General features: G+C 44.5%; 2 protein-coding genes across 7 annotated transcripts; one reads left to right on the top strand and one right to left on the bottom strand.

Moving 5' to 3' along the window:
* Positions 1 to 63,416: 63,416 nt before the first annotated feature.
* Positions 63,417 to 233,289, bottom strand: eva1c (eva-1 homolog C (C. elegans)). Of its 6 annotated transcripts, none has more exons than XM_070893746.1 (9): positions 233,187 to 233,289; positions 230,489 to 230,745; positions 142,198 to 142,403; positions 134,829 to 134,952; positions 125,729 to 125,878; positions 82,283 to 82,426; positions 72,497 to 72,571; positions 70,373 to 70,465; positions 63,417 to 65,794 (listed from the first exon to the last, which is right to left on the bottom strand). In XM_070893746.1, exons 2-9 carry the CDS (start codon positions 230,598 to 230,600, stop codon positions 65,394 to 65,396), a joined length of 1,305 nt encoding a protein of 434 aa, XP_070749847.1. In that variant the 5' UTR covers positions 230,601 to 230,745; positions 233,187 to 233,289; the 3' UTR covers positions 63,417 to 65,393. The 6 variants fall into 6 exon arrangements, with proteins under 6 accessions (XP_070749847.1, XP_070749845.1, XP_070749846.1 ...); XM_070893744.1 differs by lacking the exon at positions 233,187 to 233,289 and adding an exon at positions 232,808 to 232,854; XM_070893745.1 differs by lacking the exon at positions 233,187 to 233,289 and adding an exon at positions 231,614 to 232,344.
* An 18,510-nt stretch (positions 233,290 to 251,799) lies between these two features.
* On the top strand, positions 251,800 to 285,666 carry cpox (coproporphyrinogen oxidase). The gene is made up of 7 exons (XM_070893743.1): positions 251,800 to 252,540; positions 256,956 to 257,099; positions 260,189 to 260,299; positions 261,490 to 261,631; positions 272,357 to 272,575; positions 281,813 to 281,917; positions 285,342 to 285,666. The coding sequence occupies exons 1-7, from the start codon at positions 251,967 to 251,969 to the stop codon at positions 285,427 to 285,429; spliced, it is 1,383 nt and encodes a 460-aa protein (XP_070749844.1). The 5' UTR covers positions 251,800 to 251,966; the 3' UTR covers positions 285,430 to 285,666.
* Positions 285,667 to 288,358: the final 2,692 nt, after the last annotated feature.

Below are 288,358 nucleotides of genomic sequence, written 5' to 3'. Positions count from 1 at the left end.
ACCACAATGAGAAACATTTTTCCCATGGACGGACCCGCGTAGTCTACGTGAATACGTGACCATGGCCTGGTGGGCCAGGGCCACGGGCTGAGCGGGGCTTCTCTGGGGGCTTTACCTAGCTGGACACACGTCGTGCACCTGGAAACACAGTGTTCCAGGTCTGAATCAATTCCCGGCCACCACACATGTGACTGGGCAATGGCCTTCATCAGCATGATGTCTGGGTGCTCGCTGTGAAGTTCCCTGATGAATGCTTCCCTGCCCCTCTGGGGCATGACTACCCAGCTGCCCCATAGTAGGCAGTTGGCTTGGATGGAGAGCTCATCCATCCGTCTGTGAAACGGTCTGACCTCCTCGGGGCATGATCCATGTGCGGGCGCCCAATCCCCAGCCAGGACACATTTCTTAATCAAGGATAGGAGGGGATCTCTGTTGGTCCAGATTTTGATCTGGCGGGCTGTGATGGGGGAGCCTGCGCTGTCAAAGGCATCGACAGCCATGACCATCTCAGTGCTTTGCTCCGCTGCCCCCTCGGTGGTGGCCAGTGGAAGCCTGCTGAGCGTGTCAGCGCAATTTTCAATACCGGGCCGGTGCCGGATGGTGTAGTCATACGCAGCGAGCGTGAGAGCCCATCGCTGTATGCGAGCTTGATGCATTGGCATTGACAGCCTTGCTGTCTGACAGCAGGGATGTTAACGGCTTGTGGTCCGTTTCTAATTTGAACCTCCTGCCAAAAAGGTACTGATGCATCTTTTTCACCCCATAGACACATGCGAGTGCTTCCTTCTCAACCATCCCACATCCCCGTTCAGCTTGAGAGAGCGACCTGGAGGCATAAGCCACAGGTTGGAATTGGCCCTCAGCGTTACCCTGCTGCAACACGCATCCAACCCCATAGGACGATGCATCACATGTCAGAACCAATTTCTTACAGGGGTTGTACAGGGTCAAAAACTTTATTTGAACAAAGTAGGTTCTGCGCCCGATGGAAAGCCCATTCCTGACAGTCCCCCCAAAACCAATCGTAACCCTTACGCAGGAGCACATGTAACGGCTCCAACAATGTGCTTAAGTTTGGCAGAAAGTTCCCAAAATAGTTCAAGAGTCCCAGAAATGAACGCAACTCCGATGTGTTGCAGGGCCTGGGCGCTCGTCGAATCGCCTCCGTTTTGGATTCGGTAGGCCGAATCCCGTCTGCAGCAACCCTTCTGCCCAGAAACTCGACCTCGGGAGCCAAAAACACACACTTGGGCTTCTTGCGTCGCAGGCCTACCCGGTCCAGTCGGCATAGCACCTCCTCCAGGTTGTGGAGGTTTTCCTCGGTGTCGCGACCGGTGATGAGGATGTCGTCCTGAAATACGATTGTTCCGGGAATGGATTTGAGCAGGCTTTCCATGTTTCTTTGAAAAATCGCGGCCGCTGATCGAATGCCAAACGGACACCTGTTGTAAACGAACAGTCCCTTGTGCGTGGTGATGGTGGTCAGTAGTTTAGATTCGTCGGCCAGTTTTTAGGTCATATAGGCTGAAGTAAGGTCCAACTTGGTGAACAGCTTGCCGCCTGCCAGCGTGGCAAAAAGATCCTCCACTCTCGGGAGCGGGTATTGGTCTTGCAGGGACACCCAGTTGATAGTGGCCTTGTAGTCGCCACAGATCCTAACCGAGCCATCCGCTTTTAGGACGGGAACGATGGGGCTTGCCTAGTCACTGAATTCAATGGGCGAGATGATGCCCTCTCTCAGCAACCGGTCCAGCTCGCTCTCAATTTTCTCCCGCATCACATACGGCACAGCTCTGGCTTTGTGGTGTACTGGTCTGGGTCCGGGGTGATGCTTATCACTACTTTGGTACCTTTGAACGTCCCGACGCCAGGTTGAAATAGTGACTCAAATTGCTGGAGGATCTGTGGGCATGAACTTCGCTCCACAGATGACATGGCGTGCACATCCCCCCATTTCCAGTTCATCTCAGCTAACCAGCTCCTCCCCAACAGTGTGAGACCATTGCCCGGGACAATCCAGAGTGGCAGCCGGTTCACCGCCAACATTGCACTGCCTAACACTGGAATGATTTCTTTGGTGTATGTCCGTAATTGTGTCTCAATGCATTCTAGTTTGGGTCTGCTGACTTTGAGTGGCAACAACTTTTCCAATTGTTGAACATTCATGAGTGACTGGCTGACCCCCGTGTCCAGCTCCACGCGTACAGGGATGCCGTTTAATAGGACTTTCATCATCATAGGTGGCGTTTTGGTATTTGAGCTGTGAATGTTTGCCACATGAACCCGCTGAACTTCAGCGTCCATTGATTTGCCTCAAGCGTCATCCTGCCTCGCAGACCCCTCATCTGGTTCATCCACCTCGTATATTAGCCTGGTTACAGGCTTTCTGCACATTCTGGCTAAATGGCCACTGAGGTTACAATTTCTTCAGGCGAACTGTTGAAATCTGCAAGTACTAGCAGCATGTCTGCCCCCACACCTCCAGCATGAACTGAGATTCCCATTGTTGTGGACAAAAGAGCTGTTACAAGGCATTCCTCGCTGATTGTCCCTTTGACTGCTCTTGAGCACCCTGTTAGTGGGTGTCAATGGCTCCATCCCGGGCCGCATTGTCCATTGGGGTGGCGTAAATGTCCGTTCAGCCTGCCATTGTCTCTGTTGGAGACTTACTCTTGGGTCTATTGCTGCCTGGGGTGTCTCGAACTGCCCTTGCCTGCCTGCGGGGCTCTGAGTCGCGTTTATGATATTGACTCCCTGATCCATTGCCATGTTGGAGGCAGAATTGCGCGCGTATATTATCTTGGTTTCCTCCTCCCCCGCCATAAAAGTCTGAGCCATCAACACCGCCACTTCCAAGGTCAAGTCCTTGGTATCAATTAGCTTTCTGAAAATCCCAGCATGACCGATGCCCTCAATAAAGAAATCTCCCCTCTGCAGGCGTCTGTGAACTTACAGAGGCTGGCCAAGCGCCGGAGGTCTGCAACGAAATCCAGTATGCTCTGTCCTTCCCGACGTCGGTGTGTATAGAATCTGTGTCGGGCCATGTGTATGCTGCTCGCCACCTCGAGGTACTCACCGATTAGTTTGCTGAGCTCTTCAAAGGTTTTGTCCGCCGGCTTCTCAGGTGCTAGCAGGTCTTTCATGAGCGCGTAAGTCTTAGGTCCACAGCTGATCAGCAGATGAACCCTTCGCTTGTCGGCCGCTGCGTCTCCCAGCCAGTCCTTTGTGACAAAACTCTGCTGGAGCCTCTCAATGAAATCGTCCCAGTCCTCACCAACACAGTACCATTCATCTGTGCTGCCGGTGGCCATTCTCGTGGGTCGTTGATTCCCGTTTCTCGTCGCCAATGTAAAGTCCTTACACAATACCACAAATCCATATGAGGCACATTCTATGGACAAGGTCACTCTATGACCTGAACCTTTATTCACAGGATCAAGAAGTGATGACCCTGTGTGGGACCTCCCTTTATATACCTGGATGACCAGGTGAGGAGTGTCTCCCACAAGTTCACCCCCTGTGGTCAAGGTGTGCATTTCTTACGTATATACAGTATTGCAGTGTTGTTACTTAAAGGTTACATACATGACAGGAAGTTTATGAAGTCCATCCTGCATACGTACAGTGCATTGGTCACCTGGCGAATGCAGCAATGTGTAGCGTGTTGCGAGATGGAGCATATGACCTTTGCTGATGCCTGGAAGGAGCCGAAGGCATAGAAGGCAAGTGCTGCAGTCACCTTCACCTCAACGGGCAGTGCAGTCCTATTGCCGCTGGAAGGCAGTAGGCCTACCTGTAGGAATTGGCATATCTCTGTGACCACCTCTTTTCTGAAGCGCAGCTTTCAAACGCACTGCGCATCAGAAATTTGTAAGTAGGACTGATATTCCCTGTAAACCCGTAGGGGGTAAGACCTCCTGCCCAAACGTCTGTTACCTCTTCGATTCCGTTGCAAACGATCAAAAATAATCCTTCTTCCAGCTTGAAGCCATATGGCAAAAGCAGCCAGGATTACTGGCTCCCGACCTAGCATGACCCCATTCTATTATCTTAATGACCTTTAAAACAAACTAGAAACTCAATAAGAGTTCACAATGAAGTATGCAGTAACGCAGCATTCTTCTCCCAACCGTCGCAGTCATCTCACAACTACAACTTCCAACTTCACTTTAAACATGGCGCCTACAGTGCCTAGTGCGTCCTGTGTCCATCTGGTTTTACTGGATGGGTCCTCAGGCAGTCGCTAAATCAGGCGACTTGCATGAAAGTTCCGCGTGATGCGCTAGCGCGGCGATGCATGACAATTTACATCATCCTAACGGTCAAGACGGCGGCGGAGCGGTAAGTTTTAGCGCCGCTGCAAAACCATTGGCATAAGTTCCGCCCAGGCGCAAAATCTTGTACGCCTCATTTGATGCCCAAAATCACCTTTTTGCGCTGCTCCTGGTGCTAAATGGGACGCAAATTAACTGAAAATCCAGCCCTTTATTTTTTTTCCTACATTTATTTGGTGGGCCTATGTTCTTTGGTAGGCTTGGAGCTGCAGCCCTATCCATCCCATGGTTAATCTGCCCCTGGTCATACTGCAACTGGGTACAAATATTATAGTGCATTTGCTTCATGGGTTCTTTGCTTAAGAATTCACAGTTGTGCATTTGCTGTAAAGAACTAGCTGGTTTATTAGCAAAGGTTTAACAATCAAACTGAACCCTACCAGTTCATCCACCAGGTTCACAGCTGCACGCCTCATCGTGGGTACCCAAACTCAATTAACTGGGGTTTTATTGAGTCTTGTGAACATCACGTGACTGGGTAAGCCACTCAGTGCAACAGCTCCACAAACCTTACAGATATAAATAGCAACCTACGACTAAAACTGTACTCAATGAAATCTTAAAGAGACTTGGTACCGCAAATCCTCCGAATGCAATCTAGCTACATGATACATAGAAACATAGAAAATAGGTGCAGGAGTAGGCCATTCGGCCCTTCTAGCCTGCACCGCCATTCAATGAGTTCATGGCTGAACATTCAACTTCAGTACCCCATTCCTGCTTTCTCGCCATACCCCTTGATCCCCCTAGCAGTAAGGACCTCATCTAACTCCTTTTTGAATGTATTTAGTGAATTGGCCTCAACAACTTTCTGTGGTAGAGAATTCCACAGGTTCACCACTCTCTGGGTGAAGAAGTTCCTCCGCATCTCGGTCCTAAATGGCTTACCCCTTATCCTTAGACTGTGACCCCTGGTTCTGGACTTCCCCAACATTGGGAACATTCTTCCTGCATCTAACCTGTCTAACCCCGTCAGAATTTTATATGTTTCTATGAGGTCCCCTCTCATTCTTCTGAACTCCAGTGAATACAAGCACAGTTGATCCAGTCTTTCTTGATAGGTCAGTCCCGCCATCCCGGGAATCAGTCTGGTGAACCTTCGCTGCACTCCCTCAATAGCAAGAATGTCCTTCCTCAGGTTAGGAGACCAAAACTGTACACAATACTCCAGGTGTGGCCTCACCAATGCCCTGTACAACTGTAGCAACACCTCCCTGCCCCTGTACTCAAATCCCCTTGCTATGAAGGCCAACATGCCATTTGCTTTCTTAACCGCCTGCTGCACCTGCATGCCAACCTTCAATGACTGATGTACCATGACACCCAGGTCTCTTTGCACCTCCCCTTTTCCTAATCTGTCACCATTCAGATAATAGTCTGTCTCTCTGTTTTTACCACCAAAGTGGATAACCTCACATTTATCCACATTATACTTCATCTGCCATGCATTTGCCCACTCACCTAACCTATCCAAGTCGCTCTGCAGCCTCACAGCATCCTCCTCGCAGCTCACACTGCCACCCAACTTAGTGTCATCCGCAAATTTGGAGATACTACATTTAATCCCCTCATCTAAATCATTAATGTACAGTGTAAACAGCTGGGGCCCCAGCACAGAACCTTGCGGTACCCCACTAGTCACTGCCTGCCATTCTGAAAAGTACCCATTTACTCCTACTCTTTGCTTCCTGTCTGACAACCAGTTCTCAATCCATGTCAGTACACTACCCCCAATCCCATGTGCTCTAACTTTGCACATCAATCTCTTGTGTGGGACCTTGTCGAACGCCTTCTGAAAGTCCAAATATACCACATCAACTGGTTCTCCCTTATCCACTCTACTGGAAACATCCTCAAAAAATTCCAGAAGATTTGTCAAGCATGATTTCCCTTTCACAAATCCATGCTGACTTGGACCTATCATGTCACCTCTTTCCAAATGCACTGCTATGACATCCTTAATAATTGATTCCATCATTTTACCCACTACCGATGTCAGGCTGACCGGTCTATAATTCCCTGTTTTCTCTCTCCCTCCTTTTTTAAAAAGTGGGGTTACATTGGCTACCCTCCACTCCATAGGAACTGATCCAGAGTCAATGGAATGTTGGAAAATGACTGTCAACGCATCCACTATTTCCAAGGCCACCTCCTTTAGTACTCTGGGATGCAGTCCATCAGGCCCTGGGGATTTATCGGCCTTCAATCCCATCAATTTCCCCAACACAATTTCCCGGCTAATAAGGATTTCCCTCAGTTCCTCCTCCTTACTAGACCCCCCGACCCCTTTTATAACCGGAAGGTTGTTCGTGTCCTCCTTCGTGAATACCGAACCAAAGTACTTGTTCAATTGGTCCGCCATTTCTTTGTTCCCCGTTATGACTTCCCCTGATTCTGACTGCAGGGGACCTACGTTTGTCTTTACTAACCTTTTTCTCTTTACATATCTATAGAAACTTTTGCAATCCGTCTTAATGTTCCCTGCAAGCTTCTTCTCATACTCCATTTTCCCTGCCCTAATCAAACCCTTTGTCCTCCTCTGCTGAGTTCTAAATTTCTCCCAGTCCCCAGGTTCGCTGCTATTTCTGGCCAATTTGTATGCCACTTCCTTGGCTTTAATACTATCCCTGATTTCCCTTGATAGCCACGGTTGAGCCACCTTCCCTTTTTTATTTCTATGCCAGACAGGAATGTACAATTGTTGTAGTTCATCCATGCGGTCTCTAAATGTCTGCCATTGCCCATCCACAGTCAACCCCTTAAGTATCATTCGCCAATCCATCTCAGCCAATTCACGCCTCATACCTTCAAAGTTAGCCTTCTTTAAGTTCTGGACCATGGTCTCTGAATCAACTGTTTCATTCTCCATCCTAATGCAGAATTCCACCATATTATGGTCACTCTTCCCCAAGGGGCCTCGCACAACGAGATTGCTAATTAATCCTTTCTCATTACATAACACCCAGTCTAAGATGGCCTCCCCCCTAGTTGGTTCCTCGACATATTGGTCTAAAAAACCATCCCTTATGCACTCCAGAAAATCCTCCTCCACCGTATTGCTTCCAGTTTGGTTAGCCCAATCTATGTGCATATTAAAGTCACCCATTATAACTGCTGCACCTTTATTGCACGCACCCCTAATTTCCTGTTTGATGCCCTCCCCAACATCACTACTACTGTTTGGAGGTCTGTACACAACTCCCACTAACGTTTTTTGCCCTTTGGTGTTCTGCAGCTCTACCCATATAGATTCCACATCATCCAAGCTAATGTCCTTCCTAACTATTGCCTTAATCTCCTCCTTAACCAGCAATGCTACCCCACCTCCTTTTCCTTTTATTCTATCCTTCCTGAATGTTGAATACCCCTGGATGTTGAGTTCCCAGCCCTGCTCATCCTGGAGCCACGTCTCCGTAATCCCAATCACATCATATTTGTTAACATCTATTTGCACAGTTAATTCATCCACCTTATTGCGGATACTCCTTGCATTAAGACACAAAGCCTTTAGGCTTGTTTTTTTAACACCCTCTGTCCTTTTAGAATTTTGCTGTACAATGGCCCTTTTTGTTCTTTGCCTTGGGTTTCTCTGCCCTCCACTTTTCCTCATCTCCTTTCTGTCTTTTGTTTTTGCCTCCTTTTTGTTTCCCTCTATCTCCCTGCATTGGTTCCCATCCCCCTGCCATATTAGTTTAACTCCTCCCCAACAGCACTAGCAAACACTCCCCCGAGGAATTTGGTTCCGATTCTGCCCAGGTGCAGACCGTCCGGATTGTACTGGTCCCACCTCCCCCAGAACCGGTTCCAATGCCCCAGGAATTTGAATCCCTCCCTGCTGCACCATTGCTCAAGCCACGTATTCATCTGAGCTATCCTGCGATTCCTACTCTGACTGATTTATTGATGCACAGTATGGCTACTTGATGGGCATTTGTGTGCCATTGGATGTGTTTCTTTAAACTTGCAACATCTCAAGAATTCTTCTCTGACTGCAGTACAAGATAGTTCATAATAGACTTGAATTGGAAAAGGGCTCAGAAATGTAAAGTCCTTGAAGAAATCATGGTGGATATAACTAGCTCGGAGGATAGGAAAAATAGGGAAGGTTGAAGCCTGAAGTCTTACCTAAACAAGGGCTATTAACAGCTCACTCAACTCGCTCAAACACACACAGGCATACACTAAACAACAATGCCATCACACATAGTATATTGCAATGCAAAAAAGTTTTGAAAGTGAAAGACTAGGTTCCTGAACTTGGGGAAAGGTAACTTCGATGATATGAGACGTGACTTGGCTAGAATAGACTGGCAAGTGATACTTAAAGGGTTGATGGTGGATAGGCAATGGCAAACATGTAAAGATCACATGGATGAACTTCAACAATTGTACATCACTGTCTGGAGTAAAAATAAAACGGGGAAGGTGGCTCAACCGTGGCTAACAAGGGAAATTAAGGATAGTGTTAAATCCAAGGAAGAGGCATATAAATTGGCCAGAAAAAGCAGCAAACCTGAGGACTGGGAGAATTTTGTAATACAGCAGAGGAGGACAAAGGGTTTAATTAGGAGGGGAAAATAGAGTATGAGAGGAAGCTTGCTGGGAACATAAAAACTGACTGCAAAAGCTTCTATAGTTATGTGAAGAGAAAAAGATTAGTGAAAACAAACATAGGTCCCTTGCAGTCAGATTCAGGTGAATTTATAACGGGGAACAAAGAAATGGCGGACCAGTTAAACAAATACTTTGGTTCTGTTTTCACGAAGGAAGACACAAATAACCTTCCGGAAATACTAGGGGACCGAGGATTTAGTGAGAAGGAGGAACTGAAGGATATCCTTATAAAGCGGGAAATTGTGTTAGGGAAATTGACGGGATTGAAGGCCGATAAATCCCTGGGGCCTGATAATCTGCATCCCAGAGTACTTAAGGAAGTAGCCATGGAAATAGTGGATGCATTGGTGATCATTTTCCAACAGTCTATCGACTGTGGATCAGTTCCTATGGACTGGAGGGTAGCTAATCTAACACCACTGTTTAAAAAAGGAGGGAGAGAGAAAACGGGTAATTATAGACCGGTTAGCCTGACATCAGTAGTGGGGAAAATGTTGGAATCAATTATTAAAGATGAAATAGCAGCGCATTTGGAAAGCAGTGACAGGATCGGTCCAAGTCAACATGGATTTATGAAAGGGAAATCCTGCTTGACAAATCTTCCGGAATTTTTTGAGGATGTAACGAGTAGAGTGGACAAGGGAGAACCAGTGGATGTGGTGTATTTTGACTTTCAAAAGGCTTTTGACAAGGTCCCACACGAGAGATTGGTGTGCAAAATCAAATCACATGGTATTGGTGGTAATGTACTGATGTGGATAGAGAACTGGTTGGCAGACAAGAGGCAGAGAGTCGGGATAAACGGGTCCTTTTCAGAATGGCAAACAGTGACTAGTGGAGTACCGCAGGGCTCAGTGCTGGGACCCCAGCTCTTTACAATATACATTAATGATTTAGATGAAGGAATTGAGTGTAATAGCTCCAAGTTTTCAGACGGCACTAAGCTGGGTGGCGGTGTGAGCTGTGAGGAGGATGCTAAGAGGCTGCAGGGTGATTTGGACAGGTTAGGTGAGTGGGCAAATGCATGGCATATGCACTATAATGTGGATAAATGTGAGGTTATCCACTTTGAGGGTAAAAACACGAAGGCAGAATATTATCTGAATGGCGGCAGATTAGGAAAGGGGGAGGTGCAACGAGACCTGGGTGTCATGGTTCATCAGTCATTGAAAGTTGGCATGCAGGTACAGCAGGCGGTGAAGAAGGAAAATGGTATGTTGGCCTTCATAGCTAGGGGATTTGAGTATAGGAGCAGGGAGATCTTACTGCAGTTGTACAGCGCCTTGGTGAGGCCTCACCTGGAATATTGTGTTCAGTTTTGGTCTCCTAATCTGAGGAAGGACGTTCTTGCTATTGAGGGAGTGCAGCGAAGGTTCACCAGACTGATTCCTGGGATGGCAGGACTGACAAATGATGAGAGACTGGATCAACTGGGCCTTCATACACTGGAGTTTAGAAGGATGAGAGGAGATCTCATAGAAACTTACAAGATTCTGGCGGGACTGGACAGGTTAGATGCGGGAAGAATGTTCCCAATGATGGAGAAATCCAGAACCAGGGGACACAGTCTTACAATAAGGGGTAGGCCATTTAGGACTGAGATGAGGAGAAACTTCTTCACTCAGAGAGTTGTTAACCTGTGGAATTCCCTACCGCAGAGAGTTGTTGATGCCAGTTCATTGGATATATTCAAGAGGGAGTTAGATATGGCCCTTGCAGCTAAAGGGATCAAGGGGTATGGAGAGAAAGCAGGAAAGGGGTACTGAAAGAATGATCAGCCATGATCTTATTGAATGGTGGTGCAGGCTTGAAGGGCCGAATGGCCTACTCCTGCACCTATTTTCTATCTTGCAACTAGGATTCTAACATATTTATTTTCTATATTTGTAGGCCGAGAAGAATAGCCTTCAAGCACTTCAGAGAACCCGACACCATTCTCATCAACTATTCCAAGCACCAACACAGCCACACATAACTAAGAAGGTGTAGATAATGAGCTTACACTATCCAGAGAGAGTGAGACTGAGGAGATAGCATAGTGCATGCGTGAGAAGTAGCACCTTCACCGCAAGAATTGTAGCCATTCAAGAAGGTTGCCCACCATTTTCTTTCAGGGCAACTAGGGACAAGCAATAAATATGGCTTTGACAGAATTTACCAAATTCAGATTACAAATATTAAAAAGTGGTGGCAGCAGACATGTGGCAGGAACCTGCTGTCTGGCCAATCAGCTGTGTTCCATCCATAGCTACATAGGGAGTCCGCATATTAAAAAAAATTGTTATCTCAGCAGGAGTCACTTAATTTTGTCCAAAATACCCTACGAGGTTTGGCAAGGAGTGTGGATGTGTCCACTAGTTGTATCTATGCAATTATGCAGGAGGTCATCTCTGCACTGCAATCTATCATGGAGTACATGGCAAATCCAGGGGCATATACAGCAGAGCTCCCCAAAGACTATCTTTTGCAAATGCTCAAACTGCTATATAGAGGTCTTTGACTCCAATATACAAGAGGGTCTTTTGTCCAGCTTCAACATGCTGAGGGGTCAGATGGGGAAATCCATGAGGCACAGCTTCACAGATCTCACTGGTGCCTTCAGGTCTGATCCTAATTAGATCAGTGGTCATGTTAAGGAACTGCAAGGCAGCCGCGAAAAGGCTGGAGATAGAAACATAGAAACATAGAAAATAGGTGCAGGAGTAGGCCATTCAGCCCTTCTAGCCTGCACCGCCATTCAATGAGTTCATGGCTGAACATGCAACTTCAGTACCATCTTCCTGCTTTCTCGCCATACCCCTTGATCTCCCTAGTAGTAAGGACTTCATCTAACTACCTTTTGAATATATTTAGTGAATTGGCCTCAACAACTTTCTGTGGTAGAGAATTCCACAGGTTCACCACTCTCTGGGTGAAGAAGTTTCTCCTCATCTCGGTCCTAAATGGCTTACCCCTTATCCTTAGACTGTGACCCCTGGTTCTGGACTTCCCCAACATTGGGAACATTCTTCCTGCATCTAACCTATCTAAACCCGTCAGGATTTTAAACGTTTCTATGAGGTCCCCTCTCATTCTTCTGAACTCCAGTGAATACAAGCCCAGTTGATCCAGTCTTTCTTGATAGGTCAGTCCCACCATCCCGGGAATCAATCTGGTGAATCTTCGCTGCACTCCCTCAATAGCAAGAATGTCCTTCCTCAAGTTAGGAAGACCAAAACTGGACACAATACTCCAGGTGTGGCCTCACCAAGGCCCTGTACAACTGTAGCAACACCTCCCTGCCCCTGTACTCAAATCCCCTTGCTATGAAGGCCAACATGCCATTTGCTTTCATAACCACCTGCTGTACCTGCATGTCAACCTTCAATGACTGATGTACCATGACACCCAGGTCTCGTTGCACCTCCCCTTTTCCTAATCTGTCACCATTCAGATAATAGTCTGTCTCTCTGTTTTTACCACCAAAGTGGATAACCTCACATTTATCCACATTATACTTCATCTGCCATGCATTTGCCCACTCACCTAACCTATTCAAGTCACTCTGCAGCCTCCTAGCATCCTCCTCGCAGCTCACACTGCCACCCAACTTAGTGTCATCCGCAAATTTGGAGATACTACATTTAATCCCCTCATCTAAATCATTAATGTACAATGTAAACAGCTGGGGCCCCAGCACAGAACCTTGCGGTACCCCACTAGTCACTGCCTGCCATTCTGAAAAGTACCCATTTACTCCTACTCTTTGCTTCCTGTCTGCCAACCAGTTCTCAATCCACGTCAGCACACTACCCTCAATCCCATGTGCTTTAACTTTGCACATTAATCTCTTGTGTGGGACCTTGTCGAAAGCCTTCTGAAAGTCCAAATATACCACATCAACTGGTTCTCCCTTGTCCACTTTACTGGTTTGATTGCTGTCTCTTTTTTAAAAGTTGTTCCAGGATGTGGACATCCCTGGCAAGGCCAGCATTTATTGCCCATCTCTAATTGCCCTCGAGAAGGTGATGGTGAGCCGCCACCTTGAACCGCTGCAGTCCTTGTGGTGAAGGTACTCCCACAGTGCTGTGAGGAGGGAGTTCTAAGATTTTGACCCAGCAATGATGAAGGAATGGCGCTATATTTCTCAGTCGGGATGGTATGTAACTTGGAGGGGAACTTGCAGGTGATGGTGCTCCCATGCGCCTGCTGCCCTTGTCCTTCTAGGTGGTAGAGTCGTGGGTTTGGGAGGTGCTGCCGTAGAAGCCTTAGCGAGTTTATGCAGTGCATCTTGTAAATGGTACAAATTGCAGCCACGGTGCGTCGGTGATGGAGGGAGTGAATGTTGAAGATGGTGGATGGGGTACTAATCGAGCGGGCTGTTTTGTCCTGGATGGTGTCGAACTTCTTGAATGTTGTTGGAGCTGCACTTGTCCAAGCAAGTGGAGAGTATTCCATCACACTCCTGCCGTGCCTTGTAGATGGTGGAAAGGCTTTGCAGAGTCAGAAGGTGAGACACTCATCACAGAATACCCAGCCTCTGACCTGCTCTTGTAGCCACAGTATTTATATGACTGGTTCAGTTCAGTTTTTGGTCAATGGTAACCTCCAGAAGTTGATGGTGGGGGATTCAGTGATGGTAATGCCGTTGAGTATCAAGGGAAGGTAGTCAGACTCTCGCTCGTTGGAGATAGTCATTGCCTGGCACTTGTGTGGCGCGAATGTTACTTGCCACTTATCAGCCCAAGCCTGAATGTCGTCCAGGTTTTGCTGCATGCGGGCATGCATTGCTTCATTTTCTGAGGAGTTGCAAATGGAACTGAACACTGTGCAATCATTAGCAAACATCCTCACTTCTGACCTGATGATGGAGGGAAGATCATTGATGAAACAGCTGTAGATGATTGGGCCTAGGACACTGCCCTGAGGAACTTATGCAGCGATGTCCTGGGGCTGGGATGATTGACCTCCAATAACCACAATCATCTTCCTTTGTGCTAGGTATGACTCCAGCCAGTGGAGAGTTTTCCCCGATTCCCATTGACTTGAATTTTACTCTCATCTCACCTCTGGAATTCAGCTCTTTTGTCCATGTTTAAGAACATAAGAACATAAGAAATAGTAGCAGGAGTAGGCCATATGGCCCCTCGAGCCTGCTCCGCCATTCAATAAGATCATGGCTGATCTGATCTTGTCCTCAACTCCACTTTCCTGCCTGTTCCTCATAACCCTTGACTTCCCTATAGTTCAAGAATCTGTCTATCTCAGCCTTGAATATATTCAATGACTCAGCCTCCACAGCTCTCTGGGGTAAAGAATGCCAAAGATTCACAACTCTCCACGAGAAGTAATTCCTCCTCATCTCCATCTTAAATGGGCAACCCCGTATTCTTAAACTATGCCCCTAGTTCCAGATGGATGTCCAGTTTTGAGCTAGATCTGTCCTGAATCTATCCCATTTAGCACGGTTGTGCCACACAGCACGATGGAGGGTGTCTTTAGTATGAAGATGGGACTTTGTCTCCACAATGACTGTGTGGTGATCATGCTACCAGCTGTCATGGACAGATGCATCTGTGACACATTGATTGGCGAGGACGAGGTCAAGTAGGTTTTTCCAATGTGTTGGTTCTCTCACCACCTGCTGCAGGCCCAATCTGGCAGCTATATGTTCTTCAGGACACAGCCGGCTCGGTCAGAGGTGACGCTATCGAACTGGTCTTAGTGATGGACGTTGAAGTCCCCCACCCAGAGTACATTTTGTGCTCTTGCTACCCTCAGTGCTTCTTCCAAGTGATGTTTCAGGGCAATGTCACAACCAACCCATTCAGCATCCCTGTACAACTGACAATTGATATGCCAAAAAGTGGACAAGACTAGCTAACCAAGTGGTGAAAGTGGCTAGATCAGTTGCATGTCTAGCACAGGAACTAGTAAAGCCAGACACAGGGCCAGCTGATTTCTAGCACTCAGGCATTACACTTACACTTTCCATTAAAAAAAGCCCTGATGAAAGGCTTATCACCAAGAACACTGCTTCGTGACTAAACAGGTTAAATTCCTTCTTCTCATGTTGAATAGCGGCATTTTTATTAGTTTTTTTGGCGCATTCTCTTTTTCATAGACATTTCTGATATATTTTGTTAAGCTGTTCAAATTCAGCCCAAAAGTGGACCTCTCCTTCCCTCCACGTGTGACTTCTGTTGCCCCATTCCTTTGACTCATGAGCATTGCCATGGGATTTGAGCTAGTTAAATTAGAAAACTCAATACAATACAGCGGGTGTGTGAGGAGAAGAGGGCACCGGAGGGCGCAGAGGAGGAGGGGGGGAGGGCGTGGAAGAGAGTGGTGGGATGCTCGCTTCCTGACACTAATGTGGGACACTATTCCTCCCCCACTGGAATGCAGAACACAATGTATTCTTGAGCGATAAGGGAGTGAAGGGTTATGGGGAGCGGGCAGTGAACTGAAGTTGAGGCCAGGATCAGATCAGCCATGATTTTATTGAATAACGGAGCAGGCTCGAGTGGCCATATGGCCTACTCCGGCTCCTATTTCTTATGTTCTTATGTAATGTAGGATCGCACCTTTCCCTCTGCCTCCATCCTTTTTTAATTCACCTAACCCAATCACAGTTTTACTCCCTCTTAATGTTTTAAACCTTTATTTATCTTCCCTATCTCCTATAGCTTTGATTACTTTCACTGTATCCCATCTCTTTTCCTTAGTTCTTTCTGCTGTTCCCCTTTCACTTCCATACCTTTTAATCTCCCTCTCATTTTCATTGCTTTTGCTCCCTATGAGACTTTGAGGAACTAATTTTTGAAATCTTGAAACCAACAAAAAACAGTTTTACTCCACTCTAAAACACCAGGGGTTAGAAATTGCGTAGTGTCGTATTTGAGGCGCTAAAGATTTGATTCTGCCGGAAATTTTCGCTTTAGCGCTCTAAGATAGAAGTGGAGAGCGAAATCAAACGCTATCGTTTCCCTTAGAGCACTAAAGGGAGTGAGAGGGGCGGCAGTAGCAGAGCACTGAGTATGTTCAGTGCAGCACTGCCGGTTGTACAGGCTTCTTCGCTCCCTTAAAGGGAAAGGCAAATGCTGCATTGATTGAATCTTAAGGCTGTGTCTGTTGGGCGACGGCACCCGCGATTCGCACATAGCAGCCCCAAGCACTCTAAGAGAGTACCAGGCTGAACAACAGCGGGGTCCAAAAAATCAAAATACAACACACTGAGGACAGAATTACATTTTGGCCTACCTGACCACCACTGCCTTTAAATATCGCTCTCCAAGCAGCCAGCCGAGGTGACAGTGCTTCCTGCAGCTGCCGTTGTTGACGGGCGGCGATGCTGCAGGGGGCGGAAGCGAATTTTACATCCGGGGCGAAAAAGGATGGCTGTGCACCGGATGACGTCACGATCTCCGGGACACAAGAGGTCGAGACAACAAGTTGTAGAGCCAGCGCAAACCCACTAGGGAAGTTCGTGGGTGTCAGTGATTTTGCCATGTCCAGTCGGTAACCCCATAGCGCCCCATTACCACACCCGGAGGCACTATCGGGAGGCGCAAACCAGGCCAATTTCCCCCCCCCCCCCCAGGATGTCCTGAATGTAAGACTGTTTGATTACACAATAGATCACTTTTTTAAGTACTAAACCTCAAAGTGAGTGCTCAAATATGTTGTTTCATAAATACATCTGTTGTATCAAATCTCTTTGATGATTTGTAAAATCAACAAGAATGTACATATAAAATGGTTTGCAATTAATTTTTAAAAATCAGCCCGCACCTCTCCAAATCTCAAAGACTGGTGAGTGTTTGATGTTAGGTTAAACTTTGAACATGACGAATTCTAGACCTACTTAGGCATCGGCTAATGTGGCTGCATAATTGCATGATAGAAGGTGAAGAGAAATGTCTTGAGGTGACACAGGACATATAATAGGTTAATAAATTGTTTGCACTACATTTGAACTTATCCAGTTTCTTTCTAATCGTGTAGAGGGTGGTAGAGCACAGCAAAGGACAGGTGTTGTTGTTCAGAATGCAAAGAACAACATTGCAAAAAGCGCTTGAAGTCACTTTCTTGATGCCATGTGGACAGCAGGCTTCTTAAAAGGGGCCAGCTCAGGTACCTAGCTCAGTGGGGCAGATTTTGACTTTGTGCGCTCGAGTAAAACTGTTGGCAGCCCATTTTATATCTCTCCTGATTTTTATTTCCATTGACTTCATATTTTAATGGAAATATTTTAAACACCTCGATCAGATCACCCTTCAATCTTTTAACTCAAGGGAATACAAATCAAGATTATGCAACCTGTCCTCACAATTTAACCCTTTAAGCCCTGCTATCATCCCAGTGAATGTGCCCCTCCCAAGGCCAATATACCTTTCTTGAGGTGCGATGCCCAAAACATAAAAGCAATACTCCAGATGGGATCTGACCAAGGCTCTGTACAACTGAAGCATCACTTCCTCACTTTCGTATTCCAACCTCATTGATATAAAGGCCAACATCCCATTAACCTTTTTGATTACTTCTTATAGAAGTCCACTGCCTTATAGTGATTTACATACATGGACACCTAAAAGTCCCTTTGCTCCACATCAGCTCCTAGCCCTCATCGTTAAGAAAATATTCTGTTTTATCTTTTTCAGATCCAAAGTGGATGACCTTGCACTTCCCCACATTGAACACTATCTCACCAGCTCACTTAGTCTCTCCATGTTACTTTGGAACTTCCTGCTCCCATCTACACAACTTACTGTGCCAGAAAACTTTGTGTCATCTGCAAACTTAGATATACAATTCTCTCTTCCTTCATCCATCATTCATTATAAATATAAATATATATATATTTTAAAATATATATATATAGATAGGAGTACCTTCACCACATGTACTGCAGTGGTTCAAGCAGAAGACTCACTGCCACCTTTTCAAGCCTATCTTGTCCTATTATTTTCTCCATTACCATATTTTTACATATAGTAAATTCACTAAATTGGTTTATTTTAAGGTTCCCTTGTACTGGTGATATTTTGTCCTCTTTCTCCACTGTGAAAATGGATGCAAAGTACTCATGTAACGAGTCTGCCATTTCCGTATTGTCCATTATAGTCTCACCTGCATCTATATTTAATGGCTCACATTTTCATTTACCGCACTCTTTCTCTTAATATATTTATAAAAGCTTTGTCAGCTTTGATATCCCTTGCAAGCTATTTTTCATATTTCCTTTTTGCACCTCGTTACTTTCTTTTGTTTCCTTTTTATAGTTCTGAGTTAAAAAACAATTAATTCAAGGGATGTGAGCGTCACCGACTAGACCAGTATTTATTGTCCATCCCTAATTGCCCTTGAAGGTGGTGGTGAGCTGCCTCTTGAATACAACTGAGTAGCTTCCTAGACAATTTCAGAGGGTAGCTAAGAGTCACATTGCTGTGGGTCTAGAGTCACATATAGACCAGACCAGGTAAAGACGGCAGATTTCCTTCCCTAAAAAGGGTATTAGTGAACCAGATGGGTTTTCACGATAATCTGGTAGTTTCATGGTCACCGTTACTGATACCAGCTTTTTATTCCAGTTCACTGGATTTCAACTTTTCCTTGCATTTATGCAAGCCTTTTCTTTTAGCTTGATACTGTCTCCCGCCTCATTTGTTGACCATGGTTGCTTAACTACACAAGTAGCGCTTTTGCCTTTTTGGTGTATGCATTGGCACCAAATACAGCTTTGAATATTTCCCACTGTTTGCCTGTTCAGCCCAATTTACTGTACATGGATTTTCATTCTTGGCCATCATCTCCTGCCTCCGCCCACATAGAATTTTGCTGAAAGTTTGTCAAGAACAGTTTGGAGGCTTTAAAAAGGCTCCAACACGATGGCCTGTGGGGAAATGCCTCCGATCCGCAAATAAAATGCCCGCGTACCTGGTGGTACAAAAGAACATAAGAATTAGGAACAGGAGTAGGCCAAAGATTAGTGGGGAAGCGGGTTGTGTAGAGGACACAGAGAGGCTGCAAAGAGATTTAGATAGGTTAAGCGAATGGGCTAAGGTTTGGCAGATGGAATACAATGCCGGAAAATGTGAGGTCATCCACCTTGGGAAAAAAAAACAGTAAAAGGGAATATTATTTGAATGGGGAGAAATTACAACATGCTGCGGTGCAGAGGGACCTGGGGGTCCTTGTGCATGAATTCCAAAAAGTTAGTTTGCAGGTACAGCAGGTAATCAGGAAGGCGAATGGAATGTTGGCCTTCATTGCAAGAGGGATGAAGTACAAAAGCAGGGAGGTCCTGCTGCAACTGTACAGGGTAATGGTGAGGCCGCACCTGGAGTACTGCGTGCAGTTTTGGTCACCTTACTTAAGGAAGGATATACTAGCCTTGGAGGGGGTACAGAGATGATTCACTAGGCTGATTCCGGAGATGAGGGGCTTACTTTATGATAATAGATTGAGTAGACTGGGTCTTTACTCGTTGGAGTTCAGAAGGATGAGGGGTGATCTTATAGAAACATTTAAAATAATGAAAGGGATAGACAAGATAGAGGCAGAGAGGTTGTTTCCACGAGTCGGGGAGACTAGAATTAGGGGGCACAGCCTCAAAATACGGGGGAGCCAATTTAAAACCGAGTTGAGAAGGAATTTCTTCTCCCAGAGGGTTGTGAATCTGTGGAATTTTCTGCCCAGGGAAGCAGTTGAGGCTAGCTAATTGAATATATTCAAATCACAGATAGATAGATTTTTAACCAATAAGGGAATTAAGGGTTATGGGGAGCGGGCGGGTAAGTGGAGCTGAATCCACGGCCAGATCAGCCATGATCTTTTTGAATGGCGGAGCAGGCTCGAGGGGCTAGATGGCCTACTCCTGTTCCTAATTCTTATGTTCTTATGTAGGCCATCTAGCCCCTCGAGCCTGCTCCGCCATTCAACAAGATCATGGCTGATCTGGCCGTGGACTCGGCTCCACTTACCTGCCCGCTCCCCATAACTCTTAATTCCCTTATTGGTTAAAAATCTATCTATCTGTGATTTGAATACATTCAATGAGCTAGCCTCAACTGCTTCCTTGGGCAGAGAATTCCACAGATTCACAACCCTCTGGGAGAAGAAATTCCTTCTCAACTCGGTTTTAAATTGGCTCCCCCGTATTTTGAGGCTGTGCCCCCTAGTTTTAGTCTCCCCGACCAGTGGAAACAACCTCTCTGCCTCTATCTTGTCTATCCCTTTCATTATTTTAAATGTTTCTATAAGATCACCCCTCATCCTTCTGAACTCCAACGAGTAAAGACCCAGTCTACTCAATCTATCATCATAAGGTAACCCCCTCATCTCCGGAATCAGCCTAGTGTATTGTCTCTGTACCCCCTCCAAAGCTAGTATATCCTTCCTTAAGTAAGGTGACCAAAACTGCACGCAGTACTCCAGGTGCGGCCTCACCAATACCCTATACAGTTGCAGCTGGACCTCCCTGCTTTTGTACTCCATCCCTCTCGCAATGAAGGCCAACATTCCATTCGCCTTCCTGATTACCTGCTGCACCTGCAAGCTAACTTTTTGGGATTCATGCACCAGGACCCCCAGGTCCCTCTGCACCGCAGCATGTTGTAATTTCTCCCCATTCAAATAATATTCCCTTTTACTGTTTTTTTTTCCAAGGCGGATGACCTCACATTTTCCAACATTGTATTCCATCTGCCAAACCTTGGCCCATTCGCTTAACCTATCTAAATCTCTTTGCAGCCTCTCTGTTTCCTCTACACAACCCGCTTTCCCACTAATCTTTGTGTCATTTGCAAATTTTGTTACACTACACTCTGTCCCCTCTTCCAGGTCATCTATGTATATTGTAAACAGTTGTCGTCCCAGCACCGATCCCTGTGGCACACCACTAACCACCGATTTCCAACCCGAAAAGGACCCATTTATCCCGACTCTCTGCTTTCTGTTAGCTAGCCAATTCTCTATCCAAGCTAGCCAATTCTCTATCCAAGCTAGCCAATTCTCTATCTGCCCGGGAGGTACGGGGATTTGCAATCCTGGGCCTCTCGGGTATGCACAGGAAAAGGTCCACATATCCAAGGGGCGCACGCGGTTCGCAAGTGCCCCTGGGATTACGTGGGCCAGCCCAACAAATGACAGAAGGGTGTCCCCATTCATACTTATGGTGATTCCATAAGTATGGAAACCTCATAAGTACAACTGGAAACACCCCCAAAAATAATTCTACATTTCATATAAATTTAAAAAAAATCACATTTAAAATTAATTAAAATGATATTTAATTAAATATTTAAAACAAAACTTTAATTGTTTGAAAAATAAATGTACATGTTTTAAAGGCGCACCTATGAGTTTTTAAGCTGGTACTCACTGCTAAAACTCTTGGTGCGGTGAGTAGATCCATTTTCAGAACTTTGAATTTTTTTCAAAGTCCTACAGGAAATGGATCATAATGGGGGCAGGCCTTAGACTCAAAGCCAGGCTGACTGGCTGAAAATGGGTCGGTTGGGCCGTCCGCCGCTGTTAATCAACGAGATGACATCACAGCGCGTGTATGTCAACACGCTCTATCCCTTCCATTAAACGGGAGGGATTCGATCATTTTTTAAACTTTGGCCACTGGGCCACCAGGGAGGTGTTTTGGCATTGAAAATGGCTGGTAAGTATTTTATTATTTATGTAATTTGGCAGTGCAGGATGGGGTCCAGGCCGAAAAATCCCCGGCCTGAATTTAGATGGGGTCGACCTGTTGACTCCAAAGCGGCGGCCATTCAATTTTTAGGAATGGCCGCCGCAAATGGGCATTAACGGGTCTCTTTGGGACCCTGAATTTCAGCCCCTTACAATCTATCATAGAAGTGAGCATAAGGTAAATAAATATATAATGAATTACATTTTAAACTGCAGTATGATAGTTTGCATACATTTGGTATATTTCCATTCATGTAGATATATGTGCAATTATGTAGAAACCATTGTGGACTCATGCATCGGAAGTTTGAAAATTTTGACTGTACTGGGAATGCTGCCAAATAATTAGAAGTTAATCATTTCCTGAGCCTACCAGAGAACCTAGATCAATCTATCCTATCCTTCATTGCCAACACAGCTTGTCTGAATTCTAAATATTGACTCATCCAGCAATCCTTACCCAGTTTTTGAACTGCAGGGGAGTCAAGGGTTATGGGGAGCGGGCAGGAAAGTGGAGTTGAGGCCAAGATCAGATTAGCCATGATACTGAATGGCAGAGCAGGCTCAAGGTGCCAAATGGCCTACTCCTGCTCCGCTCCTATTTCTTATGTTCTTATGTTCTTACATGTATGGCAGTTGACACAGAGTCATGCACTAGCCATTCAGCACCAGAATGATCAACTTTTATCTGGAGTGCATTCAACCTGACTGATCTGACACATCTTTGCTATTGAGTACCCTCTTAACAAAGTCTATTTTAACACAAAGAAATAATCTTAAAGCTACTCTATAAATACTTTTTCAGAATGCATTCAATTCTGCTTTGGAAAATGGCCATAACCAGATGAACACTGTGGGGTAAATTTTTTGAGGTACAGGCACAGAACCTTGCATGACAGGAGCACAGACTGTAAATTCAGATGTAGACATCGGTTCACCTGATTTGAGGCCCCTACAATTTTCTATCCATCATAGCTAAATTGTAATATTTAACTCTGCGAGTACCATTTATGTAAATCACTTTACATAGATGTACTATTTCTCTTGTATGTGGTCATTTTTACTTAGACAGGCAAAAGAGCATATTTTATGTGAGTGCAAGTTATACTAGGTGCACAGGATATTAAAACATTGTGATATAATCTTAAGATCAAGACCCTGTTTTTCTGATTGTGCAGTAAACATTTATTTTCCCTTCAATAATTCTTAATTCTCTATAAAGCCCAAGGGAGATTTACATACCGCTCCCATATCTAAAACCCTTCTGTCACTCTTGGATACAAGGAAAGATTTGTCATGTGATCTATCGGTCACAACCATTCATCAATAACCCTATGATCAATGTTGCCCCAAAAGTTCCTGTTCGTCCTAAGCGCCAAATATTTTCTCCATTCGAGATGGTTTGAAATTAAGATACATTGCAATCTTCTAGTCTACACAGAAATACATAGAAGTTACAAAATAGAAAACAGGCCATTCAGCCCAACCAGTTTGCATTTACCCTCCATGCGAGAAAATAATTTTTAATCACATTTATCCACCCTGTTCCCATATCCCTTCAACCCCTTTTTCTTCATCTACTTACTCAATCAAATCTTAAAACAGTTGATATTGTTTCTGTCTTAACCACTAACCTTGTAAATTAATTCCACAGCCTCACAACTCTTTGAAGAGGTTTTTCCTGATCTCTGTTCTAAATGTAAAATTAATTTTGTATCCATAACTCCTCCTTATTGACCCAACTATTGTCTGTTCCTAACTACTCAGTCCCATCTTTCATCATTTTAAACACATCATTATATCACCACATAATCTGCGTTTTTTTTTAACAAAAAAGACCCAATTTTTCAAGTCTTTCTTTGTATTTGTATTTCGTCATATCAAGCAGCACCCTAGTGAGTCTGCTTTGTACCCTGTCTAAAGTCTCTTTATTCTTCCTGTAGTGTGGAGTCCAGTATTGCACACAATACTTTAACTAGGGTCTTATTGAGGTTTTATATTGAGTTCATCGTTACCTCTTGGATTCTATATTCTATACTTCTTGTGATAAAAGCTAGAACCTTTCCCAGGACCTCAAACTGCGGGTGTAAAAAGAAAATACTGCAGATGCTGGAAATCTGAACAAAAAACAGAAGGGGAAAGCTTAAACCATCATTTTTCCTTTCTTACCCATGCTGCCGGACTTGCTGAATGTTTCCAGCATTTTCATTTTTTACCTCAATCTGTGGAACTTCTTACTTCCCTCACTCTCCTCTTCTTCCTACAATCTTTGGGCTTTTAAAATTCAAGCGTGGCATCAACTAATCACTACCTCTGGAGTTGTCTCTCTGATTTTGCTCTTTCCATTTTAACATTGTCCTGTACTATGGGCTTTGGCCTTTCACCTTGGCTTCTCAGTATAGTTCGATTGTTATGAAGTGTTTTTTAGAAAACAAATCTTTCACTTCAATGCGTGGATAAACATATTGGCCTTGAATTCAGTCGGTGGCATAGTTAAGGAGTACGCCACCGACATCGACGTACTTATCTTGTGCGAGCCCCCCTTCGAAAAGTTGCTGTTAAATGCTGCAGAGTTGTGCGCAGTGTAGTGGCCCACAGATCCCAGGGGCGCATCGTTGCATGTGCGCAAAGCTGGGATCACATGAAGCGATGTTTCTTTCACTTCCTGACTCTTAGCCAATTAGGAAACAGAGGAGATTGCTGATTTGCCCACAACTCATTTTAAATAATTTAGCAGCCAGAAATGTTATTTTATTATTAAATTACAATCATTGCAATAGTATTTAATACACAAATCTATAATTACAGTCTTATTAGTCCTATCAAATTTGCTTCTTCTCCATTAGACTAACTAACTTTTGGTTAATTTAAATAATCTAAAATCAAGAGTTTAAATGTCTGATAACATGTGGAAATCACGAAAGTGAATGAAATCCTATCTGAATAGAAGTTTAGAATTAAACCGAAACTACAAAAGGCTTTTGGGCAGCAAAGACGTGATACAAAAAGACCCTGTATTCAAACTCAAACAAATGAAAATTTATTTCAAAGTTTATTTCCGCTCAGAAATGAACCAGTGCCTCATTATTATGGGCTGTAGCATAAACTAATACAATTTTCTAATCTCCCCCTCCCCTTACACTGTACAACAGGCTCCTGCGACAGTTTGCATCAGATGTAAAATTTTTCAGGTTAATTCATGCACAGTAGATGGGCAATAAGCTTAGCTTTTCACCAGCACGTTGATTTGAATGGGTAGGTGAAACGTGCAGGAAAGCCAATGCACAGTCGTAACTTGACAGATCGCAAGTTCGGGGTTTAGCGCATGCGCATGACTTGCGGTAAATTTAAAGGCGGTATGACAGTGTACTCGGAGAGTATGCCTTCATACCAACCGCGAATTCAGGGCCATTCATGTACATCATTGAAAATATTCTCGGGCATCATTCTTGCTAAACTGAACTATATTGAATTCTGAATTTCAGAAAATTGTATCTTGCTAACTCTGATACTACTGATTGAATTTGACTTTCTTTGAAACAATAAGAATTTGCCAAAAGAAGTCAACACAGTGGGAATTGCACTCTATAGTAAAATATAATCAATTTTGACTTTCTTATCTGATAGAATCTTTGCCTTTTCCTTCCGCTGGAATGAACTGTAAAACGCTACCTTAAAGATTCACATCCTTGCGAGTGGCCAGAATTTAGCAAGTGTATTTATTGGAAACCACATTCATTTCCCATGACTCATTTTTATCAAGGCAGACTTAAAATGTAAGGAAATGATCTATGCTCTGGCTGTATACTTTGTGATTACATTTCTTGCCAGATACAAATCCAGTTACTTTATTTCCACCCACTTCTCACCCGCAATTCAGCCAAGAACGTAAAGTCCCGGATAGAATGGAGCCTTGTACAGTGGAACATATTGCATCAACACCATCAATAGGAAGTGACACTTTTCCTCCCTTTGTCAAACTAAAGCCCACATAACAGTTGTTGCAATGCTGGAAGCCCATTCTATTGAAAAGCAGGAAAGTTTATACAGTACATACTCTATTAGCAAAGGTGAGTCTTGTTGCCAATGACTTTTTGAGTTATATTCATCAGTACTGAACTATGCACACAGTACTATTTAATCTTTTGGAAACCCATGTTTTATGCCAATTGGAACAAGCCTAACTGATTTAATATTTCCTATATATATTGTGAAAATTAATAGCATTCTTTTAAACTTTGAAGATGGTAGGGGGCTAAAAACATTCCGGTGTAATTGCTGGAATCCACCTGCCAGGGATCTCTGGAGCTGGTCTTGCCAAAGTTTGTGGGTGAGGTGCCTTAATTTAAATAGCCCAGGTGGGCACCAGTGTCACTAGGGATACATTTCAGATGACTGCCACGCAAGAGTGGCTAGATATTTTGCCTAGGGTACTGGATCTGAAAGCTTTCCAGGACCCCCTTGGCCCAGAAAGAGTGACTTGTTCACATTGACCCCCTTATTAAGAAGGCTAATATTTTGCACTCTTCCAAGAACCAGTCTGCAAGTCAGGCATAGAACCCCAGGTATAATTTGTTACGGTTCCTTTAAAAGTTTTTTGTTTAAGTTACAGTTTATGGGATGTGCCCATTTAAAAGGGTGTATTTCTACCTCTTAAATTGGTAATTTGCATAATTACAAAGAAGTAGAACACCAGGTGGGACTCATTTCCATCAATCTAGTAGCAAGTACACCGATCTCACTCAGTGTACTAGCTGCCAATGATGTACTTGCTGTATGATAGGTTGAACATGTGGGAACACCCACCATGGGAGTTTTCTCCCAAGTCACATTTCCTCCAATGCCATTGACCTTGTTTGGTGTGTGCGGAAGCTCAGCCCAGGTCCCATGGAAACCTGCGTGCAAGATTGAAATCTAATGTATCTGGGTCATGGCCTAATTTGCAACCCTCCTGCCTTCAGAAACTGTGCCAACATCAGTGGGAGTGCTCTGGAAGGAGTGAGGATTTCCAGTTTGTACATATTTGTACGCATTTTTTAAAAAAGTTACTGCATCATTTAACCTTTAGACTGCTAGCAGATCCAGGAGGAATGTGGCTTCCTGGACCAACCAGTTTTGCAAGTTTTTAATTCATGAGCAAGGATATTGAAATAGCACTAATATTACAATAATAACACTACTCAAACATGAGGGATTGTTTTATTAATGCAATATTAACCTCAAAACTATAAAAAATATATAGTTCATAAATAGAGAATGAGTTCTGTTCACTATTACATTTTTCCTCTCCTATTTTCTCTTATTACCTATTCGCACTCTGTTCTATTTTGCTGTGTGTGTAAAACTGAATTTGAATCAGAGCATTGAAAAAATCCTCCTCCTTTGAAAATTAGTATTTTTCTTTATTTGCTTAGCATAAGTATTCTGGTCACTAGAAACGCTATCTTTCACCCAGACTCCTTAGTTAACTTTTTCTTCTCTCTTCCCTGCTTCCACCATCCATTTTGGAGGGGAGAGAGACAGTGAGACAATGGCATCTGATTGGCTAAAGCTAGCTCTAAAACATAAGTTTTGACACTCAAGTGAACAGCAAAGATGTCAATAATAATATGGTCATTGTCACAGATAAAACCAGATCAAAATTTTAAGCATTTTTCTGTGTACAAACAGAAAGGGGTAAGTAAGAAATCATCATCATCATCATAGGCAGTCCCTCGAAACGAGGATGACTTGCTTCCACGCCAAAAAAGGATGAGTTCACAGGTGTTTCAATGAAGGACCTAATATTCCAGATCCCAAAGTCATCATCATCATAGGCTGTCCCTCGGAATCGAAGAGGACTTGCTTCCACTCCCAAAGTGAGTTCTTGGATGGCTGAACCGTCTGACACAAGAGCCACAGACCCTGTTACAGGTGGGACAGACATTCGTCAGGGGAAGGGGTCGGTGGGGCTGGTTTGCCACGCTCTCCTTCCGCTGTCTGCACCTGGCCTTTTCATGCTCCTTGCGTCAAGCCTCAAAGCGCTCAACGCCCTCCCGGATGGACTTTCTCCACCTCGGGTGGTCTGCGGCCAGGGTCTCCCAAGTGTCAGTGGTGATGTTGCACTTTACCAGGGAGGCTTTGAGGGTGTCCTTATAATGTTTCCGCTGTCCTCCTTTGGCTCGTTTACCATGAAGGAGCTCCGCATAAAGCATTTGCTTAGGGAGTCTCGTATCTGGCATGCATACTATGTGGCCTGCCCAGCGAAGCTGATCGAGTGTGGTCAGTGCTTCAATACTGGGGATGTTAGCCTGGTCGAGGACACTGATGTTGGTGCGCCTGTCCTCCCAGGAGATTTGCAGAATCTTGCGGAGACATCGTTGGTGACATATGTCCAGCGACTTGAGGTGCCTTCTGTACATCGTCCATGCCTCAGACTCATACAGGAGGGCGGGTATTACTACAGCCCTGTAGACCATGAGTTTGGTGGTAAATTTGAGGGCCTGGTCTTCAAAGCAGGCGACCGAAGGCTGCGCTGGCGCACTGGAGGCGATGCTGAATCTCCGCATCAATATCTGCCTTTGTTGATAAGAGGCTCCCGAGATATGGGAAATAGTCCACATTGTCCAGGGCCGCACCGTGGATCTTGATGATTGGAGGGCAGTGCTGTGTGGCGATGACAGGCTGGTGAAGGACCTTTGTCTTACAGATGTTAAGCGTAAGGCCCATGCTTTCAGATGCCTCAGTGAATACATTGACTTTATCCTGAAGTTCAGCCTCTGAATGTGCACAGAGGCAGGCATCGTCCGCATACTGCAGCTACGAACTACATCGTGAAGCGTGGAAGATGCCTGTGCTTGTATTTTTTTAACATGGGATGGCTGTTGCACACCAACCACCACACAGGTTTGACAGAGCCAGGTCTTGGTCCAGCGGCAAGGATTAACCAAGACAACTGGAGACCTGCTCTGCTGCATGGGCCTAGTGTGCACACATATCGAAGTGTGGGCTGGCCCGTGCTGCCCCTGGGCCCACGCCTCTTCTGGCCCTGAACGCGCACCTCTCTTGGGCCCCAATCACGTCCCTCTATAATCTCCTGCTGCTCCTTTGCCCCGACCTCGCTGCTCCTGCTGTACCTGCCCACACTCCAATCACTGACCTGGACCTTGATGACGTCCCTCTTCGCTGCCGTCTCCCTCCTGCACCAGCTCGCGCTGTACCTTGCAGTGGTACGCTGCCATGCTGCACATGGCCGCCGCTCTCTGCTCCTTTTATGGCCCCGACCTGCCGCTGATGGTCTCTCGCAGGTCGGGGCCGCCCACACATGCCATAAGCAAGAAATGTAACCATAATGGCCCAAAAGCGCCAGAATGAGTAAATTCGACTGCAACATGCCAAGTTTAACCGAACAGAGCCGATTTTCTTCTATGGCCATCCAAGTGTATTGCTCCTGCAAGGAGGCGGCTGCCCCTGCTTTTCTTTCCCTGGACCATTTGTATAGCCCAGGGTGTCATGTATGTAGGCCATGTATACTAACTGTATAGTCACGTAAGGTGTGCCACCAGAGGGCACTGCGGTGGGAGACCTGAGGATCATCTGCATAGGTGTGCAGGGCCCAGTATAAAAGGCTGCCCACCATGCTTGTGCCTCACTCTGGAGTTACAATAAATGGGACTAAGGTCACAACAGCTCAAGTACAAAACTAGACCTCGTGGAGTCTTTCATCGGAGTATTAAAGACATAACACAGGGAAACTCCAGGCACAGGCCCAGTCCCTGGTTGTATACATGCCTTAAATGATGGAGGAAATGTGAGCTCCAAGACACGGGGTGTGTGTGTGTGTAGGACGCCAGAAACCTGACAACACAGGGCTCGTGTGACATCAGAAACTCGGCCAAATGAGTGTGTGAGAGACACTAGAAACCCAACAACACAGCACCATGTGACATCAGAAACTCGGCAACATGGGATGTGTGTGACATCAGAAGCCTGGCAACATGGAATATGTGTGAGGTCAGAAACCCGGCAACACGGGGTGCGTGTGACATCAAAAACCTGGCCAAAGGAAGCACGGGTTGCAGAATTGGTGCTACAGTATTGCATCCTTTACTCTGATCTACATTCCCTTCAACAGGTAGAGTGACGGCTGTGAAGAGCGTGACTGGATTGGACGTCACCAAAATCCAGGTTGCTGATAGGAGTGTGGGCAGGTACAGCAGGAGTGGTGAGGTCAGTGAGAACGAGCGGCGAGAGATTGCAGAGTGACATGATCGGGACCTGGGAAAGGCATGAGTTCAGGGCCCGGGAAAGGCATGAGTTCAGGGCCCAGAAGAGGCAAGGGACCAGGGGCAGCACGGGCCAGCCCACACTGCAATATGTGTGCGCACTAGGTCTGTGCAGCAGAGCTGGTCTCCAGTTGTCCTGGTTAACCCTTGCCACTGGACCAAGACCTAGCTCTGTCAAGCCAGTGTGGTCGCTGGTGTGCAACGGCCACCTCACGTTAAAAAATTTCATGCATAGGCATCTTCCACCCTTCAATATGTAGTTTAGGACCTGGAATATTAGGTCCTTCATTGAAACACCTGTGAACTCATCCCTTTTTGGTGTGGAAGCAAGTCATCCTCGATACGAGGGACCACCGAAGAGAGAGAATGAGTGATCCAGCACCCAGATAATCAACACCACCTCCGTCATAAAATCATAGAAACTTACGGCACAGAAAGAAGACCATTCGGCCCATCGTTTCTGTGCCGGGGAAAAAGAAGCATCCAGCCTAATCCGACTTTCAGCTCTTGGTCCGTAGCCTTGTGAGTTACGACAATTGAGTGAGTAGGCCATTCGGCCCCTCGAGCCAGCTCCACCATTCAATCGGATCATGGCTGATCTTCTACCTCAACTCCACTTTCCTGCACTATCCCCATATCAATTCCCTTAATATCTAAAAATCTATCGATCTCTGCACTGAATATACTCAACGACTGAGCCGCCACAGCCATCTGGGTAGAGAATTCCAAAGATTCACCATCCTCTGAGTGAAGAAATTTCTCCTCATCTCAAGTCCTAAATGACCGACCCCATATTCTGAGACTGTTTCTCGTGGTTTTGGATTCCTCAGCCAGAGGAAACATCCTCCCTGCATCTACCTGTCAAGCCCTATAACAATTTTGCATATTTTAATGAGATCACCTCTCATTCTTCTAAACTCTAGAGAATATAGGCCTAGTCCACTCACTCTCTCCTCATAGGACAATCCCCCCATCCCAGGAATCAGTCTGGTGAACCTTCATTGCACTCCCTTTATGGCAAGTATATCCTTCCTTCGGGAAGGAGACCAAAACTGTACACAATACTCCAGGTGCGGTCTCACCAGATTCTATATAATTGCAGTAAGACGTCTTTACTCTTAGACTCAAAGCCTCTTGTAATAAAGGTCAACATACCTTTTGCTTTCTTAATTGCTTGCTGTACCTGCATGTTAACTTTCAGTGATTCGTTTACAAGGACACCAGGTCCCTCTGAACATCGACATTTCCCAATCTCTCGCCATTTAAAAAATACTCTGCTTTTCTAGTTTTTCTACCAAAGTGGATAACTTCCCATTTCTCCACATTATGTTCCATTTGCCATGACCTTGCCCACTGACTTAGCCTTCCTATATCCCCTTCTTCTTGAAGACCAGTCCCTCAAGATTGTCACCAAGCTCATAGTAAACAGGACCGTAGTAATATCCGCCCTCCTGTATGGCTCAGAGACATGGACCATTTACAGTAGACACCTCAAGTCATTGGAGAAATACCACCAGCGATGTCTCCGCAAGATCCTGCAAATCCCCTGGGAGGACAGACGCACAAACATTAGCATCCTCGTCCAGGCCAACATCCCCAGCATTGAAGCACTGACCACACTTGATCAGCTCCACTGGGCAGGCCACATAGATCGCATGTCAGACACGAGATTCCCTAAGCAAGCGCTCTACTCAGAACTCGTCCACAGCAAACGAGCCAAAGGCGGGCAGAGGAAACGTTACAAGGACACCCTCAAAGCCTCCCTGATAAAGTGCGACATCCCCACTGATACCTGGGAGTCCCTGGCCATTGATCGCCCTAAGTGAAGGAAGTGCATTCGGGAGAGCACTGAGCTCCTCGAGTATTGTTGCCGAGAGCATGCAGAAATCAAGCGCAGGCAGCGTGTGGCAAACCAGGTTCCCTGCCCACCCTTTCCCTCCACCTTGACAGAGACTGTGGTTCTCATATTAGATTGTACAGCCACCTAAGAACTCATGCTAAGAGTGGAAACAAGTTTCTTCGATTCCGAGGGACTGCCTATGCTGATGATATATCCCCTTGAAGTCTCTTTGCATCCTCCTCACTACTTACATTACCTCCTAGCTTTGCATCATCAACAAACTTGGATATATTACATTTGGTTCCCTCATCCAATTCATTGATATAGATTGTGAATAGCTGTGGCCCAAGCACCGATCCTTGCGGTACCCCATTAGTTACAGCCTGCCAACCTGAAAATTATCCGTTTATTCCTACTCTCTGTTTTCTGTTCATTAACCAATCCTCAATCCATGCCAGTATATTACCCCCAATCCCATGAGCCCTAATTTTTTAAATAAACTCTTGTGTGGCACCTTATCGAATGTCTTCTGAAAATCCAAATGCACCACATCCACTGGCTCCCACTTATCAATTCTGCTAGTTAAAACCTCAAAAACCTTTAACAGATTTGTCAAACATGATTTCCCTTTGGACTTTGCCCAATCCTATTTTTCTTTTCTAAGTGCCCTGTTGCCACGTTCTTAATAATAGATTTGAGCATTCCTCTACTACTGATGTCAGGCTAACTGGTCTATAGTTCCCCATGTTCTCTCTCCCTCCCATCTTAAATAGCAGGGTTACGTTGGCTATCTTCCAATCCTTCGGAACTATTTTAGAATTGATGGAATTTTGGAAGTTGACAACCAATGCATCCACAATCTCTATAGCGTTTCTTTCAAAACCCTAGGATGTAGGCCTTCAGGTCCAGGGGATTTATCGGTTTTCAGTCCCATTCATTTCTCCAGTACTATTTTTTTACGGATACTAATTTCTTTCAGATTCTCATTCTCGCGAGACCCTTAGTTCTCCATTATTTCTGGGAGGCTTTTTGCATTTACTTCCGTGAAGACAGTCACAAAGTATTTGTTTAATTTATCTGCCATTTCCTTATTCCCCATTATAATTTCTCCTGTCTCAGCCTGTAAGGGACCCACATTTACTTTTGCTAATCTTTTCCTTTTTACATACCTATAGAAGCTTTTACAGTCTGTTTTTACGTCTCTTGCTAGTTTACTCTCATATTCTGTTTTCCCTTTCTTTATCAATTTCTTGATCCTCCTTTGCTGAATTCTAAAATGCTCCCAATCCTCAGGTTTACTTGTCTTTTTGGCAACATTGTAAGCCTTTTCCTTTGGTCTAATACTATCTTTAACTTCTCTTGTTAGCCACGGTTGGATCACTTTTCCTGTGGGGTTTTTTTGCCTTAAAGGAATGTTGCAGATCAATGGTTATGGAGTAGCTAGTAACACTGATAACAGAGGTATAGAAACATAGAAACATAGAAAATAGGTGTAGGAGCAGGCCATTCTGCCATTCAATAAGATCATGGCTGATCATGCAACCTCAGTACCCCATTCCTGCTTTCCCTCCGTACCCGCTGATCCCTTTAGCCGTAAGGGCCACATCTAACTCCCGTTTGAATATGCCCAACGAACTGGACTCAACAATTTCTGTGGCAGAGAATTCCACAGGTTCACAACTCTCTGGGTGAAAAAGTTTCTCCTCATCTCGGTCCTATATGGCTTACCCCTTATCTTTAGACTGTGACCCCTGGTCTGGACTTCCCCGACATTAGGAACATTCTTCCTGCATCTAACCTGTCCAGTCCTGTCAGAATTTTATAAGTTTCTATGAGATCCCCTCTCATTCTTCTAAATTCCAGTGAGTATAAGCCTAGCCGGTCCAATCTTTCCTCATATATCAGTCCTGCTGTCCCGGGAATCAGTCTGGTGAACCTTCGCTGCACTCCCTCAATAGCAAGCACGTCCTTCCTCAGATTAGAAGACCAAAACTGCACACAATACTCATGGTGTGGTCTCACCAAGGCCCTGTACAACTGCAGTAAGACTTCCCTGCTCCTATACTCAAATCCCCTAGCTATGAAGGCCAGTATGCCATTTGCTTTCTTCACCACCTGCTATATCTAAATGCCTATTTTCAATGACTAATGTACCATGACACCCAGGTCTCGTTGTACTTCCCCTTTTACTAATCTGTCACCATTCAGATAATATTCTGCCTTCCTGTTTTTGCCACCAAAGTGGGTAACCTCACATTTATCCACATTATACTGCATCTGCTATGCATTTGCCCATTCATCTAACCTGTCCAAGCCCCCCTGCAGCCTCTTAGCATCCTCCTCGCAGCTCGCGCTGCCACCCAGCTTAGTTTCATCCCTGGAATCATTATCGGAAATCCTTTCTTCACCCTCTCTAAGGCCTTCACATCCTTCCTAAAATGCGGTGCCCAGAATTAGACACAGTTTGCAGTGAGTTGACACTGGACAGGTGGATATGGTACCTTCAGTGTCCCAGTATCTTGGATTCACAGACCAAACGCACATTGGGAGAATCTCCCATGAATGGTTCCAAAACTGCTATGGAAGCTCTGGGATACACATGTTGTAGACCAGCTATAGGCAACCATGAGTGAGGAAATCGAGACTGCATAGATGTGGACTGCTCTATTCTCAGATGAATAGGCGTAGCAAGGAGATGTCTTCCAGCTGTGGTATATGTGGAACAGCACAGGAGCAGCTAATGAGTACACATGTGAATAGCAGTTCAGTTCCATCATATAGCCTTGCACAAATAACATTGGGCATCACCGGTGAAATCAATTAGCCAACAGTGACCCTAGGAAAAAAGGCTGCTGATACTGATGATAGTACAACAGATTTGTAACAGATAGTTAGCAGGCTTTCCGTGTCTCTTGCAATTTGCTATTGGTACACAGACATTCATGAAGTGCTTTCCCTTCAACTAGGAAAGCACACCATTACCACTGCCCAAGTGAATAAAATTAATTGAGGTGGAATGCGAGTTGAAGGCACTCCGACACATAAGGGAGGGGGAGGAATTACTGCTCAGTGCATCTTGATCATATCAACTGATCAGTTAACCAATTACTGAATCCAGTCTCCCCAGAGCTTTCATCAGTACTTGCTCCCTCTCTCTACTACCCAAGTTTTTTCAAGAATACAGTCACACGCTAGAGGAAAGCACAGGTTCAGGAAAGGGAGGGTGTGACTGTTCGGGAGCTGGGTAGCTAGGATTTAGGAGCGGTTGAAAAGGGGGTCCTACAGACACTGGTCCTGTCCAACAGGTACGATATACTCTCTACCTGTGAGGACAAGGAGAAAGACTGCAGGGAGGACAGCCACAATACAGTTCAAGGCATCGTGGCTCAGAAGGCTGTCCAAAGGGATGAGGGGGAGGGAATAGCAGAATAGAAATGTGATAGTGATAGGGGACTCTATAATTAAGGGGATAGATAGCATCCTCTGCAGCCAAGAACGAAAATCCCGATGGGTATGTTGCCTACCCAATGCCAGGATGAGGGATATCTCATGATGGCTGGAGAAGAACTTGGAAAGGGAGGAGATAAATTAAATTGTTGTGGTCCATGTTGGAAACATAGGTAGGAATAGGGACGAGATCCTGCTGAAAGAGTATCAGGAGTTAGACTCCAAGTTAAAAAGCAGAACCTCGAGGGTAATAATCTCTGGATTATTGCCCATGCAAATTAGTATAGAAGCAGACATATCAGGAGAATGCGGCTAAAGGGCTGGTGTGAGAAAGAGGCGTTCCTTTTCATGGGACACTGGCTCCAGTTCGGGGACAGGAAGGAGCTGTACTGATGAGACCGGCTCCACCTGCACTTGGATGAGACCGGTGTCCTAGCGGAAAGGGTAAATAGGAAGTTGGCAAAGGCTTTAAATTAGTAATATGGCGGGGGCTGGTGGGGAGGGATCTAAAGAAATGTAACCAGCCTAAATATAAACAAAACAGGAAAAGAGAGCATAGGAACGAATAAAGTAAGGAAGGAAATTGATGGCAAGGGAATAAATAGAGTTATAGAACAGGAGTCTAAAAAGATGGTTAAACATAAAGAGAGAGGAAATCCTATTAAAAATTAGTTAAACTGTCTGTACAAAACAGGGGAACTGGAGGCAATCATGCACTGCGAGGAACAGTAGGGATTACTGAGTCATAGCTACAGAAAAATCAGGACTGGGAATTAAAGATTGCAGGGTATAACATATTTAGAAAAGATAGAGAGGGAAAAGGGGAGTAGCTGTACTTATTAGGGAGAACATAAAAGCAGTAGAAAAAAGTGACGCAACTATCAGCAGCCAAAAATAGAATCCATCTGGATAGAGATAAAAGATAATAAAGAACCAATCACACTGATATGTGTAATCTACAGACCACCTAATAGTCGAAGGAAGGTGCCCTTCAGATTGCTTGTGCTTAATGTATTTTACTTCTGTTAAAGTTACTCTTGAAGATGGTAATGTGAACACACTACACTCAAAGCGGAGCTCAGATTACAAATTAATGAAATGGATTCATTTACAGAAGTTAAACAAGTCATCATCATCATAGGCGGTCCCTCAAAGCGAGGATGACTTGCTTCCACGCCAAAAAGAGGATGAGTTCACAGGTGTTTCAATGGAGGACCCGAACTACATCCTGAAGGGTGGAAGATGCCTGTGCATGATTTTTTTTTAATGTGGGGTGGCCGTTGCACACCAGCCACCACATGGGCTTGACAGAGCAAAGCCTTGGTCCAGTGGCAAGGATTATCCAAGACGACTGGAGACCAGCTCTGCTGCACGGATCTAGTATGCACACATATCGCAGTGTGGGCTGGTCCATGCTGCCCCTGGCCCCGAACTCGCATCTCCCCTGGGCCCCGATCACGTCCCTCTACAGTCTCTCGTCGCTCCTTCGCACCAACCTCATCGCTCCTTCGTCCCAACTTCGCCGCCCCTGCTGCATCTGCCCATGCTCCAATCACCGACCTGGATCTTGATGACATCATTCTTCGCTGCTGTTGCCCTCCTGCACCAGCTCATGCTATACCTTGCAGTGATATATCTCCACACCGTCCATGGCGCCGCTTGCCGCTTGCCGCTCGCCACTCGCTCCTTTTATTGCCCTGACCTGCCTGTGAGAGTTAAACAAGTAGGACACACACAGCACACACTTGTATACAAGAACAGAAACTGCCAGCAACGATCATTACGGTGATGTACTTGCAGCCATGCCCATCAGATCCTTCATGCACAGTCGGGGTTTCAGAGACACGGCACTCTGCCCCGAGTTGGCTGTGGTGCGGACGAGACAGTCATCCATCTCCTTTGGGATTGCCCCTTTCTTTGCAAGGCAGGTCTGGATGGAGATGCAGTGGTTGCTGTCGAGGTTCACCCCAAGCAGCTCCGTAACACAGGACTCTGTACTCTACGGGCTGTTCCCAGGGACACACACTGAGACAGACATCACCTGCTGCTGGAGGGCCATCAACTCGGTGAAAGACGCACTTTGGTCTTGCCGAAACTTGCTGGTCTTCCAGAGCAAGGAGATGTCCACGTCTGCGTGTTGCAGACTGGCGCAATCCAAGATCCAGGAGTACGTGCTGAGGGACGCACTAAAAATTGGTGCAGTCGCCGCAAAGGCACAGTGGGGAAGAGCCACAGTTTAAAGCCCTTCCGTCACGATAAATCCAGGGGCTGGAATCAGTATAAAACTCCCCTCGGGCTGAACTTGTAAACTTTTTGTATACATAGAGCACCATGATCTGAAAAACCTATGTAGTGCCATGTATAATGCAAGTTCTGTTTAGTAATGTATGTTGCAAAGAAATGTAACTGTACCCTCACCCATTCCGTGTACCGTATAGTGCCATTAGTAAAGCAATATGATGACTGTATTACAATGTATCCTGGATTGTACTGAAATGTACCTCGAAATATAAAGCAAGAAAATCTATTGAATGGAACTGCCGTTAGCATCCAAATGTATTGTATGGAATTGCTGACCATATCCAAATGTACTGGACTGCCTGCCAATGTATTGTGCAAATTTTTATATGAATAAAGTATATTTTGAAATTTAAAAAAAATTGCAGCCATGCTCTGTACCATGCATTGTACCATGTAATTACATATAACAGCCAAGATGGGGAAAGCCCGGGAGGCACACATTACTGCACCTCGTGCTGCTTCCCTATATAAAGCAGGCTCCTCCTGCAGGTTTCACTTTTGGAGTTTACATTAAACCTAAAGGTCACAAGGTAATCAGCTCCAGCAATGGGCCACGTGTGATTTATTATAGTGATAAGCATATGTATCAATTACCATGAGGGTCCTGCCATTTCTTGAGTTTCTGCCAATCCTCCACCAGAGTTAAGGCGACAGAACCAGAAAGCTCTGATCCTTTAAATCTATTCTCTGCTCCATTAACAGTGAACATAGAGAATCTGTTCTTTCCGAATACTCTCCAGTTCTGACGAAGGGTCATTGACCTGAAACGTTAACTCTGCTTCCTCTCCACCGATGCTGAGATTTCCAGCATTTTCTATTTTTATTCCGGATTCCAGCATCCACAGTATTTTGCTTTTGTAACAAAGAGAATCTCTTTACCAACTGTTTGGAACATGCTCCAGCACTCACTTTTAGTTCAGCTTCATCCAACCTTATTCCCACAATTTCACAGTTCATTCTCTCGTTTGCACACTTACGATTTCTTGTTTCTTAAGCCAAAAGCTTAACTGTCCCATTAGCCTTAGAATTGCCTGAAAGACATGGCAAACTCCAGGTAGACATAAAATGTATACTGATGTTACAGTCTTGATCATATAATAGTTCCCAATCATTCCATTTCTGGGTTTAAGATTTTGTTAGCTTTTTTAACTTAAATTCCTTTACTTTTGACCTTTTGCATGCACCAAGAGATTGGAAATAACCTTTAAAAAGCATTTAAAAAGATATATAATATGCATGTTTAATTTGCTGATGGAACACGTTTCACAGGACTCAAAGTACATATTTTTTCACTGGTCAGTTGATCATGAATAATCTACATTTATTTGGAAAACAATCGTAATTTCTGTTCAAAGTTTTACTCTTGTTGTTGTGTTTGGAAAAATTGCAGCCAATCATATATACCACCAACCCCCAAAAAATAAAACTTTGGAATAAAATGTAACTCTGGCTATCAGAACAGTTAAAGACAAGAGAATATTTAAGTATTGCAAATTGCTATACCATGAAAATAGTTAGTAAAACTATCAGCACAACATAAGAATACATACTTACCTTGCTGTTCTTTTGGACCTTTATGATGGACAGTGACAGGATTTTGGTTAAGCCAGTATCTGATAGTGGTTCAAATCCTGTAACTGAAGGACTGTACTCACAATTGGTCGCTGGTTCTCAGTGTAGTACTGTGCATGGATTGTTCTATATTTCTTTTGATGAGATTTCTTTGGAGAATCTTCTTTCACATCATAGTAGTAGCATTATATTGTTGAGGTTCTCTAGTTGCTCCCTTGACAATTTCATCACTTTTGTTGGCACTCAACTCAACATATTTCATGATTCTATGAGAAAAGAATTGGTTCTGATGCGGCTGAGTTAGAAATTCAATTCTGCCCATTCTCAGGTAATACATTCCTTCCTCATCTGTGAAATATTTAGAAAATGGTCCACGGTGCCCATGTTTGACCATACCCTTGTTGCTAAATGTAGCTAAATATTCCTTGTCTATAGCCAGCACAAACATATTACTCCAATTGCAAGAGTGCTTTGACTAAAGTTCCTGATGGTTGGAGGCAGGATAGCAGGAACTACATTGAAATTACAGATCCTGTAATTGAATTGCTAGATCTCAGATGAGTTTCACTTGATAAGATTGGTATCTTGTATAGATCATAGGGATAAATGTAAGATCACTATCATTGAAGAACTAGAACCCTCCAGTACCTCAGCTAAGTGGCCATTTTTTATGTATGAGCTTTGACAGTGATTGCTGGCAGGCTGTTCAACAGTGGAAGGTATTGCAGTTACATAGAAACATAGAAACATAGAAAATAGGTGCAGAAGTAGGCCTGATCCTGTGCTCACCAGTGACTGATGATTATTCTCACACCACTATGTGTAGTGACATCATAAATAAGTTCAAGATTTCTTCTGGGCAGCATTTCTGAAGAAATCATGTGGAACGTATTTATAATTTCTCTAGAAATACCAGCCAATGGCAATCTTTCTGAATTTATTTATCAAATCATTAAATATATTGATGAGAGGAAATCATCCCCACAGATGTCAGCATATGCATTCTTTTCAGCAAGAATTACTGCATAACATTCAGAAGAGGGAATTCTTACTGACTTTTCTCTTGTTATCCCTGGGATGCTCAGGCCAATCATACCACCTGAATTGCTGTCCTTGGATGGGGGATTAAACCTTGGGATCTTTCCCTCTACATGGCTTAATATCATCACATAGAGCATTTGCCCACCAAGCTATCAGGGGAACATCAAAATATCCTTTGAATGAGAATTTTGTGCTTATCAAGATGAAGGATGTTAGTCTTGGGGAATGGATGAGTATCCATTTTGAGAGCCCACTATCAATATCAAGAAGTCAGGTATAAATCAGTTAGATTCAACATCTATTTAACAATGTGCAGCAGCCCCAATCTCTGAAGAGCAATCCTATTTCACTGGCGTGAGATGTTCCTATTTTCAAACACCAGCCATGCTGGACTTTATCTGAATAAGATTGCCAATTTAGTGCCAAAATCAGAGGAATATTTGTGCTGTGCACTCATACCCACTACGAGCTCGATTGAGACAATCCACATTAATTTCACACAATGCCGCCCTTATCCTCTCCACCTCCTCTCCTTTAAGACCCTCCTAAATCACACCACTTTGACCAAGCTTTTAGTTACCACTCCTAGGCCTAGAAATTGGCCTCCTTAGCGCCTCCCGTTATCGCCTCTGGGGGTCGATAATATGGCGCTAAGCACTTAGCGTCCGGGCGCGGCGAGAAGATCGGCTGGCCCCCATATAGCTGTGACAGTATGTCGTTGCGCCCCGATCTCCTTCGCCCAGAGATCATGATGTTATCGCCGTGCGCATCGCCCCAGTGGGACCCTGGACCCGAACTTTGGTTCCGCCCCTGCAGTATCGTCGAAAACACTGGCAGCTGCAGGAGGCATTCATCGGGAGGCCGAGCGCTTTGGGGACAATGTTTAAAGGCGAGGTAAGAAAGAAAAAATGTTCATGCCTCTCTTTGATGTTTTTCAGATCTTCTTTGCCCGCAATTGATCAGCCCTGCACTCTGCTGCAGTGCATCAGGCTGGATTGCAGCTGCCGTAGGGGAGCAGGAAAGCTTTTATTTTGCACGGCCTGCAGCGATGGCCCTTCCCTTTAAGGGAGGGAAGGAACCTTTCAACGTGGCAGCGCTGCATGACCCATTGTGCAGCACTGCACACCTACCGCCCCGCCTGCTGTCTCTTATGCTCCAGGAAGGAAGTGGAATGCTTGATTTAGCACTCCACTTCCTTCCTGGAGCATAAAGGATGAATTATTTAAAAGTTAGAAAACAATAGCGCCTGGCGCTAATTTTTTCAAGTTTTATAAGTTAGCGCCCTGAATGGGTTGCTCCTGAATTTTTCCCCCCAACCAATATCTTCTTCTTTGGCTTGGTAGTGATTTTTGTCTGATTATGCTTCTGTGAAGCATCTTGGGATGATTTTCTGTTTAAAGGCGCTATGTAAATGTAAGTTGTTATTGTTAACTCTTACACCCATTAGACAGAAATGACTTTCATCCCATCCATCTGAGTTAGGTTCAAACCTAGGTCCCAAAGGTGTAAGGTCATAGTCTAACACATTGTATCCAATCCTCTTAAAGCAGGACTGACTTAGATATCCACATTTTCACTTGGAAGTGGATAAATACTTGCGTGGCAATGGCACTTGTGATATTTTACTTCAGTTGCAAGGAAAATAGCTAATTCTTTTGTAAGAGGCCATATCATATGCTCTGCAAGTGCTAAGAAGAAACAGATCAAAATATCAAGACTCTTGAGTGGAATATTAAGAGATTGGTACATCATGCATGATCTCGGTCTCAGACCTTATTTAGCCTCCTGCACAAAAAGTGTAATAGCTTAATTCCCTCCTTTTGGAGAGATTAGAAACAAGCTACCATAAAATACAGGCACAATGTTTACAAACATGGTGAAAAAGCAGGGAAATTGCTGGCTCAATAGATGTTTAGTCAGGAAAAGATGAAACAAATAGTAATAATTCACAATTATTCTGACAAAGGGTCATCGACCCGAAACATTAACTCTGCTCCCTCTCCACAGCTGCTGACATGTTGAGATTTCCAGCATTTTCTGTTTTTATTCCAGATTCCAGCATCCGCAGTATTTTGCTTTTGTTGTAGCAATAATTCACAATAAGCTGGAAGAAATTTTGGAAGGTCCATTTAGAATCAACAAAAAAGATTTCCAGAGGTATTATTTAAAATGATATTTCCTGGAATATATTTCCTGCTAAGAAGTTTGGAATAATTTTGTTTTTAATCTAGACCTTAGGGAGTCTTGGACCCATCCATAATTTGCCTTGTAATGTGTGGGCAAAAGCTCTGCCCCTTACAAGTCAATGAAGAAACCTCCAAAAACAGCAGAGACTTGACGTAACAAGGTCTCCGTTGTTTCTCTGGGGGCTCTGCTGATCTCCTGCTGGAGTTATGGTGGGAAACTGGTGGAACCCCTGAAGAATTTCAAGGCTATTGTCCCAATTGTCTTAAAGAATGTCTTGCTATTAATGTAAATACTGATTACAAATCTGTGTGCCCTGAAACTGCTGTGAAATCTGTATTGTAGCTTGTAGTCAATATTGCACCACGGCATGAGAAAGTGTATAAGCTTTTTGTACAACACAATAATATAATTTTTTTTTGAAAAACCTCAACTGTGTCTAATTCTGGGCACCGCACTTTAGGAAAGATGTGAAGGTATTAGAGAGGGTGCAGAAAAGATTTACGAGAATGATTCCAGGGATGAGGGACTTCAGTTACATGGATAGACTAAAAAGCTGGGATTGTTCTCCTTAGAGCAGAGAGGTTGAGAGGAGATTTGATAAAGGTGTTCAAAATCATGAGGAATCTAGACAAAGTAGATGGAGAGAAACTGTTCCCATTGGTGGAAAGGTCAAGAACCAGAGGACACAGATTTAAGGTGATTGGTAAAAGAACCAAAGGTGACCTGATGAAAAACGTTTTTACGCAGCGAGTGGTTAGGATCTGGAATGCACTGCCTGAAAGGGTGGTGGAGGCAAACTCAATCATGGCTTTCAAAAGGGAATTGGATAAGTACCTGAAGGAAAAGAATTTGCAGGGCTACAGGGAATGGGCGGGGGGAGTGGGACTAGCCAAAGTGCTCTTGCAGAGAGCTGGCACGGGCTCAATGGGCCGAATGGCCTCCTTTTGGGTTGTAACTATTCTAAGACTCTAACCATAGTCTCAGTTGTTAACCAATGGGTGCAGACATTCTGAAAACTGGGAGCTACCGATTAAATTTTTTGCTAATTCTTGACAGCTATACATACTTGCACTGTATTGCTGTCAAGAAACAGTTGAAATTGTACCGAAATTCTCTGATGCTTTGGTAGATGTCAGGGAATGAGATGTTTAGTTACACAAAGTAGTATGGCATCAGATTTTTTTGTGCTTAGTTCCTCCTACCCATACTCTGTGATAGCCCAGATTTGCTCTAAAGTGTGACACCAGAGGCTCTATGGCCAATGCAAAGGTGAAGATGGGTAAGTGCACACCTGTGGGGTACATTAATATAGGATGAATCCGAGATCATGAGTACACATTGTAGGTATGAGATATGAATGTATCAACAAAGTTCATTCTATCAACTGTTGTGAGGAGGAACTTACACTTAAATTGGTTGAATGCCTTTTCCAGGGAGAGTACATGGATAGGCTTGTTGAATGTATATCTGTGATGCACTGCACTATGTGGCTCTCATTCAGCCTACATTCCCTTTAAATGTAGTTCCTCATCGGGAGTATGTATTTGATTCTCAGTCAGTGGGCAGTTAGTTTCACTCTAGTCCAATGCGTATAAGGTGGCCAAGGTTAGTGGGAAACTAGAAGATTGGGAAAATTTTAAACGACAGCAAAGAATGACTAAGAAAGCAATAAAGAAAGGAAAGATAGATTACGAAAGTAAACTTGCGCAAAACATAAAAACAGATAGTAAAAGCTTTTACAGATATATAAAACGGAGAAGAGTGAATAAAGTAAATGTTGGTCCCTTAGAGGATGAGAAGGGGGATTTAATAATGGGAAGTGTGGAAATGGCTGAGACCTTAAACAATTATTTTGCTTCGGTTTTCACAGTGGAAGACACAAAAAGCATGCCAAAAATTGCTGGTCACAGGAATGTGGGAAGGGAGGACCTTGAGACAATCACTATCACTAGGGGGGTAGTGCTGGACAGGCTAATGGGACTCAAGGTAGACAAGTCCCCTGGTCCTGATGAAATGCATCCCAGGGTATTAAAAGAGATGGCGGAAGTTATAGCAGATGCATTGGTTATAATCTACCAAAATTCTCTGGACTCTGGGGAGCTACCAGCGGATTGGAAAGCAGCTAATGTAACGCCTCTGTTTAAAAAAGGGGGCAGACAAAAGGCAGGTAACTATAGGCCGGTTAGTTTAACATCTGTAGTGGGGAAAATGCTTGAAGCTATCATTAAGGAAGAAATAGCGGGACATCTAGATAGGAATAGTGCAATCAAGCAGGCGCAACATGGATTCATGAAGGGGAAATCATGTTTAACTAATTTACTGGAATTCTTTGAGGATATAATGAGCATGGTGGATAGAGGTGTACCGATGGATGTGGTGTATTTAGATTTCCAAAAGGCATTCGATAAAGTGCCACACAAAAGGTTACTGCAAAAGATAAAGGTACGCGGAGTCAGAGGAAATGTATTAGCATGGGTCGAGAATTGGCTGGCTAACAGAAAGCATGAGAGTCGGGATAAATGGGTCCTTTTCGGGTTGGAAATCGGTGGTTAGTGGTGTGCCACAGGGATCGGTGCTGGGACCACAACTGTTTACAATATACATAGATGACCTGGAAGAGGGGACAGATTGTAGTGTAACAAAATTTGCAGATGACACAAAGATTAGTGGGAAAGCGGGTTGTGTAGAGGACACAGAGAGGCTGCAAAGAGATTAAGATAGATTAAGCGAATGGGCTAAGTTTTGGCAGATGGAATACAATGTCGGAAGGTGTGAGGTCATCCACCTTGGAAAAAAAAACAGTAAAAGGGAATATTATTTGAATGAGGAGAAATTACAACATGCTGCGGTGCAGAGGGACCTGGGGGTCCTTGTGCATGAATCCCAAAAAGTTAGTTTGCAGGTGCAGCAGGTAATCAGGAAGGCGAATGGAATGTTGGCCTTCATTGCGAGAGGGATGGAGTACAAAAACAGGGAGGTCCTGCTGCAACTGTATAGGGTATTGGTGAGGCCGCACCTGGAGCACTGCGTGCAGTTTTGGTCACCTTACTTAAGGAAGGATATACAAGCTTTGGAGGGGGTACAGAGATGATTCACTAGGCTGATTCTGGAGATGAGGGGGTTACCTTATGATGATAGATTGAGTAGACTAGGTCTTTACTCCTTGGAGTTCAGAAGGATGAGGGGTGATCTTATAGAAAGATTTAAAATAATGAAAGGGATAGACAAGATAGAGGCAGAGAGGTTGTTTCCACTGGTCGGGGAGACTAGAACTAGGGGGCACAGCCTCAAAATACGGGGGAGCCAATTTAAAACCGAGTTGAGAAGGAATTTCTTCTCCCAGAGGGTTGTGAATCTGTGGAATTCTCTGCCCAAGGAAGCAGTTGAGGCTAGCTCATTGAATGTATTCAAATCACAGATAGATAGATTTTTAACCAATAAGGGAATTAAGGGTTACGGGGAGCGGGCGGGTAAGTGGAGCTGAGTCCACGGCCAGATCAGCCATGATCTTGTTGAATGGCGAAGCAGGCTCGAGGGGCTAGATGGCCTACTCCTGTTCCTAATTCTTATGTTCTTATGTAGTCAGTATGCCTTTTCTAATAAAACCATAAGGATACATTGAGTTGCCCCAGTGTCATCAAACAAAGCGTCCCCTTTTTGCAGGGGCACAACTAAACATAGAAACATAGAAACATAGAAAATAGGTGCAGGAGTAGGCCATTTGGCACTTCCAGCCTGCACCGCCATTCAATGAGTTCATGGCTGAACATGCAACTTCAGTACCCCATTCCTGCTTTCTCGCCATACCCCTTGATCCCCTTAGTAGTAAGGACTTCATCTAACTCCTTTTTGAATATATTTAGTGAATTGGCCTCAACAACTTTCTGTGGTAGAGAATTCCACAGGTTCACCACTCTCTGGGTGAAGAAGTTTCTCCTCATCTCGGTCCTAAATGGCTTACCCCTTATCCTTAGACTGTGACCCCTGGTTCTGGACTTCCCCAACATTGGGAGCATTCTTCCTGCATCTAACCTGTCTAAACCCATCAGAATTTTAAAAGTTTCTATGAGGTCCCCTCTCATTCTTCTGAACATCAGTTAATACAAGTCCAGTTGATCCAGTCTTTCTTGATAGGTCAGTCCCACCATCCCGGGAATCAGTCTGGTGAACCTTCGCTGCACTCCCTCAATAGCAAGAATGTCCTTCCTCAGGTTAGGAGACCAAAACTGTACACAATACTCCAGGTGTGGCCTCACCAAGGCCCTGTACAACTGTAGCAACACCTCCCTGCCCCTGTACTCAAATCCCCTCGCTATGAAGGCCAACATGCCATTTGCTTTCTTAACCGCCTGCTGTACCTGCATGCCAACCTTCAATGACTGATGTACCATGACACTCAGGTCTCGTTGCACCTCCCCTTTTCCTAATCTGTCACCATTCAGATAATAGTCTGTCTCTCTGTTTTTACCACCAAAGTGGATAACCTCACATTCATCCACATTATTCTTCATCTGCCATGCATTTGCCCACTCACCTAACCTATCCAAGTCGCTCTGCAGCCTCATAGCATCCTCCTCGCAGCTCACACTGCCACCCAACTTAGTGTCATCCGCAAATTTGGAGATACTACATTTAATCCCCTCGTCTAAATCATTAATGTACAGTGTAAACAGCTGGGGCCCCAGCACAGTACCTTGCGGTACCCCACTAGTCACTGCCTGCCATTCTGAAAAGTACCCATTTACTCCTACTCTTTGCTTCCTGTCTGACAACTAGTTCTCAATCCATGTCAGCACACTACCCCCAATCCCATGTGCTTTAACTTTGCACATTAATCTCTTGTGTGGGACCTTGTCGAAAGCTTTCTGAAAGTCCAAATATACCACATCAACTGGTTCTCCCTTGTCCACTCTACTGGAAACATCCTCAAAAAATTCCAGAAGATTTGTCAAGCATGATTTCCCTTTCACAAATCCATGCTGACTTGGACCTATCATGTCACCTCTTTCCAAATGCGCTGCTATGACATCCTTAATAATTGATTCCATCATTTTACCTACTACCGATGTCAGGCTGACCGGTCTATAATTCCCTGTTTTCTCTTTCCCTCCGTTTTTAAAAAGTGGGGTTACATTGGCTACCCTCCACTCAATAGGAACTGATCCAGAGTCAATGGAATGTTGGAAAATGACTGTCAATGCATCCACTATTTCCAAGGCCACCTCCTTAAGTACTCTGGGGTGCAGTCCATCAAGCCCTGGGGATTTATCGGCCTTCAATCCCATCAATTTCCCCAACACAATTTCCCGACTAATAAGGATTTCCCTCAGTTCCTCCCCCTTACTCGACCCTCTGACCCCTTTTACATCCGGAAGGTTGTCTGTGTCCTCCTGAGTGAATACCGAACCAAAGTACTTGTTCAATTGGTCCGCCATTTCTTTGTTCCCCGTTATGACTTCCCCTGATAATCACTGCAGGGGACCTACGTTTGTCTTTACTAACCTTTTTCTCTTTACATATCTATAGAAACTTTTGCAATCCGTCTTAATGTTCCCTGCAAGCTTCTTCTCGGACTCCATTTTCCCTGCCCTAATCAAACCCTTTGTCCTCCTCTGCTGAGTTCTAAATTTCTCCCAGTCCCCAGGTTCACTGCTATTTCTGGCCAATTTATATGCCACTTCCTTGGCTTTAATACTATCCCTGATTTCCCTTGATAGCCACGGTTGAGCCACCTTCCCTTTTTTATTTTTACGCCAGACAGGAATGTACAATTGTTGTAGTTCATCCATGCGGTCTCTAAATGTCTGCCATTGCCCATCCACAGTCAACCCCTTAAGTATCATTCGCCAATCTATCCTAGCCAATTCACGCCTCATACCTTCAAAGTTAGTCTTCTTTAAGGTCTGGACCATGGTCTCTCAATTAACTGTTTCATTCTCCATCCTAATGCAGAATTCCACCATATTATGGTCACTCTTCCCCAAGGGGCCTCGCACAACGAGATTGCTAATTAATCCTCTCACATTACACAACTCCCAGTCTAAGATGGCCTCCCCCCTAGTTGGTTCCTCGACATATTGGTCTAGAAAACCATCCCTTATGCACTCCAGGAAATCCTCCTCCACCGTATTGCTTCCAGTTTGGTTAGCCCAATCTATGTGCATATTAAAGTCACCCATTATAACTGCTGCACCTTTATTGCATGCACCCCTAATTTCCTGTTTGATGCCCTCCCCAACATCACTACTACTGTTTGGAGGTCTGTACACAACTCCCACTAACGTTTTTTGCCCTTTGGTGTTCTGTAGCTCTACCCATATGGATTCCACATCATCCAATAAGGAACTAATCTATAAAACAAAGAAAACTTATAAAATTAAATAATAATATTACACCTAGTGTCCAGTATGCCCTCTATTCGCTCCGGTGCCTACCGGTCGCTGAAGGCCACCCGGGCGCTGACAAGACTGCAGAAGAGAGGCAGGCAGCTAGAGCGACCACCTCCAGAGGCCGCATCCAACCTGGAGCTATAAATGGCCACCTTGGCCAGGCCCAGGAGCAGTCCCAGAAAAAGGTCCTCCGACCCTCTCCCAGCAACTCCCCCCACCCACCTCCACACTGGGTGGTCAAAGATCAGGAGATTGGAACTGAAGTGAAGCCAGAAGTTGAGGAGTAGCCCCTTCAAATAGTGGAAGAGAAGCTGCAACCTGTCAAAATAAACAAAGATATGAAAAACGGTCTCGTCCATAAAATGACTTAAAAACCTACGGGGTGGTATTGCTTCGTGCAACACTCTCCACCCCAGATCCCCTAGGCAGGGCCTCTAGTCAGTATAGACTGATGAATTTTCCACAGAATTTAAATTTGGTGATAATCATGGTTAAATTGGTGCATTGTGTGCATGATGGTTGTTTGGCTGCATTATGCTTCCTATACTTTAAGTCCTCTGGTGTGCAATTATCCAGTTTTTACCATATCCTTTGTATTCCCGTGTTCTTTGGGGCAGTTGTTCTCCTGTTCCCTCATAGTGCTCCCATGCATGGACTGTATGGATAATCAGTACTCTTTGTCGTTTCGGCAATACATTCCCCTACCTCCTCCCATGTTCATCCCCCACCTTTCTCTTCAACCCATGATCCCAATTTAATTCCTGGAAGGCAGCTCCTTTATTGGATGTTGAGTCATGGAGGTAGATTTTTAGCTGGTCACTTGGGCGTAAAGCTGGCATTGTGGATCAGCTAGCCATTATTGAGAGAGCCTGATTTTCATTTCCTTTGATTTAAATCAGGCAAAATTGGGTGTGGTTAGCTTAAGCTGTCTGACTTGTCCCATTACCATCTCCTTTCACCTTTCACCAGCATCCCTTTTGTACTTTAGTCTCTCCTGCCGACCACCCTACCACAGACCTTCCCTTTTGGTCTTTCTTCCCCTCCCCTCCCCCCCCCCCTCCCTTTCCCTGCTTCTTTACTTGCTTAAAACCTGTTACATCTCTAACTTTTCCCAGTTCTGACGAAAGGTCATCAACCTGAAACTTAACTGTATTTCTCTCTCCACAGATGCTGCCTGACCTGCTGAGTATTTCCAGCATTTTCTTTTTTTATTTCAGATTTCCAGCATCCCTGGTATTTTGCTTTTATATCTGTGTCTGATCCTGCTTGGCTGGCTGGCAACATAATACACAAAATACTGATTGACTAAAGCATCTACCGGGGCTGGTGGCCTTCAATCTTGGATTAATATAGATATGAGGGTCTGTGACCGTTTACATTTGCTCAGTGTGTGGTAACTGTCATTGCCCATAGAGTGGCCTTGCATATAGGTTTGCATATACCAGATCAAGAAAATGACATTGAATACCTAGACCCCTAAACATACTCACTGTTTGTACTGTACCCTTGGCACTGGAATGGCGTAACATGGTTGAGGCCTGCAAATTATGGTGAGAATCACTTCTGGTGGGCTTTCACCCTAAACTGGTGCACTCCAGTTTCTGATACTTGTTTGGGCCTTCCTGCGATCAGCCTAACCAGTGCCTATGCAGCAAATTTAAATGTATTTTAATAAAGGCCAGTGGCATTGGTGTGCCAAAATCCCAGAAGTTACGCTCAGAATGCACCAGGGGTAAGTTAAAGTGAGATAAATGAAGTGTACCTGTTACCATTTGACCAGCGACAGTGAGGGACTTTTGAGCCTGAACCTTGACGAGCTTTGGTTCTCCAAGCAGGAAAGAGCTTTAAATTTTATTCTGTTGCCTTGTCTGTCCTTCACTTTTATTCCATTATCCTGTCTGCTATTGAACTTTTTCAGGTCCTGGTCTGTAGTCCTCGAGGTGAGAGAAGTGGGAGTCATTGTCACTGCCATCTCTTTCCACATTTTTCTGTGGTACGGTTTTCTGGGCACCTGGAAGTTTTCTTCTGCTTTTCTGAATCTCATCCAGGAGTGTCGGTGCGACTGGACTAATTGAAATTGTATCATTTTCTTTCCTGGGTCCTTGCAATGCCTAGCTCTCTTCTTCGGATGACTCTGCCACATCCTCCACTTGAAGTAATGCTTTGAGTAGCACAAAAATCACACACGAGGCATACTGCCACAGTTATGTGACAGTCAATTCACTTCCCTACTTACCTGCTGCTTCCCAGTCTGCTGTTGCAACCTTCAACCAATCCTGGCTTTTTAAGGGTTGTACTCCTAGCTACACTTCAATTTGTACTATCTGGGATTTGTCCAAATAAACTGCCAATGGATATTTAAATGCGCTGACCCCATAGTTTACAGCAGGAGGAGCTCGGGAGAGGATCCTGGCTCAGGGAAGCAGCACAAGCTTCAATAGCCCCATTGAATTTCCTGCCCTAGTGTCTATAGTCTCAGGATAAGGGGTCGGCCATTTAAGATGCAGATGAGGTGAATTTCTTCACTTGGAGGGTTGTGAATCGTTGTAATTCTCTACCCCAGAGGTCTGTGGATGCTGAGTCAAGGCTGAGATCGATAGATTTTTGGAGTCTAGGGGAATCAAGGGATATGGGGATCAGGTGGGAAAGTGACGTTGAGCTCGAAGATCGGCCATGATCTTATTGAATGGTGGAGCAGCCGCGAGGGGGCATATGGTCTACTCCTGCTCCTATTTCTTATGTTCTTAAAAGAGAGTCTATGGCAATACCCTGCTCACAGTAAAACTTTACAGCAATTTATCTGATTTTCAGGTTCATTCGCCCTTACAACCTAAATGAGGGTCTGGAAAATCCATGGGGCCGTGATTCCAGCAGTTACGAAGGGATTGTGGAACTGTGGATTGTTAACTGTGGAATTCTGCCACTGAACCCATTAAAGTTCACAGAATTAGGGGAGGGGGCTTTCAGGAACAGGCCTGGTGGAGCACGTTTGTGGTGCCTCCCCCACAGAAAGTCCTGGAAGCACTGGTGGTAGCTGGTCAGCCAACGATGGGGGGATTACCAACATACCCCTCTAGAAGAGGATTCTGGATGTCCCCTGACAAAGAAGGCTGCCTCAAACCCACTGCAAATATTTCTTTGGTCCTTGATCTCTGACGGACCAGACCCCGAGCCCAGCCTGGATCCCTTTCTGTTGGGATCGTGCAGGTATATCTGATGAGACCTGTGCCAGTCATGTGCAGCATCTCGACTGAGGGCCTAAAAGCAGGAACTCTCAAGTGAGGGAGTCCTCACCCCTCTTATGCCCCCCAGAAGGCCATCCTGGATACATTGGCTCAAGGCTGGGGTCCCAGCAAATAAATCCCACCAGATTTATGTCAGGGGTCCACTGGACCTGCCATACAAGTTCAGAACTGAGGTGTTATTTTGTTTACATGGGGATATCATTACTTTGAGAGATGGGGGAGACATTTAGGATCTATCTTTCCCTGGGGAGGATGAAGCAAGGTCTGTAGCATGTGATAGCTCACTGGGCTGATCTGGTCAAGTTGAAAGAAGGTTGGCCTTTTTTTTCCTTCCCCTGCTAACTTGCAGCACAAGGTTGTTTTATTGTGGGGTTTTTGTTCTTCAGTCAGTGCTTTCCTCCTCCATTCTTTTACCCCGCCTGTTTGAGCCACTGGCTGCTGTTCCCCTCATCCTCTATATTCCCACCCATTCCTTTATCCAGGGGGGGATTTGGTATCACCCTACAGTCTGCAGCCAGCCTCCTCGATTACTTGTATTTGTACTTTGACAGTAAGGGGAGGTCAAGAGGGTCCTCAGATTATCATTTTCTTTGGTGTCCATTAAACTTTCTTATTGCTGCCACTGGGTTTGGATAGTCAAGTGTGCTCTGTCTGTTCTGGGGGTCTGCAGCTGTCCTTGTCTTGGATTGGTGCATGTTAGCAGTTCCTAAGGTGTTGGCGTAGAGTAGAAGCATATACTCGTGCATTAAGGGTACAATAGTATAGTGGCCTAATGGCCGTCATTACTGTGCAATGAGCATTACTGCGATTACTATGCATTACTGAGCGGCGGCCATGGGTAGTGTGGAGGCCCCGACCTGCAAGGGAACATCAGCAGCAGGTCAGGGCCGTAAAAGCAGCAGCGAGCGGCGGCCATGGGTAGTGTGGAGGCATACTACTTCAAGGTACAGAGCGATCTGGCGCAGGAGGGTGACGGCTGGGAAGAATGACGTCATTAAGATCAAGGTCGGTGATTGGAGCATGGTCAGATACAGCAGGAGCGGCGAGAGACTGTGGAGGGACGTGATCGGGGCCCAGGGGAGGCGTGAGTTCGGGCCAGGGACCCAGGGGCAGCACGGGCCAGCCCACACTGCGAAATGTGTGCGCAGTAGGTCTGTACAGCAGAGCTGGTCTCCAGTTGTCTTGGGTAATCCTTGCCACTGGACCAAGACCGAGCTCTGTCAAGCCCATGTGGTGGCTGGTGTGCAACGGCCACCCCATGTTAAAAAAATTCACGCACAGGCATCTTCCACCCTTCAGGATGTAGTTCAAGACATTGAAACATCTGTGAACTCGTCCTTTTTTGGCATGGAAGCAAGTCACCCTTATTTCGAGGGACCGCTTATGATGATGATGATGATGATGAGTATAGTGGTTCTGATACTGGACTAGGAATCCAGAGGCCTGGACTAATAATCTGGGCACATGAGTTCAAATCCCACCATGGCAGCTTGGGAATTTAAATTCAGTTGATTAAATAAATCTGGAATTAAAAGCTAGTATCAGTAACGGTGACCGTGAAACTACTGGATTGTCGTAAAAACCCACCTGGTTCACTAACGTCCTTTAGGGAAGGAAATCTACCGTCCTTACCCGGTCTGGTCTACCTGTGACTCCAGACCCACAGCAATGTGGTTGACCCTCTGAAATTAGCCTAGCAAGTCACTCAGTTGTATAACGCGGCTCACAACCACCTTCTCAAGGGCAGTTAGGGATGTGCAATAAATGCTGGCCTTGCCAGCAATGCCCACATCCAACGAATGAATAAATTTAAAAAATTGTACTCTCAGCTGATTGAGAAGTCAAGTTGGAGGAGGGACAGTGTGGTGAGATCGTGGTCTGATGTGCATGCATGGGAAGTTCATTCTTCCTCTGGTTGGCATTGTAAGAGGAGGTGGTGAGATCTGGGTAGTGGTAGGTATATTTCTATCCTTTAGGAAAATCCTGCCTGCTTCTGGGGTGTCGAAGTGCCTTCTGTTAGCGGTTGGCATCCTTTTTCAGTGCTTTGATTATGGAAGGCCAGCTTGACACAATAAAGGTCTTGCACTTCCAGAGGCCTTTTATTTAGCTGTACATAAAAAGTACTGATAAAGTTTATGACCTTGAATGCGACCATAACTTTACTTCAAGAGACACATATGTTAGAGAAGGCTCCCATGAGGGTGTGATATGTGGGTCTGTTTCATGTTTTCTCCAGAGTACAACAAAAGCAATAGCACCACTATTTTGGTCATGAGATGTCCCAGTAAATGATAAATTGGGATTTTCCATTCAATCGAAGGAAACTTTGATATAACTTATTGCAGGGCATAGCAACTACTCAAGCATCTGAAAATGTTCCCCACTTCATGAGAGATCCAGGCACGTCAGTCAACTCAATGTACAGGCACTGAATGAGGTATTGCAGGTCTTGGGGGATTATCTGGAGAAGTCAATGTCAACAGGATTGCAAAGTGTACAGGGCAGCATCTTGGAGGGGCGAAAGCATATTCAGTGACTTAAAGATATTTCTGATTGCTTGAAGACTGTTCTCCCACTCAAGCACTGGTAACCAGAATCATATTCCAGCACCAATGGCAAAGATGGTGTGCAAGCCTCTTTGTTGCTTCCCCTCATAACAGAAGCACTGCATAAGCTTCCTGTGGAAGCCTACATTTTTGCAGGATCAGGCTGCTAAGGAGCCCATGACAAAGGGAATCATAAGATTTTAGAGCAGCCATCCACATCTCAGGCCCCAGGCCCTTCAATTGGACGTAGAAGTGTTAGAGTAGGGCAAAGAGCTCACACAACCACAAAGGATATGTCTGTTGACAGAATTGGATGATGTTTTTGCCAACAGTTGTAATAAATCAGTGAAATATTTGATATAAGAAATGTTGGTCTTTAGTTCTCTTGTTTTACAGTGAGGAATATGTAATGTGCTGATGTTGAGGCTTATGATGTGAGGGACAATGAATTTCCTTCGGCCACGGAGAGTTTGGTGAGAGGAGTTAAATCTTTGATGGGCTGAGACTTCCAAATAATAGTAGTCTACTCATCTGTGAAGATATTTAACATCTGTTACTATTGCATCTACTTCCTGTTCTTCATGGGCTGGGCTATATCATCAGCAGTGTCATTATTAGGTTCTCTGGCATCCTGTGTGACATCTACCATCAGTACTTTCCTAATTGCAAAGTTATAAAGCACACAACATGCTCAGGTACGGTAACTTAGTGGTTATGTTACTGGTCTAGTAATTCAGAGGCTGGGAGTAATAATTTGGAGATGTGAATTCAAATCCCACCACAGCAGCTTGGGAATTTAAATTCAGTTACCGGTAATTAAATAAATCTGGAATTAAAAAGCCAGTGTCGGTAATGGTGACCATGAAACTACCGGATAGTTGTAAAAACCCAACTGATTCATTAATGTCCATTAGGGAAGGAAATCTGCCGTCCTTACCTGGTCTGGCCTATATGTGGCTCCAGACCCACAGTAATGTGGTTGACTCTTAACTGCCCTCTGAAAGCCATTCAGTTGTACTAAACTGCTGCGACAAAGTAACTTCACCATATGGACTGCAGTGATTCAAGGAGGCAGCTCACCAGCTCTTTCTCAAGGGCAATTAGGGATGGGCAATAAATGCTGGACTTGCCAGCGATGCCCACATCCTGTAAACGAATAAATATATTTTTTAAAAATGCTATCACAGTTCATGAGACAGTTCTTGGTGCATATTGCAAGGTACTGCCAGATAGAAAATACTCAAAGAAAGGTCTGGATCTAAGTGGCAAAAAGCTAAGAACTGCAGAGGAACAGAGAGTTTTATGGGTGATATACAAAGATCACTAAAAGCAAATGACGAAACCTGCTTGAAGGGTTGAATGGCATTGGTTCCTGTTTCTAGCATATAGATCATGTAAAATAGGATTCCCAGTGGGAAGGTCGTTGTGTAGTCCTCAGATTCAAGCTCAGTAGTTGTGCTTAAGTAGAATGTTTTCCAAGGGTAATGTAGTGTGCGGTGAAGGCTTCCCGAGTATGACAATGAAAATATTTTGCAATATCTACAGTGACTACGAAGAAAGGGCCAAAAGTCCCCACAAGCATTCTCAGTTGAGCAGTGTCCCTTTAACCAAGTGCATCTACCTTGATGAACGGGTCCTGGAAAACTGCACCTCGTAAACATAGAAACATAGAAAATAGGTGCAGGAGTAGGCCATTCGGCCCTTCGAGCCTATACCACCATTCAATATGATCATGGCTGATAATGCAACTTCAGTACCCCATTCCTGCTTTCTCTCCATACCCCTTGATCCCTTTAGCCATAAGAGTCACATCTAACTCCCTTTTGAATATAAATAGTGGCACACATTCTCAAAGGTGAATGGGAAGGCTGTGTTCTCAAATTTAGGGTGGAATATCCTATCCTAACTCCATCACTTGCTGTCATTGTGAGCGCTGGTGCTTCTGCAGTGCGTCATGAAACTGAATGGAATTTATTGCGGAGAGCATGTACCGCAGAACTCCAGTGTAAATCAGCTCGGTCAGATATTCCTAGCCCTGCAAAGGTCGACTTACACCCTCTCACAACCCAGGAATCTCAGAGCCATTAGGTTGTATGTATGTATCAGAAATGTGCTGGTACATACCTGAATTAGGCAACTCTGACTTGGAGCAGGAAACTGTAATTTAATTTTGCACAAACCAACACAAACTTTTGCTTTCTCACCAATTTTCTTTCTTGTTTCTCTTCTGAAAGCAGCAGCATATTGCTGATTTTATGGGCACTGGCCATTTTACAGTACATTGCCCAAGTGTCTCTTCTTCCTGTGTGAGCCTTGACTGTGAATGTTAGCAGATGTTCGCATGTGTAAAGATTACCTTGTTCTCATCTGAAGTCCACAGCCTTGTACATCTAGTAAAAAAATACTGGATAGCAATCAAAACAGGAATTCTCCATCCTCATGGCAGCTCCCCATTGTACAATACTCATCCAAGCATCAACTAGAGACCAAATGTGGGACCTAGAAATATCTAGAAACTGACTATGCAATGGACCTAACATTTGGACAGGGAAATTCCCCGGAGATGCTCTCATTTTGCCACCGTAACTTTGCTGCAAGTGCAGCGGAAACCCTGTTTATGGAGGTCTGGGAAAATTCCCCACCTTGGTGTCTGCATCAATCCAAGGGGAATGGAATATCCCTTTGGTTAGGCTATGCAAATAGTGGACAAAGATTTCATTCTTACATTGCAGAAACCCCCAAAAATTGCAAATAATATGCAGAATAGATATATTTAAATCTTGGTAGTCTGTTGTATCCAACAAAGACGTTGATGTGCTAATCATCAATGGCATGTATCTTCAAGTGGCTGTATAGGCCAATTCTGGATGCACATAGTCTCTTGCACGTCGGACAAGGGAAGTTCAATGTGCCTGATGTTGACAGTACTGCCACCTGATGTCATCTATCTCTAGTGTCCCGCAGGCGTTGACATCGGCTTTCTTCGAAGATCTGGCAGGCAGTCCTCGTGAGGGTTCGCCGCTGGATTTTATTAGCTGCTGTATTCTCAAGGTCCTTTGGTCAGATGCCACAGTACTGGGGGTTAGCCTTGATGCAATCTTTGTAGCGTTTGCAGGGGCGCCCCTGGTGTCTTCGGCCTTCACAGAGCTCGCCGTGAAGAAGCTGACGAGGGATCCTTGACTCATCCGTGCGGATGACATGTCCAGCCCACCGGAACTGGGCTCATATGATCATCACTTCAATGCTAGTTGATTGTGCTCTGTCCAGAACCTCAAAGTTTGACACCCGGTCTTGACAGCGTATGTGAAGTATAGATTTGAGACTGCACATATGGAAAGCTTCCAACTTTTTGATGTGACGCCTGTAGGGTGTCCAGGTCTCACATCCATAAAGGAGAGATGAGAGAACGACTGCTCTATACACCAACAGTTTAGTTGATAGTCGGATGTGGTGGTGACTCAACACCTTAGTGCGCAAGCGACCAAGTGCCTGGCTGGCTTTACAGATCCTTGCATCAATCTCCTTGTCCAAGGACCCATCACTTGATATGGTGCCGCCAAGGTACTTGAAGCTGTCCACTGACTTTAGTTGTATACTGCCGATGAAGACTGTGGGAGCAGGTGCTGTGGTGCCAGGGGCAGGCTGATAGAGAACCTTGGTTTTACTAAGGCTGATGGTTAGGCCAAATAATTCTGTTGCCTCAGCAAATTTGCTGAGTATGAATTGTAGGTCACTCTCCTTGTGTGCTGTAAGGGCGCAGTCGTCAGCAAAGAGTGCCTCTAGGATGAGTCGTTTCCGTACTTTCGTCCTTGCAGCAAGGCGGCGGAGGTCGAACAGTGAACCATCTAATCGATATTTCAGGTAGACCCAAAACTCCAAGTCTTTTATGGCATAGTTCAAGACGCAGGTAAAGAATAGGTTGAACAGAACTGGAGCGAGTACACAACCTTGTTTCACTCCATTTGAGATGACAAATGGGGCCGTGGTTGTGCCGTCTGAGAGCACGTCACCTGTCATGTTGTCATGAAACAGCTCAATGATGTGGACAAACTTCCTTGGGCACCCAAGTTTCGTCAAGATTGACCACAGCGCTGCTCTGTTGACAGTATCAAAGGCCTTGTTGAGGTCAATAAATACAGCGTACAGGTCCATGTTCTGCTCAATGCACTTCTCCTGCACTTATCTGAATGCAAAGATCATGTCCGCTGTGCTCCGACCAGGTCGAAAGCCATATTGTGTTTCTGGAAGATTTACTTCTGAGACACTAGCTATGAGTCGGTTCAATACTATGCGGGCGATGATCTTCCCAGCAATGGACAGAAGCGATATTCCCCTATAGTTGCCACAATCTGCTTTGTTGCCCTTGTTCTTGTAGAGAGAAACTATCATAGCGTCACGGAGGTCCTGTGGCAAATCTTCATCTTCCCAGATGCTAGTTATTATGTCATGAAAGGCCTCGAGAGTTGCTGGGCCTACTGCCTTGTAGATTTTGGCAGGGATTCCATCCTTTCCTGGAGTCTTTCCAGTACTCATCTGGTTGATGGCTTTCTTTACTTCGTCCATGCTGGGAGGAAGATCAAGATCTTCTTTGATAGGTTGCTGGGGTATGGAGTAAAGTGCTTCTTTGTTCACTGTTGAAGGTTGATTAAGAAAATTACTGAAGTGTTCTCTCCACCTCTCATTTATGCCAGTCTTGTCTTTGATCAAAGTGCTGCCATCTGCTGAAAGGAGTGGAGTAGTGCTGGGTTTTGATGGTCCATAGACTGACTTGATGGCGCTGAAGAACATCTTGGTATTGTGAGTTTCAGCATAATGTTCCACTTCCTCTGCTTTCGTCTGCCACCATTTATCTTGCATCTGGCGAAGGTCTCTTTGTGCTTTGCTCTGCATGTGTCTGTAGCGGTCCCTCTTGGAAATTGAGGAAGGGTTATTTTTCCATTCTAGGTATGCTTTTTTCTTTTCATCCAGCATCTTGCAGATCTCAACGTTGTTTTCATCGAACCAGTCTTGGTGTACCTTCTTTTTAAGTCCAAGCGTTGTCTTTGCTGAGTCTGTCACCATCTGTTTGAGCTTTGTCCACTTCTGTGTGGTGTTGCCGGTGAGCAGTCCGTGAGATACCAGCCTGTTATCGAGGTCATCCTGGAGCTGCTCACGGTAGCACTGATGTTTCAACCTAGCTGTGTTAAAGGCACTTCTGCTCGGTTTTGGACGCTTGCGCTGAAGTGGAGCAATGTACAGCTGGAGAGTGGATCTGACTAGACGGTGATCTGTCCAGCATTCTGCTCCCCGCATGGCTCTTGTGATTTTTACATCCTTGATGTCTCGCCTTCTTACAATGACATGGTCTATCATGTGCCATTGCTTTGATCTGGGGTGCATCCAAGTTGTTTTGTACATGTCGGCCTGTCTAAATAGAGTATTTGTGATAGTCAAGTTGTTCTCCGCGCACATATGCAAGAGGAGGAGGCCATTACTGTTTAATTTTCCTGTGCCGTGCTGTCCAATGACTCCCTTCCAGTGCTTGCTGTCTTTTTCAACTCGTACATTGAAATCACCCAGGATGATCAACTTGTCCCCAGCAGGTGTGGACCTGACCAGTCTGTCTAGATCTTCATAGAACCTCTCTTTCATCTCATCGGGGCTTGGAAGAGTGGGTGCATAAGCACTTATAATGGTGATGTGGCGCTTGGCATTCAGGGGGAAACGCAGTTTCATAAGTCTTTCGTTAATCCCTTCAGGCAGATTCGGAAACTGTTGCAAAAGAGAAGTCTTCACTGCTATGCCAACTCCGTGGATCCTATTCTCATTCTCTGCCTTGCCTTTCCAATAGAAGGTGTAGTCGCTACCTAGTTCACTCACGCAGCCCTCCTCTGTGAGTCTTGTCTCACTCAGAGCCGCTATATCAATGTTATAATGCTGCGGCTCTCTTGCAATAAGGGCAGTCCTTCTTTCCGGTCTTGTAGTGTCAGCTCTGTCTAAGAGTGTGCGAACGTTCCATTGTCCGAGAAGAAGTTTTCTTGTGTTATGAAGTTTTCAACTGCTGCTATATTTTCGACCGCAGAATGGGTTGAACTGCCAGCCACGGTATACTGGCCAGTTAATGGAAGGGCAGGCAATGTTTGGGCCACCTTTTCTAGGCCCCTCCCTTATAAAGGGTGAGCAGTGCTGTCCTAAAGAGGGCTGCTCAGTCGCCTGGGGTGCTGCCGGATTCCTCTGCTGTCCTGGATACAAAGTCAGATGACCACTTGCCCACAGGCCACCTACGTGCAGGTTTGAGGCTACGACTCCCAGTGATCACCTCCACCTGTCGCTTCGTCCCTCCCCCATCGCCGCAGGACTTGGTATGTTGGATGATGGTTCGCACAAACCTGTGCATAGATGCTTTTAAAGTGGGAAGGCCGGTACACAGGGGCGGTCCCACTCTCTCCTCCGCAGAAGCCGGGTTTCAGTGGCCCAAAATTTGGTACAACTGAAGACTTCGTTGGCTGCAGTGGATGGCCATGACGTCTTTCGTGCTCTGCCATGCCCTATACACTCCAAATATATCTCCGCAATGCACTGTGGAGATATATTTAATGCTAGCCATATTCACCTGAAATCCTAGGGCTAGAAATTCCGTAGCCTATTTGGAGCGCTAGCTTTTGAAAAGTAGCACTATGCGCGAATGATTCTCTCCTGCCAAGAAATTCAGCTTTAGTGCTCCAAGAGAGAAGTGAGCGCTAAATCAAGCACTAACCACTTCTCTTAGGGCACTAAAGTCCAAGAGGGAGGCGGTAGCGGCAGAATGCTGAACAATGTGGAGTGCAATGTGACCGGCATCAGAGGCTGCTTTGCTTGCTCAAAGAGAAGGGCCAATGATGGAGCACGAAAAGCTTCTCAACATTTCTGCGTTGCAAGGTAACCTGTGCGATTGCCTTTAGACCCCAAACTCTCAGAAAGTGGAGGGCTTGGACATCTTGCAGCAATGAAACTGCAAAAACTTTGAGCAGGCACTAGTCTGGTGCAAATAATAAAGGTTGGTCTACCTGAAAACCAATCCCTTTAATTAGCGCTCCCCAAGCAGCCAGCCAAGTTGACAACGCCTCCTGTTCCTGCCACTGTTCACGCCCGGCGATACAGCAGGGGTGGGAGGCAATTTCACATCCGGGGCGGTAACGGGGCACCGCACACTTTATGACACTATCTGCGAGGTGCTAGGGGCCAAAGCGGTAAGAGTTAGCACCAGCGCGAAACCGGCACTGAATTTCGCGGGCGTTGCCGCATTCGCCACGCCCGGTCGCTAATCTATCAACTCCCCATTATTGCCCCCTCCCCCAGGCCCTAATGGGATGTGCTAAGCAGCCAAATTTCTCTCCCCAATCTCTTCCAAAGTTAAGGAGTTGGAGCACTGAATGTGGCACTGTTGCAGAATCCTAAATTCTCAAAAATTCTAATATCATAATGTTAAGCCTATTTAGAATTTAATGAAGGCTCAGTGGAGTGGAGTGGTATAACTGGAGTTCAAAGCTGGCATTACTTACTTTGTTCAGTTTTGTATTTTTAATGAATGTTGACAGTTTGGAAGAATAATGTAATTATCCCCTTGGATTTCTTGTTCTAAAATATTTGTTCTCACCCAGCTTCAAGTTAAATTAGTACCTATCTCAATTATAATCCTGGCTATTTCTTGGCTTGCTGCATTAATGTCATTACATCCTCAATAAAATCCTATTATAAAAATAAAGAATATCGGCTTGTTAACTGTCGTGTTCTGCTTAAACTGTTATGTGCAGAATCAGAATTAAGCAATTATAATATCCTCTCCACTTTATCATTTCATATATTCAACAGCTCCTTGGAAAATATTAAGATCTTAAATTTTTGAAATGTTACCTGTGTTTCTGTTGTTTACTAAATATGATAATTACTCGAGAGTTGATGCCTGTTTGTCTCAAAGTGTTTTTATGTTGCATTATCAATCATCAATCATAGGCAGTCCCTCGGAATCAAGGAAGACTTGCTTCCACTCTAAAAATGAGTCCTTAGGTGGCTGAACCGGCCGATACAAGAGCCACAGTCCCTGCCACAGGTGGGACTGCTAACCCAACTGACCTAGGAATCAATGGACCAGTAAACTGGTCCCAGCGCAGCAAGTCCCCTACATGCTACATGTGCCTGTCCGCAAATACGCTGATCTCGCCTAATAACACGAGGGCAGCTCATCCTGTTGTTCCCAGTGTCAATCATAACATGCTGGGAGCACTAAGTCTGGACCTTCAGGTACCAGCAGCCAATAGAAGGCTGCCGATTGCCCTTTGAGCACTAACAATTTTTCCAATGAAGGAAGAAGAGGAAAAAATAAAGGGGGAAAAGCCAGCCAGTAACTTTGTTAATCTTTTATATAGGTTCAGTGTTCATTTCAAATGAGTGTCATGCAACTGGATTGCTACTCAGGCACTTTAGTCATGTTATGGGGATAGTACCCCATTTAAATATATTTTGGCAACCCTAAAGAGCCTTCTGCATTGTGTGTGTATGGCATAATGAATTATGGTACTTCAGCTATTAACCTTTAGCTATAAGCTGCTGATTATGTGAAGAATGCTTCGGTACAAGATATGTCCACCCCCCCTACCACCTAATGCTACATTCCAGGAACTGTAACTGGTCCCAGCGCAGCAAGTCCCTACGGGACTTACACCCCGTCTGTTTGTGTTTCTATACCTTCTGTATGTATAGCAACTTCTTCCTGGTGATCTGACGGCTCTCAACCTTCTCTAGGATCATAATGGCAACCTGTTGTGTTGACTGCAAAGGAGTGGATACATTTGTGCTGCTACAAAGAAAATAATTGGCTTAATTTACCTTGCACTGCACATAAACTCAGGAAAATATTACAGTAACACTTTGCAAAATCTTCACCAAACATGATTGTACTTAATTTATGAAAAGCAAATAATAATAGTCCAAAGGCTTGAAAAGAGCTGCGTATATATTACTGCAATGTATATTACACAATAATTGATGATAATAGCCAAGCAACAAATAGGGCTTGATAAAACAGTGCAACGCCGATCAGAGTCAGAGAAGCTCTCAGGAATTAGGGCCATCCCTCATCTGCCCATATTGATATTTTTAACCTAGCTGTACATTACAGATCCTTTTGCACGTTCAATAGCTGTAGTGTTAAGTGTGATTCTATTCACTTTTCTAGCAATCATTTTGCTTATTCTGTTGATGTGTTTCAATGATAAACATTCCTTAAATATTGCTTGGCACGATCTTTAACAGCTATTGAAGAAAATGTTGGCTACTGCAGCATCTCTTGTCTTAAAGCCATCTTCCACAGCTTCCGGCTTGTACAGAATGGGGGTAAAAGGTAATTTACGCAGTTCGACTGATTTCCTTCCAGCAATTGAAGTGTAAGATTGTAAAAAATACATTTGACTGCTGATTTTATATCTTAATTTTCTATTTGTGCACATCAGATTTTTGCATATGCCATTTGGTAGATAATACTTCCAGGGCTGTATTTTCGTTCTTCTGCCACCCCTGTTAGCACCCTGGAGGGGCGACAATGGTGGTGGTAAACACTTCTGGGCGGCTGGCCAGCTTCCAGCACCCCGCCGGGATATTCGGTGCCGGTTTCGACGGTGCACAGAGCATTACTGCCTGGAAGAGGCGAGCTGGTTGTGACATCGGTTCGATTTTTGGCTGCCATCCGATCCGTAGCGCTCCATAGAGTACCCTACTGGGACCACCTGTAAAAGCGGGCGGTCCGAGCTGTAACGGCTGCAGTGAGGTCAGTATTATCGACCTCAGGTAAGTGTGATTGTTTTTTTTTTGCGGTTTATGCTGTGGTGGCGTGAGTTATTTATTGGGAATGTTTTTGGTGTTTTTTCAGGTTTTTCTTTTTCCCCCCAGGCCTGTCTTAGAGCGCTTCGAGGCAGGCCGATTTTCACATGTTGAGTCGGCCTAGCCCCCTGAGAGAAGTGTGTAACGCCACCCTTAGCGTTCCGCCCCACACTCAGGAGCCAGTTGATGAATTTTGCTGACGAAGGCGCAAACTTTTCTGCGCCGCCACCATTACCGCCCCGAAATGAGCAGAACCGAAAATCCAGCCCATGATTTGTTAATTCATTAAAAAAAAAGGTAGGTTTTGACTGCAAGTATATTCCTTGAAACCACCTTTAGCAGTATCTGCACTTTGTAGAATAACACAAGATGACATGCAATGGGGATAATGTGATATTTAAACGTCAACAGGTGTCTCAGCTCCTCAAACAAGGTATTATCATCAAATCTCATCGAGTGAAAAGAAAAGTGGCATTTCTATACAAAAGAAATAGACCGAAAGGATCAATATTTACATTGCTGCCTTTAGGCAATTAGATATATTCAAAGTGTTCAATGATAATTTCCTATGACCATAACAATATTTTTAGCAGAAAGATTGTATTCACTATAAGTTCATGGTACACTGAAACCATTCTCTGGTCCTTTATCTTTGTTTTTATTCAGACTATGAATAAAATGTATACCAATAAACCTAAAGAATCTGATCTGGTCAAAGGTGGAATACATCTCAGTTTTAGAATGGTTATGCTGAATGACTAACCTGACCCAAAATCGAGATGTTTTGATTCGCAGGGTTTTGCAAATTTTAAATTTACTATAAACTGGACGAATTAATAAATTGTTCAGTGCTTTCCCTGAAGCTGAGGTCTGGCCAAAAGATTTCACCCTGTTAAAAGTAATATTCATTTGTGACTTCACTTAACACATTTTACATAATCAATTTCCTTCATAGAAGGAACTTGTAACTAAATAGAGATCAATAGAAATAAAAATAAAAAGAACTTTGTAGTTATAATAAACGTTATGTTGTGACATGTTCACCATAGCAAATTGCCAGTGTATCTACACTGATGACTTTGATATCCTTAGTTATCAGTAATAGTGGTTTAGATTCCTTATGACAGGCAGTTCTGAACCTCCATTCATCCAGATTTCCTGTATTATTCTGTCTCGACGTTCTATCCGCTCAGCTATTTCTGCTGCTTCTGCACTGTTGGATTCTGTAGTCCCATAAAGTTTTGTTAATCCTTCAAAAGTAAAGTCTGAGGAACTTTCTTCATCATCTTCGCTACTTTCATCTTCATCATCATTGTTGTTGCCCTCAATGTGACCCTCATCCTGACAACAGTCCACTTTCCTATCAACAGAGTTCCTGTTGTAAATTTTTTGTAGGTCTGGTGTGCAGTACACTCGAATCACTATTGCACACAATGTGAAGATCAAGCCGATGCAGACACTGGATACAAACAACAAACCAACCATTTCTGGGTTACCTGCAACAACACAAAAACAGTGTGCTATCACATGACACAAGCATCATTGACATAACTCAATCTATTGATATATAAAACAAAATTGCTCTTAAATGATCTGGAAAATGTAGTTCAATATGATGAAATGGTTCCAAATATAAGAACATAAGAAATAGGAGCAGGAGTAGGCCATACGGCCCCTCGGGCTTGCTCCACCATTCAATAAGATCATGGCTGATCTGATCATGGACTCAGCTCTACTTCGCTGCCCGCTCCCCATAACCCCTTATCGCTCAAGAAACTGTCTATTTCTGTTTTAAATTTATTCAATGCCCCAGCTTCCACAGCTCTCCATGGCAGCAAATTCCACAGATTTACAACCCTCTGAGAGAAGAAATTCCTCCTTTGTTTTAAATGGGCGGCTCCTTATTCTAAGATCATGTCCTCTAGTTCTGGTCTCCCTCATGAGTGGTAAACATCCTCTCTGCATCCACCTTGTCAAGCCCCCTCATAATCTTATATGTTTCGATAAGATCACCTCTTACCAAAATATAATTTATGAAAAGCTGTGCATTTAATTCAGAAGCTTATACAGTGAGGGTTGGCATGCTAGCCTACCATGGGAGGCATCGTACTGAGGTACCGCGTTTAGTTCTCGGCACTGCACCTCAAGAAGGCTATAATAGCCTTGGCGGGATGGGGGGGGGGGGGCGGAAGGGGGAGGCAACGCAGGTTCGCCAGACTGATACCAGGATTAAAAGGATTAAATTATGAGGACAGAGTACTTAGATTAGCCTTGTATTCACTTAAGTATAGAAGATTAAAGGGTGATTTAATTGAGGTGTTTAAAAAATTTGATAGGATAGATAGAGAGAAACCATTTTCTCCAGTGGGGGGAGTACAGAACAAAGGGGCATAACTTTAAAATGAGAGTTCAGCCATTCAGGGGTGATGTGAGGAAGTAGTTCTTCACACAAAGGCAGTGGAAATTTGGAACACTGCCCCCCAAAAAGCTGTTGAGGATAGATCAGTTGAAAATGTCAAAACTATGATTGATAGATTTTGCTAGGTAACGGTATTAAGGGATCTGGAACCAACGTGGATAAATAAAAGTAAATAAAGAGAAACTGGCAGGAAGGAACTAGTAATTAATCGCCTAAGTATCCTTTCCACTGGCAGGAAGATCAGTAACCAGAGGCACAGATTTAAGGTAATTGGCAAAAGAACCAGAGAGAATATGAGGAGAATTTTTTTTATGCAGCGCATTGTTATAATCTGAAATGCATTGCATGAAAGGGGAGGTGGAAGCAGATTCAATAGTAATTTTCAAAAGGAAATTGGATATATATTTGAAAAGGAAAAAATTGCAGAGCCATTGGGGAAGAATCAGGGAAGTGGGACTAATTGAATAGCTCTTTCAAAGAGCTGGCACAGGCACGATGGGCCGAATGGACTCCTTCTGCTGTATGATTCTATGATTCAGTTAAGATACAGGTCAGCCATGATTTTATTGAATGACGAGGAACAGGCTCGAGGGGCTGAATGGCCTACATCTGTTCCTATGTTTCTATACATCACAACCAAGCCTGTTATTGCCCTTAGACAATGTCAACACATGCACTTTCCAGTAGTGGATAATAATAATGATCAGGGGCAGGAACTCTTAGCCCAGGGACACTGAGACCAGAATCATATATGAACATATGATTCCATAGCTAAAATAAAATCCATTGTAATGAGGAACAAATTAACGCATCATAAACAGCCTTCTTGAAGATCATCATGGGATATGGGTGTTTCAGGAAACAATCAACATGAGATATTATTCTTTCTTAAGAAACAATGGTTCAGAACTTGCTGGAACAGGGCATCTCATGACGTACATTGTCAGTTAGACTTTTTCCTACAACGTTCAGCTCGAGTTTCTTTGCGCCCTAACTTACTGAATGTATGAGCCGATGATGAGGGCATCTGGGAACTTAGTTAACGAAAGGGCGACAGTCTATCTTCTTAAGCAATGAGATTTAAGGGTTGAGAAATAAATAGAGGAACAAATGAGAAGGAGGGTGAATTAGAGTGGGAGAATTAGAGTTAAATCAGATACAGAAAGATACATAAAAAAAGAGGAAAGATTGGATTAAGAGAGAGAAAAATATATAGAAAGGAAATGAAAAAAAATGTTTTAATTTGACATAGTTAAAATCTCCAACAACAATTCACTACCTGAAGGAATGAAACTCCACAGTTTAAAGTGTTCACTTTCTGGGCTACAGAGGTTGATTAACAGCCATTAACAATTATCACATTGATAAAAAGGGTAATTTTGCTATTAATTACTAGACTTAACTTTCATTAGTGAGTTTAATGGGTAATTAATGTGCAAATCCAGCAAGTTCTTAAAAATAACGAAGTGACAATGGTACTGTGCCTTTTCTGTTGAGTCCCCGACCCCAGTCCTTCCACCCGGTCGAGTCCCTGCCCCCGATGCCTCCCGCACAAACCGGAAGTGCAGAGAGGCGACCGAACTTCCCACTGAGCCGCCGAGCCCTGAGCCCCCCACTGGGCCGCTGAGCGCTGAGTCGGGGGGGGGGGAGCAGTGGGCAGAGAGAGCTGGCGGGTGACGGAGGGACGGGGGGAGGGGGAGAAGAGAAAAAGAGCCTGGTTGAGGGGGGGGGGGGGGAAGAGAGAGACTGGTTGGGGGGTGGGGGGGTGGAGAGAGAGTGAGCCTGGTTGGGGGGGGGGGAAGAGAGAGAGAGCCTGGTTGGGGGGAGAGAGCCTGGTTAGGGGGGGCGGGAGAGAGAGAAAGCCTAGTTGGTTGGGGGGGGGGGAAGAGAGAGATTCTGGTTGCAGGTGGGAGAGAGGGTGGAGAGAGAGCCTGTTTGGGGGCTGAGAGAGAGCTTAGTTGGGGGTGGTGGAGGGGGAGTTGGGGGTGGTGGAGGGGGAGACAGTCTGGTTGGGGGTGGGGTGAGAGAGAGCCCGGTGGGTGGAGGGGGATGGGGGAGAAAGAGAGCTTGGTTGGTGGGAGAGGGGGGAGAGAGATTCTGGTTGCAGGTGGGGGAGGGGGAGAGAGAGAGAGCCTGGTTGGGGGGCGGGGGCGCGGAGAGAGAGAGCCTGGTTTGGGGTGGGGGATGTCATGTATGTAACCTTCATGTAACTGTAACCTTCATGTAACAACACTGCATAATATATACACCTAAGAAATGCACACCTTGACCACAGGGGGTTAACTTGTGGGAGACACTCCTAGCCTGGTCTTTCAGGTATAAAAGGGGAAGCTCCACCTACCTTCATCACTTCTAGGTCCAGTGAATAAAGGTTAAGTCACAGAGTGACTTTGTCTGCAGAATGTGCCTCGTGTGAATTTATAGTAGTGTGTAAGGACACAACAGGTTGCAAGTGGGAGAGAGGGTGGAGAGCGAGCCTGTTTGGGGGCTGAGAGAGAGAGAGCCTGGTTGGGGGTGGTGGAGGGGGAGACAGTCTGGTTGGGGGTGGGGGGGTGGTTGTGAGAGAGAGAGCCTGCTTGGTCGAGGGGGAGGGGGGAGAAAGAGAGCTTGGTTGGTGGGGGAGGAGGGGGTAGAGATTCTGGTTGCAGATGGGGGAGGGGGGAAAAGAGAGAGAGCCTGGTTGAGGGTGGTGGAGGGGGAGAGAGAGAGAGCCTGGTGGGGGCGGGGAGAAAGAGAGCCTGGTTTGGGGGGGGGGGGGGGTTGGGGGGAGAGAGAGAGAGCCTGGTTGAGGGTGGTGGAGGGGGAGAGAGAGAGCCTGTTTGGGGGGGGGGGGAGAGAGAGAGGGAGCCTGGTTGTGGGTAGTGGAGGGGGAGAGAGAGCCTATTTGGGGGGGGCGCAGAGAGAGAGCCTGGTTTGGGCGGGGGGGGGTGGCGGGAGAGAGAGAGCCTATTTGGGGGGGGGCTCAATGAGAGAGCCTGGTTGGGGGTTCGGGGGGGGGGAGAGAAAAAGCCTGTTTGGGGGGGAGAGAGATGGTGGGGGGGGGCGGGTGAGAGGGAACTTAGGGATATTAATCACGTTCTTCCAACCCCCTTTACACCCACACCCGACATTGTGGGAGTCGATGAAATCCAGAAGTCATGACACTGATACTTCATATCCAATAAACCTGTTAACAATATAAAAGCAAAATACTGTGGATGCTGGAATTTGAAATAAAAACAGAGAATGCTGGAAATCTCAACTAGTCAGGCAGCATCTGTGGAGAGAAAAACAGAGTTAACATTTTGGGTTGACGACCCTTCGTCAGGACTGCCGAATGTTTGAAAGTGCACGTTCTTAAACACTGAAAGGGGGAAGGGAAGAAAGAACAAAAGGGAAGGTCTGTGATAGGGTGGAAGGCAGGAGAGATTAGAGAGACAAAAGGAATGATGGGCCGAATTGAAATGGTAATGACAGAAGTTAGAAAATGACAGCTTAACTTTATTCTAACTTCTGTCATTACCATTTCAATAAATAATCTCCGAACTTGTTTTAGTTGTAAATTTTATTTTTGATCAATTCTATCAGATCATCAAGGATCACCCTCATTGAATCACCGTGAAGTACAGCATTACCTCAATATCAATTAAAATATACTAAAATACTGTATACCTACTTTTGATGTAAGCAAATATAGCCAGAGTGCTGATAACAATTTTGCCTTCTTTCATTGATAACCTGGATTCTCGAGGGCCCAAGGACCTATTGACTAAGTATGCAAAAAGATTAAAAAAATTAACTACTAGCTGTAAAAGAAAAGCTTGCAGCTTAAAGTGCTTTACATGCAAAGAATTATTTTAAAGTGCTGTGACTGTCATTATGTCGACAAACACAGGACATAGCAAGATTTCACAAACAGCAATGAGATAAATTACCAGTTAATCTGATTTTTTTTAGTGGTGTTGCTTGAGGAAGCAACTTTAGGCTGGATACTGGTAAAACTACTGACTCCTCTTCGAATAATGTCACAGGATCTTTCGTGTCCATCAATACCACAGAGACGAGGTCATTGTAAGAAGGCAAAGAAGAGATTGACCTTTAGACACTTCTGGCATACAGAATGTGCAAAAGCTTCATTAGAGATTGAAAATCCATATCAATGAAGGTATGTAGTCCTCAATTTCTTACTTTTCAAGCAGATTCCCACCCAGCGCTATGTCTGCCCATGATAGGTCAATCTGCTTCTCGCACAGTGGGAAGGGAGCTCAAAGTTAGATTGTACCTTTCATTTTCCTGCCATTCTATTTAAGGATCCAGGGATTGGTTTCAGTGCTGCCCTCTTACTGGATCTAATAGAAGAGGACAAAGAGGACCAAACAAGGGATGGTCAAGGCTAAAAATTCTATGATGTTTTGTGAAAACATAGAGGTCCGATATGAATTCTATATCTACGATTCCTCATGTAACAAGGAATTGCCAATCTCAATTCATTATCATCAGCAGTGCCTCGGAGTTGAGGAAGACTTGCTTCCACTCTAAAAGTGAGTTCTCAGGTGACTGAGGAGTCCAATGCAGGACCTACAGTGTCTGTCACAGGTGGGGCAGACAGTGGTTGAAGGAAAGGGTGGGTGGGGAGCCTGGGCTGACGCACACTCCTTCCGCAGTCTACGCTTGGTTTCTGCTTGTTCACGGCGATGGGACTCGAGATGCTCAGCACCCTCCCGGATGCTCTTACTCCATTTTGGGCAGTCGTGGGCCAGGGATTCCCAGGAGTCGGTGGGGATGTTGCACTTTATCAAGGAGACTTTCAGGGTGTCCTTGAAGCATTTCCTCTGCCCACCTGGGGCTCGCTTGCCGTGTCAAAGCTCCGTGTAGAGCGCTTGCTTTGGGAGTCTCATGTCGGGCATGCAGACGATTTGGCCCGCCCAACCGAGCTGATCAATTGTGGTCAATGCTTCGATGCTGGGGATGTTGACCTGAGTGAGAACACTGGCGTTGGTGCATCTATCCTGCCAATGGAGTTGCAGGAACTTGCGGAGGCAGTGCTGATGGTACATATCCAGCATTTTGAGGTGTCTGCTGTATATAGTCCATGTCTCTGAGCCATGTAGGAGGGCCAACTAGAGAGTTGTTGTTCAAGAATGCAATATTTCCTTTGGCAGAGTGAGGAAAAATAAATAGAAGTTCAGTGGACTCATTGGCAGAGAGATCAGATTGCACCAGACTTGCTACTACCCTAGAAACTATGCCTAAAGTCTAAGGCAGAGCAACCGAGCAATGTCAGAGGAGAACTACTTTCACAAATTCAACAGGAAGGCTGTTACAGAGCTCGGACATCTGAAATAAGGATATCTGTAGCCAACCTGCATGCATGATCAATGACAGTCAAGTTAATTACTGTCCCCCAATTCTATGCTTCTAGATTCTTATAAGCTAATTTTCTGTACACAGATATATCAAGCAGGTTATGACGAAGGGTCATCGATCTGAAACGTTAACTCTGTTTTTTTCACTCCACAGATGCTGCCTGACCTGCTGAGATTTCCCGCATTTTCTGTTTTTATTTCAGATTGCAGCCTCGGCGGTATTTTGCTTTGGTATCAAGCAGGTGACTGCTGCACCATTCTCTGCCCAACAAACATTAGAATTTCTACCTTGATGTACTGAAATGTCTTCTTCTGTGTATGCGTTTATTGCTTATTGGTTAGATGTGTCCAAATGATGCATCAAAGAATGTTCTAAATTACAGTGTTATCAGTCATTGAGCTGTTATGGAAGTGGCAACAGATTGTAAACCTACCATTTTCATTATAAACCCATGAAGGTGTGAGACCAGAGAAACTTGGATCAACTTCCTGTAACAACATTTTGGAAACTGAAAAAGATTTTAAAAATAAGCTTCAGTTAAATTAAAAACCGGAGGTTGCAGCCTTTGTCCCTTAATGCAGCTTATGAACCATACACTATTCTCACACCACATCGTAGCATAGATTTTCTTCTATTGGTATATTTTAGACCCAAACAGCTTTTGGTGGATGTCAAGATTTTTTTTGTTGCATTAGTTGTTCTCTCAGGTTCTGCATTACTGGTCATTCCCATAAGCGGACCTCATATCCCATATGAACCTGAGTGCATTTTTTACTTTCCAACATCTAGTTAAGCAATAGCATGACCTGGGGATTGCAACACAGAACCCTTACTCCATATATCAGCTGCTGAGAATTTGCACCTGCATTTTACTCTTGTAAGAGAACTGAAACGCATTCCACCAACTAGTTTATTTTACATAAAATGAATGAACAATATACAGTTTTCACAGTCTAAATGTAGTCGCGCTTTCAAAGCCAGCAGGTTCAACCCTTTTAAAAATGTAACTGACTGCTAGTGTCCTCTAATCCATCTCAGCCCATCTACTGCTGAAACCTTCATCCGTGCTTTTGTCACCTCCAGACTTAACTATTCCAATGCTGTCCTGGCCAGCTTCCCACCTTCTATCCTCCATGAACCTCAGCTTATCCTACACTCTACTCCCCATATTCTAATCCATACTAAGTCCCACTCACCCATGACCCCTCTCCTCATGGTCCCCCAACACTTCCAATTTAAAATTCTCATCCCATGTTTAAAACCTTTCATGGCATCACCCCTCCCAATCTCTGTAACCTCCTCCAACCCTGAAAACCCTCTCTTCGAACTCTCTGTTCCTTTAACTATATCCTCTTAATTATGACGGACGGGAGGATGAAGCCCTGCAGAAATTCACGTCCGTGGTCTTTTAATTTGTACCATGTACTTAAAAAATACATAAAAACATACATATATTAATATATATTGCAACATGAAAAATCAAAATAGTTCCCTTTCTAGAAAATGTTAAACATTTGAAAGGGATAAAGTATTTTTATTGGTTGAGGGGGAAAAACATCAAAATAGTTGTGCACCGTTTTCATAATGGTGAAGTCAAAGCCAAATGATGCAAGGATTTTGATGAGATTGCAATGTGTTTGTACACAAATGATAGAGGTTTGTCATCTCTTTTTTATGAAACACTATCCCTTTAAGGATATTACTAGTGTGATGCATGTTTATATCCTGGTGGTTAAAAAAATATATACTGCATGTACCTACTGGAACCGCCCATCAAAACGACCACCCTTGATGCCATGGAATTTAAAAAATTCCACTCTTTGTATCTTGTTGAGTGATGCATGGGATACAAAAACTCCATGTAATCACTGGTTTCAATCTCTGAATTAACTACTATTTGCAGAAACTAGATCAACAGCCCTATTTAATTCATTTCAATTTGACAAGCCCATCAGTGTCTAAATCATGTGGAGACACACTATTTCAATTTTTAATGCAGCAATCTGTCACCACATCTTACCACAGCACTGTTGCCGTCTACATGCATGAGAGAACATAATTTGCGTCACTTTATGCTGACATAAGTGTGTTAAATGATGCTCATCCTTCATAGGTATGAACTTATTTAACAACTTGATATAACAACGCTTAATGACCATAACAAAGCTAACCATCCAATGAAGGATAATTCACTTGTTGTTTGTTTTCTTAAAAAAAGAGCTGCCCTGCTACAGTTGAGTTGCTTGCTGTAGAAATGGCAATACAACAATTTTAGCAATGCAAATTATTTAAAATCTTAAGTGTAACAAATGTATTGTTTCTCAGAATTCAAAAAGAATCAATGCTGCAACATGTTTTGCACTGTTCTGTTAATTTACGTCAAATTTCAAGAGCTATAAGATCTTTAAACCTACGTTGTAGCCAAACAGTGGTCAGCTTCCTAACACTACTGGCAAAGTTACGGGAAAAAAATCCTGCATGTGAACATAAGAATTATGAACAGGAGTAGGCCATCTCGTCCCTCGAGCCTGCTCCGCCATACAAAACTACACTTCCAACTACACTTTCATTTTAATAAAATCAACTCATTAAATAAGACATATATTGTACATTATAATATATAACTAACAGATTGCCCATGGCATTGCTTTCTATGAATTGGAGGTTATCTTGTTGCAAATGCATTTGAAGGTTCTGGAAACAGTTCTGTGACAGATATGTTCAGACAAATTGAAGCAATTTTTTATAGGTTCCTGGAAAACACAAAAAAGTATGTATCTATACATCTTTTTTCCAGTGTCTTTGAAATATAGGTGCGTGACAGGAGTGAAGTCTTCAACAGCAGTTTTACAAGGAATAATATTTTGCTTTTAGAATAACAAAGCACAAAAGGATGGAAGAATAGTGAAAAACATGAACATCATTAGTGAGGAGATGAAATTAGTGGATGAGTTAATATATCTGAGAAGTTGTACACCTAAAGAAGGTGAGTGTGGGAAAGAGATAAAGAAGTGCACTGTTCCAGCTATAAGCATTTTTAACAGAATATGAAAAATGTTCTGGTGGAAATTTTGATAAAATCAGAAATTCTCAAAGGTTCATCAAAGTATGATATTTCTGTTATTTTGTTCCACATTCCCATTGGATATTTCTATGCTGACTTGAATAAAAAAAACAAATAAAAGCTGGCAAAAACTCAGCAATATATAACAAAAAAAATCATACAACAAATACAGCGGGTGAATTTCCTTACCGTTTTCAGCACATTATCAGTGTCGAAACAGAGTGGGAAATTATTTTAGTGAGCCAAGAGTGTTTATCTAGTTCACCATCCATAAAGAGAGGCAAATTCACATGGTAGATTCTAGTAACTAGTGTATGGAGTACAGGTTCTCTGTTACGATCGCTTGGTCATGCTATCATACATCTAGATATTTGGTACAAAAGGGGTTGTAGAGTAGATGAGATCAGTTTATTGGAATGACCAGTGACACTAGTGCTGAGAAAATACCTTACATAAAAACTCAAAAATGTGAGTGTATATTTGTAGAGCTGATCTCAAAAAGGTGTTACCATATATGGCTTTATATTATAAATGTTGGTCCTTACAGTATCTTCTTCCCAAGATCAAAGATTATTAATATATAGCCTTGGTCTAATCTGATTTGTAAAAACTATTTAAAAACGGTGCCTTAATTAAAAGCTTATTCTACATCTATTACAATACGGATAAACTTTCTGGTGTTGACAGACTAAGTTAGTATTTTATTTTCTATTCACTCCATGGGTACAGTAGGATCAGGCAATTAATCCCAATGAGTGTCTACGGACCTGGGAAGGCATCGCAAAAGCTGGTTTTCAGCGCACAATGCGCACGCGCTGGAGCTTGTCAGATCTTCCGTATCTCGGGAGCGAAGACACTTGCAAGGGCAAGATTGCGGGATTTACACATATCTTGCCCAGCAAATATCCTCAGAACGCTTGCACCTGATAAAAGCAGGCGCATAGCCTACTTTTACAGGCGTAAGAGTTTTAAAATAAACAAAAATATGTTAAAATAAAATTATAAAAACACATTTTATTGTTAAAACCCTTCCCACTATGGTAAGTTTATTTTAAACCATAATTAAAAAATCTTTTTTAAAAAATCAGAAAAATATATATTTTTTAAAAATACACAAATAATTTTAATTTAAATTAATAAAAATATGTTGTGTATTTTTTTCTATCTTTTATTATTGGTTTTGTGTGTTTTGGGGAGGGGTTTCTCATTCATAATAATGGGAACTCCAACTTACGGAGTTCCCATTATTATGAATGAGAACATACTTTACCTGATTGGCTGCCCAGAGTCATGTGACTGCAGCTCCAGCCCTGCGCACGTCCTGACATGCATGCGCTGCGACGCGCAGTCAGAGGAGACCTCAAGACTGGAAACTCGCGTGGGCGCAGCAGGATAAGGTATGTGCACATTTTAAAAAAGTTTTTTACCTGATCGCCCGCCGGAAGCAGCCGACCGGGATTTCTGGGCTAATGTTTCGGAGGTAACAACTAAATACTTGAACAGACAATTTGCTATTTGCAGACAAATTGAAACATCTGCATGTTAACCATATAGCACAACCTTTGTCAATAGGAACCATTGCCTTCATACATATATTGGATACACGACATGAACAATTCCTTGTACAGTGCATACTTACTAGTAACACACATGTAAACACATAACTACAAAAGGAAAAGAAAAATGTCTCTTGCTGAAAAATGCAGCTGATGAGATTGAGAACTGACTGGCGCAAAGCCAAATCCTGTCACTCAAAGCCTTTGAAATGATCTTTTTCTAAATCACAAATTAACATGGGCAATCAACTGAAGAGAACATTGATGTAAGGGTAAATATTTACATGCAATATATGTGTCCCATGTACTTGGGATTTAGCTCTGGCCGCGAGGATCTAGGTTCACCTGAAAATTGGAACAGGCGGCCAACAAGCAGTAACTCGACGCTTCAGTGTCCTGTGCGATTGTTGTCCCACTATCAACCTGTCTTTAAGTGCAAACGGGCTGGCAGAGAACATAAGAACATAAGAAATAGGAGCAGTAGGCGGCCATTTGGCCACTCGAGCCTGCTCCGCCATTCAATAAGATCATGGCTGATCTGATCTTGGCCTCAACTCCACTTCCCTGCCCGCTCCCGATAACCCTGGACTCCCTTGTCATTCAAAATGATATTCACCCACTATGTACTACTTCTGAACAAATTGGGAGCATATTCTCATTCTGATACACAACAGTGTTATTGCCCATGTCCCTTGTGAGTAAATTCCAGTGGCATGGAAACTTACTTACTATATAAATCTATCTTTCATTTGAACCACATTGTATAATCAGTCTACATCTAGTATCTCGTTCGGGGCCCAGCAGAGCCGAGGGCCCAGGGGCAGACTGCGATATGTGTGCACATTAGGCCCATGCAGCAGAGCTGGTCTCCAGTCGTCTTGGTTAATCCTTGCCACTGGACCAAGATCTAGCTCTGTCAAGTCTGTGTAGTGGCTGGTGTGCAACGGCCACCACATGTTAAAAAAATCCCCGCACAGGCATCTTCCACCCTTCAAGATATAGTTCGGGATCTGGAATATTAGGTTCTTCATTGAAACACCTGTGAATTCATCTCTTTTTGGTGTGGAAGCAAATCATCCTCGTTTCGAAGGATTACCTATGATGATGAGTATCTAGGATCTCATATTTATCTCAGTATAGAGAAAAATGAATTATAGTTTTGCAGCAAAGAAAGTCATACATCTTTGCTCACAATAATGACAACACAAACTGGGATTGATAGAAAGTATTAACAAGCAGATATGAACACTTTAATAGTATATGGAAAAGATATGGGCTGCAATTTGATCAAAAACTGCCACCAATGGTTTACCGCCAAAAAAAACCGCTATGATTCTACTGTTAAGAACGGCGGAAAATTAATCAGAAAATGGGGGAAAAAATCCGCCCGGCGGGAAAAATCGGCGTTGTATGTGGATTCTCAGTGGAAAACGCGATCCTCGTCAAACTTAGTCTGAGGCTACGAGTTGGGCCTAGGGAGGGGGGACAACACAAAAAATATTTTTGCAAAAAACAAAAACAAAAATCGGAAAACATTCACAAGACCCTTTTCCAGTGAATCGCTGCAAAATATATATTTTTTAAACTTTAACTTAACTTTTTTTGCAGGGTTTCATTCCTACCGCCGATCGAAGGGCTGCTCCCACTGCTTTCTCCTGGGCGTTTCCCCCCCCCCCGCCCCACAACTACAGATCTGCACTACCACCAAACTCGGGCGGAAGCAGTTTTTCCAATGTTGCACGCCGGTGGTCCGCTCCACAGCGGTATTTTAAAACCTCCGGCGGAACACTTCGATGAAATTCCCACCGGGTTGTTCTCCACCCAAAACGAGGAAATACCGCCGAAAAACAAGGCGGAAAGCTGTTGGAATTCCAGCCATAGAATTCCTCTGTGATTCGCCCTCTGTGCCCTGTGAGATCCTGCATCAAAATTACTATACTTTTCTTATCAGGCATCACACAGGAATCATGACATCAAAGCTATCACTGCTGGCTAAGATCAGGAATCCGCTGGGGTGGGAAATTGTAGGCCTGAACCTGTGACCTTCTACACTGAATTGCGAGAAAAAAACCTCTCAAATAGGTTGCCATTAATAGGTAAAAAAAATTCAAATGGAGTTTTGTCCTTCATTTTTAGTAAAGTGATTAGAGAGAGGGGGTGGGGGCGTTACCAAGGGAGACTTGCAACTGTACTTTCTTCCCCCTTGAAACAAATGGCCCCGATTTTAACTCCAGGTGGATTCCCTACTCAGACCCAAGTTAAAATTACAGTCGGGTCTCAATGATGTCATCGGGCCGCAACATGTATACATAAAGAAGAACTCTGTTGGCTCCGGGTGCGTGTCCTTGCTGCCTGTTCAGGAGAGCAGGTTAAAATTGCAGATGTTGCAATCATGGCGGTTTTCAGACAGGCAAGAGCCAGGGTGATTTTAACTGCCAGGTTTCTGTTGAGCGAGTAGGGTTAAAATCGTGACTGTGGAAGCACATGCAATTATTATCTACCAAGATTTCTGATGTTGTCACTGTTAGTCAATAAGAAAATGTGATAAAGAGACAAGCCTGAAGGCTCTATGCCTCAAAGCGAGGAGTATTCATAATAAGGTGGACGAATTAACTGTACAGGCAGCAATTAATGAATATGATATAATTGGCATCACGGAGACATGGCTCCAGGGTGACCAAGACTGGGAACTCAACATCCAGGGGTATTCAACATTCAGGAAGGATAGACAGAAAGGAAAAGGGTAGTGTTGCTGGTTAAAGAGGAAATTAACGCAATAGTAAGGAAGGACATTAGCTTGGATGATGTGGAATCGATATGGGTGGAGCTACGGAATACCAAAGGGCAGAAAACGCTAGTGGAAGTTGTGTAGAGGCCACCAAACAGTAGTAGTGAGGTTGGGGACAGCATCAAACAAGAAATTAGGGATGCATGCAATAAAGGTACAGCAGTTATCATGGGTGACTTCAATCTACATATTGATTGGGCTAACCAAACTGGTAGCAATACGGTGGAGGAGGATTTCCTGGAGTGTATGAGAGATGGTTTTCTGGACCAATATGTCAAGAGGGCTGGCCATCCTAGACTGGGTGATGTGTAATGAGAAAGGAATAATTAGCAATCTTGTTGTGCAAGGTCCCTTGGGGAAGAGTGACCATAATATGGTCGAATTCTTTATTAAGATGGAGAGTGACACAGTTAATTCAGAGACTAGGATCCTGAACTTAAGGAAAGGTAACTTCGATGGTATGAGACATGAATTGGCTAGAATAGACTGGCAAATGATACTTAAAAGGGTTGACAGTGGATATGCAATGGCAAACATTTAAAGATCACATGGATGAACTTCAACAATTGTACATCCCTGTCTGGAGTAAAAATAAAACGGGGAAGGTGGCTCAACCGTGGCTAACAAGGGAAATTAAGGATAGTGTTAAATCCAAGGAAGAGGCATATAAATTGGCCAGAAAAAGCATCAAACCAAATTTAGAATTCAGCAGAGGATAACAAAGGGTTTAATTAGGAGGGGGGAAATGGAGTATGAGAGGAAGCTTGCCGGGAACATAAAAACTGACTGCAAAAGCTTCTAAAGATATGTGAAGAGAAAAAGATTAGTGAAAACAAACATAGTGATTTGCAGTCAGATTCAGGTGAATTTATAATTGGGAACAAAGAAATGGCAGACCAGTTGAACAAATACTTTGGTTCTGTTTTCATGAAGGAAGAAAGAAATAACCTTCCGGAAGTAATAGGGGACCGAGAAGAAGTAACTGAATGATATCCTTATTAGGCGGGAAATTGTGTTAGGGAAATTGATGGGATTGAAGGCCGATAAATCCTGGGGCCTGATAGTCTGCATCCCAGAGTACTGAAGGAAGTGGCCCTAGAAATAGTGGATGCATTGGTGATCATTTTCCAACAGTCTATCGACTCTGGATCAGTTCCTATGGACTGGAGGGTAGCTAATATAACACCACTTTTTAAAAAAGGAGGGAGAGAGAAAACAGGTAATTATAGACCAGTTAGTCAGTAGTGGGGAAAATGTTGGAATCAATTATTAAAGATGAAATAACAGCGCATTTGGAAAGCAGTGACAGATCGGTCCAAGTCAACATGGATTTATGAAAGGGAAATCATGCTTGACAAATCTTCTGGAATTTTTTGAGGATGTAACTAGTAGAGTGGACAAGGAAGAACCAGTGGATGTGGTGTATTTGGACTTTCAAAAGACTTTTGACAAGGTCCCACACAAGAAATTGGTATGCAAAATTAAAGCACTTCGTATTGTGGATAGTGAACTGGTTGGCAGACAGGAAGCAGAGAGTTGGGATAAACACATCCTTTTCAGAATGGCAGGCAGTGACTAGTGAGGTGCCGCAGGGCTCAGTGCTGGGACCCCAGCTATTTACAATATACATTAATCATTTTGATGAAGGAATTGAGTATAATATCTCCAAGTTTGCGAATGACACTAAGCTGGGTGGCGGTGTGAGCTGTGAGGAGGACTCTAAGAAGCTGCTGGTTGACTTGGACAGGTTAGGTGAGTGGGCAAACGCATGGCAGATGCAGAATAACATGGATGAATGTGAGGTTATCCACTTTGGTGGCAAAAATATGAAGGCTGAATATTATCTGAATGGAGGCAGATTAGGAAAAGGGGAGGTGCAACGAGACCTGGGTGTCATGGTTCATCAGTCATTGAAGGTTGGCATGCAGGTGCAGCAGGCGGTGAAGAAGGCAAATGGCATGTTGGCCTTAATAGCTAGGGATTTTGAGTATAGGAGCAGGGAGGTCTTACTGCAGTTGTACAGAGCCTTCGTGTTCAGTTTTGGTCTCCTAATCTGAGGAAGGACGTTTTTGCTATTGAGGGAGTGCAGCGGAGGTTCACCAGACTAATTCATGGGATGGCAGGACTGACATATGAGGAGAGACTGGATCGACTGGGCCTGTATTCACTGGAGTTTAGAAGGATGAGAGGTGATCTCATAGAAACATATAAAATTCTGACGGGACTGGACAGGTTAGATGCAGGAAGAATGTTCCCGATGTTGTGGAAGTCCAGAACCAAGGGACACAGTCTAAGGATAAGGATAAGCCATTTAGGACTGAGATGAGGAAAAACTTCTTCACTCAGAGAGTTGTTAATCTGTGGAATTCCCTACCGCAGAGAATTGTTGATGCCAGTTCATTGGATATATTCAAGAGGGAGTTAGATATGTCCCTTACGGCTAAAGGGATCAAGGGGTATGGAAACAAAGCAGGAAAGGGGTACTGAGGTGAATGATCAGCCATGATCTTATTGAATGGTGGTGCAGGCTCGAAGGGCCGAAGGGTCTACTCCTGCACCTATTTTCTATGTTTCTAGGTTACTAAGATAGATTCATTTATTTTTCAGGCAGCAATAGTTTCAAAAGAAGATGTATTTGTGGATGGGCTGGAACATATTGAAAAGCATGGGGTGAGATGGGTTTCAGTTTTGATGGTTGTGATAAAAGCTCTGGTATGTCATTAAAGGAAAAATAAGGAAAATTCTTCTGAAAAGATCAAATCATTTCTCTCTGAAAATAAATATTTTACTGTTGAAATGATTTATCCTTACCACATACATAGATGACACTGAGATACTTCTGCATTCCAGGAAAACAAGGGTCTCCAAAATAGTGGTTGTTGACCATCATTTTACAGCTTTGTTTACCATAACAACTTGTAGATACAATTTCCAGGACAGTGTGGGATAAACATTCTGCAACACAGGGAAAAAGATACAAATTAACACATTAACCATTAATAGAACCTAGAAGTTAGGGGTTGGATTTTATGAGCCGATGCGGGTCCGAGGAGATCGACATCGGTGGCGGGCCCTGGCCTTGCTGCTGGCTCCAGCCCGTTGTGTAAAATGACTGTTCCCTGATTGGGCTTGTTAAGCCCGTCCAGTGGGTTTCCTGGCCAATTGAAGGAAGTGGGTCTGATGATGTTATATTAGAACATAAGAACATAAGAAATAGGAGCAGGAGTAGGCCCTATTGCCACTCGAGCCTGCTCCGCCATTTAATAATATGGCTGATCTGTTATTTGATGACACTTCATCAGCAGGTTTTCCTTAAAGGGCTCGTGCACAAATTGATTTTGACAGTTGTGCTGTCGGTGTTCTACAGCACTGAAGTGCTGCAAACACCGTCAAGCACTGCATTTAGCTGCAGGGCTGCACCCAGGTTCTCCCATGACTTCCTCCATTTGCATAAGGAGGGAATCACAGCACATAGGGAGGTTCTCTTCCCTTCCAATGGGTGGAAGAGACCTCCCCAGAAGACCAATGCAGCCATGTTGCACATTGGAAAGGAGGGCACAAGCAGGAAGACCTAGGTGCAGTGGCATAAATCTTTCAATGATGTCAGTAGATCACAAAATGTTACTGCCAAGCCACATTCAACCACATCCTGCTGTGCCACTCATTATATCCCCATCACTCTGCCTTCCCTATCCTTCTCCGGCACGTCCTTACTTACACCAACTTACCTTGCACCTCCACCTATCCCTCTCTTTCTCTACATCATCACTTCCCTATCTCACTAGCCACCCTTCACACTCATCCTCATCCTAGCGCAATCATACCAACTAATAACACACAAGTGTAGGCTCTTGTGTATTTTAGCCAATGTTCATGTGAAGTTTCTGTTAATGTGGTGTCAAAAATTGAAATCTTTATTTTCAACACTTTGCGTTCTTGGATAGATTTGTCTCCACCTTTGGAAGTGGCTTAGTGAGTTGCAGTGAAAGGTGAGACATAACGGTACCCCCCGCAATGCTGATGAGTGTGAAAGGAATGGCTTAGGCATTGTAGGGATGCTTTATGGTGTTGATGTGGGGTGGTGCCAACCTGGCACATCATGTGGCAGCCAGGGTGTACAACATCAAGTGAAGTAAATCTGACTATGGTGAGGCCATCCCTAGCGTACCGGGCAGCAATGTGGTCAGGCACTGTGTCCTGTGTAGCATCAGTTGATTGCGGAGAAGATTGGTGTTGTGGTTGGTGCTGCTGGTGTGCCTGGTGATGCTGGTGTTGGGGCTGATCGTAGTGGACCAAGGTGAGAGCGTATGAAGTGCACTGATGCTTATGAAATTGGTAACAGGTGAAGTAGAGATGATAGAAGCGGTCTGTCAATGGTGGGAGAGGTAATGATGGAAACTTGTGTAAAGTCTTGCAGCATTCTGAATATGTATTGCAATTGAATTTTAGAGAAGTTGTTGGCTGGTTGACACCCCGGTCCCAGCCCGCTGTAAAAAAAAACTTACCACCCGACCCATCACCGATTACGCCAGCTGATCACTGGAAAACTCCCCCCTATGAGTTTAAATCACACCATGCAACCAATAAATTTGGTAATTTATGTGCTAGTATTAGGAAAAACCATGCAAGTTTTCATTTTGTCATAAAAACTGAACAGTTTTATTAATGTCCTTCAGAGAAGGGACTATGACATCCCTATTTAATCTGACTATATAGTTGATTCTTAATGCTCTCTGAAATGGCATAACTAGGAATGGGCAATGGAAGCAGACATACCAACGTCACCCCTATCCAGAGAGGGAAAAAAGTAAAAACTAGTCACATTTCTGACTATATCTTCATATTTTCAAGACTTTTGTACCTGGGGTTAAAGTGTCAGCCGTGCTCAGTGGGTCGCACCCTTGCCTGAGCCAGAAGGTTGAGAGTTCAATTCCCACTCCAGGAACTTGAGCATGTTAATCTAGACACTCCAGTGCTGAGGGGGTGCTCCACTGTCGGAGGTGTGGTCTTTCAGAGGAGACATTAAACCAAGGCCCCATCTGCTCTCTTAGGTGGATGTAAAAGAACTCATGGCACTGTTTTGAAGAAGAGCAGGGGAGTTATCCCCGGTGTTCTAGTCAATATTTATCCCTCAATCAACATAACAAAAATAGATTATCTAGTCATTATGAAATTGCTATTTGTGGGAGCCTGCTGTGCGCAACTTGGCAGCCATGTTGCATAAGAACATAAGAAATAGGAACAGAAGTAGGCCACCTTGCCCCTCGAGCTTGCGTCGCCATTTAATCGGGGCTGATCTGATCATGGACTCAGCTCCACTTCCCTGTCCGCTCCCCTTAACCCTTTGTTCCCTTATCGCTCAAAAGTCTGTCTATCTCCGCCTTAAATATATTCAATGACCCAGCCTCCACAGCTCTCTGCGGCAGAGAATTAAATAGATTTACAACCCTCCGAGAGAAGAAATTCCTCTTCATTTCAGTTTTAAATGTGCGGCCCCTTATTCTAAGACTATGTCCCAGAGTTTTAGTTTCCCCTATGTGGAAATATCCTCTCTGCATCTACCTTGTCGAGCCCGCTCATTATCTTATATGTTTTGATAAGATCACCTCTCATTCTTCTGAATTCCAATGTGTATAGTCCCAACCTATTCAACCTATCTTCATGTCAACCCCCTCATCTCCGGAATCAACCTAGTGAACCTTCTCCAAACAGCCTCCAATGCCAGTATATCCTTCCTTAAATATGGAGACCAAAACTGTACGCAGTACTCTAGGTGTGGCCTTACCAATACCCTGTACAGTTGTAGCAGGACTCTCTGCTTTTATACTCTATCCCCCTTGCAATAAAGGCCAACATTCCATTTGCCTTCCTAATTACTTGTTGTACCTGCATACTAACTTTTCGTGTTTCATGCACAAGGACCTCTGTACTGCAGCACTTTGCAATTTTTCTTCATTTAAATTATAATTTGCATTTCTATTTTGTCTATCAAAGTGGATAACCTCACATTTTCCCACATTATACTCCATCTGGCAAATTTTTACTCACTCACTTAGCCTGTTTATATCCCTTTGCAGATTTATTTGTGTCCTCCTCACAATTTGTTTTCCCACCCATCTTTGTATCATCAGCATCCCTTCCTTCAAGTCATTAATATAGATTGTAAATAGTTGAGGACCCAGCACCGATCCCTGCGGTACCCCATTAGTCACTGTCTGCCAACCAGAAAATGACCCATTTATCCCAACTCTCTGTTTTCTGTTAGTTAGCCAATCCTCTATCCATGCTAATATATTACCTCCAATCCATGAACTTTTATCTTGTGAGTAACCTTTTATGTGGCACCTTATCGAATGCCTTCTGGAAATCCAAATACACCACATCCACTGGTTGCCCCTTATCCACTCTGCTCATTACATCCTCAAAGAACTTCAGCAAATTTGTCAAACATGATTTCACTTTTATAAAACCATGCTGTCTGTGCTTGATTGAATTATGTTTTTCCAAATGTCCCGCTGCTTCCTTAATAATGGACTCCAACATTTTCCCAATGACAGATGTTAGGCTAACTGGTCTGTAGTTTCCTGCTTTCTGTCTGCTTCCTTTTTTAAATAGGGGTGTTACATTTGTGGTTTTGCAATCTGCTGGGACCTCCCCAGAATCCAGGGAATTTTGGTAGATTACAACCAATGCATCCACTATCTCTGCAGCCACTTCTTTTAAGACCCAAGGATGTAAGCCATCAGGTCCAGGGGATTTGTCCACCTTTAGTCCCATTATTTTACCAAGTACTACTTCATTAGTGAAAATGATCATATTAAATTCCTCCCTCCCTATAGCCACTTGATTATCCATTATTGGGATGTTTTTAGTTTCTTCCACCATGAAGACCGATACAAAATATTTGTTCACGTCTCTGCCATTTCCTTGTTCCCCATTATTAATTCCCCAGTCTCATCCTCTAGGGGACCAACATTTACTTTAGCCACTCTTTTCCTTTTTATGTTCCCACATTACAACAGTGAGTACACTTCAAAAGTACTTCATTGGCTGTAAAGTGCTTTGCAATATCCGGTGCTATATAAAGGTAAGTCTTTCCTTAGAAAAAATATTTTACATATTTCAAATTGTCTTTTAAGATGACTTTTAGAGTTTAAAATTTCCCTTTTCCTAACCAACACTGCTACTTGCCCCAAGATCAGGAATTCTCAGGGCCATGTGAAGAATTGTGGGTGTAAAGCCACATTACCCCCACAGTGTGACATTGCCTCTTGAAACAACAATCTGCTACATCAATAGACTATTATTTAAAAGGAAATCTTCATAATATTTGGTGCGTTCAATATTAAAATTCAACCTTCATTACATACAGACATAAAGGAAAAATATCATCCACTGTAAATTCAGAGAATAATTCACTATTTGAAACACATGATTACAGTGAATTGTTTTATTCGGACTTCTGACAAACTGTGGCATCCAATTCCTGTCATAAATTCTAATAAAAATGATCTAACTTGTATCATCCTTTAATCCTCTCCAAACATGTAATTTTTTCCTCCTTTGCATTTTTCAAAAAATTGATTTCTCACTATTCCTTCAAGCAATTCCTTTGCCAATCTATGGATATCACCACACTGTGTGCTATTCTCCAACCAACACTGGGGGTTGGTGATGGGGAGGCAGTGGAAGACTTGCTCTGAGGTACCTGCCTACTGTCCGAGTGTTGCAAATCAATCTACATTTGAATTCTCCCGTCCTATACTGACCTCTGCTCTGTGCCTCTCAAATAACGTACCAAATCTAGGGCCCGAAACTGGTGAATGCCCTGCCCGCCCAAGTGCCGCTCAAAGGTCCGCCGATGGCCGCCGAGGTACCTGACGGTTCTTTGGGCGGGATATTCATCAATCAAGGTTCCTCGAAGGTCAGCGGGCGGCAAATGAGGGACTTATGCCGCCAATCTGGGCGGCAGCCGGCGGGAGCTCCCAATCTCGGTGGCAAAGGAGCTTGCCACCCAAGTGCCGTCGAGGATGGAGATGGGCCCACGGAGGATTGAAGATCTACAAAGAAAAATCAGCAGGAAAAAAAACACATCGGAAGACCTTCAGGGGACCACATTGAGGTAAGTCGCTGTGGAAAAAAAAAACTGTTTACCAACCTTTTTTTCAGGATCTTCATACTGACCGTTGGGGACAGACCAGCCTTCTGCCAGCGGTCCACCGCCATTCTAGCACCGACTCCCGCCGACTCCCACCCGCATGAATATGGGAGCTTGCCGGGCGGGAGGTCAGTTGCGCCACTCAGCCATCCGCTGAAGTCAGCCGGCGCTTTCCGGTGGCTCTCTCCTTCCGCCCACTCCAGGCCACATCGAAAGTGGCACTGGGCGGATCTTCCAGAGGAATGTCGGTAACAGTGGGCAGTGAGTTAATCAATTTCGGGCCCCGAGAGTGCAACTTATGGGAATTGGGCCAACTCCTCAGTACATTTCACAACTCAAATTTGCTGTATTATTACTGGTCAGTAATATTGCAGATTTTGTGCCAATTCAAGTAGGTTTTTGTTTCAAATTGGCAAGCTCCTTTGCCACCGAGATTGGGAGCTCCCGCCGGCTGCCGCCAGATTGGCGGCATAAGTCCCTCATTTGCCGCCCGCTGACCTTCAAGGAACCTTGTTGATGAATATCCCGCCCAAAGAACCGTCAGGTACCTCGGCGGCCATCGCCGAACCTTTGAGCGGCACTTGGGCGGGCAGGGCATTCACCAGTTTTGGTCCCTAGATTTGGTACGTTATTTGAGAGGCACAGAGCAGAGGTCAGTATAGGACGGGAGAATTCAAATGTAGATTGATTTGCAACACTCAGACAGTAGGCAGGTACCTCAGAGCAAGTCTTCCACCACCTCCCCATCAACAACCCCCAGTGTTGGTTGGAGAATAGCACACAGTGTGGTGATATCCATAGATTGGCAAAGGAATTGCTTGAAGGAATAGTGAGAAATCAATTTTTTGAAAAATGCAGTCTCAGTCGATTTCAGCTCAACACATGTTGTATAAGACCACTTTGAGCAGGGAGACATACAGCATCAGCTTTGCAATAGCTGCAGTATAACTGCAACAAAGGCAAAGCAAACTTTTAAAAACTTCACGATGATTTAAAAAAAAACTGATTGTCCTATTAGCTTATTGGTAACATTAAAACATTTGGATACCGGCAGCTAGAGTTTTGCTAAGCATGGATTATCAATGCTCCATTATATTTCAGCAGTGGACCTTGCAGTATTACTCGATTTTTCCTGCCTATAGGTTGCTGCCTAAGTTTAATGTTTGAGGTTATTATAAATAAAGGAAGCTTTTTGAAAAACATCTTGAATGTATTATGAGTACATCATTTCCCTGCTGTATTTGTTAACAAGAGGACAAGTGTAGTTTTAACTGGTTTAGGCATTTTTGTAATGTTAAATCAGCACAACATCCAATCCGACTGTCAATTTGTTTACAATAAATACAAAGCTTCAAAGTTCTGTCATCTCTACAATCACAATACTTTCCACTCTTCTTAATGCTAGACTGAATCTATACTTCAGATTAGACTTGACCCTGAAATCCATTGTCCGGAAACAGAAGCAAACAAGTTAGAGATCTTTTTCTGCCTGAAGGCACATCAGATTTTCCATCACTTTGTTAATTAAAAGCTGCCATTTCCTCAAGAATTCATCAAAAATCTATCAGATCTGGCTTCTAACCAAGGTGAAGGTTTTCACGTTATCATTTTGACATTGGCAGTAATACTTCAGCGCCACAACAACAAAAAATCACATAGTTGTTGCAATGATCCTGAATTCCTCTCCTGGAGTTACTAAACCCATATCCAGATTACCATTCCGACCAAACCTAAATTTCAACGGAAATATCTTTATCTTTGAAGGGTTTAGGAAAATTTACCGACCATTCGGAATTCTCTGGAAATATCCTGGAATCCTTGGCTCTCTTGGCAGCTTACACTGAAGGCCATCTGGCTTCACAATTACATAGTTCTGTGGCTATTACATAGTTCCGTGGCTAGTTCATAAAACTTTCTTGAAACTAGGTCTTTAAATTGCTCTAATGTACGATAAACACATATTACACAGTGATGAATTGTGGGAAGTATCTATTTATATCCCACTCATGCTGCTGCCCATAAATTGGCACCAAATCTGAGGTCTAGCTACAGCAGACTCAGTCTATTTCAGATCAACAAGCGGTGTGAGACCACTTGGAGCAGGGAGTCTCACACTGCTTTCTATCAGCTGCAGTATAACTGCAACCAATGCAAAGCAAACTTTTCAAAACTTCATGTTGATTAAAAAAATTGATTGTCCCATTAGCTTTTTGGTAACATTAAATATTTGAATATCATTTGGATACTGGTAGCTAGACTTTTTCTAAGCCCAATCATGATATAAATCATATTCGCTGCACCTCATCATGAATACTGGTTAACACCTTCATGTGGCCCTACAGTGAGAGAATAAGATATCTTTTTTAATCAATTTCATTATAGTTGCCAGTAGCTTACTGGTTTCCTGATGTGGTGGGAGCTGTGTAAGCCTTACCAACTGAACTAAGTAAATTAAATCAGATTCTACTGCATATTCATTAAATTGAACATTATTTTTAAAATTGCAAAATTCTGAAATATTGTTAAAATGTGTAATTAAGTCCAATAATCAAGCCCACAGCTAGTATCCTGTTGTGTAAATGAAACAGTTATTTGAATCAGTAAGCAATATTTATAAGAGGCATCATCGAAGAATTTTCTCCAGGCAGGATTTCAGTACACATAGAAACATAGAAACATAGAAAAAAGGTCCAGGAATAGGCCATCCGGCCCTTCGAGCCTGCACCACCATTCAATAAGATCATGGCTGATCATTCCTTCAGTACCCCTTTTCCTGCTTTCTCTCCATACCCTTTGATCCCTTTATCCGCAAGGACCATATCTAACTCCCTCTTGAATATATCCAATGAACTGGCATCAACAACTCGCTGCAGCAGGGAATTCCACAGGTTAACAACTCTCTGAGTGAAGAAATTTCTCCTCATTTCAGTCCTAAATAGCCTGCCCCTTATTGTAAGACTGTGTCCCCTGGTTCTGGACTTCCCCAACATCGGAAACATTCTTTCTGCATCTAACCTGTCCAATCCAGTCAGAATCTTATATGTTTCTATGAGATCCCCTCTCATCCATCTAAACTCCAATGTATAAAGGCCCAGTTGATCCAGTCTCTCATATATCAGTTCAGCCATCCCATGAATCAGTCTGGTGAACCTTCGCTGCACTCCCTCAATAGCAAGAATGTCCTTCCTCAAATTAGGAGACCAAAACTGAACACAATATTCCAGGTGGGGCCTCACCAAGGCCCTGTACAACTGCAGTAAGACTTCCCTGCTCCTGTACTCAAATCCCCTTGCTATGAAGACCAACATACCATTTGCCTTCTTCACCACCTGCTGTACCTGCATGCCAACCTTCAATGACTGAGGAACCATGACACCCAGGTCTCGCTGCACCTCCCCTTTTCCTAATCTGCTGCCATTCAGATAATATTCTGCCTTCGTGTTTTTGCCCCCAAAGTGGATAACCTCACATTTATCCACAATATACCGCATCTGCCATGTATTTGCCCACTCGCCTAACCTGTCCAAATCACCCTGCAGCCTCTTAGCGTCCTCCTCACAGCTCACAACGCCACCCAGTTTAGTGTAATCTGCAAACTTGGAGATATTAACTCAATTCCATCATCTAAATCATTAATATATATTGTAAAGAGCTGGGGTCCCAGCACTGAGCCCTGCGGCACTCCACTAGTCACTGCCTGCCATTCTGAAAAGGACCCGTTAATCCCGACTCTCTGCTTCCTGTCTGCCAACCGGTTCTCTATCCACGTCAGTACATTACCCCCAGTACCATGTGCTTTGATTTTGCACACCAATCTCTTGTGTGGGACCTTGTCAAAAGCCTTTTGAAAGTCCAAATGCACCACATCCACTGGTTCTCCCCTGTCCACTCTACTGGTTACATCCTCAATGTCATGTATCTCACATTACTGTACATAACTGTATCTTACCATGCTGTACATGACTGTAACTAGAGATGACCTGTAACCACAAGCTTACCTTTCCACTAGGGGTGCACTTGCAGGAGACACTGGATACCCGTCCAAGACAGGTTTATATGGACAGGTCTCAGGCAAGTGTGGCATTTGAGAGCTGTGTAATAAAGGTGCAGGTCCTGAGTGACCTTGACTTCAGTATGTGCCTGGTGTGTATCTGTACTGCATGGACAGGACTTTACAGTGGCGACGAGTTACAGGATTACAGAATCCACAGAATGGCGACCAATGGCTCAGATGAAAAATACAATGCTGGAGATAATTGGGGAGGACTTCATAGAATGGCTCCAGCAAAGCTTTGTAACCAAAGACTGGTTAGGCGATGATAAGGCAGACAAAAGAGCCCATCTCTTGACCAACTGTGGCTCGAAAACATACGCCTCAATGAAGGACTTGCTGGCACCCGAGAAGCTAGCAAGTAAGTCGTTTGAAGAGTTGAGCACACTGGTAAGAGACCAACTGAAGCCAGCGGGCAGCCTACACATGGCCAGACACAGGTTCTACAACTACAGACGTTGTGTGGGCCAGAGCATACCTGACTTCGTGGCGGAACTTCGGAGGTTGGCTAGCTTATGTGAGTTCTCTGATGAACTAAGGAGAGAAGTACTGAGACACTTTTTTATTGAAGGAATAGGCCACACAGGCATATTCCGAAAGTTCATAGAGACCAAGAGCCTTACCCTAGAGGCAGCAGCACTGGTTGCACAGACATTCCTGGTAGGAGAAGAGGAGACGAGTTTGATCTACACTGCGGGTATGACAACTAACGAAACATCGGAACAAGGGGTTCACAGTGTGAAACAAGTTGCTACCCCCACACACAGACAAAGGCAGGAGAGCAGGCCCTCAACAGCATGCAGTGGCGCCAGAAGCCATCAAGGGCCACATGAACGGCCGTTCACACCTCATCAACCCACAATGCGAGCAATCAACTACAAACTGAGAGAAGCTCAAGAGAGATCAGCCAGACGCAGATCATCCTTTGGAAACAATGGAAACGGTCTGTGCTGGTGATGTGGGGGAAGGCACTCCTCAAGGGGGTGTCGATTTCAGCATGCTGTTTGCAGAAACTGCGACTATACAGGGCATCTGGCCCGCATGTGCAGAAAAACGGCAGCTCGGCTGGTATACGAATCGGAAGGGTCGGAAAGTGGACCAGAAGACGGTGGGGACAGTACCCGGGACACCGATTTACATCGGGTCAACACGATCAATGGCCACTGCTCCGATAACAAGACGCCTCCAATAATGATGAGGGTCCTATTCAACGGGATACCCGTCAACATGGAGCTGGATACGGGAGCGAGTCAATCTCTCATGAGCGCTCAACAATTTGAACAGCTGTGGCCGCACAAAAGAGACAGACCAAAACTCACAAGGGTCGACACCAAACTAAAGACCTATACCAAATAAATTGTCCCAGTCCTCGGCAGCTCCATGCTCTCAGTCACACACAAAGGGACAGTGAACCGACTTCCCCTGTGGATTGTCCCCGGAGATCTCCCAGCACTGCTGGGGAGAAGCTAGCTGGCAAAACTAAACTGGAAATGGGATGATGTTCACGCCATGTTGTCAGAGGAACGGACCTCCTGCTCAACAGTTTTACTTCGATTTGAACATCTCTTTCAGCCAGGTGTGGGCACCTTCAAAGGGGCTAAAGTCAAAATCTACATCACACAGGATGCTAGACCGGTCCATCACAAGGCTAGAGCTATGCCCTATATGATGAGGGAAAAGATTGAACATGAACTGGACAGGCTTCTGCGGGAAGGCATTATCTCACCCGTGGAATTTAGCGACTGGGCAAGTCCCATCGTCCCAGTCATGAAGCCTGATGGATCCGTACGAATCTGTGGGAACTACAAATCTACCATAAACAGAGTCTCCCTACAGGACCAGTACCCACTGCCCAGAGCGGAGGACTTATTTCCCACATTGGCTGGAGGAAAACTTTTCTCAAAACTAGATCTCACATCTGCGTATATGACGCAAGAATTGACCGAGGAATCCAAGCTACTCACCACCATCAACACACATCGAGGCCTTTTCATGTACAATCGATGCCCATTCGGCATCAGGTCGGCAGCTGCTATATTCCAGCGCAACATGGAGAGTCTGCTCAAGTCCATCCGGGGACGGTTGTATTTCAAGACAACATACTTATCACGGGCAGGGACACCGACTCCCATTTCCGCAATTTGGAGGAAATAATAAAGCGGTTGGATCGGGTAGGCCTAAGAGTTAAGAAATCCAAGTGCCTGTTTCTCGCGCCCGAGGTTGAATTTTTGGGCAGAAGGATTGCCGCTGATGGAATCCGCCCAACAGAGTTCAAAACAGAAGCAATTCACCTGGCACCCAGGCCCCAGAATGTCTCAGAACTGCGCGCCTTTCTCGGGCTACTCAATTACTTTGGGAACTTTATGCAGAACTTAAGCACGTTGCTGGAGCCTCTCCACGCACTACTCAGAAAGGGGTGCGATTGGTTTTGGGCGTACGCCCAGGAACGTGCCTTCAACAACGCACGCAACCTTCTGTGTTCCAACAGTGTTTTGGCTTTTTTTGATCCAAGTAAAAAGCTAGTTCTTACATGTGATGCGTCAGCGTACGGGGTGTCGGGTGCGTTTTACATGACTGTAACTAGAGATGACCTGTAACCACAAGCTTACCTTACCACCAGGGGTGCACTCTCAGGAGACACTGGATACTGTCCCAGACAGGTATATAAGGACAGGTCTCAGGCAAGTGTGGCATTCGAGAGCTGTGTAATAAAGGTGCAGGTCCTGAGTGACCTTGACTTCAGTATGTGCCGCGTGTGAATCTGTACTGCAGGGACAGGACTTTACACTCAAAAAGTTCCAGAAAATTTGTCAAGCATGATTTCCCCTTCATAAATCCATGCTGACTTGGACTAATCCTATCATTGCTTTCCAAATGTGTTGCTATTTCATCCTTAATGATTGATTCCAACATTTTCCCCACCACTGATGTCAGGCTAACCGGTCTATAATTACCCGTTTTCTCTCTCCCTCCTTTTTTAAAAAGTGCTGTTCCATTAGCAACCCTCCAGTCCACAGGAACTGATCCAGAGTAGATAGACTGTTGGAAAATTACCAGCAATGCATCCACTATTTCGAGGGCCACTTCCTTAAGTACTCTGGGATGTAGACTATTAAGCCCTGGGGATTTATCAGCCTTCAATCCCGTCAATTTCCCTAACACAATTTCCTGCCTATTAAGGATAATCTTCAGTTCCTCCTTCTCACTAGACCTTCGGTCCCCTCGTACATCTGGAAGGTTATTTGTGTCTTCCTTTGTGAAGACAAAACCAAAGTACTTGTTCAATTGGTCTGCCATTTCTTTGTTCCTCATTATAAATTCACCCGCATCTGACTGCAAGGGCCCTACGTGTGTCTTTACTAATCTTTTTCTCTTCCCATATCTATAGAAGCTTTTGCAGTCATTTTTTTATGTTTCCGGCAAGCTTCCTCTCGTACTCTATTTTCCCCCTCTTAATTAAACCCTTTGTCCTCCTCTGCTGTATTCTGAATTTCTCCCAGTCCTCCGGTTTGCTGCTTTTTCTGGCTGATTTGTATGCCTCTTCCTTGGATTTAACACTATCCTTAATTTCCCTTGTTAGCCACGGTTGAGCCACCTTCCCCGTTTTATTTTTACTCCAGACAGGGATGTACAATTGTTGAAGTTCGTCCATATGATCTTTAAAGGTTTGCCATTGCCTATCTACCATCAACCCTTTAAGTATCATTTGCCAATCTAATCTAGCCAATTCGCGCCTCATACCATCAAAGTTACCTATTCTTAAGTTCAGGACCCTAGTTTCTGAATTAACTTTGTCACTCTCCATCTTAATAAAGAATTCTACCATATTATGGTCACTCTTCCCCAAGGGGCCTCACACAACAAGATTGCTAATTAGTCCCTTCTCATTACACATCACCCAGTCTCGGATGGCCAGCTCTCTGGTTGGTTCCTCGACATATTGGTCTCGAAAACCATCCCTAATACACTCCAGGAAATCCTCCTCCACCGCATTTCTACCAGTTAGGTTAGACCAATCTACATGTAGATTAAAGTCGCCCATGATTACTGCTGTACCTTTATTGCACACATCCCTTATTTCTTGTTTGATGCTGTCCCCAACCTCTTTACTATTACTATTTGGTTGCCTGTACACAACTCCCACTAGCATTTTCTGCCCTTTGGTATTCCGTAGCTCCACCCAAACCGATTCCACATCATCCAAGCTAATGTCCTTCCTTACAATTGCATTAATTTCCTCTTTAACCAGCAATGCCACCCCGCCTCCTTTTCCTTTCTGTCTATCCTTCCTAAATGCTGAATACCCTTGGATGTTGAGTTCCCAGCCTTGGTCACCCTGGAGCCATGTCTCCGTGATGCCAATCACATCGTATCCGTTAACTGCTATCTGCGCAGTTAATTCGTCCACCTTATTCCGAATACTCTTCGCATTGAGGCACAGAGCCTTCAGGCTTGTCTTTTTAACACCCTTTAGAATTCTGCTGTAAATTGGCCCTTTTTGTTTTTTGCCTTGGGTTTCTCTGCCCTCCACTTATTCTCCTTTCTATCTTTTGCTTTTGTCTCCATTTTATTGCCCTCTGTCTCCCTGCATTGGTTCCCATCCCCCTGTCATATTAGTTTAACTCCTCCCAAACAGCACTAGCAAACACTCTCCCTCGGACATTGGTTCTGGTCCTGCCCAGGTGCAGACCACCCGGTTTGTACTGGTCCCACCTCCCCCAGAACCGGTTCCAATGTCCCAGGAATTTGAATCCCTGCCTTCTGCACCACTGCTCAAGCCACGTATTCATCTGAGCTATCCTGCGATTCCTACTCTGACTAGCACGTGGCACTGGTAGCCATCCTGAGATTACTACTTTTGAGGTCCTACTTTTTAATTTAACTCCTAGCTCCCTAAATTCGTCTAGTAGGACCTCATCCCGTTTTTTTACCTATATCGTTGGTACCTATATGTACCACAACAACTGGCTGTTCACCCTCCCTTTTCAGAATGTCCTGCACATGCTCCGAGACATCCTTGACCCTTGCACCAGGGAGGCAACATACCATCCTGGAGTCTCGGTTGCGGCCGCAGAAACGTCTACCTATTCCCCTTACAATTGAATCCCCTATCACTATAGCTCACCCACTCTTTTTCCTGCCCTCCTGTGCAGCAGAGCCAGCCACGGTGCCATGAACTTGGCTGCTGCTGCTCTCCCCTGATGAGTCATCCTCCTCAACAGTACTCAAAGCAGTGTATCTGTTTTGCAGGGGGATGACCGCAGGGGACCCCTACACTACCTTCCTTGCACTGCTCTTGCTGTTGGTCTTCCATTCCCTATCTGGCTGTGTACCCTTTACCTGCAGTGAGACCAACTCACTAAACGTGCTGTTCACGTGATTCCTAGCATCGTGGATGCTGCAGAGTTCATCCACCCGCAGCTCCAGTGCCACAATGCGGTCCGTCAGGAGCTGGAGGTGGATACACTTCCCGTACACCTAGTCGTCAGGGACACCGGAGGCGTCCCTGACTTCCCACATAGTACAGGAGGAGCATAACATGTGTCCGAGCTCTCCTGCCATGACTTAACCCCTAAATAAACTTGAATTAGCAACAACAAAGCTAAATGTTACTTACTGATAAAGAAAAGAAAAAAGTAATGTACGTGAATAAGATTAATTACTGCCCAGTGTCACTCTTGATCTGGGTTGATGTCTAACGGTGACCTTCGATGATCCACCTCTAATACTTCCCTTATTGCCTTTGGAAAAATACTTCGGGACTGAACATCTGCAGTTCTTTCAGTGCTGACCCACCATAACTCCAGCGGAAATGTGCTGGAACGACTGCATCATTGGCTGGGATTCAGATATGCAAGGTCCCAGCCTTACATAGGAATTTCCTGGATGTCCTGTTGGAGGTGGATTGCCGTCCCACCCCAAACAAGTCCACAGACACAGGAGGGGTGGGGCCAGGGACTCCCTACATCACAGAGAACAAGCATTTCATCAGCATCAGGCGTACTAGCTAGTCAAAGAACAGAAGTGGGCCTCACCTTCAGAGTCGTGCCTGGATCCTATTAAAAGAAAATATTTTATTTAAATGAAATCCAAAGCCTTACAATCGGAGTTCTTTCTGAGGGAGGACTCACCCACAACATGGAAACCACCAATTCGTGAAGAGCTTCCATACTCCAAATGCATCCCAGTGATGTGGCCTGTTTACAGTGGGATGTAAAACAGGAGACCCCGCAAACTTTGGTGGGCTCAGTGGCAGAGGTAGTCGGGGCAGTGCATTCCCCCATGACAGAATATATTCATCTCCCCCGCCCCTCGCACTGTCGATTTTTGGCCTCCTCATCTGGGTTTTCGTACTGATGGTATAACCAATACTGTACACTTGTTATGTGAGGAAATGACTAGTTTGAACACATATCTAACCAAAATCTTTGCACAATTTCAAAAATGTCATGAGGTTTTGGCAGCTGCTAGTATGATGTTGTATGACATCAATTCTATATTTGATGTAGTAGTACATGAATTCATGGCCTTGATTCTCCATGTGGTGAGTTGGCTACCTGGGCTGAGATGGTAGGACAACATGCTATATGGAGAAGAAATATCTCCCCATTAGATTGATTCCTATGAGGCGAGATTGAGTAGAATGGGCCTTTATTCTCCAGAGTTTAGAAGAATGAGAGGTGATCTCATTGAAACATATAAAATTCTTAGAGGGCTTGAGAGGGTAGATGCAGAGAGGCTGTTTCCCCTGGCTGGAGAGTCGAGAACTAAGATTCATAATCTCAGGATAAGGGGTTGGCCATTTAAGACTGAGATGAGGAGAAATTTCCACGCAGAGTTGAAATTTTTTGAATTCTCTACCTCAGAGGGCTGTGGATGCTCAGTTGTTGAGTATATTCAAGACTGAGATTGATCGATTTTTAGACACGAAGAGAACCAAGGGGTTAGGGCTGAAAAGTGGAGTTGAGGTTGAAGATCAGCCATATTGAATGGTGGAGCAGGCATCAGGGCCCGTACTGCCTACTCCTGCATCTATTTCTTGTCTTCTTATGTTCCCCACAAGGAAGGAGGGAAATGTTAAGAGGAAAAGATATCCAGACTGCGGTTACCCACCAGCAACAATCTAGATTAAAATCAGCATTTTCAGTAGGTTAGGTGAATGTTGTTTATCTACCTTTGGGTGTGGAATGATTTGTGGAACAGAAAGACCTAAAAAGAAAAGGTACGAAATGTGACTGAAAATGTACTGAAAGTTATCAGTGAGGAAGCTTCCCTCTCGTTTCTCCTTGCAGTTGCATCATAAACAAATGCAGAAGATTTCCTCTGGTCTGTATTCTTAGAGAAAAATAACATGCTTATGATTTTGACAGAAATACCAATCAGAGGAAAATCTCCTGCATTTATTTATGATGTCACGACAACTTTTTGAAGAAATCACCCCACAGATCGGAATAGAAATTGAACCATCTGGTGGTAAGGATCCTAGTTAAAACCTGAAAAAAAACTCTCTCAGTGGGACGGCTTGCTTAAAGAATTGGAGAGTGGCCCAGATTTACCTGCAATGGCAAGATCGATGACATACACCCAAATATCACCATCTAGCACGCCAATCTCACTGTTGGTAACTTCCTCCATATTTTCCTGCATTAGAGATGTCACACCGAGCATGGCAGTGACACTGCAAATGCAAGCACTGATGTATTGATCCCGCCACTAACGGTGTGATTACTTTATCATGGAGGTAAAATGCTGCAAGTTAACTTGGTGACAATGAGTCCTGTGATTCGAGGTAACATAGGAATTGTTTTTTTTTACAGATTTTTTAAAAAAGATTAAAACGTTCTAATTCTGTAAAGCAAATAAAATGTAGAAGCGTTCAAAAAATGGATCAGCACAATGAAGCCCAATTCTTATTTACTGTGATTTTAGTTGATACTTCCATGCCACATGGAAATGCATAGATTTCAGAAGAGAGGGAAGGCAGATAACCAGGCTGGTCTCCATGTACCTGACTGCCAAGACAGTGATGTCAATTCCTAGTAAGGGATCATTAGAAGAATCAGGTTGTTATTTTTCATGCACTGCTGACAACTATCAATTGATTAGACAGTACATATTATGGATTTTACATTGTGCACTAAAACATAGTTATCAACTCATTAATCAACTAGCCAAGATAAATTGGATGTGATTTAAGGGTAATTTACAAAATTAGCAAAATTAGCAGGGCTGAGCAACGCTAATGTATTCCTAATACATGGTCAGAACTTTGTATAACTGAGGATGTATGTAATTGCTGCATATGCATGACTACCGGATAACGCTATCCATTATACACCAATTGAATTCTGATAAATATATACCAGAAATTGCAGTCAGAGGCTTCGATGTCGCCAACCAACATTTTTTTTAATGAAAGTACCTGGTGGTGCCGAAGGAACGAACACTACCGCTCCAAGGCCTAGATGCGCAGCCCAGCGCAGAGGCCCACACATCCCAGGAGCGTATGGGCATCGTGGGATCATGTGGGCCTGGACCACCAATGAACATGGAGTATTCTCACTGATCGTAATGGTGAGTTCAGTTTGTAAGGAGCTCCTATTAATATCAATGAGAAAACCCTCAAAAACACAGGAACACAATATATAAATAAAAAAACACCTTACATATTTAAAATTAATTGAAATGTAATTAAATTAAATGTTTTAGAACATTTTTTATATTTTTGAAATTTTTAATAATATGTTTTAATAGGGTTAAAACTAAACTTCCTTTAAGGGACAGGGCTTTTAATATAAAAATTAGTGAGAAATTACATTTTTCTGTCATTTAAATTTCTTATGCTGGTAAAACTCATCTTGTTCATGAGACCCACTTCCTGCTCTCTTGACCCTATTCCCACTAAACTGCTGATCACCCAACTTCCTTTTTTGGCTCCCACGTTAGCTGACATTGTTAATGGTTCTCTATCCTCAGGTACTCTTCCCCTCCTTTAAATCTGCCGTCATCATCGCTTTCCTCAAAAAACCAACCCTTGACTCCACTTTGCTTGTAGCTATCACCCTATCTCCAACCTCCCTTTCCTGTCCAAAGTATTTGGACGTGTTGTTGCCTCCCAAATCCGTAACCATCTTTCCATGAATTCAATCTTTGAATCCCTTCAATCTGGTTTTCGCACCTGCCACAGTACTGAAACTGCTCATATTAAAGTCACAAATTACATCCTTTGTGACTGTGACAAAGGTAAACTATCCCTCTTCGTCCTTCCGGACCTGTCTGCACCCTTTGACACAGTTGACCACTCCATCCTCCTCTAACGCCTCTCCACCAATGTCCAGCTGGGTGGGACTGCACTCGTCTGGTTCCATTCTTATCTATCTAATCGTAGCCAGAAAATCTCCTGCAATGGCTTCTCTTCCCACTCCCGCATCGCTACCTTTGGTGTCCCCCAAGGATCTGTCCTTGGCCCCCTCTTATTTCTCATCTATATGCTGCCCCTTGGCGATATCATCCAAAAACATGGAGTCAGTTTCCACATGTACACTTACAACACCCAGCTAATACCTCTCCACCACCTCTCTCGATCCCTGCTTGGTAGCTAAGTTGTCAGATTGCTTGTCCGACACCCAGTACTGGATGAACAGAAATTTTCTCCAATTAAATATTAGGAAGACCGAAGCCATTATCTTTGGTCCCTGCCACAAACTGCTGACTCCATCCCTCTCCCGAGCGTCAATCTGAGGGTAAACAAGACTGTTCGCAACCTAGGTGTCATATTTGGCCCTGAAATGAGTTTCCAGCCACATATCCGCGGCATAACTAAGACTGCCTTTATCCACCTCCGCAACATTGCCCGCCTCCACCCCGCCTCAGCTCTTCTGCTGCTGAAACCCTCATTCATGCCTTTGTAACCTCTAGACTTGACTATTCCAACTCACTCCTGGCCAGCCTCCCACATTCCACACTACGTAAACTTGAGGTCATCCAAATCTCAGCAGCCCGTGTACTAACTCGCACCAAGTCAAGATCACCCCTATGCTTTCTGACCTACATTGGTTCCCAGTTAAACAATGCCTCGATTTCAAAATTCTCATTCTTGTTTACAAATCACTCCATGGCCTTGCCCCTCCCTATCTCTGTAATCTTTTTCAACATCACAACCCCACAAGATGTCTCCGCTCTTCAAATTCTGGCCTCTTGAACATCCCTCATTATAACTGCTCAATCATTGGTGGACGTGCCTTCAGTTGTTTGGGCCCTAAGCTCTTAAACTTCCTCCCTAAACCTCTCCACCTCTCTTTCCTCCTTTAAGACACTTCTTAAAACCTATCTCTTTAAACAAGCTTTTGGTCAACTGCCTTAATTTCTTCTTTTGTGGCTCAGTGTCAAATTTAACTGTTCTGTCTTGTAACACTTTTGTGAAGCGCCTTGGGACGTTTTACCACTTTAAAGGCGCTATATAAATAAAAGTTATTATTATTATTTAAAAGCAAGCCTTCGCCTGCTTTTACCAGGCATAAGAGTTTTAAGGACATTCACTGGGCAGGAGTTGGGCAAATAGCCCAAATCTCTGCCTGCGAAGATCTCCCAGGGAGGCGCGCGATCTGTCAAAAGATCGTAAGTGCTGGGATTAGGCGCAAATGCTTTGCGCACCTAAACCCTGGAACTTGCAAGGCCTCTTCAGGCGCATGTGCTCATCGTATGCACCCAAAGAGGCCACAATTTATGGCGTTTATTTGTCAAGAAACATCGGACTGTAGATAATAATTGTTGCAGCTGCAGTTCTTCTGATAATTCAGGTGAGACTCTTCATTTGAGATTGATTTGATTTGGGCTCTCCCTTTTCCATGACAATCTTGGAGCAATAAATCACACCATTTCCAGGCCACAAAGACCATTATTTTAAGTGTAAGAGGCAGCGGCATGAAAACTGGTTAAAAAGCTGGAAAATTGCGATCGCCATGGATTTCAACGGGGGAAGAGCTATGATAAGTACCTTCTGTTCTTGGTGATGGTACAGTAATCGCAAAGTGACACAAAAGTTCCAGGTAAATTTGGTGTGACAATAATTAATGCGCAAGTCACTTACTCCATAATTTTCTTTCTTTTGAGCATTTAGAGTCTCAGAGAAGTGCCATTATAATGACGCAAATCCCCAGGTTAATCTGGGCTAATGTAATAGCCTCAAACAGTCAAGAACTGCTCCTTGTTGGGAGCATGGTATGAGTCAATTTACTCAAGCTTTTATTTGATCACAAAATTTCCCCGTTGTTTAATATGAGAGTGAGAGTACAAAAGCACAGTGTTTTATAATAAATTGATGTATATACATATTTAGGAAGTTTGAAAGAGATAGAAGGAAGTGAAATCTTTTTCACCCACTCATTGCTAATGAATTTCTGGCCAGAGATGCTGATACTGGAGATTGAAATATTTTCACATTTCAGCAACCAGTGTCAGCATTAGCCACTCACAGGTCTGATATAGCAAAGGTAGCTGCAAAGTAATGCTCCCTCTCCCCTATCTGCCCTCCACCCGCCCCCCCAACACCCCCCCATGTGACTGAGCCCTAAACATTGCCTCTCATTACACCTGCATGACATTTCTATTGCTTGCACTTTCACTGTAATGTAAAATGTGGGTAGTTTGTGTGTTGGCCCCTGCCACTTGGACTGGGGTGAGACTAGTTAGAAGTTTGATGCTTTATTGCTAAAACTACCATCCCACTTTATTTGGACAATTGTAAAGTTTTGCTATTGAACTGCGCACCAGTTTTAAAAAAAAAATCGTTAGGCTTTGTGGTTCTTTGATAACATTTATTTTGCACTCAGGAATTCACTTGTCACTGCCATTTTAATGCCTAAATGGAATATTTCGTAATTTGCTTGGAACACAATGATAACAAGCAAAACTAAATTCCTTACTGTATATGACATTAGTTCTACACTCTACTGTGTATTTTCTATAATTAAATAATGGAAAAGTACAGTAAGCAAGATTGGATGCCAACGTTTATCTTATTTCCTATCCAGGGTTTAAGCTAAATGATTTGGCCAGTCCAAATTCTTCTAAACCTGTCTCTCTTCTCTCTTAGGCGGTCCCTCGTATCGAGGATGACTTGCTTCCACACCAAAAAGGGATGAGTTCACAGGTGTTTCAAAGAAGGACCTGATATTCCAGGTCCCGAACTACATGTTGAAGGGTGGACGATGCCTGTGCGTGGATTTTTTTAACGTGTGGTGACCGTTGCACACCAGTCACCACACAGGCTTGACAGAGCTCGGTCTTCGTCCTGTGGCAAGGGTTGACCAAGATGACTGGAGACCAGCTCTGCTGCATGGACCTAATGCACATACATATCGCAGTGTGGGCTGGCCCGAGCTGCCCTGGACCCTCACCTCTGCTGAGCCCCGAAATCACGCCTCTCCTGGGCCCCAATCATACCGCTCTACAAACTCTTGTTGCTCCTTTCCCCCGACCTCACCAGGGTGAGGTCTAAACCAGTAGTGCCGTATATATATTACATTAAATAAATTGGCAAATGCATATCCTTTTAAAGTTGTCTTCTAAAAAACAATTTTCTAATGCGCCCATTTTCAACTTATTATGGAGAACATTCTTCTTGAGATTTCAATTAGTGGCGGAAACATTTTGTGTAAACAAATGTTTTCCTGTCAGTTACAAAGATATTAGTAACGTGCTTATCAGCACCAAATTCCAAGTGTACTGAACTGCTGGCATTTCAGAGAGAAGTGAAAGCTGTGTACTGGGGTGAGTGACAGCCAATTGTAAAAGGAGAGTAAAGACAGCAGGATATAGCTTCAATTTCCTTGCTTTTATAAAGAAACAGTAGGATCCTTTCAAAAACATTGTGACAGGTTTTTTTTGTGATATTTTCTTTGTATGTCTGGATTGGAAAAGACAACATAGTCCTTCTTCTAAGCAAGAAAGAGCTTTCCTTTAAAGAAGAAAGCTTTAAATATTTTAAACTCAAATAATCCTTCGATGGTTCTTTCCATAAGTCTGTTGTCCAGTCTGAAAATGGGTCATGTAGATCAAGACTAGATCACAATTGTTGGATTATCCTGAGTTAGCTGTGGCGATGCAACAATTCGCCTCATTGCTCCTGGGCTAGGGGGCAATCATCGATCGGAGCTCCTGTTCATGAATGCTCCTTGATGAGCCCTCCTAAAATGTGCATTTGTGTGAAATACCATTAAGCAAAAAAAGGATGGATTTCAGCTATGATTCACATCATGGTTGAATAGCCTGCCAATATTCAAGCCTAGATTTTCTACTTTAGTAAAAGTGAGATGCATCTTCACCCACTCACAAACATGCGTTTCTGACTCCTGCTGACCCTTCACCCAAGGAGTCATTTGCATGATTTTGGTGGGCTCCCCAGCCTCTGGCTGGAGTGGGAGCAGAAATTGCCTCCAACAAGTCTCGGAGGTACTTCAGACGTCAGTATAAATTCAAAACCAAATTTTATTTTATTTTTTCAAAACATTTGGTGGCAAAGCCTATGCACTCGATCATTGAGCAATCAATTGCATAGGGTTTTGGACCATTTAAATTTGCACTGCCTGTAGCAATGCTGGATGCCAGAATTGTGTCCAGTGTTGCGACAATTCAAATGATGAAAAATACATCAAATAACGTATTTCCATTATTTTAATATAATTTCAATATGCCTACCTATACAGATGGCACTGGCAGGAAAATGGACAAGGACAGAGAGGAGTGAACCTCCATCTAATGTTCCACTCTTGCCCCTTCCAGTTCTGCCTAGACATTGCTAAAGGAAGGATGGAATATCCTAACCTTGCTATCTCAGCTCACACATAACGAATAATCACCTGGCTGTACTCTGTCAGAGGGCTGCCATTACCTACAGAACTATACTCCAGCATTGAACATCTTCAGGAAAGCAGAAGAAAAAATTGGAATGGGAAACTTGAAAGCAAATATTAATGCTCTAATAAGCATGTGAAGAAGTATAGCATTGTTACAATCTGCACAGAGCTCTGAGTTAGCAAATGTTCTTGAGGCTAAAAAGAACAATAAATAACTTCTGATCTAAATGGAGCCTCAGTACTGAGACAATGTCAGCTAAAATAGGGCCCAGTGTACACAATCATAACCTCAACAGAGTATTGTCCAATTTTGTGTGATGTTTCCATTTTCTATATCAAATATATTTGATAATTATATAAGACTGTTATACATATGAGACTGTTAACTAAGGTTCATGGAATTGAGGGCAAGTTATTGACCTGGTTAGGAAATTGGCTGAGCGGCAGGAGACAAGAGAGTAGGGCTAATTGTTAGATACTCTAATTGGCAGGATGTGATTTGTGGTATCCTGCAGGGATCTGTGTTGGGGCCTCAACAATTCACAGTATTTATTAATGACTTAGATGATGGCATAGAAAGTCATATATCCAAATTTGCCGATGACAAAGATAGGTAGCATTGTAGGCAGTGTAGATGAAAGCATAAAATTACAAAGGGATATCGACAGATTAAGTGAATGGGAAAAACTGTGGCAAATGGATTTCAGTGTAGGCAAATGTGAGGTCATCCACTTTGGACCTAAAAAGACTAGAAGAGGGTACTTTCTAAATGGTGAAAAACTAGAAAAAGTGGAGGACTTGGGGGTCCATGTACATAAATCATTAACATTTCATGGAAAGGTACAGAAAATAATCAAAAGATTAATGGAATGCTGGTCTTTATATCTAGATGTCTAGAATACAAGGGATAGAAGTTATGCTGCAGCTATACAAAACACTGGTTAGACCTCACCTGGAGTACTGTGAGCAGTTCTGGGCAGCACACCTTAAGAAGGATATATTAGCCTTGGAGGTAGTGCAGCGTAGATTTACCAGAATGTTACCTGGACTCCAAGGCTTAAATTACCAGAAGAGATTACACAAACTATATAACATTATATTCCCTGGAATTTAGAAGGCTAAGGGGTAATTTGATCAAAGTTTTCAAGATATTAAGGGGAACAGATAGGGTAGATAGAAACTTTTTCCACTGGTTGGGGGAGTCTAGGACTATTGGGCATAGCCTAAAAATTAGAGCCAGACCTTTCAGGAGTGAAGTTAGGAAACACCTCTACACACAAAGGGTGGTTGAAGTTTGGAATTCTCTTCCACAAAACGGCAATTGATGCTGGATCAATTGTGAATTTTAAATCGGAGATTGATAGCTTTTAGTTAACCAAAGGTATTAAGGGATATGGGCCAAAGGCGGGTATATGGAGTTAGCAGATCAGCCATGATCTCATTGAAAGGTGGAATGAGCTCGAGGGGCTGAATGGCCTCTTCCTATTCCCATGAGACTACTCAATTAGCTGCTCCAAATTGGATTGGAACTGGTCAAATTAATTAAGCTTAGGAACTTTAAACATCATCAGAGTCAGTTGATTTTCATCTCAAAAGTCTGGGCTGCATCGGAATACATAATGGGCCAGATTTTCGAGAGCTTTGCGACCGGGTTTTCGCCGCGATTTGACCCTCTGTGGCGAAAATCCAGTCGCAAAGCCCAGGCGGGATCCTTGGGTACCTGTTTGCGGCGGCGCTTCCAAGTACCGCCGGTGAGAGGTGTGCCAGCATGCAACGATGCGGATTGCATTTGCGACCGACTTTCGTCACTCTCCCGACCCGTACACCACGCCCAGAACAGCGACAGGTCAAACCTGTCGGTGCAGCCCTGCCAGCAGCGGTAAGTATGAAATCCTGCAAAAAAAGTAAGTTAAAGTTTTTATTTTTTAATTTTTTTGCAGCAATTAGATAGCTACAGGTCTTGTAAATGTTCTTGGAATGTTTTTTGGAATTTCCCCCCACCCCCAAGGTCTCTCTCGCAGCGCTCCCGGCCCTGGACTAAAGTTGCCCAAACTCGCATTTTGCACCGTGAATGCTTGTGCAATGCCTCCCTTACTGATGCTTCCCTGGCGTAGACATAAAGGCTGAAAGTTTGGCCTAAAAATGGTAGCACAGCGAAAACGGTAAGTTTCACGTATTGCTACCGGTTTCGCCAAAAAACCCCGAAAGCTGAAAAACCGACCCGATGAATCAAAGCAGCTAGAAATTCTTGTAGTTCAAACATTGCTCATATGCACAAAAGTTGCCAAAACACTCGGAAAAGAACTGAAAATGTGGGCACAATTTAGCTGCATGTAATAATTCCTGACCACTGCAGGGGTTTAGATAATAATAATTGACAGTAAAATAGACTAATGTATTTACCCTTAAATTGCACTTTTTTACAGTGCCACTTAAAAGTCATATGAGATTACCTATAATTTCTCAAAAGCCCAAAAAGTCATATGCTAATTTGTCACATTTCAACTACAATCTTTTCCGATACAGGTTTGTTACTTGTCCAAATTCAGGCAATCAGTATCTGCTTCAACTTAATGAGACAATGTCGGCTAGAGGATTTATTCTCTGCTCCTTCCATAATGTTCTGCTCAGCTAATATGTTTGCTGCTCGACTAGCATCCTGGGCTATCCTCCTTCCTAGTTTGTGAACTACTGCTCCAATGGTTTCAAAAGGAGCACATTATGTTGATTGGCGTATCTCATGATAGAATTTCCATTTTAAATGGAGAAATTATCTATTTTTTTTTAAAACAAGGAAAACTGGATGTAGAATTATCAGCCTGTTGGATCCAAAAGGCAGATGCCTCCTAATTGTTAGGAAGACCATTGAGAGATTTGATGACAATCAAAGGAAAGCATATTGTGATAACATTGGCCCAGATTCTGTTGGTGAAATAACGGCGAGTTTAATGGTGCTCGCATTATTAATGTGTAAATTGTTCAACAATTTGTGGTGAGGAAGTGATACTCCATGAATTGCAAGTCGTCACAAGTTGCTGGACGATTTGCGCCGCTCCGCTGTTAGCCTGGCGAAAATGGCAGTTCGCCCTCAATGTCTCCGTGAGTTTCATGAAATTGCTGCATCAGAAAGTGAGGGCTGCTACTTAACAGCACAAGTACCTTTTTAATTGGGAGATTTAAGTTCTTTTAATGCCACACAAATACCCCAGCCTAGAAAGGGGACAATTTAAACAGTGGTGTCTCATTCCTGTTGGAGATTTAAAAAATTTAAATGACAATACTTTTCCTTTCTGTCTTGTTTTTCTCTTTCTCTTAATACAATCTTTCTTTACCTCTCTTTCTGTACCTGATTTAACTCTAATTCACCCTATTTCCTTCTCTGTCGTTCCTCAGTTTCTTCCTCAATCCTTAAATCTCATTGGTTAAAGAAGTACAATATTGGTCCCATCGTTTCCCAAAGTCCCAGATGCCTCGTTGTCCTCACCGGGTTGTTATCAGCTTGAACTTCCAATAACTTGTAGAGCAAATGTTTTCAAACTGATGGGTGAGGGAAAAAGTCTAATGCACCAGACACGCCGCAGGATGCCCCACTCCAGCAAAATCTGAAATCTGGGCCAATAAAGCCTCACACTGTGGAATGTACTACATTTTATTGTCCATTTACAGTATCTTGGAGACTGCAGCAATTACCAAATGGCCATCATCATCCCAGCCGGCTTATAATTCATGTGGGAACATAACACCACTAGAGAAAACAGCATTTGTATTTATGAGTTTTTCCTGTGCTGATGTTGCATTCCTGTGTGCCATCTGTTGATAAAAGGTATCTGAGTCAGCTTCCATTTATTATTGAGGAAGAGGTTGTGCAGCCTCTGGAGACACAGTACAAAACCATTAGTTCAAGTGATGCCTCGTGCCTGTGGCTTCTATGGAATTGATTATTATATGCTTTAAAATTTGCTGTCCATAGCAAACTTACAGGGGCATGAAGCAACCTTTCATCAAATTGGTACAATGGAGTAAGAATTCTTCTGGTCGCTAAGTGTAGTGAATCTTAATTGCATTGTTGAAGATTACCTCTTTTTAGTATTTCCAGTGAAATTTTAAATATAGCCTAAAGGGACATATTTCAAACTTCACTGGAAGAACTAATTGGGAAAAATCTTCAGAATGCATTTATAATGTCGCTATGCACAGGGACCAGAAAGATTCTTACCCAGCATCCACTGTCTGTATTGAATCTGAGGGCTAGAAATTGGCCTGGTTTCCCCCCACCCCCCCTCCGTTAGTGCCTCCGGGGCAATAACGGGGCACTAACGGCTCAGCGCTCGGGCCTGGCGAGAGTACCGATGCCTGCTAAATTTCCCTGCAGGTTTGCGGCGGCGGTAACCCCTAGCGCCATGATCTCCTGCGCCCGGAGATCGTGACGTCATCACTCCGGTACTTCGATTCCACCCCCCTCAGCATTGCCGAGCGACAACACCGACAGTTGCAGGAGGCGTTGTTAGGGAGGTTAGCCGCTTGTGGAATGGTATTTAAAGGTAAGGCCACTTGTGTGCATAAAACATTTTTTTTCATCTCTTAGGTTGTGTTTTGAAAATCTTGAAATGCTGTGATTGATGAGCCCTGCACTCTGTTAGAGTGCTTGGGGCTGTTCATCGTGGATCGCAGCTGCCATTGAAATGCAGAGCCTGCAGCGATGGCCTTTCCCTTTAAGGGAGGGAAGGAACCTCCGTTCCCGGCAGCGCTGACCTGGACATTTGGCAGTGCTGCATCGCTACCGCCCCTTTTGTCGGCTTATTTTGTTGGCTTTAGCACTCCAAGGGAAGTGATAGCTTTTGATTTAGCATCCACTTCCTTCCTGGAGCGCTAAACTGGAAGTTTGTGTTGGAGTCCCTCGTGTAGCGCCCACCGATACTTTCGTACTACGATAAAAGCTATCGCCCCAAACGGAGCGCTACGCAATTTCACCCTGAGATTCTAAACTGTTTATAAAAGAGGTCAACTCAAACCAGGTAATCTGTGGATTTCATGCAATAATTAATTGCTTGTTTGCCGCTGGAATTTTACAAATTTCTTTCTATGAACAACTTTGGCATACAATGTGAATGGACTGCTGGTTACTAATTGGCTGACACAATGTGAGTCAATACTTGTTGAACGCGTGTACTTGGTTAGTAATATTTGCAGTGCAAATGTAAATTAGTGCTGTCCAATGACTGAAATATCCTGACTGCCATGGAAACCAACGATCGGGACTAGAAAATCCTTGAAGATCATTGAAATGACTGCATGCAGGAAAACATCAGCTCCCTATTATGTGTCTCATTTATTTTCTATGAAGAAACTAGTAGGATATAAGACATGACTAATGAGACGTCCGAGTGGGGAAGCCACCGTGACCTCCCGGGGAGAATTCATTCATAATATGTGAGAGAGGTTCTCAACCGAGGCTACTCCAGCATTGCAGACCATCCAGTGCACATAGGCAAAAGCAGAAAAACCCCACAAACTCCCATTAATGTTTCCAAATACCAAAGCCATTAAAGCCTTCACACATTATTAACTGAGTGCTCCACGTGCTTATTAGAGCTTCAAAACCTCCCTCAAGTAATAAACAGCTAGTGCTGTAATTAGAAAACAAAAACATAGAATAGAGGTTACATGACAGGGCTTGGCAGATGACTGAAAAATAATCACTCAGGGATGTTGGATCACATAACTCATAAGTGCCAATGTATTTATTGAATTAGGGAATTTGTTGCCATCAAAATCCATTGAATTTATCAGTTCTATTGTCTTTGTTGGACACGTTCATTGCCTAATTGCACCTTTTCTTCCCCTTCAGGTTAAAAACATGCTGTCACAGTTTAACTGCGAGAAAAGTAATTTATCAGTACCCTGTACTAGATTATGAAAAGCAGGCATTGAAATCTAAATCCTTTGTTTACAAACCAGGTGAAACCCAGCTGCCTTGTTCCCTTTGAAAAGAGCTCAATTTAAAAAAAAACTCTTAGAAATAAAAGCTTTCAAAAGATTTTCTTCCTGCACTATTCTTTCTCTTCCAATGACATTGCCTTGTGCCAAGGTGCTGTCTCACTTCATCTGCGTGGCCACTCTTCATGGTTGAGCCTGGACAGTGTGTGTCAGTAGGCTGTTCAACTATTAGGGGCATCAGCAAACATTTTACAGCAGGATTCACCGGATGAGGATCAGGGTTGGAAACTCTAGATAATTATTTTTCCCTATCTGGTCCAATTTCTGTACTCTGAACACTGCCTTGGCTGAGAATAGCTAATTCAACACAGACCAAAGTTTACTCAATTTCATAATAGGTAGTGCAGGCATTCACTCAGGTTTCCTTTGCATGGATGTGGCCACCACCAAAAAAGTAAGTTAAATTGGGCTCAATTTTTCCCAATGCTTTTTTTGGGTATATTTCAAGAGTTACAGCCATTTATCTGGCCCCGACTATTCCAAAAAAAAACTTGTAAGTTTCCCCGTTCTAATTTTTAAAATTGGTGCCACGCAACCGGTCTTTTAGCTTCAGGGGGGTGGAGCGTAAGGTCTGTGCTGAAAAAAGGATGCCCCCCCCCCCCCAAACTTCTGCGCACGCACAAAAAAAAACATTTTTTATGTGATTGTTATGGGCACATTTTTTATGGTGATTGTTATATGTCCAGTACATCTCCCGGTCTGCATTTTTAAAGAGCCAGTTGTGTGTGAGAACTTTAATTCTCAGTGGAAAAATCAGAGCTGCAATACAAGATGCAACGCGGCTCAAGGACCAAGAATTTCTCACAAGAGCAAGTGGAGGCACCAGTTACTGTAATTGAGGCCAGATGGCATGAGCTGGACACCAGCAGAGGTCACATAAAAGTTTCATGAAAAGAAATGAAGAAATGCTGGAACCAATTTGCAGAAGCTTACTGTGTAATGGTGACCACCCAGAGGTCTGGAGGCCAATGCAAAAAGTGTCAGGACCTTAGTCAAGTAGTCAGTGTAAGTAATATTTTCATTTATTCACTGGAATTGCAATTGTAAATGTGACCATCTCTATGTCCCACCCAGCAGAAAGACACCCTCTCTAAAAAGTTACATTTTCATCTTTGCAGAGGAAGGTGACATACAACAAATGGGAAAGAACTCGAACAGGAAATCTGCACCAGCTGACACACTTGGAAGACAGGGTTACTGCTTTGATGGGTACTGCCTGGAGAAAAGCAACCACCACTGCACAAGCTGGGCACACACTCGAGGGACTTAAAATTCCACATTCTGGCTTTGCTAAAAGTCAAGTACTGCCTTGCTTCGGTTCATGGGGATGTCTCCGTCAGCTACGCTTCGGTTGATGCAATGCGCTATCATTCTTCGTGGTCCTTCAAATGAGCCTGCTGCCTTCACTGTGTGAGCCTACTCATGCCACCCAGCCATCTCCTCTGCTGCTAACCATTTGTCTGTTCTGTTATATTTTGCAGAACTGGAGACCAACCCTGATGAGGATGAAGCCAATGCAGAAGAAAGTTCAGACACGGACGAGCCTGAAGAGAACATCTTCCAATCCTACCTTCGAGACCAAGAGCATGCTGGTAAGGGAAAGGGAGAGGAGCAGGGGGAGGATGAAGCTCCCACTGTTGTACTCACTCTGGAGGAGGTGTAGGTGCCGCCCATTGAGGTGCCAGCCCCTTTGGAACATGGTTTCGCATAGTCCGGGGCTGCAGGTTCCAGTGGGATGCAGCGAGCCACAAAGAGGGTGAGGAGGGGAAGGAGATCGACAGCGCTCTCCTGACGTGCAGGATATAACAGATGTGGTTCCGATGATGGCAAGGAGTGGGGAGTGCATTGACCTTACGCGATCACTCCTGGACACCTTCAGTGGGGTGAGTGATGAAGTATCAGGACTGTCGGGAGAAGTAACAACTCTCACGAGAACTGGGAACACTGTCCAGGCACATGAGGGAGGGAATGTTACAGGCAGCTGATACACTGTCGGTGAACATGAGGGAGGGAATGTTACATGTAGTTGAGACACTGTGGTTGAACATGAGGGAGGGAATGTTGCAGATAGTTGAGACTCTGTTGGGGCACATGAGGGAGGGAATGTCGGAGGTAGCTGCTGCAATAAGGGAACACGTCCAGACCCCGTGGCCATTGACGAATCAAATGCTACTCCCACTTTAATCCCCAGACCAGTCTCTGAAGAGGCCCAAGCCGGGCCTTCCACATTACCGCCTGCCCATGCTCCCATCAAGAAGTGCGCATTACCCGAGATGCTCGAAAGAATAAGTTTGGTACCAACCCGAGAAACGCTGCGGGCAAGGGTGAAGTCACCAAGACCAAGCACAGTGGGCGGTCTTAGAATAAGGTGGAGGAGAGATGGGTGCAGCCTTTCTTTGCTGTTGCTGTTGTTGTTATTATTGATCTTACTGTTGTAACTGTTCTCAAATTGAAAGATTTTTGTAAGTGATCTAAATTTACAAGTTTAAAAGTTTGTAAGTGGTCTTAACTGAAAACTTTAAAGTTTGATACAAAAATATTTTTATTAAAGTTAAGTATAAACAAGTGTTAAACTTTTGAATAAAATGTATTTTAAATTTTAACTGGATCATTTCCATTATTTGTTCCATTATTATCACAACTTTTTGAACTAAAAAAAGAATAATTTCCATTATTTGTTCCATTAACACAACACATTACAGAACAGGTCCAAACAATAAAATGGTCCATTTGGAATAGTTGCCGCTGAGCCTTCAGGCAGCAAAGTGTTCATGGATGAGCTGCTGGCGCAAGGCTCGAGCAATCATTAAAGGGGCACGATGGCCCGCTCTCCTCCGCCGTCGTGCTCCGGGTTCAGGTAGCTGCATGGCTTCCTCCTCCTTGTCATCTGCATCTTCCTCTTCTTCATCAGCCACTCTCACCTCAGGTGGGTCTTTCACTACCAGCTGCTGCTGTCTCATGATGGCTAAGTTATGCAGCATGCAGCAGACAACAGCGAACTGACCGACAATCTCAGGGGAGTATTGCAAGTAGCCTCCGGAATAGTCCAGGCATCGGAAACGCTGCTTCAAGATGCCAATTGTCCTCTCTATTATGCTCCGCGTCGCAATTGCGACATGTTTTATTCCCAGTCAGCTTCCGTCCAGGTTATGTGTAAGGGTGTCATGAGCCAGGTGGCGAGGCCGTACCCTTTTCCCCCGCAGCTAGCTCTGCCCTTCTGGCTGCTGCTCAAATATGGCAGATATAATGCTCTCGACATGATGCGATACATGTCGCCACAGACAAGCTGGACATTCACGGAGCGGAAACCGTTTCTATTCCTGTATATCTTGGAATCCTCCAAAAATGCTCACAAGGTGATGTGGGTACAATCAATGCAGCCCTGTACCTTTGGGAAGCCAGCAATTCTGGAGAAGCCCACAGCCCTTTCACTCATTACCTGGGCGGTCATGGGGAACTTTATGTAGTCATTCCTCCGGGCTATAGTGCAGTAGTCACCTGTCGAATGCAGATATGTGTTGCATGTTGAGAAATGGCGCAAACATCCCCAGTTGTGGCCTGGAATAATCCAGATGCATAAAATGAAAGTGCAGCTGTAACCTTCACTCCAACTGACAAAGCAGTCCTCCTGATGCTTCTAGGGTGCAGGTCTGCATTTATTAACACAGATCAATGTGGGTAAGGCCTCCTGCCCATCATCCTACGTGCTCTTAAGGTTCCTCAGGCGATGATGCCTAATCAATTTTCTCCTCCGCAGCACAATCATACAGAAGCCTTGCACGAGGTATGTCACTGTCAATATTGCCCCCATAATTTAATTGTAGCTTTGCAAGAAGCTCAAAACAGCAGGAGAAAAGACAGCACTCAAACCTTTCCTCTCTCTCCCCAAGATCGATGCCCTAGTATGGACCACACCCTGGTCTGCGCATGCACAATAGGCTTGCTTAGAACAGGAAGCTAGGCATTCAATGAAGGCATTTGGGGCAACAAAGTCGAATACAATTCTTTAATTTTAGATTTTTTTCAAAGTACCACCCCACCACTGACTGAATGTCTCCTCACCGGGCTCAAGGGTCGGCCGGCAGAATCGCTCCCTCGCCCCAACGCAGGGGCTTTCTGTCCACCACAACGCACCCCCCCAGGCTTCTTTTGAAGCTGCTGTATAGCCTAAGGGTTCTCATCCTTTCAGTTTGGCTTTCACCCCACCCACCCCTCCCCCCAGGATTCTTTTGAAGCTGAGCCCCGAGCCCATTTCTGGGAGAGAGAGCGATTCTGCCAGCTGACGCTCTGACCCTCGAGCCCGGTGAGGAGACATTCGGTGGCGTGGTACTTTGGAAAAAAAATCAAAAATTAAAGAATTGCATTAGACTTCCATTTTCTCCCTTTTGACTGAAACAATTTATCTTCATGATGCATATTCTTTGCCTTCTTGACTCCCTCCAAAACTTTACCTAAAAACAATGGCGTCTTTCTGCGCCGATTTTTTAATGTGTGCTGGTTTTTCTTAAGTGTCCAGGAGGTTTTTTGGGCGTGGTCAAATACGCCGTCCTAGGAAAAATGTAAGTTGGCCGGAGCAAACTTGCTTAAATGTGAAAAACTGGCACAGATATCAGGTTCATTTACGCCAAAAGAACGGCGCAGGTAACTGGGGAAAATTGAGCTCATTATGTTTCAGGTTTGATGTGAAGCCAGGAGGGGCAGGAGTGCTCCACTCAGTTCCATAGCAATCCCAAGGGCCTCTGCCACCCTGCAATCAGCCTCCATCCCGTAGTTCTCCCCAGCTTCCCCTGATTTACCTGAAGGTCACACACAGCGAGGCAAGCAGCCCAAAATTCATCCCACTGGAATCACTGAGCTGCCTCTGGTGGCTCTCCGTGCAGGCTATTGGTTATGGACCTAAAAACAGGCCATCACCAATTTCTACCCCATTAACCTTTTGTTATTTTACTGTGTTGATTTAACTCCTATGCTCAAGGTGTAACTTTACATGCACCCTCGATGGCAACCTTTTGCTTGCTGGAATGTTTGTAACTCATTTGACAAATAAATATTCTTTCTTTGCCAAATGATGTCACTGTGGAGGAGCCAGTAGGTCAAGTGAACATGGATTTCATGTTTCTAAAACATTAGTTGATCTTTACAACAACAGCATGTCAAAACAATATTGCAAAGAACCAAGGTTTCAAACAACATACACTACTGATTTAGAACTATGTTGCATGCTACCAGAAGAGATTAGGGGACCATTGCAAATATCTTTGTGCTGAGGACTTGGTGACACTGTTGCTTAGATCACTGTGTGATTTGTATCTGGAGGCTAGCCCCAGTTTGCTGGGATGAAAGTCTGTTCTTTTTTGCCATGTGCTAGTGTCCAAGGTGAAATGAGTCTCTATTATCGCAAACCAGCTTCTAATTGTCGCAAGTCCACAATACAAAGCCACCCATAAATCAAAACTCTCCATGAATTGACAATAGTTAGTTGTAAATCAATAGTTTCATTTCAAAAAGCTGTAAGAATGCCTGGTGCACTATGTGTGGTAGGAAGGGTGAAAACACACTGTTGATGTAGAGTTATGGTGCTTCACCCATGGGAGATATTGGACACTGTCATGCACATATTTGAGGCGAATTTCAGAGCACAATATCTCGTGCCAAATTTCTCCTAGAAGTTTGTTGGCTGTCCAATTGGAAGTTGGTGACTTCCTAGTGTACAGGGCGGCCATCTGAAACAGGTGTTAGGCACCTTGAATATACAAATTGGGGTCCTAAAGCCTGTTTTAAGACCCTACTTCTAATTCAGCATCAACTGGGCAAAGCTTGTCCCGTGCATGCTCCACCAAGTTGATCTGGGTCGTCAGCAGCCTTAAAGGGACTGCTGGAGGCTGCCCTAAAAAGGTCTGTGAACTTCTATATGGTTTTGTTTCTGTGACGCCAAGAGGAGCAGGTGTCCTCCTCCTGGCTCTGCAAAAACACTATGGGCCGTTGCCAGCCAAGACTTGCCACCTCCGGCTCGCCTCATTCTTCTCAAGACCTATTTGAGGGGCAGCTCAGTGATTGAACCTGTTGAATTTCCTAAAATCCTGAGCAGGACACAGCTTGTCTGTTTTGTACAGATGGGGCCCGAGTCCCAATTCTGAGCAGGTCTCGGGCCAATATCTTCAAGCATACGTTCGCCCCGCTATGACCATTTCCCACTGGTTTCCGTCGATAATCCAATTTCTCGACCCCCATTGTCTACCCTGGAAGTGCTTGATGATAAAATGGGAAGCATTTGTGTAGAGTTTTCCCATTGCCCAGCACCAATGTCCTTCAGTCTCATGAGCGCAAGATTCACCAAAAATCAATTACAACTCAAATAAATGTGCAAGAAAATGCAGCAATTACTTAAATTTCAAAATTCTCATCCTTATTTTCAAATCCCTCCATGGCCTCACCCCTCCCTATCTCTGTAATCTCCTCCAGCCCCACAAACCCCCAAGATGTCTGCGCTCCTCTAATTCTGCCCTCCTGAGCATCCCTGATTGTAATCACTCAATTATTGGTGGCCGTGCCTTCTGTTGCCTAGGTCCCAAGCTCTGAAACTCCCTGCCTAAACCTCTCTGCCTCTCTACCTCTCTTTCCTCCTTCAAGACGCTAATTAAAACATACCTCTTTGATCAAGCTTTTGGTCACCTGTGCAAATTTCTACTTGTGCGGCTCAGTGTCAAATTTTTATCGCATTATGCTCCTGTGAAGCGCCTTGGGACGTTTCATTACGCCAAAGGCGCTATATAAATACAAGTTGTTGTTGTTGCTGTTAACTGCCTTGTATTGCTATCGGGATTGCTACCAGTGCCACGTGCTAGTCAGAGTAGGAATCGCAGGATAGCGCAGATGAATACGTGGCTTGAGCAGTGGTGCAGCAGGGAGGGATTCAAATTCCTGGGGCATTGGAACCGGTTCTGGGGGAGGTGGGACCAGTACAAACCGGACGGTCTGCACCTGGGCAGGACCGGAACCAATGTCCTAGGGGGAGTGTTTGCTAGTGCTGTTGGGGAGGAGTTAAACTAATATGGCAGGGGGATGGGAACCAATGCAGGGAGACAGAGGGAAACAAAAAGGAGACAAAAGCAAAAGACAGAAAGGAGATGAGGAAAAGTGGAGGGCAGAGAAACCCAAGGCAAAGAACAAAAAGGGCCACTGTACAGCAAAATTCTAAAAGAGTGTTAAAAAAACAAGCCTGAAGGCTTTGTGTCTTAATGCAAGGAGTATCCGTAATAAAGTGGATGAATTAACTGTGCAAATAGATGTTAACAAATATGATGTGATCAGGATTACGGAGACGTGGCTCCAGGATGATCAGGGTTGGGAACTCAACATCCAGGGGTATTCAACATTCAGGAAGGATAGAATAAAAGGAAAAGGAGGTGGGGTAGCATTGCTGGTTAAAGAGGAGATTAATGCAATAGTTAGGAAGGATATTAGCTTGGATGATGTGGAATCTATATGGGTAGAGCTACAGAACACCAAAGGGCAAAAAACGTTAGTGGGAGTTGTGTACAGACCTCCAAACAGTAGTAGTGATGTTGGGGAGGGCATCAAACAGGAAATTAGGGGTGCATGCAATAAAGGTGCAGCAGTTATAATGGGTGACTTTAATATGCACATAGATTGGGCTAGCCAAACTGGAAGCAATACGGTAGAGGAGGATTTCCTGGAGTGCATAAGGGATGGTTTTCTAGACCAATAAGTCGAGGAACCAACTAGGGGGGAGGCCATCTTAGACTGGGTGTTGTGTAATGAGAGAGGATTAATTAGCAATCTCGTTGTGCGAGGCCCCTTGGGGAAGAGTGACCATAATATGGTGGAATTCTGCATTAGGATGGAGAATTAAACAGTTAATTCAGAGACCATGGTCCAGAACTTAAAGAAGGGTAACTTTGAAGGTATGAGGCGTGAATTGGTTAGGATAGATTGGTGAATGATACTTAAGGGGTTGACTGTGGATGGGCAATGGCAGACATTTAGAGACCGCATGGATGAGCTACAACAATTGTACATCCCTGTCTGGCGTAAAAATAAAAAAGGGAAGGTGGCTCAACCGTGGCTATCAAGGGAAATCAGGGATAGTATTAAAGCCAAGGAAGTGGCATACAAATTGGCCAGAAATAGCAGCGAACCTGGGGACTGGGAGAAATTTAGAACTCAGCAGAGGAGGACAAAGGGTTTGATTAGGGCAGGGAAAATGGAGTACGAGAAGAAGCTTGCAGGGAACATTAAGACGGATTGCAAAAATTTCTATAGATATGTAAAGAGAAAAAGGTTAGTAAAGACAAATGTAGGTCCTCTGCAGTCAGAATCAGGGGAAGTCATAACGGGGAACAAAGAAATGGCAGACCAATTGAATAAGTACTTTGGTTCGGTATTCACTGAGGAGGACACAAACAACCTTCCGGATGTAAAAGAGGTCAGAGGGTCTAGTAAGGAGGAGGAACTGAGGGAAATCCTTATTAGTCGGGAAATTGTGTTGGGGAAATTGATGGGATTGAAGGCCGATAAATCCCCAGGGCCTGATGGACTGCATCCCAGAGTACTTAAGGAGGTGGCCTTGGAAATAGTGGATGCATTGACAGTCATTTTACAACATTCCATTGACTCTGGATCAGTTCCTATCGAGTGGAGGGTAGCCAATATAACCCCACTTTTTAAAAAAGGAGGGAGAGAGAAAACAGGGAATTATAGACCAGTCAGCCTGACCTCAGTAGTGGGTAAAATGATGGAATCAATTATTAAGGATGTCATAGCAGCGCATTTGGAAAGAGGTGACATGATAGGTCCAAGTCAGCATGGATTTATGAAAGGGAAATCATGCTTGACAAATCTTCTGGAATTTTTTGAGGATGTTTCCAGTAGAGTGGACAAGGGAGAACCAGTTGATGTGGTATATTTGGACTTTCAGAAGGCTTTCGAAAAGGTCCCACACAAGAGATTAATGTGCAAAGTTAAAGCACATGGGATTGGAGGTAGTGTGCTGACATGGATTGAGAACTGGTTGTCAGACAGGAAGCAAAGAGTAGGAGTAAATGGGTACTTTTCAGAATGGCAGGCAGTGACTAGTGGTGTACCGCAGGGTTCTGTGCTGGGGCCTCAGCTGTTTACACTGTACATTAATGATTTAGACGAGGGGACTAAATGTCGTATCTCCAAATTTGCAGATGACACTAAGTTGGGTGGCAGTGTGAGCTGCGAGGAGGATGCTATGAGGCTGCAGAGTGACTTGGATAGGTTAGGTGAGTGGGCAAATGCATGGCAGATGAAGTATAATGTGGATATATGTGAGGTTATCCACTTTGGTGGTAAAGACAGAGAGACAGACTATTATCTGAATGGTGACAGATTAGGAAAAGGAGAGGTGCAACGAGACCTGGGTGTCATGGTACATCAGTCATTGAAGGTTGGCATGCAGGTACAGCAGGCGGTTAAGAAAGCAAATGGCATGTTGGCCTTCATAGCGAGGGGATTTGAGTACAGGGGCAGGGAGGTGTTGCTACAGTTGTACAGGGCCTTGGTGAGGCCACACCTGGAGTATTGTGTACAGTTTTGGTCTCCTAACTTGAGGAAGGACATTCTTGCTTTTGAGGGAGTGCAGCGAAGGTTCACCAGACTGATTCCCGGGATGGTGGGACTGACCTATCAAGAAAGACTGGATCAACTGGGCTTGTAGTCACTGGAGTTCAGAAGAATGAGAGGGGACCTCATAGAAACGTTTAAAATTCTGACGGGTTTAGACAGGTTAGATGCAGGAAGAATGTTCCCAATGTTGGGGAAGTCCAGAACCAGGGGTCACAGTCTAAGGATAAGGGGTAAGCCATTTAGGACTGAGATGAGGAGAAACTTCTTCACCCAGACAGTGGTGAACCTGTGGAATTCTCTACCACAGAAAGTAGTTGAGGCCAATTCACTAAATATATTCAAAAGGGAGTTAGATGAAGTCCTTACTACTAGGGGGAATCAAGGGGTATGGCGAGAAAGCAGGAATGGGGTACTGAAGTTGCATGTTCAGCCATGAACTCATTGAATGGCGGTGCAGGCTAGAAGGGCCCAATGGCCTACTCCTGCACCTATTTTCTATGTTTCTATATTTCTCTATTGCTTAGTCATTTTTATTTTTAAAAGCTGTTATCGGTAAAACTGACCATGAACTGTCAGATTATTGTAAAAACCCAACTGGTTCACTCATATCCTTTTGGGAAGGGAGTCCTTAACCAGTCTGGCCTATATGTGACTCCAGTCCCACACCGATGTAGTTGACTCTGAAGTGGCCTAGAAAGCCACTTAGTTGATTTGGGCAATAAATGTTGGCCTTCCCAGTGATGCCCACATCCTGAGAATGAATTAAAAAAAATAAGCTTTGTGATCCTTGTTTGCCATGCTCCCAAAGCTTGAACATTTGGTGCCCAGAACTGAAAACAATACCCAAAGTACAGCCTAACCATGGAACTATACAATTTTTGCATGACAAGCTCCAACTTGTACTCTACTATTTGGCAATGCAGCTCACATTTTATTAGCCTTATTGATTGCTGCTCTGTAATAATCGGGCTTGCTAAGTGCTGAATCTACTATCACTCCCAGATTTCTAATAATGACTAAAATAAAAGAAAATATAGAATTACAGAAACAGCAGGGGATGCACTGTACTTTTTAATTAAAATAAAGTTATACTGGCAGCACCTTTAATATCTTCAACATTTTCAAAATTAGCTTCTGTGATTTTTGTAAAAGCAGTGTTGTCATCACGGAAAAGTCAAGACATTTTTACAGGCAGGTTTACACTTCAACTTTAGGGTTACTGCAAAGCAATTTCTGTGTCACAGTGATACTAAAGTTGTAATACAAATAACTGCAGTTAGGTCTTAACCTGACTTGAGAGAAAAGTGTCTGAACTCCATGAAGGAGCAAGTCTGGGTTGACACGGTATAGAATATAACACCATTGCAGTGCCAAATCTGATTTAAAATTGATCTGAAGGACCTTTGGGCCTCTGGAGCACTCGTTAAACTTATTCTGAGTTGATTTAACTGTGTGGACTGTGTGGAGCCTCTCGCCAATGCTTCCAAAACATTTAAATGTTAATAGTCAGGGGTAGAGTCCTGTACATGCCTGCAAGCATGCATGTGCAAAGCTCTCTCCTGAGTGGCAAAATTCCAGTTGGAAGCAGACAGTATAAATGAGGTACTGCCTGGCTGTAACTAATACTGCAGCTACTAATCTCAGACTAGCAGCTACAATGTAAATGCACCCTTAATGTTCATGTATACATATCATGATCGTTGTTCACAGCATCAATTGCATCACTGATCTCAGCTCTGCTAAATAAAATTCAGTACAAAGCTAATAATGTCTGCAAAAATAAAAGCTTTTGAGAAGCATGAACTTTCGCGATGGCCAGAAAGTTCTACACTTGACTCTTCCAATCAGGCTCTCCTGATTGTTCTATGTTTACCTATGTTACACGTCACCACACTTTCAAGAGAACTTAATTGGCCGTGAAGCTCTTTGGAATGTCCTGACGTCATGGAGAGTGCTATATAAATGCACTTTTTACTTATGGTACTTAGCTCGTCAGCAAACTCTTCAACAAGAGAATGCCTCCTTAACTTCTGTTTCCCGTCACTTCACGTTTCTATAAAATGTCTTATTTTTTTCAGTTTGTCATTTCTTATAGGCCATTTACTCTCATTGTTGCATCTTCCTCAAACCAAGAGGATGATGAAATCTGAGTTATGGATTCCTCACCAAAGAGCTGCAATGGACGATGAAACTCATGGAACTCAGGTTAAAAAAAAGTAGTCATTTGATGGGTCAGATTGGCACATATCTCATCATACTCAATATATTATTTGTAACAAATTAGAAAATCATAGAATCATAGAAAATTACAACACAGAAGAAGGCCATTCGGCCCTTGTGTCCATTCTGTAAATTAACACACTTTCCGACATGTAATCCAGAGACAGTAAATTAGTCTATTGTGCATTCAGAGCATAATATACAGATACATTTATGCACATGTACTAACTATGTTAGGTTTTTAAAAAAGAGTCTGGACAAGACAAAATCATAACAAATTGTAAAATCGTTTTGATTTTTCTATGTTCAAATCTCATGGAAACTCTTAAACTATTAGTTGCACAAACAAAAAAAAAATGCAATTTCCACAACTTGGAGTGACTTTGAAATGAAGCCCAATTTAACACTGCCAAACTAACTGCACTTATCTAGTTACTGATCCTGAATTCGATAGTCTAAACTAAACCATTAGCATTACTGCTCTGGCCAAAAGCACCAATGAAAGCAAATATCCTATCAAGGGCTAACCAGTCGTGAGAAACTGTATGACTTGGAAACCAATTTAAGAGCAGGATCTGTAGAATGTGGGGTTTGCAAGTTGCACTGCAATCCCTGTATCACTCTCTGCACAACCACTACATCGATCTGTATATGCATGCTTATGTAGATTCCCGAGCCTAGAAATGAGATCATCTCTTCCCATTTTACAGGCATGAAACAGATGCCTAAGGGTCTGATATAACCAGTGGCGTACATGCACTCATTCCCACCCATGTCCCACCCGCCATATTGCGTTGGATGCTCAGTAGGCTCCCTGAAACTCGCATTAGGCCCACTGTGTCAGTTTGTTTAGGCGCACAGCAAGCAAATCAGTGGTCCTTAAAGGGACCGCTAGAGGCTGCCACCCAAAAGGTAAGTTTCAAGTTTTTTTACATACATAAGAACATAATAAATAGGAGCAAGAGCAGGCCACTTGGCCTTTCGAGCCTGCTCCGCCATTCAACAAGATCATGGTTGATCTTCTACCTCAACTCCACCTTCCCGCACTATCCCCCATATCCCTTAATTCCCAAAAATTTATTGACCTCGGTCTTGAATATACTCAATGACTGAGCATCCACAGCTCAGTAGAGAATTTCAAAGATTCACAACCCTTTTGAGTGAAAAAATTTCTCCTCATCTCAGTCCTAAATTTCCGACCACTTATTCTGAGACTATTCTACATTCCCCAGCCCAGGGTAACATTTTCTCAGCAATAACCCTGTCAAACCCCTTAAGAATTTTATATGTTTCAGTTAGATCACCTCTCGTTCTTCTAAACTCTAGGGAATATAGCCCTACCCTATTGTAGAACCAGGAGGAGCAGGTATGCTGATCCCCATTGCTTCCCTCACCAGACTCTCCTGAGGCTTTTGGCCAGCTTGGATAGCAAGCTACCTCTGGGGCAGCTCACCGGCTCTAGCCTAATGAGACTGGCAGTACACTTTGCGGTGGTCCTGCTGCCAGACTCATTAGGCATCACCAGGATTGTGCCCCAACAAAATTCTTCAAATCAACTTACTGGGGGCACAGAGATCCAGTGAAGCTTGTCAAAGATATAGATAATGGATGAGGATACCAGCTTTGGCATTTTGGATATGATCTCTAGAGTTCAATGCCTGAAAATGATGACATCGGCTGGGACCGACTAGTTTGGCTGAGAGATGTCACCGCCAGACTGGCAACACAGTCAAGGTTGTGTGACATCATCTCCATAACAAATCCACATCACGTGATTATCCCTACATTGTTTTCATTCTGAGGATATGGGCATCACTGGCAAGGCCAGCATTTATTGCCCAGGTGGTGCTAGGCCACTTCAGTGGGACAACCAGGTTGGTGTGGAACTGGAGTTATATGTAGGCCAGACCAGATAAGGACAGCAGGTTTCCTTCCGTAAAGGACATTAATGAATCAGTTGGGTTTTTATAACATTCCAACAGCTTCATGGCCACTTTTATTGATACAAGCTTCTTATTTTTAGATTTTTTTTATTGAATTCAAATTCTCAAACTATCCATGCTGGGATTCGAACTTGTTTCTGTGGATTAGTAGTTGAGTAACATAACCACTACACCAAGGGCAATTTTTCAACTAAGTAAATCTTACTTTTTGAACTTTAATTGAAATTTATGGTTAATTTTGATTTAATCCAGCACTTTTAGTGAAAAGAGAATTTCAAGGTTTTACATTCCCACTCTCAAAAAGGGTATCCTTGGTGCCCTCCAATGTGCATCCATTAGGAACCAACCTGCCACACTTTCCTCAAATGAATGTTTGGCTAAACATTTGTTGAATATAGATGGTATCTCTGTATAACTTACCTATATCAGGCAGTTTAAGGTTTGAAGGGCAAGCCTTATTTCCATTCAGCATTCTGCCATATGTTGCGGAATAGATGTTAATCAATGTGGAGGCTTTACAGCGAAGTTTAAGTTCCTTGCCCTCACAGGCTACTTTGCTTTTGTGCTCATCTGAGAGAAAAGGTACAATGTTAAATCATTATTATACTTCCGACTGACTGCAACATATGCAATTTTTGTTTATAATATAAAACTACTGTTTTGATTTTGTACACAAATTACATCTAAAGTTTGTAGCTTCTCTTTTCATCTACATAGTAACACATTGCAAAGTGGATCTTGTCACTAAATTGGCGGTAGAATTTAACTGCTTCTGCAACAGCCTTTTATCACCAGATGATAATGTCTTAGCATTTGTTGCCATGTGGAATACGGAAGTTCACAGGATAAAAATGGATGAAGAAGGCCATTCATCCCATCTTAACTCACCAATCTAGGAACACCTCAAGTCCCCACCCACTTCCCTCACCATCATGTTATCCAATTGCCTTCAGGGTTTTTGTTCCACAACGGTACCTAGAAGTCTAGGCTACGTGTTGATCAATCTTTGTGTGACGAGCATCCTGAAATCAGTCCTAAATTTGCTTTTTGCAAGTTGCGATCTGCGTTCCATCATCCTACTGCCACAATTAGTTTGAAGTTGTTGTGTCCTTAGATGCTCTAACAATGACTCATAAGAATTAGGAACAGGAGTAGGCCATCTAGCCCCTCGAGCCTGCTCTGCCACTCAACAAGATCATGGCTGATCTGGCCGTGGACTATAAGACTCCACAAGGCAGTGTGTTGTACTTGAACTGTAGTGACCGTAGTCCTTTATTAGTTAACTCCAGAGTGAGGATCACACCTGGTGGCCTGCCTTTTATACTAGGCCAGGCACACCTGTACAGGTAACCTACAAGTCTCCCACTGCTGTGCCCTCTGGTGGCACACCTTGATATAATACCAACAGTGGCCATGTAAGATACACGACAGAAGTAATTTCTGGAATTACCTTTTTCATCCTGTTTATTACCTTACATGTACCACTATGGGCCTGAATTTGTGGTTGGAGGCTTCCCACGGGCGAATGCCTCCGAACTGCAAGGAAACCGCACCTACCTGCTGGTCCCGGAGGTTCGGACTCTTGCGCTCCTGGGCCTCTACTCGTGCACCTGCGTAAAGGCCCGCATATCCCAGGGGCACACACGGTTCACAAGCTCCCCTGGGATCATGTGGGCCTTCCCAACCAATCAAAAAGGGGATCCCCATTATGCGTATGGGGATTCCATTTACATACGGAACACCCATAAGCATCAATAGGAATCCCCTAAAAAACAGTTACACATCAGTTAAATAAAAATAAATCATTACATGTTCAAAGTTAATTAAAATACAATTTAATTAAACATTTAAAACAAAAATTTATTTTTTTGAAAAATAAATGTAAACATTTTACCAGGCATAAGGGTTTCACAGACATTCGCTGGACAGTAGTTGGGCAAATAGCCCAACTCTCCACTCGTGAATGCCCATTTCCCGGGATGCATACGATCTGTCAAGCATCACATGCGGAAACCCAGAACTTGCCGGGCACTTACGGCTACATGGTCATAGGTCCCAGAAAATACGGGCCTATAAATTTGTTTAGCTCCTTAGCGAACTGAATAACTAGGGAGGTAGACAGGGCTTTAAACTAAATAATATGGGGGGGACGGGGGAAGGACGGTTGCAGTAGAGAGCAATCTAGAGTGCTAAAGAGAAAAGAAAAGGAAACAATGCAGGCAAGTGATTGTGGTAAGGATAACCAGATTATGTCAGGAAGGGACAGAGCATACAAACAAAAGACTGCACTAAAAAATAGGGTCCAGGTAAGAAAAAATAGCGATAAAACAAATAGGGCTATAGTACAAAATAATGTTAAGATGTCTAATAATGTTAAAAAGACAAATCTAAAAGCATTGTATCTGAATGCATAAAGCATCTGTAATAAGGTAGATGAATTAACAGCACAAGTAGATGTAAATGGATATGATATAGTTGCAATTACGGAGATATGGTTGCAGGGTGACCAGGGTTGGGAACTGAATATCCAAGGATATTCGATATTTAGGAAGGACAGGCAAAAAGGAAGAGAGGGTGGTGTGGTGTTGTTAGTAAAGGATGAAATCAGAGCAATAGTGAGGAAGGATATAGGCTCAGAAACTCAAGATGTAGAATCAGTCTGGGTGGAGCTAAGGAGCACCAAGGGGCAGAAAGCACTGGTGGGAGTTGTCTATAGGCCTCCAAACAGTAGTGGTAGTGTAGAGGACAGCATCAAACAGGAAATTAGAGATGCATTGTAACAAGGATACTACAGTAATCATAGGTGATTTTAATCTACATATAGACTGGCCAAACCAAATTAGTCATAATACTGTGGCAGATAAATTCCTGGAAAGTGTACGAGATGGGTTTTTTACACCAGTATGTTGAGGAGCCTACTAGGGAACAGGCTATCCTAGATTGGGTATTGTGTAATGAGAAGAGGTTAATTAACAGTCCTGTTGTTCAGAGTCCTTTAAGGAAGAGTGACCATAACATGATTGAATTCTTTATTAAGATGGAAAGTGAAGTAGTCCAATCCGAACCTAAATCTAAACAAAGGAAACTACAAAGGTATGAGGAATGAATTGGCTATGATAGATTGGGAAGATTCATTAAAAGGCATGACGATGGATAGGTAATGGCTAATATTTAAGGAACGAATACATGAATTGCAACAGTTATATATTCCTTTCTGGTGTAAAAACACAAAAGGAAAAGTGGCCCAACCATGGCTAACAAAAGAAATTAAGGATAGTATTAGATTCAAAGAGGAGTTATACAAAGTTGGCAGAAAAGTAGCAAGCCTGAGGATTGGGAGCAGTTTAGAGTTCAGCAAAAAAGGACCAAGAGGTTGATTAAGGGGAGAAAAATAGAGTATGAATGTAAACCTGCAAGGAACATAAAAACTGACTGCAAAAGTTATTACAAGTACGTAAAAAGAAAAAGATTAGTGAAAACAAATGTAGGTCGTTTTACAGACAGAAACAGGAAAATTTGTAATGGGGAACAAGGAAATGGCAGAACAATTAAATAAATACTTCGGTTCTGTCTTCACGGAAATGGACACAAATAATGTCCCAGAAATGTTAGGGAACCAAGGGTCTAGTGAGCAAGAGGAATTAAAGGAAATGATTATTAGTAAGAAAATTGTGCTGGAGAAACTAATGGGACTGAAAGCCGATAAATCCCCAGGGCCTGATGATCTGCATCCCAGAGTATGAAAAGAGGTAGCCATGGAAATAGTAGCTGCATTGGTTATCATCTTCCAAAATTCTATAGATTATGGAACAGTTCCTGCAGATTGGAGGGTGGCAAATGTAACCCCACTATTTCAAAAAGGAGGGAGAGAGAAAACAGGGAACTACAGACTGGTTAGCCTAACATCAGTAGTAGGGAAAATGCTAGAGGCTATTATAAAGAATGTGATAACAGCACACTTAGATAATATCAACGGGATTAGACAAAGTCAACATGGATTTATGAAAGGAAAATCATGTTTGACAAACCTACTGAAGTTTCTTGAGGATGTAACTGATAGAATAGATAAGGAAGAACCAGTGGGTGTAGTGTATTTGGATTTTCAGAAAGCCTTTGATAAAGTCCCACATAAGAGGTTAGTGTGCAAAATTAAAACACATAGGATTGGGGGTAATGTACTGGTATGGATTGAAAATTGGTTAACTGACAGGAGACAGAGAGTAGGAATAAACGGGTCTTTTTCGGGGTGGCGGGCAGTGACTACTGCTGTACCACAGGGATCAGTGCTTGGGCCCCAGCTATTCACAATATATATATAAATGATTTGGATGAGGGAACCAAATGTAATATTTCCAAGTTTGCTGATGACTCAAAACTAGGTGGGATTGTGAGTTGTGAGGAAGATGCAAAGACACTGCAAGGCGATTTAGATAGGTTGAGTGAGTGGGCAAACACATGGCAGATGCAGTACAATGTGGATAAATGTGAAGTTATCCATTTTGGTAGGAAAAACATACGGTCAAATTATTATTTAAATAGTGATGGCTTGGGAAGTGTCAATATATAGAGGGACCTGGGTGTCCTTGTACACCAGTCATTGAAAGCAAACATGTAGGTGCAGAAAGCAGTTCAGAAGGCAAATGGTATGTTGGCCTTCATTGCAAGAGGATTTAAGTACAGAAAAAGGATGCCTTGGTGAGACCGCACCTGGAGTATTGTGTGCAGTTTTAGTCTCCTTACCTAAGAAAGGATATACTTGCCATAGCGGGAGTGCAGCGAAGATTCACCAGACTGATTCCTGGGATGGCAGGACTGTCATATGAGGAGAGATTAGATCGACTAGGCCTATATTTACTAGAGTTTAGAAGAATGAGAGTGGATCTCATTGAAACGTATAAAATTCTGACTGGGTTGGATAGACTGGATTCGGGGAGGATGTTTCCCCTGACTGGGAAGTCTAGAACAAGAGGTCACAGTCTCAGGATACGGGGTAGGAAATTTATGACCGAGATGAGGAGAAATCTTTTCACTCAGAGGGTGGTGAAGGTTGTGGAGGCCAAGTCACTGAATATATTTACGAGGGAGATAGATTTCTAGACACAAACGACATCAAGGGGTACGGGGAAAAAGCTGGAATATGGTGTTGAGATAGAGGATCAGCCATGATCATAGTGAATGGCGGTGCAGACTTGAAGGGCCGAATGGCCTACTACTGCTCCTATTTTCTATGTTTCTATGCTTCTAGGGCTTATAAGTCCTTGAACATGATATATTTGAGCATAGCTTCCTTTGATTTGTACTTTACTGTTTTGACTATAGTTCAACATTCTGGTTGCTTTGTTGATCACTGCACTGTACAGATGTTGAATGTCAAGTTTAGTAAGACCCCTGGATCTCTTTCAACTTCATGATTGCCTACTTCAACAACAGTCATGGAATAATTATGCCACTTTAGTTATCTTCCCATGTGCAGTCTGTCACACTTGTCCTCATTAAATTTCATTTATAGTGGTCCTTCGAAACTACATATTTTTTCAAATTAATTTTGTAGTTCCTGATCTGCCTCTTTTATCACCTGCAATTTTCATTGATTTTCTGAACCTAAGTTGTTGAGTTGCTAGAAACTGGGAGTAGTCTCAACACCAATTTTGTTTTTATTCGTTCCAGGATGTGGGCATCGCTGGCAAGGCCAGCATTTATTGCCCATCCCTAATTGTCCTTGAGAAGGAGGTGGTGATTGGTGTTGTGATTGCAAGTGAACCACATGCTTAAATGGCTAGCCACATAGGTTTTCTTTTCGCTCAAAGTTTTTTCAACAGTTATGGTCAGTTATGTGGGAGGGTCACTTGATGTCAAGTGACCCTCCCACATAATTGGCCGTAATTTGTTTACCTTGGCAGGTCTGGTGCGGGTTGTGGCCATGTTGGGTCCCAACCCTACTGCTCCGTCCCGCTGTTGAAAATTAACTTAATTTAATGGGGTCTATTAAGCCCACCCAGTGTGTTACCTGGCCCAATGAGATGGTTGGGGGTGTGGTGACGTCATTCATGACGCGTTTTCCGCCGGAATCTCTGAAGGGACTATGGCCCCATTCCATTTGAAGTTTTATTTAACATAGAGCTGTCCGTGCACTACAGCATTGGAGAGCTGCAAACACTGACAATGACTGCACAGAGGCAGAGGCCTGCACCCAGGTTCTCCGATGACTCCCTCCATATGCTTATGGAAGGAGTCAGAGCACGCAGGGTGGTCCTCTTCCCTTCACATGGGCAGAAGAGACCTCCACAGGAGACCAAGACAGTCTGGTTGCAAATTGCAGAGGAGGTCACAAGCAGGGATGTGGTCAGGAGGACCTGGGTGCAGTGAAGCAAATGTTTCAATGATCTCATTAGATCAGGAAACGTTAATACAAAGCCACACTCAATTTCATCCCGCTGTGCCACTCATCACATCCCCATCACTCTGCCTTCCCTACCCTACTCCTGCACATCCTTACTCACACCAACCTACCTTATACCTCAAACCATTCCTCTCTCTCTCGATCTACATTATCACATCCCCATCTCGCTGGCCACCCCTCACACTCACTCTCATCCTAGTGCAATTATACCAACTAACAACACGCAAGGGTAGCCACTTGAGTGTTTTATCCAATGTTAATGTAAGGTTTCTGTTAATGTGATGTCGAACATAAAATCTTTATTTTCAACACCTTGGACAGATTTGTGAGAATCTTTGGAAGTGGCTCAGTGAATTGTGAGACATAACAGTAGCCCCTGCAATGGTGATGAGTGTGAAAAGAATGGTTTGGTCATTGTAGGGATGCTTTATGGTGTGGCTGTGGGGTGGTGCCAACCTGGCGCATCATGTGGCAGGTACATGGGTGCATAGCGTAAAGTTATCTAAACCTGGGTATGATGAGGCCATCCCGGGCCTCCTGGACAACAATGTGCGTGGATGCTGATGACTTGTGTCCTGTGCAGCATCAAGTGATTGCTGAGAAGGTTGGTGTTGTTGCTGGTGCGCCTGGTGCTGCTGGTGTTGGGGCTGATTGTGGTGCGATTCTGAAGATCAAGGTGAGACAGTATAAATGGCACCCATGTTGATGGAATAGATGGCAGGTGAAGTACAGATGACAGAAGCATTCCGTCAATGGTGACACTGGATGGAGACTTTGCTGAAACACTTTCAATCTGTACTGGAAATGGACTGAACAACAGCTGCTGCCTGAGGAACGTGATCATCTGTCAGGTGGAAGCTTTTACTGTACATTTGATGCTGTCAAGTAATCAGCTGGAGCAATGGCCACGGAACTCCTGCCTCAGGTTGACAGATGTGGTTCCAGAGCTGTGTGAATCCCATGGCCATGCAGGAAAATTTAAAAACGAAGTGTAAAAAGGCTCTTAAGTGTCTGTAAACTACCTGATAATCATCTCAATTGGGTTCCCCGCCACTGCCGGTCAGGTCGTTTTCGCGATGACAGACGCGCCTGTGGGAAAGGCACATGGGAGCGAGATGACAGCGGGTCAGGAAAGTAACAACTTTCCCAACTGACATGCCACTGATCGTGCCCGCTACCACCCCGGAAAATTCCGTTCATTGTCATGACTCATTCATCTTCTCTGTGCACCATAAAGCCAATAGGCTGTTGAATGCATTCTCACAACTGCTGTCAAATGGAAAAGGTCAAGAGATAAAGGAATAAAACTTATGAAGAGGATATTGCAATTTTATAGCTATGTACCGAGCTTTTTGGCACATAAATGTTATACAGCAGAACATGCTGTAGTATGGCATATTCAAAATTAACACAGTGAAATACCCACCAATACATGCAAATCAGGTCAGAAAAGAATGACTGGATTACTGACATCCCACACCAGTTTCTCAACAAACAAGCCAGCAGAGATGCATTGAAATCAAAATCTAACACACATGCTAGCTTTATATATGCCAGGATTTTCCACTTTGTTAACATCTTGCTGCATCTTGATCAAGGTGGACGTTCCTTCCAGTCCCATAGCCCACCCTTGCCCCTGGCCAGTTTTCTGGAGTCAGGCTTATTTGCTTATTTTACAAATCAGAGAATTGCTGCAATAAGCCTTGGCTGCCTGCTGTAGTCTAGTGTAGTATGACCAGAAGCCTGGGTGAACATTCTCCAGTAGTTACAATCCTGCACATCATGCAATTGCTTCCAAAAAGAGTTTCATGTGATTGATTCATAGGGCTGTTAGTCCCTGAAAAATGTAGATCAAAGAATCTGGATGATGCAGTGGATTAGTACACTGCACTTTTAACTCTTGGGCTCAAATCTGGCCTGCACTGTTTGGATGAAAGTCTATTTCTGCTGTCTGAAGTGTTCTGTGAATTTGGAGCAGACTCAACCCAGTTCTTAGTGGCAATGAACCAATAGCAAAATACTGGCACTGTTTGAAATCCTCATTCAGAGAGGCCACAGGATGGCTAGTGTATGAACTAGAAAATGTCACACCAGTGCAGTAAGGGGTAGTCTTCTACGGTTGGGGCTGAGGTAAATTGTTGGGGCAGGGTAGAGAGAGCTTTGATCTGCATTTAATTGTGCCATACCAAACGTCGGAGTATTTTATGCTGACAAAAGTGTGACCAAAATGGAAATGTGTTCCATTTCTCAGCACTAACAATTCCCATCTTAAGGCACAAAAATCATTGGAAGGGAAGAAATAAAAATCAAAATAATTCCAGTAAAATTGGTTTTGTCTTGGTTTATTTTGCTCACTCTCAGCCAAACTGGTAGATGTGTGTGCCACATCTAGGAACACAGAGGTTAACTTGGTGAAATGGAAAACTGATGCTGACTGACCAAGCTCTCTCTACTTGAATCACTACTGGAATAAGGGGTTACGGGGAGCGGGCAGGGAAGTGGACCTGAGTCCATGATTGGATCAGCCATGATTGTATTAAATGGCGGAGCAGGCTCGAGGGGCCGTATGGCCTACTCCTGCTTCTATTTCTTATGTTCTTATGTACTCCTACCAGCTGCTCTTGAATGTCACTGGTGTCTGTTGTGGAGAACATCATCACCCAAACTATTCCACCTTCCCACCTAGTCCAGGTTACAAAAAGCATTCTCAGTGGGAACAAGTCAGAGATAGGGCTACAACACTCTAGTGCCAAATTTCTGATCCACGCTTCTTTTCAGTGGGAAGCCCCTGAGGGAGTAAACAATCAACGAATTAACCCTGTTGTCCTTGAGTGGAAGAAGAAAGGATGAAATTAAATCAGCAAATAAAAATAGAAACCATTGCATTGGCTGACAGATATTAATAGCACTTAAATCTGAGTTAGGGAATTTATTCAAGGGACAAAACTAATAGGTTATTACAAATTAACTATGAATAAGACAAGCATTAGTTATCGCTATTGCATAAACCATATAAAGTGAATCTCCCTAATTATACAATTTCCACTTTTCACTCTGTAATTTGAACTGAGAGGTTGAACCAGAAAATGTGCATTCATTAACTGTCAAAGTATTACTTACTAGGCTTGCATTTGTAGGAGACAAGGAGATATTTGCTGGTGCCTGGACAGGGGTCAAGTCCAAAAACACGTCTATTGACTGGAAGCTGGCAGGATTGCTGGTCCTGGCATTCGTCCAGCATTTTCTGGCAAGGATGAAAGTAAGAAGACATGGTTCAGGAATAAAGGGAATTATCTGCAAGCACAGACCCATGAATTACATTTAGATTGAAAATATGATCTAAATAGCCTTCACAATAAAAAATAAGCATGAAGTACTTCGTTAATATTTATTATAAACAAAGATCAATGGTCTCAAAAGCTTAGCACTCTACAGCGAAAGTTACACAACATACTAGTGGTTCTATTTTGGTAACAAAGATTAAGATAATTAAACGTCACTTTGATTGAGACCAGCTTTTTTGACGAATACCTTAGAATTTCTGTGGTGTTTGCAACCCATTCCATTCAACAAGTTCAGATACAAAAAAAGTAGCTCAGGTTAAGAACAGATGTGTGTCTGCAACACTATAATGTGTCTGTGTAATGCCACCAATTGGTCCATGCTAATCATGTGATGCTGCGGATCATTTAGATCCCTAAACGACAATACACGGCAGCCATTATTTATTTTTTACAGTTTTACTTTTATTTTTATTTTTCTATTAAAAAAAAAATTCTCCCACATGGCTAGGTCCCGATCCACTCAGCCTCTCTTCTTCATTTGTCCCAAATTTCCCTTTACCTCCAAGAACGTTAAGCGTCTTGTCCTTGGAGCATCTATATTTGACCCAGCCACTGTCCTGTCCAAAGCAACCCCAATTTTGATTCACTGTCAAAATCTACCTTAGCCTCCCGGCCCTGTCCAAGCTGTCCTTACTGTGGCTCAGTGGGTAGCACATTTATCTCTGAGTCAGAAGGTTGTGGGTTCAAGTCCCACTCCATGGCCTTGAGCACAAAAATCTAGGCCGACACCCAGTGCAGTACTGAGGGGAGTGTTGCATTGTTGTCTTTTGGATCAGACATTAAACCAACACCCCCATCTACTCGCTCAGGTTGATGTAAAAGATTGCATGGCACTATTTCAAAGAGCTGTGGAGTTATTCCTGGTGTCCTGGCCAATATTTATCCCTCAATCGACATAACAAAACAGTTTATCTGGTCATTGTCACGTTGCTGTTTGTGGGAGCTTGCTGTACGCAAATTAGCTGCTGCATTTCCCTCATTACAACAGTGACTACACTCCAAAAGCACTTCATTGGCTCTAAAGCGCTTTGAGACGTCCAGTGGTCGTGAAAAGCGCTATATAAATGCAAGTCTTTCTTTCTTTTTTGGCTTTGGTCTTACTAGTATCCAGCCTCTCTCCCCAACATGAGCAATCCAACCTAACATCTTCCCAGCTACTTAAACCTGAATGCAGTCCCCAGTTCCCCTGGCCAACAGACACTGATCCGAATTTGATTTTTTTTCTTCTTCCTGCCAATTCCTGTTCTTCTCTGTGCCCATGAGGCTGATGGTATACAAACTTCTGCTACACTTCACTTGACAGCTGGATTCCTCCCCACTTCGGCATGGGAAAAGCATGAAAGATAGCTAATTGTTAAAGATAAGATCAGATCTCTCCTGGATAAACAAAGAATAAACATTATTATCCAGAAAAAAATTAAGAAAAACTTCTAAATGTAAGCATGAACGTGGTTGTGAGTGAGATCTGAACATGCGTGTATGTCTGTGTGTGTGTACGTGCACCCCCGTGCATGGGAGAGCAAGAGAGACAGAGACACTGATATTGTGTGTGTACGTGAGTTAGAGAGTGCCCAAAATCCACCCCACCCCCTTCCTGGCTTACACTTGTAGATCCAAGCTTCTCTTCTTTCACCTAATGAGAGATGGTATAATTTCTGCAACTACTACGAGGTCCGAGACCTGAATCTGTAAGATGTAATACACCTTTCCATTCCAAGCACTTTTTAATCTTACCATAACCCATCATCATTTTGAAGACAAAAGCAAAATATTGCAGATGCTGGACTCTGAAATAAAAACAGAAAATGCTGGAAATCTCAGCGGGTCAGGCAGCATCTGTGGAGAGAAGCAGAGTTAACATTTCGGGTCGGTGATCTCTACCAGGTCACCTATCAACCTTCTCAGCCTCAGCAAGAATAGTCCTAACTTCTCAAGTTTCTTTTCATAACTTTAATCCCTTATCCTTATCCTAGTGAATCGATACTGCCAATCAGTTGCTTTGGAGAAGAACTAGATACTATAAACAGGTACTTGTTCAATCAAGGGCAGAAGAGCAGTTTTTACAACACTACAAATTTACTGGAAAACATACAGGATATGTACCTTTTGGTTACAATGACCTATTTGCCATCACTGCATTATTCAGTTAGGTCCACCATTTGGATTAATAAAAAGTCTCGGGCATGCATATTGTTATTTTTAAATGTTTGAATAGATTAATTTTTTTTAAGTCATTATAATTCTGATAATTACCATGGACAGAAGAGACTGGCAAATGGTAATATCATGACATCATAAAAAACAGCTCAAAAATAGATCATTGGAAACTGTATCTCAGAAAGGTTAGTCCATGCGCCAAACAATATAAAGCACAGTAAGAGAACATGATATGCAGGGGAAAACAAAAGTTTATTTCAAAAATGATAAAACTTTAATAACTCCCATACAAACTTTCATGACTTGTGAAATCCAGACTTCAGTTGAAACTCCATGTGGGCTAGAAATTTGGTATTGTCCATCTTGAGGCGGTAAGCCCGCCTGGTCGGTAAGTTTAGCTCCTTGGGAAAGTTAGCACCGGCTACTGCGAAATTCGGTTTCAGTGTCCCAAGAGGGAAATGGAGCAGCAAATCAGGCATTGCACAATTCTCTGAAGCCAATGAATTTGGTGAAGCCGAAAATCGCTGCACTAACTTCCCATAGCGAATGTGGATGAGTTGATGGTCGTTAGACATTCCGGCGCTTCTCGCTATCGCAGTCTGTTCAGAACAACAACATGACTGAGGGTGAAGCTCGGCAGCATGCCCACCGCTGTTCCAACACGGCCCTGGAGGCTTTAATAGAGGTTGTGGAGAGGCGAAGGGATGTCTCACAGCCAGAGAATGGCAAAGAGTTTTTAGACGCCTGCGGAGGGAGGTGTCGGCAAGGAGCACGGTGCCCAGAACTGCGACACAATGTCGCAAGAAGTTGAACGACTTCACTCGGGTCGTCAGGGTGAGTACCCTTCCCATTAACCTTACAATGCCATAATGTGAACCTCACTGTCTCACACAATGTACAGTCTGTGCAATACCTGCTCCTTCAGTATGTATACCAGCCCAAGCTCTTCGTTGCTGAAGAGAACTGGAAAATTTTGCCTCAGTTCATCAGCCATACCCTGGGCCTCCATGCGTAGCTCCCCTTCTTGGTCCCTACTCAGCCCCGTCTCTTACTACCTTTTCAAATATGCATTTGGAAAGCTTTAGCCTCACCCTTAACCTTAGCTGGTAGCGCTCATATTCCAGCATTCACATAGCCACTCTGCGCAGCTATTGACAATGAAATGGACATTTGCAGACGTCTATACAGGAGCAGCTATTCAACAATGCAAGGCACATCTGGCAGACGATTAGTTGCACATTTACTCAGACGTTCTTCTGTTTGTTATTGCAGGCGAAACTCACTCACAACCAGTATAGCAAATGTGGACCAGAGGAGTGGAGCTTCATCTCCAGACCCTCACGCAGGTGGAAGAGCGACTGGTTGCCATCATGGACGTGCAAGTGGGTGCCCGTAGCGGTAGCGGTCAGGGAATCCTAGCCCCCTAGGGACAGTGACGGTATGTTCATCCCCTTGCCCTCTTCTATGAGACTATTTACCCCTGAAATCACATGCCTTTCCCACTCTACATGTAACTGTTGTATGTCACCTCCTTCTTCCCTTCCTGCCCCCTCCCCTGCAGCTAAGTACACTTCTATCGCTTTATGCTTACAGATAATGAGCCAGAAGCGAAACAGCCTATCCGAGAAGCATCTGCCTCCTACGACGGGGGAGACGAGGAGGAAGGGGATCACAGTTCTGCACCAGTCCGGCAGGATCCAGCTTCCGCAGATAATGGAGACACCAACTCGGTGGATAAGCCGATCCTCCTGGGTTTTGAGGAGCCTGATGTTTGTGGACCCAGTGGCCTGCAGCAACGCTAAGCACAAAGGGAAACTCGTGGGGGCCAGCTCCCCGGATGGTGCGTCGGCACCCGAGTCCTGCTAAGCGTGACTCAGATGTGGACCTAGATTTTGAGGGTATGATGACAGAGTCTAAGGGGATGCACCGCGAGCTTATGGGTACATTGTAAGGGTCCTGCAGAGCATGGATGCACTTGCTGTGAGGTTGGGTAAGGCCGTCTCAAACATTGCCCGTGCCTCTCAGCAGCCCATCAAGCCCATCCTTGGCACTTACCAATGGATGTTGGAGTCGATGAGCGACCGTGGGGACCTAGAGACGATGGCGCGGGCCATGGCTGACGTTGCAGCAGCTATTACAGCACGGGCCGAAGCCACACAAGGCCTTCATGATGTGATGCAGTCACTGGTTGGTGGCATCAATTCTCAGTCTGCTGCGTTTCAGACTCAGTCTGCTCTCATGCATCATCATCATCATCATCACAGGCAGTCCCTCGAAGTGAGGATGACTTGCTTCCATGCCAAAAAGGGATGAGTTCACAGGTGTTTCAATGAAGGATTTAATATTCCAGATCCCAAACTACATCTTGGAGGGTGGAAGATGCCTGTGTTTGGATTTTTTTAACGTGTGGTGGCCGTTGCACATCAGCCACCACACAGGCTTGACAGAGCTAGGTCTTGGTCCAGTGGCAAGGATTACCCCAGATGATTGGAGACCAGCTCTGCTGCACGGACTGAGCGTGCACACATATAGCAGTGTGGGCTGGTCCATGCTGCCCCTGGGCCCTTGCCCCTTCTGGGCCCCAGATTCACACCTCTCCTGGGCCCCGCTCACTTCCATCTACAGACTCAGATTGATGCCAATCAAGCACTGATTGCTGCCATTGTCTCTGGATTCCCACAGTTTAACGGGGGAACTCACAGTGCTGAAACAGGCCAGCAATCTGTGCTGCAGCAGATTGCTCTGGATGCTGAGGCACTGCCCCAAGGGAGTGGCCGTGTGTCGATGGAAATGGAAGGCGCTGTCCTCTCTCACGATGACAGCATTCCAGCTCCCACCACTGCCACTCCGCCTTTGCACCCCACCCATCCGAGACTGCTGCTACCAATGCTGAGATGGTGCAGTACAGAGCTGGTCCAGGGCATCCTTCGAGGCCATCTGCAGTCTCTGCCTTGCAGACACAGCAGCTTTCAAGCAGCCTTGCTGCAGGCACTGCGGCCACATTAAGGAAGAGCAGTAGGCGTGGGAGGGGGGGAAAAGGGAAGGTCCGGCAAGTCTGTCAGCAAGTTGCACTAAGGTGTTTCCCACCATGGTTAGATATCCACATCTTGTAAATATAATTGTACATATTTTGTGGTTGACGCCTGTTATTTGTGGAAGGGTTTTGGCATAATATGTTTTGTGGCAGCTGATCTTGCATTCCAGATGGGAGGGGCATTTGTACATATATTCATGAAGTTGCTTGTGTGTTATGCTGTTTCAAGGGGCATTTGTTACATTCTTTATTAGTTGCTGGTGATGGGTTATTGGTATGCTGCTTGAGGCCACACTCTTGTTACAGATAATAAAATGTTTCTTTGACTGTTTGCATTGCTGTCATGTATATTATTGACGAAGGATGAGGCGCTGACGTGCGACCCTTGCAGCGGCAGCATTAGCACGGTGCCTTCCACATGACTGCTGATCCTCCTCCTCGCCTGCTTCACCATGCTAAGCATCTTCATGCTCCTCTACCTCTTCCTGAGGTGGGCCTGCGATCCCCAGTAGCAATGCCTGGGGCCCTCACAATGGCCAGGTTGTGCAGCACGCAGCTGACAACAATGAAGAGCGAGACTTGCTCAGGGGAGTACTCCAGACCAGTGAAGGCAGCGGAAATGCTGCTTCAGCACCCTGATTGTGTGTTTTATGAGCGGCGCCATGGCTCTCATTGTACCGATGCTCAGCAGGGGTGTTCGGGTAGCGGAGGGGTGTCATGAGCCAGGTGGCTAGAGCAGGACAGCGAGCATGCACTGCCAGGATAGCGGGCATTCACAGTGAGGATGCGTCGTGTGTAGTCACACACCAACTGCACATTGAAAGTGGTAGCCCTCGTGGATCCGAAACACTTCCGCATTCTGGTGCGGTGCGTGCAATGCCACGTGGGTGCAACGAAAGGTGCCCTGAACCATCGGGAAGTCCGTTATCCTGGCAAATCCACATGACCGTTGCTCCTATTGTGCCCTCGTCATGGGAAACTTTATGTAGTCCATGTGCCTCCAGAGTAGAGCTTCTGTGACCTGGCGGATGCAGCAATAAGCAGCAAATTACGAAATGCTGCAGATGCCCCCTGCTATAGCCTGGAACGATCCAGAGGCATAGAAGCTGAACGCCACAGTGACCTTTACTGCGGTGGGCAGCAAAGTCCTGGTTCCGATGTCAGCCTGTAGGTCTCCTTGCGCAGCCTTCTAACGCACTGTTCCTCAGACATGCTTACGTATGACAAGTGGTCCCGATAAACCCAGTAGGGGTGGGAGGAGGTGGGGGTAAGGCCTCCTGTCTCAACGTCTACGGGGTCTCCTCATTCATGGCCCCACATTCCCAATCTCCCTTCTCTGGAAGGTGTGAAGGTGGCATGCTAGCACTGCACCCGTCAAAATGCACACCCGCAAATCGCTAGGTAAGTGTAAATTGCAATCCAAGAGATACACACACTGTGCTATGTGAAAATGTAGCACTCACTGCGACCTCTGGATAACCCTTTAAATACCCTCCCTGCATCGGCAAAGAAGCTGAGACCACCTGCTTTCTCTGGCGTGTTTAGCAGCTGGCGGTAAATGAGGCGCACAAACCGAATTTCGCCTCCAGGGTGCTAGCAGAGGGTTGCACACACTAACGTCATGATCTGGTTGGCGCTAGAGGGCGAGGCGCTAACTGTTAGTGCCACTGTAAAAGTGAACCGAATTTTCCAGGCGCCGCTAAAATCGCCGCTAACCGGTGTTAAGCCATGAGCGATGCTTTACCTCCACTCCGGGCCGCTAATGGGAGGCAATAACCAACCGACTTGTCGTAGATGCTGAAACTGTTTGATTCAAGAATAATGTAATCTTAAAAGATGACCATTATTAACATAACTTTAACCTACAGTTGTGCAAACCATGTGTATTGCCGTTACTGTTATTAGTATGCATTATTGTTAGGACAGTAACACAAATCTCAAAGTCTTTCCGTACCTGTAAAGTGGTAGGTGCTGTGCAGTTTAGATTTTCTTTCATTGTGTTTCTAGGATGTAAGCTAGGGCACAAAAGGGAACTTGGCACCTTGCGTCCATAAAATGCTGACTGGATACTTATCGTTGTATCTCGAGGGCAATATAAGTGTAGGCGGCCACCATCACAAGCTTGCTCTGTATGACTACGTAAAACTTTGGATAAGTAATCTAGAGGAACAAAAAAGAACAGTATTGAGTATTTTTTTAAATGATGTGTCCGGAATTTTAATCTGATTGCGGGTTGGGAATGGGGGGCGGGGGGGATAGAAAGCGATCCGAAAACCCGAAAGAACAGGTTTCCCGCAGGCCCTGCCAAATTTAATGGCAGGGCCTGATTAACATTTCAAACCTCTGTTTACTGCTTGCATCCAGCCAGATGAAGAGGCTGACTGACAGCGCGCAGAGAGGAGGGGGGGAGGGATCGGGGGGGGGGCGGGGAGGAGGGATGGCAGGTTGGTAGGCAACTAGAGAAGCACAGGAGCCAGAGGAGCATCGGTAGGGGGATGGGGGAAGGAGTGGGCAGGACTCGGGAGCCGGAGAAGCATTGGGGGACAGAAGAGCACGTGGTGGGGGCGGTTGTGGTTGTGACTTGGGAGGCGGAGAAGGTGGAGATCAAAGGCTTCGGGGAAAGTAGGGGAGGGATGATCGGAGACTTAGTGGGAGAAAATCAGAGACCTAGGGGCATGGGGATCGGAGGCTTCAGGGGAAGGTGGGGGGGGGGGTGCGGGGATGATCGGAGGCTTAGTGGGGGAAGATCAGTGACTGGGAAGGCGGGGGAGGATCGGAGGCTTCGGGTGGGGGGGGGGGGCGGGGGTGCTTGATCGAGGAGGGTGGGTGAGGCAGGGCCACTGGAGGCAAGTTACCTCCTGGATCCAGCAGTCATTGCCTAACTTTTGCTGGTCAGTTCTCCAAGGCCTGGGAAACCCGACCAGCCAGAGTTAAATTTGTAATGGTGGATCACCATGAGGTCGCCAGACTCATTATAATATTTAAATGGTTGACCCGCCTCCTGGGAGCGGGTTGGCTGCCCATCCCTCGTCCCGCCTCCACTACACCCAGAAGTGGGCGGGTTGGAGTTGGGATTCAGTTTCCTCCCACCCGGCCTCAACCCACCCATTTTGGGGGTTAGAATTCCCCCTTATGTCACTCAAAAAGCAGAAGCAACATATTTTAACTAAAGTAATATCTCTGAACTTTGATGTAATGTAACTATGTAACTATCACAACACTAATAAATAAAGCAGATAATAGTAAAACAATTAGTTTACTTTTGGTTTCAGCTGGGTAGTATTATATTACCAACCCTTTGTTTAGCAATAATTTGATTGACAGACTAATAGTGAGAATGATAGTAAGGCAATCAGACATGGAGATACCCATTTACAGTACGTCTTTCATCCATTTCATTAATTCATCCATTCATCAACTTTATCGTCGCAAAATTAAGTCTTGCATTTAGCCCCTAGGCTAAGAGTCAGATATTCTTTGGTTACAATAAATCCTTGGCAATCACTAAAGAAAAAAATACTTTAATTAGTGTTAAGGCATGAGAATAAATAGTAAATCATCTAATTTCTACCTACCTACCTACCAAGCAAGTTACAAAAACCTTAGACTACAAGATGCAGAGAAAACACTACCAGAGTACAATCAAGAACCTGGAACACTACACAAAATTTTCTCAATACCCCTGAGGTGAATAGGGTCCACTCTCTCACCATCATTACTTCCAAATCTGATTATTTTTTGGAAGGAAGACTGAGGGGAGACAATATGAACGAAATGGTACAATTTTAAAGGGGTGCAGGAACAGAGAGACCTGAGGGTGCACATACACATATCTCTCAAGGTGGCACGGCAAGTTGTTGAGGCTGTTAAAAGAGCATATGGGGTCCTGAGCTTTATAAATAGAGGAATAGAGTACAACAGCAAGGAAGTTATGACAAACCTTCATAAATCACTTGTTAGGCCTCAGTTGAAGTATCGTGACCAATTCTGGCCACGACATTTTAGGAAGGATTTCAAGGCCTCAGAGAGGGTTCAGAAGAGATTTACTAGAATGATTGATTAGAATGATACCAGGGATGAGGGACTTCATTTATTACATTGGATTACATAGGATATACAGCACAAAAACAGGCCATTTGGCCCAAGCAGTCCACGCTGGTGTTTTCGAAACATAGAAAATAGGTGCAGGAGTAGGCTATTCGGCCCTTCGAGCCTGCACCATCATTCAATGAGTTCATGGCTGAACATGCAACTTCAGTACCCCATTCCTGCTTTCTCGCCATACCCCTTGATCCCCCTAGTAGTAAGGACTACATCTAACTCCTTTTTGAATATATTTAGTGAATTGGCCTCAACAACTTCCTGTGGTAGAGAATTCCACAAGTTCACCACTCTCTGGGTGAAGAAGTTTCTCCTCATCTCGGTCCTAAATGGCTTACCCCTTATCCTTAGACTGTGACCCCTGGTTCTGGACTTCCCCAACATTGGGAACATTCTTCCTGCATCTAACCTGTCTAAGCCCGTCAGAATTTTAAAAGTTTCTATGAGATCCCCTCTCATTCTTCTGAACTCCAGTGAATACAAGCCCAGTTGATCCAGTCTTTCTTGATATGTCAGTCCCGCCATCCCGGGAATCAGTCTGGTGAACCTTCGCTGCACTCCCTCAATAGCAAGAATGTCCTTCCTCAAGTTATGGTCCACTTGAGCCTCCTCCCGTCTTTGCTCATCTAACTAACAACATAAGCCTCTATTCCCTTCTCCCTCATATGCTTGTCTAGCCTCCCCTTAAATTCATCTATACTATTCGCTTCAACCACTCCCTGTGGTAGCGAGTTCCACATTCTCGCCACTCTCTAGATAAATAAGTTTCTTCTGAAATCCCTATTTGATTTGTTGGTGACTATATTATATTGATGCCTCTAGTTATGCTCTTCCCCACAAGTGGAAACACTCTCTCTGTATCCACTCTATCAAAACCTTTCATAATTTTAAAGACCTCTATTAGGTCACCCCTTATCTTTTCAAGAAAAAAAAGAGACCCAGTCTGGTCATCCTTTCATGATAGGTATAAATTTGCAATTCTGGTATCATCCTTGTAAATCTTTTTTTCACCCTCTCTAGTGCCTCCATCTCCTTTTTATAAACATGGCAATCAGAATTGTACACAGTACTCCAAGTGTGGTCTAAGTGAGGTTCAATACAAGTTTAGCATAACTTCTCGACTTTTCAGTTATATCCTCTAGAAATAAGCTCTAGTGCTTGGCTTGCCTTTTTTTATGGCCTTATTAACCTGCATCGTTACTTTTTAGTGATTTGTATATTTGTACTCTGAGATCCCTTTGCTCTTCTATGTGGAGAGACTAGAGAAGCTGGGATTGTTCTCCTTATAAGATAAAAAGTTAAGGGGAAATTTAATGGAGGCATTCAAAATCATGAGGTGTTTTGGTACAGTAAATAAGGAGAAACTGTTTCCACTGGCAGGAGAATCAGTAACGAGAGGACACAGATTTAATGTAATTGGCAAAAGAACCAGAGGGAAGATGAGTACAATTTTTTTTAACACAGCGAGTTGCTACAAGAACATAAGAACATAGAAAATAGGAGCAGGAGTAGGCCATTTGGCCCCTCGAGCCTGCTCCGCCATTTAATAAGATCATGGCTGATCTGATCATGGACTCAGCTCCACTTCCCTGCCCGTTCCCCATAACCCTTTATTCCCTTATCGCTCAAAAATCTGTCTATCTCCGCCTTAAATATATTCAATGACTCAGCCTCTACAGCTCTCTGGGGCAGAGAATTACACAGATTTACATCCTCTGAGAGAAGAAATTCCTCCTCATCTCAGTTTTAAATAGGTGCCCCTTAGTCTGAGACTATGCCCCCTAGTTTTAGTTTCTCCTATGAGTGGAAATATCCTCTCTGCATCCACCTTGTCTAGTTGAGGCCCCAGTACCGATCCCTGCAGCACCCCACTAGTTACTGTTTGCCAACCGGAAAATGACCCATTTATCCTGATTCTCTGTTTTCTGTTAGTTAGCCAATCCTCTATGCATGCTAATATATTACCCCCAACCCCATGAACTTTTATCTTGTGCAGTAACCTTTTATGTGGCACCTTATCGAATGCCTTCTGGAAATCAAAATACAACACATCCACTGGTTCCCCCTTATCCACCCTGCTCGTTACATCCTCAAAGAACGGCAGTAAATTTTTCAAACATGATTTCCTTTTCATAAAACCATGTTGACTCTGCTTGATTGAATTATGCTTTTCCAAATGTCCTGCTACTGCTTCCTTAATAATAGACTCCTGCATTTTCCCGACAGATGTTAGGCTAACTGGTCTATAGTTTCCTGCTTTCTATCTGCCTCCTTTTTTAAATAGGGGCGTTAAATTCCCAATTTTCCAATCTGCTGAGACCGCCCCATAGTCCAGGGAATTTTGGTAGATTACAACCAATGCATCCACCATCTCTGCAGCCACTTCTTTTAAGACCCTAGGATATAAGCCATCAGGTCCAGGGGACTTGTCCGCCGTTAGTCCCATTATTTTACCGAGTACTACTTCTTTAGTGATAGTGATTGTATTAAGCTCCTTCCTCCAGATGCAGATGCAATCGTTATAATCTACCAAAATTCTCTGGACTCTGGGGAGGTACCAGCGGATTGGAAAGCAGCTAATGTAAAGCCTCTGTTTAAAAAAGGGGGCAGGTAACTATAGGCCGGTTAGTTTAACATCTGTAGTGGGGAAAATGCTTGAAACTATCATTAAGGAAGAAATAGCGGGACATCTAGATAGGAATAGTGCAATCAAGCAGACGCAGCATGGATTCATGAAGGGGAAATCATGTTTAATTAATTTACTGGAAATCTTTGAGGATTTAACGAGCATGGTGGATAGAGGTGTACCGATGGATGTGGTGTATTTAGAGTTTCAAAAGGCATTCGATAAGGTGCCACACAAAAAGTTACTGCAGAAGATAAAGGTACGCAGGGTCAGTGGAAATGTATTAGCATGGATAGAGAATTGGCTGGCTAACAGAAAGCAGAGAGTCGGGATAAATGGGTCCTTTTTGGGTTGGAAATCGGTGCTTAGTGGTGTGCCACAGGGATCAGTGCTGGGACCACAACTGTTTACAATATACATAGATGACCTGGAAGAGGGGACAGAGTGTAGTGTAACAAAATTTGCAGATGACACAAAGATTAGTGGGAAAGCAGGTTGTGTAGAGAACACAGAGAGGCTGCAAAGAGATTTAGATAGGTTAAGCGAATGGGCTAAGGTTTGGCAGATGGAATACAATGTCGGAAAGTGTGAGGTCATCCACCTTGGGAAAAAAAACAGTAAAAGAGAATATTATTTGAATGGGGAGAAATTACAACATGCTGCAGTGCAGAGGACTTGGGGGTCCTTGTGCATGAATCCCAAAAAGTTAGTTTGCAGGTGCAGCAGGTAATCAGGAAGGCGAATGGAATGTTGGTCTTCATTGCGAGAGGGATGGAGTACAAAAGTAGGGAGATCCTGCTGCAACTGTATAGGGTATTGGTGAGGCCACACCTGGAGTACTGCGTGCAGTTTTGGTCGCCTTACTTAAGGAAGGATATACTGGCTTTGGAGGGGGTACAGAGACGATTCACTAGGCTGATTCCGGAGATGAGGGAGTTAGCTTATGATGATAGATTGAGTAGACTGGGTCTTTACTCGTTGGAGTTCAGAAGGATGAGGGGTGATCTTATAGAAACATTTCAAATAATGAAAGGGATAGACAAGATAGAGGCAGAGAGGTTGTTTCCACTGGTCGGGAAGACTGGAACTAGGGGGCACAGCCTCAAAATACGGGGGAGCTAATTTAAAACCGAGTTGAGAAGGAATTTCTTCTCCCAGAGGGTTGTGAATCTGTGGAATTCTCTGCCCAAGGAAGCAGTTGAGGCTAGCTCATTGAATGTATTCAAGTCACAGATATAGATTTTTAACCAATAAGGGAATTAAGGGTTATGGGGAGTGGGCGGGTAAGTGGAGCTGAGTCCACGGCCAGATCAGCCATGATCTTTTTGAATGGCGGAGCAGGTTCGAGGGGCTAGATGGCCTACTCCTGTTCCTAATTCTTATGTTCTTATGTTCTTATGTTCCCTATAGCCCCTTGATTATCCACTATTGGAATGTTTTTAGTGTCTTCTACCATGAAGACCGATACAAAATATTTGTTCAACGTCTCTGCCATTTTCCTATTCCCCATTATTAATTCCCCAATCTCATCCTCTAGGGGACCAACATTTACTTTAGTCACTCTTTTCCTTTTTATGTACCTGTAGAAACTCTTACTATCTGTTTTTATATTTCCTCTAGTTTACTTTCATAATCTATCTTCCCTCTCTTTATTATTTTTTTATTCATTCTTTGCTGGCTTTTAAACATTTCCCAATCCCCTGGCCTCCCACTAGTCTTGCACACATTCTATGCCCTTGTTTTCAATTTGATACCATCCCTTATTTCCTCAGATAACCACGAATGGTTATCATTTCTCTTGCAGTCTGGAATACATAACCTGAAATGCTCATTGTCTGTAGCCAATATGTAGCAATGTAAAACTAGGATTTTACTGACCAAATAAAATGAGGGATATTGGAATTACTAGGTGATAAAGACCACGGTCCATCTAGTTGACCCTCTATCATCCTGGCAGCCATAAGCTACAACAATAATGGCACTGTTGACTAATCATGGCAATCAATTTTTTCAATTAGTTTACAACAGATCCAAACATGAGGTGAGCAAAACCCCCAGTAGGATAAAAGCTTTGGGAACCATCGGCCCAAAGTCACTTATTCCTCCCAAGCAACGTCCCCTGTAAGCTGCGGCCGTGCAGCGTTTGGATCTCCCGTGCAGCCGGCTCACTGGAAACCTATCGAATTTTGTATTTGAATGGAGCAACATTATCAGCTTCCACCCTCTCTCGAGGGAGCCTGTTCCATGGATGTACCACTAACTCACTGAAGTAATGTTTTGCAGATTCATTTTTAATTTAGCCTCCTTCAAGTGCTGGTCGTGTTCTCTGGTCCCACTGTTCTGGACAAGCTGAAACACTTTGTCATAGTCTACATTATCTAGTCCCATTAGAATCCTAAAGACAGCAATCATATCACTACTTTATTTTCTCTTTTCCAGTGAGTACATACCCAATTATTTGACATAATCCATTTGCTCCATCCCCTCAATCATTCTGATTGCCCTCTTCAGTATCCTTTCTAGAGCTGCAATATTCTTTCTGTATGACCTGAATGGATGGTAGAAGGCAAACTACATCGACCTTGATCTGTATCATCTAATAATTCCAATATCCCTGGTTTTATTTAATCAGTATAATCCTAGTTTGAACTGTATGAAACTCTAGTTAGGCCATAGCTAGAGTACTGTGTGCAGTTCTGGTCACCACATTACAGGAAAGATGTGATTGCGCTAGAGAGGGTACAGAGGAGATTTACGAGGTTGTTGCCTGAACTGGAGAATTTTAGCTAGATTGGATAGGCTGGGGTTGTTTTCTTTAAAACAGAGGCTGGGGGGGAGACCTTACTGAGGTGTATAAAATTATGAGGGGCCTAGATAGAGTGGATAGTAAGGACCTATTTCCCTTAGCAAGGGGCATAGATTTAAGTAATTGGTATGAGATTTAGAAGGGATTGAAGGGGAAATGTCTTCACCCAGAGGTGGTGTGGGTCTGGAACTCACTGCCTGAAAGGGTGGCAGAGGCAGAAACCCTCACCACTTTTAAAAAGTACTTGGCTATGCACTTGGTCCAAGTGCTGGAAAGTGGGATTAGGGTGGACAGCTCTTTGTCGGCCGGCACAGACACGATGGACCAAATGGCCTCCTTCCGTCCTGTAAATTTCTATGATTCTATGAAGTACGGTCTAATTGTGGTCACTCCAATGATTTATAAAGTGTGAGGATTACCTCACTATTTTGTTCAATACTGAATTTTTACTACATCCCAATATCTGATTTGCTTTACTCACTGTCACTCAGTTTATTGCAAATTAAGAGCCCAGATTTCTTTCTCATTTTCCATGCACATTATTTTCTTTCTATTTAAATAATAGTTCCTGTCTGGATTATTTGCCCCCATTTGAAGCATTGTACATTCCTCGACATTGAATTTCATCTGCCACTTATCTGCCCAATTCCCAAGCATAATCAAATTCTCCTGTCGCTTATCGTGTTCAGCTTTGCAATCTTCCATCTTCATTAGCTTTGTATCATCTTAAAATGTAGCCACTGTGCTTGTGACTCAGAGCTACAAATCATTTATAAAGATATTGAACAAAAAGATCCAAAAACAGACCCTTGTACAGCTCTATTGGTAACATTCTCCCAGGCTGATGACAATCCTTGTGCCACCACCATATGGGTTCTATCGGTCAACCAATTAAGTATCGTTGTTATATATGTATATTTGTATTTACTCTGTACAGCCACCAGAGGGCTCATTCCCTGAAGTCCCAAGGGATCCCATAATCCCTTGGGAGCACAGGTATTTAAGGAGGCTTCACAGGTTGGAGAGGCACTCTGGAGACCTGCAATAAAAGACTAATGTCACACTTTACTTTGAGCTCACAGTGTTCAGTCTGATTCTTTCTCCATACACAACAACTGGCGACGAGATACAGATAGCGAACCCAAAGATGCAGAGAACAGTGGGCATCCTGGAGAAATTCTTGGAGGGAGATGATTGAGAAACTTTTGTGGAGCGACTCGACCAATACTTCGTGGCCAACGAGCTAGATGGGGAAGAGAGCACTGCCAAACGAAGGGCGATCCCCCTCACCGTCTGTGGGGCACCAACGTATGGCCTCATGAAGAATCTGCCCACTCCAGCGAAACCCACGGAGAAATCATATGACGATTTGTGCACACTGGTCCGAGAGCATTTGACCCCGAAGGAAAGCGTTCTGATGGCGAGGTACTGGTTCTATACCTACAAAAGGTCTGAAGGCCAGGAAGTGGTGAGTTATGTCGCCAAGCCAAGACACCTTGCAGGACATTGCAAATTTGAAGGACATTTGGAGCACATGCTCAGAGACTTTTTCGTACTTGGCATTGGCCACGAAACCATACTTCGCAAACTTTTGACTGTAGAGTCCCCAACCTTGAGTAAGTCCATAGCGATAGCCCAGGCATTCATTGCCACCAGTGACAATATGAAGCAAATCTCTCAGCATACAAGTGCTGCTACAAGTACTGTGAACAAAGTGATGTTGTTTTTGAATCATAACGTACAGGGCAGGTCACACATATCTGGAGCTACACGTCCGCAGATGTCTCAGAGTCCACCATCAAGGGTGATGAATGCAAGGCTATTAACACCTTGTTGGTGCTGCGGGAGTGATCATCATTTCCATTCATGCCGATTCAAAGAGTACGTTTGCAAGGGCTGTGGAACAATGGGACACCTTCGACGAGTGTGCAGGCGAGCTGCAAAGCCTGTTAAGCCTGCAAACCACCATGTTGCAGATCCACGGATGATCACGATGAACCAGAGCCTCAGATCGAGGAGGCAGAGGTACATGGGGTACATACATTCACCACGAATTTTCCCCCGATAATGCTGAATATTGAACTAAATGGACTCCTAGGCCCCAAGTTTCCACATTGTTTGCTCCTGATTTTTAGGAGCAACTGGTGGAGAACGGAGTATCTTAGAAATCGCAATTCTCCACATTTAAGTTTTCTGCAGTTCTAGTCAGGTAGAACAGTTTCACTTTTGAACAGAATTTTTTTTTCAAAAGGGGGCGTGTCCGGCCACTGACGCCTGATTTGAAAGTTTCCACAGTGAAAACATACTCCAAACTAACTTAGAATGGAGCAAGTGAAGATTTTTGTAGGCCTGAAAAAACCTAGTCTACATATTAAAAAATCAGGCGCAGGTTACAAATTAGGCGTCCGGAACGAGGTGGGGGGGTGGGGGGGGGGGAAGGGAAGTCATTACATTCTACAATAAATCCTTAGTTATACTTATACAAATATTATACAAATAATTCCAACCTGAATAAACATTTATAAGCAAAGAAAAGATTAAATAAACCATGTTCTACCTGTGTGGAAGTGCTTCAGGCAGGGAGAAGGCTGCAGGAAGCCTCACAAGTTGAGGCAGCCGTTCCCGACGGCAGCGGGGGGGGGAGGCAGTGAGGGCCCGACCGACGGCAGCGGGGGGGAGGCAGGGAGGAGGCAGCCGTTCCCGACGGCGGGGGGGGGCAGTGAGGAGGCAGCCATTCCCGACGGCGGGGGGGGGGGGGTGGAGGCAGTGAGGGCCCGACCGACGGTAGGGGGTGGGGGGGGGGGAAGGCAGTGGGGGCCCGACTGACGGCAGCGGGGGGGAGGCAGGGAGAAGGCAGCCGTTCCCGACGGCGGGGGGGGGCAGTGAGGAGGCAGCCATTCCCGACGGCGGGGGGGGGGGGGTGGAGGCAGTGAGGGCCCGACCGACGGTAGGGGGTGGGGGGGGGGGAAGGCAGTGGGGGCCCGACTGACGGCAGCGGGGGGGAGGCAGGGAGATACTTAGGGGGTTGACTGTGGATGGGCAATGGCAGACATTTAGAGACCGCATGGATGAAGTACAACAATTGTACATTCCTGTCTGGCGTAAAAATAAAAAGGGGAAGGTGGCTCAACCGTGGCTATCTAGGGAAATCAGGGATAGTATTAAAGCCAAGGAAGTGGCATACAAATTGGCCAGAAATAGCAGCGAACCTGGGGACTGGGAGAAATTTAGAACTCAGCAGAGGAGGACAAAGGGTTTGATTAAGACAGGGAAAATGGAGTACGAGAAGAAGCTTGCAGGGAACATTAAGGCGGATTGCAAAAGTTTCTATAGGTATGTAAAGAGAAAAAGGTTGGTGAAGACAAACGTAGGTCCCCTGCAGTCAGAATCAGGGGAAGTCATAACGGGGAACAAAGAAATGGCGGATCAATTGAACAAGTACTTTGGTTCGGTATTCACTAAGGAGGATACAAACAACCTTCCGGATATAAAAGGGGTCAGAGGGTCTAGTAAGGAAGAGGAACTGAGGGAAATCTTTATTAGTCGGGAAATTGTGTTGGGGAAATTGATGGGATTGAAGGCAGATAAATCCCCAGGGCCTGATGGCCTGCATCCTAGAGTACTTAAGGAGGTGGCCTTGGAAATAGCGGATGCATTGACAGTCATTTTCCAACATTCCATTGACTCTGGATCAGTTCCTATGGAGTGGAGGGTAGCCAATGTAACCCCACTTTTTAAAAAAGGAGGGAGAGAGAAAACAGGGAATTATAGACCGGTCAGCCTGACCTCAGTAGTGGGTAAAATGATGGAATCAATTATTAAGGATGTCATAGCAGTGCATCTGGAAAATGGTGACATGATAGGTCCAAGTCAGCATGGATTTGTGAAAGGGAAATCATGCTTGACAAATCTTCTGGAATTTTTTGAGGATGTTTCCAGTAAAGTGGACAAAGGAGAACCAGTTGATGTGGTATATTTGGACTTTCAGAAGGCTTTCGACAAGGTCCCACACAAGAGATTAATGTGCAAAGTTAAAGCACATGGGATTGGGGGTAGTGTGCTGACGTGGATTGAGAACTGGTTGTCAGACAGGAAGCAAAGAGTAGGAGTAAACGGGTACTTTTCAGAATGGCAGGCAGTGACTAGTGGAGTGCCGCAAGGTTCTGTGCTGGGGCCCCAGCTGTTTACATTGTACATTAATGATTTAGACGAGGGGATTAAATGCAGTATCTCCAAATTTGCGGATGATACTAAGTTGGGTGGCAGTGTGAGCTGCGAGGAGGATGCTATTAGGCTGCAGAGTGACTTGGATAGGTTAGGTGAGTGGGCAAATGCATGGCAGATGAAGTATAATGTGGATAAATGTGAGGTTATCCACTTTGGTGGTAAAAACAGAGAGACAGACTATTATCTGAATGGTGACAGATTAGGAAAAGGGAAGGTGCAACGAGACCTGGGTGTCATGGTACATCAGTCATTGAAGGTTGGCATGCAGGTACAGCAGGCGGTTAAGAAAGCAAATGGCATGTTGGCCTTCATAGCGAGGGGATTTGAATACAGGGGCAGGGAGGTGTTGCTACAGTTGTACAGGGCCTTGGTGAGGCCACACCTGGAGTATTGTGTACAGTTTTGGTCTCCTAACTTGAGGAAGGACATTCTTGCTATTGAGGGAGTGCAGCGAAGGTTCACCAGACTGATTCCCGGGATGGCGGGACTGACCTATCAAGAAAGATTGGATCAATTGGGCTTGTATTCACTGGAGTTCAGAAGAATGAGAGGGGACCTCATAGAAACGTTTAAAATTCTGACGGGTTTAGACAGGTTAGATGCAGAAAGAATGTTCCCAATGTTGGGGAAGTCCAGAACCAGGGGTCACAGTCTGAGGATAAGGGGTAAGCCATTTAGGACCGAGATGAGGAGAAACTTCTTCACCCAGAGAGTGGTGAACCTGTGGAATTCTCTACCACAGAAAGTAGTTGAGGCCAATTCACTAAATATATTCAAAAGGGAGTTAGATGAAGTCCTTACTACTCGGGGGATCAAGGGTTATGGCGAGAAAGCAGGAAGGGGGTACTGAAGTTTCATGTTCAGCCATGAACTCATTGAATGGCGGTGCAGGCTAGAAGGGCTGAATGGCCTGCTCCTGCACCTATTTTCTATGTTTCTATGTTTCTAAGGCAGCCGTTCCCGACGGCGGGCGGGGGGGAGGCAGTGAGGGCCCGACTGACGGCAGGGGGGGGAGGCAGTGAGGGCCCGACCGACGGTAGGGGGTGGGGGGGGGGGAAGGCAGTGAGGGCCCGACTGACGTCAGCGGGGGGAGGCAGTGAGAAGGCTGCAGGAAGCCTCAGAAGTTGAGACAGCCATTCCCGAGGGCCCCCTGCCGTCGGTCGGGCCCGTCGGGAAACGGCTGCCTCAACTTCTGAGGCTTCCTGCAGCCTTCTCGCTGCTGCAAGAAGCCTCAGTGCTGATCATGGAAGGGCAATGTGGTTTTATTAAAAAATGTTAAAAATTGAACAGCTACAAAGAACTACAAAAATGGCCGAGTGCCAATGTTTCCTTCACACTGCGCGTGCGCGAACGCTCCAACGCGCACGCGCAGGGTTGCCGGCACGAAAAAACTCATTTAAATGGTACCCGCCCCCTCCTACTTACAAAATCGGCGCAAGTGGTAGGCTCCGCCCCCTGGGAGCTGCGCCAAGCTGACATCGAGCTGCAAAGTGCTCAAGAATAGCGCGTTTTTTTTCAGGCGCCGTTTTCGGCGCGAAAAACGGGCGCCCAGCTTGGAGGGGCGCCTGTTTTGCCGCGTGTGGAAACTTGGGGCCCTAGTGTCAATGGAGCTGGACATGGGCGCAAGCCAGTCCATCATGGGCATAAAGACTTTCAAAAGGTTGTGGTACAACAAGGTCTCAAGGCCAGTCTTAACTCCAGTTCACACGACTATAAGAACTTACACGAAAGAACTGATTCCTGTAATCGGCAGTGCTACCGTAAAGGTCTCCTACGATGGAACGGTGCACAAGCTACCACTCTGGGTGGTATTGGGCGATGGTCCCACGCTGTTCGGCAGGAGCTGGCTGGGAAAGATATGCTGGAACTGGTACGACGTCCGAGCGCTATCGCCCGCTGACGACACTTCGTGTGCCCAGATCTTAAACAAATTTCCTTCGCTGTTCGAAGCAGGCACTGGGAAATTCCAAAGAGCAAAAGTGCAGATCCACCTAAGTCCAGGGGCGTGACCCATCCATCACAAGGCGCGAGCAGTACCGCACATGATGAAAGGGTGGAGACTGAGCTAGAACGGCTGCAAAGAGAGGGCATCATTTCCCCGATCGAATTCAATGAGTGGGCCAGTCCTATCGTCCCAGTCCTCAAGGGAGACGGCACCGTCAGAATCTGTGGCGATTACAATGTAACTATCAATCGTTTCTCCCTGCAGGACCAATACCAAAGGCCGACAACCTCTTTGCAAAGCTGGCGGGAGGAAAGACGTTCACGAAGCTGGATCTGACTTTAGCCTACATGACGCAGGAACTGGAGGAATCATCGAAGGCCCTCACCTGCATCAACACGCACAAAGGTCTTTTTAATTATAACAGATGCCCGTTTGGAATCCGATCGACGGTGACAATATTCCAGAGAAACATGGAAAGTTTACTGAAGTCGATCCCGCACACCTGGTCTTCCAGGACGACATCTTGGTCACAGGTCGGAACACAGTCGAGCATCTGCAGAACCTGGAGGAGGTTCTTAGTCAACTCAACCGCGTGGGGCTCAGGTTAAAATGCTCGAAGTGTGTTTGCCTGGCACCTGAAGTGGAGTTCCTGGGAAGGAGGATTGCGGCAGACGGCATCAGACCCACCAACGCGAAGATGTAGGCAATTGAGAATGCACCGAGGCCACAGAACGTGACGGAGCTGCGGTCGTTTCTGGGACTCCTGAACCACTTTAGTAACTTCTTACCAGGTCTCAGCACATGGTTAGAACCACTGCATGTCTTATTACGAAAAGGGGACAAATGGGTTTGGGGCAAAAGCCAAGAAAATTGTTATGCTCAAACAAATTGCTTGTGGTGTATGATCCATGTAAGCGTTTGGTGCGTCGTCATATGGCGTCGGGTGGTATTGCAACAAGCTAATGATTTGGGAAAACTGCAACTGGTTGCTTATGCATCCAGCAGTCTGTCTAAGGCTGAGAATGCCTACAGCATGATTGAGAAAGAAGCGTTAGCGTGTGTCTAAGGGGTAAAGAAAATGCATCAATTCATGTTTGGGTTAAAATTTGAATTGGAAACTGACCATAAGCCACTTATATCCCTGTTCTCTGAGAGTAAAGGGATAAATACCAATGCACCGGCCCGCATCCAGAGATGGGCGCTCACGTTGTCCACATACAACTATGCCATCCGCCACAGGCCAGGCACAGAAAACTGCGCCGATGCTCTCAATAGGTTGCCATTGCCCACCACGGGGGTGGAAATGGTGCAGCCCGCAAAGCTAGCCATGGTTATGGAAGCATTTGAAAGTGAGCAATCACCCGTCACTGCCCGGCAGATCCAAACCTGGACAAGCCAGCACCCCTTATTATCTGTAGTCAAAAGCTGTGTGCTTCACGGGAGCTGGTCCAGTGTCCCAGTGGAAATGCAGAAAGAGATAAAGCCGTTCCAGTGGCGCAAAGATGAAATGTCTATGCATGCAGACTGCCTTCTGTGGGGCAATTGAGTAGTGGTCCCCAAGAAGGGCAGAGACACCTTCATCAATGACCTCCACAGTCCCCACCCAGGCATCGTAATGATGAAAGCGATAGCCAGATTCCACGTGTAGTGGCCCGGTATCAATGCGGACTTAGAGTCCTGCTTTCACAAATGTAATATCTGCTCGCAGTTAAGCCAGGGAGGCGCCGCTAAGTTCATGGTCTTGGCCCTCCGTGGTCTAGGGTACACGTCGACTATGCAGGCCCATTCTTGGGTAAAATGTTCCTTGTGGTTGTAGATGCATACTCCATGTGGATTGAATGTGAGATAATGTCGGCTAGCACATCCGCTGCCACCACTGAAAGCCTGCGGGCCATGTTTGCCACACACGGCCCACCCGATGTCCTGGTGAGCGACAACGGCCCATGTTTTACCAGTGCTGAGTTAAAAGAATTCATGACCCGTAACGGGATCAAATATGTCACACCTGCCCCGTTTAAACCAGCGTCCAATGGTCAGGCAGAGAGAGCAGTGCAAACCATCAAGCAAGGCTCGAGGAGGGTAACTGATGGCTCACTGCAGACTTGCCTATCCTGAGTCCTGCTTAGCTACCGCACGAGACCCCACTCGCTCACTGGGATCCCATCTGCTGAACTGCTCATGAAAAGAGCACTTAATACAAGGCTCTTGTTATTTGACCCTCATCTGCATGAACAGGTAGAGAGCAGGCGATTTCAACCATGATAGCGCAAATGTGTCATGCGAGATTGAAATCAATGATCCTATATTTATATTAAATTATGGACAAGGTCCCAAGTGGCTTCCCGGCACTGTCGTGGCCAAAGAGGGGAGCAGGGTGTTTCGGGTCAAACTTTCAAATGGACTCATTCACTGGAAACACTTGGACCAAATCAAACTCGGATTCATGGACTATCGTGAGCAACCCACCTTGGACCCTACCTTTTTTGATCCCCCAACATATACACAGTGGCAACCGGCACCATGGTTGACCACAAAGCAAAATATTTTATGATGAATACTGTTATATATGGAGAAAGAGTCAGACTGAACACTGAGCTCAAAATAAAGTGTGACCTTAGTCTTTTACCTGTGAAGCCTCCTTAAATACCTGTGCTCCCAAGAGATTATGGGATCCCTTGGGACGCCGGGGGATGAGCCCTCTGGTGGCTGTACAGAGTAAATACAAGAATATATATAATACAACACTCCCCCCACCCCCCATCATCCACAGCAGCCCTGCAGGGCCTAACACACTAGGCAGCTCAGCAAGGCCAGCTGCACAGCAGCCCAGCGAGGGCCCAACAAATGATTCAACAACACCAGCTTTCACACCGAGATGATCAACCAGGTCAAGAAGTTCCCCAGATCGACTCACATTGTAAATAGTTACACTATTGACTTTGGGGGGTGGGGGGAGTGTTGTATTATATATATTCTTGTATTTACTCTGTACAGCCACCAGAGGGCTCATTCCCTGGCATCCCAAGGGATCCCATAATCTCTTGGGAGCACAGGTATTTAAGGAGGCTCCACAGGTAAAAGACTAAGGTCACACTTTATTTTGAGCTCAGTGTTCAGTCTGACTCTTTCTCCATATACAACAGTATTCATCATAAAATATTTTCACTGATTTCTACTTTCCTTATTTTCAGTACCAGCCATTCCAGAGAAACTTTGTCAAAGGCCTTACTAAAGCACAAGTATTCCACATTCAGAGGCTTATTCCTCTCAAGTTCCTTTGTATCGCCCTCAAAGAAATCCAATTAATTAGATTGGCAAGACCTTGCATGAACCCATATTGATTATCTTTTATGATGTTAATTCTACCCCGGTGCTCCATGACCTTATCTTTAAAAAAAGGTCTCCATAATTTTACCCATAATGGTTGTAAAACTCACTAATCTACAGTTTCTGGGATCACTTTTGCTACGTTTTAAAAAAAAATAGGAGTAACATGTGTCTTTCTCCAGCCTCCAGACACCTCTCCAGTATTCAGTAATTTCTGGAAAATTTGTGCCAGATTTCCTGCAATTTCCTCCCTTCGTGCCATAAGGATTCTCAGATGCATCTTGTAGCATATGTAGGCACCTTTAGTAATGACTCCATGAGGCAGGGTATGATACTTAAATTGTGTAGACCTGTAGTCCTTTATTTGCAGCTCCTGCGTGCAGACAACAAGCTGTGTGTTCCTTTTTATACTGGGTTACCTGCAGTGTGCAGGTAAGGTGTGTACAGTGTAACGGTACATTCAGTGTTGCATAACAGTGTTACAGACATCACACAGTAAACAGGCATGCATACATAACACATCTTATCTGGTCCCTGAGATTTATTTACCTTGTTTTTGCACAGCCGTTCAGCAACCATGCTGGTAGTAATGTGAATGGTGTCACAACTTCCCTCTGCAGCACCTTCTAGTTCCTTTCCAGAGCAAATAAGTTACCTGACTCCCACTTGGCAAAAAGCACATTTATAGGTCCCTAACTTGGCTGAGTTTCCGCCCACAGCCACCGAACTTCCGCCAGAAATAGTTTTTATTTGGCGATTACTCCGGTCCCGCCCATTTGCCCGCCCAGGTGCCGCCCACCGGGAGATTCCTCGCAGAGGTTTCTCTGGCGCTACTTGCTGCCGCCCGCCCATGCCCGAGGCTAGAAATCCGGGATTTTCCTCAGGCACCATGGACTAAGATCGCCCTGCCGCCCGCCAGAAGGAACGCTGGCAAAAAGCTGGTCTGACCTGACTGTGAGTCGGGCGGCAGGGAGAATCGCTCAGCGGGTTGCAGCTCTTCACATCTTGGGTATCGTGCACATGCTACAGCATTAATGGTGGCACAGAAATAGTAATGTAATGGACCTCAAGCCACACAGAAAGAGTTGAGATATGTAATTCCAGATTATTCCGTTGAAGGGAAGGTGTGGTAGAGGAAGCGGCAATGAGTGTTGAAAGATGGTGAAGCCTCAATGGAGATGCCCTACAAGAGTCTTGAAACCATTTCAGGCGGAAGATTTTTAGTGACAGATTGTGACTGCGCATATGGAATGATTTTAGGTCAGAGAAAATGGGCGAGAGTTAGAAGATGTAAAGCTCTGGCGGGTCTCGGCATGTGAGTGAGAACAGCATGAGATGTGGTATGGAAGACGGAAAAATACATATAATGGACTGCAATTTCACTGATGCACATGTCATCTCATGGGTGGCACTATGCGATGTTTGGTGTGAGAAAAAGTTGGGTGAAGTGCAAGCCTTAATGTGTGCCCTGAAAATAGTTCAACTGACTCTCATTGAATGGAAGCCTTCCTGCATTGGTGACCCTTACTTGTCGTGGCGAGATGGAAGTAGAATCATAGGTGGAGGGCAAGATATCCCTCATACAGTGGAATACGTGAGAGAGAGCTGTGTTTTTCTCAGAAGGCACCACATATTATGTAAAAATGAGACACCGACCAAGAGTGGATGAATAATGTGAATTTATTGAAAAGTGCAGCATTCCAAAAGTGACAGAACATCATACCATTAACGAGCATATAGACCATCAAACACCCACCCCTCTACCCGCCACCACCACCCCTCTACCCGCCACCACCTCCTCTCTTTTCCCCCCCTTGATGTGAGGCCCATCGTCCTCTTCTTCGCTTCGCCTTCAACGTGGCGTGCCACACACCTGCCCCTCACCACCTCTGGTTCATCAGGTTGTGCAGGAGGGCAGCCGGATCTCTGCAGACATCATGGCGAGAAGGCAGGGGGCGTGATTGATGGAGCCGACATGTCCGGCTCCTCGGGATCTGTGTGCCTTGAGGGTGTGGGCTCGGGGGCTTCCACGACCTGGCCAGAAGCCATCGCTTGCCTCATCGCCTCGACAGATTCTGTGTTGTGCTCCACCGCACTAATGTGCTGCTCCATGCTGTCAGTATGGTGTTGAGCAAGGGTTGCAATTCTGGCAGCTATCCCAGACATGGTCTGCAGCAGATCGCGACCTAGCTCGGCGTTCGTCCTCGATAGTTGACTATCTCGTTAATGGCCGCAAGCCGTCCTTCATCCTCAGGGGATTGTTGGGTCTGTGTGGGTGACTGCGCCATGGCTGGTTTAACGCCATGGCCTCTGTGCCTGCCAGTACTTGTTCCTGGTTCGTCCAGTTCGAAGCCCATGAATTCGGACCCCAATACTGAGGCTCTCCGGACAGGTGGCTGGTGTCTTCCCCTTGCAGCTCCTCGAGTTCAATTGGCTCTACAATGGGTCCTTCTCCCTCCTCTGCCTCCTTGTCTTCCTGTCTGGGTGGCGGAGGTAGGTGCGGTGGACATGGATGATCTTGGTGGGTGGGAGGGTTGGATGAATGAGTTGCTGTCTTGGGCTGTTAACAATGCAGGGGAGAGAGTACTTGGGATAACACTTCTCCTTTGTGTGCCAGAGGTGGATGGTGTGCATTGCTTGGTGCTGTCCGACTCACCATCTGCAAGTAGAGAAGAACATTTAATTCTATAGCTGGTGGTTGGGGTTGGTCAGCATGACATGTGAGCCGTCTAATTTCACATTGTGCCATCAAGGGGTCCCATCGCTACATGGGCACACCAAGAATGATCGACAAAGTGTGCATGAAAATGCTTTTGACATAAGATTGCAGTACCTTTCATGACATGAGCGTCACACACACTGGAGATTAGATTAATCTTACCATGCTCTATCACGGGATCTGCATCACCCTTTGTGATTGCACGGCGGTGGTCACCCACCAATGCCAAGGCACGCTCATCCAGGCTGCTCAACTCTATGCCCTCTGCTGGGCCCCTTCCCGTGGCACTCAGGCTTGCTGTCTTGGATGTCTTTTTCTTCTGCGGAAAGAAACGTTGCAGCCTTGACCTCTTTTGCTCATGCCCCACACACACTCACACAGACACTTCTGGCACAGAACCTTTTGGAGTTGTACGGGAGGGCTCCAATAAATGGTTACTCATTCTTGCTGACGCCAACACCTCATTCCAACGTTTCCTCCACTGGTCTCCATTCCGCACAAAGTTGCCCACTGAGGACACAGCCTCACCAATCTTCCTCCAGATGCATCTGTATTGGGGTGGTGGAGGCTTTCCACGACCATCCCGAGTGAGGTCTTTATACCTGCGCTCCACGTCAGATATAAGCTCCTCCAGTTCTTCATCATTAAACCAGGGAGCTCTGGGCCTGGTTTTAAAAGTCTTCCTTGAAGTTTTTTGTCCACTCATTTTAATTCCCTAGAAAGATGGCTGCTGAATACTTTGTTGCTCCCTACTTCCAACACTCTCCCTTCTCCAACTGGCAGATGCTAAGGAGTGATCAGCATTTAAGCGCTTGCGCAGATGTCCCATCAGCCTGATTCGCCTCAACTTCAGCTGGCAAATGAGACTACAAAAAAAAACAAGTCTCACGCATGCGCGTTGCACGGCCTCTAAAGTCTTCCGAGTTGAGATGCCTGCACATACTGCCCACTGCAGCCGCTGCCCGCTGACGCCCGCTCCCGGCCACCAACTCCTGCTGCCTGCTGCTGCCGTTGCCGCCGGCACAAGTGCGGCGAAACTCGCTCCCGACTGGCCCCAGCAGCAGTGAGCGGAAAAAAGGTATCTGCTGCCCGGGGACTGTCGAGAAATGGGCAGGCCTTAGAGTCAACCAAGGTTCGGGCCCATAATTTTTGCAGCCTGGCTAGCACCAGCTGTCATGTGCTCACTCGATCCCACATCCAGTGGCCCCAGTCCACACCTCAGTTTTCTTTTTCTCTTAATTTTCTCCAATTAAATATTTGGAAGACCGAAGCCATTATCTTTGGTCCCTGCCACAAACTGCGTTCCCTAACCACTGACTCCATCCCTCTCCCTAGCGTCAATCTGAGGGCGAATAAGACTGTTCGCAACCTAGGCGCCATGTTTGACCCTGAAATGAGCTTCCAGTCACATATCCGCGGCATCATTAAAACCGCCTTTTTCCCCCTCTGTAACATCGCCCACCTCTGCCCCTGCCTCAGCTCTTCTGCTGCTGAAACCTTCATTCATGCCTTTGTTATCTCTAGACTTGACTACTCCAACTCACTCCTGGCTGGCCTCCCACATTCTACACTACGTAAACTTGAGGTCACCCAAAACTCAGCAGACTATGTCCTAACTCACATCAAGTCACAATCACCCATCACCCCTGCGCTCTCTGACCTACATTGGCTCCCGGTTAAACTATCCACTTTCCCGCCAGATCCCCATATCCTTCGATTCCCCTAGATTCCAAAAATCTATCTATCTATCTCAGCCTTGAATATACTCAATGACATTCACAGCTCTTTCGGGTAGAGAATTCGAAAGACTTACAACCCTCTGAGTGAAGAAATTCCTCCTCATCTCAGACTTACCCTGAGACCATGCCCCCTAGTTCTAAACTCTCCAGCTAGGGTAAACAACCTCTCAGCATCTACCTTGTCAATCGCCTCAGAATCTTATATATTTCAATGAGATCACCTCTCATTCTTCTAAGCTCCAGAGAGTATAGGCCCACTCTACTCAATCAGGTTAGGTTCCAATTCCAAATGACAGCGGGCTCGAAGGGCCGCATGGCCTACTTCTGTTCCTAATTTTCATGTTCTTATATAAACTACAAAAAAACCCAAGTGGGAAAAAAGCCAGTAAATATCAGTGCACTGTCTGATTAATCAAACAGTGATTACATCAATTAAAATAACAGTTGTTAAGTTCCAGAGAAATCTCATTATGAAGCCTGGAAAATACCCGACGATGACAGTTTAGAAACTTCCCTCCGGGATTAAAAGCATATATCCCTGCCTGCCATGTCAGTTAATAGATATATACTGGCTGAATTTAGAACGCTCACATCACGTATGAGGAATCCATGGCAATTCATTTGAGATAACAGTCTCCGGCACGTTAGCCTCCTTTAAAAAAAATATGTTCCATTGCTTTGTTCTGCTGGTCTTTCATGATTATTTATCTCTGCATAAGAATAATATGCTGATAAAACTAGAATATTATGAAAATCTAACATTTGCGGTTCCACAAAGTCAAGTGAACTATGGCTGATGAACAATCATGACTAGCACACAGGTTCAAACAAACAGTTCTGATCGGTCTGTAACCACTAGAAATACATCCTTATTGAAGCATAAATCTCAATGATATTACAATGGATCATGATCAAAGAAAGTTAAGAAAGGTGATATCTGATAAAAGCATCTACAGTCTCTGTTGCTTGATATACTAGCAGTATGAAATAACAAGGCAAGTCGCACTGTGGCTATATCTATGCCAAAACACACATAGATTGATTAAAATAAAAGAGACACATTTAAGATGGTTGATATAAGAGGAAAGAAATTGCCACTTCAGCATAATCTATAACAACAACTTGTATTTATATAGCACCTTTAACATACTTTAATGAGGCTCCTGCCTGCTTCAGGTGGGCACCTGGGTCACCCTTGTGAATCATAGAATCATTGAAATTTACAGCACACAAGGAGGCCATTCGGCCCTTCGTGTCCTTGTTGGCCAACAAAGATCTACACAGCCTAATCCCACTTTCCAGCTCTTGGTCTGTAGCCTTGTAGGCTACAGCATTTCAAGTGCACATCCAAGTACTTTTTAAATGTGGTGAGGGTTTCTGCCTCTACCATCCTTTCAGGTAGTGAGTTCCAGACACGCACCACCCTCTGGGTGAAAATATTTCTTATCAAAAACCCTCTAAACCTTCTACCACTTACTTTAAATCTATGCCCCCTGGTTATTGACTCCTCTGCTAAGGCGAATAGGTTCTTCCTATCCACTCTATCCAGGCCCCTCATAATTTGGTCTCCTCTCAGCCTCCAAAGAGTTCCAAAGAAAACACACCCAGCCTATCCAATCTTTCCTCATTGCTAAAATTCTCCAGTCCAGGCAACACCCTCATAAATCTCCTCTGTACCCTCTTGAGTGCAATCACATCATTCCTGTAATGTGGTGACCAGAACTGCACGCAGTACTCTAGCTGTGACCTAACTAGTGTTGTATACAGTTCAAGCATAACCTCCCTGCTCTTGTATTCTATGCCTCAACTAATAAAGGCATTGTTTTGTTATGCCTTCTTAACCACCTTAGGACTGAGATGAGGAGAAACTTCTTCACTCAGAGAGTTGTAAACCTGTGGAATTCCCTGCCGCAGAGAGTTGTTGATGCCAGTTCATTGGATATATTCAAGAGGGAGTTAGATATGGCCCTTACGGCTAAGGGGATCAAGGGGTATGGAGAGAAAGCAGGCAAGTGGTACTGAGGGAATGATCAGCCATGATCTTATTGAATGGCGGTGCAGGCTCGAAGGGCCAAATGGACTACTCCTGCACCTATTTTCTATGTTTCTATGTTTCTCTACCTGACCTGCTACCTTCAGGGATCTGTGGACATGCACTCTAAGGTCCCTTTGTTCCTCTACTCTTCTCAGTGTCCCACCATTTATTGTGTATTCCCTTGCCTTGTTAGCCCTCCCCAAATGCATTACCTCACACTTCTCAGGATTAAATTCCATTTGCCATTGTTCTGCCCACCTGACCAGTACATTGATATCTTCCTGCAATCCACAGCTTTCTTCTTCATTATCAACCACATGGCTAATTTTTCTATCATCTGCAAACTTCTTAATCGTACCTCCTGCATTCAAGTCCAAATCATTTATACTACGAAAAGCAAGGGACCTGCGGAACCCCACTGGAAACAGCCGTCCAGTCACAAAAACACCCATCTACCATTATTACCCATCTACCATTATTCTTTGCTTCCTGCCTCTGAGCCAATTTTGGATCCAACTTGCCACTTTGCCTTGGATCCCATGGGCTTTTACTTTCGTGATCTGTCTGCCATGTGGGACGTTATCAAAATGGCAATGGTTGGATCAGGTGTGGAAATCGGGCAGTAGGTGCAGCACCATGATATTTGGAGTGCCCCTGGTCCATGCCCAGCAGGGGCTGTTAAAATCGACACCACTAGGTCTTTCTTACAGCCTAAAATGCATCATGGCAAATCAACAAAAGTAAATTTGCTTCTTTATAATGGTTAAACCCTTGCTAAAAGCCTATCCTTGTGCAGAGGAGGGAGAATATAAATGAAACTGAATACACATTTTGAATTGGCTAACAACCATGTTAAAATACCGCACTCAAGAATTTTACGTGAACATATTAGGCAGTGAGCTACCAGAGGAGATGAAATCCCCGAAGAAGAATGTGATATGTGAATGTTTTATCTGATCTGTTTGGACACATCGGGGTGGAAATTCGTTCTTTTGCTGCCCTTTTAGCAGAGGGGCGGCAATGGCGGCGGAAAGCAGTTACGCCTGGGTGGCCAGCTTCCAACGCCCCGCCGGGACATTCAATGCCGGTATTGATGGGGGGGTGGGGGGGCGGAGCATACCGCCCGGGAGAGGCGAGCCGGTGTGCAACATCTCTGGTTGCGACAATGGCCCGATTTTTGGATCGCGGCCCGACCCGTAGCGCTCCGTCGAGGGTCCTGCTGGGAACGCCTGTGAAAGCTGGCATTCCAAGCTGTAGCGGCTGCAGTCAGGTAAGTAATGCCGACCTGAAGCAAGTGTGATTGTTTTTTTTTGGGGGGGGGGGAATTTATGTTGTGGTGGAGTGAGCTATATATTGGGAATATTTTTGGTGGGTTTTTTTCAGATTTTTTTTCCTCCAGGCTTCTGTTATGATGCTCTGAGACTGGCTCTTTAGCTCGAGATTTTCCCTTGCTCAGCCGGCCCAGCGCCCTGAAAGAGGTGTGCAACGGCTCCCTTAGCGCCCGCTCCAAATCCAGCTGATGCATTTTGCGGCGGCAGATGCAAACCACTTGACGGCGCAAAACATACCGCTCCGCCCGAGACACTGCTCCAACTGAGGTACGACCAAATTTCCACCCCATCCTATTAGAATGTTCCTTTCCACTAGAATATTTTTCTGCAAACTTTCCTTTGCTTAGATGTCTTGATGTATAGCCCACAAAGTGTTATATTCATTTCTTTTGGTTGTACTTTCTCAGTTCAATCCATCCTACTGAAGGAAAATAACATTAAAAAGATAGATGTTTTCATTTTATATCATATTACTAATATTTGTGTCCTTATGATGGCTGTTACAATTTGAGATGAGGCTTGGAACTGCACTAAATATGTCAGCTTAATTGCTGTAATGTACTGCAACTGATACCATCTACCATGTAGTTTCACAAATGCTTAAATATAATGCCTCCACTACAAAGTAAAAGAGACAACTGTCGCCTCCATGACTGCTAGCAGATTAACAAGATTACATTTTGATTATAAAGTTAAATTTAGATAGGCGCATACCTGGTCAAAGCATAGTGTTATTCTGAAACAAGTTATTCTAACACACCAAAATAATTTTCCTTTAATTGTAAATTCAAATGCATGGACAATACCAAACAAAGCTTATTCTCAAAGCATTGAAAATGATCATTTGTTGGTAACTTTCACTTCAATGAGCAGACGAGGTCCAGTTGTGGCCTAACAAGCAGCCCTTATAACGTCTACTGCAGACTGCTCAGGAAAAGGTTTTTGGCATTTTTTTATAAAAAATTTTGTGGGGACGGGAGAAACATTCATGCTCCTCCAATTCCACAAAAGTCTTCTGGTCTACTGCCAGCACGTTCTCGCCCTCTCCTCCACCTCAGGAACGGCAGTCGTACCTCTCCCAGCTACCACCAACAGGCCTGACCTGATGGAGAATCTAGCCAATTTTCAGCCTTCAAAGACTAGTGAGCAACAGTGGAGTGCCCATTTGGTACCCAAACTTTCCAGCTGAATTCGGACGAGGCTTTGACCTGAAAATAATTCGGGCCTCCCAACAGTGGCTTTGGCTGTGTGCTGTCGATGCCCCGCCCACCTCACGCCCATTTTGGGCACAGGTTGAAAATCTCGATGTTTGATGTAACTTGATTCAGGATTCGTTCTTGATTAACATCCAGATAACGTAGGAGCAATATGAAAGGATTATTGAAAGAAGATTTAAATTAGGTGCAATTAACAGTGTCATCTGTTAAGCAAAAAAAACATATTTTTCAGCAGATGGACCCCAGATTGGCTACAACTGATAGCTATAGCAGATGTAATCTTTGCAGTAAAGTGATATATCAGTATATTCTCACCTTCTATTAATATACTATTCAATAATACATGTTGACAACACAATGGTTCTTACTAAATCATAACCATCTGTTCAAATGGATCTGATGACACTATAGCTCAGCATGACTGAAGTTACCATCACATGACTTACTGAGCCTCCCTGCACTGTCAAAAGTCACAATCAACACCGCTGTCATGTTCAAAGTGGAAAATGTTGACAATTCATTCAAGTTTTGAATGAATATACCAACAGATCTTTTAAAATATATATAGGTTTGATCACATTACAATAATGTACTTGCACGCACACTACACACTGTAGCAAGAAATTGAGGCGAGTTGACTGAAAGAATTGCCTTGTGGTTTCAACTAATCCATGCTCAATTTTCTCCATATAGCATGTGCATAAGTACATGCCAAGGATTTTCTTTCATGTGACTTATATGGCATGCCACACAGCTTAAGAAAACATGATTATGTCAGATCACTGGGCTGGAGAAAATGTTATTTGAAACTTGCTATTATCGGGATGGTTGTGGTTGTGGTTGTTGGAGGCCAATCATCACAGCCCCAGGACATTGCTGCAGGAGTTCCCCAGGGCAGTGTCCTAGGCCCAACCATCTTCAGCTGCTTCATCAATAACCTCCTTCCTCCATAAGGTCAGAAGTGGGGATGTTCTCAGATGATTGCACAGTGATCAGTTCCATTCGTAACTCCTCAGAAAATGAACCGCATGCAGAATGACCTGGACAACATTCAAGCTTGGGCTAATAAGTGGCAAGTAACATTCACGCCACACAAGTGCCAGGCAATGACTATCTCCAACAAGTGAGAGTCTAACCACCTCCCCTTGATATTCAATGGCATTACCATCACTGAATCCCCCACCATCAACATCCTATGGGTCACCATTGACCAGAAACATAAATACTGTGGTAACAAAAACAGGTCAGAGTATTCTGCAGCAAGTGTCTCATCTCCTGACTCCCCAAAGCCTTTCCACCATATACAAGGCACAAGTCAGGAGTGTGATGGAATACTCTCTACTTGCCTGGATGGGTGCAGCTTCAACAACACTCAAGAAGCTCGACACCATCCAGGACAAAGCAGCCCGCTTGATTGGCACTCCATCCACCACCTTCAACATTCACTCTCTCCACCACCAGCGCATCGTGGCTGCAGTGCATACCATCTAGAAGATGCACTGCAGCAACTCGCCACGACTTCTTCGGCAGCACCTCCCAAACCCATGGCCTCTACATCCTAGAAGAACAAGGGTAGCAGGCACATGGGAGCACCATCACCTGTAAGTACCCTTCCAAGTTACACACCACCCTGACTTGGAAATATATCAGCATTCCTTCATTATCGCTGGGTCAAAATCTTGGAACTCCCTCCCTAACAGCACTGTGGGAGCACCTTCACCACAAGGACTGCAGCAGTTCAAGAAGGTGACTCACCAACACCTTCTCAAGGGCAATTAGGGATGGGTAATAAATGCTGACCTTGTCAGCAATGCCCACATCCCAGAACAAATTTAAAAAAAGGATGTATGTGTCATAAAATTGGGCTGGGAAAATCCATAAACAAATCTTGCTCTTAAATAGAATTTGGCTTTATCAGATTTGATATTAACTAAAGTATGTATTACATTATGAGTAGAAAACTATTCCTGGTTCGGAACAAAATAAATCAAGCGGAATTGCATGTATTGTAGATTCTTGTCCAATTTGTTGTGACAAGATCAGAATCTTGAACTTGCTACTACACTTGCATACAATATCATTTGTGAAACTGTAGAAATCTGACTCCACATTCAGCAGTGTGGTCAAGTAAGAATAAGAAAGAACTTGCATTATGGCTAGACAACAGGTATTGCGTCAACTGTAGTTTAAAGTAACAATATCCTTATTTCCTTCCTATGCTATTCTCATTGTTCACAAGACTGTGCCAAGACATGTGAGAACGTGATAGACAACAATTCATCTAACCATCCCTTCCCAAAATACAAACAGAATAACAAACTGGACTCAGGCTCTAGGCAACATTTCACAGCCACAGTTAAAAATGTTTCAAGGTAAGTACTAAACAGGTAAAGATTAAAAACATGAGCATTGTTATGTTAAAGAATGTTTTGGATGTTAAGAACATATGTTAAGAGCATGCACCTTCTCTGCATAATGCTGCTGTTGAAATAATATTACTGGCATGATCCAGGCGACATACACTGACCAATATCAATTACATTTCCTGCTCCTTTACCATGCTGCATGCTATGAATGAGGGAGATTTCCACTAATGGCACTCTTTAAGGGCACACATGGTGCGCTAACTATTTTTGATGCCTTGATCAAGTTGAGGGATGCCAGTACTGGGAATGCAACATATTTTCCACTTTAGTGCCTGGTATAAAGTACTTCCAGCATGGTTGATAGCACTGGATAGATAAATAGTAACATGGACACTGCATGCCCCACCAAATACCATAACTCTAATTTCAGAAAAGCACCCCCTACTGTAAAAGGCAACATTATCCATTTTTTGTAGCAGAAATCACTCACGTCTTAAAGTGAGATTCCACATTTAGTACTGATCTCCGATGATTTATGAGTACTCCGATGTAATGATTTAGGTCCATTAGCAACTGGGTTAAAACTGCCCAAACTTATTTAATATAGAAACTTTCCTTAATAAGTCATCTTGTGAAGCACTTTGGGATGATTTCATTTGACTGTGACCCTGCCTGCAATTGACTGTCACAGCAGGGAAACCCACCATTGTGCAATTATCTAAGAGTCACTGAACTGTCTCATTTTTTTTTTAAAAGGAAAGTGTCAATTTAGTTCTCTGGGGAAAAATATGGTAAAATGTCCCAACATCAAAAGAGTCCCAATTTAACAAACTCAGCCAATAAAAGATATAAATCTAAAAATCTGACTAAAATGCGGAACTAGATGGTTGGGTCTAAAATAGTAACTTTTACTTCACAAATTAGGGGAGTGTGATTAAAAAGGCATAATTCCTTTACCTGACCATGCATATCTCCTTTTTATTTTATTCTCATGACATTGCACACGAGGACTCAAGACCAAGTGTAGACTTCAGGTAAAGCAGAATTAGAGGGCAATTGGCCCAGAGAGCATAGCTATAATGCTGCTGTTCTTTTTAAAGTCATACATTCTGTCCTTGTTCCAACATTTCCATTATAAGGTCATATCTCCATATTTATAATGAAAACTTGTCACGCTGTAATTACAGCCTCCCACCAGTGGTGGTGCCGCAGCCAAAGCTAACATGCACATATCCCATTCCTAACCATTACTCCTGAAATTGCAATGAGCTTTATTTAAGTTCAACACTAAGTTAATGTAATAATCTTAAACTGTTAAAGCAGATCTTGATTTGGAGTTACAAGATACAGGTTGAACCTCTCTTATCCGGAACCCTCGGGACCTGGCCTGTTCCGAATGAGGGATATTTCCAGATAAGGGGAGGTCATGTGTTTTCAGTGTGTGTGTGTGTGTGCGCGCGCCGATTGACTGCAACAACTGTCAGTCAGACAGTCAGGCAGTCTCAACTCACATTGAAGACCAAATTATTCTAGAGTTCTAGAGTTCGGATATTCTCAAAATCTATGGAATGGTTAGCTGATCCAAAATATTAAAAAGGTAAGTACTTTGAAAATATTTTCTGAACAATTTTTATTGGCACTTCCATCAGTGTGGTTTTGGCGGGCCAGCAGGCCCCGAGGTGTCGGCGGGCCATCGGGCCTCGAGATGTTGAGTAAATTTATTTTACATTGATATTTTTTGAGGACTTGGGGTAAATTTATTGTGGGTCTATAAGTGTAAATGGGCAAGTTTTATTTTCATTGAGATTTTGAGAGGATTTTGATTGGCCGCATTCTGCACATGCACCACCCAACGGCCAGGAATGGTTCCGAACGAGGGGTGGTTCCGGATAAGGGAGTTACGGATAAGTGAGATTCAACCTGTACCAACTTGTTGACAAAAATAATATATTTAATATTGGTCCAGAATTTGCGGTCAGAGGCTTCCTTCGTACGGGCGCCTCCGACCCGAAAAAAATCTACAAAAGAACCTGGTGGTTCCGGAGGAATGCAGGATTCTGGTCAGGCCTCGATTCGCTGCACAGCGAATGGGGAGATGTCTTTCAGGTACGTACGTACATGCTGGAGTCACATGGGCCTGGACCATCAATCACTATGCAGTATTCTCAGTGATAAAAATGGGTGCTCTGTTTGTACGGGCTCCCCTTACCATCAATGAGAAACCCCCGAAAACACCGAAACACAGCATAATAAATAAATAAAACACCTCACATATTTAAAATTAATTGAAATTAAGTGCAATGTTTTAGAGAAAAAAAAATTGGGAATTTTGTTTAATGTGTTTTAATAGGGTTAAAAATAAACTTACCTTAATGGACAGGGTTTTTAATACAAAAATTAGTGTTTAAATTTAATTTTTCTATGTTTTTAAAATGTTATACTGGTAAAAGTAGACTATACGCCTGTGTAAAAGTTTGAAGGACATTCGCAAGGCATGAATTGGGCAAATAGTCCAATCTCTCTCACGCGGATGTCCTTCTCCTGGGAATGCATTGGATCTGTACGGAGAAATCTTGACCCATCAGAAAAGCCAGTTCTTGGCGCATTCGCATCGCACCCTGAGAACTGGCTTTTGCGAGGCCTGGTCGGGTCCATGCGCACTTCATACAGACTCGGCGAGGCTGCAATTTCTGGGCCATTATGTGCTGCTATCCCTAAAAGAATAGTGTTAAAATGATTTAAAAAAACCTTTCCATGGTGTTTTCTAGAATTGTATTTTCTGGTTTGATGCAATTTTATTGTTGACCATTTCAGATCCAGAGTTTTAGATGAAAACATCCATATCAGATTTAATTTACCATTACATTCATTGCTTATTCCCCCCCACCACAACCCCCCCCTTCCCCCGCCCCTCCCACCTCAACAATGCAGTGCTGAACTTGTCACATTAATGACATTACAGCCAATTGAACTCATTGTTGGTCTGAATTATGTAAAGTATTATCCCTTCTATACCTGAATGACCAAATAAATGACCCTATAGGTTTAAGGGGGCAATTGGAGATCCTGTACTGAAGACATCGAGGTAGTCAGGGTCCGTTGGAAGGAGCACTTTGAAGATCTCCTCAACAGAGACGCTGCCTTTGACTCGAGTGTTCTCAACTCCATCCCGCAGCATGCTACTCGCCACCACCTCAGTAAAGCCCCAACACTGCACGAGGTAAAAAAAGCCATAAGATAGCTTAAGGACAACAAGGCTACGGGAGCGGGTGGAATTCCTGCTGAGGCACTGAAGTATGGCAGAGAGGCACTACTGGCACAAATACATGACCTCATCTCTCTCATCTGGAGAGGGGAGATCTCAGAGATGCAATGATCGTGACCATCTTTAAAAAAGGGGACAAGTCCAACTACAGCAACTACAGAGGAATCTCCCTGTTATCAGCCACTGGGAAAGTCGTTGCTAGAGTCCTCCTCAACCGTTTTCTCTCCGAGGAGCTCCTCATGGAGTCACAGTGCGGATTCCGTCCCCTACGGGACACAACGGACATGATTTTTGCAGCGCAACAGCTGCAGGAAAAATGCAGGGAACAGCACCAGCCCTTATACATGGCCTTCTTCGACCTTACAAAGGCCTTTGACACTGTCAACTGCGAGGGTCTATGCAGCGTCCTCCTCAGTTTCGGATGGCCACAAAAGTTCATCACCATCCTCTGCCAACGAATCCATTACAGACGCAATCCACATCAAACAGGGCTGCACCATCGCCCCAATCCTCTTCTGAATCTTCCTCGCTGCCATGCTCCACCTCACAGTCAACAAGTTCCCCGCTGGAGTGGAACTAAACTACAGAACCAGTGGGAACCTGTTCAACATTCGCCGTCTCCATGTCAGGTCCAAGACCACCCCAACCTCTGTCATCGAGCTACAGTATGCAGATGACGCCTGCGTCTACACACATACCGAGGCTGAACTCCAGGACATAGTCGACGTATTTACTGAGGCGTACGAAAGCATGGGCCTTACGCTAAACATCCATAAGACAAAGGAACTCCACCAGCCTGTCCTCGCCGCACAGCACTGCTCCCCAGTCATCAAGATCCACGGCATGGCCTTGGACAACGTGGACCATTTCCCATACCTCGGGAGCCTCTTAACAACAAGAGCAGACATTAACGATGAGATTCAACACTGCCTCTAGTGTGCTAGTACAGCCTTCGGCCACCTGAGGAAAAGAGTGTTTGAAGACCAGGCCCTCAAAACTGTCACCAAACTCATAGTCTACAGGGCTGTAGTAATACCAGCCCTCCTGTATGGCTCAGAGACATGAACCATGTACAGTAGACACCTCAAGTCGCTGGAGAAATACCACCAACGATGCCTCCACAAGATCCTACAGATTCCCTGGGAGGACAGACGCACCAACGTTAGCATCCTTGACCAGGCCAACATCCCTAGCATTGAAGCACTGACCACACTTGATTAGCTCCGCTGGGCAGGCCACATCGTTCGTATGCCAGACACGAGACTCCAAAAGCAAGCGCTCTACTCGGAACTCCTTCACGGCAAACGAGCCAAAGGTGGGCAGAGGAAAGGTTACAGGGCCACCCTGAAAGCCTCCCTGAAAAAGTGCAACATCCCCACTGACACCTGGAAGTCCCTGGCCAAAGACCGCCCTAAGTGGAAGAAGTGCATCCAGGAGGGCGCTGAGCATGCAGAAACCAAACGCAGGCAGCGGAAAGAGCGTGCGGCAAACCTGTCCCACCCACCCCTTCCCTCAACGACTATCTGTCCCACCTGTGACAGGAACAGTGGTTCTCCTACTGGACTGTTCAGCCACCTAAGGACTCATTTTTTAGAGTGGAAGCAAGTCTTCCTCGATTCCGAGGGACTGCCTATGATGATGATGATGACTGAAGATTTGACTTCTCTTGTGTTGCCTTTTCTCCATTAACCTTAAAGAATAAGAAACTGGTGGGTCAAGAACAGGCCAACCAGTGGGAGGCCAGGACTGTGGGCCCAAGAATGAACCAGGAGACAATGGGCAGTGTTCTCAGCACCAGTGGCCGAGAATGTGCCAAATGGTTGGGGTAGGGGCCAGTGGGTCTGACAACAGCCCAATGGCCACATCAATTTCTGATAGCAAGTGGGAGAGGAGAAACAGGGAGGGCAGGCATTAATCAAGGTGACCTTCAAGCACAGCCAATGGGCAGGAAGAGTTGGAGAGAGGCAAAATATCATTTGAAGTGGCTGAGCCATGAGCTCATGCACAGCCAGTGGCAACATGTCAGGCAGAGCTGGAGGCAACCACGATAGTCGAGTCCTGTTTTAACTATAAATATTTATTTTAAGAAAAAAAAGAAATAAAAACACATTTAAAAATGTCGCCATTTTGTGGGCAAAAATGCCTAGAAGCCCAGCAGCAAAGATGAAAACAGTGGAAACTATTGACAACCCGATTTTCTGTAACATTTTAGAGCGCAGGCAGAAGGCTGAAAGGTGCTAAGACTCTAAACAAAAGAAAATGTAACTCATTAAAAAAAACAATTTAAAAAAAGGGAAAAGTTCAAAGTAAAACTTACCTGAACAAAAAATAAAATGGTTGACAAATTCCCTGAACATTTTCGAAAGCAGTCTCTGTTAATGCTCACTGACTGCACAAGACACTAACTGGCCAGATTGTTCAATTACAGCCAGGCAAATTCACACAGTTTTCCATTCTAAATGTGGACATAGAAATTTATAATTGGAAAAAACTGACACTGGAAGTGGACAACATGAACAAATGGCACAGACAGGAAATCTATACAAACACAGATATTCAATATAATTACACACACCACAAATGTCTCTTCTCATGGAGAAAAGCATAAAAGAAATTGGTGTAAAATTACATCAAATTTTATATCTATCTCCTTACAATAGAATAAAAGTCATATGTCTGTGTGCCCTTTCTGTTACCTTCTTCTGCTATCAATTCCTATGCTCACATTTATAATGGAAACTGCCTATATAAACTTGTCATGTTGTAATTAGACCTCCCCCACCCCTCCCCACCCCCAGTGGAAGCACAGCAGCGGCACCAATGGCAGGAGGGTGTAATTACAACGGGCCAAGTAGATGTGAGCAATTTCCCTCTTAAATGTAGATATCAAAATATATAATGGGAATATTTTAAAATATGGACATGAATTGCCTTTACATAATAGTTTTTTTAAACCCCCAAAATAGCAATGATATGCTGGATACAGTATTTGCATTTCAAAATTTAGCTCTATTTTTCTCACTTTGTCTTTTGGTATTTCTGAACCTTACATTCCCTTTTCTGTTCTAAGCAACTTGTCACCACCTTTTATTCAGTTCTAGACTTTTGAGCCTATTTTCCTTTTCTTTGTGATTTTTGACATTATTCAATCCCTGATTCTATTTTAAAGCAGACCAATTCAATTGACATGACTGGGTGGATCCCAGTTCTGTCAAACAGTTACTTGAATGTTTTCTCAGGGGTAGGGAGACCACAAAGACAATAAGATGGGAGGCAGTCCAAAATGATATTACATTAAGAAAAATAGCCATCATATTTGCAGCACAAAATTACAGTGGAGGGCTCCCTAACCTCCAGTGTATTGCATGGTCACTTGGGCAAACAGTCAAAGAGACCAGAGAGACTGGGTTAATGATGAAGGAACAGGCTTTCTTTCTTCAGAACACAACCACTGAGCCCATATATTATTTTTCTGCCGAATACATATTATAAAAGAATTAATTATGTTGTCTTGGTGAAAAAAAACCAAAATGTGTCCAAAAGAGAAACAGATAGAGGAGGTAGAGCTCTCCTTTAAATTCTTGTGTTAATATATCACATAACAGTTTCTTTTGTTTTTTTATATATTTTAAGATTCAAGGTTCAGAATGAGTTGCAAATATATATTGTGCAACCTTAAAATTATTATTGGGCAATGAATCTCCGAAATGTAGGGACTCTAACTAAGTCCCAGTTTCAGCCAAGAATGTCTAAAGCCAGCCAAAACACGACAACCTCAATGAATAAAATGTTGTTTTTTTTGAAGGAGCTAGGATCTTGAAGTATAATGCTCATAAGATAGTAAACTAGGCTTGACTACAGAGAAGTTAAAGCGCAATGGATTAACACAGCACTTTTGCTACAATTGTATTGATAAAATCCTAACTAAAAATGTCGTAAAAGTGATCTGTTCATTCATACAAAATAGCATTAATTCAACTATCAGGTTACTTTAGATTCCATGCATTTTGTTCACATTGGCCCGGAATTTGCAGTGGGGTAGTTATAGCGAATGAACAGCGTTCGCTGTTATTGCCCCTTTGAAACTGACCGCCATTTCAGGATGTAGCAAATGAGCATCCTAATTTGGAAATCCTGAAGTTGCAGTCAGTCAATCACTGCTCTGACACTGGCTGCGCTGTGCATCTCTGCACTCCACCCCCCCTCTCCCCTCCCCCCACCGCCACACCATAACTGGCAATCAGTGTAATCAGTGAAACTGATGGAGACTTCGGCTTTTCCGTGGGAATATCGCTGTTAAATACACCTTTAAAAGTTAGACCTTGTTGAATTAGGTGTAACTGGGTTTTCTTCTCCTTTTAGGTGGTCCCTCGTATGGAGGATGACTTGCTTCTACATCAAAAACAGTGAGTTCACAGGTGTTTCAATGAAGGACCTGATATTTCAGGTCCTGAACTACATGTTGAAGGGTGGAAGATGCCTGTGTGTGGGTTTTTTTAACGTGTGGTGGCCGTTGCACACCAGCCACCACACAAGCTTGACAGATCTCGGTCTTGGTCCAGTGACAAGGATTAACCAAGACGACTGGAGACCAGCTCTAGTGCATATACATATTATAGTGTGGGCTGGCCCGTGCTGCCCTTGGGCCCTCGCCTCTTCTGGGCCCTGAACTCACGCCTCTCCTGGGCCCCGATCACGTCGCTTCATGATCACTTGCCACTACTTCGCCCCGATCTCGCCACTCCTGCTGTACCTGCCCCAAACTGGGTTTTAACTGTTTTGACTGTTAAACAAATCTTATGGCTCTAAATAACTAATTTTAATTTTGTGGATCGTCACATTTCTCCATTGTGATAAAAATTACAATTTTTAAGAAACTTAAAAAAAATTATGGCACTGAAATTCCAGCCTCCCCGGGTCTGTATGGCGTTCCTATGGATTCGGGTAGGTATTGGAAATGCAGATTTCCAGCGCGGAATGCGCATGCGCTGGAAACCGGCATTTCCGATCTGTCAAGTTTCTGGCTTGACAGATCATAGCCAGATCGGGAACGAGGACATTTGTAAGTGGAAATTTCCGATATTTACACTTACAAATGTCCTCAAAAATCTTGCGCCTGAAAAAGCAGGCGCATAACCTACTTTTACAGGTGCACGTGTTTTAAAAAATACAAAAACATAAAAATAAAGTTATTAAAACATATTTTATCATTAAAAACCCTCCCCACAATGGTAAGTTTATTTTAAAAAACTTTTTTAAAATCGGGAAATTATTTTTTTAAGACATTAATAGCTTTAATTTAAATGAATGTAGTATAATTATTTTCTATTTTTTTTTATTAGTGTTTTGGGTGTTTGGGGCTCTATCACAATTATAGTAATAGCAGTTTAGGACACTCCAGAACTCCTATTACTATGATACCTTACCTGATTGGCTGCCCAGAGCCGTGTGACTCCACCTCGTGGCCTGCGCATGTGTCGACATGCACGCCCTGCAAATCGCAGTCGAAGGAGGCCACATAATCGGAAAGTCCAACGTGTTCATCAGCTTAAGGTAGATGCGTATTTTTTCTCTAAAATGCCCGCGGGAAGGCCAAACCGGAATTTCAGGAAGATCTTTTTGAAGTTTGTTCATCTTTATTTTAGGTTGCCCTTTTCCCCATGTGAGAGCCCCAATCTTTGTTTTGCTCTCTAACATTTTTTTAAAAGTCAGAATAAAAGCTGTCATGTATGTAACTTTCATGTAACTGTAACCTTCATGTAACAACACTGCATACTGTATACATCTAAGAAATGCACACCTTGACCACAGGGGGTGAACTTGTGTGAGACACTCCTCACCTGGTCATCCAGGCATATAAAGGGAGGTCCCACGCAGGGTCATCACTTCTTGGTCCTGTGAATAAAGGTTCAGGTCACAGAGTGACCTTGTCTGCAAAATGTGCCTCGTGTGAATTTATAGTAGTATGAAGGACATTACATTTGGCGATGAGAAACGGGAATCAACGACTCACAAGAATTGCCACCGGTAGCACAGAGGAACGGTACTGTGTCGGTGAGGACTAGGACTATTTCGTTGAGAGGCTCCAACAGAGCTTTGTCACGAAGGACTGGCTGGCAGATGCAGCAGCTGACAAGCGAAGGGCGCATCTACTGACCAGCTGTGGACCTAAGACGTACGCGCTGATGAAAGACCTGCTCGCATCCGAGAAACCGGCGGACAAAACCTTTGAAGAGCTCAGCAAATTGATCGGTGAGCACCTCAAACCAGCGAGCAATATACACATGGCCCGACACTGATTCTATACACACCGACGTCGGGAAGGACAGAGCATACCGGACTTCGTTGCGGACCTTTGGTGCTTGGCCAGCCTCTGTAAGTTCACAGGCGCCTGCAGAGGAGAGATGTTAAGGGATTTCTTTATTGAGGGTATTGGTCATGCCGGGATTTTCAGAAAGCTAATTGAGACCAAGGACTTGACCTTGGAAGTGGCGGCGTTGATGGCTCAGACCTTCATGACGGGGGAGGAGGAAACCAAGACAATATACGCGTGCAACTCTGCTTCCAACGTGGCGATGGATCAGGGAGTTAACATTGTGAATGCGAATCAGAACCCCGCAGGCAGGCAAGGGCAATTCGACACCACCCAGGCAGCAACAGACTCTAGAGTGGATCCTCAGCAGAGACAATAGCTGGTTGAACGGACATTTACGCCATCACGGTGGACAATGCTTCCCGGGATGAGACCATTGGCACCCACTTACAGAGTGCTCAAGAGTAATCAAAGAGACAATCAGAGAGGAATGCCTGGTAACAGCTCTTTTGTTCACAACAATCTCAGCTCATGTTGGAGGTGCGAGGGCAAACATGCTGCAAAAACCTGTAAGTTTCAACAATTTATCTGTAGAAATTGTAACTTCAGTGGACATTTAGCCAGAATGTGCAGGAAGCCTGCAGCGAGGCTTAGTTGAGCCAGATGAACCAGAAGAGGGGTCTGCAAGGCAGGTTGATGCTTGGGACACAGCAATGGACGCTGACGTTCAGCGGGTTCATGTGGCAAACATCCACAGCTCATATACCAAAACGCCACCTATGATGATGAAAGTCCTATTAAACGGTTTCCCAGTACGCATGGAGCTGGACACAGGGGCCAGTCACTTATGAGTGTCCAATAATTTGAGAAACTATGGCCACTCAGAGCTAGTAGACCTAAACTCGAACACATTGACACGCAATTACGAACATACACCAAAGAGGTCATCCCAGTGCTAGGCAGTGCAATGTTGGTGGTCACACATAATGGATCAGAGAACCGGCTGCCACTCTGGATTGTCCCGGGAAATGGTCCCGTGCATTTGGGGAGGAGCTGGCTAGCTGAGATGAACTGGAAACGGGGGGATGTGCACGCCATTTCATCTGTGGAACGAAGTTCATGCTCACAGGTCTTACAGAACTTTGAGTCACTATTTCAACCTGGTGTCAGGACTTTCAAGGCTACCAAAGTAGTAATATGCACCACCCCGGATGCCAGACCAATACACCACAAAGCCAGAGCTGTGCCGTATGTGATGCGGGAGAAAATTGAGAGTGAGTTGGACAGGTTGCGAAGAGAGGGTATAATTTCGCCCGTTGAATTCAGCGACTGGGCAAGCCCCATCGTCCCTGTCCTAAAAACGGATGGCTCGGTCAGGATCTGTGGCGACTACAAGGCCACTATCAACCAAATGTCACTACAAGACCAATACCCGCTTCCGAGAGTGGAGGATCTTTTTGCCACGCTGGCAAGCGGCAAGCTGTTCACCAAGTTGGACCTCACTTCAGCTTACATGACCCAGGAAATGGCTGAAGAATCCAAGCTACTGACCGCCATCACCACGCACAAGGGGCTGTTTGTCTACAACAAGTGTCCGTTTGGCATTTGATCAGCGGCCACTATCTTTCAAATGAACATGGAAAGCCTGCTCAAATCCATCCCTGGAACAATCGTATTTCAGGACGACATCCTCATCACGGGTCGAGACACCGAGGAACACCTCCACAACCTGGAGGAGGTGCTACACCGACTTGACCGGGTAGGCCTGCGACTAAAGAAGTCCAAGTGTGTGTTTTTGGCTCCCGAGGTCGAGTTTTTGGGCAGGAGAGTTGCCGCAGACGGGATCCGGCCTACCGAATCCAAAACGGAGGTGATTCGTCGTGTGCCTAGACCCCATAACACAACGGTGTTGCGTTCATTTCTGGGACTCTTGAACTATTTCGGGAACTTTCTGCCGAACTTAAGCACATTGTTGGAACCGCTACATGTGCTCCTACGTAAGGGTTGCGATTGGTTTTGGGGGGACTGTCAGGAACGGGCTTTCAATCGGGCACGGAACCTGCTTTGTTTTAATAAGCTGTTGACCCTGTACAACCCCTGTAAGAAATTGATTTTGACTTGTGATGCATCATCCTATGTGGTTGGGTGCGTGTTGCAGCAGAGTAATGATGAGGGCTAAGTCCAACCTGTGGCTTATGTCTCCAGGTCGCTCTCCCAAGCAGAACGGGGATATGGGATGGTTGAAAAGGAAGCTCTCGCATGTATCTACGGGGTGAAAAAGATGCACCAGTACCTTTTTGGCAGAAGGTTCGAGTTAGAAATGGACCACAAGCCGTTAACATCCCTGTTGTCAGACAGCAAAGCTGTCAATGCCAATGCGTCAGCTCGCATACAGCGATGGGCTCTCACGCTGGCTGCGTATGACTGGCCAGGCACCGAAAATTGCGCTGACGCGCTCAGCAGGCTTCCACTGGCCACCACTGAGGGGGCAGCAGAGCAAAGCGCTGAGATGGTCATGGCAGTTGATGCCTTTGACAGTGCAGGCTCCCCCATCACAGCCCGCCAGATCAAAATCTGGACCAACAGAGATCCCCTCCTATCCTTGATTAAGAAATGTGTTCTGACTGGGGACTGGGCGCCCGTACACGAAGCATGCCCCGAGGAGGTCAGACCGTTTCACAGACGGATGGATGAGCTCTCCATCCAAGCCAACTGCCTACTATGGGGCAGCCGGGTAGTCATGCCCCAGAGGGGCAGAAAAGCTTTCATCAGGGAACTCCACAGCGAGCACCCAGGCATCATGCTAATGAAGGCCATTGCCCAGTCACATGTATAGTGGCCGGGAATTGACTCAGACCTGGAACACTGTGTTCGCAGGTGCACGACGTGTGCCCAGCTGGGCAATGCCCCCAGGGAGGGCCCACTCAGCCCGTGGCCCTGGCCCACCAGGCCATGGTCACGTATTCACGTCGACTATGCGGGCCCGTTCATGGGAAAAATGTTCCTCATTGTTGTTGATGCGTACTCGAAATGGATCGAGTGCATCATATTGAATTCGTGCACGACATCCACCACTGTGGAGACTCTGCGTGCGGTCTTTGCGACCCATGGCTTGCCGGACATCCTGGTTAGCGACAATGGCCCAGTGTTTCATTAGTTATGAATTCCGGGAGTTTATGTTGGGTAATGGCATTAAACATGTCAGGACGGCACCGTTCAAGCCGACTTCCAATGGCCAGGTGGAACGTGCGGTCCAAATCATAAAACAGGGCATGCTCCGGATTCAAGGACCCTCCCTTCAATTCCGCCTATCGCGCCTCCTGCTGGCCTATAGGCCCGACCGCATTCGCTCACAGGGGTCCCGCCCGCGGAACTACTCATGAAACGTACACTTAAAACTCAGCTGTCTCTCATTCATCCAGTCCTGTCAGACATTGTTGAGGGCAAGCACCAGTCCCAAAATGAGTGCCATGACCGTAACTCAAAGGGGAGATATATAGAAATCGATGACCCTGTATTTGTTCTTAATCACGCCGTGGGGCCCAAGTGGCTTGGGGGTACTGTAATTGGCAAAGAGGGAAATAGGGTCATAGTGGTCAGACTTAACAATGGACAGATATGCTGCAAGCATCTGGACCAAGTAAAAAAAAGGTTCAGCATGGACACTGAGGAACCTGAAGAAGATCATGAGATGTTGCCCACACCACCGCCAGTGAACGAGCAACAAGAACATTCAGCAGCATGCAGTCCTGCGGCCAGCCCGGACAAGCCGGAATCACCACAGGTGACAGAGACGCATGCCAAGGCTCAACAACCAGAGCCCCAACTGTGGCGCTCCACGAGAGAGCGTCGACCGCCTGAAACACTTAATCTTTGACCCCATAAGACGTTGGGGGGGGGGGGAGGTGATGTCATAAATGTAACCTTCATGTAACAACACTGCATACTGTATATACGTAAGAAATGCACACCTTGACCACAGGGGGTGAACTTGTGAGAGACACTCTTCACCTGGTCATCCAGGTATATAAAAGGAAGTCCCACGCAGGGTCATCACTTCTTGGTCCTGTGAATAATGGTACAGGTCACAGAGTGATCTTGTCTGCAAAATGTGCCTTGTGTGAATTTATAGTAGTGTGAAGGACATTACAAAAGCAACTTATTCACTTCCTGGTTTCCTGTCTGTGAGAATTCTGCATTGCAATTGGCTACTTAGACAGCTTGTTGACGTCACAGCAGCTCGCGGTATAGAATTCCCACTAATCCGCACTGATCTCAACTGCACGTCGAAAAAGTTGGACTTCTCGCCACAGAGATGATGAGATCTTTGTGGGCAGCTTTCTTCAGGATCAGCGGTGAGCACCTTGGCTTTGCTGCTGACAGCAAATTACGGACCATGAAGTATTATTAGGGTTTAAAAATTACTTCAGTATTAATTATATTCAAAAAGTACATGCTAAGTCTTATACATAAATATACGGGGGCCGAAATTCAGGTGACCAGAAAGCTGGCGCACCTATGAGTGTTTAAGCTGGTACTCACCGCCGGAACTCTTGGTGCAGTGAGTAGATCCATTTTCAGGACTTTGAATTTTTTTCAAAGTCCTACAGGAAATGGATTATATTGGGGGCGGGCCTTAAACTCAAAGCCAGGCTGACTGGCTGAAAAAGGGTCGTTTGGGCCGTCCGCTGCTGTCAATCAACGAGGTGACATCACAGCGCGTGTGCATCACCACGCTCTCTCCACTCCGTTAAAGGGGAGAGAGACAATCATTTTTTAACTTTGTCCACTGGGCCACCAGGGAGGATTTTGGCCAGACCAGCGGCCTGGCACCCAAGAGGGAGTGCCAGGCTGCCCGTTGGTAGCCCGGCCAAACCCGGGGGCAGTATTTTGCCGACTGATCAGCAAGTCGGCCGGCAACATTTTTTGCATTGTGGCCGCGGCAGTGGGCCCTCCCCTTTAAGGGCGGCTGCACTGCCAGACGCACACAGTCTTCAGAGGGTACAATAGCAGAAAAACCTGCTGGGAGCACCATGCGGCAGGGGATCGACAGATCGAGCTGAAAATGGATAGGTATTTATTTTATTTTAAATTGGCGGGATGGGGTCCAGGCCGAAAAATCCGCGACCTGAATTTCGATGGGGTCGGCCTGTTGACCCCAAAGCGGGGGCCATTCGATTTTTAGGAATGGCCGCCGCAAATGGACATTAAGGGGTCGCTTTGAGACCCTGAATTTCGGACCCGTGTACTTTAGCAGTCTTCTTAATCAAGGGAAATAATATGAACATAGAGCAGATACTGTAGCGGAAAACATCACAATTAAAATCTGCCTTTGCCAAATGGAGGCTAAATAATATACAATGCACATACACACCAAATTTCTATTTTCTCAAGTTACTGTGGATAAAGGTCCATAACGCTAGTCTTGATTATGTCCTTTGTAATATGATCTAAAATTGAATATTGTACAGATATGCCTAGAATAAGTATGAATTTATTTGTCTCAGTGTATTTTTCCCTTGTCCTGGATAGATGGATGGTTGGCTATTTCAATCCCTGTTACACAATGATTATATTTTCAGCACCAGCTCTAAATTTCAAAAAAAAGTTCAAATTCTATTGAAGAATACCAAATAAACATTTTTTTTAATACCGCTATAGGTGATGAGATACAAAAATTACCAAATATGGTACTTGATGGATGTGCTGATGTGGAATAATGGGCTAGATTTTGCTGAAAAAATAATGCCTTAATGTGCAAATTGGCCAGCAACTTGGAGCAAGGAAGAGCTGCCTTGTGAATTGTGAATCAGCACAAGTTGCTGGCCAATTTGAGGTGCTCCATCATTAGCTTTGCGAAAACGGCACCTTGCACTTAACCGCCCCGTGATTTTCATGAAGTTGACACATTTACACACTAAGTGCCCATTAAACTCGGCACAGAAAATCAATGTAATTAACAGCACAAGTACTCTTAACGATGTGACAACTGTTCATGACTGCCAATCACCTCTCTTGCCAAGAAAGTAAACAATTATAAGTGGGGAGTCTCATGCCTTCAGGAGGTGAATTCTTTCAGGAGATTTAAAAAATTACAAATTTTAATTGTTTTTTTTCCTTACTTTTCCTTCCATCTCTGTTTATCTCTTTCTCTATATCCAATCCTTTTTTCCCTCTCTTTGTTTCTCTTTCTGTACCTGAGTTGACATTGAATTCACCCACTCTAATTCATCCTCTTTCTCAGTCCTTCGTTTGTTTATTTCTCAATCCTTAAACTTCATTGGTTAAGGGGATACAGTGTTTATCCCATTGTTCACCAAGGTCCAAGATGTCCTGTTGCTGGCACTGTGCCGTTATCAGCTCGCACTTCCAGCAACTTTGTGGCCATTTTGTGGAATTATTTTCAAGAGTGGTGAAATGTAGTATCTGCTCTGGTACACTGCTGCAGCATTCCCTTTAAGCTGCGCGGCCACGCAGTGTTCTGGAGCTTCCGCACAGCTGGTTCACCGGTTTTAAATGGGACAAAACATGTATGCAGTGTATTATGAATGGACCGCCCAACCTCTTAAAGGGGCCACGCACCCCCAAAAAATTAAAGGCAACATTGCACTGCTGCCAGTCATATTTCAGATTTTTTTCAAGATTTACATTTTTTTTAAAGAAACACATGTTTTATTGTTGATGTCTTCTCAAAAGTTTTTTGCCATGTTAATGACAAAAATTTTCAGAAATAACAAAAAATAAATTAAAAGCAATCTCTCATGAGGTTAATTCCAAATCTACACAAACTCTTTTATGATGACACATAACCACCTTATTGTCCTTTCAAGATTACCATAAATGTAAGATGGGTCCTACATATTTTATATTTCCCCATTTAAACAAATTTTTAAAACTTTAAAAATGAGATATCAGTTTTAAACAATTCACACAGATACAATTGTGATTTAGTCATCCATGTATTATGTAATCTGGTTCGCTCATTCATTAAATATGTATCACACTGGAATTTTCTTTTTTACTGATGTTATTTCGTGAACAAGTATACTTGGTGCCAAATACTATTAAGGATGTTGCCATATTTCCACTCAGTGACAGCGGCATCAGACACTTTTAGCAACATGCTTGGCTTAGAACAGATACAATGCAGAGCCCTCTTGCATTACTCCAATGTGCCTCAATCTCACAGATAACACTCTACTGTTACAGTGTGACATTTACATTTCCCAGATTCTGTCTCTTGTGCCCCTTCTGAATGAAATTGTTGAAACAGCATTAACTCAAACAGCAGCTTGGTTCTGCAATGTTCATGTCTCTTTAGAGCTGAATCGAGACTATTATATCTTATTTACCTTTGACCTGTAATAGCAGCATGATATGTTCTTATCCCAGCTGCTTGTGATGGATTATTGCCCATACTCATAGCTCAAAGGATAGTGATTTAACACCGTGCTCATGTACAGAACTTGTAAGGGAAAACAACATCTGAGTCCCACCCTTTCCTCATCTTACATCTACAAATGTGCATTTTCTGGCAGCTGCCATTAATCATTTTTTTACATTTACAAAAGAACTCGAGTCTAAATCTGTTTGCTGGCCGACTGAAACACATTTATACAGGTCGAACCTCTCCAGTCCGGGACTCTTTGGTCCGGCAACCTCCCTGGTTCGGCATCATTCCCGGCGGGGGGTCACGACCCGTGCTATGTCCCGAGGCTGGCTGCTCCTCCTCTCCCCACCACCTCCAGTGCTCCCTCCAAGGTCAGGCCGGCACACTGTGTCCTGGGACCAGCCGCTCCCCCGCCATCCCCGCCCCCCCCCCCCCCCGCCCCAGCCCGCTGCCCCAGGTCGGGTTGGCGCGGAGAGGAAGCGAGCCGCAGCGGTCAACTGAGGTGCCAAAGCTGGGCCCGAAATACTGCGCAGTAGGCTTCTGCTGGGTCGTTGCGCAGTATTTCAGGCCCAGCTTTGGTGCCTCGGTCAGCCACCGCGCCTCGCTCCTTCTCCGCGTCAATCCGCCCGGGGAGGGGGCGCCGGGGTGGGGGGAGTGGCCAACCCCAGGACACAGCGTGCTGGCCCGACCTCGGAGGGAGCACCAGAGGTGGCAGGGAGAGGAGGAGCAGCCAATCCCAGGTCAGCAGTACCTGGTAAATCTGGGGGTCGGTGTGACCTCCCGTGGTCTGGCACATTCTCTTGTCCGGCACAGGCCAGGTCCCGAGAGCGCCGGATTAGAGAGGTTAAAGCTGTAGTACTTTTGTGATGGGGTGTCGCAGGGCTCAGTGCTGGGACCCCAGCTATTTACAATATACATTAATGATTTAGATGAAGGAATTGAGTGTAATATCTCCAAGATTGCAGATGACACTAAGCTGGGTGGTGGTGTGAGCTGTGAGGAGGCCGCTAAGAGGCTGCAGGGTGACTTGGACAGGTTAGGTGAGTGGGCAAATGCATGGCAGATGCAGTATAATGTGGATAAATATGAGGTTATCCACTTTGGTGGCAAAAACATGAAGGCAGAATATTATCTGAATGGCGGCAGATTAGGAAAAGGGGAGGTGCAACGAGACCTGGGTGTCTTGGAACATCAGTCACTGAAAGTGGGCACGCAGGTACAGCAGGCGGTGAAGGCGGCAAATGGTATGTTGGCCTTCATAGCTAGGGGAATTGAGTATAGGAGCAGGGAGATCTTACTGCAGTTGTACATGGCCTTAGTGAGGCCTCATCTGGAATATTGTGTTAGTTTTGGTTTCCTAATCTGAGGAAGGATGTTCTTGCTATTGAGGGAGTGCAGCGAAGGTTCACCAGACTGATTCCCGGGATGGCAGGACTGACATATGAGGAGAGACTGGATCAACTGGGCCTGTATTCACTGGAGTTTAGAAGGATGAGAGGGAATCTCATAGAAACATATAAAATTCTGACGGGACTGGACAGGTTAGATGCAGGAAGAATGTTCCCGATGTTGGGGAAGTCCAGAACCAAGGGACATAGTCTAAGGATAAGGGGTAAGCCATTTAGGACTGAGATGAGGAGAAACTTCTTCACTCAGAGAGTTGTTAACCTGTGGAATTCCCTACCGCAGAGAGTTGTTGATGCCAGTTCATTGGATATATTCAAGAGGGAATTAGATATGGCCCTTATGGCTGAAGGGATCAAGGGGTATGGAGAGAAAGCAGAAAAGGGGTACTGAAGTGAATGATCAGCCATGATCTTATTGAATGGTGGTGCAGGCTCGATGGGCCGATTGGCCTACGCCTGCACCCATTTTCTATGTTTCTGTGTTTCTATGTTTCCAGTTTAAACCTAAAAAAAACATTATCTGAATGCTTTTGTTAAAATTTGAATTGGATTGCACCTTGTTTCATATACAATCAATATTCCAGTTGTATATAGACTCAATACCTTATTCATACTGATGTGACTTTTTATTGATGAATGCAAATAAATAAATAACATATCCGAATTGGGATGGAAACTGTTGGAATCCATGCACAAGTTTATACTACTGTAGGGGTTAAGATTGTAAATAATACTTGCATTTATATAGTGGCTTATCATGTCAAAACAGCTCCCATACACTCATCACAATTAAATAATGCAATGATATTATGTTGAAAGGAAATAGTTTTCACAATCCACAGTATCAGTGACCAAAAAAGCTTCAAGTTCAACAATTGTGTAAAAAGGATAAAGCATTTTGGAACATATAGCAGAGTTAGAGAAAATAATGTGCAGAGTAATAGAATTTCACTTTGAGATATGATTGTGCACAGCAAGTAAAAATCATGTAAAAGTACCATAACTCAAGAATGTATTTTAAATGTTCAATGTGCCAAAGCAAGTTTTCATTGAAATAAAGTGAAAATTATTTACTTTTAATTGTATTTTATTTGCACCTCTGGAAAAGCAAACAAGGGTGTTTCTCAGGTATAGGCAGAACACACACTGCTGCCTGTACACTCTTTTAAAGCTGTGCCACACAGCAACAACATAATTATTTATTTGAACATGCTGGTAGGAGTTAAGGAAATGCAGCACTGAAAAAAATGTTCCCACTGCCATTGACAATAAAGTAAGCCACATAATAAAAAGTTTTATGTTATTTTTTTCTTCATTTGATATTATTTGATCAAAGTATTTCCTATCACTGTCAGACCCACCATTTTGGAAGCTGGGAGTTAAATTCCTCTGTTATTTTTAGCAGACTTGGTCAATTGTGGCAAATGACTACACTATTCAAAGTCAAAGGGCTGGATTTTGGGCTTTGTGGATTTCGGGGCATTAATTGTGGCGGGGCGTTAAAGTTAGCGCCTGAAAATAGTTTGTGCCTCCGACTGCAAGTTACAGCGAAAATGTAAGTTGGAGGAGCATTGGCATTAAGTCAGGCATTACACAACAGACTTTGTGCACCCGAGCCGAAACTTGTGGCGGTAAACAAGATTCATTGTTGTTTAGTGCCCTGCAACATAACGTGTATATTGTATGGGTTTATTTTGGTGACTTTGTTGCAGTAAAATTTAAGACTCAGCATTTGCCATTGGTGTCTTGTGCATCATTCCAACATTCACCGGAGATGTGCCTTTATGGGGGCACATAGCGTGTCCAGTATTAGCTTCATCCCTCAGTTTCCTCCATTTAGGAGAACCGGTCCATTATGAGCTGGCAATGTGAGAGTGTTGGTCCGGCAGCATCTCCACGCTGCCTCCCCCATGGATGGGGTAGCTATCTAATGGGGGCCTCGCCAGGCTCCTCTTCGTCCTCCTCCTCCTGAGGTGGGCCTGAAATCCCCACTGGCAATGCCTGGCCCCTCATGATGGCCAAGCTGTGCAACATGCAGCACACCACAATGAATTCAGAAACCTTTTCAGGGGAGTATTGAAGACTGCCACCAGCAGGCATGGGTCTGCCTGTAGGAGATGGCATATCTTTGAGAGCACTTTCTTTCGGAAGCGCAATCTTTTCACACACTGCTCCCCAGAGTGCTGGAGGTCCGAGTGATGGTGCCTGTAAACCAGTGAGGGGTAAGTCCTCCTCCCCGGGCGTCTTCAGCCTCTCATCATCTGTGGGCCGACATGGCCAAAATTTCTTTCTCCAGTTTGACACCGCCTGGCAATTTCATGGAGCATGATATGCTGGCGAACTAGTAATGGCCCCATTAAATTCTCTCACTGAAGTTGTAAGGGTATTGTAATAACTGATAAAAGTGAAGTTTTCAAGTCGGAGCTTCACACAGAATTATGTGCGCAACCTATGACCTACGATGTAGAATCCTGATCCCTCCATTTAAAAATGCTGCCAATACTGCCTGTTGCACCTTGGAACCGCCTGTTTTTTTCAGGCGTTTCCTGGGGCAGGCGTTAAATGAGGCGTTAAGGCCGAATGTTCCATCCGGGCAGTAGCGCAGCATTGCACAACGATTGACGTCATCATCACGCTAAAAATGGAGGGCGGGGCAGTAAGTTTTTGCACTGGCACAAACCAATAGCTGAATCTTCCAACTGGGCAGTAAATCCTGGATGCCCAAAAACAGCATTTAACACCCCACTGGGGCACTAACTGAGGTGCAAATAAGCCAAAAATCCAGCCCAAAGTATTCTTTTTTAAAATCTTTAGCCCATTTGAGATAAAGAACCCCTTGGACTCTAACCAGTATTTGAATGGTGAGTCTCCATTATGCACTATTCCATTATGAGATGCCTCATAGACGTGCATATGCACAGGAGGAAGCCTTCAGCCCCTTGAGCCTGTTGCGACATTCAATGAGACTGTGGCTGATTTGCCTCCTAACTCCATCCACCCGCCTTGCTCCGTATCCCTTCATACTCTTGGCTAGCAAAAATCTATTGATCTCCAATTTAAAATTATTAATTGAGCTGGCATCTACTGCTTTTTATGAAAGTGTTCCATGTTTCAACCACCTTTTACATGACGATTGGACGACATCACAAAAATCAAGGTCGCTACTTGGAGCGTGGACAGGTACAGCAGGAGAGGAGGCAAGCAGAAGAGGAGCAGCAAGGTCGGGGCGAAGGAGCGGCGAGAGATTGCAGAATTACATGATTTGGGCCCAAGAGATGTGTGAGTTTGGGGCCCAGAAGAGGCGAGGGCCCAGGGGCAGCACGGGCCAGCCCACACTGCGATATGTGTGCGCACTAGGTCCATGCAGCAGAGCTGGTCTCCAGTCGTCTTGGTTAACCCTTGCCTCTGGAACAAGTCCTAGCTCTGACAAGCCCGTGTGGTGGCTGGTGTGCAACAGCCACCACATGTTAAAAAAATCCACGCACAGGCATCTTCCACCCTTCAATATGCAGTTCACGAACTGTAATGTCAGGTCCTTCATTGAAACACCAGCGAACTCATTCCTTTTTGGTATGGAAGCAAGTCATCCTCGATTCGAGGGACCGCCTAAGAAGAAGAAGATTATTCCATTATGCAGTTGACCTAACAGTGGAGTAACCTATATCATTGGGGGTTTTTTTTAAAGTTTACAATGACATTTAAAACAAGGAGCAAAGAACAATGGACAGCAACATGGATAGCATGTGGTGCAGAAATTTACCTTCAGTGCAAACATTTCATTCGAAGCAAAGTAAGGGAGCAAAGTACAATTTTGGCAAAGAAGGGATAGGAAAATTTAATGAGATTCATATTGATCTGCTCCTGTCCATTTTGCAACCCACCAAAGTTTAATTATACCTCCGTTAGGATGGGAAATATAGCTTGAACTGCAGATATATACTACAGTATATCGTTACAATATAGTATGGCATAAACAATATTATGGGGTTTAATTTCTTTAATGCATTGCATTATATTGCTACATTTTAAATGGGCCAAATATTACATTGGGACGGATTTTGCAATAGAAATAATGGTGAGGCTAACAGCGCTCACCGTTATTGATGTGGAAATCGGACAGCAACTCCTGGTGACCGCACATGGGCAGCTGAATGCGGACATTAGGAAGTTGCTGTCTAAGATGTCCTGCTCCTCCAAAAGCTGCGAGATAATGGTGTCTCACCGGGAGACTCACCATTCAAATACATGGAATGGCGTGAAGTTCCTGTACACACCTCATAGATGGACTAAACTCGCCAGAAAAAGTTAGGGCATGTCCATTCCAGTGTAAGTACCCTTTTAATGGTGTGATAAATCTTAATTACTGCTATGCAACCTTTCTCGCACTGAAAATTAACTTTTACTAGTGTCTTATTCCTTCAGATTGTAATTACTGTTGGAGATTTAAAAACACAAAAAAATGTAAATTGTTTTACTTTTTCTTTTGCCGCTTTTATCACTCTGTTAATCCACTCTTTCTTTCCCTCTTTTTATTTTACTTGCGTTACCTGGATTGACACTGAATTTAATATTCTAACTGACACTTCCTGGTTCAGATTCTGAGCTGTTCTTTAACGATTCTTCAATCTGATTGGTTAATTTTCTTGCCCTGTTCACACAGGTCCTAGATCCCTTGTAGAGGCCACTACATACAAGAATTCCAGTGCAAAAGCCTGTACTAAATCTATGGGCAAATCCATGTCCGTTTGTTCGCCACTGACTGCAAAATCCGGCCCATTAAAATAGTGCATAAGGGAATTTTACACAAAACCATTAACCAAAGAAAATTAACCTGTTAGCTATCTCCAATAAAATTAAGCTGTGTTACCCACACTGTGGCCGCAATTTTGCCTACTGAGGCGGGCTCAGTGCGGCCGAAGTAGGTGGCGGGCTGCTCCAAGACTTTCCCCTGATGGCGCACCCTGCGGGCTTCCCGACCAATTAAAAGGAAGCGGGTCTGATATCATTTGATGACTCTTCATCAGCCGGTTTCCTTAAAGGGATCATATCCACATTCATTTTGACAATTGTGCTGTCAGTGTTTTGCAGCATACAGGCGCTGCAAACACTGACAATTACTGCACAAAGGTGCATGGCTGCACCCAAGCTCTCCCATGACTCCCTCCATATGCTTATGGAGGGAGTCACAGCATGCAGGGAGGTTCTCTTCCCTTCCAATAGGTGGAACACACCTCGACAGGACACCAACACAGCCTGGTTGCACATTGCACAGGAGGGCACAAGCAGGGATGTCATGAGGAGGACTTGGCTGCAGTGTCGCAAACCTTTCAATGATCTCAGTAGATCATGAAACGTTACTGCAAAGCCATATTCAGCCTTATCCTGCTGTGCCACTCATCACATCCCCGTTACTCTGCCTTCCCTATCCTACTCGTGCACATCCTTACTCACACCAACATACCTTGCACCTCCACCCATCCCTCTCTATCTACATTATTGCATCCCCATCTCACTAGCCACCCCTCACACTCACCCTCATCCTTGTCCAATCATACCAACTAACAACACACAACGGTAGGCATTTGAGGCTTTCAGCCAATGTCCAAGCAAAGATTCAGTTAATGTGATGTCAAACATTGAAACCTTTGTTTTCAACACTTTGCCTTCTTGGGCAGATGTGTGTTTTCCTTTGGAAGTGGCTTAGTGAGTTGCAGTGAATGGTGAGACAAGACATAATGGTATTCTGCCACCACCCATGCCAGCAACGGTGATGTGTGAAAGGAATGGCTTGGGCATTGCAAGGATGCTTTATGGTGCTGGCGTGGGGTTGCCAACCTGGTGCATCATGTGGCAGTCAGGGTGTACAGCATCAAGTGAAGTAAATCTGGCCATGGTGAGGCCACCCCTGGTCTTCCAGGCAGCAATGTGGTCATGTGCTGATAACCTGTGTCCTGTGCTGCATCAGGTGATTGCGGAGAAAGTTAGTGTTGTTGTTGGTGATGATGGTGTGCCTGGTGATGTTGGTCTTGAGGCTGATTGTGGTGGGATTCAGAGGTCCAAGGTGAGATTTTTTCAAGGATACCGATGCTGCTGGAATAGATGGCAACTGAAGTTGAGATGACAGAAGCGATCTGTTGATAGTGAGAGGTTGCTCCAAGGAGGTGATATTGGATAGAGAGTTTACTCCAAACACTTCCAAACTGCATAAAGCTCAAACGTGTATTCCAAATCCTGAAGGCTCCAGCTTCTAACACTGGAAAGTGAACAGCTGTGAAATGGTAGCTTTTATACCAATTTTGCAGTTGTCACCAATTCAGAGGAATGGAGAGTCATTGAAAACCCAACCTACTTACCTGACGTGATCCCCAAGCACCGTGAAACTCGTCAAAAAGCTGGAAAAATGGTAAGTAGATGATAAAATGTGTTTAAGTATCTTTTAACAACCTCTTAACTATTTCCACTGGCTCACCAGCCGTTGCTTAGTGTCGAATCTGTAAAGTACAGGCAGGCCCGGCACTTGGGAAACTGAGACGGAAGCGTGTTCACAGCGGGATCCTTTAGATTTCAGATTTTGACAGTGGGCCCGCCTCCGAACCTGTCCTCTGAGCGGCGGCAAGGTTGCGGCCTGTCAATGGGAAGGCCTGGCCTTGCTGAATTTTGTAAAGTAAAATTCCCTTTATTTCCATTTGCTTTCTGTGCATCGGAAACATGCTTGTGGAGGCAGGCCTATGTGCTCGTTGGCCAGGAGGAGCAGAATATGGCGAGCCAGCAGCTGTGAAAGGACTGTTGCTCACCATTAAAAGAGAGTTTTGGGTGGAGGTTAAACGTTACTTTAGAGCCAAAATGTGTGTTATGATGCAGTGGAGAAGACTCGGGCATATAGCAATGATTCGATGCGGTCCTGCTCAGGAGGCATGGTGAAGGAATGTAATCCCCGCTTTTGAAATAGAGATTCAAACGGCATTGATAGAAGTAGTAGAGCATGTAAATGCAATCTCTCAGGTTCTCAAATCCACAGAAGTCATAGCACCATTGTTAAATCAAGGGCCTGAGTGAGAGAGAGAGAAAAACCCGGAGCTAAGACAGAGTTAGACAGTTTCTGAACCGATAAGGGAATAAGGGGTTATGGGGAACGGGCAGGGAAGTGGACCTAAGTCCATGATCGGATCAGCCATGATTGTATTAAATGGTGGAGCAGGCTCAAGGGGCCGTATGGCCTACTCCTATTTCTTATGTTCTTATTAAAAGAGTTTATGGGGGGAATTTTAACCTAAAAAATGGATGGGTTGCTGCCATGTGAAAGATTAGAGTGATCAAAATTTTAATCCTGACCAGAACCCCCCTCCAACTCACCCACTTCCGGATTTAATAGAGGTGGGATGGGGAGGCGGGACGTCCATTTAAAGAAAATGAGGCTAAAAGCTTCTGATTTAACCACCATTTTGAATTTAATTTTAGCTGATTGGATTTTGTAGGCCTTGTGAAACCCTGCCAACTAAAGTAAGGTGGGGACTGCTGTATTTAGGTTAGTGCCTTTACACTTACCCCCTGGATCTAGCATCCCTACATAACCCACCGCCCCACCCCCGCAAACGCAGACCTTCCCGCCCACTGCACGAGGCTACAGATACCCCCTAGCCCCCGCCTCTCCATCCAGGCATCCAATCCCTTCCCCCCACCAGGCCTCCAATCACCCCACGAGGCCTTGTACCCCCCACTCCGTGCTTCTCCGGTCCTCTGATCTTATCTGCCTCACCCGCCCTGCTCCTCCTCCACCTCTGCTCTTCCTGGTTCTCCGATAATGCTCAGAACCCTATCTTCTTCACCCTACCCCGATCATTTTCAACCCCTATCTCCCCCCCACCTCCGCCCCCGCCCCCCCCCGCTCCTCCAACCCTCCCATACTCCTCCAGCCACCAATCGTTCTCTAACCTCCTGCCCCGTGGTGCACCTGTCTCTGGATCCTCACCCACCCCCTCCCCGCCCTCGTCCCCCCCCCCTGCCCCCCACCGTGCTACCCACGGGCCCCGATTGTTTCCGAGCCCCTCCCTGTGCTGCTCCAGACCTCTGATCCTTTTCTGCACCTCCCCACCCCGTGCTGCTCCCTATCCCAGATCTTTTCAGTCCCCCTCTCTGTGCTCCCTGCCACTCCCCCCCCCCCCCCACCTCTGCTCCTCCAGCCCTCCCCATACTCCTCCAGCCACCAATCATTCCCTAACCCCCTGCCCCATGGTGCACCTGTCTCTGGACCCTCACCCACCCCCTCCCAGTCCTCGCCCCCCCCCCACCCCTCCCTGGTCCCTCCCTCCCTTCTCTCTGCAGCCTAGTGCTGCCTGCAGCCAGCCAGGCTCTCAATCTCACTGGTTGGCTGCAGGTGGGAAACAAAGGTTTTCCATGTAAATCAGGCCCTGCCATTAAATTCAGCAGGGCCTGTGGGAAACCCATTCCCCCAGGTTTCCTGACCGCTTCAGACCCAAAGTTAATAGGGTTTTTGAAAATTATGGAAGCTTTTAAAAGAGTACACAGTGAAATATTGTTTTCACTGGTTAACGAATCAATAACAAGGTGGCACAGATTGTAAATTATCAAGTTAGAACAATTGCTGACACAGAGGATTATTGGAATGTAGTGTGTAGATTTTAACTATCGGGCAGCTTTGACCTGTGGAGCATGCCCGATCCTGCCGGTGAGTGACTGGGTCCATTTTGAGGATTGTGCCTCATTGCCATGCCTTCGGTGAGCTGCGGACACCAAACAGTCACCCTGCTTCAGCTCGCTGGTTCCGGCCTGGTGCAATATTGTGTGGCCAGGAGGCTGACCCAACTGACAGGAAGGGTGGCGGGGGCGGGGGGCTGCGATTGCAGAGGGGCAAATCCCAGGGTAAAAGCAGACCACGTTAACATTGTGCTCCTCCTGACCCCACAATCATTTTAAACTTACTTTTTTGGGCATCTTTTCTGCTGTACAACCGATTGAAACTATTCGCTAAAATAATAGCCAGCTCCAGGGGAAGAGTTAGCATCAGTACACGCACATTGAACTGATTGGCCACCTTCTGTGCTATAAATTCAGTGAATGTATGTGTGCTTGTATTTGCATATTTTAAAAGAAAAGTATTACCCATTATAGTTACTAGAGATCACTATGGTACAGTATATTCTGTAAAGCAACATTTTTTCAATTGCTTTAGAGCAGAAGAATTTACAGTCCAGCTGATAATTGCTCACTTGAGAAAACCAAAAATATTGCCTCCTTTATAATTTTGAAAAATATAAATCACTGTCACTGATGTACAACAAAACAGAATACATGCCCTGTTAACTAACTGCTTCAACCATCAATGGCTATGCTTTTTAGTCTAATGCCATATTGCAACTGTCCAAATAATACTGTGTTGAACTCCTATAACAAGGAGAAAAAACATTTTCATTTCACTAGATATTAAGAGAATCAAGGGATATGGGGATAGAGCAGGCAAGTGGATTTGAGGTAGATCAGCCATGATCTCATTGAATGGCAGAGCAGGCTCGAGGGGCCAAATGGCCTACTCCTGCTCCTATTTTTTATGTTCTTACGATAACCTATAATTCATCCATCAGAATAAGAGTATTACTGCTACTTTTAGTGAAGATTCTTGCACCATTAAAGAAATATCTTTCTTTGGGCACAAAGACAGCATCAGCTGTATGTTGCATCATTTTTTGTTAAGCAAACTAACAGAGCTGAACTATTATCATGCATCATCATCCAGATAGTCCAACAATGCAGCCAATTAAATAGTTGTCTATTGTTCAGTACAGTTCTGCAATTCTGTTTTTTAATATTAGAAAAAGAAAGTTGCAACTAGAATTGTGTTTTAGAATTTTCTATCTTGACCTGGATTTGTAGGATAGAAGTATGCACCCTGACTCCCGAGTCTCCAGACAATCGATAAGGGAGTCAAGGGTTATGGGGAGAGGACAGGGAAGTGGAGTTGAGGCCAAGATCAGATCAGCCATGATCTTATTGAATGGCAGAGCAGGCTCGAGGGGACAAATGGCCTACTCCTGCTCTTATTTCTTAAGTTCTTATGTTCTTAATCTAAGTAATTGGGAGGTTCTGTGCATCACAGAAAGGGATGGTAAAGTTGTAAGGTGAATCACCTCAAACTATTCATGTAGTCATCTGAAAATTAGTAACACAGGATTGCGGGCAGAATCATGGAAACACTTTGCCTTGGCATTCTCTCATCTAGGGAATGGAGCATATCATTGGGGTTTTCTAAAGGAGATGGAGAAAAATAAGTTAATGGAGCCGGGAATATATGAAGAAATTTACAGAAAAAACTATTTTTGCAATGGTGTTCTAGCAGAAAATAAACATGTTATGAAAGTTACAACGAAAATTCAATATTCAAATAAATAAAATGAAGCCATGTTACTCACCTGCAGTATATAATGTAGGCTGCAAATATAACTATGCTGGAGTGGAACTAAACTAGAGAACCAGTGGGAACCTGTTCAACCTTTGTTGTCTCCAAGCCAGGTCCAAGACCACCCCAACCTCTGTCATCGAGCTATAGTACGCGGACAATGCCTGCGTCTGCGCACATACAGAGGCTGAACTCCAGGATATAGGCGACATATTTACTGACGCATACGAAAGCATGGGCCTTACGCTAAACATCCGTAAGACAAAGGTCCTCCACCAACTTGTCCCTGCAGCACAGCACTGCCCCCCAATCATCAAGATCCACGGCGCAACGTGGACAACGTGGACCATTTTCCATACCTCGGGAGTGTCATGTATCCTACATGGCTACTGTTGGTACTATCACAAGGTGTGCCACCAGAGGGCACAGCAGTGGGAGACTTGTAGGTTACCTGTACAGGTGTGCCTGGCCTAGTATAAAAGGCAGGCCACCAGGTGTGATCCTCACTCTGGAGTTAGCAAATAAAGGACTAAGGTCACTACAGTTCAAGTACAACACATTGCCTCGTGGAGTCATTATTAGAGCATCTAAGGACACAACAGGGAGCCTCTTATCAACAAGAGCAGATATTGACAATGCGATTCAACACTGCCTCCAGTGCACCAGTGCAGCCTTCGGCTGCCTGAGGAAAAAAGAGTGTTCGAAGACCAGGCCCTCAGATCTGCCACCAAGCTCATGGTCTACAGGGCTGTAGTAATACCTGCCCTTCTGTATGGCTCAGAGACATGGACCATGTACAGCAGACACCTCAAGTACCACCAATGATGTCTCCGCAAAATCCTGCAAATTCCCTGAGAGGACAGACACACCAACGTTAGCATCCTTGAACAGGCCAACATCCCCAGCATTGAAGCACTGACCACACTTGATCAGCTCTGCTGGGCAGGCCACATTGTTCGCATGCCAGACATGAAACTCCCAAAGCAAGCGCTCTACTCGGTACTCCTTCACGGCAAATGAGCCAAAGGTGGGCAGAGGAAACGTTACAAGGACACCCTCAAAGCCTCCCTGATAAAGTGCAACATCCCCACTGACAGCTGGAAGTCCCTGGCCAAAGTTTGCCTAAGTGGAGGAAACGCATGCGGGAGGGTGCTGAGCACCTCGAGTCTCATCGCCGAGAGCATGCAGAAATCAAACGCAGGCAGCGGAAAGAGTGTGAGGCAAACCAGTCCCATCCACCACTTCCCTCAATGACTATCTGTCCCACCTGTGACATGGACTGTGGTTCTCGCATTGGACTGTTCAGCCACCTAAGGACTAATTTTTAGAGTGGAAGCAAGTCTTCCTCAATTCCGAGGGCCTGCCTATGATGATTATGATGATGCTAACTACAGCTCCTATATTTGATAGTTTGATCATCTGTTAGACGATGTACTGTAAAAGACTTGCCATTGCCTTGATGTAAGTGCAATGATTTGAGGTGTTTCATGAAGGATAGCAACTCTGCCCAAAAACAGAATAATGGAAAATCATACATATAATGTAGATGGAAATGGAAATGCCCAAAGTGGATAGAAGCACAAGGCAACAGCCAAAATTTCATTTACAGTTTTGAGAAAGAGCTTGGCAGCATGATACAAACTTTACTCAAGAAAATAAGGACAGTTAAAGGCCTAGAAATTCGGGCGGTGGGGCAAAATGCGTGGTATCAGATCGGCCTCCCGTTATACGCAACGCCTGATATTCAGTTCCACTGCAGTCAACTGAATTAATTAGTCCTTTTATGGGCCAACAAGGTTGAGTGTCATGTGAGGAACATAAATCACTTGCTTAACGGAGTCCTCTATGACACTAATTATCAGCCCTAAATGGCTGCGATGGGAATCATTTGCAATAATGTCCAAAATCCAGCAATTTCATGCTCTCCATTAAACTTACGCCAAGAACAAGCTTTTATCGGCTTTGCTGAGACTACCGATGGAGCGATGCAAATCATCCAATAATTTGTGTCATATCTTTTTTACTCTGCAAATTTTATGGATTGTTTTATGAATGAATAACGGCGTTAATACAACTTTCTAATGGCTTGACTTCCCAGCAATTTCAAGCCTAGCATGCTAGGTATAATAATACTTGATTCAGTCATGCAAATCTGACATCCAAATAATTTAGCTCTGTTTTTATTTGCATTGTTGCAAGAAAAGATGTCTTGGTCATTTTCAATACTGTGTAAAAACATTTAAGTATGCATGAACTTTCAGCTTTCCCTCGCTAGAGAGAGTGGTCTGAGCAGGTAATAGAGCATTGATTACTCTTTTGCACAAAGTTCCAGATACTGCGCTATAAGTGAAACTACTGACAGTAAAACTTTGGGAATTTTATGCTATAGGCTCACATCCACTGGGAACTGAGTTAAAACAGCTCAAAAACTTAAAATAAAATGAAAATAAAATATTGTAGTAACTAGATTATTCACTATATTTTTAAAATGAAGTTATTGGAATGTATGTTACAGCAATAATTTGCAGTATATTTTCCCTCCTCCTCAATTTACACATCTTGATGTAATCTATCAATGAACTTATGGTTTGTAACTACAATGCGCTGACATCATAGTGAAGAGTCTTCATTGATATTTAGGATTAGACAGTTGCATTTGTTGACATATTTGAGTCCCAACTGTAACAGACATTTTGATTTGCAAATCCCAGCATGCTTACTTTAATTTGTGGAATTCCTGGTGTATGAACGAATGATAGGACATGATGAGATAATTCCTTAAAGGTTTTTAATCATTTTGGAAAATTGTTCTGCAAGACAAATTTTTCACGTGCATAGATCAGAAGAGTTCAGAAGATCAGACTATTCAGCCCACAATAATTGGTAAGAATTTTCTTTGGATACTCTCAAATATCTGTCGGAATATATATATATATATACACACACACATTAAAAAATCCTGGCAGCGATTTTTTAATTGCCAGGCATCCGTTTCTTGCCGAAAAAATGGATGTGCGGCTGTTGAAAATTGTGAGGTGGGGGCACCTCGGCTGCCTCACTAACGTCTATGGTCCATACGATGCAATTTTCAGGTGGGGCTGTAGCACACCCACTGCCTGTGCTGGACAGGAGGCTGCTTATATATGCTATTCAGGGTCCTATGTCGGTTCTGAGAACCAGTTTGCAATTTTCAGGTATAAATGGGTGGAACATGCATACTTCGCCCGTTTGTTCTAGGCATTAAGCGATTTAAAGAAACCACTCATGGCCATTCAAGAAAAATGCTCTTCTTGACTCCATAAAAATGTTGCAGCAGAACTGGGATTGGCTTCATCCTGCTCCAGGGTAGGGTTACCAACCCTCCAGGCTTGTCCTGGAGCCTCAGAAATTAAAAGTTAATCTCCTGGGCACCGCTGCAACTCAGGAGAAAAATCACAGGGCATTAAAAAAAACCTGTGTTTTATTCATTTTCTTTGAACACTTTTGTTTATTAGTTCTAAAAATATTGCAGATGGGAAATAAGTCTGTTTGCCTGGGCGGGGTGTTAGACACGGGAGACTATGTAATGAAATCTCCAGGATTATATCCAACCACAGTTGGCAACCCTCCTCCAGGGCTGACTTGCCAGCCAGTGGGGTTGTTTCTGGTAAGAGTCAAAATTGCCCTCTTATGTCTTGCAAACATTTCCTGTCTACAAAACCTTCCTTCCTGTTGTCATACTTTGTCAAGTTTTCATTATGAATTCCTACATCCGCATTTATAATGGCAATGGCCTGTGTAAACTTATCATGCTGTAATTACACTCTTCCGCTAATGGTGGCACTGTGTCTCTCAGCTTCTATTATTGAGAAACTTTTAAGTTGCAACCAACTCTACTTCTCTACTTTGCAAACAAAGTTTTGCTATTAAACTATGACTATAAATCAAATATTATATAAAAATAAGGAATATATGGCTTTAAACCGGGAACTGAATTACATCTGTGTGCCCTTTGCCTTCTAACGCTACTTCACCTGAAAAATACATTTGGTCTTAATTCCCCATGTGTAATTAATATAATATACATTTTAAACTATTCAATTTTTATGACTGGCTAGATGATCGGCTCAGATCAGCCATGAGCTTATTGAATGGCGCAGCAGGCTCGAGGGGCCAAATGGCCTACTCCTGCTCCTATTTCTTATCTTCTTATGACGCGACTAGATTTTATATGGCCAGTTTGGATTTTTAATCTTCCAAGACACTTCTGCAAGATGTGTGATCTTTAAGGAACATCGGAAAAAAAACAAAGTAAGAAATATGATATCCGTCTACATAATATGATGCTCAATTAGATACTAGGCATCATGCAACAACCTCATGTTTCACCCTTGGGGCTGCCTTTCTTTTGAAAATAACCTCCACTTCCTGTTCCCATACCTTACATCATCCCTGGCCGTAAGGTTCTCTTAAGCCTTTCCAGTGCTACTTTGAAAGAGGTGTATGAAAGCAGCCTGGGGTAATTCTTCCTTCAATTCATTCTTTGATCTGCAACCTCGCCTTTATTACTCTTATTCATGTAATTACTATCACAAAAATCAGATACAGGTGAGAAAAAAGTCACATCGTAAAGGAGTTTCATCATGTTTTAAAAGTGGATTGCAAATCAAAACGTCTACAAGGCTGAATCAGAAATATAGGCTGGAACTTTGCTGGCGCTCAGAGGACGGGATTGGAGGCGGGTCAGCTGTCAAGTGTGAAATGATTGCCAGCGGGTCGGATGCCGCTGTCAATCCGCCTCCACGCTACTTTACCAAGTATCAGATCTGTCAATGCTGAACAGACCTAACACGCAGCAGTTGAGGTAATTATGACCTTATTAAAAGGCTATTAAACATAATTTTGAGGTCAACTTACTGTTTTTCCAGGTTTTCTACGAGGTTGCCGCTACTCGGGGATCATGTCAGGGAAGAACGTTGGGAGTTCTGTCAACATGAATTCATTTCATGACCTGACAGCTGCATGTATGTCACAGCTGTTCACTTTCCAAGATGAGTACCTCTTGCTTACTGCATTTGGAAGATAGATTAAGCTTTATGCAGGTTGCAAGTCTTTGGAGCAATCTCTCTATCCAGTGTCACCTCATTGGAACAACCTCTCTCACCATTGTCAGATCGCTTATGTCAGCTCAACTTCACCTGCCATCTATTACACTAGCATTGGTGCCCTTGAAATGATCTCACCTTGGTCCTCAGAATTCCACGAAGATCAGCCACAACACCAGCAGCAATGGGCACACCAGCGGCACCAACAACCACAACAACCTTCTCCGCAATCAACTGATGCTGCACAGCACACAAGGCATCAGCATCCAACCACATTCTTGCCCGGGACACCAGGGATAGCCTCACCACGGCCAGATTTACTTCACTTGGCGTAGTAAACCCTGGCTGCCACATGATGTGTCAGGTTGGCAGAACCCCACACCAACACCATAAAGCATCCCTACAATGCCCAAGCCATTCCTTTCACAGTCATCACCATTGTGGGGGGTACTGTTTTGTCTCACCATTCACTGCAACTCACTAAAGCTACTTCCAAAAGGTGCACACAGATCTGTCCAAGAACGCAAAGTGTTGAAAAATAAAGATTTCAATGGTTGACAACACATTAGCAGAAACTTTACATGAACATTGGAGAATACAACCAAGTGTTTACCCTTGTTTGTTGTTGATACGTTTACACTAGGATGAAGGCGAGTGTGAGGGGTGGCTAGTGGGATGGGGATGTGATAATGTAGATATAGAGAGAGGGATGGGTGGAGGTGCAAGGTAAGTTGACGTAAATAAGAATGTGCAGGAGTACGGTAGGGAAGGCAGTGTGATGAGATGTGATGAGTTGCACAGCAGGATGAGGTTGAGTATGGCTTTGCAGTAACATTTTGTGATCTACTAAGATCATTGAAAGGTTTCCACCACTGCAGCCTGGACCTCCTGACGACAACCCTGCTTGTACCCTCCTGTGCAACTTGCAACCGAGCTGCATTAATCTCCTAGCGAGGTCTCTTCTGCCCATTAGAAGGGAAGAGAACCTCCTTGTGTGCTGTGAATCCCTCCATTCGTGGCAGCGGGTCATTATTCCGCCATTCACACCCTATCTAGACTAACCTTTTTCTAACTTCTGTCATTATCATTTGAATTCGGCCCATCATCCCTTTTGTCTCTCTAATCTCTCCTGCCTTCTACCCGATCACAGACCTTCCCTTTTGTTCTTTCTTCCCCCTCTCCCTTTCAGTGCTTGTTAAGAATGTGTTCTTTTCGAACATTCACTAGTTCTGACGAAGGGTCGCCGACCCAAAACGTTAACTCTGTTTTTCTCGCCACAGATGCTTCCTGACCTGCTGAGATTTCCAGCATTTTCTCTTTTTATTTCAGATTCCAGCATCTGCAGTATTTTTTCTTTCCACCATCTACAAAGCACAAGTCAGGAGTGTGATGGAATACTCTCCACTTGCCTGGATGAGTGCAGCTCCAATAACACTCAAGAAGCTCGACGCCATCCAGGACAAAGCAGCCCACTTGATTGGCAGCCCATCCACCACCTTAAACATTCACTCCCTCCATGACCGGTGCACTGTGGCTGCAGTGTGCACCATCTACAAGATGCACTGCAGCAACTCGCCAAGGCTTCTTCTGCAGCTCCTCCGAAACCCGCGACCTCTACCACCTAGAAGGACCAGGGCAGCAGGCGAATGGGAACACCATCACCTCCAAGTCACACACATTCCGGACTTGGAAGTATATCGCCGTTCCTTCATCGTTGCTGGGTCAAAATCCTGGAACTCCCTCTCTAACAGCACTGTGGGAGTACCTTCACCACAAGGACTGCAGTGGTTCAAGAAGGCAGCTCACCACCACCTTCTCAAGGGCAATCACGGATGGGCAATAAATGCTGGCTTTGCCAGAGACGCTCACATCCCAGGAACAAATTTTTAAAAAAGGAAATCGTAAAATCACTTCTACAGAGCAGGATGGAGGCGGCAGTGAGTTGGGACTCTGCTACAGACGTCGTCCATCTCGCTCATAAGCGAAATGTCACCCATACAGTGCAATTGTGACTACTCTGCTTAACAGCCCATAATAGTTCTGATCTCAACCATGTAAAATATGTTATCAAGATGCTAACTTTAAAACTATTCAAGCACATTGGCCTGGAATTTGCGGTTGTAATGATTGTGAAATTGTCAGTGTTCGCCGTCATTACTATTTTAAACATACTGCAACTTCTGGCGTCTGCACATGCGCAGTTAAACAGGATATTCTGGAAGTTGCTGCCAGTGATATGCTGTCATTTCACAGGGTACAGTGTTGGAGTCTTCACAGATGCAATCAACACAAAATCAGTGCGTTATTGTGAACTTAAACTTTTTACGCACTGTTCTCACTGTAAAAACCATTGAAAATGTTAAGCTTTGTTGAATGAGGTGTAACTCTGTTTTTAATGGTGTAGTACATCTTAATTACTGCTGAACATCCTCTCAGGCCCTGATAAACTAATTTTGTAAATGTGGAGTGTATTTTCCTCCATTCCATGAAAGTCAATGACTTGTAAAATAAAGAAATTAATTTTTATTTTAGTTCCTTAAGTTTTTGTTTATAATATTACAGCTTTTACCTCAATCCCAATCTTTATTTTGCTTTCTGTAAAATGATTAAAAATGAATTATAATCTGTGCTTTTTACTTCCTGGTTTGCTGTCTGTGAGAATTCTTCAGTCTGATTGGCTGCTCAGCCAGCTTGATGACTGCACTGTTGCTGGATGCCACAGATCCCTATAGATGGCACCAGATTTAACGTCACATCGGAATAGGGGAAATCAATGCTCTCGAGCCCGCTAAATCTTTGTGGGCAGTATTTCTCGAGGTCAGCAGCGAGCGCTGTCCCTTCGCCACTGACTACAAAATCCAGGCCATAACTTTTTCTTGATCTCCCCTTTTCTCCTTTCCTCTCTTGAAGGCATTAATTAGTGCTGGGTACAGTGACAACAGGTCTCCAGACATCACCTCAGTGGATATTACTCATTGGTGAGCCCAAACAGTGGGTGAGAATCAGCAGGATATTCGACTATAGACGGTATCAAAGCGATGCTCGATCTCGCTCACACTCCAGCATCAAAGCACTAACCACATTCGACCAGCTCCGTTGGGCCTACCACATCGACCGCATGCCCGACACGAGACTACTTAAACAAGTGCTCTACTCGGAACTCCTACACAGCAAGTGAGCCCAAGGTAGGCAGAGGAAACATTTCAAGGACACCCTCAAAGGACACCTTGATAAAGTGCAACATCCCCACTGGCACCTGGGAATCCCTGGCCCAATACTGCCCAAAGTGGAGGAAGAGCATCCGGGAGGGCGCTGAGCACCACGAGTCTCGTCGCCAAGAGCATGCAGAAACCAAGCGCAGACAGCGGAAGGAGCGTGCGGCAAACCATGCTCCCCACCCACCCTTTCCTTCAACCATTGTCTGCCCCACCTGTTACAGAGACTGTAATTCCCGCATTGGACTGTACAGCCACCTGAGTACTGACTTTTCGAGTTGAAGCAAGTCTTCCTTGACCTGAAGTCCACGCACACATATGCTTCCAGCATGGGTTACTGGATAACAATCTAAAGCAGGGATTCTGGCTGATTTTTTTTCATCTAGCAACTCTTCCCTTGCTCCCTAAGCAAATTTTTGTTCTGCAAATTCCCTTGGCTACATGATTATACGTGGACAGCCCAAAGGAATTTCTTTTTAAGCATGATTTTATTAGTTTTGGTGCAATGATTTATTAAAATCCTCTACTGTGACTTGATGTAAAAAGTGACCACAAGTCTTAAAAACCCATAACTCCATAGAATTTTGTCAGGTCAGCGTGATACTAAAAAATAATGAAATATAGTTATGAAAAATCTATAAAACACTTTGGTTTTGCTACTCTAATTAGATGTGATGAGTTTCATTAATTCCCAGTCCTTCGGAGGTTCCGAATTCTATCTGGGGTGAACTAGCATTCAAAGCGCTTATCACAAATAAATAGTGGGATACTTTGCTATCTTTCTGGTTTGGATTGTGGAAAACTGGCAAATTATTCTAAAACCACAAAGTACAACTCTTTTACGTCATTTAGCAATAATGATACAATGTGACCACAAAAGTGATGATTCTGCAAGGATATGTGTTTCTTTTACATTGTTGAAATCTGTTACAAAGGCTAAATGATTGAAAATTCGAAAACCAGCATTTGAAAGGAGGAAAGAAAGGTTACTGTTTTGAATATTGGCTCCTATTCATCGGAACCCAGGTCTGTTAAACGAAAACTAGGGGACATAGTCTTAGACTAAGGGGCCGCCCTTTAAAACTGAGATGAGGAGGAACTTCTTCTCTCGGAGGGTTGTAAATCTATGGAATTCTCTGCCCCAGAGAGCTGTGGAGGCTGGGACATTGAATATATTTAAGGCGGCGATAGACAGATTTTTGAGCGATAAGGGAGTAAAGGGTTATGGGGGCAGGGAAGTGGAGTTGAGTCCATGATTAGATCAGCCATGATCTTATTGAATGGTGGAGCAGGCTCCAGGGGCCAAATGTCCTACTCCTGCTCCTGTTTCTTATGTTCTTATGTGATGAGAGATATCCACCCACATAAATTTGTCTTTTCTCCAGATATTAATCGATCTGCTGTGCATTTCCAGCATTTCGTTTTTTATTTCATTTTAGGAATGTTCGCACTTTTTAAAATCTTATCTCTTCCATCATATCACTTTTGCTGAGACCAGAAAAAGAAGCAAAAATCTTGCAAGGAGCTACATATCCTTATTCCTGAATTCACCAAGCGCTGGAAATAGCTCTTTGGAACAACGTGAGATAAACAGTTGCCAAAGAAACTATAACAAAATTTGGCCAGACAATAGTGAAAATGTCACAGCAAAGAGATCTTTCACAGACATGAAATGAGAGTGGGATGGCCTTGAAGGTGGTGGAATACTTTGCCAGATAAGCACGGTAATTAGTTTTGCAGGAGCTCACATAAAAGAAGCAAATAAGACACGGAGAGACCATGCATCCTGCTGTAATATTTAGGATTGGAGGAGTAACTTTAAATTGATATCATAGAGCATTGCATTTCTATCGTTTTCTAAATAGGATTCTTACTATGGGCGTTATGTCCAGTTGAATGGCTGCAGAATATTCATGAAGCTAGCTATTTGGTAATGTTTCTGTTTGACGTGCCTTCATGAAGCAACATGTGTGAGCGCATGGGATTGGGTGCAGTTGGGGAGTTAAATTGGGAAAAATCCTGAGCACGTCGGGATGCAGGTTCCAACCTGCCAACTTCCGGGTTTTACGGAGGCAAGACAATGGGCGGACAGCCAACCCCAGGAGGGGGTTAGCATTTTTAATATGCTGATGAGGCTGGCAAAGGCCCCTGAGGTAGATGGTCAGACCCACCCACTCTCCCCCGGGGTCAGGGATTGGACTCCACCCACCCCGGGTCATAGATCGGACCAACCTGGTCCTGCAGCCTGCTCCAGAGTGCTCCTTGCTCGACTGATGCCAAGCCCGTTAATCAGGTTGGCTTCAGGGCAGGGAATTTGTCAGCAAAAGACACTGCTGTGCATTTTCAACTCGACAGCATGCAAGGAAACCCAAACTTCCGGATTTCCGGTCCAAAATGTTACACCCCACCCTCACCCCCACCACCCCACCTAAGTAACCTGATTCAGTAAATGTCCAGGCCTAAGTATCTATAAAAAATGTTTTCTTGTCAGGAGTAGTAGTAACAAAATATACACAAAACAACAAAGATGCTGGTGCTAGATTTGTCTCTAAGAATAATCTGAAATAAGCAAGAAGCAAAAAAACCTCAAAATGATACTGTGCAAAGATTAGGATATGAATGCTTGATGAGTTTGTATATAAATCCTTTGTTCGTGATTTAAAGATAAATGGGTCTCTTTAAAAATAGTAGCAAAAGAACTGCATACAAACATTGAGCACTCATGCAATCTACTGGATTGTTGGAAATCGGCGCAGTCCCAGCCTGCAAGACCATCAGCAGGCTGGGGCTATTAGAGGAAGAAACATGCGGCAGCATACCACTGCAGGGAGCAGTGCGGCTGCTGTAGGAGGGCGACGGCTACTGCAGTGCAAGCAGGGACAGCAGGAGCGGCGAGGTCAGGACGAAGGAGTGGCAAGAGTTCGTAGAGGGATGTGATCGGGGCCCAGGGGAGGTGAGAGTTTGGGGCCCAGAAGAGGCGAGGGCCCAGGGGCAGCACGGGCCAGCCCACACTGCAATGTGTGTGCGCGCTAGGTCCGTGCAGCAGAGCTGGTCTCCAGTCGTCTTGGTTAATCCTTGCCACTGGATCAAGACCGAGCTCTGTCAAACCCGTGTGGTGGCTGGTGTGCAACGGCCACCACACGTTAAAAAGATCCACGCACAGGCTTCTTCCACCCTTCAAGGTGTTGTTCGGGAATATTAGGTCCTTCATTGAAACACCTGTGAACTCATCCCTTTTCGGTATGGAAGCAAGTCATCCTCGTTTCGACTGATGACTCATACACTAATCTTCACAAAAGCATAATTTCAACACCAGTGAGGACTAAAATGACTCACAACTAAGCTGGCCCTTTACATGAATATCAGTCTATCTGTAATAGCTTCATGCATCCTGTGCATCGTTCAGACTTGGACTGAGAACTTGCTTTGATATAAATACTCATTCTTTTCCAATAATTTAGAATATATGTTGTCTTCTTCAAATGGTTATTAATGACTTAAAAATGAACACAGCTCTCACAATTATTGTTCATTAGGTTAAGCCACTGACTTGCATTTATTTCTACACTCATTACAGTTTGAAATATTAATTGGGACCATATGTTTGTCTGCAGCTATCATCTTTCATACCATCACCATAAGGTTAAAGTGATAATTTATTACAGTAAGGTTGATGATTCAATGAAAAGTGATTCCAACATGTTCTAGATGAACGATATTCTGGCTGAAGGAAAAAAAAACACTATTGTCTTTTTGCACAATAATGCAAATGTAATTTGAGCCAGTGCAAAGGAGTTCTGTGATAGCTAAAAGCAAAATAAAGCATCAGAACTTCCTAAATTTTATCCCCACCCCAGTGGCTCTAAGAATGTTGAGCCGTGTAGCTGTGGTTTTAGAAATGTGTCTTTATTTTCTATCTTTATCAGTGCTATTGAAATAAATACTGGCTTTGACATTTCCCATGGGGGGGGGGGGGGGGATAGTTATTGAGTTTTACTGGCATAAACCAAAAATTCAAATCGCTATTAGAGCATTGATTCCAAGATCCCACACTCCCAGCAGAGAAATCTCACACACAGGAACCATGCGTTGGAGATAGGGCTACAATATTGAAATTTTGATTTTCCAAACCAAAGTTTCATTCAAGAGCAGTTCTCCATTGGAAGCACAAGTGCATGGAATCATCCATGTAACCTCCAAAGTCTTCACAGTGGCTTAGGATTTCAAATATTGTACATTCATGTCACTAATACCTTGTTAAATTTAATTTTTTTTTCCTAATTTAGTTCAAACCATCTAAAAAAAACTATTCCGCCACTGAAAGCTGAGTTCAAATAAAGCACAGAAACTGCAGCATGCCAATTGGCCCATCAAGCCTGCTCCACCATTTTGTGACAACATAAAACGGTAGAATGAAAGTTTCCTCTCTCCATTTGGCCATTCACAATTCAGTTTCCAGTGCATGAGTTCAAAAGAAATTGTTCTCCTATTTACCATAATTGATATTAATTTGGCAATCTTCACTCAACAAGTCAAATAACATGTTATTTATAAGTTGATAGATTTCTTTAAAAAGGCAACTTCAAAAAATTATCTGCAATTTTCTGGCATCCGAATTACAAGTTAATTATTTGCCTGGAAGTCTTGCCACTTAGCTTCAACCATTTTTTTCTGCTGTGGGCCAAGTTAAAAAAGAATTGGGGCAAAGCCAGATAGGGAAAGATGTCAACAGTAACCGGCAGTGAATGTTACATAACAACACATTGGTGACCAAAATGGTAGGTAAATTGAGCCTTATATCCTGTACTGCTAATAATGGGGAGGGAGTTTGATTTCTTTGTGCTTTATTAACTACATTTGTGGCACACACCATGGTGCCAACAATACAAATAACATTCTACCTTCTGTCTCTGAGAAATCTGATGAGAAGCATGACTGTTACTTATTAGAACTAAAATTGTCAGGAATAAAAGCTCACAAACAATTTTATTTTGGACAGTTTTCACATAACTGATGAAATTATGATAAATAAGAGAACAATTTCTTTTGAACTCATGCACTGGAAACTAAATTGTGAATGGCCAAATGGAAAGGAAACTTTCATTCTACCTTTTTATGTTGTCACAAAATGTTGGAGCAGGCTTGATGGGCCAATTGGCATGCTGCAGTTTTTGTGTGTTAACAAAAATGTGGGAAAAGGTGCTCAACTCTCCCAAACAGGTACCCATTCCGTGCTAACAAACACAAGTGAATTATTGTTTATGCATATTGTATTTGTTATAAATTTAGCAGGTTGTGTATACAACTCTATATGAACAGACCATGCAAAAGTAACATAGAAGGAAAGGTTAAAATCCTACATAAAGTACAGCACATTTTGTTCTTTAGCCACGTAATACAAAAATAGTAGTTAATCATCAGCTGAATTAGAACAATGGCAAAGGTCTATAAATAATTTGAATGCAGTGGACCTTCACTGACCTCAGCTAACAGTGCTTATAAAAGTATTTTACATAACCATTAGTCACTGGAGTGTTCATGAAAATCACTAATGTAACTTTTCAACAGCTTGACCAAATATAAAATGAGCCAAGTTTAACACAATGCCATCTAAATAAAGCTTACTGTCCTTTAAGATTATGTGGTTTAAAAAAAATTGATTCCTTAAATATTATAATTAGGTGAAAAGTTTGGCAGAGTACAATTTATTTTAGACCTTAGTAATATGTAGACTATTCATTAAACCTTTGATTATGTTACAATTAGGTCAGGAGAGAGAATAATAGATAACGGGTAAAATGACTAACCACAACCACAACCATCAAATGGGTTTAACTCCTCCTTACTGTATTATGCTGCCCCTGGGCTCACGCCTCTCCTGGGCCCCGATCATGTCCCTCTTCAATCTCTCACCGCTCCTTCGGCCCGACCTCGCCGCTCCTGCTGTACCTGCCCACGCTCCAATCACCGACCTGGATCTTGGTGACGTCCCTCTTCACTGCCATTGCTCTCCTGCTCCAGCACGTGCTGCTCCCTAGAGTGGCATGCCGCCACACTGCTCCTTCCACTCCCCGGCCTGCTCCCAGGCCAGGGGCCGCTCACACAGCCAGCCCACACTGCGATATGTGTGCGCACTAGGTCCGTGCAACAGAGCTGGTCTCCAGTGGTCTTGGCTAATCCTTGCCACTGGACCAAGACCTGGCTCTGTCAACCCCGTGTGGTGGCTGGTGTGGATCTTCCACCCTTCAAGATGCAGTTCGGGACCTGGAATTTTAGGTCCTTCATTGAAACACTTGTGAACTTTTTGAAGTGGAAGCAGTCAGAATCAGGGGAAGTCATAACTGGGAACAAAGAAATGGCAGACCAATTGAACAAGTGCTTTGGTTCGGTATTCACTAAGGAGGACACCAACAACCTTCCGGATATAAAAAGGGGTCAGAGGGTCTAGTAAGGAGGAGGAACTGAGGGAAATCTTTATTAGTCGGGAAATTGTGTTGGGGAAATTGATGGGATTGAAGGCCGATAACTCCCGAGGGCCTGATGGACTGCATCCCAGAGTACTTAAGGAGGTGGCCTTGGAAATAGTGGATGCATTGACAGTCATTTTCCAACATTCCATTGACTCTGGATCAGTTCCTATGGAGTGGAGGGTAGCCAATGTAACCCCACTTTTTAAAAAAGGAGGGAGAGAAAACAGGGAATTATAGACCGGTCAGCCTGACCTCAGTAGTGGGTAAAATGATGGAATCAATTATTAAGGATGTCATAGCAGTGCATTTGGAAAATGGTGACATGATAGGTCCAAGTCAGCATGGATTTGTGAAAGGGAAATCATGCTTGACAAACCTTCTGTAATATTTTGAGGATGTTTCCAGTAAAGTGGACAAGGGAGAACCAGTTGATGTGGTATATTTGGACTTTCAGAAGGCTTTCGACAAGGTCCCACACAAGAGATTAATGTGCAAAGTTAAAGCACATGGGATTGGGGGTAGTGTGCTGACATGGATTGAGAACTGGTTGTCAGACAGGAAGCAAAGAGTAGGAGTAAATGGGTACTTTTCAGAATGGCAGGCAGTGACTAGTGGGGTACTGCAAGATTCTGTGCTGGGGCCCCAGCTGTTTACACTGTACATTAATGATTTAGACGAGGGGATTAAATGTAGTATCTCCAAATTTGCGGATGACACTAAGTTGGGTGGCAGTGTGAGCTGCGAGGAGGATGCTATGAGGCTGCAGAGCGACTTAGATAGGTTAGGTGAGTGGGAAAATGCATGGCAGATGAAGAATAATGTGGATGAATGTGAGGTTATCCACTTTGGTGGTAAAAACAGAGAGACAGACAATTATCTGAATGGTGACAGACTAGGAAAAGGGGAGGTGCAACGAGACCTGGGTGTCATGGTACATCAGTCATTGAAGGTTGGCATGCAGGTACAGCAGGCGGTTAAGAAAGCAAATGGCATGTTGGCCTTCATAGCAAGGGGATTTGAGTACAGGGGCAGGGAGGTGTTGCTACAGTTGTACAGGGCCTTGGTGAGGCCACACCTGGAGTATTGTGTACAGTTTTGGTCTCCTAACTTGAGGAAGGAGATTCTTGCTATTGAGGGCGTGCAGCGAAGATTCACCAGACTGATTCCCGGGATGGTGGGACTGACCTATCAAGAAAGACTGGATCAACTGGGCTTGTATTCACTGGAGTTCAGAAGAATGAGAGGGGACCTCATAGAAACGTTTAAAATTCTGACGGGTTTAGACAGGTTAGATGCAGGAAGAATGTTCCCAATGTTGGGGAAGTCCAGAACCAGGGGTCACAGTCTAAGGATAAGGGGTAAGCCATTTAGGACCGAGATGAGGAGAAACTTCTTCACCCAGAGAGTGGTGAACCTGTGGAATTCTCTACCACAGAAAGTAGTTGAGGCCAATTCACTAAATATATTCAAAAGGGAGTTAGATGAAGTCCTTACTACTCGGGGGATCAAGGGGTATGGCGAGAAAGCAAGAAGGGGGTACTGAAGTGCATGTTCAGCCATGAATCATTGAATGGCGGTGCAAGCTAGAAGGGCTGAATGGCCTACTCCTGCACCTATTTTCTATGTTTCTATGTCTATGTTTCTAATTCAAGGGACTGCTTATGATGATGATGATGACTGTATTATGAAACTGCTTCTTATATAGGAAGACATTTTGAAACAAGACTGCCATTTTTAGTCGATCTTAGCCTCGCGTTCTCATTATATTTCTCAATCTATCTTTCCTGTCTCAAACTCATTCATTTTACTTGTCTCAATGGCATTCCATATAGTCTAATAACCTTACGTGAAATCAATTCCTTATTTTCTCTCAATTTTGAAATTACAGGGTATATCTTCTGATGTATGAAGAATCCCACTGGTGAGAATTATGACTTACCGATCGTCCTGGGTCCTTGCTTGCAATGCACACTATTTATCACTTAGCATTGCCTGTTAGTGTTCTTATTGCATTGCAATGTAGCCCTCAATTTTCCGTGATTTGGCAAGAGTCCCATCCTGAGTAAATTCTGCCCATTGAAAGAGGGTGTTAAAGGCTAGCAGCATAAGGGGGTGTGAGCTTTTAAAAGATACACAGCTATTTTTTTAAACTAGCCATTATTCTGCAAATATGGACTTACATTGAAGTGGATACATTTCAGTATCATAAAATGGCTTGCTTGCTGTGTTCAGTTTGCTGATCTCAATAAGGGTGCTACAATTCACATCAGTATCTCTGAGGGAATAGCAAAGAAATCAGTTTAAAAAAAACTGGAAATACATTTCTAGTATCAGTAAAAATGACCATGAAGTTGTTGGACTGTTGTAAAAACCGAACTAGTTCATTGATGTTCTTCCGGGAAGGCAACCTGGATTATATGTACTCCAGTCCCACACCAATGTGGGACTCTTAACTGCCTTTCGAAGTAGCCTAGCAAAGCACTCATTTGTATCAAACTATACCACCTTCTCAGGTGCAACTAGTTACGGGCAATAAATGCCAGCCTTGCCAGCAGTTTGAGAATTCATTTTTTTAAATAATGTCAAAATGATTGTGAAATCACTACACAAAAATCACAGAGTGTGCCAGGAATCTCACTGACAGCCACTGAAATCACAAAACCAGAATATCCCAAATCCCTCACATCCATCCGCTCCCCACCCAAAATAAATCTTGCACAGATATCCTGGAGTTTTATCACGGCTATAATCTAACTTTGGGGTTGAAATAAACCGCACAGTCGACACCATTTGAACATTTCAATTAGTGCCTTGTAATCACTTTTAGGTATTTATTATGCCCTATATAAATCAAGAATTGTTTTAGCTCAATACAACAAAACTACTGTCTCACTATGTAAATGTGACCTTTTTTCTGCTGATCTGTGATACAGTGGCAGTTTGCATCACCCCACAACAACTCTCCTACTTCCTATGAAGTTATGCAGTTGGAGTTTTTCAATTTTCACCCAAACAGCTTTCTAGATATTTTTGTTTTGCAAATAAAATCTCTGGTTATGTTCGCCCACAGCCCTGAAGTAAAGAATTAAACAATCAAAGCCGCATTATGTTATTGAACATTTTTTTCCTTGTTCTCTATTCATCTGTTGAAGGCATTGATTCGTGTAATGGTTTCATGAGTGATAATAGCCTTCTCACACACAAGTTATTCTAGGGTGAGCATATTTTCTAAACCGCATCTGGGGACACACAGGATGGGAGCACAGCAAAGTAGCCAGGACAGAAAATGTAGGTTGTGCAGCATAGTGAGGCAAATTTTTTTAGCAGCCTATCTTTTAACAATTGCACATATACACTTCTAATACAAAACAAATGTGCATATAATTATTCTGGATGTGACATCACACTATTAAAGCAAATTCAAACAGCTGACCCCAACCTTCCCCCCGCCCCCCCCCCCCCACCACAGTGACCGATGTCAAACTTGACCCCCCTCACCCCACAGTGACTGATGTCACACCTGACCCCTCCTGCATAGTGACCGAGGTCATACTTCACCTCCTCCCCCACTGACTAATATCATAGAAACATAGAAACAGAGAAAATAGGTGCAGAAGTAGGCCATTTGGCTCTTCGAGCCTGCACCACCATTCAATAAGATCATGGCTGATCATTCCCCTCAATACCCCTTTCCTGCTTTCTCTCCATACCCCTTGATCCCTTTAGCCGTATGACCATATTTAAATCCCTCTTGAATATATCCAATGAACTGGCATCAACAACTCTCTGCGGTAGAGAATTCCCCAGGTTAACAACTCTCTGAGTGAAGAAGTTTCTCCTCATCTCAGTCCTAAATGGCTTACCCCTTATCCTTAGACTGTGTCCCCTGGTCCTGGACTTCCCCAACATCAGGAAAATGCTTCCTGCATCTAACCTGTCCCGTCCCGTCAGAATTTTATATGTTTCTATGAGATCCCCTCTCATCCTTCTAAACTCCAGTGAATACAGGCCCAGCCGATCCAGTCTCTTCTCATGTCATCCCGGGAATCAGTCTGGTGAACTTTCGCTGTACTCCCTCAATAGCAAGAATGACCTTCCTCAGATTAGGAGACCAAAACTGAACACAACGCTGGACACACCTGATCCCGCCCCACCCCCCCACAGTAACGGAGGTCACTCCTGACCTACGTCCCCCCACACCCCCCCACCCCCCAACCCACAGTGACTCAGGTCCCACCTGACCCATCACAGTGTCTAGGATTAGCCTGCCTCCTCTTCCCCCGGTGACAGTGATAGGACCCTCCCTCACCCACTCCGGTTGCCGTGCTCCCAGGCGCCGACAATCCAGCAGCACAAGCCTGGCTGTAAACTCCGAAACAGCAACCGGCACATGCACACATGCGCAGTGAGTCATTCTGGCCATTGTACAAGTTGTTTCATTTAGCCTTAGAGCCGCAAACTGACAGCTCAGGGAGTACACTCACTATCCAGGGGTACTCTTCAGGGATGATTTTTGTGAACCAGGAGGCTCTTCATGGGGGACACAGTACCTCATCCGGGGACTGTCCCCAGAAAACAGGGATATATGGTCACCCTAAGTTATTCATCTGTATATCTAGAAAGTGAATGTTGGCAGATTATTCAACTATGGAAAGTATCACAACCAAGACCAATCCTATCCTCATCTGATGTCCACACACTTTCCAATAGGAATCACTGGATATTAATCAGGATCAGAGACCTTGTTTGGTTTCCCAACCCATCCCACCCATGCTCTTTAGCCCTGGTACACTAGACTTAACTGTTGCTCAAATGTGAACAGCTAATTCAGTACACACTAGGAATGGAACCTGGGACCTAAAGGTTTGATTTAGAAAAACACAATTAAATCATAGAGAGAAACTGTTATTAAATATTTCAAGCAGCTTTTTTTTTAAAGTTTACACAAATTGTCATCCTTCCTTCCCAACTACTATGATTTTATATGAGTGAAGATTGAGGAGTATGTTTTATTGATGATGTAGTGACAATGAGAAAACAAAGTAATCTTTAGGATAAAAACAGAAAGTGCTGGAAATACTCAGCAGGTCAGGCAGCATCTGTGGAGAGAGGAACAGAGTTAACGTTTCAGGTCGATGACCCTTCGTCAGAACTGGAAAAGGTTAGAGATGTAACAGGTTCTTAAGCAAGTGTAGGGGCAGGGAAAGGGGAGAAGGGAGGATAGAACAAAAGGGAATGTCAGTAAAAGGATGGAAGGCAGCAGAGATTAAGAGACAAAAGGGATGATGGTGCAAGGCAAAAGGAGATGGTAATAGAGCAAGTTAAGAAACAAAAGATGAGTCTAGATAGGGTGTAAATGGAAATGGCAGAATCAGAAGAGAGAAAAAAAAGAAAAATAAATAAATTAGGGGCAAAGGTTATGGTCTGAAATTGTTGAACTCGATATTGAGTCCAGAAGGCTGAAAAGTGATTACACTCCAAAAGTACTTCATTGGCTGTAAAGTGCTTTGAGACGTCATCATCATCATAGGCAGTCCCTCGGAGTCGAGGATGACTTGTTTCCACTCTAAAAGTGAGTTCTCAGGTGACTGAGGAATCCAATGCGGGACCTACAGTCTCCGTCACAGGTGGGGCAGACAGCGGTGGTCGGGGAGCCTGGGTTGATGCACACTCCTTCCACTGTCTACACTTGGTTTCTACTTGTTCCCGGCAATGGGACTCGAGGTATTCAACGCCCTCCCAGATGCTCTTCCTCCACTTTGGGCGGTCGTGGGCCAGGGATTACCAGGTGTCAGTGGGGATGTTGCACTTTATCAAGGAGGCTTTGAGGGTTTCCTTGAAGCATTTCCTCCGCCCACCTGAGGCGCGCTTACCATGTTGACGCTCCACGTAGAGCGCTTGCTTTGGGAGTCTCGTGTCGGGCATGAGGACGATGTGGCCCGCCCAACGGAGCTGATCGAACATGGTGACTGCTTCGATGCTGGCCTGAGTGAGAACACTGACTTTGAGATGCCCGGTGGTTGTGAAAGGTGCTATATAAATGAAAATTTTTCTTTCTTTCTAAATGAAAGATGAGGCGACCTGAAACGTTAACTCTGTTTCTCTGTCTCCACGGATGCTGCCTGACCGTTTGAGTATTTCCAGCATTTTCTGTTTTTATTTCAGATTTCCAGCATCTGCAGTATTTTGCTTTTGTAATTCTTAAGATATCTGCTTTAGAAAGGGAATGTTGCAAATGGGCTGACACTTGCAGTGATTCTGCCCAGATTCATCATCATCATCATAGGCAATCCCTCGGAATCGAGGAAGACTTGCTTCCACTCCTGAAGTGAGTTCTTTGGTGGCTGAACAGTCCAATACGAGAGCCACAGACACTGTCACAGGTGGGAAAGATAGTCGTTAAGGGAAGGGGTGGATGGGACTGGTTTGCCGCACGCTCTTTCTGCTGCCTGCGCTTGATTTCTGCATGCTCTCAGCGTTGAGACTCGAAGTGCTCAGCGCCCTCCCCAGATGCCCTTCCTCCATTTAGGGCGATCTTTGGCCAAGGACTCCGAGGTGTCAGTGGGGATGTTGCACTTTATCAGGGAGGCTTTGAGGGTGTCCTTGTAGCATTTCCGCTGCCCGCCTTTGGCTCGTTTGCCATAAAGGTGCCCAATGGAAATTGGAGGTACAAACCATCCCATTGAAATTTCAGATGGAAGGAAAATAAATAACTCGTATTGCATTTCAAACAATTAAGGTGGAGAGTGTGAGGTTTTTAAAAATCTCACAATATTCCTGTGAAGCGCCTTGGAATGTTTCACTACATTAAAGGCACTATATATGTATACACACACACACATATTATATATATAATATATATACACACACGCACGTTGTTGTTGATTACAAAGAGACTTCAAAGGTAGTGTTATTCCACAGGCAAGCACATCCAGTCTGCTCAATAATCTGTATGGAGCACTCCCCAGCCATAGATGATATTTCTTCGAACTATATTCATATTTAGTAGACATTTATATTTATTTAAGGTAGCAGTATGACAGACACTGTTTGTGGATGTTTGCTGTGCCCAAGTTGGCTGCCGTGTTTCTCACATTACAAAAGTGATTACACTCCAAAAGTACTTCATTGGCTGTAAAGCACTTTGAGATGTCCGGTGGTTACGAAAGGTATTGTATAAATGCAAGTCTTTCTTTCTTTTTTTACACTCCCTAATTCAATTTTACACTGTTCCTCTGCCTTCCTACTCTTCTACTGCCATCCCAGACTTGAGTTCCCCTATAGACTGGAGGGTAGCTAATGTAACACCACTTTTTAAGAAAGGAGGGAGAGAGAAAACGGGTAATTATAGACCGGTTAGCCTGACATCAGTAGTGGGGAAAATGTTGGAATCAATTATTAAAGATGAAATAGCATCACATTTGGAAAGCATTGATGGGATCGGTCCAAGTCAGCATGGATTTATGAAAGGGAAATCCTGCTTGACAAATCTTCTAGAATTTTTTGAGGATGTAACTAGTAGAGTGGACAAGGGAGAACCGGTGGATGTGGTATATTTGGACTTTCCAAAGGCTTTTGACAAGGCCACACACAAGAGATTGGTGTGCAAAATTAAAGCACGTGGTATTGGGGGTAATGTACTGATGTGGATAGAGAAGGGAAGGTGCAACAAGACCTGGGTGTCATGGTACATCAGTCTTTGAAAGTTGGCATGCAGGTAGAGCAGGCGGTGAAGAAGGCAAATGGTATGTTGGCCTTCATAGCTAGGGGATTTGAGTATAGGAGCAGGAAGGTCTTACTGCAATGGTACAGGGCCTCACCTGGAATATTGTGTTGAGTTTTGTTCTCCTAATCTGAGGAAGGACATTCTTGCTATTGAGAGAGTGCAGCGAAGGTTCACCAGACTGATTCCTGGGATGTCAGGACTGACATATGAGGAGAGACTGGATCAACTGGGCCTGTATTCACTGGAGTTTAGAAGGATGAGAGGGGATCTCATAGAAACATAGAAAATTCTGACGGGACGGGACATGTTAGATGCAGGAAGAATGCTCCCGATGTTGGGGAAGTCCAGAACCAGGGGACACAGTCTAAGGATAAGGGATAAGCCATTTAGGACTGAGATGAGGAGAAACTTCTTTCACTCAGAGAGTTGTTAACCTATGGAATTCCCTACCGCAGAGAGTTGTTGATGCCAGTTCATTGGATATATTCAAGAGGGAGTTAGATATGGCCCTTGCGGCTAAAGGGATCAAGGGGTATGGAGAGAAAGCAGGAAAGGGGTACTGAGGGAATGATCAGCCATGATCTTATTGAATGGTGGTGCAGGCTCGAAGGGCCAAATGGCCTACTCCTGCACGTATTTTCTATGTTTCTACCTATTTTCTATCCTCCACTATCCTCTGTGCCTCTCTAGGCATTCTCCAGAGGGCCCATCGAGGCACTGTCACTGTCTCCTTTCGAGCACCAACTCCAACTGCTCCATCCTCCTCTCTCTCTGACCTCCTTGCCCAGTGTGCCCACTGGAGGCTAATCTCAACAAACTCCTTCCGTCCCATTCACTGCTGCCTCCCATACCTGGCCAGTGAATCAACAATCACCGCATCTCTTCAGATTTCCCTCCCAAACACTCACAAACACTCACAGTATGCATCATCAGCCACTAGTCTGAACATCTGCCTCCTCCAGCACGGGCGCACTGTGGCTACAGTATATATTATCTAAAGGATACACTGCAGCAACTTGACAAAGCTTCTTCGGCAGCACCTCCCAAATCCACAACCTCCATATATCAGGTACGTTCATGATCTTACTGAATGGCGGAGCAGGCTCGAGGGGCCGTATGGTCTACTCCTGCTCCTATTAAATTAACACAATAGTAAGAAAGGACATTAGCTTGGATGATGTGGAATCTGTATGGGTAGAGCTGCGGAATACCAAAGGGCAGAAAACTCAAGTGGGAGTTGTGTACAGACCACCAAACAATAGTAGTGAGGTTGGGGATGGCATCAAACAAGAAATTAGGGATGCATGCAATAAAGGTACAGCAGTTATCATGGATGACTTTAATCTACATATAGATTGGGCTAACCAAGCTGGTAGCAATGAGGAGGATTTCCTGGAGTGTGTTAGGGATGGCTTTCTAGACCAATATGTCAAGGAACCAACTAGAGAGCTGGCCATCCTAGACTGGATGTTTTGTAATGAGAGAGGACTAATTAGCAATCTTGTTGTGGGAGGCCCTTTGGGGAAGAGTGACCATAATATGATAGAATTCTTTATTAAGATGGAGAGTGACAGTGTTAATTCAGAGACTAGGGTCCTGAACTTAAGAAAAGGCAACTTCGATGGTATGAGACGTGAATTGGCTAGGATAGACTGGCAAATGATACTTAAAAGGGTTGACAGTGGAAGGGCAATGGCAGACATTTATAGATTACATGGATGAACTTCAACAATTGTACATCCCTGTCTGGTGTAAAAATAAAACGGGGAAGGTGGCTCAACCGCGGCTAACAACGGAAATTAGGGATAGTGTTAAATCCAAGGAAGAGGCATATAAATTGGCCAGAAAAAGCAGCAAACCTGAGGGCTGGGAGAAATTTAGAATTCAGCAGAGGAGGACAAAGGGTCTAATTAGGAGGGGGAAATAGAGAATGAGAGGAAGCTTGCAGGGAACTTAAAAACTAATTGCAAAAGCTTTGATAGATATGTGAAGAGAAAAAGATTAGTGAAGACCAATGTAGGTTCTTTGCAGTCAGAATCAGGTGAATTTATAATGGGGAACAAATATTTTGGATCTGTCTTCACTAAGGAAGACACAAATAATCTTCCGGAAATAATAGGGGTTCGAGGGTCTAGCGAAAAGGAGGAACTGAAGGAAATCCTTATTGGTCAGGAAATTGTGTTAGGGAAATTGATGGGATTGAAGGCCGATAAATCCCCAGGGTACATCCCAGAGTACTTAAGGAAGTGGCCCTAGTGGATGCATTTTCCAACATTCTATTGACTCTGGATCAGTTCCTATGGACTGGAGGGTAGCTAATGTAACACCACTTTTTAAAAAGGGAGGGAGAGAGAAAGCGGGTAATTATAGACCGGTTAGCCTGACATCGGTGGTGGGGAAAATGTTGGAATCAATTATTAAAGATGAAATAGCAGCTCATTTGAAAAGCAGTGACAGGATCAGTCCAAGTCAGCATGGATTTACGAAAGGGAAATCATGCTCGACAAATCTTGTAGAATTTTTTGAGGATGTAACTAGTAGAGTGGACAAGGGAGAACCAGTGGTTGTGGTGTATTTGGACTTTCAAAAGGCTTTTGACAAGGTCACACACAAGAGATTAATGTGCAAAATTAAAGCACATGGTATTGGAGGTAATGTATTGACGTCGATAGAGAACTGGCTGGCAGACAGGAAGCAGAGAATCGGAATAAACGGGTTCTTTTCAGAATGGCAGGCAGTGACCAGTGGGGTGCCACAATGTTCAGTGCTGGGGCCCTAGCTATTTACAACATACATTAATGATTTAGATGAAGGAATTAAATGTAATATCTCCAAGTTTGCAGATGACACTTAGCTGGGTGATGGTGTGAGCTGTGAGGAGGATGCTAAGAGGCTGCAGGGTGACTTGGACAGGTTAGGTGAGTGGGCAAATGCATGGCAGATGCAGTATAATGTGGATAAATGTGAGGTTATCCACTTTGGTGGCAAAAACAGGAAGACAGAATATTATCTGAATGGTGACAGATTAGGAAAAGAGGAGGTGTAACGCGACCTGGGTGTCATGGTACATCAGTCATTGAAGTTTTGCATGCAGGTACAGCAGGCGGTGAAGGTGGCAAATGGCATGTTGGCCTTCATATCTAGAGGATTTGAGTATAGGAACAGGGAGGTCTTACTGCAGTTGTACAGAGCATTGGTGAGGGCACACCTGGAATATTGTGTTCAGTTTTGGTCTCCTAATCTGAGGATGGACGTTCTTGCTATTGAGGGAGTACAGTGAAGGTGCACCAGATTGATTCCCGGGATGGCAGAACTAACATGTGAGGAGAGACTAGATCAACTGGGCTTGTATTCACTGGAGTTTAGAAGAGGGGATCTCATAGAAACATATAAAATTCTGACAGGATTGGACAGGTTAGAGGCAGGAAGAATGTTCCCGTTGCTGGGGAGTTCCAGAACCATGGGTCATAGTCTAAGAATAAGGGGTAAGCCATTTAGGACTGAGATGAGGAGAAACTTCTTCACTCTGAGAGTGGTTAACCTATGGAATTCTCTACCGCAGAAAGTTGTTGAGGCCAGTACGTTAGATATATTCAAAAGGGAGTTAGATATGGCCCTTACGGCCAAGGGGATCAAGGGGTACGGAGAGAAAGCAGGAAAGGGGTACTGTTGTTGAATGATCAGCCATGATCTTATTGAATGGCGGTGCAGGCTCGAGGGGCCGAATGGCCTACTCCTGCACCTAATTTCTATGTTTCTATGTTTCGATTTCTTATGTTCTTATGTTCTATATGGAAAAGGGCAGCAGGTGTGTCGAGAACACCACCACCTGCAAGTTCTCCTCCAAATCACAAATCATGCTGACTTGCTGACCTAGCTCTTTGACCAAGCTTTTAGTCAGCTCTCCTAATATCTCCTTCTTTGGCTCAGAGTCAGTTTTTGTCTGATTACGCTTCTGTTAACATAATTCCACTACATAAATGCAAGTTCTAGTTGGTGTGGATTAAAAGGCAAATTAACATAAGTCACTTTTAAAGTATTAGAAACTCTAGATAAAGGCTTAGTAATGGCTGTTCAGATAATTTCCTTTTACTTTCGCCTTTTCCTTGAAATCATGATTAGCCTCATCCTTCCCCACACAAAAGTTTTTTTTAATTGTGTTGAACTGTTGCCTACCATTTGCGAAGTTCAGGAAATAGTTAAGCACATGCTTCTAGTTGAAGCCATTATTTACTGCGTTCATTTCAGAAACAGCAGTTTATGGTCCTGAAAACTGCTTTGCAACAGAAAAATTAGAGGGAAAAAAGTGTGCAATTAAAGAATTCAGATTGGTCTACTTCTCATTACTCTACTACTTCCCACATACCTTGCCCATCCCCACTGCATGCAGGGCATCATGTGGTTATATGATCCACATAGCAGTAAGGCTAGTCCTGGATCATATCACCTTCTGTACATTCGGGAATAGTTAAAAACAACATCTCAAACTAAGTGGACAACTTGTAAAATACATTATTAGGCAAAAGTCTGAACTTCAGCAAATATAACATTTTCTATAGTCTTCTTCTTAGGCTGTCCTTCCTTTCTATAGTATGGTCCTGATGCCATCCTTAAAGTAAGCAACGGAGAGTATCAAGAACTAGATTTCACAAAGTACTGTCATTAAACAAGTAAAAAAAAGTATGGCACTTCTAACCTTGCTTGTTTATGTATAAATCTTCTTCTTCTTAGGCGGTCCCTCGTATCGAGGATGACTTGCTTCCATGCCAAAAAGGGATGAGTTCGCTGGTGTGAAGGACCTAATATTCCAGGTCCCGAACTGCATGTTGAAGGGTGGAAGATGCCGTGCACACCAGCCACCACATGGGTTTGACAGAGCTAGTTCTTGTTCCTATGGCAAGGATTAACCAAGATGACTGGAGACCAGCTCTGCTGCATGGACCTAGTTCGCACACATATCGCAGTGTGGGCTGGCCCGTGCTGCCCGGGGCCCACACCTCTTCTGGGCCCCGATCACATCTCTCTGCAAACTCTCGCCGCTCCTTCGCCCCGACCTCGCCGCTCCTGCTGCACCTGCCCACGCTACAATCACTGACCTGGGTTATGATGACCCTATAAATAACCCTATGCCAAACAAGTCTGTGGCATTTCTATTTGCACCATACTTGGAACTGGCTCAATTTAGGACCAACTAAATTCTTTGCTATTCCCCAACCCCCAGATGATTTGGATCAAATCTCTCAATAAATGTAAGCAGGGGCAATATATTTAATGTGATCCACAATGTTAGTGGGCCAAAAATTGCAATCGGACCCGTGAAATGAATACGCACCTACCTGATGGTGGTGAGGCTGCGAAAACTCGCGGTCTGACGCTGCGAGGCGGAGGGCAGCGTAATGGCCCACGGATTGCAGGGACACAGGCAGTGCGGAAACATATCTGGGATCACGTGGGCCTGGTCCTCCAGTCACAAAACAGAATTCAATTCTAATAGTTTCCGAAGGGAATCCCATAATAGGATTTAATGAAATCCCAAAATCAGATTTAATTACAATTTACAGGATTGGAATTTCATTCATAATTAGCTTCATTCCATCAATCTCATTAAAAATTTAATATTTTGATAATAATTTTCAACATCATTAAAACTCTAATCCAGGCCAATATTTGAAGAAACTCATTTGATACAGTGTGTGTATATAATTTCCGATATGAAAATGTTTAAATCATGCCGGAGGTATCCCCTTATCCCCTGGGGCCAGTTTGCATCAACCATAACATTTATGTACACTACTGCTGGCCAGTCAGTGGGCAAAAAGCTCAACTCTGCACCAGTAATTGCTTTTTCATGGGCCATGCAGATGGCCTGTCAACACAGAAATCTCGAACTTGCGGTGGATTTCAAAGGAGTGGTGGCATACTGGGAGTACGCCACCACACTGACCACAAAATCCAGGTCCATGTGTTTTCTTCCTGTGTAACTTAACTATGAAAAATATCTAGCTATGAAGCAGACAGCAATTATTTTTTACTCAGATAAATAATACCACAATTGCACACACCCATATCATTAGCCTATACTTAGTTTTTTGACAGTGCACAGGAAATGTACTCAGGAGGATGTTTAAAGCTACAGAGGAACACAAACACCATTAAAGTAAAACACTGGTGAGAAGTTTAGATCTCAGCAAACAATAATACTTCTATCCTTAAAATTTACACTAAACTTACCAGTATTCTCTCTGTACTAATTTATTATGACATGCAATGCCACACTATTTCCACCACAGTTAGCATTTTTAACAATTGACAACATAACTGTAATAACATGCTTACAATTTCCTCAATTCATCGGCCATCTTCTATTTATGTTAAAAAGTAACCTTGCCGTCAGTACTCATTTTATAGAGCAGTTAAAGAGAAATGCATGGTGCAATATGCTGGAGCAGCAACATAGGGCACCAGAATGGCGGGATGTGGGTTTATGTTTATTATCTTCCATCCCACTGAGTTCCCTATCTGCGTCATGTCCCATGTAGGAGTGGAAGCTGAATGCTTCCCTACAGAGAAAATGAGAGGGAGAGTCATCCAAAGGCTGGTTTCACATACCACTCAGCTGCTATTATACTACAGTTACAGTGCAGTGTGCTGCTGAAAGATCTATGGTACATTGCTGGCTGCATCTTGCTGTAGGTTGCACTCTTCCAAGCCAGGATAGAGTTCTACCAATGTGTATTTGGTTGTACATGTAGGATCAGCTCTCACAAGTGGGTCATTTTTAACATTAGGGGAGAGTGGAAACACGGGTAAATTTTCATCTGTCATTCATGCTGGCATACAATGTCATTTCAGGTATCAATGGGTCGAGCATTCACCACATATGTGCAGCCCAGTGGTGCCAGAAGGAGTGTGGCCTGATTAATGGTCCTTAAAGGTACCCCTGCAGGCCACACCAAAAATGTGGCATAAATCACAGTGCCATGAATGCTCCTCCTAGCCCCACAAAAATATTCTCACCAACTGTTGGCTACTCAGTTCCATCCACCACTCCATGACTACCTCCCCCCCCCATTGAAGTTAAACTTCCAGCTTGGCTTGGCAAATGAGCTGCCATATATACGCTGGTCTGCATTGGCAAGCCATCTGTCAGTACTCATTGAATGCTTGCAGATCAGTGAAACACTCAAATGAGGCCTGACCATGAAAATAATTCGGTCGTCTTGCTATTATCATCGAGTGGGCAGTACAATTGCTCCACCCATCGCCTGCTCACTGTGCACTAACATTGAAAATTCGCCTACCTTTTCTTTCATAGCATTTAATGTCAAGCTTTAAAGTCTGAAGAGGTCCAACAGGCCACCAAGGCACTTGAAACTTGGCTTCACGCTGGGCTGCAGTTATACAGCGATGGGTATGATTCCCAAGAGGACAGAAGACCAACTTCTAGAGTGGCAACTTCTCTTACAACTCTTGGCTTAAATGCTATCTCATTCTTGAGTTATACTGCTGCTCCTGCACTGCTCTGTATTAATGTGAAAATGGTACAGTAGTAAAACCTTAGCAATTGGTTTCAGGTGACAAAGGTAAAGGTTTGGGAGCAGATTGGCCAGCTGCCCATTTGCTGCAGTTAAGTGTGCGCCCCAGGAAAACCTGGGAATATTGAAAAATGAAGAGGGAATTTTAAAAATTGAGAGCTTAAGGAAGTATTATTAAAAGAAAAATTTCACCATGGCTATACAAGAGCTGCCGCATTTCCACAGTCATATTGAGGCAATCCCATTGCACTGACATACTTCAGCGTAAATTGTATCATTTTGCATGCCTAGCAAAACAAGACAGTTTACAAAGCCATCATTACCCGCTACAAGAGCGAGTACCACATATTTTAACAAAATAAGTGACACCGAATTATGATTACGTTAAAATGTTTTTGTTTATTTCTATTCATGTTTTCACAAGTATACTAAAACTGTTTTCAAAATACTCTACATGACACAAAACTGAAATTATAGAATTATCCATATATACATAGTAACCGCAAATAGATGGCAAGCAAATGAAAAGATTTGAAGTTAATTACAATTTATATTATTTAAAGCTGAGTTTAAAAGGAATATAATGATGGTCGAACCGCCCCCTAGTTTAGAGCTAACCGATAATCACAAATACAAAATGAATTTGGGATAGGAAGATGTGAGACTCTCCTCCCTCCGACTCCCCCACCCTATTCCATATGGTTCAGGATACAATATCCAGTTACGTTCCTCACCTTATACAATTCAATCGACGGAAAATAATTAAACACCGTCAACGTGCGCTGATAGGATTCACAACGTGCATTGAAGAACATATTCCTCACTGACAATAGCAACCAGCAAAAAAAACTTCACCACACAGGGTAATAAAGTCCCATATGAAACAAGTATTTGCAACAAATACTGACCCTCTTGATTACATGATTGCTTTGGGATCATTGCCAAGGGCCCACTAGCTTCTATGCAAATGTACTTACAAATGTTCTCTTACCTGAAAAGATGCCTGAAGCGTTCATCTCTTTAGTCCGGAGAAGTATAAGAATATAGATCACGCTGACAAGCACTGGTATCTGTGTCCTTTGACGTCCCTCGCACAGGGGCATCGTGTATGTGCAGCCAGAAGTTCACATCTTTTTAAATCCTTGTTTGCACGCCCATTTCGAAGTGACGTCCTCCCCAAACGTGTAGAGCACGGGCCTGGAGTGTCCCGCCCGGGAAAGAGCGGTTGCTAACAACCGGTCCCCCACCCTAAAAAAAATTAATGCACGCTAAGAGCTCGCGGACAAGTTAGAACACACCTACCTGATAGATACCAGGTGGGTGGGAAGGAGGTGAGGACAGGTGCAGAGGCCAACCCCTGAGGGTGAGGGGACAGTATAGAACCCACCCCCTGAGGGAGAGAGGACAGTATAGAACCCACCCCCTGGGGGTGAGAGGACAGTATAGAGCCCACCCCCCGAGGGTGAGGGGACAGTATAGAACCCACCCCCTGAGGGAGAGAGGACAGTATAGAACCCACCCCCTGAGGGTGAGGGCACAGTATAGAATCCACCCCCTGAGGGAGAGAGGACAGTATAGAACCCACCCCCTGAGGGTGAGAGGACAATATAGAACTCACCCCCTGAGGGTGAGAGGACAGTATAGAACCCACCCCCTGAGGGTGAGAGGACAGTATAGAACCCACCCCCTGAGGGTGAGAGGACAGTATAGAACCCACCCCCTGAGGGTGAGAGGACGGTATAGAACCCACCCCCTGAGGGTGAGGGGACAGTATAGAACCCACCCCCTGAGGGTGAGGGGACAGTATAGAACCCACCCCCTGAGGGTGAGAGGACAGTATAGAACCCACCCCCTGAGGGAGAGAGGACAGTATAGAACCCACCCCCTGAGGGAGAGAGGACAGTATAGAACCCACCCCCTGAGGGTGAGGGGACAGTATAGAGTCCACCCCCCGAGGGAGAGAGGACAGTATAGAGCCCACCCCCTGAGGGAGAGAGGACAGTATAGAGCCCACCCCCTGAGGGAGAGAGGACAGTATAGAACCCACCCCCTGAGGGAGAGAGGACAGTATAGAACCCACCCCCTGAGGGTGAGAGGACGGTGCACACCCCAGTACCTGCAGGATGCGTGGGCAGATTCAGGAGAGCAGGAGCGAACAGTTCAGGCTGTGGGCCAACGTTGCTGGTTTTCGCGTCAACTTTCCGCCGGTTTCACTGTTGAGGCTCCAGCTCTGGGTGGGTCTTTGGTTTCAAAGTGGAAGTTTTATTTGCAGTCACAACTCATTCCGGATCGCAACTGCCCAGCGTTATTTTGTATGTCAAGTTATAAGGCAACTGGTGTCTTTCCCCACGTGCAACCCGAGTCCCATTGCCAAGGCAGGTCCAAAAATACGTACTCGAACTTTTTAATCCCGCAGAGTTGCTCTTTTTGCCTGCAATAGCGGTTGTTTCCAGTTTACTTGCCAGTGCGTCTTTGTGATGTCGCCCTTAGTTTCGCCCCAGATTGGTTTTATTGGCAGTTCAGTGGGGGATCTTTGCACTGATTTGTGAAATTTCAGTTACAGTAAGTCTTCCACGCCCAGATAGCGCTGGCTGTCTCTCACCGAGAGCGGAGAGGTAACATTTACTCTCACTTTACTGGTAAACAGTATCCAGAACGCGTAGCACTATAATTCCTATTGACGAATAATGAGTCCTTTACAATGTTTTAATGCTTGATTAAAAAAAAAGTTTCACGTTGCGCAATTCAGGTATTCCCTACTCCGAACTGATGCTGTTGTTCGAGGATCTGGTTCTGGCAAGCTTTTAACTTAATTTAGTCACTGTTCGCATTATGAGTGCTGCTGCCTGAAGCTCTCCTGGATTTAGAAAAGCCTTCGGTTATTATTTTGTTCCCTCTAAAAACCTTCTGGTCCATGTAGCGGATGAGTGGTGTCATCTTCATTCCCAATTTGTGTAAAATCTTTTCCTGTGGTTCTGATTTTACCATCACCTCCCCCCCCCCCCCCACCCCCCACCCAGTCCAGTTCCTGCAGGATCGCTTGTTGTGCCAAGTGTATGAACGCGGTGACGTTTCTCTCTTCACCCGCTTGTCACTTTCACTGCGGGCTGAAATCGTTCAACCTGTGCCCCGTTTCTTTTAGCTCCATTCCTGTTGTTTCCACCCCCACCCCTCCCCACTCACTCCCCTCTGCCGTTTGCTTTCTGTCTCCTTCCCCTCCCACTTGCCCCCCTCTGGAGAGGTGTGTTGGTAATCCTGTTGAACCCTGCTCAACCCCAGAAAGCACTGAATAACCAGTTGCCACACTTACCGAGCAAATAAAAGCAAAATCTAGTGACTGCAACAATTCCGTTCCTATTCCATATGTTTCCGCGTTCTGGTCACCAATGCATCTCTGGGGGAAAAAAACCTTTGGGTAACTTTATAATCTTTGGGTGAAAATCCAACTGCCAGTGTTTTGGTTATTGAATTGACAACATGAGAGCGTCACCGGCTGTGGGCGGGACGAGTTGTAATCCTGGTCTCCCTACTAACCCTAAATTAATGGAGACTGCAATTTTTCTTTTCCAGCCCCTTATGGACCACGGATACGAACCTGATCTCAGCACTTAGGTTTACAAGAACACACGTGAATATATATATGTATCACTGTTCCAGTTCGTATATAAAGCCATAGGACTGATCGGTACCTGAAAATGGTGCGCACCAAATGAAACGAGCTGTCACACAAGTAAGGTGGTGGCAAGAGGCAGGGCCAGTTCCGACTACTTTGAATAATTCACTGCATCAACAGCAAAGCCGCGCACCTGTGACGTCTAGTGTTGTTTTGCCAAGAAACTTAAGCATTCTTATCCTAGTGGTTTTTAAGTGCAGAATACCTGGCCTCGCGGGACTTGAGTCACTTGATGGAGCAACATTAGCATTATTTAATAGTTATTTCAACGACTGAGCCGTTCAAATATATGATAAATGCATTCAAAAATTGGGGTTTCCGCCGCACTAATTGACCTAATTTGCACGGAAAAAAATCCGAGTTGAGCACAATGCGGTGATTGCAGCTCGCATCTTTTAAAATATTGAATAGATAACGTATTTTCAAGTATGCGAGTAAAGATGTGTTACTGTGCTCCTGTATTTACATTGCAGTGCAGCGCGCTCCCTCTTGTGGCAATTGAATTGCGATTGACCAAAAAGTACGGTATCGCATTTCTTCAAAACATCAGGTAAACGCTCACTTCCTTTTTTTAACTATCCCTAAATGGCATAATTTATCTTATTTGTCTTGTTAATATCCTACGAGCCATCGTTAGGAATCCAATTTACGATGTTCAGAAATCATATTTCCTGAAGTTTCAATACAAGTAGTCTCGACTACATCTACAAGTGCGAGGCAGTACAATTTCAACGTGAATTGAGTGAATGCTTTTCCACAATTCAAATCTTTCAGTCAAGAACATAATATAAGAACATAAGAAATAGGAACAGGAGTAGCCCATATGGCCCCTCGAGCCTGCTCAGCCATTCAATAAGATCATGGCTGATCTGATCATGGACTCAGCTCCACCTCCCTGCCCGCTCCCCGTATCGCCTTATCCCTTTATCATTTATATTGTGTTCCTAACACAGATGAGACTGCACACAGGGAGGTTAAAGTAACAGTGACCTCAGTCTTTATTAAGACACTCCAGAGTGAGGAACAGGCCTTGGGGGCCAGCTTATATACAGTGCTCCCAAGGGATTGGGACTTCAGGGGATGCGCTCCCTGGTGGCGGAACATGGGAGTGCATGCTTTACAGATACATAACATCACTCCCCCCACAAAATCAAAGTGAAAACTACTTACAAGGTGAGGCGGTCAGGAGTCTTTCTTTCCCTGGTGGACTGCCTCAGTACAAATGTCTGTTCTGGTGTGTTGATTGTGCCCTCGCTGGGCTGTTGGGTTGTTGGCCCTGCAGGGCTGCTGGGTGAGCCTGGCCTTGCTGAGCTGTTGGGCATGATGTGTTCGATTTCCTGGTCCGGGTGATGTCGCTGATCCTTTGGTGTGTGTTGTGGGCTTGAAAAAGGTGGTGTCTGCTGTGGGTTGTTCAGGGCAGTCTGTGAACCGCAGCCTCGTTTGGTCCAGGTGCTTTCTGCAAATTTGTCCATTGTCTAGATTGACTACAAACACCCTATTCCCTTCTTTAGCTATCACCGTGCCGCGATCCACTTGGGACCATGTCCATAGTTTAGCACATACACAGGGTCATTCAGATCAATTTCCTGTGACACAGTGGTGTGACCATCGTTTACATTTTGTTGCTGCCGCCTGCTCTCTACCTGATCATGCAGGTTGGGGTGAACCAGCGAGAGTCTGGTTTTAAGTGTCCTTTTCACGTGTAGCTCAGCCGGGAGCACCCCTGTGAGCGAGTGGGGTCTCATGCGGTTGCTGAGCAGTACTCGGGAAAGGCAGGTTTGGAGTGAGCCTTCTGTGACTCGTTTAAAACTCTGTTTGATTGTTTGTACTGCCCGCTCTTCCTGCCCATTGGAGGCTGGTTTAAACGGGGCCGAGGTGACATGTTTGATCCCATTGTGAGTCATGAATTCTTTCAATTCGGTGAAACATGGCTCGTTGTCACTGACCAGTATGTCAGGCAGGCCGTGGGTGGCAAACATGGCCCTCAGGCTTTCAATGGTGGCAGTGGCGGTGCTTCCCGACATTATTTCACATTCAATCCATTTTGAAAAAGCATCCACCACTACCAGGAACATTATACCGAGAAACGGGCCTTCATAGTCGACATGGATAGTCAACCATGGTCTGGAGGGCCAGCACCACAAACTTAGTGGTGCCTCTCTGGGTCCATTTCTCAACTGAGCACACACGCTGCATCGCCATAGACAGGACTCTAAGTCAGAGTCGATAACGGGCCACCACACGTGGGATCTGGCTATCGCTTTCACCATTACTATACCCGGGTGTGTGCTGTGGAGATCCGAGATGAACGTCTCCCTGCCCTTTTTGGGTAGCACTATGTGGTTACCCCACAACAGGCAGTCTGCCTGAATGGACAACTCGTCCTTCGCCGCTGGAACGGCTTGATTAGCTCTTGCATTTCAACGGGGATGCTGGCCCAGCTCTCATGCAGTACACAGTTTTTTACTAGGGACAGCAGAGGGTCTTGGCTGGTCTAAGCCCTAATCTGGCGGGCCGTGACAGGTGATTTATCATTTTCAAATGCTTCCATGACCATCAACAAGTATGCGGACTGCGCCACCATCAACAAGTTTGCAGGCTGCGCCATTTCCACCCCGTATTGATGCATCTTTTTAACACCGTACACACATGCTAAAGCTTCTTTTTCTACCATACTGTAGGCTCTTTCTGCTTTAGACAAACTTTTGGATGCATACGCGACAGGTTTCCCCAACTCATTGGCTGTTGTAACATGCGACCAATTCCATATGACGATGCGTCACAGGCCAAAACTAGACATGGGTCATAATGTAGCAGCAGCTTGTTCGAGCAAAGCAGATTGGCGGCTTTATTGAAAGCTCTGCCTTGCAATGCGCCCCACACCCAGTTGTTGCCTTTTCTCAATAGCATGTGCAGTGGTTCAAGTAAGGTGTTCAATTTAGGTAGGAAGTTACCAAAGTAGTTGAGTAGACCCAGGAACGAACGCAGTTCCATCACGTTCTGCAGCTTGGGTGCATTCTTGGTGGCTTTGGTTTTCACGTCAGTAGGTCTGATGCCATCAGCGGTGATTTTCCTCCTGAGGAATTTAACCTCTGGTGCCATGAAGACACACTGAGTGTTTTAAGTCTGAGTCTAACTCTGTCCAAACTCAGTAGAACCTCTTCTAGGTTGTTCAGATGTTCCTTGGAGTCATGACCGGTGATTGGAATGTCATCTTGGAACAAGACGGTTCTGGGAACGGACTTCAGTAGACTTTCCATATTCCTCTGGAATATTGCTGTAGCCGAGCGAATTCCAAACGGGCACCTGTGGTAAATAAACAGTCCTTTGTGCGTGTTAATGCACGGAAGTCACTTCGACGTCTCAACCAGCTCCTATCATGTAGGCCGACCTCAAGTCCAGTTTTGTGAACGACTTCCCTCCGGCTAGCGTCGCAAACAAGTCATCAGCCTTCGGTAACAGGTACTGATCTTGTTTCAAAACCCTGTTGATTGTAGCCTTATAATCCTCACAGATTCTTACTGTGCCATCACTTTTCAGCACAGGAACAATGGGGCTGGCCCATTCATTAAATTCGACCGGTGATATGATCCCTTCACGCTGGAGTCTGTCCAGTTCAATTTCGACCTTCTCCCTCATCATATAAGGCACTGCCTGAGCTTTATGATGGACGGGTCTTGCATCTGAGTCCACGTGGATCTGTGCCTTGGCTCCCGTGAAGTTGCCGATACCCGGTTCGAATAGCGAGGGGAACTGCTCAATACTTCGGCACATGTGTCTTCCTCCGACAACAATGCCTTTATGTCGTTCCAGTGGCAACTGATTTTCTCCAACCAGCTCCTGCCAAGCAGCGTTGGGCCATTGCCTGAAACAATGCACAGCGGTAACTCGTGAACCGCACCGTTAGGCAACACATTAATTTGTGCACTGCCAATCACCTTTATCAGTTCTTTGGTGTACATGCGCAGCTTGGTGTTAACAGGGCTCAGCCTGGGCCTCACAGTCGTAGTATCCCACAGCCTATAAAATGCCCTCTCGTTCATGATCGATTGACTTGCCCCTGTGTCCAGTTCCATCGATACTGGTATCCCATTAAACTTCACGTTAATCAAAATTGGTTTACTCTTGGTTTTGAAAGAGTACAGTCCATACACTTCCTCCTCTGGCATCTTGGATTGCGTATCCGGATCCGCGCTAGTCTGACTCTCATCCTCCACGTGGTGTGTCGCAGCTCGCTTGCTCATCTGCAGACACTTGAGGTAGAGATGCCCCACTCTCAGACAGCCTTTGCAACCATATTGCTTAAATTGGCACTGCTGGTGCCGATGATTTCCCCCACAACGCCAACACAGAGAAGTCAGATACATTCCCACTGGTGGACTTTGGGCAGCCACAGGTTTTGCGAACGCAGCCGGATAGGCCCTGCTATGTGCCGCTCTGCCAAATGCTGAATCATTCGGGAACGCAGCCGAATAGGCCCTGCCATGTGCCGCTCTGCCAAATGCTGAATCATTCGCGAATGCAGCCGGATAGGCCCTGCCATGTGCCGCTCTGCCGAACGGCGAATCAATCGCATTTACAGTACTTGCCGAAGTTCGGTTCTTCACGACATTTGCTTTAAACTCCTGTCTGTTGTCAGACATGATTGGGCGATCTGGATGGCCCTTTTTAAATCCAACTCCTCCACCGCCAGAAGTTTGTGCAGGATCACCTCGTGGTTGATACCGATAACAAAAAAGTCCCGCAGCATGTCTGCCAACCCCGTCCTGAACTTGCACGGTTCCGCTCGACGTCTCAGATCTGCAACGAATGCCGCCGCATTCTGGCCCTCCGATCGAATGTGTGTATAAAACTTGTATCTTGAGATGATGATGCCATCGTCTGGCTTGAAGTGCTCCCATACCAATGTACACAACTCCTTGTACGTTTTCTCTGTTTGATCACTAGCCATGAGTAGATTCTAGATCTTTGAACCGCACACAGTGAGGAACACGGCCCGGCGCTGATCTGCAGTGTCGACCCCCTTCATTTTGTTGGCCATGAAGTACTGGTTCAAACGGCTCACAATCTTCTCCCTCCACGCAATGTCCGCCCAATCTTCTCCCTCCACGAATCGCTCTAAAAATCCAATTGTTCTCATTTTGCAAACAAAGGTTCTTGTATTCTCATCGCCAAATGTTATGTGTGCAATAAAGGTTCCAACTGAGTACTGTTTAACTAAGCAAGGTACGACCTTGCCTGTGCTTCATTCCCAAAGTGCCTGACTCACAAAATGGCTGGCCTTTTATACCCGAGCAGCACCAGGTGCCTGCTGTTCAGTGGCCTCCAACAGTGACACCATCTGGTGGCTACAAACAACATGTACATACATGACACAGTGCCACTCCTAAGTCACTTGAGCTTGTAAACTAACCAGACTCGAGCTGCTAACTCTGCGTTAGTTGCAATGGCTACTTCAATTCAAAGTTACAACCAAAGGCATGCAAGCCCTGAGATCAAGCCCATGTGGCTGGCGGTAGCTCATCAGCAATATGTAAATGAGTGCCAATCCAGAAGTTCAAGTGAAAAGAGACCTGCATAAACAGTCATTCCCATCTCTCTCAATTTCACACTGCACTAATGCCACAATCACAGTTTTTGCCCTCATATGAGTGCGAGAGCACAGGTGTGGGTAATATTCTGATTGGACTAAGGTGAATAAAATGCATTGCCCAAAACATCATCAGGGGCAATGCATTTTATTAAGGGTACGTAACCATGACATTACAACATGCCTTTTCTATGTTCAAGTGCTTATACTGACTTCCTGTGTAGTTCCAACATTTTCTGTTTTTATTTCAGGTTTCCAACATTTGCAGTTTTCCCTTTTATTTCCCACAACACCAATCTGACTCAGAGTCAAGAGTGCTACCACTGAGCCACAAGTGTCAGCTTTAGCTCAGTGTCGCACTCTTCCATCTGAGTCAGGTAGTGGGTTCAAGCCCTCCTCTGGAGATATGAGCACATAATCTAGATTGAGACTTCAGTGCAATACTGAGGGAGTGCTACGCTGTTGGAGGTGCCGTCTTTTGGATAATATATTAAACTGAGCAAAGGCAAAGTACTGCGGATGCTGGAAATGTGAAGTATAAATGGAAATACTCAGCAAGTCAAGCAGCATCTGTGGAGAGAGAAGTAGAATTGACGTTTCAGGTCAGTGACCTTTTCGTCAGAACAGGAATATGTTACAGATGTAACAGGTTTTAAGCAAGTACAGAGGCAGGGAAAGTGGGAGAAGGGGAAGAAAGAACAAAAGGGAAGCTCTGTGATAGAGTGGAAGGCAGGAGAGATTAAATGGCAAAAAGGGACGATGGTACAGCAAAAGGGGGTGGTAATGAAAGAAAAAATGGGTCTAAATGAGTTGTAAATGGCAACAGCAGAATCATTACCAGCACCCGCTGTCCAAAAAAATGTTATGATCTGAAATTGTTGAACTCGATTACATAGAAAGTGCTGTGGGAAGTGAAGCGGGTGTTGGAACAAATGGACCAGGGTGTCGCAGAGGTACAGTCTCTTTGGAATACTAAAAGGGGAAGGGAGGGGACGATGTGTTTGGTTGTCGCATTGCGCTAAAGGTAGCGGAAATGGAAGAGGATGATCCGTTGAATGTAGAAGCTGGTGGGGTGGAAGGTGGAAACAAGGGAAACCCTATCATGATTCTGGGAGGGAGGGGTAGGGGTGAGAGCAGAAGTGCAGGAAATGGGACAGACACGGTCAACGGCACTCTCAGCTAAGGTGAAGGGGAATCCTCAGTTGAGGAAAAAGGAAGATATTTCGTAAGTACTGGTATGAAAGGTGGTATAGTTGGAACAGATGTAACAGGGACAAAAAAACTGGAAGAATGGAATGGAGTCCTTACAGGAAGCATGGTAGGAGGAAGTATAATCAAGGTAGCTGTCAGAGTCAGTGGGCTTATAGTAGATATTGGTTGTCAGCCTATCCCCAGAAATGGAGCTAGAGAAGTTGAGGAAGGGAAGGGAAGAGTCGGAGATGGACCATGTTAAGACGAGAGAGGAATGGAAATTTAAAGCAAAGTTGATGAAATTTTACAGTTCAGGGTGAGAGATGAAACGGCACCGATACAGACATCAATGTAGTGGACAAAGGGGTGAGGGAGGGGACGTGATTAGGACTGGAACAAAGAATGTTCCACGTATCCCACAAAAGGCAGGCATAGCCAGGACTCACAGGTTCCAATCGTGACACCTTTTATTTCGAGGAAGTGAGAGGAGTCAAACAAGAAGCTGTTCAATGTCAGAACAAGTTCAGCCAGGCAGAGGAAGGTGGTGGTATTGGGAGTGATTGGCTCTCCATTCAAGGAAGAAGTGGAGGGTTCTCAGGCCATCCTGGTGGGTGATGGAAATGTAGGGGGACTGGACGTCCATGGTGAAAAGGAGACAATTAGGGCCAGGAAACTGGAAACTGTTATAAGTGGTGGAGGGCGTCGGAAGAGTTGCGGCTGTAGGCTGGAAGAGACTGGAGAAAGGGAGAAAAAAATAGAGTCAAGATAGAAAGAAATAAGTTCCATGGGGCAAGAACAGGCTGAAATGATGGGTCTATCAGGGTAGTCCGGTTTGTGGATCTTGGGAAGGAGGTAGAAGGGGCTTTGCAGGGTTGGGGGACTATGAGGTTGGAGGGTGTGGGGGGGGGGGGGGGAAGATCTCCAGAGGAGATGAGGTCAGTGTCAGTCGGGGAAATGATAGCTTGGTGTTCAGTGGTGGGTTCGTGGTCCAGGGAGACGTAGGAGGAGGTGTTGGAGAGTTGCTGTTCAACCTCCGCAAGGTCGAGGGTTGCTCGCCAAACAGGAACAGCGCCGTTCTTATCAGCAGGTTTAAAGAAAATGCCAGGGTTGGACTTGAGAGAATGGAGTGCTACAAGTTCAGAGGGATATAGGTTAGAGTGAGTGAGGGGAGTAGAGAAATTGTGTCAGCCGATGTCACGCCAGCAGTTCCCAACGAAAAGATCTAGAGGGGGTAAGAGGCTAGAGGTTGGGGTCCAGGTAGAATGAGAATTCTGAAGACGGGAGAAAGGGGTGGTGGGGGAGGGGGGTTGTAGGAAGACTGCTGGCCAAAGATGTGGGCACAGAGGTGAAGGCAACGGAAGAACTCAGCATCGTGCCGAGCTCAAAACTTGAGCCTAATCCCACTTTCCAGCTCCAGGTCCGTAACCCTGCAGGTTACGGCACTTCAGGTGCACATCCAAATACTTTTTAAATGTGGTGAAGGTTTCTGCCTCTACCAGCCTTTCAGGCAGTGAGTTCCAGGCCCCCACAACTCTCTGCGTGAAGAAATTTCCCCTCAAATCCTTCTACCAATTACTTTAAATTTATGCCCCCAGGTTGTCGATCCCTCTGCTAAGGGAAATAGGCCTTTTCTATCCACTATATCTAGGCCCCTCATAATTTTGTATACCTCAATGAGATCTCCCCTCAGCCTCCTCCGTTTCAATAGAAAACAAATCCAGCCTATCCAATCTGTCCTCATAGCTTAGATTCTCCACTCCCAGCAACATCCTCATAAATCTCCTCTGTACCCTCTCCATTGCAATCACGTCCTTCCTGTAATGCGGCACTCCAGCTGTGGCCTAACCAGTGTTTTATACAGTTCAAGCATAACCCCCTGCTCTTGTATTCTATGCCTCGGCTAATAAAGGCAAGCATTCTGTATGCCTTCTTAACCGCCTTATCTACCTGGCCTGCTACTTTCAAGGATCTATGGACATGCACTCCAAGGTCCCTTTGTTCCTCTACACTTCTCAGTATCCTACCATTTAATGTCCCAAGTGTCATGCACGCACGTGTGTGCAGCCCAAGTATAAAAGGCCAGCCATTTTGTATATTAGTCACTTTGGGCCTTAATAAAGCCAAGCAAAGGTCATATATCTTGGAGTTATACAGTACTCAGTCTAACAGTTATTGCATACACATTTGGCGATGAGGCAACAAGAACCTTTGCATGCAAAAATGAGCACAATTGGATTGTTAGAGCGATTTGTGGAAGGAGAAGATTGGGCAGACTTTGTGATCCGTTTGAGCCAGTTCTTCGTGGCCAACAAAATGGAGGAGGTCGGCGACGCAGACCGGCACCGGATGGTGTTCCTCACTGTTATGTCTTGGATAGTCAGACTAGATACTGCAAGCTCAAAGTAAATGTGACCGTAGTTCCTTATTGCAGATCTCAGAGTGCCTCTCCAACCTGTGAGGCCTCCTTATATACAGGTGCTCCCAAGGGATTGTGTGATCCCTTGGACTCCAGGGGATAAGCCCTCTGGTGGTTAGACATGATAATTACAGGTTTACATACATAACAACACTCCCCCCGCGCCCCCCAAAAATTAATAGTTAACTATTTACAATGTGAGTCGATCTGGGGCCTTCCTTTCCCTGGTTGATTGTCTCGGTGCAAATGCTGGTGTTGGTGAATCGTTTGTTGGGCCTTCGCTGGGCTGCTGCACAGCTGGCCTTGCTGGGCCTTCATGGGCTGCTGCACAGCTGGCCTTGCTGGGCTACTGGGGATGGTGAGTCTTGCTGGGCTGCTGCGGGTGATGGGTTCTGCTTCATGGTCAACCGCTGGATCGGTTGCCACGTGTGCGTGTGTTGGAGGATCGAAAAAGATAGAGTCTATTGTGGGTTGTTCTGGATAGTCTGCAAATCTGAAGTTGGTTTGGTCTAAGTGTTTTCTGCAGGTGAGTCCATTTGCGAGTTTGACCACAAACACCCTACTCCCCTCTTTGGCCAAAACAGTGCCAGCAATCCACTTGGGACCGTGTCCATAGTTCAACACAAATACAGGATCATTTACTTCAATTTCGCGTGACACATTTGCACGATCATGATATGTATTCTGTTGAAGCTGCCTGTTCTCTACCTGTTCGTGTAGATCAGGGTGGACTAACGAGAGCTTTGTCTTGTGCGCTTTTCATGAGCAGTTCAGCAGGAGGGACCCCGGTGAGTGAGTGGGATCTTGTGCGGTAACTAAACAGGACTCGTGATGAGCAAGTCTGCAGTGAGCCTTCAGTTACCCTTTTCAAGCTCTGCTTGATTGTTTGAACTGCTCGTTCTGCATGACCATTGGACGCTGGCTTAAATGGGGCAGATGTGACATGCTTGACCCCATTGCGGGTCATGAATTCCTTGAATTCAGCACTGGTAAAGCACGGCCCATTGTCACTTACAAGGACATCAGGCAGGCCGTGCATGGCAAACATAGCCCGTAGGCTTTCAATGGTGGCAGTGGACATGCTTGCCGACTTTATCACACATTCAATCCATTTGCATTATGTATCTACAACCAATAAAAACATTTTTCCCAAGAATGGGCCTGCATAGTCGACATGAACCCTGGACCATGGTTTAGTGGTGCCTCCCTGGGTGCATTGCTTAACTGGGAACATGTATTACATTTGTGCACACAGGACTCTAAATCTGCATCGATACCGGGCGACCACACGTGGGATCTGGCTATCACTTTCATCATTACAATGCCTGGGTGGGTACTGTGGAGATCACGAATGAAAGTGTCCCTGCCCTTTTTTGGCACAACTACCCGATTACCCCATAGGAGGCAGTCTGCCTGTATAGACATTTCATCTTTTCGCCGCTGGCACAGCTTTATTTCTTCCTGCATCTCTAATGGGACATTAGACCAACTCCTGTGGAGCACACAGTTTTTTTACGAAGGATAGTAAGGGGTCCTGGCTCGTCCAGGTTCTAATCTGTCGGGCGGTAACAGATGATTGCTCACTCTCGATGCTTCCATTACCATAACTAAATCTGCTGGCTGTGCCATCTCCACCCCGGTGGTGGGCAATGGTAGCCTACTGAGAGACAGTTTTCTGTGCCTGGCCTGTGGCGGATGGCGTAGTTGTATGCGGACAACATGAGCGCCCATCTCTGGATGAGGGCCGATGCATTCATATTTATCCCCTTATTTTCAGAAAAGAGGGATATAAGAGGCTTATGGTCGGTTTCCAATTCAAATTTGAGCCCGAACAGATATTGATGCATTTTCTTTACCCTGTAAACACACGCTAAAGCTACTTTTTCGATCATACTGTAGGCCCTCTCGGCCTTGGACAGACTTCTGGATGCATAAGCAACCGGTTGCAATTTCCCAAATTCATTAGCTTGATGCAATACACACCCGGCCCCGTACGACGATGCATCACATGCTAGTACCAAACGTTTACATGGATCGTACAACACAAGCAATTTGTTTGAACATAACAGCTTCCTAGCTTTCTCAAAGGCATTTTCTTGGCTTTTACCCTATACCCATTCATCTCCCTTACACAGTAAAGAGTTCAGGGGTTCTAACAATGTGCTAAGACCCGGTAAGAAGTTACCAAAATAGTTCAGGAGTCCTAGAAAGGACCGCAGCTCCGTCACGTTCTGTGGTCTCGGTGCATTCTTGATTGCCTTCGTCTTCGAATTGGTAGGCCTGATGCCATCCGCCATGATTCTTCTCCCCAGGAACTCCACTTCAGGTGCCAGGAAAACGCACTTTGAGCATTTTAGCCTGAGCCCCACACGATTAAGCCGACTAAGAACCTCCTCCAGGTTCTGCAGGTGCTCGACGGTGTCCCGATCTGTAACCAAGATGTCGTCCTGGAAGACCACTGTTTGCGGGACCAACTTCAGCAAGCTTTCCATGTTCCTCTGGAATATCATCGCAGCCGATCGAATCCCATATGGGTATCTGTTGTAAACGAAAAGACCTTTGTGCGTGTTGATGCAGGTGAAGCCTTGTGAAGATTCCTCCAGCTCCTGCGTCATGTAGGCTGAAGTCAAGTCTAGCTTCGTGAACGTTTTCCCTCCCACCAGCGTCGCAAATAGGTCATCTGCCTTTGGTAGCGGGTATTGATCCTGCAGCAAGAAACGATTGATAGTTACTTTGTAATCACCACAGATTCTGATGGTGCAGTCTCCCTTGAGGACTGGAACAATCTGACTGGCCCACTCATTGAATTCGATTGGCGAAATGATGCCCTCTCATTGTAGCCTGTCCAGCTCGATCTCCACCCTCATCATGTAAGGTACCGCTCTCACCTTGTGATGAATGGGTCGCACCCCAGAATCAAATGGATCTGCACTTTTGCTCCTTGGAACTTCCCGATGCCTGGTTCAAACAGGGAGGGGAACTTGCTTAGGACCTGGGCACATGAGGTGTCGTCGACGGACGAAAGCGCTCGGACGTCGTCCCAGTTCCAGCGTATCTTTCCCAGCCAGCTCCTGCCGAACAGCGTGGGGCCATTGCCCGGTACCACCCAGAGTGATAAATCGTGCACCGCTCCATCGTAGGAGACCTTTATGGGAATCAGTTCCTTTGTGTACATTCTAAGTTTGGTATGAATGGGAGTCAGGACTTGCCTTGAAGCCTTGTTGCACCACAACTTATTGAAAATCTTTTTATTCATTATAGACTGGCTTGCATCCGTGTCCAGCTCCATGGACACCGGGAGTCCATTTAATTCAACCTTCAGCATTATCGGGGGACACTTTGTGGTAAATGTGTGCACCCCATATACCTCTGCCTCCTTGGTCTGAGGCTCTGGTTCGTCATGATCCACCATGGATCTGTCCTCTTTTGCAACATGGTGGTTTGCAGGATTAGCAGGGTTTGCAACTTGCCTGCACATACATTAGAGGTGTCCCATTGTTCCACAACCCTTGCAAACGTATCCTTTGAAGCGGCATGAATGGAATCGATGATCACCCCCGCAGCGCCAACAAGGTGTTAATTGCCTTGTATTCACACCACCCTTGATGGCGGACTCCGATCTGCGAACGTGCAGCTACAGGCATGTAAGTCCTTCCATGTACATTTCGATTCGAAAACAACGTTACTTTGTTCACAGTACTTGCAGCAGCACTAGGGTGCTGTGTAATTTTTTTGGTATTGTCACTGGTGGAGATAAACGTCTGGGCTATCACTATGGCTTTACTCAAGGTTGGTGTCTCTACAGTCAAAAGTTTGCGAAGTATTACTTCATGGCCAATGCCAAGTACAAAGAAGTCCCTGAGCATATGCCCCAAGTGTCCTTCAAATTCACAATGTTCTGTAAGGCACTTTAGCTTGGCGACGTAGCTCGCCACTTCCTGGTCTTCAGATCTCTTGTAGGTGTAGAACCAATACCTCGCCATCAGAACACTTTCCTTCGGGTTTAGATGCTCTCGGACCAGTGTGCACAACTCATCGTATGACTTGTCTGGGGTTTTGCTGGAGCGAGCAGGTTTTTCCTGAGGCCATATAAATGATGAGAAGGATCGCCCCGCAAATGGTGAGAAGGATCACCCTTCGTTTGGCAGAATTCGCTTCTCCTTCCAGCTCATTGGCCATGAAGTATTGGTCAAGTTGCTCCATGAAGGTTTCCCAATCATCTCCCTCTGAAAATTTCTCCAGGATGCCCACAGTGCTCTGCATTTTTACGTTGGGGTTCGTTATCTGTATCTCATCACCAGTTGTTATGTCTTAGATAAAGAGTCAGACTAGATACTGCAAGCTCAAAGTAAGTGTGACTGTAGTCCTTTATTGCAGATCTCAGAGTGCCTTTCCAGCCTGTGAGGCCTCCTTATATACAGGTGCTCCCAAGGGATTGTGGGATCCCTTGGGACTCCAGGGGAGAAGCCCTCTGGTGGTTAGACATGGTAATTACAGGTTTACATACATAACACTCACGGTTTGCGGTCCAAAATTTTATGGGCTGATAAAGAATTTACTCCTGCCTGTGTGTCCAACGGAGAAGACGTATGAAGAATTGTGTACACTGGTACAGGACCACCATAACCCAGACGAAGACATCATAATCTCGAAATACAGATTTTACACGCATGTTCGCTCAGAGGACCAGAATGCGGCAGAATTTGTTGCTGACCTGAGACATCTAGCGAGACCGTGTAAGTTCGGGGCTGTGTTGGCAGACATGCTGCGGGACTTCTTTGTAATCGGCATCAACCACAAGGTGATCCTGCGTAAACTACTGGCGGTGGAGACATTGGACTTGAACAGGTCCAGCACGATCGCTCAGTCATGCATGACAACGAATAGAAGTCTAAAGCAGATATCAGTGAAAAATCGAAATTCAGCAAGTACTGTAAATATGATTGATTCGGCGTTCGGCAGAGCGGCACACGGCAGGGCCTACCCGACTGCGTACACAAAACTTGTGGCTACCCAAAGTCCGCCATCGGAAATGCTTCCGATTTTTCCGTGTTGGCGTTGTGAGGGAAATCACTGGCACCAGCAGTGGCGATTTAAGCAATATAGTTGCAAAGGCTGTCTGAGAGTGGAGCATCTCCAGCGCAAGTGTCCACAGATGAGCAAGCGTGCTGCGACACACCACGTGGAGGATGATGGTCAGACTAGCGCGGATCCGGATATGCAATCCGAGATACCAGAGGAGGAAGTGTATGGACTGTACTCATTCCTAACTAAGTGCAAACCGATAATGATCAACGTGAAATTTAATGGGGTGCCGTTATCGATGGAACTGGACACGGGGGCGAGTCAATCGATAATAAGACAGAGGGCATTCAACAAGCTGTGGGATACTAAGGCTGTGAGGCCCAGGCTGAGTCCAGTCAATGCCAAGTTGCGCACGTACACCAAAGAACTCATAACGGTGATTGGCAGTGCCACAATTAAAGTGTTGTATGACGGTGCGGTTCACGAGTTACCGCTATGGATTGTTCCAGGCAATGGCTCAACGCTGTTCGGCAGGAACTGACTTAAAAAAATCAGCTGTGATTGGAACGACATCACGGCGTTGTCCTCGGAGAAAGATATATGTGCCCAAGTACTGAGCAAGTTCCCCTCGCTGTTCGAACCAGGCATCAGCAACTTCACGGGAGCCAAGGTGCAGATCCACGTGGACTCGGATGCAAGACCCATCCATCATAAAGCTCGGCCAGTTCTGTATATGATGAGGGAGAAGGTCAAAATTGAAATGGACCGACTCCAGCATGAAGGGATCATATCATCGGTTGAATTTAATGAATGGGCCAGCCCCCTTGCTCCTGTGCTGAAAAGCGATGGCACAGTCAGAATCTGTGAAGACTACAAGGATATGTTCAACAGGGTTCAAAACAGGATCAGTACCCATTACTGAAAGCTGAATGACTTGTTTGCAACACTAGCCGGAGGGAAGTCGTTCACCAGACTGGACTGGACGTCGGCCTACATGACACAGGAGCTGGTCGAGATGTCGAAGAGATTTACGTGCATTAACACGCATAAAGGACTGTTTATTTATCACAGTTTTGGAATTCGCTCAGCTGCAGCAATATTTCAGAGGAATATGGAGAGTCTACTGAAGTTCGTTCCCAGAACCGTCGTGTTCCAAGATGACATCCTGATCACAGGTCGCGACTCCGATGAACATCTGAACAACCTGGAAGAGGCTCTACATTGTCTGGACAAAGTGGGACTCAGACTGAAATGCTCTAAGTGCATCTTCACAGCACCAGAGGTCGAATTCCTAGGGAGGAAAATTGCTGCTGACGGCATCAGGCCCACGGACGTGAAAACCAAGGCCATCAAGAATGCACCCAAGCCACAGAATGTGACAGAGCAACCTTCGTTCCTGGGTCTACTCAACTACTTTGGTAACTTCCTACCTAAATTGAGCACCTTATTAGAACCACTGCACATGCTGCTAAGAAAAGGTGACAACTGGGTGTGGGATGCGTCTCAAGACAGAGCTTTTGAGAAAGCCACTAATCTGCTTTGCTCTAACAAGCTGCTGGTACATTATGACCCATGTAAACGTTTAGTATTGACCTGTGATGCTTCGTCATATGGAATTGGTTGCGTACTTCAACAAGCTAAAGAGTCAGGTAAACTTCAACCAGTCGTATATGCTTCAAAAAGTTTGTCTAAAGCGGAAAGAGCCTACAGCATGGTAGAGAAAGAAGCACTAGACTGTGTGTATGGGGTTAAAAAGATGCATCAGTACCTGTTTGGTCTTCAGTTTGAACTGGAGACAGATCACAAGTCTCTCATTTCACTGTTCTCTGACAACAAAGGTATCAATACCAATGCTTCACCCGCATCCAGAGGTGGCCGCTGACATTATCCGCTTATGATAATATCATTCACCATAGACCTGGCACCGAGAATTGTGCCGATGCTTTGAGCCGTCTGCTGTTGCCCACACTGGAGGTGGAAACTCCAAAACCGATGGACTAATTGTTAGTTATGGATGCTTTTGAGAGTGAAAGAACCCCTGTCACAGTTCAACAAGTTAAGACCTGGACCAGCCGGGAACCCGATTTTATCAGTGGTGAAGAGTTGCATCCTCAAAGGTGATTGGTCTGCCATACCTAAGCAAATGTGCGAGGAGACCAAACCTTACATTCGTCGCAAAGATGAACTGTCTATTCAGTCGGATTGCATACTGTGGGGCAATTGTGTTGTTATGCCCAAGAAAGGGAGAGAGAAAATTGTTTGTGAGCTACATAGCACACATCCCGGCATTGTAATGATGAAAGCCTTCGCCAGGTCTCATGTATGGTGGCCGGGAATTGACTCTGACCTGGAATCATGCATGCATCAGTGCAACACTTGCATGTAGCTCAGCAAAACACCAGCGGAATCGCCACTGAGTCTGTGGTCATGGCCGTCCAAACCATCGTCCAGGATCCACATAGACTTTGCAGGTCCCTTCCTGAGGAAGATGTTTTTAGTTGTGGTGGATGCATATTCGAAGTGGATAGAGTGTATAATAATCATGTCATCCAGCACATCCACAGCTACCATTGAGAATCTCAGTGTCATGTTCACAACACATGGTCTGTCTGACATTGTTGTTAGCGACAATGGATCGTGCTTCACCAGTCAGGAGTTTCGAGAGTTCATGAAACTCAATGGTATCAAACATGTAAGGTCAGCACCGTTCAAACCTGCATCCAATGGGCAAGCAGAATGTGCTGTCCAAATCATAAAGCAGAGTATGAAGCGAGTAACCCAAGGGTCACTGCAGACCCGCCTGTCATGCACACTGCTTAGTTACAGGACAAGACCACACACGCTTACCAGGGTCTCGCCTGCTGAACTAATGATGAAGAGGTCTTAAGACCAAGCTATCTCTTGTACATCCTGACTTGAATAATCATGTTAAGTATAGAAGACAAAGTCAGCAAGGGTACCACGATCGCGCAGCTGTGTCACGCGATATTTCTGTAAATGATCCTATATATGTTCTTAATTATGGTCAGGGTCCCAAGTGGATCGCTGGTACTGTCATGGCCAAGGAGGGCAACAGAGTATTTATTGTCAAGCTCAAAAATGGGCAAGCATGCAGGAAACATATGGATCAGACAAAGCTGCGGCACACAGACAAACTGGAACAGTCGGAGGAAGAGACAATCAATGACCAACCAACCTACCCCAAGTCATCAGAGGACTGAGTGGTCATCAGTGAATCGGGACTTTCAATCACTGACATGTTCAATGAAAATGGACTTTCAATACCCGACATGGCTATTGCCACTCCCACCAGGTCAGCCACCCAGCCAGCAGTCACAACAGACTCTGAACACTCACCCAAGGCTGGAGTTGAACTGAGACAGTCAACCCGGGAGCATAGAACACCAGATCATCTTAGTTTGTAAAAGACTGTGTTAATATCTCAGAGGGGGGTATTGTCATGTATGTACTTTTGGGATCACTAGCCACTAGATGGCGTCACTGTTGGAGGCCATTGGGCTGCATGCATATGTGTGCAGCCCAAGTATAAAAGGCCAGCCATTTTGTATATTAGTCACTTTGGGCCTTAATAAAGCAGAGCCAAGGTCATACCTCTTGGAGTTAAACAGTACTCAGTCTAACAGTTATTGCCAACACAACACCAAGAATGAATTAAAAACAGATTTATCTCATTGCTATTGCAAAGACAACATGAGGAAAAACATTTGTACGCAGAGAGTGGTTAGGATCTGGAATGCACTGCCTGAAAGGATGGTGGAGGCAGACTCAATCACAGCTTTCAAAAGGGAATTGGATAAGTGTCTGAAGGAAAAAAAATTGCAGGGCTATGAGGAAAGGGCGGGGGCATGGTACTAGATGAAATGCTCCAGCAGAGAGCCGATAGGGGCTCAACAGGTGAAATGGCGTCCTTCTATGATCCTAACTGGCTGCCTCCTTTTTCACTGTATTGCAATAGTGACTACACTTCAAAAGTACTTTAAGGACATGCTAAGGTCATGAAAGGCGATGAGGGAATGCAAGTACAAAAGCAAAACACTGCGGACGATGGAATCTGAAATAGAAACAAAAAACTGCTGGAAACACTCAGCGGGTAAGGTACCAGAGAGAAACCAGAGTTAACGTTTCGGGTCTCCATGACCCTTCGTCATGAAGTGGCAAAAGCAAGTGCTTGCATTTTCTATAATAAAAAAGAGAAAATGCTGGAAATCTTAGTAGGTCAGGCAGCATCAGTGGAAAGGAAGCAAGAGTTAACGTTTTGGGTCGATGACCCTTAGGGTCTTTGCTTTGGTGCTTGCTTTTTCTCTCGCGGCCCGTCCCCCTGGCCAATCCAACTACAAATCCCAGAAGACACCCCCCGCCCGCCCCCAGCGCGGTTGCCCATGCGCTCTCGGCTCTTGTTCTGGAATCTCAGGTGCAATAGGAATTGCGGGTTGGCAGTGTTATTATTGAGAAGACGGCGGGGTCGTGTCAGGCCACCAGCGCAAAGCAGAGCTGAACTTGCCATTGTCCCGGATTCGAACGTTGTGTGGGCGAGAGCCAGACTGTGGCTGGTCATGTCCCGGCTCCTCGCGCTGGGTCGGTGCGTGCCGGGGAGCAGCGCCGGCGTAAGCAGCAGCAGCTGCAGCCGCCGCTTGGCCATCGCCAAAGCCAAGGCATCAGCTGTGGCTGCAGCGCAACAGCAGCACGGCAGCACCGCCTTCTCGTGTCTGGCAGGGAGATCCGCCGCCGCTCGCCAGCGCTCGCTGGGCGTGAGATGGCTCAGCGCGGGCGGCGCTGGGGCGCTGCCACCGCGGGACGCTTTCCGCCAGAGGTGGCTGGCTGGCACCGCCGCCGTGCTGGTGGGAGCGACCGTGGCCGGCTTCGGCTTTGGCCGCAAGCGGGCTGTGATGGCGGCGAAAAGCTTGCCGGCCGATCGGGAGCCGCCGGCGCTGGACGAGGTGTTGCAGAATTGCGGTCACTTCATGTCGGAGCCGGTGACCGATATCAACACCCTGCTGGAAAATAAGGATGACATGAGGACTAAGATGGAATTGCTGATCCTGGATGTTCAGGCTGATGTTTGCAAAGCTTTGGCTGAAGTAGACGGTGGTCAGGGATTCAAAGTCGACCGATGGAACCGCAAAGAAGGTAAAGGTTTCGCAACGTCATGTCTACGTGCAAATGGCCATGTTTGAGTACAGTAGAGGAAGTTGTGGGGCGACGTCAATCCGTCAGTGAAACTCCTGGCTGTGTGAATGAAGCGTACACACATTCTGTTGACAAACCTATGCTCAAGTTGTTTGGGCAATAAACCTAAATCAGATATTTTGAGTACTTTCAATTTTTTTTCAATTTAAATCAGCTCCGATCTTAAAAGTAATTTTGGGGGAAGAGCCACGCATCAGGTTATTGTGTATCAAAGCTGCACTTACGTTTTTTTAACAGTAGGCATTTTAGAAATGCATTTTCTATGGAACTGAATGCAAACCTGAAAAGTGACACGTTATTACTGAAATAAATGAATTGCGATAAAATATTTTTGTATGTTCTTCAAACAAGAATATTACAGGATCCACTTAATGGAAATATTTCCAATTTCAGTTTCCCATCTTTCAGTTATAAGCACCCTGCGTCTGTGACCAGCATATGCAAATTGTTGACAGCATAATGCCAGAAATATTGAATAATTACTTTGCCTCATGACATTAGAAGAGATCAAAAAATCTAATTTGGAGAGGATAAAACTCCTCGGCTGGATCGTTTGCATCCATGCACATTAAAAGAAGTTGGGAAGGCGATATCAGAGGCACTATTACATACATGTTAAAAAAATCATTAGAAAAGGGAATAGTGCCAGAGGACTGGCAGACAGCTAATTTAATTCCTATATTTAAAGAAGGAGATAGAATACATCCAGTTAGCTTAATATTGGTGGTAGGAAAGATAATGGAATCTTTACTCAAGGAAGTAATAGAAAACATCTAGAAACCTGAAAAATATAATTTAGAATAGTCAGCACTGATTTCAAAAGAGAAAGTAATGGCTTGACCAACCTTATTGCATTCTTTGAGGAAGTAACAGAAAGGATAGATCTGTTAATATACTAGATGTAATGTATTTAGATTTTCAAAAGGCCTTCGATAAGGTTCTGCACAGTAGACTCATGATTAAGGTCCGAACATTTGGAGTCCGGGGACAAGTAGCAGAAGGGATAACTAGCTGGCCACAAAACTGAAAATTGAGTGTAGGAATTAAGGGTATTTACTCAGACTGGAAAAGGTGGGAAATGGTTTTTCACAAGGATCACTGCTAGAACTATATTGTTCACCATTTACATAAATTATTTTGATTCGAGAATTGGAAGTACTATATCAAAATTTGCAGATAGTGTCAAATTGGGGGATATAGTTAATACTGAGGAAGACTGTGACAAAATACAAGATGACATTAATAAACTTTCAAAATGGGTAAATTAATTTCAATATAGATAAGTGTGAGTGCATTTTGATAGGTAGCTTAAGGAAGCCACGTACTTCTTGGAAAATAAGATTCTATGGAGTAGAAGAGCAAAAGGGATCTAGATATACAAATCACTAAAAGTAGTGACATTGGTTAATAAGGCCATAAAAAAGCTAATAAGGTACTAGGGTTAATTTCTAGAAGGATAGAATTGAAAGGCAGAGAGGTTATGTTAAACTTGTATAGAAGCTAGGTTAGACTGTACTTGGAGTACTGTGCAGAGTTCTGGTCTCCATATTATAAACATGATATAGAAGAACTGAAGGTGCAGAAAAGATTTACAAGGCTGATACTAACAATGAGAGGTTATATCTATCAGGAAAGACTGAACAGGGTGGGGCTCTTTTTTTCAGAGAAGGCTGTGGGGTAACCTGATTATGATTATGAAAGGGTTTGATAGGGTAGATGTAGAAAAGTTGTTTCCTTGTGGGGGTGGCCAAAATTGGCTATAAGTGCAAGATATTTACCAATAAATTAAATAAAGAATTCAGTAGAAACTTCTTGACCCAGAGAATGCGTAGAATGTGGAACTCACTACCATAAGGAGTAGTTGAGGTGATTAGCATAGAGGCATTTAAGGGGAAGCTAGATAAGCACAGGAGGGAGAAAAGAATAGAAGGTTATGCTGATAGGGTTAGATGAAGAGGGGTGAAATGCAAGTTCTTTGTTTGCTAATAAAAAGGATTTATCCTACATTTATTAAAATCCAGAAATGGCACTACCACGTTATATAAACTTAAATCTCGTGTTTTGAAGCCCTTTTGTGTGTGGGTATTTTTGTTTTAACTTTTGGTATTTTAACTGAAGGCAAAGTAGCTTCTCCCTCCTTCCCGCACACACTGAATAACAAAACACGGTAACTTTACACTAAACTTGAGAGTGCTCCAACACCAAGAACCTTAAATGCCAAAGTGATAGCAAAGGAGAGAAGATGTGGTCCAATTGAGCCTTGATTAGGCATTTTTGAAAAATACACACAGAATAAGAAATGAAAAGATATAAGTCACTATTGGAACAGGAGTAGGCCATTCAGCCCCTCAAGCCTGTTCCCCATCCAGTTAGATCATGGCTGATCTGTATCCTAGGTCCATCCATCTGCCTTGGCACCATATCCTTTTATATCCTGTCTAGTAAAAATCTTAGCGATCTCCGATTTAAAATTATTGTGGCAGAGAGTCCCACACTTCTACCACTCCTTGCGTGAAGAAGTGTTTCCTAACTTCTCTCCTGAATGGTCTGGCTCTGACTTTAAGATAGTGTCTCCTTGTCCTAGACTATGGCACCAATGGAACAAGTCTCTCTATTTACCCTATCAATTCCTTTCAAAAATCTTAAAAACCTCAATACAATCACCACTTAATCTTTTGTATTAAAGGGAATACAAGCTTAGTTTTAGGCAATCTTTCCTCATAATCTAACCGGCGGAGCCCTGGTAACATTCTGGTGAATCTGCACTGCACTCCTTCCAAGGCCAATATATCCTTTCTAAGGTACGGTGCCCTGAACTGTACACATACTCCAGATGTCGTCTAATCAGGACTGTAGAAAAACTTCCTCCCCTTTATATTCTAGCCTTCTAATTATTAAGGCTAACCAGCTCTTAAACACAATTCATCATCATAGGCAGTCCCTCGAAGCGAGGATGACTTGCTTCCACGCCAAAAAAGGGATGAGTTCACAGGTGTTTCAATGAAGGACCTGATATTCCAGATCCCAAACTACATTGTGAATGCCTGTGCTTGGATTTTTTTTTAACGTGTGGTGGCCGTTGCACCCCAGCCACCACACAGGCTTGACACAGTGGCAAGGATTAACCAAGACTAACTGGAGACCAGCTTTGCTGCACAAACCGAGCGCGCGCACACATCGCAGTGTGGGCTGGCCCGTGCTACCCCTGGGCCCTTGCCTCTTCTGGGCCCCAGATTCACACCTCTCCTGGGCCCTGTTCACTTCCCTGGGTATAAAAGGGTGGGGGGATCCCTATGCTCCAAAACCCTGACATGAGATATTAAAAGTAGCTAACAGGGAACTAAACAGCAACGCAAGTGGATCAAATGAGTTTAGCTGTGTGTCAGCTGCGCCTCAGTGGATAGCACACTCGCCGGAGTCAGAGAGTTGTGGGTTCAAGTCCTACTCTTGAGCAGATAAATCTAGCCTGACATTCCAGTGACAGAGGCCGACGCTTCCACTGCAGTGCTGAGGGAGCGCCACACTGTCGGAGATGCGTCTTTCAGATGAGACGTTAAACCGAGGCCCATTCTGCGCGCTCAGGTGAACGTAAAAGATCCCATGGCATTATTTTGAAGAGCAGGGCAACGGCCGGGTGGGTTCGGGAGGCTGCTGCCCTGGGGCTCGGTTACCCTGAGCTTAGGGTGCACTCTTATTGGCACCGCCTCCCCCTGCGCGCTGCAGGCCAACATTGCTGTTATACAGAAAGACTTGCATTTATATAGCGCCTTTTACAACCTTAAAGCGCTTTACTTTTGGAGTATAGTCATTGTTGTAATGCGGGAAACGCGGCATCCAACTTGTGCACAGCAAGCTCCCACAAACAGCAATGTGATAATGACCGGATAATCTGTTTTAGTGATGTTGATTGAGGGCTAAATATATTAAACACAATTATGGTGGAGTATTGGTGGGAAGAGCAGGTCTCCATCTCTCTTCCCACAGTCCACTTAAAAGCAAATGGAAATAATGAATCATTTTGCACACCCTAATATAAAGTCTGTTTGAGTGCTCCTGTGCAGGTATTGAGCACTCAACAACAACAACTTTGTATTTATATAGCACCTTTAACATAGTGAAATGACCCAAGGTGCTTCACAGGAGTATTATGAGAAAACAATTTGACACCGAGCCTCATAAGTAGAAATTAGCGCAGATGACCAAAAGCTTGGTCAAACTGTAGGTTTTAAGCAGCGTCTTGAAGGAGGAAAGAGAGGCAGAGGGGTTTAGGCAGGGAGTTCCAGTACAAAACCCTGGCCTGTGATTGATTGATTTTTGTTTCAAAGTTTTATGCTGTGAATCTTTTATCGTTGCAGGTGGTGGTGGCATAAGCTGTGTGCTTCAAGATGGGAAAGTGTTTGAGAAAGCCGGGGTCAATGTTTCAGTTGTATTCGGCAACCTTTCCGAGGACGCTGCTAAACAGATGAGAAGCAGAGGAAAATCATTGAAAACAAAAGACGGTAACGGAGGAATCTGCTGATCTAGGAGTCCTGGAGTTTGCCACTTAGCATATGTGACTTAACGTTCTCTTTCTTTCTCTTGCATTCAAGGTCGCTTGTGCTCTTTCTCTTCGAGCTCACATTTTTCTAAATGTTTCTTTTGCATACGCTGCCACACTCTTCGCTTGCTTATACTTTTCACGTACATTCCCACCTACAAGACTCAGAAAAGCTTCAAATGAGCTGATACAGCACACCCAAAATTGTCAACTCAAAACAATGTGAAATAGCAACAACTTGTATTTATATAGTGAAACATGCCAAGGTGATTCACAGGAGCATTATGAGACAAAAAATTTGACACCTAGCCACATAAGGACAAATTGGGGCAGGTGACCAAAGGCTTGGTCAAAGAGGTAGGTTTTAAGGAGCATCTTGAAGAAGGAAAGAGAAGTGGAAAGGTTTAGGCAGGGAGTTCCAGAGGATCGGGCCTAGGCAACAGAAGGCACTGACTGAATAAAGGCCTATGAACAAAACTGCTGCTTCAAGGCAACTGAATAAATTACATTCTGTTTCATTTCCTTGGATTTCAGCATTTTTATTAGTTTTTGGGATCACATGCAACAATTCTGTTTGGTTTTTCTCTCTAAACCGATACCCAATGATTGTTGTCTACAATTCGAACATCGGCCGCCTGAATGGAGAAAGTTGTTTTTGATTGTAGCAATAAAAAAATGCATGATCACTTCCCAAAGTCCTACTGAAATAGATCCCATGGATCCTTAAGAGTGGTATTCCACGCATTTCATTGTTGTTTCCTTAACCATGGGTTCCAACTGCTTCTCTGATAGGCTTATATATTGAGCCCAGTGACGGTGAGCTGGCTCCTGGAACTTAAGTTGTTAAAATCTATTTTCTGTAGCCCAAAGGACCACTTTGATCCAAGTAAAAATGGACAAAAGGCTCTTGGAATCTGAATTAAAAAAAGACAATATAAAAGAAGCTTTAGTGAGGCTCTTTATTATTTCCTCAAACTCGCATCACTGCAAATTTATGAAACCACATACAGTGATATAGTGGATTTATGGAACCACATACTTTCCATTCACACCTCTGTCACATTAAGCAGATGTAGGAAGTCACTGCTACTGAACATAGGCTGAATAGATGATGACTGTTTCACGCTATAACCCAAAAGTTAATATTACCCCAAAGAATACCAAAACTCATTTAGCCATTTGAGATCGGTTATGTCTTGTGGCGAATGCTATCCTCCTCTTCACTTTCACTTCATCTCCGCCACAACTATCTCCTTTTATTCTTTTTCTTTTATTATCTTTCTCTCTCTTTCCCTTTTTTCCATTTTCTCCCCTCGCTCTTTTGCTTTTCTCAAAAGCAGATTTTTGTCCCTTTTTAGATTGTAGCACTGAGCTCATCAGGAGTCCCAATTTCAGTGGCTCGATACTATTGGTGCCAGAGGAGAAGACAACCACCTCGAGGGATGCTGTACACCCGTCAGCGGAAAAATGCTGCCACTTTTTTCTGGCCCCGATAGCTTAGACCTGTACAGGCTAAGAGTGGGATTTTTGTGTCACTGGCCTGCATATGTTCTCTCTTGTATCCACCGTGCAATTCACGCTGCAGCGCAAGGAAGCCCCAGAGTTGTTTCTAATTGAAGGGGTTCCGTAATATAAAGGGATACTAATACCTTATTAGACTTTTTTTCCAAAAATCTACTTTATTCACAAAATTTTCACAATACATTGGAAAATAGCTCAGTACCTTGCGGTCAGCAATCCCATACAATTCGTTTGGCTGCTGACAGCAATTCCATACAATGCACTAGCTTGCATTTCATTTCAGGGTACAGTTTAGTACGATCCATAAATCACCATTACATGTAATACTGTGCAAATGAGGGTATTACATGGAGCAGATGAGAACAGGTTTACATTAGATTCCAGGATACATTTCAATGCCAATCACTAATCACATTACATGTAGCACAATGTAGATGAATGCAGTACATGGACCGGATGGGGATACATTTACATTTCTTTACAAGTTACTAAACAGTGCAGAGACTTTCATTATACATGGCACAACACAGGTGTTTCAGTACATGGTGCTCTATGTATACAAGCAGATTAACACGTACAGCCCGAGGTGGGTCTGATTCCATCCCCTGGGTTTACCGTGGCGGAAGGGCCCTAAACTGCGGCTCTTCCCCATCGCGCCTTTGCGGCGACTGCACCAATCTTTAGTGTGTCCCTCAGCACGTACTCCTGGACCTTGGATTGCGCCAGTTTGCAACACTCGGCCATGGATATCTCCTTGCTCTGGAAGACCAGCAAGTTTCGGGAAGACCAAAGTGCAAGCTGTGCATTGACCCTTCGTATGCAAACACCAAGTGTCAGTACGTGCTGAGATTCTATCAGTTTCCGGTGTTGCTAAGGATGGGTCTGGCCAGGCTGCCGCGGAACGCTCCAACCAGTTGGACCATGCCTCAGCACCTGTCCTTCGTGGAAAAGTTTTTCAACAAAAGCACTTTTGACCATAAGGCCATAAAGCTGTGGTCGGCACGCAAGGTCCTGGATGCCCTACAAAAGAAGGAGATGATGGATCCTGTCAGATGGTTCCCCGAGCAGACTGTCAAACTCGTTTGGCAGAATGTCTCATCGCCAGAGCTTTCACACAAGCACCAAGACGTAGCTTGGTTGGCGGTGAGAAGGGCCCCGTCAGATCCTTCATGCACAGCCGGGGTTTCAGAGACACGGCACTCTGCCCCCAAGTTGGCTGTGGTAGGAATGAGACTTTCATCCTTCTCCTTTGGGACTGCCCCTTTGCAAGGCAGGTCTGGAAGGAGATGCAGTGGTTGCTGTCGAGGTTCATCCCAAGCAGCTCTGTAACCCAGGACTCTGTGCTCTGCGGACTGTTCCCAGGGACGCACATCGAGACAGACATCATCTGCTGCTGGAGAGCTAATACCTTACTAGACTCACAATTCTAGCTTTGCTGCAGGGTATGAACATATAAAAGCAAGCCTTTTAATGAACACAGTGAATATAGCTCTGTCACCTATAGGTATGGCGTGTTGTTTTGTGATGCAGGGAAGCTGCCATTTTGTGCTATGGGAGTGAGTTCTGTGATCCATCCCAAGAATCCTCACATTCCGACCATCCACTTCAACTACAGATACTTTGAAGTTGAAGAAGCAGATGGTAAGTACCCATTCTGAACATTCTACATATTCAATAAATAGTAAATTGCTCTTTTATGTAAGTGCGGTAAAATTGTGTCTAGTAAAAGCATATCCATGGGTTGCTTCAGTGGCGGCAAAATGGGGCAATACCAAGATGTAAAACATATATGGGTTATCAAACCAGAGTTTTGAGGGTCCTTTATAAGCACAATCCTGAGCATTGTTGGCGCTGCTGAATTCTAACCTCATGCTTAAGTGTGAAAGGTCAGTAATGCAGAGGGTAATATTGCATAATGCATCGGTGGGAGCTGGAGGAAATATGGTTTAGTACTAAAATATTTCAGATCATGCATTGCAGAGCAGATAGTCAGTTTCACAACCTACAATTTAGTCCATAGGATTAAATCAGCCACTACCTCCACTCCTTCAAAAACAGCTAATTTTGTAGCTCTAAGCTATACATGGCTGTTCTTTGAGAGCAGCTATGTAACAAACAAAAATGTAACCCAGTTCAGTGAAAAAGATCTCTGACAACTAACATCATTGATGTTTCCACACTGTTATTGGGATACATAAAGTTCAATTGCATTTGTGCTTTTTAAGAAAACTTTGCTGTTACACACAAAGCCTTTCCATTTTGTTCTGTCCTAGGGCAGGGTCCTAACTCCAGTCTTGCGCATGAGATTGTTGGGCCACTTATTAGGGAAGAGCAGCTGAAGTTGTTTCACATTGCCTTCCTTGTGGTCTTTATCTTTGGAGTACCTACTCCTAGGTGGGCTGCAAGCAAGGGGGTGGGGGGCAGGGGGTGCCGTCGCCATCCACACCCATTGGATCCAAGTATCCCCATTGGATTTCAATACAGTATTCATAGCCGGCGCTCCAGTCTTCACTTGCCAGGGCTGTCTGGAGTGGGGCCCGACCACAACCCTTTTGACTCGCAGGTGGGAATGCTACCACTGAGCTTGTGCGCACTCTTTGTCTGGAAACGACTACTCTGCTGGATGTCACCCGAGTATTTGAGACCAGATTCTAGACTGCACTCGCTGGGGCGGTCTGGAGTGGAGCTCGAACCCTTCACCTTATCACTCGGGTGTGAATGCTACCACAATGTCAAAGGCTCACTCCCATAAAGTGAATAATGGTGTAAATATAAACTAAATCTTGCTGCCTAGCTACCATTTTAAGCTTTTAAGCACTCTTATTTACTAGGTCAAAAATCATGGTGGTTTGGTGGCGGGACGGATCTCACTCCTACCTACCTGAATAAAGATGATGCCACCCATTTTCACAAAACTCTCAAGGAGGCCTGCGACAAGCATGATCAAAATTATTATCCAACTTTTAAAAAATGGTGAGTAATATGGAAGATGTTACATCATTTTTTGTTTACAAAACAAGATGTTAGATTTTTTTTTTGGTCGCAGTCTAATTGCTAGTGCAAAACTGTCCAGAGGTGCTGTGAGCTCATGTGTATAATTATTGAAAGCTTCCTGCGTAGCTTTGGCCGTCTGCAAGGGAGTAACATAATGGAGGGACTGGGAAATTGCAGATAAGTGACTCCATGGGGCAAAAAATAGATTTTTGGAAAGGCTTAAGGGCATATCGACTTGTTTTGCCAGAATTGAAGGTGGGAGGAAAAAGAAGTCCCAGGTAGGAAGAGAAGAAAAAAATGGCAGGCCAAAGTTGAAGAAAATGGTAATCTATTGTGGAGGCAAGATGGGGATTCGCCAAGATATTTGGTTCAAATACAATACCTTGTGGGTATTATTTGTGTGTGGTTGGTTGACAGCTTTTTGGTCTTGAGCAAATATTTAAATTTTGTTTGACCTGGTGGATTTTTTTTTTGTTTCAATTGTATTTTCCAAATTGAGCAATCCATTTTGAAGCTACCTGAGAGAGATAGGCCAGGGAAAGACTCTAGGGGCAGTCAGCAACAAATCGCAAAAGAAACATTTGGGAATATCCTCAAAACGTTGCTACAAATCTTTTAGTAGTGCTTACATAGAAACATAGAAAATAGGGGCAGGAGTAGGCCATTCGGCCTTTCGAACCTGCACCACCATTCAACAAGATTATGGCTGATCATTCACCTTCGTACCCCTTTCCTGCTTTCTCTCCATACCCCTTGATCCCATTAGCCGTAAGGGCCATATCTAAATCCCTCTTGAATATATCCAATGAACTGGCATCAACAACTCTCTGCAGTAGAGAATTCCATGGGTTAACAACTCTCTGAGTGAAGAGGTTTCTCCTCATCTCAGTCCTAAATGGCTTACCCCTTATCCTTAGACTATGTCCCCTGGTTCTGGACCTCCCCAACATCAGGTACATTCTTTCTGCATCTAACTTGTCCAGTCCTGTTAGAATGTTATATGTTTCTATGAGATCTCCTCTCATCCTTCTAAACTCCAGTGAATACAGGCCCAGTAGATCCAGTCTCTCCTCATATGTCAGTCCTGCCATTCCGGGAATCAGTCTGGTGAACCATCGCTGCACTCCCTCAGTAGCAAGAATGTCCTTTCCCAGATTAGGAGTGCAAAACTGAACACAATATTCCAGGTGAGGCCTCACCAAGACCCTGTACAACTGCAGTAAGACCTCCCTGCTCCTATACTCAAATCCCCTAGCTATGAAGACCAAAATACCATTTGCCTTCTTCACTGCCTGCTGCATCTGCATGCCAACTTTCAGTGACTGATGAACCATGACTCCCAGGTCTCGTTCAGCTCCCCTTTTCCTAATCTGCCGCCATTCAGATAATATTCTGTCTTTGTGTTTTTGCCACCAAAGTGGATAACCTCACATTTATCCACGTTATTCTGCATCTGCCATGCGTTTGCCCACTCACCTAACCTGTCCAAATCACCCTGCAGCCTCTTAGCATCCTCCTCACAGCTCTCACTGCCACCCAGCTTAGTGTCATCTGCAAACTTGGAGATATTACACTCAATTCCTTCATCTAAATCATTAATGTATATTGTAAATAGCTGGGTCCCAGCACTGAGCCCTGCGGCACCCCACTTGTCACTGCCTGCCATTCTGAAAAGGACCCGTTTATCCCGACTCTCTGCTTCCTGTCTGCCAACCAGTTTTCTATCCACGTCAGTACATTACTCCTAGTATCATGTGCTTTAATTTTACACACCAATCACTTGTGTGGGACCTTGTCAAAAGTCTTTTGAAAGTCCAAATATACCACATCCACTGGTTCTCCCTTGTCCACTCTACCAGTTACATCCTCAAAAAAAATTCCAGAAGATTTGTCAAGTGTGATTTCCCTTTCATAAATCCATGCTGACTTGGACCGATCCTGTCACTGCTTTCCAAATGCGCTGCTATTTCATCTTTCATAATTGATTCCAACATTTTCCCCACTACTGATGTCAGGCTAACCGGTGTATAAATTACCTGTTTTCTCTCTCCCTCCTTTCTTAAAAAGTCGTGTTACATTAGCTACCCTCCAGTCCATTGGAACTGATCCAGAATCGATAGACTGTTGGAAAATTATCACCAATGCATCCACTATTTCTAGGGCCACTTCCTTAAGTACTCTGGGATACAGATTATCAGGCCCCGGGGATTTATCGGCCTTCAATCCCATCAATTTCCCTAACAATTTCCTGACTAATAAGGATTTCCTTCAGTTCTTCCTTCCTCACTAGACCCTCGGTCACCCTAGTATGTCTGGAAGGTTATTTGTGTCTTCCTTCGTGAAGACAGAACCAAAGTATTTGTTCAACTGGTCTGCCATTTCTTTGTTCCCCATTATAAATTCACCTGAATCTGACTGCAAGGGACCTATGTTTGTCTTGACTAATCTTTTTCTCTTCACATATCTATAGAAGCTTTTGCAATCAGTTTTTATGTTCCCAGCAAGCTTCCTCTCATACTCTATTTTCCCCCTAATAATTAAACCCTTTGTCCTCCTCTGCTGAATTCTAAATTTCTCCCAGTCCTCAGGTTTGCTGCTTTTTCTGGCCAATTTATGTGCCTCTTCCTTGGATTTAACACTATCCTTAATTTCCCTTGTTAGCCACAGTTGAGCCACCTTCCCCATTTTATTTTTACTCCAGACAGGGATGTACAATTGTTGAAGTTCATCCATGTGATCTTTAAATGTTTGCCATTGCCTATCCACCGTCAACCCGTTAAGTATCATTCGCCAGTCTATTCTAGCCAATTCACGACTCATACTATCGAAGTTACCTTTCCTTAAGTTCAGGACCCTAGTCTCTGAATTAACTGTGTCACTCTCCATCTTCATAAAGAATTCTATCATATTATGGTCACTCTTCCCCAAGGGGCCTCGCACAACAAGATTGCTAATTAGTCCTTTCTCATTATACATCACCCAATCTAGGATGGCCAGCCCTCTAATAAGAACATAAGAATTAGGAACAGGAGTAGGCCATCTAGCCCCTCGAGCCTGCTCCGCCATTCAACAAGATCATGGCTGATCTGGCCGTGGACTCAGCTCCACTTACCCGCCCGCTCCCCATAACCCTTAATTCTCTTATTAGTTAAAAATCTATCTATCTGTGACTTGAATACATTCAATGAGCTAGCCTCAACTGCTTCCTTGGGCAGAGAATTCCACAGATTGACAACCCTCTGGGAGAAGAAATTCCTTCTCAACTCGGTTTTAAATTGGCTCCCCCATATTTTGAGGCTGTGCCCCCTAGTTCTAGTCTCCCCGACCAGTGGAAACAACCTCTCTGCCTCTATCTTGTCTATCCCTTTCATTATTTTAAATGTTTCTATAAGATCACCCCTCATCCTTCTGAACTCCAACGAGTAAAGACTGATTTTGGTAGATCTAGTTGGCTCCTCGACATATTGGTCTAGAAAACCATCCCTAATACACTCCAGGAAATCCTCCTCCACCGTATTGCTACCAGTTTGGTTAGCCAAATCTATATGTAGATTAAAGTCACCCATGATAACTGCTGTACCTTTATTACACGCATCCCTAATTTCTTGTTTGATGCTGTCCCCAACCTTACTACTATTGTTTGGTGGTCTGTACACAACTCCCACTAGCGTTTTCTGCCCTTTGGTATTCCGTAGCTTCACCCATACAGATTCCACATCATCCAAGCTAATGTCCTTCCTTACTGTTGCGTTAATTTCCTCTTTAACCAGCACGCTACCCCACCACCTTTTCCTTTCTGTCTATCCTTCCTGAATGTTGAATACCCCTGCATATTGAGTTCCCAGCCTTGATCACCCTGGAGCCATGTCTCCGTGATGCCAATTACATCATATTCATTGCTTGCTGCCTGCACAATTAATTCGTCCACCTTTTTATGAATACTCTCACATTGAGGCACAGACCCTTCAGGCTTGTCTTTTTAACACACTTTGCCCCTTTAGAATTTTGTTGTAATGTAGCCCTTTTTGATTTTTGCCTTGGGTTTCTCTGCTCTACACTTTTACTTTTCTTCTTTCTATCTTTTGCTTCTGCCCCCATTCTACTTCCCTCTGTCTCCCTGCATAGGTTCCCATCCCCCTGCCATATTTGTTTAACCCCTCCCCAACAGCACTAGCAAACATTCTCCCAGGACATTGGTTCCGGTCCTGCCCAGGTGCAGACCGTCCGGTTTGTACTGGTCCCACCTCTCCCAGAACTGGTTCCAATGTCCCAGGAATTTGAATCCCTCCATTCTGCACCACTCCTGAAGCCACATATTCATCTGAGCTATCCTGCTATTCCTACTCTGACAAATACGTGGCACTGGTAGCAATCCTGAGATTACTACCTTTTGAGGTCTTACTTTAGCTCCTAGCTCTCTAAATTCGTCTTGTAAGACCTCATCCTGTTTTTTACCTATATCGTTGGTACCTATATGCACCACGACAACTGGCTGTTCACCCTTCCCCCTTCAAAATGTCCTGCAGCCGCTCTGAGACATCCTTGACCCTTGCACCAGGGAAGCAACATACCATCCTGGAGTCTCGATTGCGGCCGCAGAAACATCTGTCTATTCCCCTTACAATAGAATCCCCTACCACTATAGCTCTGCCACTCTTTTTCCTGCCCTTCTGTACAGCAGAGCCACCCATGGTACCATGAACTTGGCTGCTGCTGCTCTCCCCTGATGAGTCATCCCCCTCAACAGTACCTAAAGCGGTATATCTTTTGCAGGGGGATGACCACAGGGGGCTTCTGTACTACCTTCCTTCCACTGCTCTTCCTGTTGGTCACCCATCCCCTATCTGGCTGTGTACCCTTTACCTGCGGTGTGGCTACCCCACTCCTGGCCAAGGACAGGGAAACACTCATCAAGGACACCGAGGCTGTCAGGGCCCAATGGAAGAAGCACTTTGAAGATCTACTCAATCGAGACTCTGCCTTTGACTCGAGTGTTCTCGATTCCATCCCGCAGCATGCGACTCGCCATCAACTCAGTGAAACTCCAACATTGCACGAGGTAAGCAAAGCCATAAAACAGCTTAAGGATAACAAGGCTACGAGTGCGGATGGAATCTCAGCTGAGGCGCTAAAATATGGCGGAGAGACGCTGTTGGCGCGGATACATGACCTCATCTCTCTCATCTGGAGGGAGGAAAGCATGCCGGGAGATCTGAGAGATGCAGTGATTGTGACGATTTTTAAAAAGGGGGACAAGTCCGACTGCGGCAACTACAGGGGAATATCCCTGCTTTCAGCCACTGCGAAAGTTGTCGCTCGAGTTCTCCTCAATCGTCTTCTCCCTGTGGTCGAGGAGCTCCTCCCGGAATCACAATGTGGGATTTCGTCCCCTGCGGGGCACAACAGACATGATCTTTGCAGCGCGCCATTTGCAGGAAAAATGCAGGGAGCAGCGCCAGCCCTTATACATGGCCTTTTTCGATCTTACAAAGGCCTTTGACATTGTCAATCGTGAGGGTCTATGGAGCGTCCTCCTCTGTTTTGGATGCCCCCAAAAGATTGTCAACATCCTTTGCCTGCTTCACGATGACATGCAGGCCGTGATCCTTACCAACGGATCCATTACAGACCCAATCCACATCCGGACCGAGGTGAAACAGGACTGCATTATCGCTCCAACCCTCTACTCAATCTTCCTCGCCGCCATGCTCCACCTCACAATCAACAAGCTCCCTGCTGGAGTGGAACTAAACTACAGAACCAGTGGGAAGCTGTTTAACCTACGCCACCTCCAGGCCAGGTCCAAGATCACCCCAGCCTCTGTCGTTGAGCTGCAGTATGCGGACGACACCTGCGTCTGTGCACATTCAGAGGCTGAACTCCAGAATATAATCAGTGTATTCACTGAGGCATATGAAAGCATGGGCCTTATGCTTAACATCAGTAAGACAAAGGTCCTCCACCAGCCTGTCACCGCCGCACAGCACTGCCCTCCAATCATCAAGATCCATGGCGCAGCCCTGGACAACATGGACCATTTCCCATGTCTCGGGAGCCTCTTATCAACGAAGTCAGACATTGATGCGGAGATACAGCATTGCCTCCAGTGCGCCAGCGCAGCCTTTGGTCGTCTGAGGAAAAGAGTGTTTGAAGACCAGGCTCTCAAATCTACCATCAAACTCATGGTCTACAGGGCTGTAGTAATACCCGCCCTCCTGTATGGATCTGAGGCATGGAGTGAGGCACCTCAAGTCGCTGGAGATATAGCACCAACGATGTCTCCGCAAGATCCTGCAAATCCCCTGGGAGGACAGGCGCACCAACGTCAGTGTCCTTGACCAGGCTAACATCCCCAGTATTGAAGCACTGACCACAGTCGATCAGCTTCGCCGTGCGGGACACATAGTATGCATGCCAGATACGAGACTCCCTAAGCAAGTGCTTTATGCGGAGCTCCTTCATGGTAAACGAGCCAAAGGAGGACAGCGGAAACATTATAAGGACACCTTCAAAGCCTCCCTGGTAAAGTGCGACATCACCACTGACACCTGGGAGACCCTGGCCGCAGACCGCCCGAGGTGGAGAACGTCTATCCGGGAGTCTCAACGCAAACAGCAAAAGGAGGCCAAGCGTAGGCAGCAGAAGGAGCGTGCGGCAAACCAGCCCCACCGACAGCTTCCCTCGACAAATGTCTGTCCCACCTGTGACCGGGTCTGTGGCTCTCGTGTCAGACTGTTCAGCCATCCAAGAACTCGCTTTGGGAGTGGAAGCAAATCCTCGATTCCGAGGGACTGCCTATGAATGAAACGTGCTGTTCACGACATCCTCAGTATCGCGGATGCTCCAGAGTAAATCCACCCGCAGCTCCAGTGCCACAATACTATCGGTCAGGAGCTGCAGCCGGATACACTTCTTGCACATGTAGTCGTCAGGGACACTGGGAGCGTCCCTGACTTCCCACATAGCACAGGAGGAGAATGACACGTGTCCGAACTCACCTGCCATGACTTAACCCCCAGATTAACTTAATTTGGGAACAATAAATGATAAAGGTTACCTACTGATAAAGGAAAAGAATACCAAAAGTTTCTTACTGACAAGATAAGGAAAAAAGAAAAACTACTCACCAATCACTTACCCTCTTGGCTGTGACATCACACTTTGTTTTCTTTTACTCCCAGGTCGGGGAGTCAGCACTGGTGGGGAAAACAAGACAAAGCAACACCTCCCGCTCCCACTTGCCCGAACTCTTACCTTTGTACCCTGAGCTCCTGCTGCACTCCGTGCAGGTCTGCACAAAGCCCTCTCTTTTTATACTGTTTCGAGCTGACTCGCCACTGGCCTGTTTAGGGAACCAGTCTTTACTAGCTGGCCATTTAACTAAGCTAGCTTGCTTGTTTGTCTCTGCTTAAACCTACAAGAATTCTATCTGTTTAATATTTCAGTTTTACTTAAACTTGTAATCTTATTTTACCTTTAGAAGCTACTAGAAATTGTCGCTAGTAATTTACAACAACCTTGAAATGGTTTAAAAGGGATTAACCCTTAAAGTTCTCCCACTTACCAAACTCTTACCTTTGCACTCTGAGCTGTTGCTGTTTGCTATTGACCTGATATATTTTTCCCAAATCATTTTGGGGAGAGTGCAATAGGTTTCCCATTGGGAATCAACAACAACAACTTGTATTTATATAGTACCTTTAACGTAGTGAAACGTCCCAAGGCGCTTCACAGGAGTATTATGAGATTTTAAAATTTGACACCGAGCTGTATAAGTAGAAATTAATGCAGGTGACCAAAAGCTTGGTCAAAGAGGTATGTTTTAAGGAGCACCTTGAAAGAGAGGCGGAGAGGTTTAGGTGGGGAGTTCCAGAGCTTGGACCTAGGCAACAGAAGGCATGGCCACCAATGGTTGAATGATTGATTATAATCAGGAATGCTCAGGAGGGCGGAATTAAAGGAGCGCAGACATCTCTGGGGGGGTTGGGGGGGGGAGAGGAGAGCTGCTGGAGGAGATTATAGAGATGGGGAGGGGCGAAATCATGGAGGGATTTGAAAATAAGGTAAAGAATTTTGAAATCGAGGCATTGCTTAACTGGGAGCCAATGTTGGTCAGCGAGCACAGGGGTGATGGGTGAGCGGGACTTGGAACGAGTTAGGGCACGGGCAGCCGAGTATCCCCATATATGGTTGTATTTTTGAGGCAGTGGAAGAGCAGCAATGGAGAGATGTCTGTCTTGCCAACCAGCACCGGATGTGTATGGCACCAGCTTGCCAGTAACCCAGCACCAGAATGTACAGGAGGAAGCACACAGGCTTGCATTTTTTTTTTTTAAAGAGGAACTGTGTCCGCAGAGACTTTGTTTAAAAAAAAAAAGAAAATTATGACTGAGTTTTGCTACAAGTGAATCTACAGCCCATTCCACCAAAGACCACAACCTCACTAGTGGCTGTTATGGTCACAACTGCCACAGTGGACATCAGAAATGTTTGTCAATCTGCAGTGCACAGATGCATATAACAAGTGATTGATGCATTGATTGCTAGAACTAGTGGTTTGATCTCCTTCCCCATGAACATTTGAAAGCAGCATCCCAGCGCATAGCAATTTTATAGACTGGCAGGATTCTAGCAGGGCCAAGAAGATGCACAGTTGTGCCCTTATGTGTTCCCTTGCTCAATACCACTACCGAGGTCAACAGGAAAAGATTCTGTAATATGTAGCTCATTTGTGATCAGCAGTATTCCTAATACAAGTGAATGCATACTTCCTTGGGAGTTTCATTTTAAAGCAGTCCACTGCCTCAACCCACAGATGCCGAAATGCAAGTCTTGGAGTGGCTCCTAGGAGATGATCTGAGCGCAGGTATGATGAGGTCCATTCATGTACCACAGTAATAATTGAGTACACCATCATTATCATAGGCAGTCCCTCGAAATCGTGGAAGACTTGCTTCCACTCTAAAAATGAGTTCTCAGGTGACTGTACAGTCCAATATGGGAATTACAGTTTCCGTCACAGGTGGGACAGACAGTGGTTAAAGGAAAGGGTGGGTGGGGAGTCTGGTTTGCCGCACGATCCTTCTGTCTGCACTTGATTTCTGCATGCTCTTGGTGACGAGACTTGAGGTGCTCAGTGCCCTCCCGGATGCTCTTTCTCCACTTAGGGCGGTCTTGAGCCAGGGATTTCCGGGTGCTGGTGGGGATGTTGCACTTTATCAAGGAGGCTTTGAGGGTGTCATTGAAGCATTTCCTCTGCCCACCTGGGGCTCACTTGCCGTGTAGGAGTTCCGAGTCGAGCGCTTGTTTTGGGAGTCTCGTGTCGGGCATGCAGACGATGTAGCCCGCCCAACAGAGCTGGTTGAGTGTACACCATTGTCATTTTGAAGGCATGCTTCAGATGCCTGGATCAATCCAAGGGCATCCAGCAATATAATCTGGTTAGAGTATTAAAGATTGTGATTGTTTACTGCATGCTGCACAACTTTGCCTTACAAAGAGACCTCATCATGGAGGCCCTGGAGGACAAAAGCCTCCTGCATAGGCAGCAAGGATATCAACAAGAGGGCCATCAGCTGCCTGAAGGTGCAGAGGACAACAAATCCTGAGCAGCAAGAGGCATTTACTTCATTTTCATACAGAAGACCTCTGACTTGCATATCAGGCTACTGCATGAACAGTTTGGTCTATATCTTCACCCCCCAATTTCCTTCACAAATATGCAACATCTACAGAACCTGCTCTGTACACAACTCTTGGCACACAAGTAAATTTCTAATTTTTCGAAGAATAATGTGCATACAATAACATTAGTGCCATATTGAGATAATCACTATAAATCCAATAAGGAATTCATGAGAAACTTCTTTACCCAGAGAGTGGTGAGTATGTGGAACTCGCTGCCACGTGGACTGGTTGAGGCAATTAGGCTCAAGGAGAAGCTAGATAAACACACAAAGGAGATCAAGTGAGGTGTGGGGAGGCTCATGTGGAACATAAACACCAGCATAGACCTGTTGGCCGAATGGCTTGTTTCTGTGCTGTAAATGATGTAACCATGATTTTAATTAGAAACCATAGTATGTGTGTGCCTTGTCATATCATGGTGCTTTCCTTTGGTGCCAGTCTATGAAGACCACTAGTGGAGTCCCACAGGGAGTGAGTGACCTGTGCAAGAATAGATTTCTTCAAAGTTTTGTGTTGTAAATTAAGAAATGTTTGAATGTGTATAGTTTTCTAATTTAAAAAAAATAATATTTTGGCAATAAATCCCAAATATTATCTTTAATTTTGGTGCTGTTCCTGAAATACTCCGGAGTTAACAACATCATGATCAGGTTGTACACTAGACAAATGTGTGACATTTTAGAGAGCGAGAAGGGAGAATTAGGAATATGGATTAATGTGTTTTTTAACAGTTCTTCCTTCTCCCTCCCACTCCAAAAGAAAGATTTGGATTTATATAGCACCTATCACGACCACCGGACATCTCAAAGCGCTATACAGTCAATTAAGTACTTTTGGAGTGTAGTCACTGTTGTGATGTAGGAAATGCGGCAACCAATTTGCGCACAAGCAAGCTCCCATTAACAACAGTGTAATGAGACCAGATAAATGTTTGCAGTTGTTTCAGTTTCCAGGTGTTGCAATGTTTCCAGTTGTTACAGTTTATATTATAATAATACACTTTATTCCCAAATAAAGGTGTGATAATTATTTTGTCATCATACATCGTGGGGAGCGACGGGGAGTGGGTGGCATATTTTTTGATGACTTGGATTCCCCCTCGGCGGAAGGGCTCTTCAAATTTGTACGTAGCTGTGCTAAGGCTGTGGTCCCTTGCTATATTCCCATTGTGAAGAAGCACATGCACGATTCGTACACGCCAGAAGAAAAGGTATGGCAGCAACTTCGCAGAGGCAGGTGAGTTGAATGAAATCCTAAAAATCACACATTGCAGAAGCAAATCCTTTGTTCACATTGTGGTAACTTGAGAATAAGTTTGTTACCTACAGGCGCGGAGAACAAAAAATATTAAAATTTTCCAAACGCTGTACCATTCACCGCTACAGAGGATCATTTATCATAGCAAATAGCAATGGGAATTTTGTAAATATATTGCTTGTTTTAGTTCATTTGATAATTGTTTTCAAGACAATCTTCAGTTGTATACCAGCAGCTGGCAGTCATCTTTTTACAGGAGGATTATTCTTGGTAATTCTCTCCTTGGGGAAACAAACCCTTCATGGGGTGAGGAGAAAATTCCACCAGCTGTTGTTTCTCTGCATGGAAGCTGATGGAGCGATAAACTTAAGTTTCACATCTGAGTTCAAAACTAAACAGGAGAAAGGAAGCATTTTTGGGAAATTAAAACATCAGCCCTTATTTTAACTACCTCGGGCCCAACAAGAACAGAGCAGGTGGGGGTGTTAAAATAAAGGCAGACTACTCGCCTTCCTGTTTAGGCCTTACTCTTGCCCATCGACATTTTAACTTCCAGGTTTTGGAAGGAGTTGAAGGAGGCGAGGACCTGATAAATATGTAATGATGGGTCCCATGATGCAATCAGGACCCCAACGCAATTTTTAACCTTGTGTCCCACGTGTCACATCGAGTGCCAGAGAAACCTGGTGGCAAACAGGAGCGATGCTAGATGAGGGCCAGGAAGGAAAGTTTTTTTTTTTAAAGTATGATTTCCTTGTGAGCCAAGAGGTGGAGCAATGCTCCTCCAGGCCATGTATCACGTATCATGTTGTTACAGAAACCTTGGGTCTCACCTGCCCCAGGCCTCACCACACCTCCATGTCCCCACCGCAAGCGCTTCCTGACCTCTCCTTAACCGCTTATCTCTGTGCAGGGGGGACCATTCCCTCGGCTTCCCAGCAACACCCTTCTGCTCCTGCTCACCGGTAATCTAGTGATTCCTGCTGGGTTCGGGCGGGAATCCGATGTCAAACATAGAAATGAGGCCTGGGAGGTAAAATCTCTCCTAGCGCTGTGATGCAAGCTTGACACTCGCCCCAGGTCCCACAGGCCCCACTCACGCCCTGAGTTAACAGCAAGGCTAACGTGTTGATATTTTAACATTTCTTCTCTTCAGTGCGGTTAGGATGGTTGTCAGTATTGTCTATCTCAATTGTTTGTAATATGACCTATTGATGCTGACACTGGATCCAAAGGGGGAAAGTCTCAGTCTTCCTTCACCACTGCAAGAACAAAGGGGGGGGCGGGGCATTTACAGAACTGAAATACATCCCTATCTGCTTTCTTAAAAAATGGGAGCTTTATGCTTCTGTCAAAATACAAATGGGTTTATCAGAGTGAGAGAATTTTAAATGCTATATATTCAGATGAAGCCTGTACTCATTAACAACTAGCTGACATTTGGTTTATATTCATGAACAAATTGAGCTGCTAACTTGGTTAAAATTGAATGCAGCCAAGTGGATTGTGATTTTTGATCTAACCATTTTATCAACAGCAGCTTCTACATGGGAGACATGATCAGGAACAAGTCATTCAGTTTTATCTTTTTTTTAAAGTTCGGTGCTTCCTGCAAGTGAGTCATCCTTTCTGGGAAGGGCTGGTAAATTTCCAGATTTAGTTGGGGGTTTTCCAAGATGGGCTGGGAACTTCAAAACAGTGCCATTTCTTAGAAATTTACAAATTGGAGTTTGCCAATTTTTCACTTTTTTTTAAAAGAAAAATGATTCCTGTTTCTTGAGAATTAATCTTGAGGAAGATATCTCACGAGCCCCAAGTCGTTTTTGCTATGACGTTGAGACTGGGATATTTAGCTGTGTTATATTCCATAAACTCTAACTAGGATGTAATGGAATACAAATATAGGTGAATTAGGAATGCTAGTAATGCATATTTTAACACTTCTTCCTTCTCCTACCCACTCCCCTAAATTAAGGTGCAGAGATTATTTCTCACCAAACATCATGAGGAGTGGGTGTCATCCACCCATAATGCGCATGATGCACCTTTTTGGCAGACACCAAAAGAAAGGAACTTCATTTAAATATAGTATCACAAAACATCCCCACAATCTCCTAGCATTTTTGCAGGACCTTAATGTTTTCATCAGTTTACCCATGTCTAGTGAGTATACAGGATTATTAGACAGTTGTTGATTTAAAGGGTCAGAGAAAAAAACATCCTTCAAAACCAGTAATTGGTCTAAGTGTTTTTTGTGCAACTTTGTAAACTATTTTTGACCCATTAATTGGTGAGGTCACAGCACAGCTCGGGTTCTAGAAATTTGATCAAAGGGGATCCCTGGAAATCTTGTTTTGTTTTATTATTTTTTTGAGGAGAAGGAAGAAGGACAATGGAAAGTTGCCATCAGCCATCCGCAAACACAGCAACATATGAACATAAGAAATAGGAGCAGGAGTAGGCCATGCGTCCCCTTGAGCCTGCTCCGGCATGCAATAAGATCACGGCTGATCTTCTAAAACAACTGTACTTTCCTCTCCCAACCCCATATTCCTTGATTCCCTTAGTGTCCAAAAATGTATTGATCTCAGTCTTGAATATACTTAACGACTGAGCAGCCACAGCTCTCTGGGGTAGCCAATTACAAAAATTCACAACCCTCTGAGTGAAGACATTTCTCCTCATCTCAGTTCTAAATGGCCAACTCCTTATCCTGAAACTCCAGCCAGGGAAACAGCCTCTCCACATCGACCTTGTCAAGGAAGAGTCGCACTTACCTGGAATTACCCAAGGAATGCTGTGTATGGGCTCCGGTTCACAAGGGAGGCAGTTGCAGAGTTGTAGCGCACGTTGTTAATCTGATTTTCAGCCGTGCTTTACCACAGATGTGGCACTGCCAGCAGCTGTGAAGGTTACTCAGTCCCTGCCTTTTATTTCTCATGCTTATTCTAGCCAGGTTGCACTGCTGTCCAATGGAGATAGCACCACCAAAAGCCAAACAGGGCAACATGTCAGTGCTGTACTTGGGGAATATGTCATAGTCAGAAGTGCCATTTTCTGGATGAGACATTAAATCGTGTTCCCGGGAGGGCATTCAAAATCTCCTGTTACTACTTGAAGTAATTGAAGTGTCCAGGCCAACATTCACCACCAAAACAAATTTAACTGCTCATTTTTTAAATGTGTATTTTTTCGGGCCTTGTCAATTGGCTGCTATGTTTCCCTACAAAACAGCAATATTGACACCTCAAAAGTAATTAAGTGGCAATGAAATTCTTTGGAACATCCTGAGGATGTACAACCTTTTTAAATGTCTTTCTTTACCGTGGGCGATGCATATTGGTGAAAGGGAGTGTAATGTAATGGCGCAGTTGGTATTCTTGGTGTGAGTGATCTGCACAGCTCATTCAAACCAGAGGCTCATTGAATGAAAGAAAGACTTGCATTTATACAGCATCTTTCATGTCCTCTGATTGTCCTAAAACTCGTAACAGACAGTTGAAGTACCTTTTGAAGTGTAGTCACTGTTGGGCAACAAGAAGTGAAGAGAGGTTTTGTTTCTTCATGTGAATAATGACCGAGATATTTTCTAGCAAGTGTACAAGGAGAGAAACTTTATATCACAAAGAAAACGCACATCAGATACCATTTTTTTCTGAATTTTCTCCGTCTTTGGTTTCTTTATCATTGTTTTCTTCATTTCCAATCTCTTGTTATCCATCATTTCTCTGCTATTTTTTTCACATTTTAATTTAATTGTCATGTGTTGTTACTAACTTGTTTTTGCTGCAGAAACCCTCTTCAACGCACAACACTGTCCCACTTTTTTTGGGTTGTCTTACTTAATATAAACAGAATAATCTCTCTCTATCCTGTCCTGCAGCCCAGGCAGAATCTCTCTCCTTGCAATCATTTTTACAACCTTCCCACAGCCCTTTGCTGCCTGCCTGTGCAGCCCTGTTTCCAAAAGCCAGACTGACTTTTTGGTGTCAATGCTCTTGATTTTTAAAAGTCCCCTCAAAGACCAACATAGTTCAAAGGGTTTTCTAACACAATAGCATGCGGTGTCTTATAGTGTCTTGTCTAAGTATTCTAAGATAATGTGAGAGTTTTTAAGCAGTCCCTCAGAGTCAAGGATTATTTGCTTCCATACTAATGAGTTCTCGGGTGACTGAGTCCAATGCGGGACCTACAGTCTCTGTCACAGGTGGGGCAGACAGTGGTTGGAGGGACGGGCGGGTGGGGTGCTTGGGTTGTCGTGTGCTCCTTCCGCTGTTTGTGCTTGGCTTCCACGTACTCCCGGTGAAGAGACTCTTAAGTGTTTGCCGCCTTCCCGGATGCTTCTCCTCCATTTTGAGCGGTCTTGGGCCAGGGATTCCCAGGTGTCAGTGGGGATGTTGCACTTTTTCAAGGAGGCTTTGAGAGTGTCCTTGAAGCATTTCCTCTGCCTACCTGGGGCTCGATGGCATGTCGGAGCTCTGAGTAGAGCGCTTGTTTTTGGGAGTCTAGTATCAGGCATGCGGGCGATGTGGCCCGTCCATCAAAGCTGATCAAGTGTGGTCGATGCTTTGATGCTGGGGATGTTGGCGTAAGCAAGAACACTGACGTTGGTGCGCCTATTCTATATAATGTGAGAAACTACTTTTCACTTAGCATATTGTCACCTATTGCCTTTTTTTAAAAAAGGCATCCGAATACACATTACTTCTAATGCTAGAAGTGCCAAAACAAACCCTTTCCAAATTCTCTGGAAAAATGGCCATAGGTTATGTTTCAGGATTCTAACAGTTAATAGGCTTACATAAGTGGGGGTTACATCTCTAAGTTTATTGTGAGTAGGTTTGTATCTGACCTGAGCCAGATTTGAATGATGTTTGAGGCATAAGCAATAGTACAGAATTTTTCTACAGAAATATTTTTACAGTTCAAAGAAAAAAGTACTGCAGTTTGCAAGAGTTTTCCAATTCTAGGTAGTGATAATATCTGCCATTTCCCAGAATGTAGGGAGTTGTCGCACCATCGTTTCATTTATCTTTGCAAGTCATTAAGTCCCAACAGCAGCCCTTCAGTTTAACCGTCACGGCTGGCCTTGTTGGCCAAGGAAGAAAACTGAAACGCATCAACTGTAAATAGAAAGTAATGAGAAATGCAATAAAACTTACGTAGGTTAAATAATTTTAATACAGCAACAACTTATATTTATATAGCACCTTTTTAATGTAGTAAAACATAAGAAATAGGAACAGAAGTAGGCCATACGGCCCCTCAAGCCTGCTCCGCCATTCAATAAGATCATGGCTGATCTGATCATGGACTCAGCTCCACTTCCCCGCCCGCTACCACAACCCCTTATCCCCTTATCGTTTAAGAAACTGTCTATTTCTGTCTTAAATTTATTCAATGTCCCAGCTTTCACAGTTCTCTGAGGCAGCAAATTCCATAGATTTACAACCCTCAGAGAAGAAATTCCTCCTCCTCTCTAAGATCATGCCCTCTAGTTCTAGTCTTCCCTATCAGTAGAAACATCCTCTCTGCATCCACTTTGTCAAGCCCCCTCATAATCTTATACGTCTCGATAAGATCAGCTCGCATTCTTCTGAATTCCAACCTACTCACCCTTTCCTCATAAGTCAACCCCCTCATCCCCAGAATCAACTAGTGAACCTTCTCTGAACTGCCTCCAAAGCAAGTATATCCTTTCGTAAATATGGAAACCAAAACTGCACGCAGTATTCCAGGTGTAGCCTCCCCAATACCCTGTAAAGCTGTAGCAAGACTTCCCTGCTTTTATACTCCATCCCCTTTGCAATAAAGGCCAAGATACCATTGGCCTTCCTGATCACTTGCTGTACCTGCATACTATCCTTTTGTGTTCCATGCACAAGTATCCCCAGGTCCCGCTGTACTGCGGCACTTTGCAATCTTTTTCCATTTAAATAATAACTTGCTCTTTGATTTTTTTCTGCCAAAGTGCATGACCTCACACTTTCCAACATTATACTCCATCTGCCAAATTTTTGCCCACTCACTTAACCTGTCTATGTCCTTTTGCAGATTTTTGTGCCCTCCTCACACATTGCATTCCCACCCATCTTTGTATCATCAACAAACTTGGCTACGTTACTCTCGGTCCCTTCTTCCAAGTCGTTAATATAGATTGTAAATAGTTGAGGTCCCAGCACTGATCCCTGCGGCACCCCACTAGTTACTGGTTGCCAACCAGAGAATGAACCATTTATCTCGACTTTGTTTTCTGTTAGCCAATCCTCTATCCATGCTAATATATTACCCCCAACCCCGTGAACTTTTATCTTGTGCAGTAACCTTTTTATGTGACACCTTGTCAAATATCTTCTGGAAGTCCAAATACACCACATTCACTGATTCCCCTTTATCTATCCTGTTTGTTACATCCTCAAAAAATGTCCCAAAGTACTTCACAGGAGCATTATCAAACAACATTTGACACTGAGCCACATAAAGATAGTAGGACAAGGAGCATCTTAAAGGAGAAAAAAGAGGTGGAGAGGTTTAAGGAGCGAATTCCAGAGCTTAGGGCCTTGGCAGCTGAAGGCACGGCTGCCAATGCTAGAATTATTTAAATCTGAGATGTGCAAAAGGCCAGAATTTGAGCAGCGCAGATAGCTCGAAGGGTTGTAGGGCTGGAGGAGGTTACAGAGATAGGGGGGGCAAGGCCATTGAGGGACTTGAAAACAAATTTAAAATTGAGACGTTGCTTAACCGGAAGCCAGTGTAGGCCAGCGAGCACAGGGGTGATGTGTGAATGGGACTTGGCACGAGTTAGGACAAGGGCAGCAGAGTTTGGATGACCTCAAGTTTACAGAGGGTAGAAGATGGAAGGCTGGCCAGTATCGTTTTGCAATAGTTATATAATAAGGGCCGATTTTTCTGCTTCAAGCTAAGTTAGGCTATTCCTCTATGTGCTGATGCAAAACTAGCCAATGGTGCACTGAGTTTAATGGAATTTGCGTGACTAATTATTCATAACTATCTACACGAGAAGCTGTCCTGATGGGAAATATTTCAAAATCTGGCTGTCAGATTAAATTTAAAGGAATGTGGACACTTGAAGGTGAGTGGTTTTATTGTTTTAGTCTTTTATAAAGTTTCAAAATGGATTTTAAGTGCTTACCTACTTTTGCCAAGACTGTGGAAGGAGGAGGAGGAGCGGCAGGCGAAAATGAAACAAAAGAAAAGCCAATGTGGAGAAACAAAACCGATTCTGTGGAAAAATGATGAGTACCCAACCTGCTGTTTGATGGCTGATAAAACAGACACATGGCTGCATGAGATGGATGTGAGGAGAGTTATCCTGTTTGGAATCTCATGGCACCTCCCCCAGAGATAAGCAGTGCACCATTCGTGGAAGTGGGTGCTGGTTAGAGTTAACCAGCATGATCAGACAGCAGACTTTAAAGAAGCTGGTAGGGTAAAACTACCTAACAGTATTGTATTAGGTGGATGGCCCAAGATTGAACGCCACAAGTGTTGCCTTTCAGCCTCGCTGAAAAGCATTTTATTGTGGACCATGATCAGGACCAGTGTTTTCTGCCATTACACAGAACCATACTATCTATCCTTAGTGCTATTCGCCATCATGTTACATCTTTGCTATCTTGCGCACAAATGGTGTCCAGTATATTAATTCCTGAAGGAAAAATGCAATAGAGTTTCAATAGGTGGCGTTGTATGATTGGCAAACATTTTTGTGCATTACACGTTTTGTGAAACATCTCCTTAGTGACAGTGTCCAAGATCAGCAGAGTACTTAGGGGGGAGAAATTTGTGGCGTATGCCCCTCCTGTTAGAGCCTCCGGGGCGCAAATGACTTTTCGCCCCTACCAACACCTGCAAAATTCCATTGGAGGCTAGCAGCGGCGGTAACCGGTAGCGCTCTACTGTGCCGGCAATGACAACGTCATCCACGTGTGCAGCAACCTGTTTTCACCCCAATACGAAATTTTGTTGATGCCCCCGAAGCTGCCAGGGGCGATACACACGACAGCTTCACTGGGTGCATATCAGGCTGCAGGCCACTCGTGGGGTGATAATTAAAGAGGAGGTGGGGAATGTTAAAAAAAAAAAATGTTTTTTTAATTGGCCGACTTACCAGTCGCAGCCTTCTTGCTCCTCCATCGTGGGGTCTGTGCCGTGATCTTGCAGTGCGGCACTCCGCTTGTGGTCCAGGGATGGCCCCGTTTCCCACACGCAATCGGCCACTTGGCCCCTTCCTTTAACGAAGGGGAGGACCCTGTATATGCAGCAGCGCACTCCCGTCCCACTCCCACCCCACTGAGTAAGTGGAGTGCGATATTTTGTGCTCCACTTGCTCTCTGAGGCGGTAAGAAAAATATTTGGATTTATGTAACGCCTTTCATGACTACTGGACGCCTCGAGCGCTTTACAGCCAATGCAATGTAGTCACTGTTGTAATATAAGAAACCCGGCAGCCAATTTGCGCACAAGCAAGCTCCCACAAACTGCTATGTTGATTGAGGGATAAATATTAGCCAGGACACCGGGAATAACTCCCCTGCTCTTCTTCAAAATAGTGCCATGGGATCTTTTACGTCGACTTGAGAGAGCAGACGGGGCCTCGGTTTAACACTCATCCAAAGACGTCACCTCTGACAGTGCAGCGCTCCCTCAGCACTGCACTGGAGTGTCTGCTTAGATTTTTATGTGCTCAAGTCCCTGGAGTGGGCACTTGAACCTGCAACCTTCTGACTCAGAGGCGAGTGTGTTACCCGCTGAGACAAAGCCGAATGTAGGTTGTGGGCGGGTCTTCTGTACTTGGTGCTGGAACTGCTGCCTCACTGCTGTTCCACCCCCAAACAGGGTGGTACCGAAATTCTTCCCCTTAGTTTGAACATACTTGTTACAGCTGAGTTAACTCAGCAACTCTGTTATTTCAAATCTTAGCTTCAACGAGCAGTAGTGAAAGCAGAGAAAGAAGAGGTGCACAATTGTTCAAATTTATACTGATTTGTTTGCAACAAATCATTTTGAAAGCTGCAGTACATTGTTGTACATTTAATCATATTATCCATCGCCGTGCAATGAAATTTATGCAGAAAGGTAACACTAGGTTTACGTTTTGTTGCAATCTAATATTACCATGGCACAACCTGAAATTGCTGTATTGCCTTCCTAGCTACTAATGTTAACTCTTCCCCTGTGATCTCTTTCTTTCAGATATGTAGAATTCAATCTAATTTATGACAGAGGAACAAAGTTTGGTCTTGCAACTCCAGGATCCAGGATAGAAAGCATTCTGATGTCTCTCCCACTGACAGCTAGGTAAGGGTTCGGCACAGGTACCGCTCTCTCACCATCACTTGTCCATTAACTTTTTGGTATTACGTATTATACCGAGATGTGGTGGCACCATTTAGGCTAAGAGGTTGGATCCACATAGATGATTAAGCAGAGTTGTGCTGGTTTTAATTAACTCTGTATTCCCTACTGGCATAATGCATGCACTCCTAGATTCTTAGATTAATTATTAACAAAAATATGAAGACACATACCAACTTTTCCATGCTGTATATACTTTATCCTGTCTCAGAGGTGGAATCTAAGGGATGGTCGTAATAGTTCTAAGTCTGAAACCCCATTCCCCAAAATGTATTTCATGATGTAGTTGAAATGGAAATTGTTTGTGAAAATATGCTTTCCTTCTGCAAAAAATACCAAGTAGCCTCCCTTATTTTGCTACAACTTTCCTTACTTCTCCCTCCTCATTAATGTTTTCTCAACTGGGCTTACCTGTGTTCTCTAGCTGTGGGGAAATTACTATAACAATCGTGTTTTTGGTGATGGAGGGAATGTGATCGATAAGGCCAGTGTTCCATGACATAAATCTGACTTGGGAGCAAGCAGAAAGTGAAATTTGATGTAAAATTTGGGCAAATGATGAAGGGTGGAGATTGGAAAAAAAGAGGATAAGAAACCAGAAAAGCACATAAGAATATAAGAATTATGAGTCGGAGTTGGCCATAAGGCCCATTGTGCATGCTCCACCATTCTATAAAATAATGGCTGATCTTTGACCTCAACTTCACTTTCCTGCTCACATCGCCGAGGTGATCGCCTGCACATCGGCGATTGGAGCTTTTGGCACATCGCCGGGCTGATCGCTCGCCGAGAACATCGCTGGATAATAGTTGCTTTTCCCGGGCCTTCCTCACCGAACTCTGCACTACAGACGCCATTTTGAATTTCGGAGGAAGGGAGGAGGCAGCTAAAAATCTCGAGCTTATATATTAATTCCCAGGCCTGGATGAAATGTCTCCCAGGCTGTTAAGAGAAACAAAAGAGAAAATAGCAGAGGCTCCTTTCCAATCCTCTCTGGCTACAGGTGTGGTTCTGGAAGACTGATGACTGCTAATGTTAAACCTTTGTTTAAAAAAGGAGAAAGGGATAGACAGAGTAATTACGGGCCAGTCAGCCTACCCTCAGTGGTGGAAAAATTATTGGAAAAAATCCTGAAGGACAGGATAAACCTTCACTTAGAAAGACACGGATAAATCAGGGACCGTCAGCACGGATTTGTTAAGGGAAGGTCATGTCTGACTAACTTGATTGAATTTTTCGAGGAGGTAACCAGGAGGGTCGATAAGGGCAGTGCATATGATGAGGATTTTAGCAAAGTTTTTGTTAAGGTTCCACATGGCAGACTGGTCACGAAAGTAAAAGCCCTTGGGATCCAGGGCAAAGTGGCAAGTTGGATCCAAAATTGGCTCAAAGGCAGAAAGCAAAGGCTAATGGTTGATGGGTGTTTTTGTGACTGGAAGGCTGTATCCAGCAGGGTTCCACGGGGCTCAGTGCTGGGTCTCTTGCTTTCTGTGACTTGGACTTGAATGTTGGGGGTATGATTAAGAAGTTTGCAGATGACACTAAAATAGGCTGTGTGGTTGATAATGAAGAAGAAAGCTGTAGACTGCAGGAAGATATCAATGTACTGGTCAGGTGGGCAGAACAGTAGCAAATGGAATTCAATATGGAGAAGTGTGTGGTAATGTATTTGGGGAGGTCTAACAAGGCAAGGGAATACACATTAAATGGTACGACACTGAAACGAGTAGAGGAACAAAGGGACCTTGGAGTGCAGGCCCTCAGATCCCTGAAGGTAGCAGGCCAGGTAGATAAGGTGGTTAAGAAGGCACATAGAATACTTGCCTTTATTAGTCAAGGTATGGAATACAAGAGCAAGGAGGTTATGGTTGAACCGTATAAAACACTGGTTAGGCTGCAGCTGGAGTACTGTGTGCAGTTCTGGTCACCACAGTACAGGGAAAATATGAATGCACTGGAAAGGGTGCAGAGGAGATTGTTGCCTGGACTGGAGAATTTTAGCTATGAGGAAAGATTGGAGATGCTGAGTCTGTTTTCTTTGGAACAGAGGAGGCTGAGGGGAGACCTTATTGAGGTGTATAAACTTATGAGGGGCCTGGATAGAGTGGATAGGAAGGACCTGTTTCCCTTCGCAGAGGGGTCAACAACCATGGGGCATAGATTTAAAGTAATTGGGGGGAGGTTTAGAAGAGATATGAGGGGAAATTTCTTCACCCAGAGAGTGATGGGAGTCTGGAACTCACTGCCTGACAGGGTGTTAGAGGCAGAAAACCCACACCACATTTAAAAAATACTTGGATGTGCACTTAAAGTGCCGTAACCTACAAGGCTACGGACCAAGAGTTGGAAAGTGGGATTAGGCTGGATAGCTCTTGGTCAGCCGGTGTGGACACAATGGGCCGAAATGGCCTCCTTCTGTGCTGTAAATTTCTATGATTCTATGAAGGCCAATTAAACTATATTTTGAAGTGAGAAATTGTACTTTCAGTACCATTGTTTTTTTTGCAATATAGGCCCAAAAATTGCTGTCACAATAACAGCGAGGGTAATTGTGCTCACCGTTATTTAAGTGCAAATGCCACAGCAACTTTAGGCAAGGGCGTAATTAAACACGGAAATCGAAAAGTTACTGTTGGAGAAACGCCGCTCTGCCATTAACTTCACAAAAATGGCAGCTTGCTGCCATTTAAATGCATTGCATGGCGTGAAGTTGCACTGTCAGTGTGAAGTAAAGTCGTCACAGAAAGTTAAGTCTAAGTACCCTTTTAACGAGGTGATAAGTGCTAATTACTGCCTGTCAACCTTTCTGGCACTGAAAATTAACTATTACAAATGAGGAGTCTCATTCCTTCAAGATTTCATTGTTGGAGTTTTTAAATATTTTTAAAAATAAATTTACTTTTTCTCTTTCTCTTAATCCAATCTTTCTCTCCCTCTCTCTCTTTCTCATTCTCCACCTGATTTGACATTGAATTCACCCACTCTAACTTGCACTTCCTTGTTCAGGCCTTGCACTGTTCATTTCACAACCCTTCAATCTGTGGTTCAGGAGATGCACAGTTGCTTGCTGTGTTCGCTCTGATCCCAGATGCCCTGTAGAGGGCGCCACACCATTTCCATCTCGCACTTGCAGCACAAAGTATCATGCCGATTGAACGGGCAAGGGCAACTTTAACTATTGGTGGGAGTTGTTCATTTTCAGGTTACAGGAATTTTGTGACATAAATGACTTCTGGTTAAACCATGTGTACACGCATGGATACAAAGGCACAAAGTTATGCAGATTTATTAAAGTTGCTTTGCTTTTTTAAAACACAGATAGATGTCAGGACTGCACTCATGTTCCATATTTGTTTTTGTCCTGCAGATGGGAATACATGCATAATCCTGCCAAGGGAACGAAAGAGGCAGAAATTATAGAGGTATTGAAAAATCCCAAAGACTGGGCCCATTAATGCAGATAAACAAGACTGCCCCATGTTAAACCTGAAAGCAGAAAAGCTTTTTAATTTTCTTTTGTTGAACTGTTTCATAAAATTACGATAATATGTGTAATATTCAGCTTAACACAGTGATTATAAATATCTCATTCATGTGAAGAAAATGTGTTGGAAGTATTTTCAGCAGAATTGGAATTCTTTTAAACAGTGTATTCAAATGAACTCTGCATCATAGGTCTTACCTTTTTGTAACTCTATCTTTCAACTGCCATCTGAGGTGATCGGAGATGGACAGAAACAGTTTCTAAAGGCTGGTCCTTTGACATGAGAGCAAACAGACTTTTTGCTGTTTTCATTGAGAGGGTTCGGAAAGAAGAGCCATATCTCAAAGTCAGCCTTTGAGCACAGTATAAGTTTTGCCTTAATATAGAATGACGTAAGAATCAAGTGTGCCACCCTTGCAAAAATTGTTTTACATATTGTAAGTGTTGTGCCAATTGTTTTAAAGTTTGTGAACTGTTTTTTAAAACAGCAATAAATGGGAGATCAATGGAATTGTGACTACTATTAATATGCTGATGTGTTTCTCAAAGTATGTTTCCCTTTTATAATTGGTGAGATATAATATTAGTCTTCTTCCACCAAAGTCGGAACTAAAGTTTGTATTTATAAAAATTTTGAAAAACCACAAAGAAGAAAATGGAAAATGTTATTTCTTTTCAGTATATGATAGAGATTGAAAGTTTTTATACTTTAGAATCGGTGACATCACAAAGTTTCTGCGGAAAAATATCACGCTACACAATTGACAGTGTCATTGTTTGAGAATCTTTTTTTTCATGCAACTATTTTTATTTCTATGACTTTTTGGATCTGATTCAAATGTTGGGATTTTTTTGAATGGTACATGCATTAAATTGTTAATTGTTTCTGTGATGTTAAAGGCCAAATAACTTTTTTGATACTTTGATATCAAACTGTATGTTACACACTGAATGTAATAAACGAAGTCATTGTGTGTATCTTTCTTGATTTCATGAGCCCTGCAAATTATTTTATACAACTAATGCCCTTTTATACCTCTCTTGGTCAGATTCAAGGCTTAAATAACTAGTCCAAAATCATTGCTTGTTCTGTCTAGGGCATTTTGTTTTGGTTCCTTATGCTTTGGTTATATATTTTGTTTTTCTGTTAGTTCTGATTATTATAGAAAATTTGGATTTTAGCAAGATATGCTAATTGTAGTCGATTTGGAGTGGCCAATGAAATTACTTTGACATTCATGTAAATGGGAGAAAGAAAAAAAAGACTTGCATTTATATAGTGCCTTTCATGACCACCAGACTTCCCAAAATGCTGTACAGCCAATGAAGTACTTTTAAAGTGTAGTTACTGGACTTACAAAATGCTGCAGTACAGAGGGACCTGGGGGTTCTTGTGCATGAAACACAAAAAGTTAGTGTACAGGGAGAACAAGTAATCAGGAAGGCAAATGGAATGTTGGCCTTTATTGCAAGGGGGATAGAGTATAAAAGCAGAGAAATCCTGCTACAGGGTATTGGTGAGACCACACCTAGAGTATTGCACACAGTTTTGATCTTATTTAAGGAGGGCCTTTACTTGCATTGGAGGCAGTTCAGAGAAACATATAAATTTACAGCGCAGAAGGAGGCCATTTCGGCCCATCGTGTCCGTGCCAGCCGACAAAGAGCCGCACGGCCCCTGGCCAGCAGCCCTAAAGGTTACATATAAACCTCTGAACAATGACGGAAAGGCACAGAGCACCCAGTCCACCTCACACAACTGTAACGCCCCTTATACTGAAACATTCTACACTTCACCCCAACCGGAGCCATGTGATGATCTGGGCGAGGCAAAAACCAGATTAAAAAACTCAGGCCAATTTAGGGGGAAAAAATCTGGGAAACGGGTTCACTCGGTTGATTCGGGAGATGAAGGGGTTGACTTATGAAGAAAGGTTGAGCAGGTTCGGTCTTATACTATTGGAGTTTAGAAGAATGAGAGGTGTTCTTATTGAAACATAAGAGACTGAGGGGGCTCGACAAGGTAGATGCAAAGGGGATGTTTCCACTCGTGGGGCATAGTTTAAGAATAAGGGGTCTCATTTAGAACTGAGATGAGGAATTTCTTGCAGAGGGTCGTAAATCTGGAGGCTGGGTCATTGAATATATTTAAGGTGGCGATAAACAGATTTTTGAATGATAAGGGAGTGAAAAGTTATGGGTTGCGGGCGGGGAAGTGGAGCTGAGCCCAAGATCAGATCAGCCATGATCTTATTAAATGGTGGAGCAGGCTCGAGGGGCCAAATGTCCCGCTCCTATTTCTTATGTAATGTAAGAAACGTGGGGGCTAATTTGTGCACAGCAATCTCCCACAAACAGCAATGTGATAATGATCAGATAATCTGTTTTGTGATGTTGATGGGGGAATAAATATTGGCCAGGACGCCAGGGATAACTCTCCTGCTCTTCTTCGAAGTAGTGCCATGGCTTCTTTTGCATTCACCTGAGAAGGCAGACATGTCCTCTATTTCACGTCTCATCCAACAGTGCAGCACTCCCTCAGCACTGCACTGGAGTGTCAGCCTAGATTTGTGTGCTAAAGTCTCTGGGGTGGGACTTAAACCCACAACTTTCTGACTCAGAGACAAGGGTCCTACCCACTGAGCTGCAGCTAACACAGAAGTCTTGTGTGTTCGTTTTCATTAACTTGCGAGATGACACTATTTTGAAAAGAAGGCATCAAAGCCAGCATAATCTTCCACCTATTACAACAACAACTTATATTTATATAGTGCCTTTAATGTAATAAAAATGTCCCAAGGTGCTTAAATTACCACAGATTGTAATAAAAGGCCAAGATGATTCTATAGAATTATCCTAAAATGCATAACATTGCACACTTATTTTACCTATCACCTGTT

Source organism: Pristiophorus japonicus, chromosome 11 (genome assembly GCF_044704955.1).
Source record: "Pristiophorus japonicus isolate sPriJap1 chromosome 11, sPriJap1.hap1, whole genome shotgun sequence".
NCBI lineage: Eukaryota > Metazoa > Chordata > Chondrichthyes > Pristiophoridae > Pristiophorus > Pristiophorus japonicus.
The sequence above is the reverse complement of the archived record's forward strand: the minus strand, read 5'-3'. Positions and strand labels throughout refer to the sequence as shown.

Excerpts from the sequence above, each read along its gene's own strand:
- eva1c (XM_070893746.1), bottom strand. The coding sequence starts at position 230,600 with ATGCCCCTGTGCGAGGGACGTCAAAGGACACAGATACCAGTGCTTGTC. Across the intron at positions 125,879-134,828 it reads CTCCTACAAATGCAAGCCTA|ATGAGCACAAAAGCAAAGTA; the intron begins GTAAGTAATACT and ends CTTTTCTCTCAG. Across the intron at positions 72,572-82,282 it reads CAGTGTCATCTATGTATGTG|TTTCCAAAATGTTGTTACAG; the intron begins GTAAGGATAAAT and ends AATCTTTTTCAG.
- cpox (XM_070893743.1), top strand. The coding sequence starts at position 251,967 with ATGTCCCGGCTCCTCGCGCTGGGTCGGTGCGTGCCGGGGAGCAGCGCC. Across the intron at positions 252,541-256,955 it reads CCGATGGAACCGCAAAGAAG|GTGGTGGTGGCATAAGCTGT; the intron begins GTAAAGGTTTCG and ends TTATCGTTGCAG. Across the intron at positions 261,632-272,356 it reads TATCCAACTTTTAAAAAATG|GTGTGATAATTATTTTGTCA; the intron begins GTGAGTAATATG and ends TCCCAAATAAAG.